The sequence below is a fragment of the Ovis aries genome, chromosome 11 (genome assembly GCF_016772045.2).
Source record: "Ovis aries strain OAR_USU_Benz2616 breed Rambouillet chromosome 11, ARS-UI_Ramb_v3.0, whole genome shotgun sequence".
NCBI lineage: Eukaryota > Metazoa > Chordata > Mammalia > Artiodactyla > Bovidae > Ovis > Ovis aries.
Window position 1 is genome coordinate 19954170 of NC_056064.1, and position 244123 is coordinate 20198292.

Sequence of the window (244123 nt, forward strand, 5' to 3'; positions counted from 1 at the left end):
GGCTGTACCAGGTCTTAGTTAAGGCATGTGGGATCTATTTCCCTGACCAGGGATCAAAACTGCGGCCCCTGAATTGGGAGCAGAATTTTAGCACTGGACCACCAGGGAAATCCCAATGTCTCACTCATTTTAGAACCCCAGAGTTCAGCCCAGATCTTGGCCCTCCCGCAAGGGCTCCACAGAACCCAGGTGAATTTCAGCACTTCCAGGCCTTGCAGGCTTAGATTAACTAGAGATTAACTATTCAGGCGACAGAGAGAAATAGCGCCAAGTGTATCCAAATTAGTGCCTGGACCAGTAGGCTGTAAACCCTGACATAGAGTCTCCATCTACCTGTTTCTGAACTTCTTCCATTAAGAAAATGAAGACATCCTCTGTGACTGGGGTCGGGCTGGGGGCAGTGTTATATGCAGGGCAGCCAAGCCTGGGGTCCTCCTCAAGGCAGCTGAAGGCAAGAGGGGGCCAGGCCTTAGCCTTCTCTCTGATGAAGGCTAAAAGGACAACCTAACGGTCCTAAGTAGCCTCTGTGTTCAGAGAAGGTGGCGTAGAGGGCAAGGCCACCTTCCCAACACCTTCCCTCCCACTGGAGTCGCACGCCCTTGTCCCAGCCTCTGTTCTGCAAGGTTAGCTATGACTTTGGGCCAAAGTTTCCCCTCTGAGCGCTCAGGTCACCATCTTTATCAAAGGAAAAACCCTTTCCAGCTGCAATACATACTAAATACCAACTCTAGATGCCAGGAGTGGTATCCAGGTGCAGAGGACCAGGAGACAGGACTACCCTGGGACCACATTACTGTCCCCCGCCAGTCCCCACCACACACACACATGCCGGCCCACAACCAGAGAACAGAAATGGAGAGTTTATTGAAAACTATATACAGTTGGTCCAGCCCCTACCACAGGCTGTAATCTGGGCAGGTCCTTCCCACACCTCAGGCAGGATCTCAGTCCCTGATGGTAGAGACCAGGGCTGGGGTCAGGACCCAGACTCCCTTGGGAAGCTTGACTACCAGACCCCGCATGGAACTTCATCTGTGAATTTACTAAATGGCCTGTCGGTAGTGGGCAGGGGAAAAGCCTGGATAGGGGATCTCTATTCTGCAACTTGGGCCCAAGAGGCTAGGGCCAACTAGGTTGTCTGCAGGTCCTGGCTACTCCTCCAACAGAGGGTCTTCCTGGAATGTGCAGGTGAACAGCCCCACTACCACCCCACCCCACATGCCAGGCCCCATGGGCTGCACAGGCTTGGACTGGGGGACCTCAGGCACCCTCCCTCCCAACACTGACTCAGGGCTTCAGCAATACTCCTCGGACAGAAGACCCGGGGTTGAGAGGTGAGTGTTGGGGTGGTCACGGCTGTGGGGTGGGCCCAGGAGCCTCCTGAGGTAGGGGGTGGCTTGGGGAGTCAGGGCGTCCCGCTGTAGGAATAGTCAGCTTTGTTGTGCATCACCAGCCGGTCATCCACGAAGTAGAAGCTGTCGGACTGTGTCTCATACGGGTGACGGATCATCTCGTTGACTGCAAGAGAGGCCCAGCCAGTTGGGGCAAAGGTCAGGAGCCTGAGCCAGGTCACAGCAGGGGCTTCAGGACTCGGGGACAGGGATAAGCTGAACAAAGAGTTCCCCCAGCCTCTATGGGTCTCAGTTTCCCTATAGGTGGCTTAGGAATGGTGGCTAGACACAAGAGAGCTGGAAAGGGAAGAGAGGGGCTCAGACCCACATTCCCTCCAACCTGGTCCCTCTGAGTCCCCCGCCCCCAACGCACTCAGCTCCTCGGAGAGGGCAGGGAAGTCGTAGATGTGCTCGCAGGTGTTCTTGCTGCTGGGGATGCAGAAGCCAAAGTGGAAGTCGAAGCTTTTGAGCAGCTGGTTGCGGAAGTAGTGCCTCTCAATCATGCGGAAGTTGTTGACAGGCTTGTCTCCCACTGTGAACTCCACCCTGAGCAGACAAGGGGGCGGGGCTAAGCTGGGCCCCAGGAGGGGCTCAGCAAGAACTCAGGAAGGGCTCCTTCCCACCCCTACCCCTACCCCTCTCCCCAGCCCAGTGACTCACGTGGCTCCCACCTGCCTCAGGCGGAGGAAGGCAGGCGTGAACTGGTAGCGGACAAAGCGCCCAGCATTGGGGTCCAGGTCCCGCGGGTTGATGGGCAGCCGCTCTGTAATGCACCCCAGCTGGGGCTCAGTGGGCTTCAGGTGGGGCCCATGCCCACCCGGAGTTTCACCCCAGGGACCTCATCTGTCTGAATTTCTTTCAAAACTCCTCAGGAGATCCTGATGCATATTGAGGGTTCAGACCATTGGCCAAATGCTTCCAATTGCTTCTAAATTGGTCAGCAGGTCACCAGTTTCAACTGAGAGTCCCAGAGCCCCAAGAGATAAAAAGACCTGGGGCCTCTGGGACTGCAGTTCCCAAGGGGGCCTACAGGGGGCAGGCTGGCAGGGACTGAAGAGGCAGGACTGCCCTCTCAAGACGTCCAACCCCAGGGACCCAGGGGAAGGTAAAACAGCAGCCCAGCCCCAGGCAGAGGGCCCTGCTGCTTGGTGACTGCTGGGGAGACTTGAGTGCCGATCTCAGCTCTGTTCTGACTCCTCAGTGGCCTCCGGAGTCCCTGGGCGGCCAACTTCCTCTGTGGATGCTGGCGTACCCAATGCACTCACCTGAAGCTGGGGGCTTCTTGATTTCAAAGAGGACAGTGCCTGAGTCCATGTCCCGAATCTTGAACCTGACGAAGTCAATCTTGTAGATATTCTCCTCGGGGGAGCACAGGTAGTCTAGGGGAGATAGGCGGCTGAGCAAGGCAGGGACCTAGCTACCCCAGACTAGCTACCACTTTCTCTGATCCCTAGGGTGACTGCTTTGCAGACAGAGAGAACTGAGCCTCTAACCTGAGGGAGCCCCCACAGAGTGCGGGGGAGACATAGCTCTGCTCTTGTGATCTAATGGTGGACAAATGGTTCTCTCCTGGTAGCTTCTGGGTCAGGGAGGGGCAGGAGGGAGGACAAGACCACCTCCCCCACACTTTCGCTCCCACCTGGGGGTGGAGGGCCCTTCATTCCAGCCTCTGCTATGTCAGGAGTGGCTCAGTGACTTTTAACCAGATGAGTCTAGAATCGGGTGGGAAGCCCCGCCCCCCACCACCCTGAGAGGGACCTCACTCTAATGGGGGTGACAGCTCTATTTGCAGAGAGGATACGCCGGTGCCACATCTAAGTGTGTCAAGCAAGGACTTTATCTGACCTAGGTAGTGCTGGGGCAAACAAACAACCCCTTCCCTGTTCTTCCTCACCCCCCAGGCCCCTCCTCTCCCCATAAGAGGCTTATACAAACCCAGCTCCCTTAAGCAGCTTAGTCAAAGCTCTGCTGACTCAAGCCCAGAGCCTGGAATATTGGGGGGGAGCGGGGTGTGGAGAGGGAAAGGGAGCTACCTTTGCTCTCATCCCCCACTGATCTTCAAACAAGAGGAGGTCTTAGCAGAGGAGGTCTATGGAGGGAACCCCCCCTTAAAGGTAATCCATCCACCCTTGACTCTGAGCTACCCCCAGAGAGAAGAGGCAAGGCCAGTAAGAGGGTGTGGCAGGTATAGCAGGGCTGTGACTGGGGTAAGGGGAATCCTTGAGCCCAGAAGAGGAACCACGAACAGTGGTGGGCTCGGCTTGAGGAAGCTCAGAAATAGCAGGGCCTGATCCAACCCTCACCACTCTTGCAGCGGCAACTGCAAGCACTCAGGGAGGAGGCCCCAACAGCAAATAGGAAGAAACAGAGAGGTGCAGTGGGGGCTCTGGTGCCAGCACAGCATCACATCCTCCCTGCAGAGGCCCGGAAATCACCCGCTAGGCCCCTAGGCCACCACTGATTTCTCTGGGGCAGGAAGAGGAAGTGAATGTAAAGTCATTCTCTCTTCCCAAGCATGGGGCAGCCCCCTCCAGGAAGCCCTCCTGGTGGCCACCTGGCACTTGGGGTCCAGCAGGGACTACACAGGACTTATGGTGGGGCTGGAGCCCTGGCCTGCCCATCACAGCCCACGGTGGGGAGAGGAGGAATGGAAGTAGGCAGGTCCTGCCTCACCCTGGACACAACTTATTTTCACAGAAAGTAAACACTAATCCAAAGACGTAGGAGGAAAGTGCAGGGCAGAGGAGAGGAAGAGGCAGAACTCAGAACAGCACCCTAGTCGCCCAGCTCCTGGCTCCCCATAGGGTTCCACTCCTTCCCCCATTCCCTAACTTCCAGAGACTCTCCTCTCACTGGAGAACAACTGGCAGTGTGACCTCTGTCTCTTCTACTGCAAACTCAGCCTATCAATCCCTTTGTCCTTAGAGGAAGTGAGGAATGGAAGATGCCCATGGCTCAAGACACCACCTCCACTCCCTCCCCCAGCTGGAGAAGGATGATGCCTGGGACTTGGGGTCAGGCCCGATAAGGGGCAGAGTGGCTGAGGGCTCAGAATGCAACTGCTCCCTTCGCCTCAGCCACAAATAGCTTCCTAAGCTGGATTCAGGTCTGGGTAATCCAGGAAGAACAAACTCAGACCTGTGTGATTAGGGTCAGAGGAGACAGGCAGGGGTGCCAGTGGAAAGATTCCTGGAGCCCTGTTCTCAGCTTCCACAAAGAAGAGGGATCTGGTGAAGACTCTTCCTCTAATCGCCCACAGATGCTGAATCTCTAAGGGCTATGAATTTCCTCCAAATTCAGACACACAGTTGTATATGGGCTAGAAGTCCCTCTGGCTGCAAAATCACCTCGAAAGTTACCTAGGACTGGGACAAGTTAGACATCCTATAGGGAAGTTCTGCCCCAGAGCTAACCTGAATCCTAAATGCTACTGTTGCCAATTATAGCCCAACTGGCACCACCATCAGACTGGTCCAGGCACCTTCCCCCTATTACTGCCTGCTTGGGTAAGGCAGTTCAGTGCTCCGAGGGCCCAGCCAAGAATGACTGCTGCCTGGCTAAGAGAGGAGGGAGATGCTGGTCCCCTGGGGACCCAGATGCACAGGCCTAGACCTGCCATCACAGTCCCCTCCACAGCTGTTTGGAAGCCCTGGACTCTTCTGCTCCTGCAGCACCAGAGCTCAGGTCCAGTCCAGCAACTGCTCCCTACCCTCACAGGGGGACTCCAAAAGTTGCCCTCACAGAGGGAGCCAGGGCAGGGGTACTAACCAATGAGGCCAAGATAGAAGGCCACTGCCTCTCCAAGTGCCTTCTGTTCTTTCAGGCTCAGCCGCGGCCTCTGCCATGAGACTTCCCTCCCTTGTTCCCTGCCTACGGTGACCCCCTCCCCCGCCCTGAATGCCCATTTGTCTGCCTCCAGGCAGCAGCCATGAGCAGTCCTGTGGGGCCCTCAGTATTGACAAAAGAGCCCTATTTACACAGCATGCACGGCCTGCCAGGCACAGTGCAAAATCACAGGATTTATTTTCACAACAGCTCTCTAAAGTTAGGGGTCATTATTCCCATTTTACAGACGAATATGCTCAGAGAGGTGAAGTTATTAGCCCAAGGTCACACAGCCAATAGGACGGCAAAGCTGGAACTTCAGTTTGGCAATCCAGCTCAGAAACTCAACCACAGTGGTGGCTTGGCCTCCCAGAAGAGGACAGGCCCTAGTTCAGGCTAAAGGGGGTATTAACCCACTTCCTTGAGAAGCCCAGAGTCAAAGCACTGAAGCTTCCTCTTCAGGTCCTTTCCTGGAGAGAGTGATGGCCCCAGACTTCCTGGGGGTGTCCAGTGTGAAGGAGACCTAAGGGTTTTGATACCACACGTAGCCTCTAGGGTGGAGGAGACTGGGGACTGACTGCATTCAGCCCCCTCCTCATTATTGCAGAGAAGATCTTCAAAAAACTCTGAAGACTCTGTGGGGAGGGGGTCACAGTTGCAGCTGCTGCCCCACCTCCACCATGGGAAAGGGGGATGGACTCCTCAAAAAGGAAGGAAAGGGGTGGAAACGAATCTCTAAAGGGACAAGGCGAGCGCAGAGAGAGATCGAGGAAAGGGGGGACATGGAGATCTCAGGCTTGGAGGCAGAAGGGTAGAGGACACAAGAGAGGGGCACCCGGGTGGGGGAGGGGAGGCGGGGGAGGGCGGGAAAGGGGGCGGGGGCCCAGACTCTGCGCGCCCGGAGGGCCCCCTCTCGCGCTCTCTCACTCCCGCCCGCGGGTGATGCTGCCTCGCGGGTGCTCACCGCCGGTGATCCGCTGCAGCCCCAACACGTCCTCCGGCCCGATCGGCTGCTTCCTCTGCAGCGGCCCCGGCCTGGGCCCCGGGCCTGCCTCCGGCTCCGACTCGGACCCGGATTCGGATTCCGCCTGCAGCTCCGGCTTGGGCTCCACGTTCGGGCCCGAGGCCCCTGGAGCGTGCTCCGCTCCCGTCCCGGCCCCGCCGCCGCCCTTCTTCACCTTCATGGCCTCGCGGGGCCGCGGCTCGCCTGCTGCCGCCGCGGCTGCCTGCGCCGGCTGGAGCCGAGAGAAGGGGGAGCGTCCGCAGCCCCGCCCCCGGCCGGACCGGAGCCCCAGGTACCGCCCCGCCCCCGGGGTGGGCCCGGGGCTGACCCCGCCCACCGCCCGCCCACCTGGGCTACGGACCCGGGGCAGGGAGGGGGCCCGCCCGGGGACGTCGTTCATTTTTCCGGTAGGGGTTTTCAGGGTCCTGGCTACCTACCCCTTCTTATTCGCTGGCTTCCAGCCACTCCGCCCTTCCCTCTGCCCCTCGCACATGAGTTCGCGTCTCAGGGCCTGGGATGCTCTTCCCCCAGAGGTGGCCTCCTCTCGTTCTTCCGGTCTCAGCTCAAATGTCATCTGCTCAGAGGCCCTCTCAGACACCCCATCACTATCTGATCAGCCTGTTTTTTCTAATGCATCATCTGAAATTCGTTTCATTTGCTCACTGACCAGTCCTCCTACAAGACCAGTTCGGTGAAACTGGAGATCTCGTCTCTGTTCTCTAGAATACCCAGCACTTAGTCCAGTGCCCACTGCAGCTTGCACTCAACACAGTTGACCCTTGAACAACATGGGTTTGAAGTGAGTGGGTCCACCTATCTGGATTTTTTTTCAATAGAAAATACTACAATACTACACGATGGGAGGTTGGCTGAATATGTGGGTATGCAACTGCAGATAAACAAGGCCAAATATAAATTATTGTCTGAGTTTTGAATGCGCAGAGGGTAGGCATCTCACCCACTACGTTGTTCAAGGGCCAACTGTATATTCTTTTTTAGAATTTATGAATCAGTTAGTATCTGAGAGCTTACACTGCTACTCCTCTCCCAGACCCCCTGCTAGATAACCCAGGAAATTCTGAGGGACAACAGCCTACAATGTCTAGTCACCACAGGGCCCTCCAGGACAGGAAAGGTAGGAAGGGCACCTGGCTAGGTGGAAGTAAAACGGACCCAGTGAGCCGAGGAAGACAGACAGGAGGAAACCATGACTTACACACGAATGAAGAATGAAAGGTATGATCACACTTCATATCATTCCAGTTCATATTCAACCAATGTTTATTGAGAGCCTAGAATATGCCAGACACTTTCACAAGCTCATCACATTTAATCCTCACAACCACCCTGTAAGGGAGGTGTCATTAGTGCTATTTTAACAAAAGAAAAACTGAGGCTCAGAGAGGATTAAGTAGCTTATTCAAAGCTCCCCTGATATTAAGTGCAGAAGCAAGGGTTGAATTCAGACATGTTGGATCCCAAGTCCAGAACTCTCCCCACTGTACCACACTGCCTCTATAAAGGGATGAGGAAGGGAAGCTCTGCCACACACAGCATCAGGCTGCACCCACCAAGTGTAGCCACCCAGGAGGAAGGGAGAAGGCCCCAGAGATGACACGGGCCTGGCCCCTTCTAGAAGAGCAGTGCTAGGGCTCTCTCTGAGGGATCAGAGAGAAGCAGGAGGGAAGGGCCCTAGATCCCACCCAGGGCTTTTCCCTAATGCTCCCACTCAGTGCAAGAGGACTGTGAGGAACAGGGCAGAAAGATAAGCTGCCCCTGCTGCAGTGGGAGACAGTAAAAGACCTTCAAGTTCAAGGCAGGTAAGGAGACCCAGATTGGGTCTTTTGAGGTTTGGGAGTTGGAGTGGGGGGAGAAGATGAAGAGTGGGAGGGACCTGAGCCACAAGAATGGGGAGGACAGGAAAGAGCAAACCCTCTTGGAGTGTTACACTTTGATTGCTGGAGTGGCAACAGAGCAGGCTGGAGACAAATCATTTGTGGCAGGCCCCGTTATGTGCCTCTCAATCTAACACCTCCCTCCTGGCTGGAAAGGAAGGCTTCCTACTGTGATGCCATCCCACTCAGTCTGTCTTCTCAGGCTTTTTCCAGGACTTGCGAGTCTCCAGGAAGATTTTGAACAGGGACAAGAGGATGGGCACAGCCATGGGCAGGAAGAGCGGGATGTAAATGGCAAACTTCTGATCATCAGGGAAATAGAGAAGGTGGAGGAGCGAGGGATCAAAAAAGGCACGCTCCGAGGATGTCACAGCTTCCTGGCTGGCAGCGAAGGCAGAGGACAGGTGCCCAGAGGACAACTCCTCCGCCGCCTTCTGGACTGCAGCTACAGCCCTGTATACCTAGGAAGGGGCAGGGTGTTACCGAAAAGTCTGAGGCATCAGTTGGTAGGGAGGGATGGGAGAGGGCCCCACTGTGTCGTCTATCTACCAGGCAGGTTGCTTGAAGTTCACCCAGGATATATGGCAGCCAGTATAAAAGGGCCAGGGGTTATCTTCTTAGTGCCCGTTAAACACTTCACACCCACACTGCACTCCTCCTGGGGAGCTGGCACTGCCCTCTAGAGGAAGCCTGGGCACTGAGGATGGCATGCCCATACACTCTCTGAACCTCAAATGGCTCTCTGCCTTCACCACTCCCTGGCTGTTGCTGGCCACTCCAGTCCTAAGCCACAGAATGCATCCCCTGCCTGCTTACCTCAGACGCCACATCGTCCTTGATGACAATATTGCTGATCTTGCCCAGAAGCTGGGCCAGGGAGGTGAGAGTGGTGGTGGCTGTGGCTAGGTTCTCCACGGACCGGGCCCAGAGCAACCGGTCTAACTCCCAGGTCATTATCCCTTCACTCTTAGGCCCCAAAAACAGGCATTTTGGAGGCAGCTGGGGCTGAGCAATCCCAAAGAGCAGCCTGTAGGAACAGCGCAGAAGATCAAAGGAGCAGAGACCACAAGGTGCGAGAAGATGGTCGAGATTCCTAGAGTAACTATCCAGATTTTCCATCTCACCCAGAACCACAGGGGTTGTAGGAAGCACCTCAGGGTCTTAGGGGGTGAGACGGAACCCTAAGCAGTTCCGAGCCCCAAGCTCCGCTTTAACCAGTGATCTCACTTTTTGTTCTTGTTGTTGAAGTTTAGTTGCTAAGTCGTGTCCGACTCTTTTGTGACCCCATGGACTGTAGCCCGTCCGGCTCCTCTGTCCATGGGATTTCCCAAGCAAGAATACTGGAGTGGGTTGCCATTTCCTCCTCTAGGGGATCTTCCCGATCCAGGGATTGAACCCACGTCTCCTGTATTGGCAGGCGGATTCTTTACCACCGAGCCACCACAGATTCATAAGGCTATTTTTCCTAAAACAGTCTTTGTCAGCAACTAGTCTGTCTTAGGAGAAAGATGAAGGGATTCTTGGAAACTTTTCTTGGTTTCCTTGGGGCTCCAGGTATAGCCAAGGTATCCCTGCCAGGTGAGAGTTCACTCCAGGCAAGAGTCAGACTCAGTAGCCACGCCCCCAAGCGGATCCCCCAGGGCCTCACCGCAACTGAGCCAGGAACACCTCCATAACCCGCATCATGTCCACCTCGACTCTCACCGGCAGCTGCGAGCCGTTGTAGGCTTTCGGGTCCACGTTGTATACCTGCCGGGGGTTAACAAGGTGGCCTCAACATCATGCCACGACCGTGCACAGCTCTGCCCCAGACCCTCTGGGGCCCACGAGAGAAAAGGAAAACATACTCTGTGCTCTTTAAAAATGACAGACCAAATATGTCTGGAATACCTGCTATTAGGAGTCTTATATACATGATCTCCACTATTATTAGTCATTTCTGACTCTGTGTAACCCCATGGACTACAGCCAGGCTCCTCTGTCCATGGGATTTTCCAGGCAGGAACACTAGAGTGAGTTGCCATTTCCTTCTCCAGAGGATCTTCCCAACCCAGGGATCAAACCCACGTCTCTTATATCTCCTGCACTGGCAGGCAGCTTCTTTACCACTAACACCACCTGGGAAGCCCTATATCTCTCCATTACCCCCTCACAAATCTTATTAAAGAAATATTTATTAAAAAAAAAAAAAGAAAATGAAATATTTGTATTCCATTTTAGAGTTCCTACCCATGAGAAACTCCCAATCTTACAGGGGAGACAGAGTTACCAATCTTGTAAGACTCCCACAGATAGGGCCTGGATCTAAGTTACACACAGAATAGTCCTAAGTCAGTGCAAACTGCCAAGTGCAAAAGGGGCTGATTATAGCAACACTGATGGAAACAAGAAGCAGTGGGGCCGGCCGAGGAGGCGCCCTCACCTCCCCGAGGAGGCGCCCTCACCTCCCCGACCCACTCAGGCCGGGCCACAGAGGAATAGCAGAAGGAACAGTCTCAGGGAACATCAGTCTGTCCCTGAAGCTTGGGCTCTGCACGGTGTGACCATTTACCATAATGCCACCCCAGCGGGGACTGTGGAAGGCGTTGGTGGCCACTGGAGCCCCATCCTTGTCCTGAATGTACAGGGGGGAGTGGGCGAGCTCCGGAACGTAGAGGAGAAAGTTGAGCACGGGGTAAAGGGAGGCGGCGCTGGATCCTGGGGCACAAGGAGAAGGGGAGTCAGCACAGCAGGTTGAATCCAGATCTTAGTTCCAGGTCACCCGCTGACTGCTGGGCACTCTGTACCTCAGTTTCCCCAGCTGATAATCACTAAGATATCCTCCGGGCCTGGGTGTCTGTGGTAAAGAACCTCAACGTTCTCCCAACATGTGCCACTCCCCTGAAAGTGCACTCCTGCCCCCCAATCGCCCCTCCTCCAACAGACCCCCACACCATACCCTGCCACCGACTGCTCTCTGGCCCACTACCATATTGCACCCATATTACTATAACCCGTTCTTAGGCACAAGGATAAATCTGACCTCGGGTCAGTCCCTGCTTCATATCCTTCTGCAGCCAGCCACTCTTACCAGGTTAAAGTTCAAACATCTTAAAGTGGTGATCTAGCGCCTGCCTGCCTGCCTGCCTGGGCAGCCTCAACTCGGTCACTCTCTCAAAATTCATCCACAGTAAACTTTCCTGAGCTTCCAGAATATCTATGCACTCTTAACTCTTTTGCCTCTGAGCTCATAGTGGCCTAGCCTGAAATCTCTCTCTCTGTAGACACTCATGCTGTTAAGCAGTCCCTCAGTCTTTGAAGGGAAGGAGGAAGGGAGGAAGGATTCACCAAGGCCTCTCATGTTGTCCCTCCCACAGCCCTTGATACATGCTGGCCTAACCCTGAAATTCCACAGCTAGTGATTCACTCCCCTTGGTTTGCCTCTATTACAGTTCTCGGTCAAACCCTCCTCTTCCCAGGATCCAGCCCCAAAATGAAAAACTGGAATCCCAGCTTCAAGGTTCCTCAATCAGAAGAACTATCAACTCAAATTCCACCTTCATGTACTGCTACTATCATCTTTCTTACAAGAAAGTGTGGCTGTATCTTCCCTGGATGGTTTGCAGGGATGATCCATGTGTTTATAAAAAGTGCATGGAATGCTTAATAAGTGCTTTTGGCTATGACAGTGTGAAAGTGGAGACTATCATGGGAAAGGAGCCTAAAAGCCCAGCACCTCCTCAACACTCTCGGACCAACCCAACCTGGGAGCCGTCACTATATACAACCCACTTCCCACCCCAGGCTGAGCCTACCAGGTCCTTCCCTGGCCTGCCAGAGAGACCCTCAATCTCAGGAGCTCACCCAGCCGGGACTCCACGGGGTTGATGACATGGGGGAGGCTGTGTGCGGCCAAGTAGTAGCTGGAGGAAGCTGAGTCAAAGCGGGGGTTTACCCCCAACACTGCATAGTAAAGGATCTGAAGAACAAAGAGGAAAAACGTGTTATTTTGTCTGTTGATTGATAGTCCAGTGTGTTCTCAAAACGATAACAATTAGGCAGGGAAAATATGAGAGACAAAAATCAAGGCTTACGTATACCTATGGTTGATTCATGTTGCTGTTTGGCAGAAACCAACACAATTCTGTAAAGCAACTGTCCTTCAATTATTAAAAAAAAAAGTTTAATTAAAAAAAAATCAAGGCTGAGAGAAAACAGGACTAGGGGGGAAAAAATAACAAAGCTAAGGATAAAGTTAACACACTAAATCCATGCTTTGAACATATTATTTTACCAGGTTCTCCAAAAGCCTAAACAAAAAAGAGCATAATTCAGTGTCCACAGATCAAATCAAGTCAGGTATTCAGAAGTTAATTACTCCCACTACCAAGACCTGATAAAAATGTCTCCTACATTTTCCCTAAAAAGGACACTGTGTGATTCAGAAAACTACATTCTTCACGTCTTTATTGTTACTATGTTAACATATTTCAGGAAGTTTTTTTTAAACTATTTTATACTGCAGCTGCTGCTGCTGCTGCTAAGTTGCTTCAGTCGTGTCCGACTCTGTGCAACCCCACAGACGGCAGCCCACCAGGCTCCCCCGTCCCTGGGATTCTCCAGGCAAGAATATTGGAGTGGGTTGCCATTTCCTTCTCCAATGCATGAAAGTGAAAAGTGAAAGTGAAGTCACTCAGTTGTATCTGACTCTTAGCAACCCTACGGACCACAGCCTACCAGGCTCCTCCATCCATGGGATTTTCCAGGCAAGAGTACTGGAGTGGGGTGCCATTGCCTTCTCCGATTTTATACCAAAGTATAGTCAATTAACAATGTTGAGATAGTTTCACGTGGACAGCAAAGGGACTCAGCCATACATATACATGTATCTATTCTCTCCCAAACTCCCCTCCCATCTAGGCTGCCACATAACACTGAACAGAGTGTTCTATACACTAGGTCCCTGTTGGGTTATCCATTTTAAATACAGCAGTGTGTACATGTCAATCCCAAACTGCCTGTGTGTTTTTAAATAAATTTGTAGGATAGTAAAACTGTTGTATACAGTTCCAGAAGGAGCCATAAGGAAGTTAGTTTTTTAACAAGCACTGACAAAATTCCCCAAGCTGGACACCAAGGAGGGAAAGTAGACCCCAGAACCATATACATACACAAGAATTTCCTAACCAACCAGCAAGCTCAAAGAGCCAGAAGAACAGACTACACTTGTAAAGGCTTAATATGTATGGTAGGAAACGATGGTGCAGGATGGCAAAGGGTGGTGTACCCAGGAAAAGGGCTCTTCAGCTTGCTCCTAGTCTCACCTGCGAGTCCACAGAGAAGTTTCCTGCTGCACTGAGGGCTCTCAGGAAGGGCTGCACGTAGCGCCGGACAGCCCCCTCAATGTCCCAGTGCACGTCATGGGACTTGGGGTCAGGGTTGAGTAAACTGAAGGTGATTTCATAGCCTAAAGAAACAGGAGTCAGGGAAGCCAGGGGTTCCTATGGATCAAAGGCAAGCCTGTACCCCTGGCTAAGCTGCACTTGTTTCTCTCTGGAAGGGGCCTGATTGCCATCATGGAACCAAAGGGAGGATAAACCTGGGGTGAGGAACACCGAGTACTTTAAGAAAAAGATGAGAGACTTCTCTGGTGGTCCAGTGGCTAAGACTCTGCACTCCCAATGCAGGGGGCCTGGGTTCAGTCCCTGGTCAGGGAACTAGATCCCCCATGCTGCAACTAAGATTTTGCACAGCCAAATAAATTAAAAAAAATTTTTTTAAGAAAAATGAAACTAAAACCTATGGCTGATTCATGCTGATGTAGGGCAGAAACCAACACAATATTGTAAAGCAATTATACTTCGATTAAAAATAAATACTTTTATGAAATCACAGAAGAAAGGAGTGAAGCATCTGCATGTAGATTCCCCTCCCACCCCAGTGTCTCTGCATAATTCATTTCCCTCTTCCTTCCCCTGGCAAAAGCCGGGACATCCTACCCAAGCTGGACTTGAGAGGCCGCCTCTTATCAGAGCTCCACTTGTCCTCGGGAAGGTGGTCAGCCAGCGCTGCAGCAAGAACGTCCTCAGTCAAAGACATGGCCTGGGCTACCTGGATGATGCGGCGGCCGATGATGTTGAAGGCCTCCCGATGCATTATCCCCCGCACAACTGCCATCCTCTTGGACCCAATGTAGCTCATCATGTCCTATGAGGGGCAAGCAAGGGACAGGAGGCCCACACAGGTCAGGGAAGAAAGCAGAGGAGCACTCTGGCTCCTCTCTTTGAGAATCTGGTCTTTTGCCACCAACCAGCAGGTCTGCACCTCTCTCTGGATTCACAGTGAACTAATTATCTCAGCATTTCTGAACTATGGGGCTATGTGAGTGTTTTCATTCATTTCAGTTCTCTTCTCCTTCCCAGTCGACAGAGGTCCAGGCAACAGCTCTATCTTTGTGGGCTAGAAACTAAGAGACGGCACACTGAGCAAGAAGAAACGAACCGCTGGCAAGTTTGATATAAGCAGACAGCACATGGCAAAGAGGCAAATACAAGAGTTTTCACGGCAGCATTATTTGTAATAGGATAAAACTGGAGACAATCCAAATGCCTGTTCGCAACAGAATGGATAAACTGTGATATGTTTATACAATGAAACATAAGGCAGAATTTTAAGTGAACGCGTTAGATTCAACTAGACATCAAGAATGACTCAAACATAAAGGTCAAGCGAAGTGAAAACTGGAGAAGAACATGCAATCTATTATGCCATTTACATAAAGTTCAAAAACAGGTAAAATTAAGCATAGTGCTTAGAGAGATATAACACGTGGTAAAACTTGAAAGAAAAGTAAGAGAATGATACACAAAAACTATGGTTGCCTTGGGCTGAAAGGGAAATGGGGTATAACCATGGAGATACACTAGGGTTGTACTGTACTTTGCAAACTGGGAATGGGAAATGCATGTTCATTAAAATTTTCTTTCATAATTAACATTTCATTATAAATTTAAAAATAAGGGACTTCCCTGATGGTCCAGTGGCTAAGACTCTATGTTCCCAATGCAGAGGGCCTGGGTTCAATCCCTAGTCAAGGAACCAGATCCCGCAGGCCACAACTAAGTTCACACGCCACACGCAACTAAAGACCCCGTATGCTACAACAAAGATCAAAGATCTCATGTGCCGCAACTAAGACCTGGCACAGTCAAATAAATAATATTTTAATAAATAAATTAAATAAAATGTACGTGGTACAGCTCCCACTGAGCCTTCTGCTCAGTAAGTGAAAAGATCAATGTGTGGCTCATATTATCATCCCAGCCCATTCAAAGCGGCTTCTTTAATCCTACTGACTTTTTTCCCCCACTTTAAATTGGAACTTTAACCATCTCCAAGCCCTGGATTTAGAAAGACCCAGAGTCAATGAAAACAATCCCTATTTGCATTCTTTTTAAAAAAATACTTGCGGAGTTTTCTGCAGCAAATGGAAGGAATGGGCAATCCTGTAACCAGGAGACAGGTGAGGACGAGCTGTAGGGAGACGGCCAGGCCGCAGCCTGTCTGCTCACCCTACCTGAGGGAGGAGCGAGCAGCGTTCAGAGATCACGTACACTGTCAGGGAGCCCTCTGCTTGCTCCGATGGCTCAGCTAACATGGCTTCTGCCTCTGGGGACGAGAGCAGGGGGTTTACCAGGAGCAGAAAACACCATTCCCTCTCCCTCTGGCTCCCCCAGGATGCCTAGTCCATCACTCCACCTCCCACTCACACCCAGCTGACACAGTGGCCAGGTCTGGCCTTCAGTGGCCCGCGCTGAGACACAAGGTCTCTCACTCCCAGCATTCCCAGAGAGGTTCTAGAGTTAAGACAAGGGATGGCGTGAATTCCCTGGTGGCCTAGTGGTCAGGATTCTGGGCTTTCCCATTGCCATGGCCCAGGTTCAATCCCTGGTCGGGGAAGTGAGATAGCCACAAGCTGCATGATGCAGCCAAAAAAAAAAAAAAGACAAAGTATGAAAACTACACACTTAGAGATCAGAAGGAAAAAGAGGGCTTCCTGTTAAAAATGATCACCCCTTCCGGTACCTTGTATATTGCCCAGTGACAGGGCCGCCTCCTCATGATCCAAAGCCTTCCGATAGGCCTTCTGAAAACGGCATTTGATTTTCAGTTTATCTGAGAGAAAAGAAAGAGGCATAATGAAAAGAGCCCACCTTTCCAGCCCTAACACTGTCCAGCATCCTGGAGAGCAAGATGATGATGATGTGCAGAGAAAGACCAAGAAGCTACAGCCAGTTCTAATTTATGCAGACTGTGTGTGCATGCTCAGTGGTGTCTGACTTTGTGACCCCATGGACTGTAGCCCACCAGGCCCCTCTGTCCATGGGATTTTCTAGGCAAGAATACTGGAGTGGGTTGCCATGCCCTCCTCCAGAGGATCTTCCTGATGTAGGGATCAAACTCAAGTCTCTTGCATTTCCTGCATTGGCAGGCAGGTTCTTTCCACTAGCGCCTCCTGAAAAACCGTGGATGATATAAGTACAGGCACTCCACCTCGTCCACCTGCCCAGCCCTTCCCTCTCCCTGAGTACCTTAAACCTGGAGTACCCTCCCCACAGGGAAATCTACTACAGTACTCATCACAATGAAAAGGTATAAGGAGGAAAGCCGTACGATTATTTCAATAAATGCCTCGAAAGAATTAAACTCGGTACACATTCTTGATAAAAAGAAGATGCTGGAATAGAGAGTCAGACATAGAGAACGGACACGTCAGGACTTCCCTGGTGGTCCAGTGGCTGAGATTCCACACTCCCAATACAGGGGGCCTGGGTTTGATCCCTGGTCAGGGAACTAAGATCCTGCATGTCACACAGTGCAACCAAAAGAAAAAAATATTTTTAGTTAAAAAAAAAGAAAAAACTGAGCCTGATTTTAAACAAACCACTAGATCTAACTCTCAGTTTATAGGAAATAAGGATAATAAAGGAGTACGTTTAAAAAAATCTGCCAAATCCAGAATGTGAGATGTTCTAACAAACAAAGGACCGGTTTCTCCAACAAATCAATGAAAAGAAATATATTGGAACAGGGTAGGAAGAGCTGATATATAATAAAAGAAAAAGGAGAAACTTAACAAAATGGAGGTCATAATGTTAGGATTAAATGAGGCAACACATGTAAATTAAGTGTTCCACCTAGTTTCTGGCATATAATGAACAACTAATATTAGTTATCCTAATGCTATCCCTTCCTCACCTCCTCATTTAACCTGAATTCCTACACTTCCTTTAAAAATCTGTCTTAAAAAGTACAACCCTCGGGACTTCCTTAGTGGCACAGTGCATAAGAGTCCACCTGCCAAAGCAAGGGACACAGGTTCAATCCCTGGTCCAGGAAGATTCCACATGTCACTGAAGAACTGAGCCTGTGTGCCACAACTAATGAGTCTGCTCCGCAACAAGAGAAACCACCTCAATGAGAAGCCTGCACACTGCAGTGAAGACCCAGCACAGCCAAAAATAATAAATAATGCAGAGGTTGTTTAAAAAACAATAAATGCTGTCTCTTAAAAAAAAAATTACAGCCCTCAAAATCTTCTCTACCTTTTTTTCCTCCCAGTTATAGTCTCTTTCTTAAGTACAGTCTCTGTTTCTTATATACTTATATACTTCTACATTGATTTCTTTCTCTGTCTCTCTCCCCTACCTATGGATTTCTTGAAACTATTATCATTTTCTTATTCATCTCCAAATTCCTGATACCTAGGAAAAGTGCTTCCCTGGTGGTTCAGACAGTGTAGAATTTGCCTGCAATGTGGGAGACCTTGGTTTGATCTCTTGGTTGGAAGATTCCCTGGAGGAGGGCATGGCAATCCACTCTAGTATTCTTGCCTGGAGAATCCCCATGGACAGAGGAGCCTGGAGGGCTACAGTCCATGGGGTGGCAAAGAGTCCAAACATGACTGAGTGACTAAGCACACAAAAGTGCCTCACACTCGGTAAAGTGTTAATGTTAAAATGAATAAGGCCTGTATACAAGTTCAAATTGATTCCAAATCCTGTGTTCATTCCATTACACCCCACATCCTCCTCTGTTCCCTAATGAGCATCACTTGCTGCTGATCAGGTATTGCACAATTGTTTTATGAAAAAAAACTGCCATGTTAATCGTGAATACTGAATTTAAAGCTTTTTTTTTTTTTCCCCCTCAGCAAACACAGTGTTCATTTAGAGAGGGCTTTTAAAATAAGTTTTTAACCACTTTTTCAGGGTACCCATGCTCCTCCTGGGCTTCCCAGGTGGCACAGTGGTAAAGAATCCGCCTGCCAATGCAGGAGATGCAAGGGACGCGGGTTCAATCCCTGGGTCGGGAAGATCCCCTGGAGGAGGAAATGGCAACCCACTCCAGTATTCTTGCCTGGAAATCCCATTGATAGAGGAGCTTGGCGGGCTTCCGTCCATTGGGTTGCAAAGAGTCAGACACACACACATGCTCCTCCTAGCCAATCTATCTGTGGACTGAGCTCAGAAAGGCAACCCTGATTCCCCAGGAACTCACACTTCAGAGGGATCTCTCTCTCATGCACAACGGTGAAAGGCAGCTTTTCCTGGTCATCCAATGGCACTGACTCCTGGGTAAACACTACAGTGACCGGCACCATTAGCCGCAGCTGCGGGAAGAAGCATCAGATCCATCAGCTGAGTCTCCATCTTCCCGGGCTGTCCCTTGGTCCTCCACCCCTGAGGTCTTACCTTCAGGGAATTCAGCCCACTGATCTGGGAGTAAGGCAACGGGGCCCGGTAGGTCTCCGTGGTCTTCCACCAGAGCGGCAACCCTAGCACGATGACCACCGTGGCGAAGAAGAGGGCGGCGCGCTTGCCTCGGACCACCTCTGGGGGGCACGGAGGGATCCACTGAGGAACCAGCAGTGGGCTTGGGTGCCTGCCCCACCCCGGAGGCGGAGGAGCCCCCGGCAACCCGTCCTCAGAGTCTCTCGGCCCGCCTTCCGAGGGATTCCCGGGCTAGGGGCCCGGGCCCGAGTCTGAAAGAATCCTGTCTGAGACGAACCCCGACCCCCAGTCCGCGAGACCTCTAGCACACCACAGTCCCCACCCCTGCATTCCTCCCTTGCATTCCGCGAGCCGCAGCCCCGACCCGAATGCCGCCGAACCTAGGTCCGTAGCCGCGGCCCCGGCGGCCGCCATGCTTACGTCCGACCGCTCCTGCCGCCGAGGGGCGGGGCCGCGCAGGCCTCCCCCAATCGGAAACCCGCACGGAGGGGGCGCGCCCACCGCCGCGGTCGCGACCAATCACTAGCGGCACTCCGGCGGGAGGAAGGCTGCGAGGGCTAGGTGGTGATGAGGTTCAGTCGTGGCCGACTCTTGCAGCCTCATGGACTGTAGCCCGCCAGGCTTCTCTGTCCATAGGATTCTCCAGGCAAGAATACTGGAGTGGGTTGCCGTTTCCTTCTCCAGCGAGGGGTAGGAGGGGTCCGCAAAGAGCCTCTCCTGGAATTTGAAAGGTGGCTGCCCCGGAGTCAACGGGTGGTTGAGAAACTGCGGGTTTCGGTTTTGCTGGAAGACACCCTCCGATTCCATGTGGAACCTACTCCTGGCCCCAAGGGTTACGAGCGCAAACTCTGCGATCGTTAAATACTAGCTGGGCGATACGCGAAGCTCTAAGTCTCAATTTTCTCATCTGAAAAATGGAGATACTGACTTAAATGAGGTCATTCATAAAGAGCGCACGGAAAGTCACCTATCACGGTCATTGTTTATCATCCTTATTATAGAGCTCCTCTTCCTGAGGAGCAAGCTAGTAGTACCTGTTTTAGCATATTTAGCTCATTTAATAGTTTTTAAATTCATTTGGATTCATTCCTAACTTGTCTGAATGAAGTGAAGTCGCTCAGTCGTGTCCAACTCTTTGCGACCCCGTGGACTGTAGCCCACCAGGCTCCTCCGTCCATGGGATTCTCCAGGCAAGAATACTGGAGTGGGTTGCCATTTCCTTCTCCAGGGGATCTTCCTGACCCAGGATAGAACCCAGGTCTCCCGCATTGCAGGCAGACGCTTTAACCTCTGAGCCACTTCACTAAAATTCTTACAAACTCATGAGCACAGACTCTGGATCTTTCTTGTTCAAATTTGGTTCAAATCCCAGCCTCCTTACTTCACCTGAGCGATCTTGAGAAGCGATCTTGTTTCCTAATATTAAAATAGGGATTAAAAAAAATAAAATAAAATAGGGATAGCAGGGAATTCCCTGGTGGTCCAGTGGTTAAGACTTTGCAGGGGCATGGATTCGATCCCTGCTCAGGGAACTAAGATCCTGCATGCATATAGCTCAGCCAAAAGGAATAAAATTGTTTTTTAAAATAAATAAATAGGAATTGCAATAGTATCTACTTTATATAGAATTGTTGTAGTATGTGAGTTAATAACTGTAAATGCCTGGCAGGAGACTGCTATTAAGTGTTAGCTATTTTTATTTATATAAGATCAGGCCACACTGAGCCTACATTCCCATACTGCAATAATTATTTGGGAGAAGCATTGGCTGTGCACGTTACGTAGAGCATGGCCTCCGCAGTTCACACAGAACACACCCAGTAGGTTCTCTCGTCCTTTCATCTGCTCAGATAGACCCAGAGTCTCAACCTATTCCCAATGCCCAGGCCAAGAGGTCAAAGTTCAGCATGAGACCTCCCCAGGTCACTCTTGCCCACACCCTTAAACTGGCTCCCTCTGTGCCCCTATCTATCTCAGATAGGAATGAGCAACAGCCCTTGGTAACCTCTTAGATAACCGTGCTGGGTCTGGCAGTGCTTAGGTTGGGGATTTTCCTGTTGGGCAAGAACCCAGGTGCTGCTCCTGTAGTGGCTTCCCCTGGTGGAATGTGTCAACACAGCTAAGAGGTGAGAGACTCCTATTGCCTCTTTGCCCAGTTTGGGGCCATGCACAAAAGCTGCCATCAGAAGTTGCTTGGGTCTAGCCTCACTCTGGGCTTCCCTAGTGGCTCAGATGATAAAGAATCCACCCACAATGCAGGAGACCTTGGTTCAATCCCTAGATTAGGAAGATCCCCTGGAGGAGGCATGGCAAACCTACTCCAGTATTCTTGCCTGGAGAATCCCCATGGACAAGAGAGGAGCCTTGCAGGGTACATTCCATGGGAGTTGCCAAGAGTTGGACACGATTGAGTGACTAAGCACAGCACAGCCTCACTCCGTTCTTCTGCACCTGCAGTCAAGTGCCTCTAAAGTGGCAGTTCCTGAAAGACTCACAGCCCTCCATACCTCCTCGCTCCAGCCTCAGACATCAACAAGAGCCTGAGCTGAGAATGGTGACTGGATGTGCCCCTCCCCCTAAACTTAATGCCCAGTAAAACAAAATCCACCCTTTCCACCTCCACAGTCCAAGATGGCTCAGAGGCACTACAGAGATCAGAAACTGGGGGGTGAAATTAGATATGTAAAAAATGCAGACAAAGTAGCATGGTTTGCTACCATTTATTTGCTATGTGGTATGCGCACAAAGCATGAGTCAGCGCTGCCGCCCTACCCTCTGACCCCAGAAGAGAGGGCGGGCAGGCACAGCCCCAGGAGAAGCAACCCCATCATGGGAAAATTGTAGGGGGTGGCAGAAGCTGGGGGGAGACCCAGGCATCCTGCTCTGACTTCTAGCAAGTTCTCCTGCCCTCAGTCATGAGGGCTCCCTATCCTCCCATCCAATGGTCCCAGGTGCAGCAGTCTGAGAGGGGAGGGGAGGAGAACAAAGGAAGACGACTCAGTGCTGGATGGAGGCATCTCTGCTCTGCAAGGCTACTTGGCCCTGGCCATAACTACAGGCAAAATTGGGCGCAGGTGGTTGGGCCAAGGGCTGTGGTGTGGAGGGGTACTCAGTAGGCGTGGTTGGCAACGTAGAGGGACTGCACTGCCACTCCACCATCTTCTCCGCTGCCTTCATACTTGCCCTGGGCTGCAAGCCCATTCACCTGCAAAAGGAGGGGAGTAAGTAGGCTGACCCAGTCCACAGGTTCCTGACCCAGTCCACAGGTTCCTGACCCTGTCCAGGCTAGAGCCTCTGGGCTGCCGCCTGCCTAGCTACACCCCACCTCCCCACCCACCACCTTTAGCTCCCAACCTCGGCCCGCTTGATGAACTCCTCAGTGGCAGCCCCAGCATTGTCCTGTTGCCCTCGCCAGGCATTGAGTGCAGAGGCCTGCAGGGCACGCCCATAGGAGAAGGTGAGGGCCCATGGCCGGGGAAGGGGGCATCGGTTGATAGCATTGAGGTTGAGAGATGCCTCTTCTTCACTCTGACCCCCAGACAGGAAGGTCACGCCTAGGACAGAGAAGAGGAGACAAACCAATCGATCGCTCCTTATTTTTCCAGGGTAAGGGACTTCCGGAGGCCACAAGAAGAACCTGAGAATGGGTCTTAGGGATAGGGACAGCTTTGGAATCACAGTGGTACCTGGGACAGCCGGGGGCACAGTGCGACGCAGGGCAGTGACAGTTGCCATGGCGATCTCCTCTGGGCTATACTTAATGGGGCAGGCATGGCCAGGGGTCACCATGTTGGGCTTGAGCAGGGTGCCCTCCAGGTACACGTGATGGTCACTCAGGGCCTTGTACACAGCAGCCAGGACCTGGGGATCAGAGGAGGTTGACTAAGGTTCTGGGCCCTTGCCATTATGTTCCCTGCCTAGGGGAAAGTGGGTATAACTGTGAGAGTGGATACAGGTCAGACTCACAGGTACGTTCTGGGGTTAAGTAAAAATGTGCTTGAGGAAAGTGCCTGCATCTGAGCCAGGGATTGTGGAGCACAGGCTCCCTGTCAAGTTCTCCCTGTGGTGTATGTCTGTGCCCGGGGCGGACTCACCTTCTCTGTAACGTACTGGCAACGTTTGAGGTCATGGTCTCCATCAGGAAGAATCTCAGGTTCCACAATAGGCACAATCCCATTCTGCAGGTAAGAGCAGAGTAGCTTAGGAGGGGCAGGAGGTGGGATGGAAGAAAGCCATGGAACCCCCTTGCCACCAGACACAGAACACCCATCTGACCACCTCACACACACATAGGCCCACCTGCTGGCAGATGCTGGCATAGCGGGCCAGCACATTGGCATTCTCCAGAATGGCAAGTGCTGAGGGTGTGCGCTCACTGATTTTCAGCACGCAGCGCCACTTGGCGAAGTCAGCGCCATCCTTCTTGTACTGGGCACAGCGCTCCGAAAGCCCATCCAGCCCTGTAGGCAGAGTGCCAACCTCATTATTCTGTTCCTCTTTGCCAGCAGCAGCCACCCAACAGCTCTGTGGTCCTGAAGCCCACCCCTCCTGTACCTTGAGTGGTGGTTTCTCCATCAGTTCCGGCTAGAGGCACTACACCCTTGTCAACCTGAAGGGAAACACAGGCACAGAACTGAACCCAGGCAGGACCCTGTCTGCCACCCTGCACACGCACACACACCTATTTTCATGCTCAGCCCCCATCTAGGGCCAGTGGCTGCACCTTGATGCCCACGACAATCCCCTTATCCTGGATGGTGCGGACGAAGGGGACACCATTATCGTCTTTCTGGTAGAGTGTCTCATGGAAGAAGATGACACCGCCGATGCACTTCTTCACACGGTCATCGGCACTGAACAGAACCTGGCGGTACAGCCGGCGGTTCTCCTCAGTGTTCTCCACCCCGATTTGGCTCAGCCGTTTGGCCATGCTGCCTGGGGAGGGGCAAACAAAGCAGGGTGGCAAGGTCATCCCCAAGCTCCTTGGCCACCTCTTCCCCACCTGACCGCAGGGCCCCACCTACCTACAGACTCATCTGCAGCCAGAATGCCTTTGCCTGGGGCCACAATCCGCAGGGCAATGTCGGACAACTCCTTTTTCTGCTCAGCAGAAAGGGCTGGGTACGAGTGGGGCATGGTGACAGTTCTGTGGAATGGAGACAGGTATAAATGCTGGACCCCACCCACCCTACCCCCTCTGCTTCCTCTCCTGTTCATGTGGGCCAAATGGCCTCTTCCTTCCACCCCAACAAGCAACGATTGGGAACAGAGCTGCAGTCCTTGGCGCAAGTCCTGGACGTCAACATGGCACCAGTCTCTCGGGCAGCTAACAGGCTCGGGGCCCCAGTTCCCACATCTCCTTTTGTCCCTGACGGGCACCCTTCCCAGCCCCAGGGTAGGGGTGGGGAGGTGAACAGCCCCAAAGCTACAGGTCTTCTTATGAAAATACTGCCTCAATAAAGATGCCAGTCTTTCTTTCACTGAATTTGGCCCATTCTTCAGGTAGGCAAAAGCCCTGGCCATTCCAATTTCCTTTTTCTCATCCTCACTCAGCAGGGCCCTGAGGGAAGGTGCACTTCTGAGGCTTCAGAATGAGGCAAAAGTACCCATCATCCCTCTTCCCTCAGCTTCTGGAGGAAAGGGTGGGGGTAGGGAGTAGCAGTGGTGAAAAAAAAAACAAAAAACAATGACCACGAGCTTCCATAACCTCTTCTGTATTCCTTAACAGGAATGGGAGCAGAGGCTCAGGATTGAAAGGGAGGAAGAGATTCAGGATAAGGAGGGAGGAGACCTATGGGGAGATGATGGTGAGACAGGCTAACTAGCCAAGGAGAAGGACCTAGCTCAGGCGGACCGTGAAGGCAGGAGAACTGGAGAGGGAACTCAGCTAGGAGAGGAAGCCGGCTGAGGTTAAAACGGTTTGGGTGGAAGAGGCTAACACCAAGGAAAAGTCCAGCCGGCAGAGGAAGATTTGGAATCGGAAAAGCTGCATCAGAGCTAAAAGGAAGGGGTGCTGTGGGAGAAGCTGAGCTGTGGAGTGGACAGAAAGGAGAGAGTCGAGAAGGCACATCCAGGGCCCCGCAGGAGCAGGGCAAGGATGGCAGAGGCAAAAGTCAGGGAGAGCAAGCGGAGATGCTGAGCAACTCTAGGGGCTCACCTGTCCGCAGCGAGGTAGCTGCGCAGCCACAGGAACAGCTCGCGTTCAGATCCGCGACAGCTGCGGCTCCAGCCCCGGCTTCTGTAAATGAGGCTGCGGCTGCCGCAGAGCTACGTGACTCCCGCCCGGAGGGCGGGGCCTCTCCCCTCCCCGCCCTGGCCACGCCCCCTCCCAGGACTGGAGCGCGCGGTGAGGGGGCCCACGGAGGCACTGCGATGAGGTGGAGTGACTGACTCTGCCGGGATCTCTCGGAGGTGGTTGTAGACTGTCCTCCTCCTACCTCGCGGAGCCCAGACACCAGCGGAAAGGCCACCCTGGCAGGAAATGGCCTTGTTCCGATTCCTGCCAGGGTGGCCTTGTGCAGAGGACTGTGCTGGCTGTTGGGGATGTATCCTGGTCTGATGAAGGAGAGTCACCGTAAACAATTATCATAGATAGGGTAGGTGGAACACAGGCGGCAACAGTGCGCGAGTCCAGGGCAGAGGGTTCTCTGTCCTCACCCCCTTATTCACCAGGGCTACCCCAGAGGGGGATGGAGAAGGTAAGAGAATGAAGCCTTGTCTGTTTCCCACCAGGCAGTGAGCCAGGGAACAAGTAGTCCAGTGCCCAGAGTATTTGGGGAAGCAAGAAAAGGAGTCAGGAGCTGGCTGTGGCTCTGGATGCATTGGGAGGGGTGTGTTGAGGTAGGGAGCCCAGGCAAAAGGACCAAGCTGCCTCCCCCTGAGCTCATCTACCCACCTCCCACCCAAGAAATAAGATTCAGTGAGCCTGAAGAAATACATTAAATATACTTTATTTTATAAACAGAGCTGGCTCTAAGCCAATTGGTCCTGATGTTGGGGTAACGGAGTGTTGCAGGTAAAAAGGGTTGCAACAGACTCCAGCTTTCAGTTTCTTAGCTCAGAAATTGCAGCAATCCTTGTAGCTCCTTGCAACCCTTCACGACGTCTGGGATGGACAGCAGAGTCTGGAAAGAGATTCAGAAAAGGCAGCTCAGGGTCACAGGCCAGGAAGCACCAGGCCTAAGAAACACCCTTAGAGGGGAGAAAATGGAAGCCACAGAGAAGCCCACAACAGTGAATCAGGGCCCAGCTCTCAGCACAGGCTGGGAATCAGAGCTATGCTGATCAGTACCCCCAGCCAGGCCTTATGCCAAGTACCTAAGTTGCATCAATGCCTCCTTTACCTCATAAATATGCTGAACAGTATCATCTAGTTTCTTTAACTCCTCATCAGAGCGCCGCAGATTCTCTTCCAGGATGTTTCTCTAAAAAACAAATAGGCTGCATAAGTTCTATCCTTAAAAGAATGACATAGCTTGTGGGGAAAGGTAGACATGGCAGGGAACTTGCTAGGGGAGATGGGAAACAGCCCTGGAATGGCATGGAAATCCTTACGTGGCTCTGGAACTTGACCGTGAGTTTTGCCTTCTCATTTTTCATCTCCAGGAACATCACCCTCAGTTTGTCCACCTGTAGATACGTTCAGATGAGTAGGGGCAAAGCCTAAGGTCCCCACCAGTTGCCCGGCTCTTTGTTTAACTCTGAGTCACCTCCTGGGAGAGCCACACTTTCTCCTGGATCCAGTTCGTGTCCATGGGCTGACAGTCAGGGTTCTGCTGGCCTGCCAGGGTCTCTTGGAGCACCTTAGTCTCTGTCTCTGCACGCCGAAGGGAGCGGGTGAGCTGGGTCACCTCCTCTCTAAGCCTCTGGGGATGAGAACGGAGAGGTATCTAGTAGCGCTCAAAGGTCCTCTCCATCCTTACCCCATGTGGTGAGCAAGGGTAGACCAGGGGACCCAATTCCCACATCTGGGACCCTGGCTATAGTGACACAGAAGGCAGAGGCCAGGCATCATGACGAACGTACTATGAGCTCGCCGCTTTTGTCTATCTGCTCCAGGATCTTCTCGTTCTGCTGCTGTATCACTTCCTGGAGTTCCTTTTCATTCTGAGAGAGAAAAGGAGGTGAGAAGGCAGTGGGAGAGCTGGCTTCTTTGCAGCCCTTGCCAAGAGATAAGATTTCACGCCTGACTCATGCTTAGTCCAGGTGATACCAATTACCAACATTCCAATTCTTCCTCTAGGGCTAGGTCAGGCCAGGCACATTTCCCTGTAGAGAGAGCTCTGCTGGAGTTCCTGACTTCTAGGTCAGCCTGGAAGATGGGTCAGCCTATAGCTGGTTCCCAAATATGTGAATTGTCTAACCCCAGGAAGGGCAAAACTAGGGCAATAGTTGGAAAATCCCCACCACCCAGATTCCTGGAGAGACAGCAGCTCCCAGTGGGCCCGCACAGCTGCCCCAGTTCCTCATGGCTTCACTTCCAGGCCCCTCCTCCACCTTGTAGCGCAAGCACAAGGTCTGGTTCAGCTTCTCTATGTCCGCTTCCTTTGCCTTCTGGGCTTCCTGATGCTGTTCTTCCTGGGCCTGCAGCTGAGCCTGCAGATCACATCTAAGGGAGGGAAAAATTCAGTATTATTCCTGCCCCCACCAGGAGCTGGCTGGGCCCTTGACATTAAGGGGCTGCTCACATGACCTGCCCTCTCTCACTAAGACTGCACTCCACTTACATCTTTTGCTGCAGAGTCCTGACAGCCTCTTCTTTAGACTCCTGCAACAAGGAACACAGGCTCTGAAGTTCCAGAGTCTTAGTACCCATTTCTGCCAGGCTCTTCTCAATGTCTGGGCTTTCTGAAAGAGAAAGTACTAGATAAGAGGCAAAGCCCTTTAGCTCCAGAAGGAAGGAGTACATAGCCATCACTTCTTCCACTCTTATCCATGTTCCCCACCCATAGGATTTGAATATCTGGAACATTACCGATCCCCCAAAGGCAGAACTGAAATAAGCCCAAATTGAATTGAGGTTTTTAGAGCAAAGCACTTCTCACTGCTTTAGCCTTTATCATCACAACCAGATCTAGAAATGAGGCAGGATCCCTGGAGCCCATCCTAACCTGTAGGCTCAAGGGAAACTGTTGATGCTACTCTGGTGAAAGCACTCTTGTCACTTCCAAGCAAGGGCACAGGAGTGGATTCTGGGTCTGAAACAAAAAACAACTGTGGCAGAGGGCCCCTCTGGTGGCCCCGTCAAGGATCTGCCACCACAGAAGCCGGGAGAGAAGGGGTCTGTTGGCAGCATCTTCAACAGCTGAAGATACCAGGAGCAGGGTCCCAACTTTCCCACCCTTCAATTCCAGGGCCTTTAACCTTCATCTGCCTCTGCTGTCTGGGCACTTCCCAAGAAGGTGCTGTCACTGGGCGGAGGGTGTTCCTGGGAAAGAGCACTGGCTGTGCTTATCGGGAGGGTCTCTGGTTCAGCCTGAGGGCAAAGGAGAAAAAATGTCAGCTGCTTTTCAGGGTTAGTTGAGTTCCCTGAACTTACAGGTACTCACTAGCCATCTCCGTGGGAATGCTGTTCTATCACCTCTCTTCTCTATCTTCAACTTTTCCATTAGTTCCTCTCCCTGAACTTAATTCTCTCTCACTAGAACAGTAATTTTTTTTTAAAAAGCCTTCTTTTTACCTTAAGTACCCTTTCAGCTACTGCCTTTTCTCTTTCCCTTCAATTTAAATAAAAGAAAGAAAAGATTACATTTCTTGCCTTAAATTCTCACCATCTATGGAATCCCTGGGCCACTACACACAGGATTCTGCCCACCATTCCACCATTGTTGGAACACCAAAGGCATCCTCATTATTTTGTGCTCCAAGGGCAGCCTTACTTTCAAATGCAGTGGACTCCTTTCAGATCTTATTTCACCTGACCTATGTAATAACCAATGACCATGTTCTATTGGAAATTTCATTTTCTTAGCTTTTGTGACATAACTTTGCTTCACAGGTAGGACTCATACCTTTCTGGCTATTTCTTCTCTCTGTGCGGAGGTCTATCTTTAACTGTGGGCTCCTTCTGGTTCATACTTGATCCCCTTTACACTCTAATTCATTCCCCACATGGCTTCACCTCAGGAGCTCCACAGAAGCATCCACTTCTACACTGATGACCCTTCAATCTGTCTCTCTACAACTGGACTTTTCCCCAATCTCCTGGTCCAAAGGCTCAACTGCCTGTGAAAAATCTACCAGATTGCTCCACGGTTCACCTGAAATTTACTATGTATAAAGCTGAGCTAACCATTTTTCCTGCCCCACCCCACTTGTATTTAAGATCCTAGAGCAGGGAGGCAGCAAATTACAGCCTGTGGTTTCAATCTGGCCTGCCACCTGTCTTTGTAAATAAAGTTTTATTGAAACATTGCCACATCCATGTATTTACATACTCTCTATGGCTGCTTCTGAGCTACAAAGGCAGAGTTGAGTAGCTGAGACAGAGATCACATACCTCGCAAAACTGAAAATATTTATCACATTGCACATTACAGGAAAAGTCTGCCAATCTCAGTTCTATAGAGTGTTGCCATCTTTCCAGCAAAAAAGATCATCAGTCACTCTTTCACCTTACTCCTATATCAAACTGGTCACCATATTCTATTACCTTCTGTTGTTATGTAATCACTAAGTCATGTCCGACTCTTTTATGACCCCACAGACTGTAGCCCTCCTGGCTCCACTGTCCATGGGATTTCCCAGGTAAGAATACAGGAGTGGGTTGCCTATTTCCTTCTCCAGGGGATCTTCCCAACCCAAGATCTAACCCACATCTCCTGCATTGTAAGCAGATTCTTTACTGCTGAGCCACCAGAGAAGCCCTCTATTACCTTTACTTCCTAAATATGTATTGAATTCATTCAATCCATCCCCTCCTCCATATCCCTTCTATAATCGCTATTAGTTCAAGTCTTCAAAAATCTGGCCTCCTGCCTACTTCTCCAGCCTCTTCCCCTTGTCATCCCTGCCCCACATAGCTTCTATAATCCACTTATAAAGGGCTACTTCCCAGGCCCCAAACTCACCACATTCCATATGAGCAGAGCCTTGGCCTTGTTCACCTGGTTAGCCCAGCACCTGACCCAGGCCTTGTCACAGGGTAGACACTACAAAAAGTACCCCTAATGCCTCTATGACTTTCATATGCTGTTCCTTCTGCCTGGTGGGCCTTCCTGTATACCCACCCCTGCTCTACAAACTTCTAACCTCAAGACTCTGCCCAAGAATCACCTGCTCTGAGACGACATCCTAACTCTCAAAACTAAAGCTGATGCTCCTTTCTCTGTGGCCATACAACCTTCTATCACAATCACAAGTCAAAATGACATATTTATATCTGTCTGTCTTCCCAAGACTAGATTTCTGTGCTTATCACACGCTGGGGAATGGGGTCAGCTCATAAGCAATTTGATTTCAGGATTCTGGCTCTGCCCTTAACTGTTGAATAAGCTAATTAACTCTGCAGTCTGAAAGATATCCACCATTTACTCTGCAGTGTGCACTGTGGGGAAGCCAAAGAAGCAATGCTAAACTTCTGCTTGCTATAAACACAGTCTAGCAGAAAGACCAAACATCCAAGGAAAATTAATACAAGTGCAAAAGGAGAGTAAGCTCATGAGAAATACAGCAGGAGATCACTGAGTCCACTGATGTTTGGGAACATTTCAAAGAAAGTGAACCAGAGAGGATTTTAATAGGAAGGAAAAGACATTTCCAGTTTGAAGACAGAGGAGAATGAACATGGTAACAGCCTGCATCCAGGTAAGAATGGAAATGAGATGTGTGTGTAGTGTGTAGGCAGTCTAGTGGGAGTAAAGAGCTCATAATAGGAAAGAAGGAGACAGACAACAGGCTGAAGATATCCTGTAGGCAACTGAAAGTCACTGAAGGTCACAGAAATGGAACAGTATTTTAGGAAGACCATTCTATACAATAAAGATACAATTGGAAAAACCCTCAGTAAACCAAGATTAGAGGGGAACTTCCTCAACTTGAATCCTTTTCAGCGTTGTGGGGGAAGTTCTAGCTAATGCAGTAAGAAAGGGAATAAAAGGTTTACAGACAGGGAAGGAAGAAATAAAACTGTCTTTATTTGAAGATATGACTGTAAGGGAAGAGAAGGAAACCCCGTATCCCACCTTCTCCTTTAGTTTCGTCTGTAGGAAGAGGGTCAGGCTATGGAGTTGCTCCGTCAGCACCCCCAGCTCTTGGGAATACTGGCACATCTTCTCCAGGTCTTGCTGCTGTGTTTCTGCTACGATGCTGGCTAGTTTAACCCTGAAATAGGAAGGATATAAGGAATTTTAGCCTTGAAATAAGGAAGGGCTTCCTACATAGCTCAGAGGTAAAGAATCCTCCTGCAATGCAGGAGATACAGGTTCAATCTCTGGGTCGGGAAATCCCCTGGAAAAGGACGTGGCAACCCACTCCAGTATTCTTGCTTGGGAAATCCCATGGACAGAGGAGCCTGGTGGACTACCATCCATGGGGTCAGAAAGAGTCAGACACAACTTAGCAACTAAACAACAATAAGAAAGGAACAGAGAAGATGGCCAAACACCAGGTGACCTTCTCCGAACACTTCCCCAAACTGCCCCCACAGAACTGCATTCAAAGCGAGAAACAAGAGGCTCTCGGACCCTGGTACAATTCCCTTCTTGGAGACTTCCGCTTCCAGAAGCGGGCCTGGGAAAGAAGTCCTCAGGGGGAAGCACCGAGAGGTAGAGATCTTACTTCAGATTCTCCACGGTGTCCTTGAGGCCCTCACACTGCATGCTGCGCTCCCGGAGCACTTCCAGCGTGGTTTTCAACTGACACTCAACCTGGCCCAGCTCCAGGTGAGCAACCTGATTCTCCTGTTCAGCAAACTGGGGAGACAGGAGAAAGAAGGAAGGCAAGGAGGCGTGGCAGGGTGGGGAAATGCATCCAAGTGGGACACTTTACAGAGTCCTGGGATCAGAGGCTTCCAGTCCAGTCTCAAACCTCACATTGGTACCATCAGGGAACTGTCACACTCCTGCCAGCCCCCCTGCCCCAGGCCACCTTACTTACCTCCAGGGTCTCCTTCAGGTCCTGCACCTCCTTGGCCAAGACCGCCTGTTGCTGCTGCAGCTTTGCCTGCACGTGTTTTAGCGCCATTTCTTCCTTTTGCCATCTGCCAGAGACCTTGTGTGAGATTCCACTGGTCCCCTGTTCTGGGTGCTTACCGCCACCACAGCCCAACAGGAACTCACTGAGCAGCCTGCTCCTCGCTGCTCTGGGTAAGCCGGCAGAGCAACTCGTCCTTCATGGCCAGGTCCTGGGTACAATGGGCATGCTGACTCTGTAGCACTTTTAGCTGACTCTCTGTGCTGGCCAGAATCTGCAGCTGAGCCTGGAGATCTAGGCCAAAAGGATCCCAGTGACGACATGTGGTCAGCAGGCCCAAACTGCCCCACGCCTCTGCTCCAAAACAAGTGCTCTAGAGCAGCTGCTTGCTCCGCTGCCACACCCCAAGCCTCAGCAGGGTACAACTGCTTGCACCCATGCACACCTGCTGCCAGGCGACTGTTTTCCAACTCCAGTCGTTCTAATTGGCTTTTGCAGTCCTCTAATTGGGAAGAGACTTGTTCCAGCTCCCTGGAAACCTAGGAGAAAAAGATAGTTTTCTTCCCACAGTTCCTCCTGAATCAGAAGTCCCAAGACTTAGTCCAGTTACTCTTTCCAGACAGGACAGCCAATCTCTCCTTGTTCACTGTAGCAAATAAGTCTAACCCTTATTAACAGGAGAAAAGCTGATGAAGGTATGGAAGGCCACCTAACAGCAAAGGGACTGGCTGGTCTCCAAAGCCACCGATGGAAAGAAGACAGGTCTAGGGGGAGAGGCTCATCAGAAAGGCCTTCTATGGAGGAGGAGGAGGAAACCAGGCCTAAGCAGTCCCCTCTCCCATGTACCTGCTGCTTTTCCTCAATTGCAGCATCACGTTCCTGCAGGGTCTGCCGGCTCTTGGCTGTAAATTTCTCCGTGAGTTGTCGAAACCGGCTCAGCAGAGCTGTCCATGTTACATACTACCGGGGGAGGCAAAGAGGTCAAGAGAGCACGCTTGAGAAAAGACTTCTAACAGGGCTGACTGTGAGCAGAGGAGCAGTATAATGCCCGCCGATACTCACATCCAGTTGCATGGCTATCCAGTCCTGTTGCAAGGCTGAAGTAAGACTCGCTGTCTGTTGAGCCAACTCTTCTTGCTCAGTGTGAAGCCCTACCTACATGAGAAGGATTGCCAATGGAGGTGCCCCTTCCCATTGGATACAGGGAAGCATGGGTACATGACCCCCCTTCCCAGTGTGTCTACGTGGATCCCAGGAAAGAAGATGCCCTCAACTACCAGTTGGGTCTTGGTCTCCTTCAAAAGGCCTCTGAATTCCCCCATGGATGCCAGGTCCTGTTGCAGTTGGCTGATGCGCTGGCTGGCGTGTGCACAGAAGACCTCTAGCACTGTCTCTGCCTGTTTAAATAAGAGACAGTGAGGACATCGTGTACAGAAGGAAACAGCACAAAAAACCGTTAACTACCCGTCACACCAGTAGCTGAGTTCATTACTCCTCAGGGCAGGCAGTTCTCAGGCCACCCATCTGTGACTCTAGTCAATTTGTATTCCTGCACGAACCTTAGGAAGAGACCTCCCTCATCCAGGAACCAAAGCCTGACACCTTACCGCATCCTTGCCTCTGAGGGCCAGTTCCTCTCTGTGCTTTGCCTCCTCCCTTTCTGCTTTGAGGCTCTGAAGCCTGGCCTTCAATTTCTTCAACACATCAAAACAGCAGGACACCAAGGTTTCTGCACGCCGAGTCTGTAAGATAAGAATCAGATACTGTGTCTGGTTTCTTTCTTTGGCTGAATTTCAGTCCCACCAGAGGCCTCTGCCTCCATCTTTATGCTGCTTACCTCCTGACTCAGAGCAGTCTTATCTTCATCTAAGTGCAGCAAAGACAGGTGAAGCAAGGATATCAGCTCTCTAGAGAGGAGCACCCATGATTGCTGTAGAGGGAGAGGAGGTTAGGCTAGATCAAATACAGGTATTCAGCAGGAAGCAAGCAGGGACACTGGAGGAAAGCCACTGACCCCAATTTCAAGCTCCCAATAAGGAAGAGATGTCCTTAACAAAAGGAAACCTCTTTTCACTCCCACGTTTGAGTACCATCATCTGCTCACCACTTCATTCTTGATTTTCACAGGGGACCCAGCAACGATCTAAGGTCAGTCAACACTTACCATGACATTCCTGGCCTGCTGCAGAGCCTGTCCAACCTCCTGGCTCTCCTGAAGATGCTGAGGTTTCTTACTTATCTAGCCAGAGAAACAGGGTTGTTCCTTTTGCACAAACGATATGCACTGCCAGCACCTTGTGCCCCCTCCCACCCACTAATATACAGGAGCCCTTCCCATTAAAGGCAGGAGCAAAGCTCACAGCTTGATGAAGCCAAGCTAGAAAAAAATCCAGAGGTAGGTTAAAAACAAAATTACTTTTTTAATTAAAACTAATCTAAAATTACTTTAAAAAGTATTTTTGGAGGGTTCAGGATTGGGAACTCATGCACACCCGTGGCGGATTCATGTCAATGTATGGCAAAACCAATACAGTATTGTAAAGTAAAATTTAAAAAAAAAAAAATTGGGGGGGGCTTCCCTGGTGGCTCGGTGGTAATGAATCCACATGCCAATGCAGGAGACATGGGTCTGATCGCTGATCCGGGAAGATCCCACTTGCCACAGAGCAACTACGCTCCTGGGCCACAACCTGTGCTCTGGAGCCTGCAGGCTGAAACTTCTGAGCCCATGTGTCACAACTACTGACGCCCTCATGCCTAGAGCCTGTGCTCTGTAACAAGAGAAGCCAGCGCAGTGAAAAGCCCACGCGCCACAACTTGAGAGCAGCCCCCACTTGCTGCAACTAGAGAAAGCCCATGGAGCAGTGAAGACTCAGCCCAGCCAAAACTGAATAAATAAATAAAATTCAAAATAACTTTTTTCTGATAATGTGTTTACTATAAAATTTTAGAAATGGAAAAGTGAACAGAATGGAAAAAGATTCATTATTACTTTCACCACTGAGAGCTGTGATTCTCAACCAACAGTACAGCATTTACCCCGAGAGATTTCAATATACTTCCACACCAGATTTCCTTGCTATAGGGATTTGCTGTAACTGATGAATCTATTACCTCCCTCAGGTGTCAGGATGAAAAAAGTTGTAGACTACAGATTTAGAAGGAAATTACCATATTCAGTAAATTCTAAGATGACTGTCTTTTTACATTTTAACACCACTGACATTGGTATGCTTTTTAAATTGATAGTGTCTTAGATTTGATGAAAGACAGTAATGCTTAAGAAAAAACACAATTGATTTTGAGATTGAGATATCTCAATAAATAAAATTTATTTGTGGATAAATAAAGATAAATAAAATTAGGGTCCTGCTTTTCTTACTTAATTTTATTATACTAATGTCATTTAGCTCTGAGTTTATGTTCACTCTCCTCATTGAGAGCCTGAGACTAGGAATATGTACTTTAGGAAGACCTATCAAAGTGGAGTATCACTTATTTTTAACTTCTGCTGATATTTTACTTCACCTCAAAACCTCTGAGAGGTGAAACATGATTTCCTTTTACCATGAACTTACATTAAACTTATTTTTCCATGCTATTAAAAACTCTTCAAGGGACCTCCCTGGCAGTCCAATGGCTAGGACTCTGTGCTTTCACTGCAGGGAGTACGGTTTTGATCCCTGGTCAGGGAACTAACATCCTACATGCAGCAAGGCATGGCAAAAAACAAACAAACAAACAAAAACAAAAAAACTCCTCATGAACATATTTTTAAATAACTGTAGAATATCTACATCTTATGGATGTACCATTATTTTCTTTCTCATGTTTTTAAAGTTATCATCTGTATGCGGAATTTTTTCCCCCTTAGGATATACACCTAGAAGTGGAGTTACTGGGTTAAAAAGTTTGAACTGCTTTAAGCAGTTTAAACTGCCCTTAGAAAGGGTGGAGAAGGCAATGGCACCCCACTCCAGTACTCTTGCCTGGAAAATCCCATGGACGGAGGAGCCTGGTGGGCTGCAGTCCATGGGGTCGCTAAGATTCAGACACGACTGAGCGACTTCACTTTCACTTTTCACTTTCATGCATTGGAGAAGGAAACGACAACCCACTCCAGTGTTCTTGCCTGGAGAATCCCAGGGACAGGGGAACCTGGTGGGCTGCTGTCTATGGGGTCACACAGAGTCAGACACGACTGAAGTGACTTAGCAGAAGCAGCAGAAAGAGTGATCCCATTTAAAGGCATAATGTTCAAACAAGAGGGAAAAAAAAGGTTTAATAATAATGTTAAATATAACTGTTTTAAAGCATTAAAAAAAGGTTCAACCAATTTATGCCTTACTGATGATGGGACAATATTTACCACCAGTTTTATTCTTTGCTATTTTGTCAGAAGAAAATAGCATTTCATGTACAATTTGCATTTATCTGATTATCAAAAATGGTAACCTTCTCAAATATTTATTTACCAGTCATTTTAATTTTCGTAATCTCTAAGGTCTGTTCACTATCTTGGAGCAGATGAAAATCATGGTGTGCTATGTGAAGTAGATAACTGTGATCTCAAAGGCAGTAGAGCCATAGAGAAACTTCACAGTTCCAAGAGAAAAGTGGGAAGCCTTCATTACCACTGCAAGACATACATCGCCTAGGGAAAAGCCTAGTGCTGGAACAGCAGTGCTGAGTCACGACGCTGCAGCAGTCTGGATGAAAGGAGGCAGATCTCCTGGCATCCACCACCCCCGGCCCCAGCAGGCCTCCCTCCTCCTGTGTTTTACAGTAAGGACATGGAGTCCCCCACTGAGCCCTGGAACAGGGCACGCACACTGCTTAGGGCTGGGCAGTCAGGCCAGTGATGAGATTAGCATCAATGAGGCAGCCAAGACATGAAACTGTGATGGGGAATGGCTGAAGGTACTGTCATTTCCTCTCTTTGGTTCTGCTTCAGTGGTCTCTCAAAGGATTTGGCAAGCTTCAAGGTACAGATGGTCAACTCAGGGTAGTGGAGAACAAGGTCAAGGACCAGAGGAAAGGATACAAAAATAAGAAAACACAGGAGAGAAACTGAGCAGCTGGAAGAATGATGAGCCTGTGGTTTCCAGGATTTTGGCAAAAGGTAAAGTCACTGAGGATATTTTCAACCCAGAGAAGACTTTTCTTTGTTTGTTTGTTTTTTGCCGAGCTGAGTGGCTTGTGGGATCTCAGTTCCCCAACCAGGGATTGAACCCAGGCCTTCGGCAGTGAGAGCATAGAGTCCTAACCACTGGACTGCCAGGGAATTTCTGAGACCATCTCTTCTTAGCAGCAGCCCCTATTACCTCAACAGCCATAATACAGAGGGTCTCAGTTCCTTCCCTGACACATTCCCTGACATCCTCAACCTATGCTGTCACAGCAAGAATCCTCTAGGACAATGGTCTGTAACTGTCATCCTCTGGTATCTCCTACAATAATTTTGAAAGACTGAGTACTCTGATGTTTAAATTGTTCAAAGGCTGTAATTTCCACCACCTTGTAAATGTTGACAGTTTGAAATAAAACTGTTACATCACCCCCAAATATACCCAATGGTATAAATATTACAAATACCATGATTTATTATGTTTGATATTTTTAAAAAATACACACACAAGCACTTTGTCAGAAATTTTATATCATCCTTTTTTCTCCTTGAACCTCAATTTTTATGCCTCTCAGAATTTTATCCTAATGTAATATATTTTTACACTTCAAATCAAGATCTCTGCAACAACAACAAAAGTTCACCTAAATTGAGACAAATTTAAAACATTTTCTAATTCCTCTCACCATAAGACTTTACGTGAAAAAACTCTTGGATGGACAAATATTTTCATCGGTTTTAAATGAATCACTATTATAATTAAAATCATGAACATACCTAGTAAAATTTTACTGGAGATCATTCACTGATACTAATGAAATGGATAAACCAGCCCTCCTCTAACCAGTTCATGTGTCTGTGGATTACTATAATTCCTACAGTAAGACACAGTTCAGCAACAATTCTATGCTTGATGAAAGTGAAAGAGGAGAGTGAAAAAGTTGCCTTAAACCTCAACATTAAGAAAACTAAGATCATGGCATCCGGTCCCATCACTTCATGGCAAATAGATGGGGAAACAATGGAAACAGTGACAAACTTTATTTTGGGGGTTCCAAAATCACTGCAGATGGTGACTGCAGCCATGAAATTAAAAGATGTTACTCCTTGGAAGGAAAGTTATGACCAACCTAGGCAGCATATTAAAAAGCAGAGACATTACTTTGCCAACAAAGGTCCGTCTAGTCAAGGCTATGGTTTTTCCAGTAGTCACGTACAGATGCGAGAGTTGGACTATAAATAAAGCTGAGCACCGAAGAATTGATGCTTATGAACTGTGGTGTTGGAGAAGACTCTTGAGAGTCCCTTGGACTGCAAGAAGATCCAACCAGTCCAACCTAAAGGAGGTCAATCCTGGGTATTCATTGGAAGGACTGATGTTGAAGCTGAAACTCCAATACTTTGGCCACCTGATGCGAAGAACTGACTCATTTGAAAAGACCCAATGCTGGGAAAGATCGAAGGCAGGAGGAGAAGGGGACGACAGAGGATGAGGTGGTTGGAAGGCATCACCGACTCAATGGACATGAGTTTGGGTAAACTCCAGGAGTTGTTGATGGACAGGAAGGCCTGGCATGCTGCAGTCCATGGGGTTGCAAAGAGAAGGACACAGCTGAGCGACTGAACTGAACTGATGCCTATTTTCCATTCTTATAGGTACAAGATTTATGTTAGGGAACTCCCTAGCATTCCAGTGGTTACGACTCCAGGCTACCAGTGCAGGGGGTATGGGTTCAAACCCTGCTCGGGGGAATAAGATTCCTCATGTTGCATGGCATGGCCAAAAAAAAAAAAAAATCTGGCAACAGTGCATCTAGAAGATGAAGATCTAGAAAACAATTCCTTTAAAACGTCCCTTGTTGTTGATGTATGGCAGAAGCCAAAGCAATATTGTAAAGCAATTAAAATAGATAATTAAATTTTTTTTCAATTAAAGTAAATTAAAAAAAAAAAAACACCTTTCTTGCTTACATTCCCTTGGAAACTTTTGATGTATCCCAGGGGTATAGTGTGTACTCACAGCCCTAAGGGATCTTCCAGACCCTCAGCTTTCATACTTACTTTAAGGAAGAGGGCCCACTGAGATCTTCCACACTTCAGGAGGAATATCTTACCTCGTTGGGAAAGGTGTCGGTCTGTGTGCTGCTGTCCTGGACTTTGGGGTGAGGGCCACTCTGCTGACTCTTCCAGTCCCGCAGCTGGCGGGAGAGAACCTCCAGGATGACAAGAGAATTCAGCAGGTTATCTTCCAGGTCATGCCGAGACAAGGCAGTCAGATCTGGAGAACGGCTGTGGTAGGAAGAGAAGAACGTGGGAAGAAGAGAGGGAGAGGGAAGGGAGTGATGGATCCAGGCAAATGAAGCCCTGGAGCACAAAGATACAGGACACTTACCCCCACAGGAGGTGCTCTGTCTCAGAAGCACTGTCCTTGGTGCCCACCAGGCCTGTCTGGGATGTGTTTGTACTCCTTTCCTGTTGTGCTGGGGGAGTAAACCAAGTCCCCACCGAACAAGCAGAGAAAGGGGTAGTGCCGATTGCAGCATTCTGAAATGCAGAGGGAAGGGATAAGCTCTGGCGGAGATTTTCTAGCATGACTGAGGTATTGACACCTTTTTCCAGCCAGGCCAGGGGTGACATCCAAGGCCCTACATCGGAGCCAGGAATGCTACTGGCATCTTTTCCTGATGGCCCAGGAGCCACCTGTGATTCCATTTCTCCAGGATTTGGGCTTGGGCACGTGGATGGAATATCATCTGTATCTGACACAAGTGCTTGATGTCCCAATTCAGCGTTCTCAGGGAGTGTGGGAAAGCTCATTTCCTTCTCCTCTATAGCTCTATGCTCTAAAATATCCCCTTCTGGGTCCACATGACTGACAGGGCAATCTGCCGCTAAGGCAGTTGAAGGGGAAAGCCAGAGCACGGAGGAAGGCAACAAGGTGTTACTTTCATAAGGAACTAAGTCCTCAGGCTCAGCCTCAGTGCTCCTGTCCTTTAGGCTTTCCTTGGAGCAATGTAGCTGCTGCTCAGAACAGGGATTTGGTGGGGACTCCAAGAGCTGGGATGGAGGATCCTGAAATGCAGGTATCTCAGGCATACCAGGAACAGTTTCTGAAAAGCTGTCTTCCGTACAGAAGGCCACCCCCTTTCTCAGCAGGTCTCCTGGCCTCAGAGGCTCATCTAGAGAGAAGCTGTTTCCCTCTGCCATGATATCTAGACGGTCCGCAAGCATAATGTCTTGCTGCTGTCTCCCTGGAGAAGGTACAAGGACCATGGTTTTAACCACATTGTTGTCCAGTGGGTCTACTCCTTTCTCACAGGTTTTGGGAGTAGAGTTGGTTTGGGGAATCAGATTTAGGGGCTGCTCATCTGATTCGTGTTGATAAGCTTCTAGCCACTTTGAGGGATGGCTGAACTGTTCTGAAGGGGAGTCTGTCTTCTTAGCATTGACAAAATCTGGTGGAGATGAGTTGTTGCTGTCTTCCTGCCAAAGAAAACAAAAGCAGTTGACTAAGAGAGTCAATTCTAGTTAGTAATATATAATTATGGGCTCAGGATACTGTCTGAACTCAGAAAAGGAAGAGCTCCCATTACCTTTGCCTAGGTAAGAACTTGGCTAAGCCTTGCTGCTTACTAAAGAGACCCAGTAGAAAAGTTGGGAAGATATTCTGGGTCCTTCCAAGTGAACCAAGTTACAGTATAAAAAAGGCTAAGATATTCTGTCCATGTCATGTGGAGATGGTAGCTTGAAAATGACCCTCCTCTTCTCCAATCCCAACTCCAATGTAATTCTAGGGTAGGAGGGATCCCTGGCTCAAGTTCTAGAGTTGGTGTAAGATTTTCTTCTTTTTGGAACAGAGGATAAATTGGGGGCTAGAGTTAGAGAGCACTTGGCCCACAGAGATCCATGTGTTCCTGGGAGAAAGGGCAACATTAACCTATGCTAGTGACCTAGTCTCCCTGGGTACAAGTGCTGAGGTTATCCTGAACACATGAGTAGAAGCCATTCAACTCTTGGGATCTGAAGAGCTCTAGCCTTTGTAGCAGAGGAGAATGAACTGCAGAAACACTTCTTCCTGGTGCACTGATAAGGGACTGACAACCTCTCAATTGGTGGTTCACAGGAATAAGAGACCACTGAACTTTCAACCACTTGCAGGACTGCTGGTTTTGAGATTCAATGGACAACAATAGGAAAATATGAATATACTTACGTGGATCTAGTAGCCAGAAAAAGGACAAACTCTGAGATAGTTAAGAAAGGTAGACCCTACCAAAACACAGTTGATGGAAGAAAGAGATGACCATTTGCACCAAAAAAAAAATTTATGAATATATATAAGAAAATCTGAGTACAACTCACACACACAAAGACTTCCTGGAAATAATAAATATTACTTGTATTTATTTATATTTAAATTATTTTTTTGTTTTGTTTTGGCTGCATGGCATGTGAGATATTCGTTTCCTTACCAAGGATCAAACTTGTACCCCCTGCAGTGGAAGTGCAGCATCCTAACCACTGGATCGCCAGGGAATTCCCATGGAAATAATAAATATTACTTTTAAAGAAAAAATTTCAATAATATGAATGGAAAGAGGATGATCAGGGTTAAGACAGGAATTGCTGGCCTGAACAATCAAGTAAAAGAAAACCTTTAAAGATACAAAGAAGTGTAAATCTGAGGGAAAAGCTAAGAGAATTGGAAGATAAATCTAGTAAACCTAACATGTGAATAAAAGAGTCTCCAGGAGAAAAGAGAACACCCATAGATGTGGCACTGATTAAGAAGTATTAGAAGAACATTTCTCTAAGGTAAAGAAAGATTTGAGTTTGCATATTAAAATAGCTCACCAAGCTCTAAGCAGGATTGATACGAAATGAAAAAATTTCTAAATTACCAGAACAATAAGATATTTCAGAAGCTTTAGATATAAAGACTATTTATTTATTTAAAAAAAAAGAAAGAAAAAAGAAAGAGTTAGACTTATATGAAATTTCTAATTTACAGCAGTGGATGAAATGTAAGATTGACCTAAAAAGGGCTTCTGATATTCTAGCAGTGTCCTTGGGTATTGGTTACAATGATGTGTGCGTTACACAAACTTGTTAGGCTCCATGTTTCATGTACTTTCAAGTATTTTATTTCAAATCTTTAAGTTTTTATTTCAAAGTGCTTAAGAAAAAGTAGAAAATAAAGGAATGGCAAAGAGATATCAGACAAAAACAAAGCGAGCAGAGGCAGCAATATCAGTATCAGACAAGGTAGAATGTAAAGTTATAGCATTTCTGTGACAAGACAAAATTAAACTATATGATGAAAAAAAAAAATCAGTCTGCATAGCCCAAAAGCTAAATATACAAACTAAACACTTTTAGAAATGTAAAGATGCACCTTAAAGCTTTTGCTATGTTTATTAAGTTCCTATTTATTCCTTAAGGAGTAAACATTTGCAAATCATATATCTGAAAAGGGGTTAATATCCAGAATATACAAAAGACTCCTACAACTCAACAACAACAAAAATAATCCAATTTAAAAATGGGTAAAGGACTTGAATAGATATTTCTCCAAAGAAAATATATGAATGATAACTAAGCATATGAAAGTGTGTGTCACTCTGCTGCTGCTGCTAAGTCGCTTCAGTAGTGTCCAACTTTGTGCAACCCCACAGACAGCAGCCCACCAGGCTCCCCCGTCTCTGGGATTCTCCAGGCAGGAACACTGGAGTGGGTTGCCATTTCCTTCTCCAATGCATGAAAGTGAAAAATGAAAGTGAAGTCACTCAGTCGTGTCCTACTCTCTAAGACCCCATAGATTGCAGCCTGCCAGGCTCCTCTGTCCATGGGATTCTCCAGGAAACCATACTGGAGTGGATTGCTATTTCCTTCTCCAAGCATATGAAGAGATGCTCAAAAACTTCCAGAAATGTCCAGGACCAGATCATTTCACAGGGTGAATTTTACGAATCATTCAAAGAAGACGTAATACCCATTTGTCTCAAGCTCCTCCAAAAAATTTAAAAGAACACTTCCTAACCCATTTTACAAGGCCAAAATTACACTGATACCAAATCTGAACAAGGATAACACAAAACTCAACAGATCTGGCAGACTGAAAAACGGACAAGGACAGGGTAATTAACTATCTGCTTATGGATATAACAGAATGTGACATTCTTTGAATAGTAAATATGCATTTTTTAATATGTTCACAGAACACTCAGAAAAAATTCACCCTATACTTGGCTAAAAAGACAACAGATTACACTCTGATCGTAATGTAAGAAAATAAATTTAAAAGGTGACACAAAATGGTTTTTAAGCACTTGGAAATCAAGAATCCCTCTTAGATAGCCCCAGGATTAAAGGTAAAAATCAAAAGAAAGTTATAAAGTAGGTAAAAAGGATGACAAAGGATGACTATAATATAATAAGAACACTTAGAAAACATTGAAAAAGAAATAACAACCCAATAGAAAAATAAGCAAATAAGCAAAAAATAAGCGTTTGACTACCTGGGGAACGGATGGATATTGGCTCATTCTTGCAGCTGACTGACTTCTCCGTAAGTGAGCCCTTATCAAGAGGAGACCACTAATCAAAGTGATAGTATTTCTGAGACATTTGGTAAAGACTGAACGGGGGAGGAGGTGATAAAAACTAACACCTAAATAGAGAAGTGGGCTCTCAGTGGATTTCCTTTAACGACCCTAGGGCACCTCTCTGTTGGCCTGAATAGATGTAAATGGATGTCGCCTAGGCAGAAAACTTCATTATCGTTATTAATTACGTTCCAGCCCTGGCCCTCTGTTCCTCTGAGCTCTCGGCCTCGGCAAAGAGCCCAGTCGAGAGACTGGCCTGGCGAATCTCACCTGCAGCCCCAGTTTGCATGGTGATGGGGTCGGCGAGTGTGGGGGCCCTTTTCCAGAGTTGGTGGGGGCGTCGGGCTGCAAGGCAAGTTCTCGAAGAGGCGTTCTCATAGCTGCTTTTCCCTAAGAAAGAAGAGAGCATGAAAGTAAGCCTGGGCTCTGCGACCGGCCCTAAGAAGCTCTCCTCCCTCCCTCACAAGCTCACGAGCAATAAACAAGAGTAGGCTCCAACCCCAGTGCTCCGAACAGCAGGACCGGAAAACTCCACACGCCCCCCGCCTCAGGCTCGACTCTGCTTTCCAAGACGCTCGGCACAGCCAGCAAACCCCGACACCCCGGTCTAGGTCTCTCGCTCCATGAGGCCCTTCGGCTCACCGGTTGGGGCGAAGGCGACAGACTAAGGTTGAGTGTTTTCACCCGCCACATCTTCAACACAGAACGCGGGGCGAATACCTCCCACACGTAAGAGACGACGCCATGCCTACCCGCCGTCTTTATTTGAACCTGCTTCGTGCTTCCCGATTGGCTGCGAAGCCTCAGTGAGTCAGGCGGGCGCGTCCGCTCCGGACTCGGGCCCGGCGGGCGAGGGCGGGGCTTGCGTTGGCCCCGCCCGGCCATCCCCACGGGGGGAGCGCGCGCGCGCGAGTGCCCTGCGGTCTGATCCCCAGCGTCAACCCTCGACGCGGGCAGTGGCGGAGGGGGTGGTCAACGCCAAAGGCCAGTTTTTCGGCCTCAGATCCGAGAGCGTAACGGGTAGCTGGACTGTCGAGGAATCCATCTCTCTAGCTTCGAGAAGGCCACTTTCACTCCCAGTGAAAAAAGTTGTCCCCGTGGCCTGGCCTTAGAAGTCTCTACCTCAGGTTTCCCACAGTTACTTTAGTCGTGACCGGCAGGAGCCGGCCGAGGGGTCTAGAAGGGAAGGTGAGTGGAGTGGTTTTGTTTTTTCACTTAGGTTGCTCGGTCCGCGAACAGGTCTTGCGTCCGTGATGGCCTCAAATAGCCTGCGCTGTCATTTAACCTCTCCAGAATTTCTGGTGTTTTCTTAGGACTTACCTCAGAGCCCGCAACAAGTTTAATGAAACAATCATAGCTCACAAGTATCCGACATTTATTAGGCACCTGGCACTCCTCCAGATGCCTTTTAGTATAAAACACAGCTTTATCAGATGCCGTTTATATCTTATCTCCTTTAATCCTGAAAAGAACTATGAAATAGGTGCTGTAAATATCCCCGTTTTACAGACATAGGAACTGAGTCACACATAATGTCTTCTGTCCAATGCCCCGCAGGTAGTAAATGGCAGGGTACAGATTGCCATCCACACTACCAACTATATTCTACTGTCGCTTGAGACCTGTGTGGGAAACTAGCTACTGGAGGTGGGATTGATTTTGGAAAACAGCCTAAAGGTAAGTATTTGGAGTTATAGTTTATTATAAAGTATGTTCAGTTGGACACTCACAGGCACCTTATTGACACTCTGAAGTCATAATGAATTTGGAAAAGGCAATAACCCAGGGAGGAAAAACCATAATGTTATGAACTTCAGGGCTCTCAGGGGAGGCTCTTCTGTATTAGCCAGTAGCAGAGCCGCTAGCCACATGTGGCTACTGAGCACTTCAAAGGGGTGAGTCCAAACTCAGACTATAGGAGTAAAACACAAACTGGATTTTGAGGACTTTGTATGAAAAAAAAAAAACCCTTATTTTAAAATGTTGATTACATGTCCTGACATAAAGTCCTGAGTTGTGTCTGACTCTGTGTGACCCTCACGGACTATACAGTCCATGGAATTCTCCAGGCCAGAACACTGGAGTGGGTAGCCTTTCCCTTCTCCAGGGGATCTTCCCAACCCAGGGATTGAACTCAGGTCTTCTGCATTGCAGGTGGATTCTTTACCAGCTGAGCCACAAGGGAAACTCAAGAATACTGGAGTAGGTAGCCTATCCCTTCTCCAGCGGATCTTCCCAACCCAGGAATTAAACCGGGAGGACTGCAGGCGGATTCTTTACCAACTGAGCTATGTTGAGATATTTTTAGATATATTGGGTTAAATAAAATGCAGTACCACAGACTGGATGGCTTAAACAACAGAAATTTATTTTTTCACAATACTGGAGCCTAGAAGTTGGATCAAGGTGTCAGCAGGGTTGGCTTCTTCTGAGGCCTCTTACACTGAGATATTTGTTGGTGGATCAAGTCACCAGGTCTCCTAAATTCCAGTCTAATACTCTTTACTATTGTAGAAGCCATTAGTTTCTATTTCTAGTATTGTTTTTTATCCAATGTGAAGTTCTGGTCATGACAACTTTAGAAATATGTCATAAAGCTTAAAAAATCTCTAAAGAGAAACAAACAAGATAGTCAAAAGGCTTAAGGATACATTATTTATTTATATCTCAACCTAATTCTAAAAGGCTTACAAAGATGGAGATAATCTACTAAGATTTTTTAAAAAGGATTAAAACAGAAAAATGAAAATAAGAAAAAGTAAAGGCAGAAAAGGAGGATGGAACTAAGAACATGGCTAGCATACATAACATAACATGAGGTCCTAAACACTTGCTGGAAATGGACCACAAACTGGGCTCTCAGTGGTCTAGCATCATATGAAAAGAAAAATAGACTCAGTTGAATATAAATTGTCTTTAAGGTGAAAACCAACCGGCAATTGAGGAAAAGCACAATTGGGTTCAGAGAAAATTTTCTCACATACGTCCTTATATAGAACATTATGATCTATAAACACCCTTTACAGTATCCACAGCAATTAAATTTCATAGGGATTTTCATCTGGATTGTCAAAGTACAATTCAGAAAAAGCAGTTCTGCAGAGGTCAATAAAATGCCAGCTATGTACAGGGAAAATCTGGCTTAAACCAGGGACAAAATTAATAAACAGTACTCAGAGTACTTCCCAGACTCTCTTCAGATATGACTGAAGAATAATGAAAGTGAAGCTTTTAGGAAGTTAAAGAAAAATGAAAAGAAGTCATGAAGGCAAGAAATATATACAAATTTAAGGTTCAGGTGATTTTCCTAAAGGAAAAGGTTCTTGAGTTACATCTCTTATCTTAAATCTCAAAGTTGATGTCATGCCTCTTAATCCATTGGTTTGCCCATCACAAACTAAACCCTTGGCCATCTAGGGAAGAGATCAGTTTAAGAATGCTTATGTCTTTCAAAGAGGTTTTGTTTTGGAAAAAATGTGGATAATTATTCCAGTTACCCCTAAAGAAGACATGTAACCTAACCATGTTTCATTTCTTATTCTCTTCCTCACAGTATGCTATTAGATTAACTTTTTAAATTTTAAAAAATTAGACTGACTTTGGGCCCTAAATCATATGTTTTACCTGTATATTTAGGAGTTGAAATAAATGCTAGCTTTTGAGACCTCTGGAAAACATTCATACTGCTTCTGACAAGCCTATTAAACACATAAATAGCACCTTGGGAACCCATGAAATGTTATTGCTCATGAAAGGAAACATGGCACAGAAACAAGAAGGAAAAGTGGAATAAACTTCTGGCTAAAAACTGCAGGGTGTAAGCACTGGAGAACTGACATAAAGGTAAAGATCCACACTCTGATCTGAGATTGAGAGAGAGTTTGTATGATGAGGTAAGAACTAGGGCATTGTGGCTGCCAACAGCAGAACAGCCAGTCTGAACTCTGGTTCAACACCTAGAGGAACAGAATGATAAGAAGCTACAAAGTGAAAACAAACTGATCATCAGGTGGTCACAGTGAGCTGGCAGTGGAGGAAGTCCTCAGGTTCCCGGATGGGCCCCAACTCCAGTAGAGGAGCTCAAGCCAGCCTCGGGTGGACCAGGAAGGACTCCAGATTACAGTCAAAGTCCTTGAAGAACATGGACTCCGATGATGGACTAGACTGGGCAGCTTGTGTCTCCAAGACAAAGTTCACTGGATGCTTCTGTAGGAGCTCTGGGTCAAAGGCCACACCCCGGAAGAAAGGGTGGACCTGGAAGTGATGCAAATAACGTAGACGGTGAAGGGGATTCTGGTGTAAGAGCTGAAGGAAAACAAAGCATGAAGGATGAGAGACTGGGATATGAAAGGGACAGAACAGAGAAGCTGGAAAAGGAGAAAGAAGTTCATGGATCTGTGGAGGGCAGGGAGAAGAACCCAAAAGAACAGAGATATGTAAAAGTGGGAGAAATAGGCTAATTTGGGGGCAGCAGTAGGAATAAAGGAGCTGTATTGATAAGAGAGCAGCACTCTCTCAGAAGGGACCTGCTATGGATGGGGACGAGCTTTGGACGATCAGGAACTCAGGTATAAAGTCTGAAGTGCTAGTTAGAAGGCAAGTAATGAGGTAGTACTTGATCAAGTAGGAACAACCCCAATACCTGCCCACCACCAATAACTAATCAGAGGAATGGGGACATATCACTTCAGTGATAGGGAAAGAAGTGAAAGGTTTTTGTAGTGAAGTGCTTGCCCTTACCTCGTGGAGCAGAAGTGAGAGCCCCTGGTTAAGAGAAGATGGGATCTCAGAGTCATAGTGGGTCACACTTGCCAACATGGCCACATGATCTCTCTCTGCTGGCACCGGGAACTGAGTTGAGGGGTGGGAAGATGTCATTGCTTAGTAAGAATAAGGGAAGATTTCTTAACATCTTTCTTCCCACCAGAAAGCAACTCCTCTCTTCTTTGCCCAAAGTCACTACCATTCTCTCACCTTTCCAGTTGACAGAGAGAAAAGCAAGACACCCAGGGACCACCAGTCAGCAGCATGGTTGTAAGGCCCTCCACTCAGGACCTCAGGCGCTATAGATTTGAAAGATACTTGTCACTGACATCTGTTGGCATTCCTCCTGCCTACTGCTTACCCATCAGCTTTAGCTTCTCCCTCACCCATGTACTGAAGAGTGCCACAAATAGTATAGGCTCGGGCTCCTTGGGGCAGGTGGCGGGACAAACCAAAGTCTGTCAGTTTCAGATGGCCTGTGAAAAACAAGGCATCAGCACCACTCTGTTCCAACCCTCATCAGTCATGACTTATTTCCAAACTGCGGTGCCTCTTATTCTGGGACTAGAAAAAGATATGACTTACCTCGTTCATCCAGAAGGATATTCTCCATCTGAAAAACCACAGGTGAGAAGTTATTATTCATTCTCTTCCTTTCACCCCTTTTTCATCATGTGTATCCTCAGCTGAAGAAGACGCCCTTGCTCAGCAGCTAAGTCTATACTTGGAGGGCCCTTGCCCAAATCCTTAACACCGACGAGGGTACCAAGGTCAACTGTTCTCAGCAGCTCCTCCCACCTTCTTGGACCTATTGGAATGTCTTACTGAAGTCCCTCCTCAGACAAAAACAAAACATTTAGTTACCTTCACATCTCGATGGATGATGCCCAAGTCATGAAGATAGCCTGTGGATGACAGCAAGCATGAGGGTTAATGAAGCTCTTTGTCCTTTCCAATTTCCCTGATAGCTCCCACCCCATTTCTATCCCTGTTGACTTCAATTTTCTCCTGCCTCCTCCCTCCCTCCTTAATTCCTTCCTCATTTCCATTACCACTCCTGTTTCACTTACATAGCACCAGGATCAGCTCAGCAGCAAAGAGGCGGATGGAAGCCTCAGTCAAGCGGCCAACAGCAGACCACAGGGAGTACAGATCTGTGCTGCAGTAGCTGCACACTGCAAAGCAGCAGAAGTCTGGGCAATATTTGGGGCCTACTATGCCTGGGCGCAAGGCATTGTATGCCTCCTGCCCAAACTGATGCCACCTGCTGTCCCCTCTCCCTTTGGGAGAGAGCAGTACTACAAGAAGGGGAACAGAGCAAAGGCAGAACAAGCCAAAGGGATGGGTAATCTCAGGTGGGGAGTAGAGCAGAAGTGCCCTTAGGAATGAGGAGAGAAGCCAGTTACTCACTAATGAACAGGTGTCGTTTCCCCTGCCAGCTGTCCCCCATACTGTGTACAAAAGGATGGTTGATCTGTCGCTATGGACAAAGGAGACAGGAAGTGAGGAACATTGAGGATCAAGGCAGCCAGAAGTCAGGCTTTACCTAGTTGTGCAGAAAGGAAGCTGCTGCCCCACCTCTCAGATCAGGCTGCCTGCCTGGTAACCCGCTACTAAGGAACACACTGGATGTGCTGGAGAGTTTCCCCTCAGGACCTAGAATCACTCTACTGATAGCTGCATTTCCTGAGGTCTTATGGTTACAGCAGCAGGAGGGGTCAGAGTCAGGAAAAGCAGGCTAGTTGGACAAAAATGGTGCTTTCTCCACCTGTAGTTTGGTTCTTCCGAAGATCCTTTCCAGAGCTGTGTGCATACTGCATACCTGGATGCTGACCTCCTCTTTGCACTGCCTCAGGGTGTCCCTCTGTAGGACCTTTGCCTTGGGTACCACCTATAAAAGGAGAGGAGTGATGCTAGAGGGGAACAGTATTATTATATTGTTTATTCCTCCCAACCTCTCTGGAATCAAGGCTGGAGACAGGGACTAGAGAATGTGGGAGTATCTTGGTCCCTACCTTCACTGCAAATACTGCCTTCTGGCCACAGTCTAACACCTTGAGGACTGTTCCAAAGGAGCCTTTAGCCACAAGGCCTAAAATCTGTACAGAGAAGTGGAAGTGGAGAACAGGGCAGTTGAGACTGTTTCTTGATTTCTCCCCAAGACTGAGACCCTTTCCAGGGATTCCACTGACCTACCTTTAGCTGCTGATGCCTGCTAAGGGGCCTAATAGGAAATTCCGGCAGAAAGAGGTTGATGAACTGAGGCACTGGCCATTCAGGCAGCGGCTTCTCTACTAGCAGTGGGGCTGGCTCCAGGGGCTCCCGGTGCAGGAACTGATGCCCCCGTAGTCCCCACAGTTCTTTCACACCTGACCTTGTGGTTCCCACACCTGACCAGAGGCTCTTCCAGCCTTGGACCCAGGGGCCCCGGATGTTGCCACCCTGCTGAGAACCAAAGGAACCACTAAACCTTCTGCCCCTGAGGCATTAGAGGTTCTGCCCATCTTTAGCAGGCACTCCCTCAAATCTCAACCCTGAAGACATAGATTTGGCCCAGGCAAGACAGCCACTGCCCTTGCATCAAGCCAAGGTCTGGATTTCCTGGACACAATGAAAATCCTCTAGGAAAGCAATATTTGGACATTTCCCCCATATGGCATCAGAAATTCAGCCTGCACCTCTCAGTATGGGTCTGGGATAGCTACTTTGATACTAAAGCCTCCCTGCCCTACCCCCACAGTGGACACCACCAATCAATTGCCAGGCCTCAAGCCCATGCCTCTTTCACCTCCCCTGAAGAAGCTGCCAGAGGCCCCACACCCTACCTTATGAGAAGCAGCCATCTGGGCGTGGTGCCCCTGCCGGCAGCTCACTGCTCCCATCCCCAGCTTCTGCCTCCTCTCTCCTGCTAAATCTGCTGCCCCAGTTACATAAGCAATTCCTCCCCGTGCTGTGTTACACACAAGCCCCGCCTCTTTTCCTTGCTGTTCAAGACTAGAGATGCAAATGATGCAGTCAAACCTCACCCTTATCCCCAAATCCTATCGCCCTGGTGAAGAGCAGCTTAGAGCCAGGACTAAAATATGCAGAGATCTGTCAGCATGGGACCCATGTCACTAAGAGCTGGGAAATATCTGCGATACAGCTTCAGGCAGGAGGACAGAAATCACCCTCAGAGAGGCAGCTAGGATTGGTGGTTTCTTGGATTGATGGAGAGAAAAGGATACAGGCTGAAACCATACACTCAATACAATTAGAAAAAAAAAAAAAACCAGCATCAAATTTAAAATATATTTTTTCTCTTTAAATCACTTTTTTTTTTTAACCATTCTTCAGGGGATACCCCAGGGAGAGAGATCCATGGCCAGCCCTGTCTCCTACTGCCATTCTCCAAAGTGAGCTTGGCACAGTTTGGGAAGGGGCTGATTCCCCCAGAACACTAATACCTCTTTCATACAAGGTGGTGGGATGAGGGACAGATGATCAGCCCCTCCCCTCCACTTTCTGGCACATAGGGAGAGCAGTTACACTTACAAATATATATATATATATATATGTATTTTTTATATATGCCTATTTATAAAAATTTATCACACTTGATCAGAACTGCCCCCCCACCCCCCACCCTTTCAGTTGATCCCAAGGGAACCAGATTCTGGCCTTGGAGCCGTTCCCTGGGTCTTGCTCTCTTGATGCCTCTCTGGCCCTGGACCTGCTGATCAGTGTGAGGTAGAACTCAGCATTATCCATCATGGTCTGCAAGGAACCAGCCAGCTGTTAAAGAGCAGGGCCTCTCTCCACAGCACCCTATGGGCTTCTGACCCCCACAAATCCTAAAGGATCAAGGGAAACACCTCCCCCCCCACAAGTCCCTGGGGCCTGAGTCAGAGTCAGATCCTGTACTGCAGCCTCTCGGATTGCCGGATCACTTGCGCCTGCCAAAGATGGACTTCTTCCCAGGATTCTTGTTGCCCACACTTAAACCGATGAGGAGCCGGGCCTTCTCCTCCTCTTCCTGCTGTTGCATGTTGAGGTCTGATTTAGTTTCTAGTTTTCCCCGGACCTCAGAGCCTGTTGCAGGCTTCAGCCTTAGCTTCTCTTTGATTACCTGATAGGTTAGGAGTAAAAAGGAAGGTAAATATTAATAGGACAGGCAGAGTAAGTTTAGTGCACCAAGTCAATATTTATTTAACTCACATGGACACACAATGGGGGCAATTCAGATTGTTAAACGATCTCTGCTCTCAAGAAGCTTACAGTGTATTAGAAACATGAACTTATGTCAGTCCTCACTTCCCTAAAAATCAACAGTAGTTAACATATATGAAACACTCAGTAGACATTCAATTTAACCATCTGAGCAGAGTCATGGAGAGGATAGGAATAAAAATCACTCCATTCACCTGCCCCCTTCCCATGGCTGCCTGCTAACACATACATGTTACAACAAAATGCCCCTGAGCAGAGGATCTGCTTGCCAGCCTCTGCTAACCAAACAGCCATGAACTCTGCCGGGATACCTGGGCAACCAGGGCTTTGCGGCTGTCCCTCTTGACAGCCATGGCAAAGTCTAGCCACGTCCATGTGTTGTTGTGGTACTCCAGACAGGGCAGCACCAGGTTAAGGTCACCCCAGTCCACGCTGTTCTTCTCACCCTGCAACAGAAAAAGTGGGAGGGAAGAGAAGAGAAAAAATATCGGCTGCCATATTTAGTCCAAGCCAGTACTTGAGTCCACATCTGGTATCTTTTTGCAGCAGCAACCTACAGATACTGATACTGATTTCTCCCTATCTCAGTCTGGTACTGATTCCTAAGGGAATCCAGAGGGAATAGCACATTACCCACAGACCACCTTCACTATCACTGTTTTTAATCTCTGATCTTATCTGGTACCCTTCCCACACTGTTCTAAGAAAGCGCTGGGAAAAGGCAAACCTTGTAGCTGACACACAGTGGAACCTGTGGGATCTTTATATAGATGAAGGAGTTGTTCATGGCAGCTCGCTCTTTCATCTTGTCAATATCATCAACAGGGTGCTAGGAAAGGAAGGAAAGAAGTATGTACCCCTCAAGCCATCACAAGAAATTCAAGACCCCAAACATCTCCAACTCCTTTCATCCCTGGAATAGACTCAAAAAGAAACAGAAGAAATCCCGAGCCAGGCCAGAGTACCCCAGGACTCTCCCATTTTCCTATTATCAGGGGCATGTCCGGTACCTCAGGTGCTTTGCGAAATGACCTTCTGACCCCAGAACTCCGATTCAAGCCCTGTGCCACACCCTTCCCAGGGCCCAGTGGTGCTGTATCATCTGTTGCAATCAGCTGCCGAGGCTTCACCACTGGTATTCCTATGAAAAAGCAAGTACACTAGCTGTTGTCCTCCTTCAGAAGCTTCAGCCATCTCTGGGGCTGTGACCCCAGTCCTCTGGAGCTCCACATTAAAGTTCTCACCAGTAGTCACCAGTTTGGACTTATCTTCTTCATCACCAACCTCATCATCTTCCACACTTCGGCCAGGAAAGAAAAAACCCATTATTCTATGGAAGAACTGGTGTGTCAGCTGGATGGTGAGAGGCACCACATTTACCTAAAGAGGAAAAAGGCTGAAGAAGCAATTAAGCTCAGACATCATCCCTCAGTTTACCTACCCCTAATGTAACAACACACAGATAGCTTTTAACTGCCTTTTGTTCCTGGGTCCCCAAAGGAGTGTTTACTAACCTCAAAGTGCTCCTTAACAGAAATACCCCCAACTGGGGGCCGGACTTTGCTAAAGAGGCGAAGGGCCAGTTGTCGCCCAGACTGGCCAGAACTCTGGGGCCGCAGGACTACCTGTAGGATAGACAGTGATAAATCAATCCACAAATCCTCTGCAGACCAAGAGAAGCAGCAATGGTCTTGCTAAGCTAGGCAAGTTTCCATCTCACATCACCACACTGTTTCCCATAGTTGGGAAGTGTCATTGCAAATGCCCAGTGTTAGGAAGCCTGTAAATGGGCTATGAATAGGGAACTAAGACTTACCTTATAGACAGCATTAGGGAGGAGATTGTTCATAGTGAACCAGCCCAACTCCAGAAGATGTTCTGCTGTGTCATCTGATTTATTCACCTGTAAAGACAGATCCCAACCCCCCAATCCACTATAATAAGCCTTTCTCAGGAGCTTGCCAGAGGACTGCTATCTATATCATTTGTTTTCAGGTTCTACATATGCTTTTGTTATGTCTTTCAATGTTAGACTCAATGCACCCTCTAATCCAGTATTGCTAATGGGCACTGATGGCTAGGGCACTAAGTGCCAACAATACTTTCCAGTCCCTATGACATTAAAAAATGGCCTCAACACATATCCAAACATCTTTAAGGTAGACAGAAGAATAATGAAGAACGTCCTATCCTCCACGCCAAGGGTAACTGCAGGAAAGATGTATGCCAGTATAGAATTAATGATTCTATTCTAAGCTGGACTTGGGAGACTACTTTCCTCTGGCCATATAGAATAATTATCTTCTTCAATGAAGGAAGCATTCGATCAAGCTCATCTGTATCTCTATTATTTACTATCACAAACAAATGTGTATGAGGGGTACTCTCTCTGCTAATGTTTCTATCATTATTAATAACCACTCATACCACCATTAACAATCAAATAATAGTCTCTCTTTGTGAGTTAGACTCCTGAGAAAGGTCAATGCCTCTCAATACAGCTGTCTTTGTGTGACTATATATACCCGATACCTTGCTGTAGAGGAACCGCTGTAGCTCCAGTTCAGCAATTCCTAGCTGTCCGTCTTCCTCGGTCAAGCGCCATCGTGCTTGAGCAAAGTAGAATTCAGTGCGGCGGACCACACTTACATCCTCTTGCTGCTTTCGCAGCTCCATCTTGTTGGCCTGCTGCAACTGGAAATCCTTAAAACACCTATAAAAGGATAGGAAGGTCAAAGCCAATACAGGCAACAGCATTTGGGTTAGAGGTGGGGTGGAATGCCCTAGAATAATGCAAGAGGTAAACTCAGAGATGGACCTATTCTAGAACAACTATTCCCTAAATATTTTCATTGGATTCATTGTTTCTCACACGTTGCCATGTGAGCACAAATGCCATCTTCAGTTCTACAGCTTCTTGAAGTAAGCTGTTCCTGAGAATAACCCCTACGATTATATCTGCAATCGTGTTCTCTACTGATCAACTTCAAAACATTTTTAGTTCAGTTGCACAGCATCATGGCCACAAAAATGATCTTTCTAAACTACTTGTTTTTCTCCTTTTTCCTGAGGTACTCTAGAAAGGATCCTAAAAAAGGGCTCTCTTGTTTTCAACCTGTTGGCCAAGTCTAACAAGGCTCATTCAGGAAAAGGTGCCTGAATCTACTACATCAGCCTTCGATAACATACACTAGACTTAAAGACTATCAGAATGCAGGCAAAAGAAACTGACTCCATCTTGGGCACTGGAAAAGGGCATGGGGAGAATGTAGTGGCACCTGATGAGGATATTAAGCTCTTCACTTTCCAGCTGTAGGTTGGCCTTCTCTTGGTTTAGCTGCAACTGAAGCTTTACGTTCAGGTCAAGCAGGTTCTCATTCTTGCTATCATCCTGCAAAGACTTGGGAGCCAAAACAGGAGAAACTCAGAGATTTCCCATGTCTTAGGAGACCTCCCTCGGACAAGGCAATGACACCCCACTCCAGTACTCTTGCCTGGAAAATCCCATGGATGGAAGAGCCTGGTAGGCTGCAGTCCATGGGGTCGCTCAGAGTCGGACACGACTGAGCAGTGTTCTTGCCTGGAGAATCCCAGGGACGGGGGAGCCCGGTGGGCTGCCGTCTATGGGGTCGCACAGAGTCGGACACGACTGAAGCGACTTAGCAGCAGCAGCAGCAACAGGAGACCTCCCTACCCTCAGACTGCCTACCCCAGGGGACTACCTTCATGATAGAATACATTTGCTTTTCCAGCTGCCGTATCTGTGCCACATGCTGCCGCACTGCCTCCTGCAAATGTAATATGCTGCTGCGCTGCTCCTCAGGATTGCTAGAGATCTCAAGCTGGAACCTGACCCGCTGCTTCTTCTCACTGTGCTCCTAAAGGAACAGAAAAGGAAATGCAAGAGACAAGCCTTGCAGTAAAATAAAATATAGAAAGGAACAAGAAATGATGACCTCTTCTGGAATGTTCACCTTCATCTGTCACTGTCTGTAGCAAGAGTAAGGAGTAGGCCAATGCAGAAGATTTGGCAATATGGATTTCACAATAAGCCAGTTCCACAGGGGAGGGACAGAGGTGGAAGTAGGGAGCAGTTTGGTGTTTTTCGAGGTAAGTGACTGAGTAAAGAAAAAATTGACCAAGAAAAACAAGGGACACTCAAACCTTTCCTAGATAACTAAAATTTCAACTGCTGCTGCTAACTAAAAGAGGATGTATCATCCACCAGGCCCTTTTTCAGTCTGAAGCATGGCTTTTCTTACTGGACCCCAAATAAAACCACAAGGTCTGGGGGTTCCTCTGAGGCTAACTGGCATTCTATAACAGATCCTACTCACCTTCCGCTTGGGTTCTACATGGAGCAGCAGGTTATTGACGATATCCAGGATCATAGCATATTGAGCTGGGTTGGTGGAGATTTCCAGCTCATGATGGATGAGGGTAAAGGTATCCACAGCCCCTAAATAATTGTTTGCAGCTGAATAAGAGGCTCAGTTTCTCCCTAAACTTCTATCCCATCTCCTAATCCATATCTTGAACCATGTCTGTTAATTAACCCCATAAAAGGGCTTGGTGAGATATGCTCATGGGTAGAAACACCTGCTTATTTCAGAATCAAACAATATGCATTCAATCCAGTTATTTGTTTTTTTTTGGCTGAGACTCCCGGCACGTGGGATCTTAGTGCCCCAGCCAGGGATGGAACCTGTGCCCCCTGCAGTGGAAGCACAAAGTCTTAATTATAAGTCAAGTCCACCAGACAAGTCCCCCATTTATTCCAATTCTGTTCTTTCCTAGAAAAACTTAAAAAATAAAAAGCAAAGTGAAATGCTAATGCCCTGTGCATAGTGGGACTCTTAATAACACTACCGCCTCAAAACCACCAAGGAAATAACTACTTTCACAAGGTTCCCACTCCCCGCCAAAAGCCTTTCAAACCCTGAATACCTTCTTGCTTCTTCAGGAGATCTTCCTTTTCCTGGTTCTCAGGAACCTCAGGTGGCTTAATCTGCGTTGCCAGCTCAGGATCAATGTCATGGCTGTAACTAATATAGTACATTCTGCAGTTGCAGCGTGAAATGATCCTCTGGATTTGCTGGGCTTGCTGCGCCTCAGCTGGCTGGTTCCAATCTGGGAAGAGGTAGGAAAGAGATAAGAGGAAGACATTCTCAAAAGAGGTATTGTAAGAGCCTCCCAGCTATGTGATGTCTAGGTAACTCCAGACATTTGCTTTCAATATAGCCTAACACAAAAATGGTCCTAATCCATATATTAATCTTGTGTGTCTGCGTGCGTGCATGCTCAGTCGCATCTGACTCTTTTGTGACCCCACAGACTGCAGCCCACCAGACTCCTCTGTCCATGGGATTTTCCAGGCAAGAATACTGGAGCAGGTTGCCATTTCCTTCTACAGGGGAATCTTTCTGACCCAGGAATTGAACCCCTGTCTCCTGCACTTCCTACACTAGCAGGCAGACTCTTTACCACTGAGTCACCTGGGACGCCCATATTAATCTTAAGAATAAGTAAAGAAATGAGACCTCCTTCAGGATGCATGTCTGCTCCTCACCACATGATAGGGAAGGGGTGAGAACTGACCTGTGGTAGTGGTAACCATGCCTCCCACTGCCTGTCCGCTCTCCATCAGCTCCTGCACAGAGTCCAGACTACGCTGCCGGTGCTCCTCAATATTCTTTACCTGAAGACAGAGAGATATAGGCATCTTTAACTCCTGGGGGACCAGTAGCTTGTCCTGCCCAACTGGGTCATATATCTCCATAATGCAAGTATACTACTATTGAGACTTTCACTGCCTAGAACTGATGAGTCTCCCAAGGTAAAGGACAAATGTCCCTCTCTCCTGGCTCAAACTACCCAAGCTCTCCAAACCCAATTTGAGTTATATTCACGTTTTGCCAGGATTCAGGCCAGAAAAATATGAGCTAGGTAAAAACTGAATCATGTCCAATCTCACACCCATAAGGATGGCTACCATAATATGAGAAAATAAGGCAAGGATGTGCAGAAACTGGAACTCTGTGTACTGTTGATGAGAAGTAGAATGTTACAGCCAATATGGAAAACAGTATGGCAGTTCTGCAAACAATGAAACACAAGGGCTTCTCTGGTGGCCCAGTGGTTAAGACTCCCTGTGTCCAATGCAGGGGTGTGGGTTCAATCCCTGGTTAGGGAACTAAGATCCCACATGCCACACAGTGTGGGCAAAAATTAAAAACAAAAAAAAATTAACAGAATTACTCTATAATCCAGCAATTCTACTTCTGAATATACACCCAAAAGAATTAAAGGCAAGGTCTTGAAGAGAAATGTGTCCTCCCATATTCATAATAGTGTTATTCACAATAGCTAAAATATGGAAGTCACCCAAGTGTTCATCAATGGATGAGTGGAGAAGTAAAATGTGGTATATACATACAATAGAAATCAGGTTTAAAAGGAAGGAAATTCTAATACATGCTACAACATGGATGAACCTTGAAAACAATACACTAAGTGAAATAAGTCAGTTGGTCGCAAAAAGACAAACACATATGATTCCACTTATATGACATGCCTAAAATTTATATATATAAAAGAGATATTTAAGAACAATCAAAATCATAGAGAGAGAAAAGAGAATGGTGGGTGCCAGGACCTGGGGGAAAGCAAAATGGGCAATTACTATTTAATGGGTATAGTTTCAGTTTTACAAAATGCAAAGTTTGGGACATGGATGGTGATGATGGTTGTAAAACATTATGAATGTACTTAATACAACTAAACTATACATTTAAAATGGTTATGATGATAAATTTTATATAACGTTATCAATTTTTTTTTGGCTATGAACACTGCATGGAGCTCTTCGAACCTGCATCCCTGCAGTGGTTTGCAGAGTCTTAACCACTGGACTGTCAGTGAAGTCCCTTTTAATCTTTTTTGTGTTTTATAAGTTTTATATTATATATATTTTAATCACAATTTTTAAAAATGAAAAAAATCACGTCATGGGCAAAAAAAATTCAGCAAAACAAATGACTTCCCACCCATTTTGGTATTCGTGTGTTTGTGTTCTTGCTGTTTTCTGTCTTCAGACTGTTCTGACACTGTTGCCATGGGGGAAGGGAACTGAATCCTTTGGACTCTGCCAAGCTGAAGTCAAAGTGAATAGAATGAGTGATAACGAGAACACAGACAATCTGCCAAGTCACAAAAAAATTCATATAGGAATGGCAATATCAAAGTCCTTCCCACCTCAGCCAAGGACGTTCTCCTCTAAAGCTAATACCACAGTCTGAGAAAAAAAGAATTCCCTTGCATAAGAAGGCAAGCCTGAAAGAACCAGAGGTCTAGAAAATGCCAGAAAGGGAGATCTTGCATAGTTCATCCTGCCTACCTCTGCATGAGTAGTTAACATTTTCTCTGCCTATCTCCTGAGACTACTAGTAAACAGTACTGCTTGCCTGAACTACAGCTGTAATATACGAGAGTGACCTTTCACATTATCATCAACCTGACCCTGATTCAATGCTTATTACCTCTTATATAAGTTACATTTGGGGTTGAGCCTTAAGATCATTGGAGTAATAAGTATCAGTCAGGGGGGAGGGAAGAGGGGTTAGCTTTGTCTCCAATGAGTAGAATGAAAAATGAAATTATCACGTTGGTCCCAATCAGATGTAGCTGGATCCAATAACTCATCTGAATGGACCACACCCAGCACAATGTGTACATTTAACACCTGTTAAGTAATCACAATGCAGAATAGTGGCTAGGTACATCTCATACTTATTAGAGCTCCCAATAAATTTGATGATAGTATCCTAGAAATTACAGTGCAAACTTAGTTTTACCAAAATGCTGAAAATTTATAGCTTAGTCCCTGCCAACTGTTCACAATCTCGCCTAACAAAAAAAATTGTCTTAATATACAACTAAGACCTCCCCAAACATACTGACTTAAATAAGACTTTACTTCCATCTGAATGAAGCTTTGTATGTTTCAAAGAACTTTCTATTTGATCCTTTCAACAACCTTGTGTGAGTGAAATATTAATTCAGTTTCACAAATAAAGGTGAATTCGTGTGTTTGTGTTCTTGCTGTTTTCTGTCTTCAGACTGTTCTGACACTGCTGCCATGGGGGAAGGGAACTGAATCCTTTGGACTCTGCCAAGCTGAAGTCAAAGTGAATAGAATAAGTGATAATGAGAGTAGCCCATTGATAATGAGTAGCCCATTGCCCAAGGGCTCATGGCTACTAAAACGGCAAAACAAATCATATCTCACATAATAACCTGCCTCCCAGACAAGCAGTCTTTCTATTCAACCTTACCGATTTTCTGAAACAACTAATCAACCATCTTCATGAGAGATCATAGAAAGAGCAGCTAGAGAGCTTATTGAAAATTCCCAGACTTACTGCCTGGTTTTTTTGGCTGCCTACTGATAAATAAGATCTTATTAATAGTGGTCAGCAATCTCAAGTTAAAAAGTTGCAACTCATTTTACTCTCAGGTTGGGAAATGAGAATTTCTCTTGCAAGGAAATAGAATAAATAGTATGAGATCTAAAAAAAAGAAAAAGCACTATGTTGTCCAGATCACAGGCCAGAGACTGGATGGAGTTTCTATATTCAAGTGTTACGAGCTTCATTATTCTACAACCTGCTAGCAAAAGGTACTATCAAGGACCTTGCAAGCCATTTTGGTGAAAGGTGCCAACTATGGAGAACTGGAGAGATATCAGGCCTTCCGAGTCCTGCCGACTAACCTCTAACCAGAGCTGTCGGCCATCCTGCTCAGTGGGGCTGCTTTCAGTGGTGGCAAAGTACTGCATGCCATCTAGGATGCAAGTCCAGGAGGTCTTTTGCTTCAGTGTGTCACCATACCAGGCTGGATGGTGTTGGCACTGCAGCAGCTGGGCTTTGGCAGCTGAAACAATGACACAGCCTTCCGTCTCTGCTCCACGAAGAACCATCTATGCCAGAAACAGAAGCAGAGTCACAGCACAAGGGCCAGGAAGAAAACAGAGGTTAGTGACAGGACTGTACCAGTGACTACAGGTGGGTCTAATTCTGGCTTACTGAGTGAGCTCTGCTCTGGCTTCTACTAATGAAAGTGATTATCCACGATACCTGTTATTAATAAAAAGGATAGTGTTTTGGAGCTCTACCCAGCTATTCTTATGTAGAGGTGGAGGGGGGGAGGTAAACACACATGATTATCATCTAGCCCTATCTTGGGGTACTCTAGTAAAGAGAGGGTACCTGGCAGTTGACCAGTTCAATAAGGCAGTTTCGGTTATATATGTCATCAGTCTGGCAGGCAGCAATACCACACAACTGGTCACTCACACCTGACTCCTCTTCTGTGAACACTACAAACCTATCTGTCTCTTCAATCAGCTTCTTCAACATGTAGGCACCTGGCAGAGGAATAAGAAGCGGGGGGAAAGCCACAGAGTCAAAGGAAAGAGAACACAGCCAGGGCCAAACTCCCCTTCTTTCAATTTCTCTAGAACATATTCTCCCCAACCTGCAACTCCAGCTCAGCCCACTCCACCCCTTTTGGGTAACAGATGTCATTTCATTTTCCTTCAATTTTAATAAAAGTAAAAGATTCCCAAGAGAAACTTAGAAACACTACGTAAACGCTAGCATTTCTTTCTCTTAGGCATATCCACCTCTGAATTACTCTAGGATCTTTTTCCCATCCATCGTGTTCCTTCTATTTTTCACTTTATATATTTTTTAAATTTTTAATTTGTTTTAAATTGAAGGATAATTGCTTTACAGAACTGTGCTGGTTTCTGTCAAACATCAACATGAATCAGCCACAGGTATACGTATGTCCCCTCTCTCTCGACTTCAAATTATTTTAAATGCTATTTGTTTGTTGACCACTCCTTTCCACATCAATCATTGCCTTGCCATCAGTGTCACTGTGTTCTAGCTCTACTGCTTTCTCTGATCATGCCTTTAGATCCTCCACCTTCTCCCAGGTTTTAGAGATAAGTCTCTTAAGGTCTCTCCTTGGCCTGCTCCCTGTTCTTTCTTCTAAAGTTTGTCCAACAATGGTAGGTTAATAGCACTGCCTCCAGAGTTAGACTAGCGTGCCTGTGTTCAAGATCCTATCTCTGCCAATTACTTTGATGGTAATCTTTGGCAGTTGGCTTTAACCTGTTTCCTTGTGTGTAAAATAATAGTAACCATCTAATATGGTTTTTTGAGAGAATTAAATGGAATAATATATAAAGTATTTCACAGGATACCTGCCACACAGTTAAGCATTATCTCCTGGGCATTAACGCTTAGCTTTATGCTGAAACTCCCAATCTCTAACTCTAGCCCTAAGCTTTTAGATCCTCATTTCCACCTGTTTTTTAGACATTATCTAGATGTACTACTTGCATGACAAACTCAGCATGTCCAAATTTGAACTCAACAATCCTACCCCTCCACAAACCTGTTCAGCCTCTGGTTCTCCTATTTCTAATATTATTGTTACTATCAAGTCACCAGGCTCAAAGCATCAGTCAATTGTTATCTCTTTCTCCATGTTCTAACTCCCTCTTCCAACGAGCTGCCAAATCTTACATATGTACATGACATTTCTGTTCATCCTCTCATCTCCATTCCCACTGCCTCTACCTAGTTCAGGTACCCCTGGCCTCTTGTTAAAATGCCATAATAGTTTCCTCCTTTGTCTCCCCCACCTCCAGTTACTTTCTCTCCAGTCCTCCCCAACACTACCACCAGATTTATCTTTCTAAAAGTGAAATTCTAATGATGACACACCCCTATTCAAATCCTTCAGCAGTTCACCGCTGTTTACTGAATAAGGAACAAAAACTCCCTTAGCCTTGTATGAAAGACCTTTGATATTCTACCTGCAGCTTTCCTTTCCAGCCACCTTCACCCTTAGCTACACCTTGTGCCAACCCAGACTGTTCACTCTCCTCTGAACATACTGAGCTCGACCAACTCCACTCCTGGTCAAGATACTCTCCCTTTGCTTTCAATGCCTTTTCTCCTCATTTCCACATGCTTAAACCATACTAAGCCTTTAAAGTCCAACTCAAATGCTATTTCCTCAATAAACACTTCCCTGACCACAGAACCTCCTTCACTAGTCAAGAACTCACATATGCTATCTTTAATTTCTCTCTAGTGGCACTTAGCATTTTTCACCTTGTCTTTAAACTCACCATGAACTTGCATTCCTCTGTACTTGTTATTCCCTCTCCCTAAAATGCTCTCTTTTCTTTCTTTGCCTATTATACCTCTCAGTCATGTCCAACTCTTCTGCAACCCATGGGCTGCAGCCCCACAGGCTCCCCTGTCCATGGGATTTCCCAGGCAAGAATACTGGAATGGGTTGTTATTTCCTTCCCCAAGGGATCTTCCTGACCCAGGAATTGAACCTGCATCTCCTGCACTGCAGGTGAATTCTTTATCACTAAATCACTGGGGAAGCCCCAAGTCTTACTCTCTTTTTTCTTATCTTTTCTGTGAAGCCTTTCTAGACTTCCCTATGCTCATTTAAATACTTTCTTCTTAAACATTCCTACAAAGCATTTTCATGACTTATATTTTTGGCTGCACTATACTGCACACAGAATTTCAGTTCCTTAACCTGGCAAATCCACGCCTCCTACAGTGGAAGCACAGAGTCTTAACCACTGGACCCCCAGGGAAGTTCCTCACGACTCTTAGTTTCAGAGCTTCCCCTCATCTTTACAATTCTAATGTCTAGAGTCGCATGTCTAGTACATTACAAACCCTCAATAAAGCTAAAAAGTTAATCCACGAATGAATGAGTGAGTGATTCAGTGAGTGAATGAACTAATCTTAGCTCAAAGATAACAAACTTGTTGAGCCAAGTAGAATGTCATATATATCTCTCAACTAAATCTAGTACAGTGCTTTGTGCCTGTGAGGTATTAAAAAAATATTTATTGACTGAACAAATTCATCAAAACACAAAATAATTCTCTAATTCTTTTTCTTCTCCTTAGTCATTCTGACTAAGTCATCACTCCTTCCTGATCTTCTTCTCCTAGCAAAAGAACCAGACCCTTTTTTCTTTTTTGCCAGAATCTTAAGTTTCCTGGGATGGAACCCATGCCCCCTGCAGTGGAAGCATGGAGTCTTAACCACTGGACCACCAGGGAAGTCCCATAAACCAGACCCTTTAATGCCCACCTGGCACTACTATGTAAGACTTAGGTGGCCTAATATGGAAAAATTACAGTTTCATCTCTACACACAGATTGAACCACCCAGAATTAGTCCTTCTTAAACTCCTGTTCAAGCCCATGTACATAACCCTTCAGAGTCTTCTTCCCCAGCTTACCTCCTGAAGACCCCTTATCAGGCTGTCCACTGAAGCTGGGAGTGGTGACAGGAGGTGGGGTTGGGGCACTGGAAGGAACACTCTGTTTTGGCTTTTTGGCTGGCAGGTGGGGATCAATCTTTAACCCCTTCAGCGCCTCAGTAGAGAGGTTACGTTTAAGCACAGCTGCCTTTTTGTAGCCATCATATAAACCAAAGGCAATGTCCCGATTGGTCGTTGTCCAGGAAGCCCGTAAATCTACCAAATGCAGCTGATGTGTGTGAAAGGCAGGATCCCCAACTCGAGTAGAGGGCTCCTAGGAAACAGGGAAAGGACCTCAGAGTCGCATGGAAATTCCCACCATTCCTCCCGAACCACAAACGCAAAGATAACAAACATGCTTGCTGAATAACAGACCTCTTCTGAGTGATACAAGACGACTGAGTGAAAGAGAAACTATGCGGGCTTAGTGTGTGTACTATATTACACTCCGACTATATCCACTGTATTTTAAACACAGTTTTTTTGGTTTGTTTTTGGTCACTAAGTTGTGTCCAACTCTTTTTCGACCCCCACGTGCTATATAGCCCGCCAGGCTCCTCTCATCGATGGGATTGCCCAAGCAAGAATACTGGAGTGGGTTGCCATTTCCTTCTCCAGGGGCTCTTCCCGACCCAGGGACTGAACCTCCATCTCCTGCACTGCAGGTGGATTCTCTGCCACTGAGCCGCTGGGGAAGCTCCATCCACTGTATTTTAAATGACTCAAAAGAATTTCATCTTAAAATCCTTCCTTAATTGGGGGCAGGGTAGGGACCACCAAATAAAGCACTAGGAAAAAAAGTTTTACCCCATTTCCTGAAAAGCAAGAGTATCTTCAGAAAGAGGGGTGCACATACTAGTGACTGTATCATCAACTGACAACATATATAATTAGACACAGCATTACCCGGGACTGCGAAGGGTGACGCAGCCAGGAAATTAAAAGACACTGAGTCCTTGGAAGGAAAGCTATGCCCAACCTAGACAGCATATTCAAAAGCAGAGACATTACTTTGCCAACAAAGGTCTGTCTAGTCACGGCTATGGTTTTTCCAGTAGTCATGTATGGATGTGAGAGTTGGACTGTGAGGAAAGCTGAGCACCGAAGAATTGATGCTTTTGAACTGTGGTGTTGGAGAAGACTCTTGAGAGTCCCTTGGACTGCAAGGAGATCCAACCAGTCCATTCTGAAGATCAGTCCTGGGATTTCTTTGGAAGGACTGATGCTAAAGCTGAAACTCCAGTACTTTGGCCTCCTCCTGCTAAGAGTTGACTCATTGGAAAAAACTCTGATGCTGGGAGGGATTGGGGGCAGGAGGAGAAGGGGACAACAGAGGATGAGATGGCTGGATGGCATTACTGACTCGATGGACATGAGTGTGAGTGAACTCCAGGAGATGGTGATGGACAGGGAGGCCTGGCGGGCGGCAATTCATGGGGTCGCAGAGTCAGACACGACTGAGCAACTGAACTGAACCTAAAGCCTACCGCTATGGACTGAATTGTGTCCTCACACCAAATTTTTGTGTTGAGGCCATAATCCCCAATGTAATGTAATGGGGATTATAAAGATGGGGCCTTTAGGAGGTAATTAGGTTTAGATGGGGTCCTAATCAGGGTGGGGCCCTCATGACAGGATTAGTGTCCTCACAAGAAGAGCCTTCAGAGAGCTTCTGTCTTTTCCTGCTGGGTGACATCACAGTGAGAAGGCAGCCATCTGGAGGCCAGGGAGACAGCCCCCACCAGAACTTGACCACGCTGCCCAGCCTCCAGCAGTGAGACAAATTTCTGCTGTTCAAGCCCCTCTGCTTACAGTATTCCACTATGGCAGCCTGAGCAGACTTAGCTACTGATACAAGCAAGGCAGGAGAGGGAACGTGTCAGGTGGTACCTCCTCAGCCGTGCGACTGCTGTGCCGTTGGTAGGTAAGGGAGGACAGGCTCAGTAGGTGGGTCTTTGTTACCAAGGGGTCAAGGCAGTGGTCAGCATTCTCTTCAGTGGGCGAAGCCATCAGGTGGACAGTCGCCTGGCTTAGGTCACTAACCATCTGGGTCACACTCCAGTCAGAGATGAGGCGCCGCATCACTGTGCCCGCTGAGGAGAGGAGGCACACAGGGCCCATGCAAGGCAGCACAGAAGGCCAGTGTGGGGCAGGGAGACAGGCAGGGGGGCACTGAGGAACAGGACGGGGGACAGCGCAGAGAGACAAGGGAGCCTCTGGTCTCACCTTGAGGTATAAGTCGCTGAGTTCCCCGAGTGAAGACGTGGCCCTGACTGCACTCAATCTGGATGCCACGTTGCTGGGCGAATGAGGCCCAGTAATGCACCTGGCAACAAGAGAACGTAACACTGAACTGAGGATGGTGCCAGGGCGGTGACTCAGAGACCCAGTGAGGGAAAACAAGAAAACTAGAGAAGTGGACAGCTGTTGGCAGCGCCATCAGAGCTGACCTGCAGCTGGGGAAAGAGTGCAGTATAGGAAAGTTGCTTGTAGTGCTGGCCGAGTTTCTTCTTGCTGGGTTTCAGGTTGTTGAAGAGCTTTCCCCTACAAATAGGCCTTGTGACACTAGTCCAAGTTGCCCAGAAGTTCTGCATCCAGCGCAGGGTGCTACTATACAGCAGAATCCGGGGCTGGGACATCGCTGCAAAAGAAATGGTAGACGTTTCCCAGCTGTGGTTAAAACACAGATGAAAGGACTACCCTGGTGGTCCAGTGGCTAAGACTCTGCACTCCCAATGCAGGGGGCCTGGGTTCAATCTCTGGTCGGGGAACTAGATGCCAAATGCTGCAACTAAGAGTTTGCATGCCGCAGGCCTCAACTAAAATATTTCACAGGCCATAATGAAGATTCTGGCGTGCCACTAAGACCTGGCACAGCCAAATAAATTTAAAAAAAATAAAAAAACACAGATGAAGTCAAATCCCTTCCTAGCTTCACGGTTTTGCTTCTTTTTTCATTCACTTGTTGAAGGGCTTCCCAGGTGGCGCTAGTAGTAAAGAGCCTGACCGCCAATGCAGCACACTTGAGAGGTGTGGTTCAGTCCCGGGTGGAGGAGTGCCCCTGGAGAAGGAAACGGGAGCCCACCCCAGGACTCTTGCCTGGGAAATTCCAAGGACACAGGAGCCGGGCAGGCGGTAGTCCTTGGCGTGGCAAAGAGATGGACATGACTGAGTGCACCACACACTGCTGAAGCACTAGCTCCCAGTACTTTCTTTTTTTCACTTTGGCTGTGCTGGGCCTTCATTGCAGCAGAGAGGCTTCACTGCCCTGGCATGTGGGGTCTTAGTCCCCTAGTTACAGATCAAACCCATGTCCCCTGCATTGGAAGGCAGACTGACAACCAGTGCACCACCAGGGAAGGCCCCCAAGCTTCAGATTTTAGAGGCTTAAAAACCCCAATGGCACTCAAGCCTCACATTCTCCAACACTCTCTCCTTTCAAAGACCCAAGAACTGTACTTCTACCAACCCTCTTCCAAAAAGGATCCTAACCCCAAAGCTCCCTTGCTCTTTTCTGATCCCCTCTCCAGAGGGTCAAGCTGAAGTCCTCGGTGTCTAAGCTCATCCTCCCAAGCCCTTCCTCCCCATTGCCCCAGACCCAAGCCTCACTTCCACTGTGCCGAGTCAGATCCATCTTGATGGAGAGATTGAGGTTCTCAGAGCGAAAGGCCCGGTAGGAGTCATGGAACTGGCCCAAGGGCACCTCAGGCAGGAACTCTGGGGCCCGCAGAGTGACACCATGGTGATCATGGGGGTTCCCGTGGCACAGCCACTGCAGGTCCAGGGTCATGCAGAGGTCAGGCAGGTGAAGGAAGCAGCAGTCATCATACCTGGCTCACGACACAGCCCTGGTCACCAGCAGCCCCTCGGCTCTCCCCATCTCCCCCGACCCTGAGTCCCACACCCTGTCTGAGGCTCCATCCATTACTCCACTCACTTAGAGGCTGTTCTCACGTTGATATCCAAGTCGCCCGTGAACACAAACTGACCGGGTTTCCAGTGAAAAGACAGGTGGTTCCATTCCCAGTGCATATTTTCAGTTGTGTTGTATGGATCCTATACCCACCCCAAAAACTTGGTGAGATATAACTAAGCATTATCACCTTCTCCCCACAAATGAGTGCTTTTCTCTCTTCACCATATGCTGTACAAACCCCAGCCCCACCATCCTCAGAAGAAAACAGCTCCTCTGGACCCCTCACCTCAGTGGCCAGCTGGTGCAGGTTGGCCTGTTCAATGTCCATGTGCCAGTCCCCATGGAACAGAAGACGGCTCTTGTCCCACCAGGGCAGGGGTGGACTGGGGTCAGCTGAGGGCTTGGTCAAGAGGTCCACACACTGGCCAATCAGTGTCCATGCTGGATCCCAGCACGGGCCCCATACCACGGTGTACTGGAAGATTTCCGCTGGGGCAGAGGAGCACAGGACGCAGCCTGTTACACACCTTCACCCCTCTCTTCGGCCTTTACTCCAGAAGGGCCTCAGCTCATCTCCCACCCCAGCCATCACCACCATCTCAGTCAAATCATCTGCCCTCCCCTACTCACAGTGGAAGTCGTGATAGAACTTGAGTGGGGGCATGTTCCTCTCGATGGCCACGTTGCCCCAAGGAAGCCCCAACGGTAGGATCTGGCGCCGCCGAGAGCAGGGCTGGCCACCCTGCTCAGTGCCCACCAGTCGACCCATCAGTCGCCAGTCACGGATCTCAAACAAGTACCGGGGATAGTCTCTTATCCGCACTGTTAACACAGGGAGGACACACAGTGGCTACCCAGGAAACTGAGCACTCACAGGCCCTTCTTCCCCCTGCCACTATTTTTACATCTATTTCACAAGGTCAACTGAGAGAATAAGAGCTGGCAGTTGGCAGCAAAGCTAAAAACAGGGCACAGAGACCTTGAGCAGAGAGTGAGGGGGATAACGCTGAGATCCAAGAGCGCACTAGCCCTGAAGATGACTATGTTAGCTGTGCCCCTGTGTTCAGCCAAGCAGTTTCAGGGTGAAATTCAGGAACAGAGAAAAGGAAGAGGAGTCCACCCATCCCACTCCACCCACGCCCAAAACAGCCGCCTTTCCCAATATAACTGAGCTCCTCTCTAATTGTTCTAAGAGCTCCCTGGAGCTCCAAGGGCAAACCCTGGGCTCTGCAAATAAAGAAGTGTTACTTACCCAGAAATGTCTTGACACTGCACTTGAGCATCCTACACCACTGAATGACAAGATCTATTCCCTCAGCAGGGAAAGGGCTGCCTGGATCAAGCTCCCGAACCTGCTCTAGCACACGCTCAGGCCCGTGGAAGGAGGCATCTGCCAGAGCCACCAGTTCTAGCCCTGCCAGGCTCCAAGTGAGCAGTGCCCGGCGCATGGGCGTGTTGCCATAGAGACGACGGGAGCGCTGGATGTAGATTTCAATGTTTTTATGTTCCAAAGAGGCATACAGCTCCTCGATTTTGCGGGCAGGCAGTAACTCCCCATGCTGCTTCCGCAGGGCGGCCACTTTGGCATCCAGCAACTGCAGCCTTTTGGCACTCTCCTTACTTTCATCCTTCATCAGCTCGTAGTTATCACGAAGTTTCACCTCAAAAATGTCATCCAGGAAAACCCATGAGAAGTGCTGGACCTTCAGGAGTATATCAGGTGGGAGTGGGGCAGAGCTGGGAGAAGCCTGAGAGCGAGACCCTCCATGCAGGCCCTTCAGCCACTTCTGAACGCCCACGGCCTCGTCCAGAGTCCGCGAGAAATCATACTGATAAGGAAACTCCACGGAGACTGAACCCAGAGAGAGGAGCCACACGCGGTTCCGGAGCGTCTGCAGCCCAGGGAAGGGGTTCCGGTGAAGGATCATCTCCTCCAGCTCAGGGAGCAGCTGCACCTCCACCTCCTTGAAGCTGAAGATGCTGTTGCCATCGAAGCCCGCGGCCAGCTCTGGGCAGTAAGCCTGCAGTGAACCCCCGTGCCGGCTCAGGGACACACTCTCGGCAGCCAGGGTAATGAACTTGTCCTCCGCTACAAAAGCCGTCAGCTTGGCTGTGCTCACCTCCAGTGTCAGGTTTAGCAGCCGCTTTGGTGGGGAGGACTCCAGGGGACAGCCTTCTGGCTCAGACGGGGTTGCTGGAGTCTCTAGCTCAGCAAGGGGAACAGTCTCAGGGAAAAGAGTGGTTCTTAGTAGGTCTCGGCACTGCAGGGTGGCCAGCACATGCTGGTACAGGTACATGTGATCTGGGGGGCTCCAGAGTAAGGTCAGCCCTGCGCCACACTGAACCTTTATAGAATAAGAGGAGAGGATTGATTGATTACCACATCCTAGAACATGAGAGATGCAGGAACTATTATATACATGCACAAGAACCATCTCCGCTCAGAAGTCTTTCCTGAGCAACCACATTAATTACCCCCTTGCTTGGATCCTCTTTGCACTAATATGCTGAGCTAACATTTCCTACTTATACTTACAACACTTATTCTTTTTTTAAGTTCTCCTCAACCAGATTCTAAATTGTCTAAGAGTAGAAGCCATTTAATTCTCTGGTATCTACCAGAGAATACCCAGTATATAGATGTACTCAATAAGTCATTTGGCTTTTACGTTTCTGCTCACGAATTACCTTTCCATAACGATCACCTTCTGTATAATAACCACTGCAAGTATCAATTGAAAAATGTTCATGCACTGATTGTACCTTGACTTAATTCTTAAAAAGTACTGGTCACAAATTCATATAGCAACAGACTTATGGCAAAGTACGCCTCAAAGAAGGGATTAGGGGAACTCTGTTAGCCTGAAAAACAAAGTCAATTCTCCATAGTTAAGCAGACAGAGGAAATTTAAATTCCAAGACCAAAAAATTCCTCTGAGTTCCAATCTCTGTAAAGCAAACTCTTCAGTTTCCAAAGGAAGGTGAAGTCCAATGAACAGGGAAATATCTCACTCTCCTCCCAAGAGGACCCCATGTCCAAATTAAATGATATCCTGAGAAGAAAGGCACTGGGAAGCCTCTCAAAACTTTCCAGTGCCTCCATCTTCAGATCTCTTCTAGCCTGTTGATGAGCTGAGTGCTTCAGTAAAATGCCACCAGACCTTTAAGAGCCCTTTACTTTTTTATATATATATATATATATATATATATATATATATATATATGTATCTGTATATCAGATTTATGCACTGAAATCTTTACAGTTGAAATTGTATGTCTGATATCTGCTTCAAAATAATCCCACAGTAGAAGGCAGGCACAACTGCTCAGAGCTTAGCTAAATGAGGTTGGTCCTAAGTTGGTAATTTTTGAGGCCAGGTATGGTTGCATGAAAGTTCATATACTCTCTGGTTTTATATGTATTTTAAGTTCCATGTTAAAAGATACAAATGTACAACACAAGCCAGGGAAAAAAGACCGACCACTAGGCATTATGTTTCTCACAGGTGAGTTTCACAACATGACTAAGCCAGCCATTCAAATATGGTGAGTATCAGTACAACATGCTCTAAGCCAGGGAAAATCCAACCCGACCCCACCTCGCCATAGAAACATTACCTCTAGAGAGCGGATGCTGCTGTGATAGGTGACGGAGAGCATGGAGAAGCTGAGCACTGGAGTAGGGATGTCAGGAGCCTTACAACAGGGCTGCATCTTCTCTGTGACCGACTTCACCAGCGCAAGCACAAGTCCTTGAACACCCACAGTGGAGGTCTCAGCACTTCCCAGGACAGTCAGTGTGTCCAGCCGGATCTCAGAAGCACCTAACATCCAGAAACCATGTCAGGGTTGGTTCTTGGCTCTCAAACTCCAACTTCAGTCCTCGCTCTCCCTTCCTTATTCCCTTCACTCTGGCTATCCTTATTCCCCACACTTTCCTAACCTAATTCCTCATGTTTTAGGGAAGTTTTCCTTTCCTGTTTTAACCCAACTACAGTTGGCAGGGCCAAAGAAGTACCCAAACTCCCACCAATTCCCCAGAGATACATCAGTTTCTCTCTAGAACTAAATACACAAAGAAACAGAAAACTAACTGCATCTCCTTCTCCTGATCAGATATCAAAGCTGTTTTTTTCTTATACACTTTGCTATCTGTAAGCCCTTAAGAAATATCAAGAAGCCCAACAGTTACACAAGACCTTTTAACATTTCCTGCCTCTGACTTAGAAAATTTTCAAATAACTGATTTTATTTCATGAGAAGCAGCAGCGTAATCTGCTTAGGTTACAAACTACCCACTTCAGTATAGTATACTGTATACTATACTGTATAACTACCCACTTCCTGTCCCACTTACCAACCAGGGCAGAAAGGGTGAACAAGTTCATGTCCTCCACCTTCAAGTCCACCTTCCACAGTAATGACACAGATTCCCCAAATGCGGATTCCCTGGAGACAGCTGACTTCCCAGACTGTGGACCCATTAAGGAGAAGATCCGAGACAGACACTGAGCGCAGGTATCTGATACCTCCACCTGCAGTCCTCGGATGGTACAGTCAAGAAAGAGGGTATCTGACTGAGTGCTGGACAGGCCCAGAGGCTGGTTATAGCTACCCTAGAAAGAAAACAATGGGACTTCATCAGAAGCATGCCAACAAACAGTTCGGTAACGCACTGGTGCACCGTCTGCGGCCAAAAAAGGTGCTCAGTGCTCTAGAACGTGGCAGGATGAGCAAACTCTACAGGCTACTGTTCACCGAAGTGCCCACCTACCTGTAGTGTGAAGGAGTCCAGGACAAGCGCCTCACCCCAAACATGCATATTGGGTGGGTGGGGTGCTCTCTGAATATGGGAGTCACTGCCCACCCTCCAGCAGAGGTGGTCCACAGTTAGGACGCCCCGTTGATGGATACTCTGTGGTCTCAGGTGCTGGTAATCTAAACATAGAAGGTGGGAGAGAGGACTTCTTTGGAGCCACAGTGGCCATCAACTGGGCCCAGCTCCATTAATGAACAAATTGTTCCTTTTCCATCGCTGAGCCTTACCCAGAGAGATGCAATTGAATCCCAAGGCAAAGGGTGGTGTATCTCCCAGCTGAATGGAAACATTGACGTTGGAGATGGAGGTGCTAAAGATGATCGGTGCCAGGATTTGGGGAAAGGATCTGTACGGGGACAAGACCTCATTGTTTGACAAGGAAAGAACTGCAACTTCCTATCATGTTATAGATTTCAGAAGCTCTCAAAAGATAAGGTGAGTTTTATTGTGATTATTAGGAAAGGATGCAACTAGAAAAAGACTGAACTAACTCATCAGCTTCCTCCTACTCCCAGTGATAATCCATAGAGACTTATGAGGTTGAACCAGATGAAATTGCTATTTTCATGTATCAAATAGTATATGTCAAATATGGTGAATATCAGTGTATCTTATGATTCAACTGAATACCACCAAGTAGCGTCCCTTACAAACCACTGACCTCTATGGGACACAATGCAAGTACTACACACACAGACATGGCACTAATGACTAAGGCAGATGAGACATTGATTATTTCAGTTCAGTTCAAGAAATGTTCATTTTATGTAATAAGGAACTGTGCTGGGCACCAAGGACATAAAAACAAAGAATTCTGTCACTCATTCTACTGCCAGCGTCTCATCTAACAGAAAACATAAAGCATGTTTGCTGTTTAGACTGGGCTGTTGAAACTGAGAGTTAAAAAAGATCAAACAAGTAAATACATATTTAACACAAGATGCCACTTTAGACCAAAAAATCCAAGAATCCACCTGATAAGACGGTGGCCAAAAAAGATTACACTGACCTGTTCTTCCTTTGCTTAAGAATAGATGAACTAGACTCTTGGGTTTCCAGCGCTAGCATGTGTAGCCAGTGAGAGAACTCCTGGTGCCGGTAATGAATAATACAAGTGTTCAGAACCAGGGAGGCTGAGAGGTCAATGGTGGTCACCTGGAAACGAGGACACCAGAACTGTGGGTTCAGGTTTTATTTTATATGCTCACGACTCAATGACATACAGGGAGAGCAGAAAAAGGAATGATTCTTGGTCAACAGACCTGCACGTTAGCCTTGAGGGAGTTGAGGCAGACAATGCGCTGGCGGCTCTGGGACAGCAACAACCCATCTGTAAGGGCAAAGGGCAGATGAGAGGAGAACACGGAGAGGGTGAGAGGAAAGACTAGAGAGGGTCAGGGGCGGGCGAGGAGACGAAAAGAATGTCACCAACACTCGTTAGTTTCAGTACATTTCCAACTCCCCCTCCTCTGCTTCACTGACACTGAGTTAAGAAGACCAAGTAAGGCATTGGGGAAGAGTGTGACTGGTCCTTCCGTTCTCTCTCAGTACCACTGACCCCACCCATGAACCTTTCAGAAGGAGTTCGGTGCTCATCTGTGCCACATCGGAATTCGCCGTGAAGCTTCGCAGGGGCAGCTGATCCTCATCACGGTGGTATAGGAAATGCAGCAGCTTCAATGTCCAATTCAGGTGCCTAGACCAGAGACAGAGTCTGGCTTAGAAACACGTGGGATGCTAGTCTTACTCCCTTTCCCCCTTCACACAAGCTCAGTGTAGCTACTGGGCTGGTTATGGAGATCCCAGCACACAGCTCCAACTATCACTCTCCACACTTCTGTGTCAGGAGAGACCTCACCTCTTTTGACTATTCATGGACAACACCACACTAGTGATCTCCATCTTCACTTTGACCTGGTCCGGCAGCTGCTGAAGGAGGTATAGGCCAGGCAGAGTTGGCTCAGCCAAGTCCTCTGTCACCTCTGAAAACACCAATAAATAATACAAAAGCCATCAACTCCTAACACTCAAGTCGCTCAATATGCCATGCCCTCTTCAGCCAAACGTTCCCATGTAAAGTAGCCTAGGCTAACGTCCAAACTTAGGCAATAAGGCCAAGATCCCAGGTATCCAGGCACCCACCGTACTTCCTTCCCCAAGGTCTAAAAAACATTCTGGAGGACTTCCCTGGTGGCGCAATGGGTAAGAATCTGCCTGCCAATTCAGGGGACACAGGTTCAACCCCTGGTCCAAGAAGATCCCACATGCAACAGAGCAACTAGGCCTGTGCCCCACAACTATTGATCCCGTACTCTAGAGCCTGCGAGCCACAACTAATGAGCCTGTGTGACACAACAACTGAAGCCCAAGTGCCTAGAGCCTGTGCTCAAGAACAAGAGAAGCCACCGCAATGAGAAGCCTGTGCACTATAACAAGAGAGTAGGCCCAGCTCTCTGCAACTAGATAGCTGGCATGCAGCAACAAAGACCCAGTGTGGATAAAAATAAAACAATGAATGTAATAGTGTGTACACGTCAAAATAAATAACTAAAAAATGCTACGGAGAGCAGGTTATTATAATGAAAAGAATACGGACTTTCGGGCCAAATAATTCAAACCCCATTTTTACTACTGACTACCCATGTGATCTCAGTCAAGTTAGCTAATCTTCCTAGGCACTTTAGTTTCCTCATTTGTGCAATGCTGAGGATTTAGTAGGGGCACATGTACAAAACACAAAGTTCAGACCTTATTTATGATAATTACTCACTAAATGTTCTTTCACGTACCACAAGCAAATGCCTTCTTTCCTCTAGCTATCCTCAAAGGCCAGGATTAAAGGCCATGGCAAATAACAAATCACATCTAAATGAGTGGTGAGATGACTATTTTTTTTTTCTACTTCCAAAAGAATGCCCTACAGGGAAGCTAAGAAGCTCACTGACTGGGACTTTACCTGAACAGGGAAGAGGCTTGGGGGCCAGGCCTGTGCCCTGGCGCAGCAGCTGACTGTGAAAGAGGCCCTCATGCAGTTCGGCATGGAGTGTCCACACATCCACCGTGATCGCCTTCAGCTGCCCACTGCTGATGCCCACCTCGAGACACAGCTTTAGGGCAAGTGAGAGCTCCGCTAGACAAGTGTCCTCCTACAGGGAAGATAAGCCTCTAAGGTGTGACTGTGCCGGGAGTTTGCGGTCAAAATGCCGTGGTCTGGAACACATCCCTGAGGGAACCCCATAGTACACATAATCTAGAGTACAAGCCCTGAGCGCCTTTGTACTTTATGCCCAGAAGAAAAACAAGGCATCTGAATGACTGTGACATACTCACCAACTGGCCGCTCTTTAGAACTTTGCTGTTGATCTGACTTAGGCTCACCTCACATTTCAGCCTGGGAAAGGAAAAATAAAAAGAGCACCTGGCTCCTTTCCTCATCATTTACCTTCAGTCAAGCTTTGTTGGCTGGAAGGCCCAAGGCAAGCAGAAGTGCTTAATCTTACTCTCTCCTCAAATTACACAGAATGAGAGAACTTGACACCTTGATAAGAAAGCCCTGATATCCACCCAGCCTGAAACAACTGTAAGGCAACAACAGGGTTACCGAACCTTCTTCTACCCCATGCTTACCTCTTCCCATCACTATCCAAAAGAAAACTGCTTTCTCTGATCTGAATATGCCACAAGGACTCAGAAGTAGCCACCTTGAGGACCATGATGTTTATAGAATCTACATGAATGGAAAACAGCTGGAAGGAAGATGCAAAGATGAATGATTAATATCAAGGCAATGCCGTGCCTTTCCAATGGAAAAATAATAAGGAACCTCTTAGCATTATGCCTTAAAAAGCCACCATGACTCCAAAGCCAGCCATTCCTACTTCAGTCCAGGGAAGTGGGAAAGTAGCCTCACCTGGCAGATTTTCAGTAAGGATGGGCTGAAGGCCAGCTCCTTTTGGTGTGCCCCAGTACTCTGGGAGAACGGGGCAAACAGGCTAGAAACCTTCTGTAGGTCAGTTCTGATACGTACTTCTCCAAAGCACAAGGCCACATAGTGTCTGTCCAGGAGAGAAATCTCACTGCCATCAGGTCCAAACCCCTTCCATACCAGTCTTTTCCCCTCCCTCATACCCATTTTCCCATCCTCCCTAAAAACAGCTCAAATCATGGAAGACAGTCTCAGAGTACTTATCAATATCTGTCTCACAAAACAACAGCTTCCAGGCTAACCCAGAGACACCATCAAGAACCCGATTCCCTCCTTGGGCTGCGGGGCCTCTGTAAACGAATCTCAATCTGCAAACCACAATCCCAAAACATTCCCCAAGAGGAGAGTGAAGAGATAGGGTACTCACGGCAGATCATGGCTAAGGAGTTTGCTGGAAATCCACAGGCTATCGATTTCCTAAAACAGTGTGGGAGGAAGCTTTGTACAGTGGCTGTTAGGTAAGCCCAGAGCAGTTTGACAAGACAAGAAAGGGTGTAAGAAGAGGAGGAAGTGCGAGAGCCCTTCCACTACTCTCCATTCCATTTCCCCCAGCCTCTCTCCTCAGCACTATATCTTGTTCCTCTCAATGACATTGGATAGACTTTAATATTTCTCTTTCATGGATTTTTGCCATTTCCCCTCTTATATTAGAATGGCAATCTTCGTTATCTTGGTTCTCTGCGTTACTTCTGTGTATTTGTTCTGTACTTTACTTCCCTATTTTTTTTTACATGCCCTGGACACCCTGTGCCTCAGAAGTATTTTTAAAAGAACTTGCATCAGTTCCAGTATTCTCAAATATGCTCTACAATCATCTTGGCAAAGGGGTGGCAAGGCTGGGTTAACTAGGAAAGCCACCAGGATTTTTTAAAAAGGAAGTTAAAAGTTGAAATTCAGCTAGATCAACCCACATATATTCCCCGGGAGTTTCCCAGGACTCACCACTGTTTGCTGGTGCTGCTGAAACTTAAGACTGACATTCTGAATCCAAAAAAAGGAGCCAATCTTTAGTTCCGCCTGCAGCTTCTGCTGACACCACTTGGTGGCCAACCGGACCACAAGCCACCTGCAGAAAAATCCTTGAGTTCACAGGACCCTCTCCCAAAGGGTGGCCACCCTCACCCCCTGCAGGTCTTAAAAAGCCTAGCAAAAGATCATGAACTGGAGGTGGATCTTCTGGGGAAATTCTCCTGTCTCCCAAAACACCACTCTGCCATACACATTCAGCCACGCTGATCAGGACCCTAGCCCAAGAGTGTCCCCTCCACCCAAATGAAATCAGACGAACTAAGCGCCACCGTTTAAGTTGGAGACAAAGAAAGCAATCCCTCAAATCCGTAGGAACCTCCGAGGTAGGGAGAAGAGGTTCCAACAGGAGTTGAAGTCCAGGCATCCGTGTAAGGTGTGCCATCACACAACCCCCTAAAGGTCTCCTCCTCCGCCCTCCAGACAGGTGTCTGCGAGAAGGCAGTGTGGGGTCACATCCGGCCGGCTCCAATGCCGCTCTCCCTGGGCAGCCAGACCTGTTCCGGCTCTCCAGGGCGAGGCTGCAGGTGCCCTTCGCACTCGGGAAAGGGGACATTCACGGGCATCCGGATGGGGAAAGAAAAACCACTATGCCGGGCCCCCTCCTCATTCACACCTCTATCCACCACCCAATCTCAGCATCTTCTCAGGCCTCGGCCGCTTGCTCAATCTCCCGGTTCTCGCGGTTCCCTCCAGCCAGCTCCACTCTTACGCCCCCGCGCGACCTCTCCCCTCGTCGCGCGCCTCCTCTCCGGCCCCTCCCCCTCCGCCGCCCGCGCAACTACCCCCAACCCCCTCCCGCGCGCCTCTTTCCAGCGCGCCCCCTCCTCAGTCTCTCTTCCTTCCCTTCCCACCCCCTCCGCCACCCGCCGTGGCCGGGATCCCCTCACCGGCCTAGGAAGAGGGCGCTGAGCCCTAACAAAAGCAAGGCCAACAGCGCGGAGAAGAACAGGGGCATTCCGGCCCCGGCCCGGCCTGGCTCCGGCCCCGGCCCCGGCCCGGCCTGGCTCCGGCCCCCGCCCTGCCGGGGCGCCACCCCCCCCGCGCCCGCCCCGCCGGCTCCGAGCTGCGCCGCCGCGGGCCGACCAGCTGCACGCGCAGGGACAACGCTGGGCGAGGAAGCGTTGGCGCGCCTGCGCCCCGCCCCCCGCAGCCCGCCAGCCAGCCAGCAGTCTCCTTGCCCTGCCCCGCCCGACGCCCGCGATTCAGCTGGGCCGACTGGCTGCTTGCGCGAAGTGAAGGCGTGGCTCCAGAAGGAAAGCGCCGGGTAGCGGCCCACGACTGACACACAAGTCCCGCCCTCGGGCGCACCGTTCTGAACCCGGAAAAGCGAAGCCAGGGGTTTGCCACCCGCCCGCGGCCCTCCTCGCTGGCTGGCAGTAGTTTTCGCTGGGTAGTTTCGGCCGCGGAGAGTTACACTTTCAAAGCAGTATACCGCAGTAGTTGTAGTCTGCTTGGCTACTTAGGGCTCGGACTGAGGCTACCGCAGAAGTTATACTTCTAAATCACACGAACTAGTTATCTTAACTCATTCTTGTCTGAACATCAGTAAGGAGGAAACCAAGATGTATTTAAAGGCCTCAAATATCCCACCTCATTCTATCCACAAAGGAATGAGTTGCACCATTCTGGACTCTTCACTGCAGTTTTCAGTTACTACTGAGAATAGTACCATTTAGGCACTGGGCTAGGAGGGGCATATTACTGAAGTAGAGAATATTGTTCTTGCACTTCAGCAACAATTTACCTGGGGAGCAAGCATAATTACATGAAATGGATAATTCTGAGTCAACTTTATTTTGCCTGTTTCCTTCTCTGTAAAACGAAGGCACTGGACAGTTTCTGTCCAACTCTAGTACAGTGATGTCAATACAAGATAAAGAAATTTAGCTTTAGCACCTTTGACATACTTATTTCAAAGTAAGTACTTGACATCCCTTTGCTCTGACATCCTAACCTCCTAAACATCTTCCAGGCTTTCTCTTGGAGACTTTTTCCACTCCTACAGATAAAGCACCATTTCAGCTTTCACCTAGGTTACCCAGAGTTGCTTTTACCCCTCCAACTGGTTTCCTTTCACATCTAGTCCTCTTATCGGTCATTTCACATCTCCCCAAGGCTCCCCCACTTTTTTTTTCCCCTAAGTTCATACTTATCTCCAGTGCTAGAGGTCCTCCATCCACCTTGTAACCTGCAGCCCCAAGGTATAGTCTTTCTTTCCTGACTTTTAGGAAGGGCCCAACAACTGAGTAAAAACACTGACCAAGCCACTGAGAGGTACTTGCAACACAACTCCCTACTCTTATATTATGAAGAGTTACTCTTTACTCAACTGTTTCCTATCATTTCCTTTCTCCCCAGACTGTTAACCACTCTACTCCCAACCATCTCAATAGCATGAAAATGTTGATTTTGTCATTTGTCTACTTCTTTTTGGAGAGATTTCAAGCAAGCAATGCAACTAAAATGGAAAAAGAGAGAAGGCAGAGATGGAGTTCCTCAAGTAGTTCCTGGCCTCAGCTTACTGAGACAAGTCCTTGTAAAAGGGATCAATCCTTTTAATGTTATGGGCTACATCTGGCACAGACTTGATATGCCCAAATGTTCAACATTAACTCCCTAAAGCAAGTTAAGGAAGAAAATCCAGGTTTCTTAAAATAAAAAGGGCCTGCTAAGTTACGAAATTCCAGCAGATGGCAGTCACTTCTGTTTATCACTCACATCCTTGAAGGACACAGGAGCAAACCTCCTGGATCTACCCAGCAGAGAAAATAAGTGAGGTGAACAGAGAACAAAAGCTTTCTAACCCCTTTTCAAAGAGAAATATTTATATTTGTCCAAAAAGTATAGCTATCTCCCAAGAGCTAAGTACAGTTGTACTGCAGTAAAAAGAACATATGGCAGACACAGCTGGATTCCTATATTCAAATTTCTTACTAGCTTTAAGAATTCAGGCAATAACTCAACTATTCTGTTCTGCATTGGTAAAATTGTGGCATCTACCTGGTAATGTATTTGTGAGGATTAAATGAGGTGAGATCTATAATATGGTGCCTGCTGCTGCTGCTGCTGCTAAGTCGCTTCAGTTGTGTCCAACTCTGCGTGACCCCATAGACGGCAGCCTTCCAGGCTCCTCCATCCATGGGATTTTCCAAGCAGAAGTACTGGAGTGGGGTGCCATTGCCTTCTCCGAATATGGTGCCTAGTATTTAGCAAAGAGTAAATAAATGTTGGTTCCACTTTCTACCTCCACCCCTTTTGCTCAAGTGCAGTAACATATCCAAAGTAAAACATTTTACTGGCTATTTATTAAGGGTCTTTAGCCATAGTTAGTCCAGAAAAGGCAATGGCACCCCACTCCAGTACTCTTGCCTGGAAAATCCCATGGATGGAGGAACCGAGAAGGCTGCAGTCCATGGGGTCACAGGGTCAGACACAACTTGGCAACTTTACTTTCACTTTTCACTTTCTTGCATTGGAGAAGGAACTGGCAACCCACTCCAGTGTTCTTGCCTGGAGAATCCCAGGGACGGGGGAGCCTGGTGGGCTGCTGTCTATGGGGTTGCACAGAGTTGGACACGACTGAAGTGACTTAGCAGCAGCAGCCATAGTCTAAAATCTAATAAAAATGAGGTGCTGAGGGAAAAGAGAAAGTAAAGACAGAAAAAGTAGGATGCAGGTAAGGCTCTCAAAAGGGTCCACACCACACATGTATATGCATGGCTGAATCCTTCCGCTGTTCACCTGAAACTCTCACAACATTGTTAACTGGCTATACACCAATACAAAATAAAGTTTTTTTAAAAAATGAGGATCTACATCAAAGGTTCCCATACCTCAAAACTTAGCAATGACTTTTAGGACTCAAGGATTAATCAGATTATGAAATAGCACACCTAATAAATGACAACACAGTGACTAACAATGAAATTCTTTTATCGTTTTAAAGAAAGTGGAAGAAAAATCACACACATTAATAATCCATGATGCCAAATTTCTGAGGAATAAAAATTTCCTAGCTAGGAGGGATGCCTCCTTCAGTTTTTGTCCTATTAATATCAATAAAAAGCTTCTGCTCCTTTACCAACAAGGCTTATACTCAGAAAGAACTGACCCAAGTCTGGGAGCACCACCCACTCAAGTGTGAAGGGCTGAAGCTTCCAAACACAGCCCCAGTTTCCTGTGATGCATCTTCATCTCAGTGGGGACATGGTCACTGGCCAGGGAACCCGTGGCACGGTCCAAAGGGCGAAGGAGCAGCAGCCGTCTCGGAACACTGAGAGGTGACAAAGGCTCACAGCCTGCAGACTCAGAGCTCTGTGTGGTGGCCTTCTGCCTTCAGCAACTCACTGGGCTTCATGAAGATGCCTTCCATGGCCTTCCAGTAGTTGTTTTGGCTTGGCTGGGCCATGCCATGCACCTCTTTTTGCCCACTGATGGGTCGACCATATTGTTCTCCTGTGACAGACAGCAGAACCTCAGTGGAAGAATGCTTGAACCGCACCTCACTGTCCCTCACCCAGTAGGGCCCATTACAGAGCACTGTCCAGTCATCCAGATAATCGCCTTCACCTTCCTCACCAAACGCACTCACTTCCTGGAAGACACAGATAGGTAGCAATATTAGTATAGCTGACACACAGGCTTGAAAAGGGGAAGGAGGCAATGGAAAGAAAATGAGGCTATCCAAGAGTGAAAAATAAAAGGCTCTCCAGTGTTGTTTAAAAATAAATTACTTTGCAAATAATCCTCTACTTGCCTTATATTTTCTATTATAGTCTGAAAACACTTTACCTCTTATCACTTGACTTTAAATATGCCTACCTCATTCCCTTAACTAGACATTAAGTGACCTGATGAGAAACACAAGTTAGAAATGGGACGGGCTCTGGAGACAGGCAAACCTTGAATGTCAGCTTTGTCCCTTTCTGTGTAACTCCTTTGCGGTTTCGTTTTCTCCTCTATAAAGTGATGATGATAATACCTTACAAAATAATTGGGAGAATTAAATAATAAATATTAGCTGAGCAAAGTATAGCAAATTCTATTGTCCACTTGTATTCTAATCCCATTCCCCATAAGGTCAAAAATTCAGAGTTTCTATAACAATTTTAAAAGTTGCTAATATTTCAGAAATACATAATTTTTTTTTAATTGAAGTATAATTGACCTACAACACTATGTTACGTCCAGGTGTACAACATACTAACTCAATATTTCTATACATTACAAAACGATCACTACCAAACACATGTAACTCAAAAATACACTTAGAGCTATAAAATTTTGTAAGAAACTACATGTAATTAATAATCCTACTACCATACTTGTGGACTTCCCTGGTGGTTCAGACGGTAAAGTGTCTGTCTACAATGCGGGAGACCCGGGTTCGATCCCTGCGTCGGGAAGATCCCCTGGAGAAGGAAATGGCAATCCACTCCAGTACTATTGCCTGGAAAATCCCATGGACAGAGGAGCTTGGTAGGCTACAGTCCATGGGGTCGCAAAGAGTCAGACACGACTGAGCGACTTCACTCACTATACTTGTATACTGGAACTGAACAAGTAAGTAAATGGATGACAGTGTTGGGAGCCAGGTATCTCACTGTTAAGAGTAGGAATTTACAAATAAGCAGAGAGGAGGCTAAAATGATCTATGTGGCAATGGATTAGAGTTGGAGACATCAGTAAGAACTCATGTTTAACTTATAGATACAGACAATTACATATACGACCACTTATAGACATGTATATATACACATACAGGCATGTTATTTCTTTGCTTTGGCAGGTGAGAGGGTCTCAAAGAAACAAAACCCCAGTAGAAGTGAGTTCATGCAAGGCCTAGATCTTGTTTTCTAAGAATACTCTTCTCCAATAAACAGAAGCAGGACTCCGAAGGGAAATAGCTGAATCTAGGACTGGGGAAAGAAATAGACAAGATAAGCCCATAATAATTTAGTGCCATAAAGTAAGGAAGCCATACACAAACAAAGCCAAACACAGCCATACATAAACACAATGATGGGAGCATGTCAAATGGATACAGGAGGCAACTGAAAGAGCTCCCAACAGCCAAAGTTGGAATGTGAGCAACATAGTAAAGACAGCGGTATTGGATAATAATTCAAAGTACATACAAAAAAAAATCCAGGAATCCATATCAAGAAGTCCATATCGATGTAAATAATGATTGAATAAATACAGAAAAAACAAATCTCCCATGCAGAAGAATTCCAAATAAATTATGTAGCTCTCCCACCCTAGAGGAGGAGAAGCGTAACTCCCCACTCAAGTAAGGGCTTTGCACAGTGACACAAGAGTCAGAGTTCTTTGTCCGAAGAGTACAGTATGTAAAGGTGAAAGATGACAAGAATAACTTTACCAGACAAACCTGAAAAACGCTACTTCAGCCAGGTCATCAATATCAGCAATCATAAGATACTACGTACCCTTGAGAGAGGAGATGAAAATGGTACTTTACCTCTGTGGTCTACCTCCCCAAAACCTTTATAAATCTGGTCTAATCATAAGAAAAGATCAGACAAATTCCAACAGAGGAGCACCCTGTCGTATACCTGATTGGCACTTCTCAAAACTGTCAAGGTCAACAAAAACAAGGCGGATCTAAGAAACTGTCGCAGCCAAGAGTAGCCTAAGGAGACAACTAAATATACTGTGGATGGGCTCCTGGATCAGAAAAAGAGCATTAGGTAAAAACTAAGGAAATCAGAAGGAGCTATAGACTTTAGCTGATAACAATGTATCAGCACTGTTTCATTAACTGTAACAAATCTGCCATACTAATGTTAAAAATGTTAACAGGGAAAACTACGCAGAGTGGAGGTGAGAGGAAAGCACTCATTAAGGGAGCCACATACTCAAAAGTTCAAGGCTTTAAAAAAAGGGGGGGGGGCACAATTCCTAATTCATTCTCCTAATGCGGTTAGTTGACATCATTAGAAAATAATAATACTTTTTATTGCAAGTTTGGAAAACATTGGGTTTCTTTATTGCAAGATTCACCAGGACAACTTATGATACACTAACATATACCTAGCCTCTCTTTCTGCCTCATCTCTTGATCTAGATGTAATCTCTATTTTGACCAGAAACAATTTCCTTCTCCTTGACAGGCAATTCTTCAGGTCTGCACAGAAGAGATTCATACCTGGAAGAAAAAGGGCTAAGAACCAAGATATCAAACCACTCAACTGAGTAAATGCTCTGTTGAGCAGCAGTGACTCATAGAACGCCACCTCACCTGGTTTCCAGAAAGAGGTGAGGTGAAATGGTGACTATGGAGGTTTCGGCCAGTGTTGACGTGTGTCAGCCGGATAGGCTGACCGCATCTGATGGGAGTTCCCCTCTCACACACTGTGGCTGTCTTCCCTCGTATCCTCCAGTAACTGTTGCTGTCATCCACAGAGGTTACACCTGTCACCGACTGCTGCCCACTACCTATAGTCAAAAAAAAAAAGTATATATAAAGGACCAGTCAGAATGGCCATCATCAAAAAAATCTACAAACAATATATGCCAGAGAGGATGCAGAGAAAAGGGAACCCTCTTGCACTGTTGATGGGAATGTAAATTGATACAGCCACTATGGAAGACAGTATGGAGATTTCTTAAAAAACTAGGAATAAAACTATCACATGACCCAACAATCCCACTACTGGGCATACAGCCTGAGAAAACTGTAACTGAAATGGACACGTGTACCACAATTTTCATTGCAGCACTATTTACAATAGATAGGACATGGAAGCAACCTAGATGTTCATTGACAGATGAATGGATAAAGAAGCTGTGGTACATATACATGATGAAATATTACTCAGCCATAAAAAGGAACACATTTGAGTCAGTGCTAATGAAGGAGATGAACCTAGAGCCTATTATACAGAGTAAAATCAGAAACAGAAAAACAAGCATCATGTACTGACGCATACATATGGAATCCAGAGAGATGGTGCTGATGACCTATTTGCAGGGCAGCAATGGAGACACACACATAGACAAGAGACTTATGGGCCCAGAGCCAGGGGCAGCGGGGGGTGGCTGGAGGGAGGGAAGGAAAGGGTGGGATGAATGGAGAGAGTAGCATGTGAAAATGTACCAATGTAAAATGGATAGCCAGTGGGAATTTGCTGTGTGACTTGGGGAATTTAAACTGGGGCTCTGTGTCAACCTAAAGGAGTGGGATGTGGTGGGTGGTAGGAGGCAGGTACAAGAGGGAGGGGATGTGTATACTTATTACTGATTCATGTTGATGTATGGCAGAAACCAGCACAATACTATAAAGCAATAACCCTTCAATTAAAAATAACTACATTTTTAAAAAATTATTAAGTTACAGATTCTTCTCTTCTAACCTTTATCAATAAAGGGTTTTTATATACAAGAAAAAAAAAAAAAAAAGGAAAAGAGAGTGAGCTCAACTTGACTCCTCTCTTTCCTCTGGCTAATAACGTGCCCTGTGTCATTAAAAAGGTTTGGAGGAATGGGAAGGAAACCCTATGTGTCATAATATTTTTTTCTTCTATGACATTAAAACATGTATGAGAAACACAATGTATTTATATAGTATTAGTTACTGTATGATGAACTATATTTAAGAGTGTACCATATCAGAATAGTCCAAAAATTTGCATCAAAGAGCACTAAATAAATGAACATTTGTGGTTTTCTTGAAGCACAGGCAGTGTTTAACCTATATACAGTAGCCTGGATATCCCCCAGTATATGTCAGTTATCTCATCATATTTGTAATTGTTTGTAACATTATTCAATGTCCACTATGTATTACAATCTACTACCTGCAGTCAAAAAAAAAATCCAAAATTTTTATTACAATCCAAGAAATTTTTTTATCCTATTTCACAATGAAAATGAGACCAGTTTTTGCTGTCAACTTTAATCCAACAAGCCATTCAGTTCAGTTCAGTTCAGTTCAGTCGCTCAGTCATGTCCGACTCTTTGAGACCCCGTGAATCGCAGCACGCCAGGCCTCCCTGTCCATCACCAACTCCCGGAGTTCACTCAGACACACGTCCATCGAGTCAGTGATGCCATCCAGCCATCTCATCCTGTGTCTTCCCTTCTCTCCTACCCTCAATCTACAGTTATCAATTCCTTTAAGTAAAGCATCAACACGTTACAAAAGTATTCTTAAGCCATTTAAATTTGGTTCATAATGATTACAGAAGGTGTGATTTTGCAGGTTAAAAGGTTATCTTACCTCTAAAAAGGTTAAATATATACCTATAGACTTGAAAAAAGAGGAAATATACAAATAATAATTGCTAACTAGCTAACCTATATTTGAGCACTTACTAGGTGTCAGATACCAACTCAAGCCTTTTACTTGAATATTCTTATTTGATACACTCGTCTATTCTCTGGGATAGGTTTTACTATCATTGCCCCCATTTTATACTGGAGTGTTAAAAAAGATGAATAATATGTCCAAGATTACACAATCCCAAGAGACAGTGCAGGGTTTGAACCTAGGTGGCCCGACTCTACAGCTCTTAACCACTTGACCACTTGGCTTCCCACAAAGCTTTATTTACTGTCAAGCTTTCCCAAATAGCCCACTCATATAAACTCCAGGGACATTCTCTTCCCTACGCCTCATTTAGTACTCAATTCTCTGAAGGTACTACATATTTCCCAGATGCTCTCCTCAGTCATTCTTGCCTGTTCCTCCTAGCTTTCTCTTCAGTCCCTAGCCCTGTCAGACAATAACTTTTCAATGACACTTTCTGTTTACCACTTAACACACAGTGTTGTACCATAGTCCACAGTTATCTGGGTGAATGTTTATGACTAAACTACCACTTTCTCTCTTGTTTCTTCTACTCAACCCAATGATTTTGTACATTTTTTTTAAGGGTAAACCAACTCTCCTTCCTTAATTCCGGTTCCTGCCGTAACAGTTCTCTGGGTCCTCACTGCTATGCTTCACTAAATCGCAGTCCTCACTTTCTGCCTCTTACTTTTTCACATTCTGTTCAACCCTGCACTTCCTCTCCCATTCTTACACTTAGGGATTACCCAGAGTTCCATCCCTGGCCTTAGACATTCTTAAATAATGGTTGGGGATCAGGACAAAAGTGTTTACATGTGCTTCAATGAGCTTTTCAAATGATTCAAATTGACACCAGATTGCAAACCACAGTTCATCCTGGGAAATTTTCTTTACTCTTCCCACATCTTCAGTCACCACTGAGACAATGATGTTGTACTTAATTAACTCTCTACCTCAGGCTCAGCACAAATTTCTCTTCTGAGCTCCAGACTTGAACCTGGTTCTCAAATCTGGCTACCCATCAGCAGCATGTGAAGAGCTTTCTAAACCTATAGATTCCTACTGGCAGGTCTCTCTCCACCCACATTCTGACTCGATTTAGTAGATCCAAAGTAGGAAACCAGATCAAATTAAAATACAATAAACCTTACATATAGTAGGTATTCACTTAATAATCAAAGATTATTAAGACATCCCAACAATGACAATTCAGTTCCTCTTCTAGTCTAACTGATCAGACAGGTTTTGGGTATCATGAACCACAGACCCATCTGCAAACTACAGACCTATATCCATCTAAGAGAACTCTTTCCTCTCTTAGCTAATAGCATCATCAGTTAAAGACAGAAATCTAGCAGTCATCTTACACACCTCTCACATCTCACTAGCTCAACTTTTTTCTCTCCTTTCTGTTTTTGTTTTCCTGTAATGTGCTGTCACACTACTGTATTTCCTGTATCTAGAACCACCTTAGGCACATAGTAGTTGCTCACTAAATCTACACTGAATGACTGAACCTACAAAAACTGCTGATTACAGATGAACCCACAAGCTAAGCATTTTAATTTCATACATTAAAAAGCCCTCTAAATAGTTTCCTCAATTCCAGTTGAGTCCTTTAGTTTTTCTTTACAGGAAGGGCAAGGTTTGAGTGAAAAGAGGCCAAAGCAAGAGTTGAAGAGCAAGTGTAAGGTGGAAAAGAGCTAAACAGAGGGTTATAGTCTCTAAAGACTGAGGTCTTGGAAGACGTCAGCAATGTAACAGCACTTACTGTAATTTTCTACATGTCTGTCCCTCCTGCCCTGAGTACTGCCAGCCTGCAGTAGCTGAAAGCAGGCTTTGAACCTGGACAGATTTGGATCGAACCCCGTCACTGTCATTCACTAGCTGCCAAGGCCTTGAGCATGCGATTTATTTGAGTGTTTCCTCATCTGTACAGTGAAGATAATAATAGTCTATACCCCGTAGTGACGTTGTAGTCTTTAAAAGTAGTTATGTAACATGACTGGCACGAAGCGCACCAGACAGAAACTAGGATTACGATTAAGATGCCTAAGGACCACTGAATTTTCGGACTCGGCCTCCAGACCTCAGGAACCTCCCTGGGTTCCCCTAACCTTCCGAGACCACACCCCTCAGAGTTTCTCCAGGCCCCGCCCCCTCCGGAGCCTACCAGGCCTTCCAAGCCCACCCGAACCCCGGTGGCCGTACCTGACCCGTAGCGCACGTCGTGTGAGTGCAGTCGCACGTTGTGGCGCGTATTGAGCAGCTTCACCACAGAACCGCACGTAACGACAGCCAGATTGGACGATCCCACAGCACTCCACAAGCCCCCGAACAACAGCAGCGACACCACAGCCATCCCGGCTGTAGCGCGGAGCCCCTAATCTCCGAAGAAACTCCGCCCCTGCCCGGAAGCGGAAGCTGCGGGCGGAACCACAGAGAAGAGAAAAGGGAGAAGCCCTAGCCTGGTCTTTATGGTTCCTTGCTAGAGAGGCCTAAGGGACAAGCTAGGCTTGGTTGCTTCCGCCCCGCTTAGTTGTTTCCCGGAGCCCTGTGACAACTGCCTTCCTGAACCGCTTCGGCCAAATAACCACCTCCTTTGACGAACCCAAAAAAGCAGAGTGGGAGAAGAGAGTACGAACTGGCCCGCCTACTCCCAGTGACAGGGCGCCGGAAGTGACGTAGCACGTTGACGCAGCAGCAGCGGCGGCGGTGGCGGCGGAGGGGTCGTGCGGTGGGTCCGTACTAGCCTTTCCCAGTCTCGGTTCCACGACTCCATTTTCCTCGGTGGGGGCTTAGAGCACCAGAGAAGCGGCGGGCCTCAGGCAGGTAAAGTTTAGACCGGAAAGCGTGTCCCTCGAATGAGTCAGGTAGGGAGCCAGGCTCCTAGGGCCTGGTCCCGTAAGGGACGAGGCACTGGGGAGCCGTATGGGGGAAGAAGAGGGGCCTCCGGCCTTCCCGACTCTGTAAGGGAGAACGGAGAGGAAAGTGGGGTAGTTGCTCAGAGTCTCAAGGTTCTTCCCAACCCTGTGCCACCCGGAACCCATGAGTTGGGTGGCCTGTTGTGTCAACAGACTTCCTGGGATGCGGTCCTTCTCTCGCAGCTTCTGAAAACTGGGCCACGCAATAGGGTTGGGAGTGGAAAGGACCTGGGGCTTCCAAGTCAGGATCAGGTGATCGAATTGTTTGTCCCGGGGATGTGACACCTACGGAGCTTTGAGCAACTCGGTCATCAGGCTAGAGGGCGATGCCAAATTCCACCTTTTTTCATGTTGTTGAATAATATAGTTAGAACTTTTTGTAGATGGCTACATTCCCTGTGGCTCATTGGTAAAGAATCCGCCAGCATTGCAGGAGGCACAGGAGATGCGGTTCGTTCCCTGGGTCAGGAAGACCCTCCTGGAGGAGGAAATGGCAGCTCACTCCAGTATTCTTGCCGAAAATCCCAGGGACAGAAGAGCCTGACAGGCTACAGGCCATGACGTCGCAAAGAGTCAGACACGACTAAGGAACTTAACACACACAGGCACACACATCTATCCATCCATCAAACGCCTACCACACATATCAGATTGGACTATTAAGTTAAAAGTTTATTTTCTTCCAGTTTCTGCCTTTCTCTTCAAGGACTCCCTTGAACCAGCCGAAGCAGTTCACTTCCCGTGTTTGTTGCAAGTACTGATGCTTATTTTTCTGTTATCTATCCAGAAATACTTCTGTAGAAATTCACTGTAATATCAGAAGTAGCAAGGAAGTATTAAGTTACACTGCTGCTGTTAATGAACATGAAGAGTGTAAAGAATTTTGAATTTAATCTCTTTGGAGGAAAAAAGTTCAGTTTGACTTTTTTAAGTTCAACTGTTTATCTGAAAATTGCTGATTTTTGTCTTCTGTGTATTGATTACAAAAGTATGATTGCTCCCCCATCAGTTGTGAATTTAGAGCTCTTTTACAGTACTTGCCCTCCAGCCAGTAGAAGTCTGAAACATTTGAAAGCTTATTTAGTTGGTTTGGGTGGCTGCTAGATCAGATTAGCATGGTATTGCTACCATGATTTAAAGAGGTTTAAATCTCATCTGGGAGCTGATCACATCAGGAAGTGGTACAGTCACATTTTGCAGTTGAATTTCCTTCAGAGCTTGATGCTGGGTTTTCTGCATGCTTCCTTCAGATGATCCAGTCCTGTGGCTTTAAGTACCATCTGAAAGCAGGCCTCTCCCAAGTTTAATCTCTAGCCCTGCCTTCTCTCCTCTGTGTTTAAGAAACACACAAGATACCTGTTTAACAGCTCCATCTGAAAGTCTCTTAAACATCTCAAACCTGGCATAAGAAAAAGAAACTTTTTTTTTTCCCCCCATCATTCCAAACCTGGTCTTCCCTACCTTACTGAGTGGTACATGATGAGAGTACCAAAGCCCGACCTCTTTCTAATTAACGACTTAGGTCTTTCATTAAGTCTTGTCACTTCTATCTTCAAAATGTGTTTCAAGTCTCTCTCCTCCGTTTCCTCCCTGTTCCAAGCCACCATCATCTTTTGCCTAAGCTCCCACAATACTATCTTCAGCCTCCTCTGCTTCCACCTAGAACCTCTCCCAGTCCATAGCAGGATCAGATCAGATCGTGTCATTTCCCTTTCCAGTGGGTCTCTGTAGCCTTCACAGCCCAGCTCGAGCAGGTCCCTTCTCCCTCTCACATTCTTCTGCCTTCACCATTCTTTGGTCACATGCCCTTGGGATATGGCCTGCTATATTCCAAGTTCTTGCCCACCTTTTCTGCCAGAAACCCCTTCTGGCTGTGCATACTGCTGCCTACCCGTGCTTCATGTCTCAGTCTAAACTAAGTCTCTCAGAGGGGAGAGTGTTTATTTCCTTCCTATCATTTATAGCCAGCTTTATTTTGTTTGTGGTCTGTCTCCTGGACCAGAATATAGTTATCCTAGGGGCAGAGATTTTGCCATGTATGTGCCTGGCGTGTAGTAGGCACTCATTAGATATTAGTGCTTACTGAATTAGCAAGTAAACTACTAAGTCAGTTCTTGGTTTAAAATCCTGTAGGACTGTCCCAGCACCTTTCAGTTAAGAATCCAAAATCCTTCAGAAGATCCTTGTGACCTCACCTCTGACTCATGGATTCTCTCCAGTCAAACCAGCCCTCACTGTTCCCACCTCAGCATATTCTGAGCCTTGTGCTGGAGCTCTTTTCTCCAACGATGCCGCTCCTTGAACCACCTCCAAAGAAGCCAGCTCCTTTACTTAGTTAACTCCATTTTCCTTAAAAAAAAAAAAAAAAAAAAAAATCCACCTAACTCTTAAGGTCTTTCAAGCCACTTGCTCAAAATCAGGTTAGAATCCTTTATTACAGGCTCCCATGGTACCTTTGCCATCATTTCTTTAAAGACCGTCCATACTTGTAGATCAGGGGTTACCAAACTAAGGCTCCAAAATAAATGGGCCAAATTAGGCCACTCCCATTCATTTACATACTGTGTCTGCCCTTGTACTTTAAGGACAGATCTACTCCTTGGTGTTAGAACAGGAACTATCTGCTCCCAATCCCCTCTCCATGTTGCAGAGGATTCAGTAACTGTTGCAGGGATTCTGAATCTGGTTACATATTGTTGTTTCTGCTTTTCTCTTCTTTTTTTCCTTATCTCCAAAGGAAACATGGAAAGAAAAAAATAAATTAGTTATTATGTTTTAACCATTATTAACAATAGTGGCATTGAAAAGATTCTAAGAGGGTTATTTCTTATAAATAATGGTGTGCATGTTAAAATGATTATAGATAAAATTCTAATGATTAAGATTTTTCATAACATAGTTCTGAATCCCAAATTTAATAAGAGAACTTGTCCTAAGTGGATTCTGAATACTTTTGTCTATTAAGCTCTTAGGTTTTTGGATTCCAAATTGGGTAGTCATTTGTGAGCGTCATTGGAATAGTCCTAGGCTCCTGCTCATCAAATGCAGAGTGTCTTATAGTGTAAACACCACACCAGACTTCTGGGGCTATTCTTCAGACCACTGGGCCCTCTCAAACCTTTTGCTCATGCTGCTTTTTTCTGACTTTTTACCTCCTCTCAACTCAGGCATCACCTTTTGTGAGGCGTTCTCTGACGACCTCTGTCTTCATATTGCTTTCATAATTCTCGTATGTAACTGCCATAAAACATTTGTTATGCTTTGTCATAACTTCATTTACAAGTTTTTTGTGAGGTGAATGTGAACACGCGGGTCAAAAGCATATTTTACTTTTGTTTTTATACCCAAGTCCCAGCACAGAGCTGTACCCTGAAAAAACAAAACTGTAAATGTTAATTGAAGCTGCCAGTGGAGGGAATTAACAGACATCTTTTTGCTCTGGTCTCCTTTTAATTGCCTCCCTCACCATCATGTTCAAAGGGAGGGACTGCAGAGGGCCTCCCCTGTGGCAATCTGATCCCAGCTCCATTCCTCTTCCAGAGAATGTCATGGTAACGGACAGCCTCTCCCTTTGAGCCACATCTTCTACTGCAGCTGTGCTTTCACCTGGAGAAACCTCCTTTCACTACCCCACTGCCCTTGTGGATCTGTTTCAGTAGCGAGTTTAAGTTTAGAGTCTGAATATGGGAAAAATTCAAGAGCCTAAGTACAAAAAACAAAATCCAAACAACCTCAGAGTCTTCTCAGATGTCATTTATTAGTGATAATCATAGACTAATCGGTGGTGGTTTTGTCCTGGAGTAGTTGCTGCTGGCCACCCTCAGCCTGCAGTGCTGCTGCAGCGCCCTCGGCACATCCTGCTCCCCCAGGTTGCAGCAAATCAGGATTGCTTCTGGCACAGCCTCTTTAACTGGAAGTCTTGGCAGTGAGCTAGATTGGGGGCCTTTCCCAGCTATATAGCACAGCATGTACTTCTTGCTAACCTAAGGGATGGGAGGAAAGCTGCACGCAGCACAGAGCACCAGCTTGCCCCAGAACAGAATAAAGCCATTGCTTACATTAGGTAGACTGACTATTTCTCTCTGCTAAGTAGGCTGTAGGGCATCTGGTCTGGAGGAGCCAGCATCTAGTGTGAAGATGTTGAGGCCTTAGAAGACTGAATTTGTGGATCTGATAGCCTAATTAAAGCAAGCGGTGTGTGGGGGTGCTGTACCCAAATCTATTTTTAATGACTAAGCTTAGGGCTGAGGGGAGCCATATTAAAATTAGAGTACCACATTTAATTGGCAGAAGTTTTAGATACTCTTCTCACCTTTTGGGTGTACTCAGGATAATGGCCTTAAGGAAATAGATCTGGTGGGGGGGCGGGGGCATCAATCTAACCAAGGCTTCCAATATCACCATCCTGTGGGACTTAAACATGGTTTAATATAGGGGGCTCCCATACTTTTTGATCTCAAGACCTCTATACTCTTGAAGGTAATATAAGATTACAAAGATATTTTGTTTATGTGAGTTACATCTATGGATATTTATGAGATTTATATGTATAGGTGTTTGCCCAGATTAGAAGTTAAAACTAACAGATAAATGTTAGTTGATTTTAATCTAATAATAAGCCTGTTTGCAATATACAAGTATATCAAATCAACACGTTATGCACCTAACTTTATACAGCATTATGTGTCAACTATAGTTGACCCAGGGACAACAGGGAGCTGAGTTGCTGGCACACACCCCCCCACACACACAATGTGCATACTGCTATCTCTGCCTCAAAAACAAAGGAATTGATGAATGCCTCCACCCAAGGGCAGGAAGCTGAAACATTTTGAATGGACTCAAAACTCAAACCTGGATTCTTTTGATTCCACATATTGTGATCTCTAACAGAACACAAACTTTCTCCCACACTTAATTTTAAGATATGTACAATGAAAATATGGATACTATATTTACTAGGGGGGGGAATCCACATACAAGTGAACCCATGCAGTTCAAACCCATGTTCAAGGGCCAGTTGTTTACCAGTAAAACTGAGAAAATAAGCCTGCTACATTCTAACACTTTATGGAAAACAAGTATAATCTTAAAAACAAAATAAAATGTAGTAAGAGTAGCATTATTTTTGTTTGTTTGGGGGTTTGTGAGGTGGTTGGGTTGTTATTTGTTGTTTTTGCATTTTTGGCAAATTTTTTAAAAAATTTATTTATTCATCTTGTATGCCTCAGGGGTTAGTTGTGGCACATGGGCTTAGTTGCTCTGCAGCATGTGGGATCTTAGTTTCTAGACCAGGAATTGAACCTGCATCCCCTGCATTGCAAGGCAGATTCTTAACCACTGGACAACCGGGGAAGTCTCATTGGCAAATCTTTTTAATGTTTGCTTTAATACAATGATGTGGATTCTCACACCTGCTTCTGCATTCAGCCCATTGTGATACTACATGTCATATAACCTCTGGAAGACTTCACTCTACACATGAAAGAAAAGAGGGTGATCCCTGGACCACACTTTGAGAGCTACTGGTATGATAGAAACAACTGTTTCTTTGGAGTCGGACAGACCTTAACTCAACTCTGAGGTCTTACCGTTGAAAGTTGTATCACCTTGAACAAGTGACTTCATCTCTGAGTATATTTTTTCCTCTGTTGAAAGGACAGAGAAATGTGCTGTAACTCATAGGACAATGTTGGGCTAAATAGGTTAAGTGTCTGGAACTTGTTAGGTGTGCAGTAGATTAGGGAAGGCCTACGTTTGTTTATTTATTTTTGGCTATGCTGGGTCTTTGTCACTGTGCATGAGCATTCTCTGATTGCCACACGTGGGGGCCACTCTGTTGCGGTGTGTGGGCTTCTCATTGCAGCAGCTTCTCTTGTTACAGAGCAGGGGCTCTAGGACGTGGGGGCTTCAGTAGTTGTAGAGCAGAAGCTCAGTAGTTGCAGCATGTAGACTTAGTTGCCCCGCAGCATGTGGACTCTTCCCGGACCAGGGCTCGAACTTGTGTCCCTTGCATTGGCAGGCAGATTCTTAACCGCTGGACCACCAGGGAAGTCCCTTTATGGTCCTTTTTGGCCCTCTACTAGAAGTCAACTTCTTGGGAATGTTGAATCCTATTTCTCTTCAAATTCCCAGCTCCTAGCAGAGTGTTTGTACTTGGTAGACATTTGGTAGTTTAAAAAGAATGGCATCTGAAACTTCAGTCTAAAATTGAACGTAAGACCCTTCTCATTGATTCTCCCTTTCCACCAGAACTTGTACCTTCAGTTTTGTTTTCTTGAGTTCAGTTCATCTTTACTTGGTTATGGTATCAGTTGATATCAGTAAGGGTAATTTTCAGGAGAATTAGAGTCACAGCACTTAAGGCTCCTTCTAGAGCTTAGACCACTTGAGATAGCCATTAGCCACCCTCCGCCCTCTCCAGGCCCACTCCCGTCTTTAACTGAGAAGACAAGAACTAGTAATCTGTTTAACTTAGCAGTTTCTGTTCTGTATAGAGCACCTGGTGGGATACAGCTTATCTGCTACAGAATAAAAATGGAGTGTAATGCCTCTTATATTGCTGTTTATGTTTTTGTGATTTTTTTTTTAGTCCTTTAATTGATATTGTCTCTGACTTCCAGAAGCTTGTAGTCTAAGTGGAAAAAATGGACATAGACAGTGGACCATAATTCAGGACAGCATGAGGAATGGTGCTGAGTGGAAGAGCAGCCAGCTTCAGGATTCCAGAATGGAATTTTTATGCTCTGATTTGTGTGATGTATGCTGCACTTTAAAGCCCAGGGAACTCCATGTCATGGTTCTGTGGTTCTCCACTGCCATTTCTAGGTTTTGGATGCATCTAACATCAGGGAGGTAGAAGACAAAGTTGAGATTGGTTGGTACTGAATTATAGAATACTGGAAATTAGGCCTACGATTCAGTTAACATTTTTTAAAATAGTAGACTAGACTCTTTCCCCTATTATCATGTAATATTCGCAACTACCCTGCATGGTAGGTAGTGCTGTTGCCTTTTTTCAAATGAAGACATTGATATTCAAGCACATTCAGTAATATGCTTACCTTTAAGACCTAGCAGACGCTGGGACCAGGATTTGATTTCTACTCTTAAGCCCAGTAGTGTTTGTATTTAACCATGTTGCATTTAATTTGTAGGCCGTGGAAGTCTCTTTCAAAGTGTTTTTTGGTTTGTTTGTTTTGCTCGGGAGGTAAATGCTCACAGTGTAGTTGTGGTCCTAATGTTTCTGCAGAGGCCCCTTTTCTACCCAAATGCTCCCGACCAGTACTCACACAAGTGGAGTCAGGTTCATGAAATGATGTTTAATCTGTTGAAAAGGATTTTCTTTTTGACTCTGCCAATAGCTCAGCTATAGTTCCTATCATTAAGTTGGGATTTAATTATTGTTTGCCAGACTTACAAGTGAGTCATATAATCTCACTACTGCTGTATCCCTACCTATGTAATTACTCCTGCATTAATTTCTTTCTTTATCTGCCCATTTCTATCCCCAAATGGTAAGTGAGATAAACCTCTTTGGACAAGCCATGTGGTATTTACAGAGATGTCCAGCATAATTGCTTTTTAAAGGTACACATGAGAGGGGCAGTGGTGAGAGGAGTGGATAAGAGAAGAGATGGGGCCGTCTTATTCTTACTCTCTCCTCCCAGATGGTAATGATTGGACAGAGCAGTGGCACACAGCTGAAGGCTATGGAAATGTTTAAGAGTCCTCTCTCTCGTTTTTTATCCCCATCTCCCTGTCTTCCCTAGTTGTCTTCAGGCAGGCCGTGAGAAGCTGCAACAATGTCTGATTTTGTGGAAAGCGAGGCCGAGGAGTCCGAGGAAGAGTACAATGATGACGGCGAGGTGGTGCCCCGGGTCAACAAGAAATTTGTAGAAGAGGAGGATGACGGTGAGGAAGCCCTAGCCTCAGGCTTCTCCCCACTATTGCTAAGCTTTGGATAGTTGGATTCTTGCTGATGAGAGACTCAGGCTGAGCACAGAAGTTATCACACATGAGAGGTACCAGCTTGAGTAATTTTTAGTCATTCGTAGAAAATATTTACTAAGTATCTGTCTGCTATATGCCAGGCACTGTGCCTAGAACTAGGAATACAAAATAAAGACCTGGCTATTGTGGAGCTCACATTAGTGGGATGGGACAGCCAGTCAACCAAGAAATACATAGGGGATGTTTCTCTTTTAGAGACCTAGCAGTGTTGGTATTTATGCACCCAGTTTCCAATTTTTCTGTCCAAACCCAACCGTTAGGATCATTAGCAGAGTAGAACCATGAAAACAACTTTAGAGACAGTAAGGAAAATGGAAGCTTTATCAAAAACCTTTCAGATGAAAGAAGGAATATAGCTACCGAGCTTATAAACTGAGAAGAAACCAAAGTTTTTGGTGGCTGTAAAACCTCTAGTCAAGATTTTGACCATCCAGAGTAATTAGGAAGCTCATCTTGCCGAAAGACAGATAGTGAATGTAGACAAGAGTTTCCTTTTCAAAGGCTACTGCTCTGAGTCAGTGGTCATGTTTTTCGTCTTTGTATTGGATGAGGCAGAAGAGTTAACATGGCATCCAGGTCATTTGGTTCAGAGCAGATAAGAAATAACATTTAAGCAGGTGGTCCTGCCCCAGCGCCAGCCTGTTTCCCAAACTGCATGCCTCAAACATGCATGTGTTCCAGATGAGGAGGAAGAGGAGGAGAACCTGGATGATCAGGATGAACAAGGAAACCTGAAAGGCTTTATCAATGATGATGACGATGAAGAGGAAGGGGAGGAGGATGAGGGTAGTGACTCCGGAGATTCGGAAGATGAAGTTAGCCACAAGAAGAGAAAACGCAGTGAGTAGCCCCTCCCCGGGTCAGGTGAGGCTGGGGTGGAAGCCAGTGGAGGAGGGGCCTCCCGGTCACAACCAGCAACATTCTGTCTTCTCTAGCATCTTTTGATGACCGCCTGGAGGATGATGATTTTGATCTCATTGAGGAGAATTTGGGTGTCAAAGTCAAAAGAGGAGTAAGTGCCTTTTTTGTTTCTGTCCTTGAGGATGAAGGAAGAAGCCATTGAAGTTCAGTGGCTCTGGGGGGTGGTGGGAGGCACATCCAGAACCGTCTGGGGAACTTCAGCGAGGAGAAAGTGGCTCAGTATCGTGCTGTGGAGCCCAGTTCTGGGTGCCTGTCAGTTTCAGGAGTGGGCCTTGGGGCATCACTTGATGTGCTCTTTCCCATCTCCCTCGTCAGTGTAACTGTGGTGGGAAAATAGAAGTGAGATTGGAGAGCAGTCATTGTTACGCCAGTTCCCTCAGACCCTGACCAGGCAGGCTTTCCACCCCTAGCAAAAATACCGACGTGTCAAAAAAGTCTCAGATGATGAGGACGACGAGGAGGAGGAATATGGCAAGGAGGAACATGAGAAAGAAGCTATCGCAGAGGAGATCTTTCAGGATGGGGAAGGGGAAGAAGGGCAGGAGGCCGTGGAGGCCCACATGGCTCCTCCAGAAGAGGAGGAGGAAGATGATGAAGAGTCAGGTACGTAGCATCAGGCAGGGAAGCCCGTTTGGGGCAGGGGTTTGGGATTTCCTGCCCCGAGGAATGGGATGGGAAATCATTTTTCAGCTACTGGCCTCCAGCATTTGACAGAAAGGAGTTCCTTTCCAAAGGCTCTCTTCTCTTCACTGGCCACTCATATAGTAGGAACTAAAGCCATTCAGTCCTGCCTCTGGGCACTAATCCCTCCATTCCCTACTTAGACATTGATGACTTTATCGTGGACGATGATGGACAACCTCTGAAAAAGCCTAAGTGGCGGAAAAAGCTTCCTGGATACACTGATGCGTGAGTGGAGTCTGGGGCAAGGTGGTCATAAGGGCATCTGAGTGGACCCAGGCAGGAAGGAAGAAGTCAGAGGCCTTGGCCAAAGTTAGAACAGTCAGCTCTCAGCCACTTTGCCTCCTGCCTCTGATAATCTTCGCCAGGCAGTGATGTCAGACTGCTCCTCAAAGCCCTGAAAGCTCTCTCTGCGTCCTAGTGCCAGGGTGGGATGAAGGGGAGGCACATGTCAGCAAAGACCTAGCCTTTCTCTAATACCTGCAGCTCTGTGTTCACTTGTTTGTGTATCAGTCTTCTAAGTGTAATTATGTCGAGAAATTCTTTGCTCTGAGAGAATACATCTTAGCGAAGGGTGGATCCACTGAACATGATATGAACCCATCTGTCCTGTTACTTTTTGATCCTGGTCACGGACATGTGCCAGAGATGGGTTTTCATCTCAGTAAATGAGTTTCCCCAGAAATAGCCACCAGCTAAGCCTTTATTCCACGGTGAATATGCTTTTTTTTGTTTAGATTTCCCTCAGCCTTTGTAGTTCCCTCGGGGCAGGTAAAAGATCTCTGCAGGGGCCGCATCTGTTTCCTCTCACCGGAACCTGGGCCAACTGCCTTTCGCTCTCACCTGCAGGGCTCTGCAGGAAGCCCAGGAGATTTTTGGTGTGGACTTTGACTACGATGAATTTGAGAAATACAATGAGTACGACGAAGAGCTGGAGGAAGAGTATGAGTATGAGGACGATGAGGCTGAGGGTGAGATCCGAGTGCGCCCCAAGAAGACCACCAAGAAACGTGTGAGCCGCAGGAGCATCTTCGAGATGTATGAGCCCAGTGAGCTGGAAAGCAGCCACCTCACCGATCAGGACAATGAAATCCGAGCCACTGACTTGCCTGAGAGGTTCCAGGTAAGGAAGCACCAGCCTCTGTCCTTCTGCTGAACATCAACTGCCCTGAGCCACCTTGGTACAAGGGTTATAGCAGAGATCAATCTAACAGTAGTTTATAGGCGGACTTCCCTGGCAGTCCAGTGGCGAAGACTCCACGCTTCTGCTGCAGGGACCACGGGTTCAATCCCTAGTCAGGGTGGCGCAGCCAAAAAAAAACAAAAATGATATATAGGAACTTGGCTTTGAACCCCAATCTGACCAGGGGTACAGGAAGTCTAGCTCAACATAGACTCTGATGTGTCTTAGGGTTCTTGAAATGGCTCTCTCTTTAGCAAATATACGACATGCCTACTTCTTGCCAGACAATACTTTTCCGGGTACTGAAAACATGTGCCTCTGGAGCATATATTTTTGTCCAGAAGAAGAGTGTGTTTTTGCTGCATGAGATACAAGATAAAATCAGTCTCATGCTCCTGTGTTATCCCCTGCAGCTCCGTTCCATCCCCGTCAAGGGGGCTGAAGATGATGAACTGGAAGAAGAGGCGGACTGGATCTACAGGAATGCCTTTGCCACACCAACCATTTCTCTGCAGGTACCCCCCTAAAAAGCCTGTGTTTTGACGCAAACCAGAAGTCACCTCATCAGGATGAGTAGCTGCTTCTCCCTTGCCCCCAATGTCTGTGGACCTCCCACAGAACAGCATGTGTGTACGAGTGTATGAAGAGATTTTTCTAGGCTCACTCTGAGAAGGTCATCCTGTGACAAGAAGCAGTGTTGTATGGCGAGACAAAGCAAGTAAAGGTGTTGTTGCTCTTTCTTTTTTCTTCCAACTGTAGGAAAGCTGTGATTACCTAGACCGAGGGCAGCCAACCAGCAGCTTCAGTCGAAAAGGGCCCAGCACAATTCAGAAGATTAAAGAGGCCCTGGGCTTCATGCGAAATCAGCATTTTGAGGTAGCACTTCAGGCTGTAGTGGTGCAGTGGTTAGAACGTCAACTAGGGGTGAGGGAAAAGTTGGCCACCTAGGTTAGGTGGGGACCGCCCCTACCACGTCCTGTCCTCAGCAGTGGTCCCTTGACCAAGTATGTGAGGACTCAAGTGATCGAAAGAAACCACTACCCCTTCTGCAGCATTATGTTCCCCCATGGCGGGACAGGCATGTGCTCTGGATGGGCCAGGGTTCCCAGTGCTGAATTTCATGGAGCTATTTATCCCTCTAGCAGAGGGGTTCCTTGCAGATCTTTCCTCTCTGGCTGACTGCCCATTTCTTTGCCCCCCCAGGTGCCTTTCATTGCTTTCTACCGGAAGGAGTACGTGGAGCCTGAGTTGCATATCAACGACCTGTGGAGGGTGTGGCAGTGGGATGAAAAGGTAACATAGGGATCCGTGTTCCTCAGAGCTGAGGGCTGCACTAGGTACTACTGCTACTGGGGCCCAAGTTTTCCTGCACGTACCAGGTGATGTCCCAAACCCCCAAGCCTGTCAGGCTTCCCCCAAGGACTCTTGGTAAGGAACTGCCTGGCCTTGGGTCTCCAAAGCTAAATACCAGCCCTTACCCCTGCCCTGCCTTGTCCTAGTGGACCCAGCTGAGGATTCGTAAGGAGAACCTAACACGGCTGTTTGAGAAGATGCAGGCTTATCAGTACGAGCAAATCTCTGCTGATCCTGACAAGCCCCTTGCTGATGGCATCCGGGCTCTGGACACCACGGACATGGAGAGGTAGCGTATGCGGGTTTTATTCCTTTAGAGGGAGCCCTCACGCCAAAGGCAGGTACACCCCTCGCCTGCCCCACCCACCCACCCTCCAGAGAAGCATAATCTTGTAAAATTCGCAGCAGAGCACCTATCCCTTAGAAAGCCAACTTAACACACCAGAAGTGCTCTTTTTGACAGGCAAATTCCTGTTACTTACCCATATTGGTATAAAAGTTTAAGAGAATCAGATAGTCATGTTTGCTTATTTATGTTACCTGTATGAAAAGCCACATGGGAAGCCAAACTACAGCCAGAAAGTGGCTTGGTGAGCCTGGAATTAGAGAGGGTTGTGGGAGAGCAGCAGGTGATGTTAATGGCTAGTGGCGTGAACCTGGGAAGGAAGAACAAAGACTGTCTCAAGGCCTCTGAACTGGAGACATGCTTCCTCATCTGTCTCTTTCTTTTTGTTGCCATTTGTAACAACGACCAATTATTTGACGTATTTCTTCTTGAAAGTACCTTGATTGCAATTAAGTCATGGTTTAGGGCCATTGTGTATCCCTGATAAATTGGAGAACACAGGCATCCATCCTAGTTGGGATTGTACCTCTTGTAGCAAACCCGGGGTATATCCTTCCTCCATGACAAAATTGAGGTCTTATGTCCCTTCCCTCCAGGCTCAAGGATGTTCAGTCAATGGATGAACTGAAAGATGTCTACAATCATTTCCTGCTCTATTATGGTCGTGACATCCCTAAGATGCAGAATGCCGCCAAGGCCAGCCGCAAGAAGCTAAAGCGTGTAAGGGAAGAGGGAGATGAGGAAGGTGAGTGCTGGAGAAGAAAGCCCGGAGGCTTGGTGGCCATGGCCTTCCCAAGGATGCCTCTGACTGCTTACACTTCGGAGCTTCTCTCCACGTGTGTCAGATCCTTGGAAGTAACTGGAAGCCAGAAGATTAACTCATGTTTTCTCCCCAGGTGATGGTGAGGAGGCAGAAGATGAAGAGCAGAGAGGGCCAGAGCTCAAGCAGGCTTCTCGCCGAGACATGTACACCATCTGCCAGAGTGCCGGGCTAGGTAAAAGCTAATTGTATAAGTTCCCTGATAGTCACTGGCAGGTAGGATGAGGACTTAAAGGACAGCTGAGTGAATCACCAGTCCGCTTCTAACACTTGCTCCCATGACCCAAACCCATGCCACAGGAATGGTCCAGCTTTCCCTGTAATTCCTGAAGGAGTGGGAAACACATGATCAGAGTTCATCCTAACTTTGGGAAGTTCTTTTGCTAAACTATAACTTCCACAGAAAGTTACTATTTCTTCTGCTTCTGTTTAAAGCCAGCATTTTCATTGTTCATTGTGAGGCATCCTGTTCCTGCTCATTGGTGATCCTTCTTAAATTTACTGCCCAGAATTTGCAGTTTTAGACTGAAAACCAAGAAGTTATTCAGTCCTGCTGTTGGCTTACCTTTATCTCTCCTGATTTGCTTTAGATGGCCTGGCCAAAAAGTTTGGGCTTACTCCTGAGCAATTTGGGGAAAACCTCCGGGACAGCTACCAGCGGCATGAGACAGAGCAGTTTCCAGCAGAGCCCTTGGAGCTGGCGAAGGATTATGTTTGCAGGTGGGCTTGCAGTAGCTGGCTGGTGAGAGGAGGAACCTACGGGCAAAGGTGTCCTCATCCTGCAGCGCCTCCATTTTCCCTGCAGCCAGTTCCCTACCCCGGAAGCCGTGCTGGAAGGTGCCCGCTACATGGTAGCCCTGCAGATTGCCAGAGAGCCCCTCGTCCGGCAGGTGCTGAGACAGACTTTCCAGGAGAGGGCCAAGCTCAATATAAGCCCCACTAAGAAAGGAAGAAAGGTAAGCCAGCTGAAGGGCTTTGATCCAGCTTACGGTCCAGCTCTGTTTGAACTGAGTTTCTTGCCTTCACGCTTAGCTGAGCTGTCTGCCTGAGTGCAGAGGCAGGCCCTTCCCAGGGTCCAGCCCAGTCTTTCTGTCAACTGATGGTTCCCTCTTGTTACACAGGATGTGGATGAGGCCCACTATGCCTACTCCTTCAAGTACTTAAAGAACAAGCCTGTTAAGGAACTGAGAGATGACCAGTTCCTCAAGATCTGCCTGGCTGAAGATGAAGGGCTGCTCACCATTGATATCAGCATCGATATGAAGGGAGTGGAAGGGTAAGCAGAGCTCTGGCCTGGGGTTATTTTGGGAAAGCCTGGTCAGGAGTCTGTTGGAGGGAGGGGTCCCTCAGGAATGTGAACCACGCCTTCAGAACTGAGCAAACCATTGTCTCTGGCTCACTCAGTGTGTCTGGGCATTCAGGCACCACCTCTTCTCTGTCCCTGATAGCAGTGTTATATCCCCTCAGCTATGGCAGTGACCAGACGTATTTTGAAGAAATCAAACAATTTTACTACCGAGATGAGTTCAGCCATCAGGTGCAGGAGTGGAACCGGCAGCGCACCCTGGCCATCGAGCGAGCTCTCCAGCAATTCCTGTATGTGCAGATGGCCAAAGAGCTCAAGAACAAGCTGCTGGCTGAAGCCAAAGAATACGTCATAAAGGTGAGGACGGGGACTCGACCTTTCAGTTCAGCTCAGTTACTGAGTCGTGTCCAACTCTTTGCGACCCCATGGACTGCAGCACGCCAGGCCAGCAGCACAATCTTCAGTCCTGTAATTTCCCCGGGCTAGAGGTGAAAACGAAGGCACCCCCTAATAGCTGTCCTGTAGCTAATGGAAACTCCCTGAGAGGGAGTGCACACAAGGTCATGGGTCACTCTAAGACCTCCCTTTGAAGAGCTTCTTCCTTCCCTCCCCCACCCCGTACACATTCTTCCTATACATGACTGGCCTCTGTACTCTCCTACTGTTAGGAACAAGGTGTGCCTTCAGGGTGTAAGCCTGCCAAGGGCTAGAAACGTGCACATATAAATAAGATCTTTGCAAATATGTGTCTGCCCCTGTTTCTGTAACACACTTGGCGAGCCTGACAGCCATAGTGACTGGTGTGTCTCCTCCCCAGGCCTGTAGTCGAAAGCTCTACAACTGGTTGAGGGTGGCGCCCTACCGGCCAGATCAACAAGTAGAAGAAGACGACGACTTTATGGATGAGAACCAAGGGAAGGGCATCCGGGTCCTAGGCATTGCTTTCTCCTCTGCCAGGTAACTTCCTGTTCCTGCATGCCTGGCATCACCCCTTACCTGTCTCCCTAACCTTGTTCTTCTCCTACTCATATTCTTATAGTCCTGATTATCACACGGTTCTTTTTCTGTCGGGCTGGCAGAGATCACCCTGTGTTCTGCGCCTTGGTCAATGGTGAAGGAGAAGTGACAGACTTCCTCCGGCTGCCTCATTTTACCAAGCGGCGAACTGCATGGAGAGAGGAAGAGCGAGAGAAGAAGGCAAGTGGCTGGGACTGGTTATCAAGTGGACATCTTCAACACGTCTTATTCACTGGACATATGCAGTCATGGTCTAAGCAATATCCTATGCAAGGTCTCTGACCTGTTCACTAACCTCTTACGTCCTGGGATAAGTCTCACTTTCATAGGCAGTAGATGGCACTCAAGATCTGGAACAGAATTTGCTTCTTGACTTGAAGCCAGTTCCTAGGCCTTGTGCTTCTGGGAGCTGCCATTACTGCCTCTGTTCTTAACCGCATCTAGGTCAGCTTGTTCCAGGAGCTGAAAGCCACTGAGGCATTAAGCCAACCTTTTCCCTGCTTTCAGCATTTGTGTTTCTTCCATGGAAGGAAAAATTTAAATCCATCTCGTGTGTATCCTTCTGATTTTTTCTTTAACATAACACTATCTTTCCATTTTATTGACAAGAGTTCCATTCTAAAACATAATTTTCAGCAAACAACTCTTTTAAAAAAGAAAAAAAAACTTAAAGTGGAGATCAGAAGTCTTGACTGCCAGGCAGTGGTTCGTGTTCAAGAAAGACCTGAGCACGTTAACCACAGCTCACGTGTAAGCCAGATACACAGTAATCGTAGGAAAGATTAACAGATGTTTAATTTCCGACTAGAGCTCCTAGTCACGTTGTTGTGTGTTCCAGTTAGACAGCGCATGACACATCATCGTTCTCTGGTCTTGTAAGGTCTCAAGCTACTTATACGGAGAGAAAAGCGTTAGAGATCTCCCCTGTCCTCAGAGCCATTTAGCTCCAATTTTCTTTCACTCAGGCTCAAGACATTGAAACTCTGAAGAAATTCCTTTTGAACAAAAAGCCTCACGTGGTGACAGTTGCAGGAGAGAACAGGTAGGGTGGGGCACCAGGTGATGGGGCCAGGCCTGGCTAAAGCCACTCATCCTTTATTGTTGAATCTGCTCTGGGCCTGTGAAGATCCTTGATAACACATGATACCCCTACTTTGAGAGGGTATCCGTGGAATATTGTACCCCTTTGTCTTCAAAGCTCTCTCCTCCCTTCTCCCAGCCCTGAGATGGTTCATCCCTGAGAAACTATCCAGAAATATCCCTGAACACCACCCCTCCTTCCTCCAGGGATGCCCAGATGTTGATTGAGGATGTGAAGCGCATCGTGCATGAGCTGGACCAGGGTCAGCAGCTGTCCTCTATTGGGGTGGAGCTGATTGACAACGAGTTGGCCATCCTCTATATGAATAGCAAGAAATCAGAGGTAAGGCAGGAGCCCACGCTTAGGCCTCACACAGGCAAGAGCTATCCCCAGGGAGATAAGGAGGCAAAGATTGTCAGGGGCGCAGGATTGTACCTTTTCTCTTACCTGTGCAGAAAATATCCCATCATGCCAGTCATAGTTCAGCTTGGGAGCCCCAGAGATTAAATTGGTCCCAGGAAAAATGGTCCTAGAGAAGAGAACATGACATCAAGCCAGGCGATTTGGATTTCCTCTGACTGTTAGAGCCAAGGGGACTTTGTGGCCCTGCTGACCCTCATCTGACCTTAGGCAGAGTTCCGGGATTACCCTCCTGTGCTGAGACAGGCCGTCTCCCTGGCCCGACGCATCCAGGACCCTCTGATTGAGTTTGCCCAGGTGTGCAGCTCGGATGAAGACATCCTGTGCCTCAAGTTTCACCCGTTGCAGGTGAGTAGGGTTTGACAAGTAGGCCCAGGTGGGCAGAGTGGCACAGTAACCTTATCCCTGCCTACTGTGTGTTGGCAGGAGCATGTGGTGAAAGAAGAGCTGCTCAGCGCCCTGTACTGTGAATTCATCAACCGAGTCAATGAGGTTGGAGTTGATGTCAACCGTGCCATTGCCCACCCCTACAGCCAGGCCTTGATTCAGTATGTCTGTGGCCTAGGACCTCGAAAAGGGACCCATCTCCTGAAGGTAGGATTGGGTTGAATCAGGAAAAAAAGGAAAGTTCTTATTTCATTGCACGTTTACTTTCCCAGCATGGTTTGACAAAAAGGGCAAGGTCAGAGGGGTAAAGGCGCTCACCTAGAGTCATCCAGCTAGTGAGAGTCAGGGCCAGACTTCAGCCTAGGTGGCCACAGTCCTGGTCGTCACTACCGCATTCTGGTGGCTCGTGGAAAAGATAGCCTAAGCCATGATTTAGAGGAAGGCGAGAGTATGCTAGACACGACCTCAGGGTAGTGGGGATTTTTTTCCCCCAGAGGAAAGAAAGGATTTCAATACAGAGAGGGGCATGTAGCAACCTTCAAGAGTATTTGTGGTAATTTTTTTCTTAATGTGGGATGGGTACTTGAGTGCATATTTTACATCAACTTTGAAGCTGTGCCTTAGCTGTGCATTGTCTTTGCTCGGCACACCGTAGTTCTTTAAAATGATTTTTTTAGTAGCAGTATGTTGAGCTCAGTGTTCAGTTAGCTATTGGGGTGCTGGGACAGCTTCCCATTGTGGAAGGTTTCCCGAGACCTGGAAACAGGCCAGGAGGTGGGACCTATCTTCTGCTCCTGCTCACTCCAGGCTTCTCTTCCAGATTCTGAAACAGAACAACACCAGGCTCGAGAGCCGGACTCAGCTGGTCACCATGTGCCACATGGGTCCCAAAGTCTTCATGAATTGCGCTGGCTTCCTCAAGATTGACACTGCCTCCCTGGGGGACAGGTGATACCCTCTGCCTGGGTGGGCCAAGAGGAGTTCTCTTGGGCTTTGCTTTGGGGGTTTGGGGATTAGGGCTGTCAAAGGGCCACAGGCTATTTAAATTAGGAAACGTTTTAAAGCCAAGAGTCTTTATTTAGTCAAGAGCCTCTGACCTATGGAAAAGATCAGTTCAATTATGTGAAGCTTTTCTGTGAGGGAAACATCAAAAGAACCAACTTAGCTTATCAATTGAGGACAGAAAACATAAGACTTGGTTCGGTAAACACAAACTTGTTCTGTTGTTGTGATTTTTTGTGGCTCAATAAGGGTGGGAATAGTTGGGGCATTGGAAGAGGAGTGTGGGGGTCTGAGGAGATAAGAAAGGGGGAGAGAGATTTGGTATGTTCTGAGATAATGTTATTGAGAGAAAGTTCTCTATTCACCTGGACTTTGGACTTCACTATTGACCTCTTCCTCTCCAGAAGTTATCAACTCAGTCTTTGGAGGATCTTTTCCACGGGCACATAGCTCCTCATTCAGTAATGGAAATCAGTGGGGAAATAGGCTTCAAGTTCTAAAACTTCATTTTCCACCCAGCTTTGCTGTAACACTCCACGAATAACATAGGTCCATGTGAGTGCACGGGCAAGACCAGCCTGGGAAGGCTTTATGGGGGAAAGTAGCTGTCAGCAAATTCTCAAAGGTCTTCTTCCCCCTTCTTGTTTTATTTATAATACTTTTATATATAATTTCATCATATAAAATTCAATAACATACAGAAATATTATGCAGAAAGTGGAAGTCCCCCATAATCCCACCCCCCAGAGATAACTGCCATAACAAGTTGATGTATACTACAACTTTTCTAAATTTTATTTTTGCTATGCATTTACTAACTACCCATTTACTACAAAAATGGGATCATACGGTTCATAGTGTTTTGCAGTGCATTTTTCACGTTATCAATATATCGTGGCCATCTTTCATGTCAGCACACACAGATCTGCCTCATTCTTTGTAATGGATGTATAGTATTCCATTGTATGGAGGTGCCCTAATTTATTTAACCAGTTCCCCATTGGTGGACATCTGGGTTGTTACTAGAAGCTTTTTGTTATATATCCTGCTCCTCTTCTGCCTGTCCTTTAGCACTGACTCATATATTGAAGTCCTTGATGGTTCCCGAGTTCACCCTGAGACTTATGAGTGGGCCAGGAAGATGGCGGTGGATGCTCTGGAATATGATGAATCAGCTGAGGATGCCAACCCTGCGGGAGCCCTTGAAGAAATCTTGGAAAACCCAGAGCGACTCAAGGACCTAGACCTTGATGCCTTTGCAGAAGAACTGGAGAGGCAGGTGGGTGACAGAGTGGAAGGCCTGGCCTAGATGAGAAGAGACTCAGGAAGCACATCCTCAGAGAAGCCCCAGTACCATTAGTGTAAGAGACTTGACCCTCTCCCTCCCCACGCAGTACTGGGTGTACTCAAGGAAGTTTTCAGTCTGCTTATTAAGGAGCCAAGGGCGTCTCAGAGACTGCAGTAGTCATGGTGCAGGCGTGTTTTGGGGGAGCTGGGAGTGGGGGGTAGTAGTTTCTTTCTGGGACATCTTTCCTCCTTTCCAGCTGTGCGGTTTTGCATTTGTTCCACACATTGTGATTCCATGAGGGGTTTTTTGGCTGCACTTACGTGCTTCCTGAGTCTCTTCTCATCTAGGCCAGGCCTTCATTGCTGGGCTCAGGCTTTCTTGCTTCCTGAGTCTCTTCTCATCTAGGCCGGGCCTTCACTGCTGGGTTCAGGCTGGCTTGCGTCCTGAGTCTCTTCTCATCTAGGCCGGGCCTTCATTGCTGGGCTCAGGCTTTCTTGCTTCCTGAGTCTCTTCTCATCTAGGCCGGGCCTTCATTGCTGGGCTCAGGCTGGCTTGCTTCCTGAGTCTCTTCTCATCTAGGCCGGGCCTTCATTGCTGGGCTCAGGCTGGCTTGCTTCCTGAGTCTCTTCTCATCTAGGCCGGGCCTTCACTGCTGGGCTCAGGCTGGCTTGAGTTGGGGCGAGTCGTGGCGAGTGGGGGCTGCTCTAGTGCCGGTGCACAGGCTTCTCACTGTGGTGGCCTCTTTCGTTGCGGAGCGCAGGCTCTAGGGCCTCCAGGCTCAGTAGTCGTGGTACAAGGGCTTAGTTGCCCTGCAGCATGTGGGATGTTCCCAGACCAGGAATCGAACCTGTGTCCCCCATGTTGGCAGGCACATTCTTAACCCCTGGACCACCAGGGAGGTCCCCATGAAGCATTTTTATTGTATATCGGTGTTCCATGGCTAAGAAATAGTTTGAAAAGCTGATTTAGTACATGTTGGGGGAAAGAAAAGAAACCCTGACAGGAGCCAACTGGCTACTCCTTTCGTTGAAATCCCTGGTGGCTCAGGTTGGGGAGCAATTGCAAGACTCTTAATGGGGGCTTCTTCCCCAGGGCTATGGTGACAAACACATCACGCTGTACGACATCCGAGCGGAACTGAGCTGTCGGTATAAGGACCTCCGGACAGCCTACCGCTCTCCCAACACAGAGGAAATCTTCAATATGTTAACCAAAGAGACACCGGAGACCTTCTACATTGGTAAATCCTGGGTCTGTTTTCTTTAGTTGGAGGAGGATAAAAAGGGATTGGTGGGATAGTGTTTACTGTGTATGTTCAAGTCAGACTATAATTCCAACAGAATAAGGCCAGTTTGTACTATGAGTGGGAAAAACCAGGGAAGCTTTTAAGAAGATTATAGAGTCCTAAGCTGGAAGTCAAATTCGAGTTGCAAGGTCAAATTGTGCTTTTTAACCTGCTTTTGTGAGGTGTTCATGGAGTCAGTCTTGTGGCTTCATTTTCCTGTCATCAAATGAAGGGAAGATCTCCCTTTTCGAGGGTGTGAAGTAAATCAGGGGAGATGCTCTAGGATAGATGTTCTGTCACTAAACAGTTGGTGGGGAGGAGTCACCTCTCCAGTTCTCTCAGCCTGCCCCCGTTCTCTTCCCTTCCTTCTCCTCCTTTCCCCTTCCTGCAGGAAAGCTCATTATTTGCAACGTCACCGGCATCGCCCATAGGCGTCCACAGGGCGAAAGTTATGACCAGGCAATCCGCAACGATGAGACGGGGCTATGGCAGTGCCCTTTCTGTCAGCAAGACAATTTCCCGGAACTAAGTGAGGTATGTGCTACAGTGTTGTTATGGTCCCTGGGTGTTTGTGATTGCGTGACCTCAGCGCTCTAGAAAGGCGTCGAGAATGGGAGTGGTTTAGGTGACACTTTACCATGGCAATACACAAAAAGGGGAAGAGATCTGGAACAGACACAGGCCTAACTTAAGTCCCTCCATGTGCTGCTAGTCAGAAATGATCAATGTGCTCTTATTCTGCTTTCACTCAGCCCTTAATCCTTGTTTCCCATTCTCTGAGGGTCTTGCTCCACCAGTTACAGACATGAGGAAATATATGCGTTTCTTACATACAGGATGGGCATGGTGTCCCTGTGCTAGTTAGAAGGTATCTGTAGACTCCCTTCAGTGTTTTCATCCTCCACACACATCTTAGTTTTTCCCACAGTCTTCTCAATGACATCTGCTTTTTTCATGGTTAGAACTCATAAAAGCCATCCTGAAGCTTTTTCTGTATCTTCACATGTTACTTAGGCAGATAGTAAAACAGACCGTTTCTCAACTTTACCCAGTAAAAGAAACTGGTGAGATTTGTCAAGGATGTAAAAGAGCCATGATGTGCTGGTTCACTGAAATGCGTTATCTGAGGTGACAAACAGATATTTCTTAAGCTCACAAGGTCAGGACAGAGTGAGAGGGAGGGGTTTCAGTTGAAGCTGGAGGGACGTTTACAGTAACTTAACATAAAAGATTGATCTGCTGGCCAGTGGTGCCAAACATGAGTTATGCATCAGGGAACCTAGGGGATATTCAAATTCTGTGTTGCTGGGTGGCTGAGTCCTCATGTTCTCACATGGTGATGCCAGTGCCAGTGGTAAGATGAATTACAGCATTCCTGCCAGCTTTTTCCTGACCGTGTGGTCTCCAGAATCTTAATGATCAAGCTCTTCTCCTGATGCCATCTTTAGGTCTGGAACCACTTCGACAGCGGTTCATGCCCAGGCCAGGCCATCGGTGTCAAAACACGGCTAGACAATGGTGTCACTGGCTTCATCCCCACCAAATTCCTCAGTGACAAAGTGGTAAAGCGGCCAGAGGAACGAGTGAAGGTAGGTGAATGACAGGACTAAGGCATCTGGCGCAGTTTCTAGCGGCCCAAATCAGGCTGGCTTTGGGCTGTGCCCACCAGGAGTTAGGTTCTGTTCCCAGGGGCTCCTGGTGGGGAACATTTCAGGAGGATTTATAACCAGTTGAGTGAAGTCAGGGTGAGAAGCATCTGCCCAAATGAGGAACAGTTTTTGTTCACTGCCTTTGTGAGATTTCATCAAGTTTCCAGCCCTTCCTCCGTGGGAAGCCATGGTTTAGTCTGGCAGGCAGGAAGCAAGGCCTGGCATTCCATGCTGTGAAGCAGAAAGGCTGAGCTCCCTTTCTGTTCTAGTTTCTCTTGTCAGAGCTGCCATTTATTATGCACACACTGGATTCCAGCCCTTGACATTTATATATGTTGTCTCAAATCTGCTAGTCCAGTGGAAAAGGGTTTCAGAGAAGTTTGAGTGCCTTTTCCAGGATCATCCTGTTAGTGACATCTGCTAGTGGTACCAGATCTGCCAAATCTCTGATTCTAAGTGTTGTGAACCCCTGAGAACCATGGACTTAGGAAGGCTGGGGAAAGACATTCCTAACGCAGGCATCCCTCGTTTTATTGCCCTTCACAGATACTGTAATTTTTTTTTTTTTTAAACAAATTTAAAGTTGGTAGTAACCCTGCATTGAGCAAATATGTTAGTACCATTTTTTTCCAACAGTATTTGATCACTTCACGTCTCTGTGTTACATTTATTTGTGCCAGTTTTCACAATATTTCACACTTTTTAATTATATTTGTCAGGCTGATCTGTGATCAGTAATCTTTGATGTTAGTGTTGCAAAAAGATTTGGACTCGCTAAAGGCTCAGGTGATGGTTTGCCTTTTTTTAATCAATAAAAGAAATTTTAATTAAGATATTTTTAAAAAACATAACAGTGTTAAAAAAAAAAAAAGTGTTGCACATTTAATAGACTATAGTGTGTCCATAACTCTTATCTGTTCTAGGAAACTAAAAAATTCTAGTGACTCACTTTATTATGATGTTTGCTTTATTGTGGTGGTCTGGAATTGAACTTGGAATGTCTCCGAGGTATACCTGTAAATGGAGCTAGGACAGTTTCCAGGAGAGCTGTGCAAATTGACTGGGTTTTGTCACTGTTTAAACAGAAGGGCTCAAATCAGGGGGAAGGTACAGAAAAACTGTTACTTTGCTTTTCTTCCAAAAAGGGCACCCAGACTTGGCTCACACCCTAGGAACAGTAATTGGGCAACTTTATGGGGAAAGAGAATAGTGCCAGTGACAGATCCCAGGAGACTCCAGTTGGTGTTTCTGCCTAGAGCAGGAGGCATCAATACTTGGCACAAGTAGTCTGCAGACCAAACTCAGCCCGGAACTCCTGCTCTCCTGACGCTCAGTAGCCGGCTGGCTGTGGACAGTGTGTCCACCTTTCTGCCTGGACTCTGCTGTCCTCACATGTGGAGCGGGCGTCGGGCTAGCCCGTCTCCGCCCCTCCCGGCTCACACACCCTGTGGGTCCAGGTGGGGATGACTGTCCACTGCCACCTCACGTGTGGAGCGGGCGTTGGGCTAGGCTGTCTCCGCCCCTCCCGGCTCACACGCCCTGTGGGTCCAGGTGGGGATGACCGTCCACTGCCGCATCATGAAGATCGACATCGAGAAGTTCAGTGCGGACCTGACCTGCCGCACCTCGGACCTCATGGACAGGAGCAACGAGTGGAAGCTGCCCAAGGACACCTACTATGACTTCGATGCCGAAGCAGCAGACCACAAGCAGGAGGAGGACATGAAGCGGAAGCAGCAGCGGACCAGTGAGTGCTCCCAACCATGCCTTTGCGCCCCGAGTCCTGGCAGCCCTCCCTGCTCAGGACGCATGTGCTGACTGCTCGGCCTCCCCGTGGGACTGAGTGCTCAGCTCTGAGGGGCTAAGGCCCGGAGGCAGCAGGAAAGGGAGACATAGGCCGAGCTGGGCGCTGGGGTCTTCTTGGGTCACATTTTCTTTGCTAATGCACTGGGACTCCTAAAGTTTCATTCTCCCAGCACGCTAGGAGCCCAGGTTAACACATCCGTCACATCCGAGAGTCCAGGCCCAGAGAGGGTGAAAGTCTCCGAATTTAGTAGTGGATCAGAAATTTAGCCATGGCTTGTCTCATTGGGCTGGCTCCCCATCCCGTCAGCTGACCAATGATTCTTTCCTGCCCTCTTCAGCGTATATCAAGCGAGTGATTGCACACCCATCCTTCCATAATATAAATTTTAAGCAAGCAGAAAAAATGATGGAAACCATGGACCAGGGTGACGTGATCATCCGACCGAGCAGCAAGGGCGAGAATCACCTGACAGTGACCTGGAAGGTCAGCGACGGCATCTACCAGCACGTGGATGTGCGGGAAGAAGGCAAGGAAAATGCCTTCAGCCTGGGAGCCACCCTGTGGATCAACAGTGAGGTGAGAGGCAGCCCCTGCACACTCTGGCATCCCCATCCTGCTTCCAGAGGCGAGCCCCTTCCATGGTAGTCACCTGTGTGCATGGTATGTGTCCTAGCCACTCAGGACAGCAAAACGCAGGGCCCTTATGAGATGAGTAATTTGGCAGCAGTTTTGTGTATGTCGTGTTTCTTTTTCTGTCCTCCGAATTCTAAAATAGACTAGAGAACCACTGGAGGCAGAGGAGAAAATGCACATGTGAGTGCTGTGTCCTCAAGCAGACACAGGCCAGATTTCTCGGTTCAGTGGAGAGAGATTTTATGAAGGCCCTTACTGTTCCCAAGCACTAGGGGAGAACTAAAGTTATGATTTAAAGGCTTTTGTGGACTTCGCTGGTGGCTCAGCAGGTAAAAAATCCGCCTGCAATGCTGGAGACCTGGGTTGGGAAGATCCCCTGGAGAAGGGAACTACCCACTCCAGTATTCTGCCTGGAGAACTCCATGGACTGTATAGTCCATGTGGTCAGAGAGTCAAACACGACTGAGAGACTTTCGCTTCACTTCACTGGTGGTCCAGCGGTTAAGAATCTGGCTTACAATGCAGGGGTGTGATTTCAATCCCTGGTTGAAGAATTAAGATCCTGCATGCCTCAGAGCAACTAAACCTGCCCACAGCAGCTACTGAGCAGGCATACTCGTGCCTCAATCATAAAGACCCAATGCAGCCAAATAAATTTTTAAAATGTAAGGGATTTTGTGTCTTGTAAACTAGTAACATTAGACCCAACTCACACAGATGGGTAAGTTGAAGGGACTTTGCAGCAGAATGAGGCTACAGCAGGAGGGCTGGGGGAATTCCTCCCCTCCGTGGGTTCTCTTCCAAGTGGACTTGAAAGGCTGGCTCTCAGTTCAGAATGTGACAGTTCAGAATGGGCCTTCACCTTCTTCCCACAGGAGTTTGAAGACTTGGATGAGATTGTTGCCCGCTATGTTCAGCCTATGGCATCCTTTGCCCGGGACCTTCTAAACCACAAGTATTATCAGGACTGCAGCGGTGGGGACCGTAAGGTGAGCCCAGGGCCCTGCGAGGGATGACCCCTCCCAGTCACTTAAGGATGTCTGGTTTCCCTTCAGTGTAGGGGATGCTGCGCTGGTGAAGGAGGTGTACATGGTGTGTGAGGCCAGACATTGTGTACCAAGCATGTTGCTATCCCAACCTCTCCCCCTCATTCTACCCCCAGAAATTAGAGGAGCTGCTCATCAAAACTAAGAAGGAGAAGCCCACCTTCATTCCCTATTTCATCTGTGCCTGCAAGGAACTGCCCGGCAAGTTCCTACTGGGATACCAGCCCCGGGGTAAACCCAGGTGAGCACTGGTGCTGAGAAGGTGCTGCCGCTGGGGTCCACAGATAGGCTCGCAGGCCCCGAACAGTACTCTCTCTGGTTCCGCTTGACTGCCTTTCCCCTCTTACCTGTTTCGAGTGGAGGTGGAGGTTGGAGGTGGGGACAGAGGGTGATGATTTAGAGGCAAAAGGCAAAGACTGATAAGAAAGGCACTTTAATCAATTGGGTGAAAAAGGAGGTCCCTTCACCTCTTCTGCCTCCCAGGGAGTGATGGAAACCACTAGACACTCTCTCCACCTGACTGGCAGAGATGGGGGCCAGCACGCTGCTCTGTCCTCCACTTCACCCTCACCAGGGCCTTTAGCCTTAGCAGTGGCTCCCTGCTACTGTGGTGAGCGTGTGCTGAAGGTGGGGTAGGTCTGGAGAGCATCTCTTCTTCCAGTCACCAGCCTGCTCTACTCCCTTCTGTGTGTGACAGCCAAGCTGGCCTCCCTCGGTATTCCGGTATCTGCGTCCCTCCAGCACTCACACTGGCAGACCGAGTCCTGTCTCCCTCAACCTCCTCTGTTGTATCTGTTACCCAGACTGATGGCCAGACTTGCCTTCTGCACTCCTGCGTCCTGCAGCCATCTTGGCCTCAGTCTGTGCCTCTCTGCTCTGGGTCCTGGACCATGCGCGTGCACATGGTGCCCAGAGTGGGCTCCATTAGGAGGTGCTCAGAGGACAAGCAGCTCTGGACCCTGCAGCATCGTGGGCACTTCTGGAATATCGTGCTTGTTTCTGATTCACCAGCGTGCTTCTGGAAGATGGCAGCCAGGGCCACATGGGGGTTAGAAACTGTTCCATGAAGAGCCGTTGAACAGAGGACTTTAACCAGGGCCAGAGGCCATGTGATAGCTTCCCATGGAAAGGGGGCGCAGATTCCTTATGGTGCAAGAAGCAGGTTTCATCTTCATCTGAGTGAGGACATTGACATACTTAGCATTGGCTATTGACAGCTGTGCTTTATTGAACACAGTCCATTTTCAGTATTGTGATGAGTGCCTTACACACTCTGTCTTGTTTATTGCTCGTAGGTTAAACACTATAGATTTAAGTGTTATCCTCTCTTCACAAATGAGGCTGAGATTCACTTCAGTAACTTGGTACAAAAGTAACTTGTTACAAAACCATATAGGTGGTGAGTTGGCAGAGCCGGAACTGGAACTGGATCTGAACCCAGAGCCTCTTACCTACTCTCTGCTCTGGCAAAGTGTTAAATGAGGACAGACCAGCCACCTTCAAGAGGCATTTCGGATTTGCCTCATGGAGCACTGTGCTTTGCTGCCCGGGGAGGCCCGCCCACCCCAACACTGATGTCTGTACCCTCCTCGCCGGCTGTGCGGTGCCATCACATGGCAGCCCCGGGTGGTGACCCGGCCCCCAGCGAGCCTTCTGGCAGCCTATAGAGAGCACACCTGGGGCTGCTGACTCCAGGCCTTGTCTGGGCTTCTCTGTGCCTCCTCACCTCGCCAGAGTGCAGCCTCCTTTTCCAGGGCCAGGGACTGGCTCTTTTATTTCTCCTCCCCCTAGCACCCAGTGTGGCTACTTCACATGGTGGAGATCTGCTCTGGCCACCCACTCGCAGCTGGCCACAAGTGGGGTCTGATGCATATTTCCTTCCAAAATCCCAGGATAGAATACGTAACTGTGACTCCAGAAGGATTCCGGTACCGGGGCCAAGTCTTTCCCACTGTGAACGGCCTTTTCAGATGGTTTAAGGACCACTATCAGGATCCTGTGCCAGGTGAGCGCTGCTCTCTGTGACTTCCAGAGTGTAGTTGAGGGACAGCTGAGCGCTGAGTGGAGACAGACACTAACTGTGGCAGAAGGTGAGGCCTAGGCTGCCGCTGTAGTCCAGGTCCCTCCTCCTAACATCAGGAAGGCCCTCCATCCTCTTTGCCTATACAGCTTTCCCCCTCCCTTTTTTTTTAAACTTCTGTATTTATTTGGCTACACTGTGCAGCTGTGGTATCTTAGTTCCCTGATCAGAGATTAAACCCAGGCTCTCAGCAGTGAAAAGGCAGAGTTCCAACCACTGGACTGCCAAGGAATTCCCCCAGCTGCCCTTCTTTCCACCCACCTCAGTACCTCTCCCAGCTCCCTAAGTTGTAAAACTGGAAGGAGGTTTCTGGAGAGACTTCTCACTCGGGCCATTTCCTGTAGGCATCACCCCCAGTAGCAGCAGCAGGACCCGAACACCTGCTTCTATCAATGCCACCCCAGCCAACATCAACCTTGCAGGTAAGGAGCTCACGCCAGGCCTGGGGTGAGGGGGTTGGAGCTGGAAGGGCTGTCCCCTAATGTGCCCATCTCCACTTCTCGTGCTTACAGATCTGACGCGGGCTGTGAACGCCCTGCCCCAGAACATGACCTCGCAGATGTTCAACGCCATTGCTGCTGTGACAGGCCAGGGCCAGAACCCTAATGCCACCCCAGCGCAGTGGGCCTCCAGCCAGTATGGCTACGGCGGCAGCGGAGGGGGCAGCAGCGCTTACCACGTACGTGGCCTGGGGAGGAGAAGCCCTGCAGAGGGTGGGGAAGGGTGAAAGGGGACGGTCATCCTTCACCAGCCTGTGTCTGTAGACTGGGCTCAGCAGGGCCCACCACGAGGGCCTCCACAGCAGGTGGACCTGCCACAGCATTAGGAGCTGTCTCCAACAGATGTTCCTTGTTCTCGGGCCGACTCAAGGGAAGGGGAGTAAGAGAAGTTCTGACCATTCCATGGAGTCTTTTGGGATCTTTGGAACCCGAACCCTCAAGCCTCTAGACTCGAGTGGTCAAGTGGTGGGCCCTGCTGTTGGCCTGCCTCCGCTGCTCAGAATCACACCCTGCTCAGGAGAGGGTCAGCTGGAAGGCTTTGTGTAGAGCCCAGATTTTCAGCTTGCCCAGAATTTACCAGAAGAGCAAATAAGCACAAAGCCCAGCCTAAACTCAACTGTCACCCTTCTCCAGGTATTCCCAACACCAGCCCAGCAGCCAGTGGCCACACCACTAATGACCCCCAGCTACTCCTACACAACGCCCAGCCAACCCATCACCACGCCACAGTACCACCAGCTGCAGGCCAGCACCACCCCACAGTCTGCCCAGGCCCAGCCCCAGCCCTCCTCCAGCTCCCGGCAACGGCAGCAGCAGCCAAAGTGAGTACACGGACAGTAGACAGGCCGTTAGTCGAGGTGGGTGCTCTGGGTCTCCTGACAGCCGTAAGCCAGGTGGTGTCCCCTGGAGGACTGGGCTCTGGGAGGAGCCAGAAAAACACTGCTGCCCATAGGTGTGAGATCCATCTCTGCGAGAATGGAGGCTCCCAGGGACTGCGGGGTGGCCTTTCTTCTGGCGAGCCACAGGCCAGGTCAAGTCCTTGTATCACACACCCTGGCTCTCCCTCCAGGTCCAACAGCCATGCAGCCATCGACTGGGGCAAGATGGCAGAACAGTGGCTGCAGGAGAAGGAGGCGGAGCGGCGGAAACAGAAGCAGCGGCTGACCCCCCGGCCTTCCCCCAGCCCTATGATCGAAAGCACCCCCATGTCTATTGCTGGCGATGCCACCCCACTCCTGGACGAGATGGACCGGTAGGGCGCCTGCTCCTAGGACTCTGGTTACCTCTGAGGCTGGGAGAGACCTGGATGCCCACTGCCTCACTCCCTGCCCCTCCTTTTCTGTCCATAAAGTGGCGTGAATTGACGTTCTCTTTGGTGGTCAGCCTGGATGGGCGACAGGCTGGATGGCCTTGTGAACTTGAGCTCAGTGTGCGCTAGGCAACAATCCTCCCCTCCAGGCCCTCACTGACCGCCTGCCCTGGGACCAGGCTGGGAGCAGCGTGTGGCAGGGAGGAAGAAGAAGAAGGTGAGAGTAGAGTTTTGTACTCTGCTCCCTACAAGCCATTTTGAGCTTCTGCCCTCCCCTGACTCTGGGCTGCGGAGGGGCCAAGTTCAGCACGCGAGTCTCCCCCGCGCTCATGGGGAGAGGGATGCTATTTATTCAGTTTGGGACAGGAGGGCGAGTACTTCCACCCTGGTGCCAACAGCAGGGTGGCCGTCAAAGCAGGATGACGAGGGATGTAGGGGAGCATTGCTGACCTGCCCGGCCCCCACCTGGCTGCCCTCACCCCTTGCTGCCGCCGCTTCCTGCCTGTCATTTGAATAAACAGTGTTTCTACAGAGCACCTGACAAAGCCTTTCTCTCCCAAGTCTCCGGCTCTTGATGGGGAGCTTTCAAAGCCATGTTAGGAGCTCTGCAGGCTCCCCTGACCCCACGCCTTCAGAGAGGCGGCGACTCACAGAGGAGCAGGTGGCTTCTGCGTCAGACCGCCTAGGGTCACAGCACTGTGACCTTGAGCAAGCTTTCTTGTCTGTAACAGAGAGGAGGATACCTGCCCCAGCACGGCAGCTGTGAGGACTGAGATAAAAGGTGTGATGGGTCAGTCCGGACCTCATCTGAATGTTTGCACAGCTCTTGCTGCTCACACAGGGGCACCCCGTCTACTACCTTCTGGTCTTCTCTGCCATGCCAGGGAAAGGCCAAAAGTCAATATGGGTTTCTCCACTTGAGCCCTGCGCCTCTCCCCACTTATAGCTGACTGGGCCTTGAGATCTGACCTCTACATGAGCCACCCCAGGACAGGCCCCTACACTCACCTGGTCCTGCCCACACAGCCCTGGCGAGGGTCCCTTCGTTTAGCCCACTGCCTCTTTAGTTCTGAATTGATCTTCCTGTGTTCCTTCACTTTTTGTCTCACAGCCCTGGGAAAGCAAGGCTTTCCCCTCCCTTTTCTCTGAGGACTGCTGCCCATACTTGGTGGGCTTCCCACCTGACATCTTCATTCAAGATCCCTTTGGCTTGTTTCTTGGTAGAAGTTGGGGAGAGGGGCTTGCCTTCTGACAGGAATTCAGTTCCTTTCCCTTCAGTATAAAAGGTTTCTAGAAGGGGGACTTGCCTGATGCCTGCTGATGCGGGGGACACGGGCTCGATCCCTGGCCCAGGAAGATCCCACTGAGCCCATGCTCCGCAACCAGAGAAGCCTGAGCACAGCACCGAAGAGCCAGTGCAGCCAAAAACTAAAGACATAAATCTCTTACGGAAGTGGGGGTGGGCCCGTTTGGAAGGGCTGAGCGAGAGCAGGGCCAACCAGCTGCACAAGGGAAGATTGTGTTCCCTTTGATGCCACCAGCACCTTCCCCAGGGCCACTTAAGAGTAGGGAAAGGCCAGGCACAGTGGCACAGAGTGGGTTAAAAGGTTCAATTTATTAGGGGTATCACTGCACACAGTACTGCCTGTCACCAGGTCAATTTCACACAGACCTGTCTCCTGGTCGACAGGAAGTCGCCTTCCCACCCACTTGTGCCTGGACCTAGGATGTTACAGAGAAAACAGGCTCTGCCCCTTCGCTGCCAACCCACCTACCTTCTCTGGACCTCTTGAAAGACGGACCACCCTTCAGAAACTCCCGCAGCCCCTTAGCCCTTTGGCTCCAGCCATGCCCAGAGCCCGCCCCCTGCCCCCACAAGTAGCCAGGTTGGAGGGAGAGAGAAGCAGGGGGTCAGCTACAGGCTTGATCGCATTTATTCTTCACCCTGGTCGCCTCAACTGAGATTGGGGTTTGATGCTGGGGGAGATCTCCTCTTGTTGATCTTCTTGACTGGTGAGGTCTTCAAGCCGGGCTTCTTGACCTGGACCCCGTTCTTCTCTTTCTTCCTGGGTGATGAAGACTCCACAATATCCTCGCTGGAGGGTTCCTCCCGCCCAGGGTCATTGTAACTGTCCTCACTCTCCAGATCCTGCCGGCTGTCTGGGCTGGACTCTGACATCCTGGCCAACTCTCTTGGGCTTAATGATCGGCTTAAGTCTGGAGGTGATTCTGATTTAACTGGGCTTTTCTTCTTCGTCAACTTGCCCTTCTTGACTTTTTTCTTCACCTTTGCTTTTTCCTTTTCGTCCATCTCCTCCTCCTTGTCTTTCTCTTTTTTTTTCTTTATCTTCTTGATCACCCTGTTGCCCTGGGACTTCCCAGAGGGGCTTTCAGAACGCCAGATGGTGATGGGAGCTGCTGAGTCAGGGGCACCCGTGATCATGCTCACGCCTGTGTCAGTGGGGGTGTCAGTGGGGGTGGGTCCCACCTGGGTTGGGATGGGAGCCTTGCTTTCCTCCTCCTCCTCCTCCTCCTCCTCCTCTTCTTGGTTTAGGTCATCTGCCCCACACTCATGGTGGATGGGGTGGTGGATCACTGCCACGGAGACAGGCCTGTAGCTCTTGCACCTGCGAGGGAGGGGGGCAGGCAAAGATGATTGAGGAGGGCAGGGCAAGGTGACTGACAGAATGTGGGGGCCAGTGCCCCCTTTCCACCTGCCAGAACTCACCAGCCATACCAGAACCGCTCCACACACTCTTCCTCTGGGATGAGCTCAAAGCATGGGGACTGGATGATGTCGAAACAGGTTGAGTCCACGTCTCGGGAGCAGGTTGGGCCCACATCTCCAGAGCTGCTATTCGTCTTCTCTGAGCAGTCCTTCAGCCTGCCACACAAGGGACTCAGCCTGGCTCCCATGCCTCCATGCCTCCCCAGGGGCCCAGAGCGAGAAGCCTAAGGGACAGCGGCTTCCACTATGCCCAGCCCAGGCTGCCGGAAGACCACCCCACAGCCCCTGGAGCAGAGCCGGGCTTACAAAGCTGGGGCCGGGAGGGCAGAGCTGACGCGGGGAGCCACAGTGGACATTTTGGGCCTGGGTCTGCCCAAGAGTCTCTCCTGGGCTGTGGGTCTCCCGAGGAGGAGGCCTTACCTCGAGTCACAGTCACAGTGGCTGAGAGAGTGCAGGTGTACGTCGTGGTGGACACAGTCGGAGGAGAAGGGGCGGATGATGTGCCCGGCACACTTCTTGTGTTTCCAGCAGCACCTGTCAGTGCTCTTAAATTCACCTGAGGGGATAAGAGCCTGGGTCACACGGCGCCCATGGCAGCACACCTGGATCTCCCCGCTCACAGCTCAGTCTAAAGGTTTCATCGGGCTCACCCAGTGCCACCACCCTCCCTCCCCCACAGTTGTTTTGTTTTTGGCCTCACTTTGCAGCTTGTGGGATCTTAGTTCCCCTGACGAGGGATTGAACCCAAGGGCTCCAGCATTGAAAGCACTGAGTCCTAACCCTACTGGACTGCCAGGGCCATCCACCCACACACGCACACACAGCTGTCCTTACTGCTTGGTAGCAGTAGCTCAGCCCAACAGCACCTAGGTCTCAGCCTCTTCTCTCCCCAGCCCATTGCCTGTGAATCTGCCTGTGCCTCGCAGACTTCCAGGACAGTGTCTCACCAAGGTCCCCACCAGCCCCATGCTGTCTGGTAACACCTCTTCCCCTCCCCTGCCTTCTATGGGAGCCCCACCTTCCCAGGGCCCTCCACTGACTCCCACCTGCCCCTCACCCAGTGCTCAGAGTTGTCACCTGACCCCATGCACAGAGTAACTCGGGGAGGGGAGGGCCGAGGGGAGCCAGCAGCATCTTTGGTTCCGCACAGGCCCGGTGTCCCACCCCTCCCAGCCTTTGAAGCCACTCCAGCCCCAGGGCCCGCTAGAGCAGGCCGGGTTGAGGGTCACCACCGCCCCCTCCCACCCCAGCGTCATACCCCTGGGCTTCTGTCTCTACTCCACTCTTCTCTAAGCCTCTTCTCCCTCCAATGCCTGTCTCACCCTCACTTGTTTCCCCTTTCCCAGACTCAATCTTGACTCTTTCCCTGTTCCCTCCTTATCAAGTTCCCATTCCCCATCCATTCTCTCCCCAGTCCTTAGAGCCACAAACTTGAACAACGCACCCTTGTAGGTGGCACAGGGGAGAAGCTGCCAAGAGATGACTGGAATTAGCGGAGGCCCCCAGGGAAAGATGCCTACCTCTTTTGCTAGGATGCATCAAGCCTGTATGCACACTGGTCTTGCCCAGCCTTCACTCCCACCGCCTCACCTCTGACCCTGCCTAAGGCCCCAGCGGCGTTCCCCTTGGGCCACCATCTACAACATAAGCCCACGAAGGGACAGGGCACCTTCCTGCCAGGTTCCCCCTGAACCTCGGCTCCTGGTACTCGTGAGTTCCAGGGCTGCCTGGCTTGGGGTGCTGTGGCTGGCTGACTCCCTCAGAACAGGCCAGAAGGACTGTGCCTTTATCCAGTCCCTACATGGGATGGAACTGGGGCAAGACTTCATACTGGCCTCCAGCCAGCAGTTAACTCAGGCTGGCCTTAAAGTTACTCCAGGTGACCTTAAAGGACTTGAGGGGTGTGACAGAAGCTTGGTCTGAGCCTTCCCCACCTTCCACGTCCCTTCCCTTCCCCCCACCAGGCTGTGGGGGGGCCCTGGGTCCCCCATACACCCTGATCCACTTAGTGGCCTCCCTTTGTGCTTCCTTTCCTCCCATGCGCCTTCTCCAACGGCAGGGGAATGAGTCCTGCATGGGAGGCAGGACCTTGGAACACCATCACCACTGCCTCAGGGTTTCTCCAGCACTGCTGAACTGCAGCAAAGGGCAGCAGAGTGGAACTGCCCTGAATTTGTAGTCAGGCCTGAGTCCAAGTTGAGTTGGGTGACCTAGGGGCAAGTTACTTTACTTCTCTGAGCCTTCATTTCCTTACTCACAAAATGGGAATGAAGGTAATACCTCTTTTGCAGGGTTGTTAAGAGGACTCAGTTCACATATGTCAAAGATTCTTGTGCACCATAAAGGGCTATACAAAGGAAAGGGGTGACTGCGGCCTCCAGGAAGGGATGACGCTTTCTGCGGGGCCCGGGAAGGGGCTGGTGTAGGGCAGCTCGGTGACCCTTTCAGAACCAAACACCTCCCTCCCTCCTGCCTACCACCAGGTGGGGGGTGGGGGGACCCTGGGGCCAGAGATTTCCACACACCCCGCGCCCCCCCTTTGAAGGAGGACCCACCTTCAGAGGATAAAGTAGAAGCATCTGTGCTGGACGCCACACTAGCCAGCAGGTGTCCTCTCCCCCAGCTGGGCAACCTGTTTATATCTGAGAGAGTACACAGAGGTAGCAGCAGCCCCTCCCCACGCCATTCACTCAGAAAACAGCTCCTGAGAAGCTCCAGGGACAGCCCCCAGGAGATGCAGAGATTAAAAGACAATAGTCCCTGCTCTCAACAGGGGCTGGGGGAGGGGATGAGGAAAGGAGACACAGTCTGTGTAACAGTACCTGACAGTGGTGTGAGGCAGGCCCTGATAGGGAGGGCAGGGTGGGGAGGAAGTTCTGTGGGAGCAAAGACACCCACTGAAATGGGGGCGTGGGGCTTCTTGAAAGAAGCATAACAGTAGGATCTGGAGGGAAGGACAGGAGTGAGCCAGAGTCTAGGTAAGAAGGGACAGTTTCGGGGAAGGGATTGTCCCAGGATGTCCCCAAAGAAACTCCTGCACGACAGCAGCTCCATCAGCAACTGCAGAGTAAAGTCTGCACTTCCTTTTCCTTTCTACAGTTAGCTTGGTCCTTTGAGGGTACCAGACTGAGTCCTGCTTAAGGAAAGGAGATGGCTGCTCTGGGACTTCAGCTGGGCCTTCAGTGGCACTTGGTCACCCTTCTATAGTTCCCTGGTCAGCTCCAACTGTTTCCCATGGCACAGGAAGTACTCAAATGAATGAAACTCCGAATGCTTCCCTGGACATGTGTACCCCGCTACTGTTCCTCTCAACGCATCATTTCGTGGGCTTCATCTGTGGCTGTTCCCACCCCCATCGACTTCTAGCCCGGGGAAGTGTCCCTCCCTCCTTGCCCAAGCGCCTGGACTCCAGGTCCCAGACAGAATTCTCACCTTCTGCCTCTTTCATGTTTGTTTTTTTTTCTTACAGGCTATGAACATTTTCAAGCAAAACATTCTGTGAACCCTCTTTCTCCTTATGTCACTGCATAGCCACCCTTCTTCCTTTTCAACCCAAGTTTATTCACTCCCTTATTTAACAGATGTATTGGACAGCTTCACTAGGCACCAGCAAAGAAAGCCCAGTCCCTACCTTCAGTGAGCTAAATCTTGACCTTTGTCTTCTCCAGCCACCTACAGCATGGCAGCCATCCCTGCCCTTCTATCAGAATAGTCCAGGCAAAGGCCACCAGTGATCTCATAGCCAAACCCAGTGACGTTCTTTTTGCCTCATCTCACTGACCCTGTTGATCAATCAACCTCTTTCTTCTGCAGACTCTTCTTTGGCTTTCATGACACACCTCTCTCATTTCTTTCTTCCTTCCTAGCTTTTAATTCTTTCCTAACTTCTTTGCTGGCCTGTACTCCTTAAATTGGTGATGCCCAGGGTTCTTTTGCCGGCCTCCTTCTCAGAAGACTCTACAGCCTTGTCTTGGATAATGTTATCCATTTCCACAGTTTCAACATCCACTAATAAAATGACATAAATCTTGATCTCCAATGCATACTGCTTTCCTGAGCACATAGCCTATGTCCTCTCAGACATTCTCAAAACATCAGACCAGCACATGTCATATGAACCCACCATCTTCTCCCTACCCTTCATAAAACACTGTCTCTTGTAACTTACATTTCAGAGAGCAACAGACACCTCAGCTAGAAATCTAGGGATCATCCTTTGCCTCACTTCTCACCAACTCAATGACCAAGTCTTGCCATGCCTACTTGTCCCCACATCTAATTCTGATTCAAACCTATCAATTTTCTCTGACACAGACAGCTGGAGTAGCCTCCCACCTGGCCTCCCTAACTTCTGTCTCACTCCCTACATCCACTCCTCACAATGCAGCCAAACTGGTTCACCATGTTCCTCCTCTTTAATAGCGTTCGACTACCTTCAGGATGAGGTGCAAACTCTTCATCATGACATAACTGGTCCCCCAGTTGGTTGACTGAATGAACACATGAATAGAAGAAAATAAAGCCCTATTGGTGCCACAAGAAGCTGTGGCATTGGAGATTCTGTCCAGAGTTCAAATCTGGGGACTTTTCTGGGGAAAGAAAATCGACCTTGGATGAGCATTTTCCCAGGGTCAGGCACTGTGCTGGGCTTTTAAAATATGCCATTGATTCTAAATCCTCACCAAAGCACATTTTATGGATGGGGACACAGAGACTTACAATAAGTAACTTGTCCAAAGAAACTAGTTAATAGATGACAGAGGTAGGATTCAAATCCAATTTTCTTGGCTCCATAGTCTATGCTCTTTCTACCACAAGTATGCCTGTCTACTTGTGGTTCCTATCCAAAACCTGTCCTGCCAGCTATCACTTCCCACTACAGCTGCTTTTCACCTCTAACACAGCCAATTCCTCACCCTCTGGTTTTACTCAATCCTGACTCCACAGCCTCCTTCATCCAGCCTGGACCCTAAAGTTCAGGCCAGAGTGACCTGAGCTGGACCAAGATTCCAAACTCTGCTCGCTCTCTCCAGTTACTATGGAAGAGGCTTATATGCAGGGTCCACTGACTAACCGCGCCCCGCCCCCCCGCCCCGCTCCACCCCGACCCCGCCCCAGCATATCCACAAGAAGCCTTGACGGTCATAACTCTAATGCCAAGGGGAGGGATTTAATAACTCTTCTCAGATCTGAGGAAGACAATCTGGAGCTCCTGCAGCAGAAGTGATTGAGGTGGCCATAGGGGAGACCCCATAATGAATGAGTGACATTGAATGAGAGAGAGCTTAAAAGGAAGAGGGAAGCTTGAGGTCTCTTTCTCAGTAGGACATTAATCGAGGTACAGGGACCTAACTCAAAACTCACAGGTGATGCTCATTTGTACAGTCCTCCCAGTCTTGCGAGCTGAGGAGCTCCCCCTGCCCTTGCGGCACAGGGATTAGAGTTCCAGATCGGGCGCCCGAGCAGCTGAACGGGGGAGGGAGGTAGGGAGAGGGGAAGGAGGAAGGAAGGGAGGGAAAAACCAAGGAAGGGAAGGAGGGAAGAGGAGGGAGCTAGGCAGGGCAGCTCCGGTTTCCTTGGAAATGCCGCCCTGGCCCCGCCCACCTCTGGAGGCGATTGTGATGTCACTAGTGGAATTTCCAGATTTTTTCCTGCCCTAAAGTCAATGGAACCGCCGGCCCCAATCCCAGTGACTGGACCATGGGTTCCAGCCAAACCCCTCACTTCCTGCTTAGCGGCTGAGGCACAGCAATGCCTTCCACCCCTGCAACCAGAGGTCGTAGTTCTGGCTCCAACCAGACGACCCCAGTCCAACCCACAAGCGGTTCTCCAGCTCTCCTGTCCCTATTGCTCAATCATTGATCCAAGGCTAGAGTGAGCCCGCCCCCAGGCCCTAACTCCGCCCCAGTCAGCCTTTGGCCCCGCCTCCTTCGTCGGGCTCTCAGGTTCCACCCCCTCTTTGGGTTCTCAGGCCAGTCCCCCGTGCCACGCCCCCCAGCTGGAAGCCCTCCCCTAATCTGCCACGCCCCCTCTTTACCGGTGCTGCTCTCGTCCCAAGAGCTGGTATCGTCCTCAGTTTTTTCCTTAGTCCACCTTTCAATCCTCAGTGTCGTCCTGACCCACATATCTCTCAGTCTAGTTCTTCGTCTCTACAAGACTCTTCCACGCAGAAGTCCAACCCTGAACCTCAGCTTGGCCGAGGTCACTGTAAACCCCAATCTCAGCTTCGCCCCAGTCCAGCCCTTAACTCCGCCTCATGCTTGCCCAGTCTCCCCTCTCCCTCTGCTCTAGGCTGCGTTGTCTTAGCCCAAGTCTGAGCTTCTGCGGCGCTCTTCATCCGGGGCCTCCTAGCTCCTTCCGGGCCCCTCCCTCTTTGTTCCACTTTAACCTTAGCACCTCCCCCGTATCTCAGGCCTAAACTTTAGCTCGGCCGCTCAGGCCCTGCCCTCAGTCCCATCCCTAGTTCCTCTCCAGATCTGCTCCCGGCTTAGTCCTACCCCCAGAACCTAGCCCCGCCCCAACCCCGTTCTTAGCCCCGCCCCAGCCATTCTCTCAACCTCCCGGCCCCTCCCAATTCTTCCGAACCCAGCCGCAGCCCTTAGCCCCGCCCCCACTCTACACTCGGGTCCGTGCGCGGCCGCCCGGGGAGCTACTCCCACCAATCTCCAATCCTCCATCCAGGATTTCAAGGTCTCTCCTTCCCTGGCGGGAGGCCGGGCTCGCTCTTTCTCTCCCCCAGCAGGCCCCTCCACGGGAGCTCAGCGAAAGAAGACGTGATCCCAGCCCCGCGATGGCCGCCACCCCAAGCACCCACTCCTACTTCTATGCGGCTCCCTGTCCCAGTGACAATACTGCCCAATATAGATGTCAACATGGAGTCGGAGGAGCGGGGAAGCGGAAGGGCGAGTGTGCAGAAATGCCAGCTCTTCCAGAATAGCATAGCAGGTAAGAACCGTAGCAAAGGACAGAGGGGTTGCTTACTGGGAACTAGGATTGATGTTCCTGTCTTGGCCTCTTAGGATGATGACACCAAGCCACAGGTGTCCTTCCTTTCGTGCCCAAATATCTGAGACACTTCCAGCCAATCTCTGGCTCTGGGTCAGATGTCAATGGGGAGCCAGGTTCTTGGTCACTCTTCACCCAAACTATTATAATAGTTAAGGTTTTTAAGCTCTTCTTATGTATGTATTGGGGCGTCCCAGGTGGCTCAAGTGGTAAAGAACCCGTCCCTGGGTTGGGAAGATCCCCTGGAGGAGAGCATGGCAATCCACTCCAGTCTTCTTGCTTGGAGAATCCTATGGACAGAGGAAGCTGGCAGGCTACAGTCCATGGGGTCGCTAAGCCTCAGACACGACTGAAGCGACTTAGCATGCCCCCATGCATGTATGTATTAGTGCTTTATCTTATTTCAAACATGAAATGAATGATGAATGTGCTCCTCCTTTACAGAGCAGGCAACTGGGAGTTTCCTGGTTGCCTAGTTAGGATTCCAGTCTTTCACTGCCGTGGCCTGGGTTCAATCTCTGGTCAGGGAACTGAGGTCCCATAAACTGCTCAGCACACATTCCCCACAAAAGAAAATAATAACAACAGAGATGAAACTAAGGCACAGAGCAGAAGTGACTTGTCTGAGTGTCCCAAGATATACAGCAAGGTTTCAAACGCAGATCCTCCTGCTTAGAGCACATCTTTTTTTTTTTTTTAAGTGGGAAAAATGTCTTATTTTTAATCCAGTTTAGTTTTTAACTGTTTTAAAATATAAAAATGTGCTGCTCATAATTTTATGTTTATATCACTAAAATAGATGTTATCAGTACGTGTCCTAAGTAAGAGCCCTGCCTCTACCTTCCTGGGCCTTCTGGTCAACTCAACAAAGCACCCAAAACTCACTTCTCACTGTGTTCCATACTCTAAAAAAATACTTCTTAGATAAGTATTTTTTAAAAGGCAGGAAGAAGGTGAAAAAAAATATTATCCAATGGTACACTTACATAGAAGCACCAAGTAGCAGGAGACATTTGGGGGGAAAGGACCAAAGGAAAAGGGCTCTTAAAGATCTCAAAGGTCACTCAGATGTCATCCAGCAAGGGCCAGGTGCATCCCTCTACGTGTGGTCCCTGAGTTCCTAGCCTGCCTCAGCCCTGCCCAGGGGCCAAGAATGGCCAGAATCACAGCAGAAGGCTCCAGTCCTAAGATGACCATATAGCCTTGCCCATTCCACATCCCTGATCCCCCACAAAGGACTCCAGATCCTAACCTGCTAATAACAGAAATTTTAATACATAAGGCATAGTGTGAGACTAGGACCATTAAGCATCCTGAAACCTAGAGGGCCCAGCAGCTGAGTAAGAGCAGCAGGGCCCTCTTACCTCCCCGCACTGGCCACCTTGGAGAGAGAGGGGCATCCGGGTTTTGACACAATGCCTGGGGGCAAGAATTGACTAGCATGGTCCCAAGTACCTCTCCAGGGATACTGCCACCGAGAGGCAGCTCTTTGGTCTGGAAAAACAGTCAGTGCAAATGTCCTGGGGTTGAGTTCTGGGGGAGTCAAGGTGGCACAGTGCCCCAGGGCAGGCAGTCTCTGGACAGTCCACTACCCATCATGGGCAACACGTGGGCTTCTTCTTGCTGGCAGTTAGGTAGAGGTTGCTGTCATCACTGTTGATGCCTGAAGAAGGGTGAGAAATAAGTGAGGCAAGGATGGAGAGTCCCTGTGCTCTCTGCCACCCCCGTCCAGGTGGGCACTCACGGACAACATCCCCTATGCGCCGGGATCCCGATTTCTCCAGCTCAGCCAGCACGTTGACCTCAAAGGTCAGCGCCGCCACACGAAAGAAGAACTCTCGGACATTTTCACCTGACACAGGGAGCAGATAGGAGCTCAGGGGTGGTTCCAGGCCAATGGGCACAGCTGGAGGTGTAGGAGTGAGAGGCAAGGCAGGCAGGAAGGCCAGAGCAGAAGGCCAGGTGCCTCTGACTCACCAGTGAGAGATGAGACTGCCCAATACTCGGCCTTCATCTCTTGGGCCACCTTGAGTGCATCTTTCTCCATCAGTAGATACTGAGCAGGAGTCTGAGGGAAAGTCAGAGTCAGACACTGGGCGTGGGGTTTCCCTCGTCAAGGTGGGAAGTCCTCCCCCCACCACTGGCACACTCACACTCAGGTCCTTCTTGGAACCCACGAGGAAGAGAAGCACACTGGAAGGGTCATTCTCCTTGAGCGCATCAGCTAGCCACTGCCTGCCATAGACAGTGGACAGCAAGGGATGAGGGAGCCAGATAGGTTCCCCCCACTTCTATGCCCAATGACGCTCCCTTTGGTCCTGGATGCACTCTTCTCCTTCCCTTCCATACTCCTGACCCGCCTCTTTTTGAACCTTCTCTTCTCAGAGCCCCCATTATAGTTCAGCATGCTTACTTACTTGGTATGCTCCAAGGAGGCCACATCATTCAGGTTGAAGACAATGATGATGGCTGGAAGAGTGGCAGAAAACGGCTGCAGGTTGTTGGGGAAGATGCTACTGGCTCATTTCCACAATCCCTCCAGCCCTAGGCTAGAGGCCAGGTGTACCCACCTACCTCACTGCACCCTGGTGCTTACCTTGAGCTCCTCGGTAGTAGGTTGATGCAATGCACTTGAACCTCTCCTGTCCAGCGGTGTCCCAGCTGGGAGGAAGGTGGGAAGAACACAGGTATGTGCCAGGCAGGGTGGTGCTGGGGGCTGAGGTGGGGAACAGGCGCTGGGAGAAGCAAGGGCGGGAAGGAGTGGGGAAAGAACTCACAGCTGCAGACTGAACGGGACACCCAACACCTCAAATCGTTCCATCTCAAAGTCCACTCCAATGGTGGCCTTGTAGTTCTTATCAAAGGTGTCTTTGCAGAACCTGAGGGGGCACCAGATGCTCTGGTCCTGAGCCCAATCTGCCTGGCTAGGCTTGGGCCCACCCCCTTCAGCTCCAGCACCCTCTTACCTATTAATGAGACAAGTCTTCCCCACTGACAGGTCACCCACCACAATGACCTTGGAGATCTTAAATCTGCTGGACACAAGAGTGGGTGGAAAGAGTGAGCTCTAGCTCCTTCACTCAGAGAAGTCCCAGTGCTCCTGGGCAGGTCCACAAAGGGAGCTGCTCCTGGGCTGAGGTTACCATAGACACCAGGCCTGAACAGATGTGCTAGGGAGGAGTGTTTCTGCTTCAGTGTCAGAGAGACTGATTTTGCATCCCAGCTCTCACTTACTAGCTGTGTGACTCAGGACAAGTTTCTTAGCTTCTCTGAGCCTCAGTTTCAACATCTGTTAAGTGGGGATTTAACACACATTTTATTGGGTTGTTGTGAAAGTTAAAATGAAATAAATGTCCTATATTCTGGACTGGTCAAGTGGCTCAGTGGCAAAGAATCTGCCTGCCAAGCAGGAGACCCAGGTTCGATCCCTGGGTAGAGAAGATCCTCTGGAGAAGGATATGGCAGCCCACTCCAGTGTTCTTGCCTGGGAAATCCCAGGGACAGAGGAACCATGGGGTCACAAAGAGTTGGATACCACCAAGCGACTAAACAACAACCCAAGAACCCCCTCCCAGTCAACACACACACACATACATTCCAACATCTCTCCCTCCCTCCCCAGGATACAACTTAAAACTGGTATTTTCCATTTAATAACAGACAATAATTATATGCAACACACTGTCTGGCACACAGTACATGCTCAATTAATGGTGGCAACTGTTAACAGTATTATCTTTTTTTTTTTTTAACCCACAATGGGACTTATCCCTCTAGGACAGCTCACTGTCATGGAGGTCAAATAGATGGAGTGTGGGAAGCTAGGCCGGTGACCACAGCCTTAAGTTGGATCCCTTCCCTGTGTCAGGAATTAAACTGCCACCTTCCTACCCCACCCCATCTCTTAGGACTTCCCACAACCCAGCTGGAAGGAAGGGGAGCACAGGGGCACGCTAAGGGGAACAACAGTGTGGCTGGCAGGGACCGAAATGGAGCCTGCAGCTCTTGGCTTTGCACCCTTGCTTTGACAGCAGGTTTCCTGGGACTCCGTTTCTTCCTTCCGGGTGTCTCTAACTCACCCCACGGTGCCTGTCCTGTGCTCCTGGCAGGCGCAGGTGACGCGGGGCTGGAAGTCTTTGTGCACGTGCAAAGCGGCCTCCTTCCTCAGGCACTGGGTGGAGTGGAAGAGAATGGGACTCACCCATTCCTGGCCCTCAGCCCGCCACCGAGCAGCCCCGGGCGGGGCGGGAGGGTGGGGGTGGGGAACGGACCACCCAGAAGCAGCTGGCCTAGCTGGGCGGCAGGGTTGGGCCTAAGCCCGGTCCGGTGCCGCCTCCTCCCGGCCCACACCCACCGCCGCCCGAAGCCCGACGTGGCCCTGGCGCCTACCTGGGGCAGCTTCGTCAGGACGCGGTCCCTCCGCACCGGCGCCAGAATGTTCATCTTGCCTGCGTACTTGCGGGGCGCCCTGAGAAGGCGCGGAGGCCTGATGCGCCCCGGCGACCCGGGCCCGTGGAGACCCGACAATCACCCGCGACCGAGGGGTCCCGACTATAACTCTGGGCCACGGAGAGCCTACGGGAGCCCGTGGCCTCCGGGACGCTACGACCACCGCGGGCCACGGGGATGAGACAATCACCGGGGGCCGGGGCGAACCCACAATCACCCGGGCCCGGGGCGTCCCTAGGACGACTCGGGGCCTGGGAGATCCCTCGGCCTCCAAGTGAGGGCGAGGAGTCCCGTCTGGGGGGACCCGAGTCCGCGCAGACCCTACAATAACTCGGGGTCGGATAGTTCCTACGATAACTCGAGGCCGTGGAGACCCGTCGACAACTCGGGGTTGAGGCGGCCCTACCATAACAGAGCAGCCGGGGGGCGCTGAGCGGCCCCGCCACACGGGGTCAGTGTGTGCAGGGACCCCACCGTGCGGCCGGGGGACTGCTGCAGAAGGGGGCGAGGGGCCCAGTCCGCCGCAGGGCCTGGCGTCCCACTCGGCTCTCCCTCCGCCAACGCTGTAACTTGATCCCCGGAAATTCCTGGAAAAGGGCCGCCCCCCGCCCCTCTCCCGGCAACTCCCGGCCTCGCTGCCCGCCCCGGCCTCCCCCTCTTCTCTTCCCCGAGTGCTGCCCCAGGTCAGGCTTCCCTGCCAGACTGACTCGCCAGGGCTCCGGGTGCGCCCTCACCCAGGTTGCAACCTGCCGAGAGCGGGATTCCCCAAGTCTCTCCCCAGCATCTCCTGTGCGGGGAGGAGCCTCCAAGGCGACCCTTACCCCGGCAAACTGGTGAAGGGGAATCGGCGATCGCTGCGCAGCATCTGCCTGCGCCAGGAACCAGCGGGAGGGGAAAGGGGGAGAGAAGGGGCCCTAGGAGAGGCGGCGCTTCCCTCGTCAACTGCAGGCCCAGGACATGACTCATAGGGTCTGCTCCCGCTCGCCCTTCTGCCCTGGGAGATGTCGATGCCAGGGTAGGAACGAGGTACCCACTGAGGAGAGAGGTGTCCGAATCTGGTGCCTATTCCTCCAAGGCTGCCGTGTAGATTGGAGGCCTGAGGGGCCGAAGATCAAGCTGCCTCCCTTGATGGAGGATAAAGGAGGTCTAGGGGACCGAGAATTTCCTCCTTTGTGGGGGGAGGGGGGGACTCTCCTTTGGCACGGGCCTCCTTCGCTCCGATCCCAATGTAATCTACCCCCACTCCCCCAGGACTTTCCCTTTTTGCATTCTGCAGGCTAGAAGAGGGGTTCAGTACAGTCGCTTAGTCGTGTCCGACTCTTTGCGACCCCATGAATCCCAGCACGCCAGGCCCCCCTGTCCATCACCAACTCCAGGAGTTCACTCAGACTCATAAGAGGGGTTAGCGCAAGGTAAATCTCACCCTCAAAGGGAATCTCTGATTCCGAGGGAGGTGGGGGAGGGCATAAAGGCGATGTGATGCGGCGGGTAAGCAGTCCCTCAAAGAAGCTAAAACCTGAGCGTTTACTAAACCTTGCCATGTGTCAGGAACTGAATTCGGGGATGCAAAGATAAGCAAGGAAAGGAAAACTATTTAAGGGGAGGGGACTGTGAATGAAATCATTCCCAAGAACAAGCGTATCCTGGAGAAATCTGAGCGCTGTTTGGAATATTGGTAGAGTCTCTTCGAAAAGATTCCCGGGAAGACGCATAAAGACTGTCACAGGTAAAGAGGGGACCACTTCCTCTGACACTTTGCTTCTGCCTGACTCGAACAACAAATCACCCTGTTATAAATAAATCCTCTCCCCTCTCTCGACCTCAATTTCCACAGATGTTGTCTGACAAAGTTGGACTGGACAAATCTTGCTCTAACATTGTAGAATTTTGCTTCACTCTGAGTCTATCTAACTACAGTATTAATTCCAGTTTGCAGTGGAATTGCAATCCTTCATCCTCGGTGGCGCTAGTGGTAAAGAACCCGCCTGACAATGCAGGCAAACGTAAGATCCTTGGGTCGGGAAGATCTCCTGGAGGAGGGCATGGCAACCCATTCCAGAAAATGGGTTGGAGAATCCCGTGAACAGAGGAGCCTGACGGGCTACAGTCCATGGGGTCGCCAAGAGTCGGACACGACTGAAGCGACTTAATCGCTTCAGGCACACAAGCACACAATCCTCCTCCCTAAAGTTGCTCAAGATGCGAAGCGCTCAGATCCGCGCAGCCGCAGGTTATACCACTGAAAACAAACGCGTGTCTCCAAAAGACTACAACCCCCAAGAAGCTTTAAGGTCTGACAAGCGGCGGGGTGTCAGTAGCTTAATCTCTCTCGCGAGGAAATAAAAATCTAACTACCATTCCCGGCGGGCGCAGCGCTGCAGATTGTCCAATCAGCTTTAAGTAGAAAGTATCGCGAGTCTTCGGTGAGAGTTGGCGCTATAAGCCCGTGGTAACAAGTCTCGGAAACCCTTTTCATGAAGATGGCGCCGAAGGCAAAGAAGGAAGGTGTGTGCTGGGGCTGGGGATCAACAGCTGACTGGCCGAGGGTCCCCGCAGAGTGAATGAACTGGGAGGACGATAGCTGGGCTAACCCTTGCGGTGTCTGCTCCGGAGCAGCTTTTCGCGTTTCGGCAATGCTAAGGAGCGCGTACGCCTCGCCGCATGGTTTGGGCTCTAGTGAAGGGGGTTGGGGAGGCAAGCCTGGCCTGTACCGCCTGCCACAGACAGCCGGGTCTCGGCTCTGGGAAGCTCCATGTTTCCTATACCTGTAAGGAATCAATACTCTCAACTGTTTGACCCCACGTTAAATGGGTAGCTGTGCGATGGTATGTATAAAATTACTAGTTCCCATTCTAGCAAGTGCCAACTGTACGTTCATTGCTAGTTTCTTCCTCATCTTATCCCAAGTTCGTCCTAGAGTCGTGCATATGATGGAAAAAATTTTAATCTCCTGAGACTTGTGATGTCTTCAAAGGAACCACTGATGCACGTGTGGCCTGGGACGCCCACTACCGGTCTTGAGGCCGGAAGTGATTTCTAAATCCTTCACCTTCGTTTTCTTTCCTTTCCTCAGCCCCTGCCCCTCCTAAAGCTGAAGCCAAAGCAAAAGCTTTGAAGGCCAAGAAAGCAGTGTTGAAAGGTGTCCACAGCCACAAGAAAAAGAAGATCCGGACGTCACCCACCTTCCGGCGGCCCAAAACGCTGCGGCTCAGGAGGCAGCCCAAATATCCTCGGAAGAGCGCCCCTAGGAGAAACAAGTCAGTACTGCCCCTTGTCGTGAAAAGATGTTTGGGTATCCTCCATTGGTAATTGGGTAATTTACCAAACCTAGAGTATGGGTTCTCAAAATCATGTTGGTACCTCGTGTGCTTGTCTAACGGGAGGATGAGATTAACGCTATATTTAAAACAACCCAGAGTCATTGTCAAAGTTAGTCAACTGTTAGATTGTTTCATATGTGGTTTACTTTCTGGGGAGTATGAGTTCCAGGTTTAGAATCTGTATTGGACAGTGAAGGCCTGCAGCAGTACATAGCAGCTTCTTTTCATTTATTTTCCCAAATGTTTACACTGAAGGAATGGTTAGGGGGAGTGGGCAAAAGGTTAGGGTTTGCGAGTGTTTTGGTGCCACACCAGTGGTGATGACTGACCTTAGGGAGCACAGTTGAGAGCAGAGCCATGGTACTGGTTACCACCAAAGGTAATTTAACCATTGCTTCCTACGAAAGGCTGGAGAGTGGATTGTGTCCACAGAGAAAAGGACTTTTACCCCCATTTGGACCTAGAATTTAGTGCAATGAGAGGTTGAGACCTGATCTCTATCTTCAGAAGAGGACAGTATACCCAGGCAAACAGAGCTTTGCTTCTCCAGATTTCAGAGGGAAAGCTGTGTCCTGAGGGGCTATTGTAACTTTAAGCTATAAATAAAAAGTTGCTCTCAAGAATTGATGACTTATCAGCCAGTTTTCAGTAACCGAAACAGGAAAAAACAGTCAGTTCAGCCTCATAGTGAAGCACCAACATTCTTTGGCACTCTAGCCTGGATTTCAAGATTCCACAGTCTTAACTTTGCTCTTGGGTTTGCTTTTCTAACGTCTTAAGTCTCAAGTTTCTTTTAGAAATTTGCTCCTCAGGAATGTTGAAGTCAGGTAAAGAATGAAGATTGTTTAATCTCTTAAAAGGGTGAAAGCCCTTGAAATGTCACTAAGCCAGGGCTCCAGGCCCCCACGTTTCAGGGTGCATGTGATGACACTGTGCAGCGACCAAAGTCTGACAGGAATGATTGCTATTGTCGTCTGATGCACCCAGGCCCTTTGAGCCTTGGGCTCCAAAAAAGGGCCCATCCTTTTACTGGACCCACGCCAGGTGACCCCATTTTACCTTTCTCCCAGACTTGACCACTATGCTATCATCAAATTCCCCCTCACCACCGAGTCAGCCATGAAGAAAATAGAAGACAACAACACACTGGTGTTCATTGTGGATGTCAAGGCCAACAAACACCAAATCAAACAGGCTGTGAAGAAGCTCTATGACATTGACGTGGCCAAGGTCAATACTCTGATCAGGTAGGTGAGTGGGGCCCTGTGGGATGGGGAGGGGGCCAGGGCCTCTGTCACTGAATGGCATGAAAAAGGCTGGAGAATGGATTGTGTCCACAGAGAAAAGGACTTTTACCCCCATTTGGACCTAGAATTTAGTGCAATGAGAGGTTGAGACCTGATCTCTATCTTCAAAAGAGGACAGTATACCCAGGCAAACAGAGCTTTGCTTCTCCAGATTTCAGAGGGAAAGCTGTGTCCTGAGGGGCTATTGTAACTTTAAGCTATAAATAAAAAGTTGCTCTCAAGAATTGATGACTTATCAGCCAGTTTTCAGTAACCGAAACAGGGAAAAACAGTTCAGCTGTTTTTTTTTTTGTTTTTTTTTTTTTTGATGCTGCTTTTGGGGTCTGAAGTAGGCTTCCCAGAACGTCAGCTGTCCTGTCTCTAGGACTTAGGGGTTAGTGCTCATTTTCCTGATCCCTATCTCTAGGCAAAAGCAGGCCCTAGAGTAAGGTACAGTTAATGTCAGAATACCTGTGGTTTGTGGCTTAGTGGCTTCCCTGACTCCCTCTGTGCAAATGATAAGAGAAAAAAAATCACTATTTGTGAGGGGAAAAAAAATGACACGAACAAAGGAACCACTGATGCACCAGAAGTCTGGGTGGAAGAGAGGGTATGGGGGCAGTGAAGGGCAGCAAGGATTAAGGCTTCCTTCACCACCCTAGGCCTGATGGAGAGAAGAAGGCATATGTTCGACTGGCTCCTGACTACGATGCTTTGGATGTTGCCAACAAAGTAAGCTTCCTTTGCTACAAACTCCTTAACACTCTCCCTTCCTGGGTGCAAATGATGTGTCTGTTAGTGACCAAAGCCTGACTTAAGTCATTAGTCTTAACTGACTGACTGCACCTCTGTCTTTTAAAAATACTGTGACGTTCCTCCTTAATCTTCACACTTCCGCTCCCAGTAACAAAGTACCCTTTTGTTTTTCAGATTGGGATCATCTAAACTGAGTCCAGCTGGCTAATTTCAAATATAAAAGTTTTCACTATATATATGCTTCTTGTCTTTATGTTGATTTTTGGGTGAGGGGCCATACTGTGGTACGTGCACGCTTAAGTAACCAGGCTGGGTTGGGTAAGACTCTTGGTCTACCTACCCTGTTGGAACACTCAGCCATATCACTTCACCATACTTGCAGCAGAGGTTTATGACGCAGATTACAGTTGGTTGTCCTAGGATAACTACAACTTGACCTCCATCCTGGAGGTAAAAGGCCAAGCAGGAAGCTTTACAAGAATGCCTGCCTTTGTCTGGAAGAGGCTTGGTATGAGACCAGTATCCGGAGGTTCCGTTGGCATCCATGTCAGGGCTGTGTGGCTTGGCTGGTTTTGCAGTAGCACCTTTCCCCATACCCATCTACTGCATCCAGCCTGCTTCCCTCACCCCTTGCCCAAGAAAGGACAAGGACTTCAGAGGCATTCTTTCATTATTGTTTTAAATAGTAGGAGCAGGCTTGGTGGAGAGGCTGGCCCCCACAGAACATCTCAGGCAAGGGGCTAAGCCTCTTCTCCATTCCTGTGAAGCTGTTCTTGGTTTTTGCTGTCCTTGCCACAAATCCCTAACTGCTTTTTCACTCAGTCAAGAACTTGTCTTTGTGTTGGTGGCTGGGGACGCGCTGGGGACAGAAGTCGGAGCGGAGGAGGCGGGAAAAGTAGACGAGGATCATGACATCCAGCATGAGCAGGATGGCCAGCAGGAAGGTTCCCAGGGTCCTCTGGCCAGCATAACCCAGGAAGAGATGGGTGAGGTAGGCCTGAGGGGCCAGGCGGAAGAGGAAGTACATGACCAAGTTGATGTATTTGTTGACCCGATAGAGGAAGAGATGCTGAGCATTATTGATCTTCATCATCATGCGTATTGTGAGGAAGATGTTGCTGACCTCCACCAGCAGCGTTAGGACACCCCCACCAACAAATCTGCTCCAAAAGATGCCTGAAAAGAAGGCACCCATAGCCTACAAGGCAAGGGAGAGAATGGGTTAGGGCCTGGATAGCACGGTTTTCTTGGAAGTTAGTGGGAATATCCAGGGTATCAGAAGAAGGGATAAGAAATCCTTTAATAGCTTCACTCTGAAACAAAGTTTACAGTGGATTCAACAGGAGTAAATCTTGATCTCTGCCCACACTCTGGCTGGAAGGCCATGATTGCTGGCTTTAAGTAGTGAACCAAGGGCTCATTCTGCTAGCCCTCAGCACTGTAGCATGTGGGGCACGGTGGGGATGGGGTTTAGAAAAGATGGTCTTTACCTTCCAGGTTCAGGTACTTTCAGGTATAGGCACCAGGCCTATACCACATCCCCAGCTTTTCACTTACCATGACATGGTGGACGAGGTATTCCCAAGAAGCTCTTGACTGATGGCTAATCACGATATCCACTGTGTCGTGGATGAAATACCCTAGCGGAGGGATGGGGGTGAGGTTGTAAAGGGTACCGAATTAGAAGTTTATCCCTGTCTCCCCACCCATTTAATGCCTTCCGGCAAGATCTACCTGCGGAGAAGCAAACAAGCAGGTAGCCAGAAAGCGACCATGCTTTCTCAATTTCCACCAGCATCTCAGGAGTCTGCCATATACTGAAAGAGGGAAGAAGGCAAGCTCTCATCATTTCAGTATCCCAAAGGTCCCACAAATCCCCCTATTACCGTAGCCAGTGCACTATTGGCTGACAGGAGAGCGAGGAGGGGCTTGGCTGAAACCCAGGTGTGTCCCGTTTCCCAGGTGAGAACACCCACTCCACCCCCACCCCCCCCCCCCACCCCCGGCCGCCTGGGGCTGCCGCCGCTCCTGGTTAGACAGCATTCCAAGCCGAGAATCAGGTGAGACTGCCTGGGCCATAGCCCGCCGGTGAGTGATGGAAAGAGGAATCCCCAGCCACCTTCACTCCCCCAGTCCTCCACTCACCACAGCAGCGCCCAGATCCCTGACACAATGGAATGCGCGAAGGAGACGAGCAGGTTGTGCCAGCGCCAGGTCCGCAGGGGGTCGGCCCGCACGTGCGCTGGCAGGGGCAGGCGGCAGAGCGCGTGCCGGACTGCCCGGAAGGTCAGCGTGGCGCCCAGGAGAAGCGGCAGGGCGGGGACCAGCACTGGGGGCATGCTGGCCCTCCCTGCCTCTGTCCGCCCTCTAGGTGGCCTCCTCCGGCTGTTTGGGAACGGGGCTCCCTCGCGAACCAGTCCACCCTGGATCCCTGTCCTGCCAGCCGCCGACTTCACACTGACGGTTTCGGCAGAGCCCTGTAGGCCCCTTCGCTCCTCCCGTCCCCTCCCCGCCGGCCTCTGCCCCCGCCCCGAGCCGCCCGCGCCCCCGCCCCGCCCCGCCCCACCCGCCTGTCCCCGCCCCTCCGGCGCCTCTGCGGCGCAGAGGGCAATAGCCCCATTTCCCCCCGGCCCCCCGGGCCCGCCAGGCTCCCGCGGACTTCGGTCAAAAGGAGCTGTCCTGGGGGCGCCGCCGCCGAGCCACCCCTCGCTGGCGCCTCCCGACGGCCGACGGAGTCCCACTTCGCTCCCTTGGCCTTTTTAACCCGCAGCCACCCTTTCCCCAGGCGTTCGGCTCTCCAGCCTGGGCACTTCCTGGGAGAACTTTCCGCCTTCAACTCTTTGGTGGGCAGAGCGGAGCGGAGCGAGACCCATCACAATCCACGTTCCTAATCCCTGGTCCCAGGGACCAGCCGGTACCCAGCTTCGGACGGTGATCTCCGCCCGGACCTTGTTCCACTGGATCACTAGGTTCTTGGGGCCCAAGACGTACACGTTTACCTGCCTCTACCTCGTCCCGCACCGAGTCGGTGCCTAGAAACTGTCGACTGACCCGTCAGGACCCCTCCTCCCAGCCGGCTCTTGGGCTCCTGGGGCCGCGCGGCACTCACAGTCCTCCCTGACAGTCCCAGCTCGCTTCTCCCCGCTCCCTTCTCCCCGCTCCCTAGAGGCTGGGGCGGGGAAGACGGCCGATTTGCCCAGGCCGCTAGAGTGACTCTGCAGCCCAGTGGACTGGTGCAGATGCAGCTCGTGACCACAAGGTGTCAGCCTATCCTCACCATGGCGCGGGATCCCCTCCCACCGCCAAAGAAAAGAGGTGATTGTTTTGGGTGGAGAGTTAGCCAGACTCCGCAAACAGAAGGGCGGTGGAGAGCTGGGGGTGGGGCGGAGGGGGCGGAGGTGCTGTGAGTGGGAAGAAATATCAGAAGCCTTGAGGCGCCAAGAGGTTTGGTTGTTTGCTCTGTTTCCCCTGCTGACTCCAAGGTTACACATTAAGCCCTCTGGGGCTCCTTGGTCAACCCAGGCCTGATCGGTTTCTAGGTGAGAGCATGGAGTGTCCCGGCTGAGCGGTTTTCCCCCTTGCGCTCCCCTTTGCTCTCAGGGCAGCTTTGTCCGCCAGCCACACCGGCCTGAGCCAGACGGGGATTTCGGGGTGGGGGGGAGGGGGCTGCGTCATGAGGGGCCCTTCTAGTGGTCATCCCGCGTGGATAAGTTTGGGCACCCTTTCAAGGAGCAGAGTAGGAGCTGAAGATAAACACCCCTTTTCTCACATTCCTCGCCTACTCAGAAATAGGGACGCTGTCCCTTAGCTCATCACCATCCTTCCTGCTTCCTTAACTGAGCTTTTATGGAGCTATGGAGCTCGTGAAGAGCTGGAGGCGCCATGGAGAGACCTGAAATTGAACACACTTCTGATCAAGACCTTAAACAATTGTACTAACCAGCCCCCTACCTCTGGGCAGAACCCTTGAACTCCTATCAGCCGAACGACTATCTTTCTCCCTCTCCCCGATTCTTTCAGGTAGCAGTCCACTTCCCTCCCATCTTCTCCCAAGGAGGTCCTCTCTAGTTGAGTGTTGAAGTCAGATTACTCTGCTGCAGCGGCAAGTGTTGTATGTGTGCTCTGGGAAATTGAGAGTGTTGACGAACGCAGAGCTCACCAGTCGGGACAGTCCGGAAACCGTCTTGCGTCCTCCCTAGGTGAATCAACTTATACAGCTCAGGGTTTCCCGGGGCCCTCCCTTGGCAAACACGAAACTAGCCTTGCACCCTGCCCACAGACCGAGAGCGCTGACTCGGTTCAGTTTTGGTAGTTGATCGTTTGCGTGCTAATGAGAATCTGCCCTGTACTTCGAAAACAGAGTGATTAGTGGGCAAAGCGGAGAAGGCAATGGTACCCCACTCCAGTACTCTTGCCTGGAAAATCACATGGACGGAGGAGCCTTGTAGGCTGCAGTCCATGGGGTCGCTGAGTTGGACATGGCTGAGCGACTTCACTTTCACTTTTCACTTTCAGGCATCGGAGAAGGAAATGGCAACCCACTCCAATGTTCTTGCCTGGAGAATCCCAGGGACGGGGGAGCCTGGTGGGCTGCCGTCTATGGGGTCGCACAGAGTCGGACAAGACTGAAGCGACTTAGCAGCAGCAGCAGCAGTGGGCAAAGACTGGGGCAGAAAGAGATCCGTCCTTTCTTCCCACCCTCTCTTGGCCTGCGCGGGGAAACCCTCCGGTCTAAGGAAGAACTGCAAGGGCAGGATGCGGCCACGTGTGTAGGCAGCGGCTGGTACAGTGCTGACCTTTGCGGGGCGTGCCAAGAAATGGCATATCGCCCTATTCTTTGGACCCTAGAAGGCCAACTGCGGATCCGGACTGCAGGAAGTGCCCAAATGAGCAGAGACAAATAACAGGCTGAACCAACACCTAGCTCCACTAGCTCCGCCCCGTAATTATCTTGAATGGCAGTGGGCGTGGTTCTAGAGAGGGCGGGTCCGCGCACGCGCTGCCTTTGGGTTTGGGGGTTCCGGAATTGTGACTCTGAGAAATGAGATGGAGAAGTACGAGCGGATCCGAGTGGTGGGCAGAGGTGCCTTCGGGTGAGCCAGGGCTCTGGGGGAGGAAAGTGCTTGGGGAGAGGGAAAATCAGCCCCCTAATTCTGACCTCAAAATCGCAGCCCGTGTAGCCCCGCCCCGAGGCGTGAGTGCCCACTCCGGGAAGCCCCTCCCGGCTTCCGGTTCTAGTCCTGGTTGGGAAACTCCGCCTCCAAGGAGGTCACGCCCCCGGCCGGCCTTCGCGGCCCCCGCAGAGTTTGTTCTTTTATCCTGACTCATTCATTCAACAAATGCTGAGCGGCTGCTATACTCGTCAGGCTTTTGGTGCTGGGTATATAGTAAAGACCCAAACAGGCGTGGTCTTGTCCCTCTTGGAGCTTACATGCTACCGGAAAAATATCCTATAAACAGAACATTGTTAAAGCAGTGATTAACAAACTGTGAGAATAGAGCACAACACGAGGGAGTGTTCATTTGGGATGGTTAAGGAAAAGTTCTCTGAGAGGTGAAATTGAAAATCAAAACTTGAGGAATGAGGATCGATACGTAGTGAAAAAAGCAAAGCTTCTCAGGCGAAGGAAACAGCTTTTGCTAACGTCCTCACGTGGGAAAGAATTCAGAGTATTCAAGGAACTGAGAAGACTAATGTCATTGGAATGTAATGGGCAAGGTAAATAATGGAATAAAATGTGATTGTCACAGAGGGCGGGAACCAGATTATGGCCTTGTGTGTGTGCGCATGCATGCTAAGTCACTTTAGTTGTGTTCCACCCTGGCGACCCCATGGACTGTGGCCCTCCAGGCTCCTCTGTTCATGGATTCTCCAGGCAAGAATACTGGAGTAGGTTGCCATGCCTTCCTTCAGGGGATCTTCCAGACCCAGGGATCCAACCCCCGAAGCTAACTCCTGCATCTCCTGAGTTGCAGGCAGATTCTTTACTGCTGAGCCACCTGGGAAGTCCCTATGGCCTTGTAGGCAGAAGTAAAGAAGTTGAATTTATTTACTTAGGGTGTCAAGGAAAAGAGATTTAAGCAAAGGAATGGTCTTGATTTGATTTGCATTTTTACAATGTCACTGACTCTGCTAGTGGAATTTAGATTTGAGGTGACAACAGTGAAAAGGACCATTTGAAGTCTAGTGTAGTATTTTAGGCAAGAAATGATGATTTGGTCAAGGATTATAGCAGAAGACAGAGAAAAATGGATGAGTTCACAATATTTTGGAGGTAGTAGAAACAGCATTTACAGATATGTTACTGTGAAATGGAAGAAAAATTCTGGCATGATTTTCGGGTGTCTGACTTTAATAACTAGTGGATGGTGTTACCATTTATTGAGACAGGAGGAACTGAGGAAGGAAAGGTTTTGAGGTCAGGGATCAAGAGTTTTGTATTTGTTACATTTTAGAATGCTTGTGGGCCATTCAGGTAGAGATACAAAACAGATAGTTGAATATGTAAGTCTGAGGCTCAGAGATGTCTGAGCTGGGGATAGACATTTGATACTTAGACAATCCTTGATTCAGCAGATACTTGTAGAGCTCTTACTAAGTGCTGGGGTGTGCACTAGGCTATGCACTGGGGCTATAGTGGTGAAGGAGAAAGAACAAAACCCTGCTTTTATGAACACTGACTACAGAGTTGGGAGAAAATAATATAATGAATGGCTCCTGCTCACTGAGTATTTTTGATGTGCCAGGCGGTGTGCTAAGTGCAGAACTTGCATTTTCTTACTTGACCCTCTCAACTACCTTGTGAGATCGACCCTATTTTTTCCAGAACCTGATGTCACATAATTTAAGACCAGATAACTTGTAAGAGGAGGAGCCAAGATTTGAACCCAGGCAGTTAACTCCAGAGTCTGTGGGGACTTACTGAGACCAAGACTAACTTTACCTCATTGAGACTATGGTGAAACCGAGTCCCAGATAAGTTAAAAGACTTGCCAAAGGTCTCGCACAGTTTGTGGTCTGTTCTCCCTACTCCTCACTCGTGTTCTGTGCACTTACTTAGATGACTTCTTAGTGTAGGTGCTGATTCCCCCATCCTAAGAAACATCCCGTCGCCAGCCTGACCTGCTTGATATGTGGCTGGAGACTCAGTCCCTACTCCTGTACTCCGTGTCCTCAGGATTGTTCATCTGTGCTTGCGCAAAGCTGACCAGAAGCTGGTGATCATCAAGCAGATCCCCGTGGAGCAGATGACCAAGGAGGAGCGGCAGGCAGCCCAGAACGAATGCCAGGTGCTCAAGCTGCTCAACCATCCCAACGTCATTGAGTACTACGAGAACTTCCTGGAGGACAAGGCCCTCATGATCGCCATGGAGTACGCACCAGGTGGGACAGCCTTCTTGCATTGGCCTGAGGGCCTCTCGCCACTGGGACAACCCCGCTTCCCTCTCTGGAGTGGGCGTGGCTGAGGGTCCAAGGTATATAGAGTTCTGACCCCAGGGGTGTGACACCGGCAGACCTTCTTTGCCCTGTCTGAGCCTTTAGTTTCATAAAAGGAAAGACTCAAGCACAGAGAAGCCTAGGTCTTGATGAGTTCCCTGTGGCTGCAGGCGGCACCCTGGCCGAGTTCATCCAGAAGCGCTGTAACTCTCTGCTGGAGGAGGAGACCATCCTGCACTTCTTTGTGCAGATCCTGCTGGCACTGCATCACGTCCACAGCCACCTCATCCTGCACCGGGACCTTAAAACCCAAAACATCCTTCTCGATAAACACCGCATGGTCGTCAAGATCGGCGACTTTGGCATCTCCAAGATCCTTAGCAGCAAGAGCAAGGCCTACACGGTGCCTGGTGCAGAGGGACCCTCAAGGGTGCTGGGGGTTTTGGGGGGCCAGATCTACTTGGCATCTCTGTCTCCATCCCTGCATCCCCAAGATCTTGGCCCCTGGGTCCCTGGCTGGGTGGTCCCGCAGGAGGAAACACTTTGGCCTGCTTTGGAGGGACGCTGTCTCTAAGTGGTCTTTGGGGCTGGATCCTTGGTCCTCCCACCCCAGCTGTAATAGCAGCCCCCTCCTGCAGGTGGTGGGTACTCCCTGCTACATTTCCCCTGAACTGTGTGAGGGCAAGCCCTACAACCAGAAGAGTGACATCTGGGCCCTGGGCTGTGTCCTCTATGAGCTGGCCAGCCTCAAGAGGGCCTTCGAGGCTGCGGTGAGTAAGTCCCCTGAAGGGGAACAGCTGGGAAATCCCTCCCTCTGTCTCCTGAAGTCCGTGGCCCCAAGCACCATTATGTCTCTCTCTCCAGGCTGGTAGACTACCCCAGGCTTGGGCTGTACCTCCCCTCACACTGTGGGTTCCTGAGGGTAGGGCGTGTGTCCTCCCTTAAACTGGAGACTCCTGGGGGTAGGACTCTCCCATCAGATTAGGGAATCTCCTAAGGGCAGGACTTGAGTTTTCCCCAACAGGCAGCCAGTGGACAGGGCTGCAGCTCCCCATCAGAGGTTCTTGAAAGCCGGGTTTGGTTCCCCTATCCTCCTAGGAGTCCCCTTACCACACCCAAGGCTTCCAAGTGAGTGCAGGGCTGTGACCACCCCACCAGGCTAGGGGCTGGAGCTGGGGGTGCTGCTGATTTAAGAGCCTGGCTGAGGCTCCCTTGCCTTCACAGAACCTGCCAGCGCTGGTACTGAAGATCATGAGCGGTACCTTCGCGCCCATCTCTGACCGGTACAGCCCGGAGCTGCGCCAGCTGGTTCTGAGTCTGCTCAGCCTGGAGCCCGCCCAGCGGCCGCCGCTCAGCCACATCATGGCGCAGCCCCTCTGCATCCGGGCGCTCCTCAACCTGCACACGGACCTGGGCAGTGTCCGCATGCGGAGGCCGGTGCCGCGAGGGGCGCGGGAGGGGGCCCTGGGAAGCAAGGGTTGGGGGGCACCCAGGGGAGGTCTGGGGCAGAGGGGTGCTCTGGGCCAGTCCTCTCTGCCTTAGTCTGGGATCGTCAGGGAGGGTCCTTGTCCTAATGCCCACCGGATCTGTCCCACAGGGCAGAAAAGCCCTTGGCCACTGGGCCTCCCATGACCCCGGGCAGTACAGGAAGCAGGACCACCAGCGCCCGGTGCAGAGGTAAGTCGGGCGGGCGGGGCGCCCGCCGGCGTCCCTGCTGCGTTCGCACCTATGTAACGGGCCTGATGAGCTGTCCCCGCAGGCGTCCCCCGGGGACCTGCACGGCCAGCCATCCCGCCACCGCTGTCGTCGGTGTACACGTGGGGCGGTGGGCTCAGCGCGCCACTCCGGCTGCCCATGCTCAACACGGAGGTGGTCCAAGTGGCAGCCGGGCGCACGCAGAAGGCCGGCGTCACTCGCTCCGGGCGCCTCATCCTTTGGGAGGTGAGCAGCCGACAGGGGTAGGTCAGAACCGAAGGGGCGCGGGGTCCCGAGCTGAGCTCTCAGGCCCCGCCCTCGCCCTCTCCCGTCCCCTCGCAGGCCCCGCCCCTCGGCGCAGGAGGTGGCGCCCTCCTGCCGGGGGCGGTGGAGCAGCAACAGCCCCAGTTCGTCTCCCGTTTCCTGGAGGGTCAGTCGGGTGTGACTATCAAGCATGTGGCCTGCGGGGACCTCTTCACCGCCTGCCTGACTGGTGAGCTGGTCAGAGCCCTCCCCTGTGGGGACTAGGCTTTAAGAAGCCCCCCAGAGCAATTTCCATCAATTGCCTGTCATTTGCTAATCACGCTTTTATCTTGCAGGAGGTGCTTTACTTACAGATCTCTCTTAACCTTCCTAGCGGACCTGGCAAGGCAGTTAGATTCCCATTTGACAGATCTGGAAACTAAGGCTCAGAAGCTGTCACTTGTCCAGAGTCACACACTTGGGGAAGAAAGAACCCTGTCCTTGATTCCCCTCACCCAGTTCTTCCAGCCCTAGCTGCCAACTAACTTTTTCTCATTCCTCTAATCCAAGGTTGCATTGGTCTGTCTGGAAGAACAGCTTAAACTGTCTCCTTTCCCTTTCCTCACTGCCCCCTTCCCCAGACCGAGGCATCATCATGACCTTTGGCAGTGGTAGCAACGGGTGCCTAGGCCATGGCGGCCTCAATGACATCAGCCAGGTGGGTTCTGCCTGCACCCTGGGGAGGAGGAAGTGGGGAGATGGCAAGGAGCCCACATCTGAGAGCTGATGCCCAGGTTGGGGGCAGGGGAATCCCCAGCAACCACGGTCCCAGTAGCTTCCAGGCTGCACCTGTTCTGGGCAACGTCTGGGGAAGTACAGAAAGACCAGGCTTCCCCAGTGGGTGCAGTACATGTGGGGGGTAGTTAAAGAAACAGCCACCTCATGAGAACCTGCAACTTCCAACTTCATCCTTACAGGAAATGCCGAGGCCTGGTGGCTAACCAGGCCCCTTGCCCAGTCTGCCTTTGCTTCCTCTCTCTCTCTCTAGCCCACCATCGTGGAGGCCCTGCTGGGCTATGAAATGGTGCAGGTGGCTTGTGGGGCCTCTCATGTGCTGGCCTTGTCCACTGAGCGAGAACTATTTGCTTGGGGCCGTGGAGATGGTGGTAAGCTTTCACTCTGTTCCAGCCTTTGGAACCCCTCAGCCGTGGTTTCATAGCCATGAACCCCCTTCATAGCCATCTTCTATCCATGGCCTGTTCTCTTGCCCTTCTTTTCTCTCCGATTCATTTGTTCACTCTACAAATCTTCATTGTGCACCCACTATGCGCCCACCTTGTCTGGAGTGCTGGACAAGATGAATAAGATGTCGATTCCTTTGAGTGCTCATGATGTCATGAGAAAGAGTTCATTTCTCCAGCCACATTTGTTGTGGTCCTCTCTGGGTCAGACATCAGGCTGGGCATTGAAACTAGAGACAGATGGGGTCCCTGTCCTCCTAGGGGACTCCGTCTAAGTGGAGGAGGAATCATAAAGGATATATCTCCAGCATGATAGAGGATAGACAGCTGCAGGGCTCCCCCAAAAGTCCAGAGGTGTGGGAACCCAAGGAATGGCAAGAGGCTCCACTTGGAGAAGACAGATTTGGCATCTGAAGAGGGCCTTAAAGGAGGAATAGGATTTTGACCCACAGAGGGGCCAAGGATAGGCATTTCAGTCTGGGGAACAGCCTTCATTCATGCTGTCACCTCCTCTCCATGGGTCCTCTTTATCATCAATCCTAAAGCTCAGACAAGCCCAGTCCTGGTTTCTCCCTATAGGTCGGCTGGGACTAGGCACCAGGGAGTCCCACAGCTGCCCCCAGCAGGTACCCATGCCCCCAGGACAGGAAGCCCAGAGGGCTATATGTGGCATTGACTCCTCCATGATCCTCACGGTGCCTGGCCGAGCCCTGGCCTGTGGGAGCAACAGGTAAGCAGGAGCAGCAGGTAATTAGGTACATTACGATGGCTAGCCTCCCCCCACGTCCCCCACCCCTCCTTAGCTGCCAGGGTTCCATCTGTCACTGCCTACCTCCCACCAAGGATTAGAAGTGAGGAGGGCTTGGGTTCAATCCAGGGTGGGACCTGATCAACCCAACCTGCTATGAGTTCAACCCAGAGAGGGGCCTGTGCCCTGGTGCACCAGCTCCTGCCCAGATAGGTGAGGGGGAGGACAGTCTATATTAAATAAAGTGTGTCAGTTGAACTGGCTCCTGGCTCTGTCCTCAGGTTCAACAAGCTGGGCCTGGACCACCTCTCCCTAGGGGAGGAGCCTGCCCCACACCAGCAAGTGGAGGAGGCCCTGAACTTCACTCCATTAGGTTCTGCACCCCTGGACCGGGAGCCCCTGCTGAGTGTGGACTTGGGCACTGCTCATTCAGCTGCTGTAACTGGTAAGCAGGACCTGGACACAGGAGGCCAAAGGCGGACTATCTTGGCTTCCTTGGGCCCTTTTCTTCCTTACCTCTCTCTTCCCCTACAGCCTCTGGTGACTGCTACACTTTCGGCAGCAATCAGCATGGGCAGTTGGGTACCAATGCTCGCCGGGTCAGCCGGGCACCCTGTCAAGTCCAGGGCCTCCAGGGCATCAAGATAGCGATGGTGGCCTGTGGGGATGCCTTCACTGTCGCCATTGGGGCAGGTGATCAATGGACATTATGGGGACAGATGAAGGTGTGGGCAGACCCTTGGGCAGTGGGGGGTTATGCTCAGGGCTGCTGAACTCAGCAACCCCATGTGGGGGCCGGTAGGGCAATCTAGGAGGCTAGCTGCTTGCTAAACTCTGTCTTTGTCCCATTGCTTTCCTTGGGATTCTCTTTGGCAGAAGGTGAAGTGTACTCCTGGGGCAAAGGGGCCCGAGGTCGCCTGGGAAGGAGAGATGAGGACGCTGCACTCCCTAGGCCGGTGCAGCTGGATGAGACGCACCCCTACACGGTGACCTCTGTGTCCTGTTGCCATGGCAACACTCTCCTGGCTATCCGCCGTGAGTTATAACTTCACCTTCACCCACACAAGGGTTAACCCAGCTGGCTCCTGCCCATACTCGCATCCCCAGCAGTCACACCCCAAATTGCTAAAAGCATCTTCAGCTCCCAGATAAATGAAAGCAGAAGCTTCAGGGCCAAAGTGAGCTCCCAGGGTGGGCAAGGGTAGGCACTTCTTGGGCCTCACTGAAGGGCTGCCCCCTTTGCTCCCTGGGGATCAGACGCATTCTTTCTCCTCCAGCCCTCGAGTCCAGTTTCCGTTTGAACCTCTGTTTCTGGGCCTGGCAGGGTCCAGAGTCAAGGGCCCTGTGTGGGAGAGAGTGGCGGGAGCTGAGGCTTGCTGGAGGCACCGCTCTCTGGGAGGCTGCAGGGATTTCTCTTTTGTACTCCCCAGCGGTCACGGATGAGCCAGTTCCCCCTTGACACACCTGGATACACTGCTGTGCTACCCTGATATTGCTTCTCCTGTGAATGGTCTTGAAAAGTGCAGGAGCCACACTGGATTGTATCATCAATGGGGTATAAGGGCCAGTAAAACCCCTGCTCTGCTTTTGGCTCTGGATATGGGCTTCCCTGGTGGCTCGGTTCGATCCCTGGGTCGGGGAGGTCTCCTGGAGTAGGAAATAGCAACCCACTCCAGTATTCTTGCCAGGAAAATCCCCTGGACAGAGGAGCCTGGCAAGCTCCTACAGTCCATGGGGTCACAAAGAATTGGGACTCGACTTAGCAACTGGACAACAAGATACGTAAAACTCAATCCACCCAATTCCCCCAACATCCTAGTTTCCCCTCTCCACCCCTTCTTATCTTAAGTTAATATCCCCAGGGTTCAGCCTGGCTAAAGTTGGAGGCCAGAGTAACTTTTGGAAGCAAGGTGGTCTCCCGAGCCTCTTCAGAAAAAGGCTGGAGGTGGCTGTGTGGCTCCACCCAGATCCTGCCCCTTCCCCCTAGTTAGAAAATAAGTCCCTGGTGTCTGCTGGGAGAGCAGCGCGGTGCTTTGGAGTAGGGCAAGCTGGGGCCTGCCTGGACTGGCCATTCCAGCGACCTAGCCCCTGCATAGCCCTGGGCAGGGAGGTCCCAGGAATGCTGCCTCCCGCCCCCACTCCTATATCCAGAGGCAGGGGGTTACATAATTTTTGAGTGCCTCCCTTCCCCTGCCGGAGTGCATGGGCTGCAGTACACTCAGAAGGTGGCCTGTCACTCCATGCCATTCCCCCAAAGCAGGTTGGGAGAAGGGGTAGCTGGCTGGACCAGACTAGTTTCCCAGATGACTGGGAGGTAGCGCCAATTAAAAAAAAAAAAAAAAAAAAGCTGCCTGCCTAGAGTGTGGTCTCTTCAGGGGTGGGGGCGGCCACCCCAGGGCTGGGCTGGGCTAGGCTTGATCTGGGCAGCAGAGCCGCGGTCCAGGGAGGAATGTGGGCGCAGCCTGAGGCTGGGGCCGAGGTTCCTCGGGGCCGAGGTTCCTCTGGCCCGGGGCCCAGCCCGGCCTCCCTGCCTAGCTGGACTCCCCGGATCTGGTTGCTATGCTTCAGCTGCCTAGCACCTGGAGGCTGGAGCCCCGGGCCCCTGGACTACACGTGGCCCCCGAAACCGAGCTGTTGACTCCGGAGAAGCGAATCTTTGTGGCGCGGCCCGGCCAGTTCCCCGAGGCCCTCCGCCCCATCCAGCGTCCGAGCTCCTTCCGACCTCCCCAGCCCTGGAGAGAAGCGGGGCCTCGGTTTTTCTTCCCGAGGGGAAGGGGGAACCCCTGCTCCTCGGCGGTGGCGAGTCTGGCAGAGCACCGACCCCGAAGCCGCCGGCCGGCCGGGTGGGTGGGGAGAGCGGCAGAGCGGGCGCTAGGACCGCGCGGGCGCGGCCCCGCCCCCTCTTCCGGCGGGCGGGCTCAGGGGCTGCGAGCGGGCCCCGGCCGCCAGTCGGCGCCGCCCGGAGCCGGGAGCGCGGCCGGAGCGAGGCACGGGCTGTGGGGCCTTCGCGCACCCGGCCCCGCTCGCCCGTGCCCGCCCGCCATGCCCGGCTTCGACTACAAGTTCCTGGAGAAGCCCAAGCGGCGGCTGCTCTGCCCGCTGTGCGGGAAGCCCATGCGCGAGCCCGTGCAGGTTTCTACCTGTGGCCACCGCTTCTGCGACACCTGCCTGCAGGAGTTCCTCAGGTGCGGCCCGGGGCGCGGGGAGCGGGGACGGCCGGCCGACAGGGACGGGAGACGCTGCCCCGGGAGGGCCGGGGCCGGGAGCACGCCGGCTCTTTGTCTGTGCCGCGGCCCGGTGATCTCAGGGGTGCCCGCCGTGACGTCACGGGTTGCGGTGACGTCACACCCCGAGGGAGGACCACCCCCCACGCACGAATCCGTCGGGTCCCGAGTGCCACGCGCCGGGTGGGACGAATCCCGTGCCTTCCCGCGGGGTGGAGGTGGGAAAGGACGCCTTTCCTGACCTGCGGCCGGCCCTTCCCCCTCACCTGAGAGCCAGAGCGGCCTCGGCCTTGAACTTTGAGTCCGTCTGGGAAGAGGAGGACTAAACCCTCTCTGTCCCTCGCGGAGCCTTAAGCTTCCGGAGTTTTCACCCATCTAAGCCCTTCTCATCTTTCCGATGTTTCCAAAACGGCAGCTATTGTTCTCCCATTTCACAGATTCAAAGGAAAACTGCGACTTGTCCACGGGTCGCGCAACTACCTACAGGCGCACAACTACCTAACTGGGAGGGGGGTGTCAGCGCGGGCGGTTTGTGCTCGAACGATAGGGGGAGGACTGTGACGCCCCGATCTTCAGTGAAGCAGGAGCCCGTTGTCGGGTGCCCGTCCCCGCCTCTGGGGGTCTTGGGTACCGCGGGTGGTCTAGATCGTTAGAGAGGGCCCCGCACCCCGCCGTCTCCCGCCCCTGCTCATCAGTCCCTCGGCTCTTGGGCCCTCATCGAGTTCTGGGCGCCCTGAGCTGTCCAGAGTCTCCAGCCCGCGCTGGGAACTGCACTGTCCAGGGCGTGGGGAGGCCGGAAGAGGGAGCCCCGGCTCTTGGGGTCGTCCGCCGAGAGCCCCGGGGAAGTTGGGCCAGCCGCTGCCTTGTGTAAGGAGGCTGTATGCTGAGGGTTCGCGGGGCCCAGGCTGCGAGAGCACCTCCGGGGCTCGTGCCTGAAAGGCTCCCTGCCTCCGTCCTCCGCGGCCGCTAGCCCTGCGATCTCCACAGGCCCCTTTGTTTTGTTGTTCCCCGCTGCCTGGACCGGTCCTGCCCTCACATATGCTCCTGCTCGAGCCGCGGTGCGGCCCCCCTCCTCCTTTTCCCTCCCCTCCTCCCTCCTCCCGTCCGTGTACACACGCTCTCCTACCGACACACAGCCCCATTGTCTTCTCCCTTGCCCTTCCCCGGCCCTCTGGTTTCCAGATGAGGCCAGCTGAGCCTCCCCCCACTCCTCAGCTGACCCACCCTGCCTGCCTCGGGGGAGGATCGAGGGAAGGGGCTGTCAGGCTGGTTTCCCTCCCTTCTGCCCCTCTCCGCGGCTTCTGCCCCTCTCCGCGGCTTCTGCCCCTCTCCGCGGCTTCTGCCCCTCTCCGCGGCTTCTGCCCCTCTCCGCGGCTTCTGCCCCTCTCCGCGGCTTCTGCCCCTCTCCGCGGCTTCTGCCCCTCTCCGCGGCTTCTGCCCCTCCCCCTCCCGGAAATCCCCTCTTCCTCTCCCCCAGCCCCCTCCCCCCATCCTGTCTTCTCCCCTGGGCTTGGGCCTCTACTGCACAGCCTGGAGCGCTCGGCCCCGGCCTCCCCCCCACCCCGCGGCTCACTCTGAAGCCCGGGGAGGGAAGGGATGGTGGGATGGGCGCTGCCCCGCCCACCCTAACAGCTAGGGTGTCCGCCGTCCTGGGGGAACCTTTGTTCTGGCTGGGCCCCAAGCTGCCCAGGCTAATCTGCCTGAAGCCTGGGGACTTGCCTCAGCCCCCCTCCCTGACTCCAGAACCACGAAGTCAGCACATTCCTGAAGCAGCCAAGCAGACCCCCCCCCCCCCCCCGCGCCAGGCCCACCCCTTGTCCCCTGCTCTTGCCAGGGCTATTACTCAGGTTGGTCCAGGAAGGCTGGTTGCCCCATGGGCATGGGCACACCTCCTCAGTGCCTGGGCATGTATTCATCTGGGCATTGGCAGCACGGCCAGTAGTAGTCGTGGGATCAGGGGGAGGAGATGGGTGCCAGAAATCCCTTGACCGCAGGGAGCAGGGGACTGCCTGTGGCCTGCAAAGTGCCATCCTGGACAGGGGCGCCGTGTGGCCTCTGCTTCCACCTTTCGTCCTGGCCTGCCTCCCACCTACCTACCTGACTCAGACTTGCCAGAAATGCCAGGCCTGAGGGCCTTCAGTCCTGCTGGGTGAGCCTTTGCCCTGCCTAGGCTGCGCCAGGCAGTAGTGACTGGTCCTGGCTGGGGTCAGCAAGGCCATGTGGCAGGAGGAGGCATGCCACAGGTTCCTGGAGTGCTGGCAACCTGGTGTGGGGTTGGTGAAGGACCCGAGGGCAGCGGACAGGGTCAGCAGGCTTTGGATGCCCGCTGTGGAGTGAACAGAGTCTTGGCTGTGCTTGTCTGGCCAGTTTTTCTGGGACTAGCCTCTCTCTGTGTAAGAGGTAGTAGAAACTGAGCTGTGGAATCAGGCAGGCGTATCCTGTTCACCTGGGAGCCCCAGTTCTTTCATCTGCCAAATGGGGACTCTGAGCCCCTTCTCGGGCAGGTGGTGAGAACGGGGTGGGAGTGTAAACACAGGACCTTGGGGCATCCTCCTCCTCCTCTTTGCTTTAGAAGACACACCCACCTAGGAGGCTCCGGAGGTGGGGTCAGGTGGCCCCAAGCTGACCTTTGCCCTGGGTTGTTGGCTGGGCACCCTCATGGGGACTGGACAGCCCTGGCACTTAATCTCAGCCCATCTCACCCTCCCCTGTGAGCTTCCAGCCCAGCCAGTGAGCATCAACCTGGGGGACTGGGTGGCTGGGCAGCCTGTTCCTTTCCCAGCCCAGCTGCCTTCCTGGGGGGAGGGTTGCCAGCTGCCACCTGTTGGCCAAATGCTGCCTGAGGCAGCTGCCTCTGCCTCTGCCAGGCCCAGATCCCTCCGCCCCCGGACAGGAGCAGGGCTCTTCCCGGGGTCCTAGAGAAGTGGGTACCCTCAGGCCTCTACTTGCCCTCTCAGGTGAGGCTGCCTGGGAACCCATCTGGTGACACAGAGGGTGTTCTGGCTGGGGTGGGGAGGGTGGCCCGGGGTTTCCCCTCCAGCTCTGTGACCCTGTCCCCTCCCCTTTCACAGTGAAGGAGTCTTCAAGTGCCCGGAGGACCAGCTTCCTCTGGACTATGCCAAGGTGAGTCCACTGTGCCAGGTACAGGCTCTTGCTGCCCTTGGTGGAGGCTGGAGCTGCCGCTGCAGCCAGTGGGCTCAGGGCCAATGTCAACCCAGTGCTGTGCGCCCCCACAAAGGTGGCCTGTTCCTTCTTCCAGGCCAGTTTGCAAATGAGGCCCATGTTTGCCCTGGAGGACAGGCACAATGCCCAGCCTGTGGGGGTGCACAGAGCTTCTCTGTGCCCACCAGAAGTGTTCCCCTCCCCTTTGGGTGGCTGGCCAGACCTGTGGCTGAGGGCCAGGACCCCTCTACTAGGGGGAAGGAAGCGGACAGTGTGGGGGCTGCCAGGGGCTGGGCAGGCTGATTGGCTGTCACCCCAAAGGGAGCGCCCTGCATCAGGGAATTGAGGAACCCAGAATCTGAGGCTGGAGCAGATGCCACCAGCTGCGCTCTGTATGCCTGGGCTCGAGGAGAGTTTAGCAGGAGGGAGGTTATTCCTGGCTCTGAGGAAGCCAGCAAGCCTATGGGGGGGTGGATGGGGCGGGAACTGGGGACTGTCGCAGGCGCTGTCCCTGATCAGTGCTCCTCGTGACCCCAGATCTACCCGGACCCAGAACTGGAGGTGCAGGTACTGGGCCTGTCCATCCGCTGCATCCATAGCGAGGAGGGCTGCCGCTGGAATGGCCCCCTTCGGCACCTACAGGTGAGCCTCTGCCCCGGGTGGCAGGACAACCCCCAACGCCCTACCCCGGCAGGCACTAACTCAACCTCTCCCACCAGGGCCACCTGAATACCTGCAGCTTCAACGTGGTGCCCTGCCCCAACCGCTGCCCCGCCAAGCTGAGCCGCCGCGACCTGCCTGCGCACCTGCAGCACGACTGCCCCAAGCGGCGCCTGAAGTGCGAGTTCTGCGGCTGCGACTTCAGCGGGGAGGCCTTCGAGGTGGGTGGGGCCTCGGGGAGGGGGCGGGGCACCCGGGGGTCCGAGGAGCCCTGAAGGCTCAGCGCCCCACCCAACCCCCGCGCTTCCGCAGAGCCACGAGGGTGTGTGCCCGCAAGAGAGCGTGTACTGTGAGAACAAGTGTGGTGCCCGCATGATGCGGCGGCTGCTGGCCCAGCATGCCACCTCCGAGTGCCCCAAGCGCACCCAGCCTTGCACCTACTGCACCAAGGAGTTCGTCTTCGACACCATCCAGGTGAGGCCCTTCCTGAGCCCCGGAGGGGGCCGCGGGGCCAGGAGCAGGGAGTCGGCCGCTGACTGCTCCGCTCTGCCTCTGCGGCCGTAGAGTCACCAGTACCAGTGCCCAAGGCTGCCTGTGCCGTGCCCCAACCAGTGTGGCGTGGGCACCGTGGCTCGGGAGGACCTGCCAGGCCATCTGAAGGACAGCTGTAACACTGCCCTGGTGCTGTGCCCGTTCAAAGACTCCGGCTGCAAGCACAGGGTGAGATGCCTTTTTCCCTTCCCCTCAGCTCCCTTCTTGTGTTTGAGACCTCAGACGTAGGCCCTGAGTGGCCCCTGCTGTGCTGCCCAGAAGGCCCAGTCCTTCCTCTGCTGGCTGGCTCCAGCCTTATTAGTGCCTTGTCTTCCCCATTCAGGGCTCGGTGCCCACTACCCTGTACCCCTCCTCCCCTCTCCCCTGAACTCACCCCTACTCACCCTCCTATTTTTCCCCCATGGCCTGGGGCTTTGCCGACAGTGCCCTAAGCTGGCGATGGCACGGCACGTGGAGGAGAGCGTGAAGCCGCATCTGGCCATGATGTGTGCCCTGGTGAGCCGGCAGCGGCAGGAGCTGCAGGAGCTGCGAAGAGAGCTGGAGGAGCTGTCGGTGGGCAGTGACGGCGTGCTCATCTGGAAGATTGGCAGTTACGGGCGCCGGCTCCAGGAGGCCAAAGCCAAGCCCAACCTCGAGTGCTTCAGCCCCGCCTTCTACACGCACAAGTATGGCTACAAGCTGCAGGTGTCTGCATTCCTCAACGGCAATGGCAGTGGCGAGGGCACCCACCTCTCACTCTACATTCGCGTGCTGCCGGGTGCCTTTGACAATCTCCTCGAGTGGCCCTTCGCCCGCCGTGTGACCTTCTCCCTACTGGATCAGAGTGACCCTGGGCTGGCGAAGCCACAGCATGTCACTGAGACCTTTCACCCTGACCCAAACTGGAAGAATTTCCAAAAACCAGGCACTTGGCGGGGCTCCCTGGATGAGAGTGCTCTGGGCTTTGGTTACCCCAAGTTCATCTCCCACCAGGATATCCGCAAGCGAAACTATGTGCGGGATGATGCGGTCTTCATCCGTGCCTCTGTTGAATTGCCCCGAAAAATCCTCAGCTGAGAGCGGACCAAGCGGCAGGAGAAAGGGGGAGGGCAGTGACCTCCATCAGGCACGGCTGAGCCTGGAGAGGGGGCCGGACCCCCTTACAGCTGCTTCTGCTGCCGAGGCTCTGGTACACCGTTCCCCGGTACGCCGATCCCCCTTCCCTCCTTCCCCACCACCCTCAGGTGCCTCCTATTGGTGCTTCAGCCCTGACCTCTGGGAAGAGCAGATCTTAGGGTCATCAAGGGCTTGGAAACCAGCAAGCCCCGGACCTGTCTCCTGGACAGGGCAGACACGCCTTGGTGCCGGCTACACTCTTCCCGGGACCGAGGTGCCTGCTGGTGCTATGTCCCAAGAGCCATAGGGGGGAGGGGGAGTTGGGAAACTGAGTGGGTAGTTAAAAGAATCTTGAGATCGGATTTCTCTTATCCTTTCCCCAGCTGTGTCCCCTCTGGTTATTTATTTACTTAGTGCCAGGAGAACACAGCGGGGAGCCCTGATTTTTAATAAATTCTGAATTGTATTTATTAACTTGGTTCCAGCCTGACTCATCTGGGTTGCTTAGGGTCCTGGAAGGCTGGGCCCTAGGGTGAAGTCAAGGGACCTGGTCGGGGGAGCGGGGGGGAGGGAGGGAACCTGCAACCGTTCTGGCCTGAATCCAATGGCGCTCATGGATCGCCCTCTGGTGGAGGACAGAAGGATTGCAAGGGGCTTTGTGTGGAAGAGTTGCCTGCTGCTGCCCTCTGGTGGTTCGATGAGGGAGGTGCAGGCTCAACACAATAAGGGCTATAATCCCTGATTCATACCCCACCAAAGCCTAGTGCCTGTCCTTTGGCAGGTGTTTCTCGGTCTAATGATAGTAGTTACCATTCATTGAGTACTTTTGATATTGCAGACACTGCTAAGCATTTTATATGCATTATTTCACTAAAAGGACCTTTGAAGACAGTGCAGATTCCCACCTAGCACAAGATACAGTTGGTCCTTTGTGGGTTTCACATCCTTGAATTCAATCAAGGAGTAAACTGGAAACACTTGGGGAAAGCTACAAAGAGCAAAACTTGCCACTCATGGGCAAATTTACCTGGTGTTACACTGTATCTACAGATTACTTAAGGCACATTGTAAAATGTGTGGTTATATGCAAATATTATGCTATTTTCTATCAAGGACTTGGAACATCTGTGGACTCTGAGTTGGGGAATTCTTAAACCAGTTCCCTGTGGATAATGAGGGATGACTGTGAGCACTTGGTGAATGTTAGCCTAACTCCAAAAGCCTTCAAGGTATTCAAAGCACTTGGATTTCCCCATCCACACTTGCTTTTCATACAGGCCTCAAAGGGGGTGCCTGTGATTATCCATATTTGAACTGACTTCAGTGATCTTCCAGCTATTTTGGGGCAGGGCCTGGATTTTTCTTCCCCTTATCACTGGATTCTGTTTTAAGCTCCAGCAATCCCTAGATTAGCTTCCTTTAATTTTGGCAATAGATTTGGTTTTGGATCTTCACTATGCTTGCTTTTTGGCAAGTTACTTAGCTACATGACATCCTTACTCTCACTGGTAAAATGAGAGTAATCCTGTTAGATTTGTTGTAAAGATTAACTCATCAGCATAAAGGGCCTTACTCTTGCCTGGCCCTAAGAGGCTTGTGTATGGAAAATACTGTTCAGGCTCAGAGTATGGGAAGGAGAAGGTTCAAAGGCTGTAGCTTACTGTCTCTGCTTTCCCAGCCAAAGACTCAGGTGAAGAACCCTTACCAGAAGTGACAGGAAAGGTCTATGCCTGAGACAGCAAGCCTGAGGAACTAACCAAAACCTTCAAAAGGTCAAATTCACTCATCTAGGGAGAGACGAAGCCCTGGCTGCTTTGCTGAGAAACATGGCTCTTTCATGAGCTAAACCATCTTGGTATAGTGAGGCCTGGAAGCTGGTAAAAGACCATGGGCTCTAGCAGAAAAAATGCCTTAACTTAAGCACAGACCTGGGTTTCCAGCACCAACAGGTGGAAACTCTTCTGCATTAGCCTTTCAGCAGAAGCCAGACGCCCCCCTCCCCAGATCAAGTTCTCCCCCTGCTGGCAGCACTGTGCCACTGCACCATGCCAGGCGGTAGGTTCCCATAGGTTGGTGCCTCCTTTGGTTGACCCCATATCCATACTGCTCATTCCTTGCCTCTGCAGGCGGTCATAATTGCTTATGGAACTCAAGGCAGGTTTTGCATCACAGTGTGAGTGGGGCTCAACTGTCTACTCTGTTTAGCCTTGTTACTCTAGGCTGACTGTAGGTCACTAACGAGTGGGAGAGTTTTCTTTCACACGGATGGGATGAGGAGTAAAGGCAAAAAGTACCTTCACAAAAAAACACCCCACAGACAAGGGCATGCTCAAGGTGCTTTCGACTCCATCAGTTTTGAGAACCACCTATTAACCATCTGATTGCACACTCACTGAGTCCCACAGCCTGTGGGATCTTTCCTTCCCTCCATCACATCTTAGCCCAGACCCAAACTCAGCAGGAAGGGGAGACCTAAAGAGCTGTTGTGGATTCCCCCCCCAACCCGAGACAAAAAAAAAAAAATCTCCAATCAGTACTCAACGTTTTAAGACTGAAATTGCCAAGAGGGCCACTTTTCATGTTACAGATTATTACAACACTTATCACTTGTCAGAGGTCCTCAGAAATTCCAAGATTTTCAAGGGGTGGGGGGAGGGACATTCAGTCTTAAGTGGGCTTACTCACAAACCAGATCCCCATTTTTCAGTGACTGATGGTCCTTGAACACGGCAGTACACTGAACTGGGCCTCCAGTGAGGGGCGGCGAACATAACCATCAAGTCCGACCAAGCCCCCCACAGCCCTGCCCAGGGGAGATGGCCAGTCAGGCGGGTGCCCCTTCCAGGGGCTGACTCAGCACACCTGCCCTGGGATGATGGGTGGGGAGGGCTTCTGACCGGGACAAATACTCTAGGCGGCCCTTTAAAAATGAGAAATTACTTCTAGAAAGTATTAAAAACCGTTAAGATCATCTCAAACAAGCATTAACGAATAGGACAAGATCAAAAGGTGAGTTTTCTCTTTTTACTGGTTTATAATAATCTTAAAAACCCCATCACACCCATAAACCACCACAGGTGAGAGGATGAGGGAGACGGAGAATGAATGCTACAGTATGTGGACGGCGGGAGACCCAGATTATTCTCTAGGGGCAGTGTGGAATGGAGGCGAGGGTGTGGGTAGAGGCCCTGGCGTGGACCCTTATTGCTGGTTGGGGGTTGGCTGGCAGAGGGGAAGAGGGGCTCAGGGTGAACTAGGAAACATCTCCCACCAAAGGTGAGGGTAGTGGGGAGCGGGGGGTCACAGTACATTTTCCATGCAGACTAGGGGTGGGAGTGAGAGCTTCAGATGCACCCCTACACAGGAAGAGATGGGTTTGAGGTTTGATTTTTAAGCCCCCAAGTTGGTGCCTGGTCCAATTTCCTAAAATGGCAGCTCACCTTTTGGGGAGAGAGGCATTGGAAGAAAATTACAGCAAAAATATCTGGTTTAGAGATCAAGCAGGGGATAAGCTGAGACAGTGGTGTCCTTTCAGAGAATTTAACTCGAGAAGCAAGAACTGGAAGGGGCCTCTGGGTGAGATGGTGGCCAACACAGTGGGAGAAGGCATCACACCAGGAGAAGGCATCACACCAGATGCTGGCGCTCCTGGGGGCTCAGGACAGGAAGGTACCAGTGTCTACAGACGGCAGCAAAACAATGAGGAACAATAAATTAGGACTTTCATGTTGCTATCATTTGGCATAACACAATCAGGCATTTTTTTCCTTGTTTTTTCTTTTTAAATATAAGGCAACTTGCCAACACATAATTTAAAAACTGGTCTTCAGTCACATTGCTTCAGATCACTAGAGAATTTCTGGCTAAAGAACAGTGGATAGTACAGTAAACAAAACCAAGAATCTTAAATAACATCAGCTCACATTCCCCAGAGACAAGATGAAAGGGTAGGGCTTATATGGTTTAAAGGGAAAAAAAAAAACCCGCCCAACTATGTATCTTTAACAGGAGGGTGCAAACCATTACAACAAAACATAATCTAAGTTACAGAAAAGCTAAAAATTTCTAGCCAACTAACTGCCACCTGGGAATGACACTGAGCGTGGAGTGGGTGAGGGAAGGGCGAGGGGCAGGAGGGGCTGTTTCCAATAGAGGCCCATCTCCAGCTGTTGGAACCATGCTCATTTGGTAAAGGAGAAGTCAAAGAGCTTAAGGCTTTGAGTTTTTTTTCCTTCATTAAACTGAGGGGCTGTGGAAGGTGACTAGACAGTGAATGTACCTGTGGGGCCGCTCACACACATTGCTACTCAAACCCACGCTACATTCATACAGAAACAGGACGTTTAAAACTTACAGTGTAGAGCAATATTCTTAGCCAGTGTAGAGAACCAAATGCAGTTTAACTTTTTTTTCAGTGTTTTTAATTCCAAACTCCAATGTGATCATCCTATACCTACTACTAATTCCTCAAGTAAGACTGGCTTTTTGTTTTGTTTGTGAGGGCGGAGTGGGGCGTGAGGGCAGCAGGTGACTCAGGAGACAAACAGTGAGGAAGGTCTTGGATAAGCCAGATGTCCTGGCATTGCTCTAGGGAAGGAAAGGGAGTTAGGAACCAAGGTATCAATACAAAGACAGGTTCCCCGGCCGCTGCCCCTGCAATGTCCCAAGGCCACGGCCACATGCTTGCAGGATGCCCTTGAGGAGTGTGGCAAGGATGAGTGCAATGGCTCTGGGTTCAATGCAGGTGTAAAAATAAAGCCTTGAGGAAGGGCTGGGAGGAGATGCAGACCTGGTCAGTTTTGATTTGAGGTCTTTGGGTAAATAAGAAATCGGCTCCCAGGGCACTTGGGAAGTCTGGCTTCTTAGTCCCAGAAAGAGAGAGAGAGAGACAGGGAGAGGCCTAGCTTAGGCAGCTGGATGCTGACTACTACCTCGCCTGGGGACCCTTCCCTTAGCCCATACCTCAGTCCTAAGGGCAACAGTGAGAGGTGCAGGTAAAGAGGAAAGGAGGCTGGTAGAAAATGGTGGGCAGGAGGTGGTGGGGAGATGGGGCAGGAACTGGACTGATAGGCAGGCAATGGAGAGTCAAGCCGGGAGTTGAGATTAGATCCCAACATAAACCCAAAAGTTGCTGGGGCTGGTACGGGTGAAGATGAGGGCAAAAAGGACCCCCCTCTGTCCTCAATTAGATCCCACTAGATTCCCTTTCTTAGACATCTAAGAATGATCACGTTGGAGCAGTGAAACTTTGAAACTATCCAATTACTCAAAAGTAAGACTAAACCTAGAAGGGTGACGTATGACGTGGAACTGGAGGGCACCAGGGCTCCCTATCTATACCCTGGGTGCTGAATATGAAGACTTCGACTATCTGTGGGGTCAGGGGCTCGGGTGCCAGGGGCTCGGTGGGCCTTGGTCAGCATGGCCAGGCTCTGTTCTCGGAAGCAGGCCTGCTGGAAATCCCCACTTAGGTAATCCACCGTTTGTATCAAGCTGTTCTGGCTTGCCACTGGACCGCCCCCAGTCCCTGCCCGGAAGTGGGCCCCAGCAGCCACCGCCGCACAGTCAAGGGGTGCGCCCGCGGGCTGCCCGCCGTGGAACGGCACGGCGGGGTCCTGAGACCCCGAGCTGTCGCTATTGGGAGTGGGCAGAATGTTGTTCCACAGGGGCTGGAAGTAGTGGCCATTGGGGTAGGCCAGCGGGGCGGCCGGGCCGTTGACGGGTGGGGACGGGGTTGGCTTCTCCAGGGGTGGCTTCAGATGGAAAGACTGTGCCAGGCAGAGTTCCTGCGGGTAGGCAGGGGCCTTGCCCACCAAGCCAGGCCCTGCCAACTCGCGTCCTGCCGCATGCTTGCCTGTCAGGCCAGGGGCCGGCGTCCCACCGGCCTCACCGCACATCTGCTGCAGGTGGGCCAGCTGGTGCTGGTTCCAGGCGACTGGCTTGAGGTCGCTAGGGTAGCCAGTGGGGGCACGCGAGAGGCCCGCGGGCAGGTTGACGGGGCCTGCAGTGGGCAGCGCGGCGCTGGCCGCGTGGGTGTGCTCCATGGGATTGACCACACATGAAGGCATTGGTGTGGGGACGCTGTGGGTCGACACCCGAGTGCTTGCATTGATGAGCAGACTGCGACTAATGGGGCTGGGGTTGGCGATCTGGCCCTCACACACTGAGGTAGTGCTGACGCCCGCCCGCGTCTGGCAAAACTGGTTGATCTGGTGCACGATGCTGCTCAGGTCCGGGGGCTGGCTGTGCTGCAGGGTGGCCGCCATTGAAAGGGGGATAGTTGAGGTAGACACAGTCACATTTGGGGGGGCATCTGAGTCTGGCATCTTCCGGCCTCCATGCAGCAAGGGAGTGGGGGGGTGCTGGAGACCCTGGTGAGAGAGGGCCTGAGGGTGGACCAAGCCCTGGGTCTGAGCCATGGGCTGAGGGTGGCCCAGGCCCTGAGGCTGTTGGAGGCTCTGGGGATGGGACAGCGCCTGGGGTGGCGGGATACCCTGAGGGTGCTGCAGCGCCTGGGGAGGGGCGTGGGCCAGGGTCTGTGCGTGCTGCAGGGCCTGCTGGCGGGCCAGAGCCTGGGCCTGGGGGTGGGCTAAAGTGCTGGGTGCCACAGTAGCATAGGGCGCCACTGGGGGGTTCATGATGGCCTCGGGGAGCAACCGGGCTCGGGTGCCGTCAAAGTCCTTGAGTATGCTTTTGGCTGGCACTTTGACAATGGCCAGCAGGCCTGCCCTGGTGGCAGCCTGAGTCGGGTAGGGGCTGTAGCGCTGGGCCGATGTGTCCAGGCCGTTCACAGTACGACGAACGTGTTTCCGCTGGGGAACCTTCACACTGTTGGGGAAGATTTTTATAGTCAGTGGGTTGTTTGCGACCTTCTTAGCATACGCGTCCAATTCGGCTGGGGTGGGGTAGTGAGCAGTTCTCATTTTCTGTGTAGTGTCCCCTAGAGAGAGAGAAGGGGAAGGAGAGCAGAGAAGGAGAGGGAGCTCGTCAGTGCCAAGCCAACCAGCCCTCCTAGCTTCCTGCCTGCAGCCTGCAGGGCAGGGTGCATGGGGCGTCAGGCTGAGCCTCCAGCTTGGAGCCAGCCTCAGCCCCAACAGAAACAAGCCTGGCTAGCATGCAGTGGGCATGTCTCATGAGCTAGGGCTCATGCTGAGTGCCAGGCTATCTCCATGAACCCCCGCTACTGTGTTAGGAGGCAGGTACTATCATGATGGTCCCTCTTCACAAATGAGGTCACTAAAGATCAGAAGAGCAGAGCAACTTTCCAAAGTCTCGCATCTTAGAGAGCCGGAACTGGGCCAATTATCACGCAGAAGTCTCTCCAAGTTCCTACCGGCCCCTGCTGGCCTGGAGTTTGGAGGTTCTAAGCAGGGCTGCTTGTCAGGGCCACTCAGACCCTGCCGGGTGACACCCTGGGGAAGAGGGCACCCAGAGTGGCTCCTCTTCGGTCTGCGGGGGCCAGTGAGGCGTCAGCTTTCTCGGCAGCGGCAGCTGGAGCACTGTGCCCACGGGGTGGGCATCCTGGCACAGGAGACAGGATGCTTCTTTTTTCAGGGGCAGAGGAGCGAGCTGCCAACATCCCTTCCCCACCCCCATGTCACAAGTTCACTTTTGTTTACAGCTTACTCTCAGCCTGACTGGGTGAAGATCAAAAAGCTTTATTTATTTCCTTGTGGGGGGCGACAATAATGACAGGGCTGCAGGGAGGGAACTGAGGAGAAAGGATTCAGAGCATCTTGAAGTTCTGAGAGCCAAAAATAGTCTGTATTCGGCCCCTGTCAGCTGTCACTTTCCGAAATGAAAGAGGAAAAACCTGCCCTCCTTTGGAGACTGCGGAAACACCGTTCAATGGGCCTCCGCTCAATGGGCCTCATTAATGCTAACAGCCTCTTTGTTCCCATCTCCAGTCGCCTCCCATCAGGGGGCTCCAGCGGATGTCGTGCTTGCAGTCAAAAAGGAAAAGGTTCTGAGAACAAGAGCTCTTTAAGCTTGCCAGGCTCCTGGCAAGGGGTCTTAGCACCATTCTCCCTTTCTCCGAGGGAGGGTCTCCCCTGAGTATACACAGAAGGTGCTTAATAAAGGCTTGCTGAGTAAGTACACAGACTCCCCAAAGCAGAAAAAAAAAAGGAGGGGTGCGCTTGGCTGGGAGCCTGGGTTCAGCTAGCTGCCTCCCTCCCTACTTCCTCCCTGTGCTGGAGGCGGCCAGGGCAGACCAAGGACTAAGCTGACCAAATGCCTGGCTTGTGGCCTCAGCTGGCTTGGCCCAAAGGAGACCCCATTCAAAGTCATGTCGCTGGGCATCACTGAACAGAAGTCGTCTAGTGAGTGCTAGCAGGGAGAGGGCACAGCTGCCTGCTTTAGGTGACACTGCTGGTTGGCTGGCAGCAACTGCTTAGAAACTGCTGCTCTCCTCGGAAGCAAGAAAAGAAAGCTCCAGTTCAGGAGGGGCAGAGAGATCCGGACTCACGCTCAAAGAGGCAGAACTCAGCAAAAAAGGGTACAGGAGAAACAAAGGGTACAGAAAGGAAAAGGTTCGTGTTTTCAAACGCTGGCACAATGCCTTGAACTTGGTAGGCATTCTAACGTATTCAAGGCCCTACTTTATTTACTGAGTGCTGAATACCTGTTCCATCCATAATTGCAATGTTTGTAAGATGACCGAGCTGCAGAAGGCCTCAGAAGGAAGACTGTGACAGTGACAAGTGAAGATAGGGAGCAGGAGGAGGCAGAGAGGCCTGCAAGTCCCCCACCCACCAGGCAGCACGAGATGGCAACAAGGGTCAAGATGACCTGGAGAACAGAGCTCTGCGGCTGCTTGTAAGCCTCTGACCCTTAGTGGGCTTCAGGCTCCATAAAGTGGGGGCCATTTTCTGACCTGTCTTACATTCTCTTGCACAGAGGACACCAAAAATGTCTGGGATCACTGAAGAAGGTCCCTAAACTCAAGGCACCAGAACTCCATGAGAAGCTGCCCTGGTCAGCCACTGCGCGGTCACGTGACCGAGGAAAAGCGATACTCCTGTGTGATGCTCCTGGCGTGGCGTCTTCCTTACCCAGAGCAGACCTGCAGTAAGTACCTCTAAGCACACTGTCTGGCTCAACAGCTGGGATTCAGCTGAACAGGAGGAGTCTGAAGCTGCTGTGTTTCCATTCAGACAGGAAATGAAGGTCTGCCCCTCCATGTAGGAAAAGTCTTGCTCCATGTTAACAAGCTTCTCTCCTTGAAGGCCAACTAAGAGAGGCTGGCACAGTGGCTTGCTAAATAACAGAGCTCCTTTGCTCCAAGTCAATACCAACTCTCAAGCTAGTTTTTTCTAGCAGAGGCACAAGGTGTGCTGGCCTCAATCAGGAGTGCGGGACGGGACACTACACCAACCAGCTCCCTCCGCCCTGGCTCCACTGATGCTGACAATGGTGATGAGGTGAGGGGCAGGGAGGCTGCACAGGGCTACAGCCCGTTAAGGAAGACTCTCAGGAAGACAGATGAGCATACTAGACGAGAAAGAGGTCACATTCTGGGGCTCTGACACCACCCACTTCATATACCAGACTTCAGCCCAACCCTTCCGAATTTTTCTCAGTACTTCATCTCAGTCCCTACACAGGCACCCTGCAGCCTTTCTTTCTTCTGCATCATCTTCCTCTAAGTGCACGGCTGACACAGACACTACAGCTTTGCAAGCAACTTATTTAACTATCTGGTACCAACAGTGTCATTAATCGAGGCATAAAGCAGTGGAGAACAGAGACTCTGCGGTCAGAAAAAAAGAGACTGGATTCAAGCACTGGCTTGATTATCCGACTACTCAGAGGGTCACTCAGACATTCCTCATTTATAAACAGCAATGAAACCTGCTGTCCTCCCTCACAGAATTACTAAGACCAAAAAATCCCATAAACAGGAAATGCTCTGTGAGCAGGACCTGTAACTGTCAATGGTCATTATTCAAGGATAGCAGGTTTCGCTGAGTCTGCCCACAGATGGGACAAAGTAACCTTACCATGAAGCCCTAAATGCAGGGCCTCCCAGACTTGAGTCTGAGCATTAAATGTAGCAGAGAAAAGTTCCATGGACTAGGGACTGGGGGGGAATCTTCCTGAATCGAGGCTTCCCTACAAGGACCTCCCCGTTTATCTTTCTGTTTTGAAGATCAGAAGACACTAGTGGCTTACACAGCAGGAGCCTCTAGCCTGTGGGGAGACACAGGCCATGCATCAAACACAGGCTTTGGAGTCTGACCCAAGAGTGAATTCTAGCCTAGTCACTGATTAGTCATGTGACACTGACAAGTGACCAACACTCTCATGCTTAAAAGAAAGATAAGTGAGTCTCCCATATGGAATTATCGAAGAATGAATGGGAACATACATAAAAATACGCAAGATAGTGCCTGGCATATGGTAAGCACTCAACAAATGTTACCTAATATTTCTGATGTTTCTCTGAGTTTATCCAATTTGCCATTTCCAGATCTTTCCACTAGGGGGCAGATAAGCATACAAGAGTACAGTAAAAGATTAATTTTGATTATTCGTTCTAGGTCCCAAGACTCTACAGTTGAAAGAAGTCACAGTCACTGTCTGAAAGACAATCTGAAGACCAGGGACCTCTGGTCATTTCAACCACTCTACCCAGAAATCTTTATCAAGCCACCCTATCTGTACACCTGTCTGTGAGCTGGAGAAACAGGAGCAGAGGCTTGGGGTTAATGAAGGAAACAAATGTTCAAAAGCAACAGTTTCTGGGGAACTGGGAGAAGACGGCTTAGAGGAAAACAAATTTTTCCAGTACAAAGCTCCATTTCAAGTACAAAGCTCCAAAATGGCTCAGGTCTCCTGAACCATGTGATGTTACAGAATAACAATCCAGCAAAGTTCTGGGAGGGCAGCCACTAACCACAATTGTGGTTCTAGCCTGTGCAGGACCCACCCAAAGGCAAGATGTCCCTTACTCCAGCCTGCACTAAGGCAAGTCATACTTTTGGTGGGAAAATACATCACACCCTCCTGTACATGTAGAAGAGGACGGGAAGAAGAGAAAACACTGGTGTCTGAAGGGACTGGGATTATGACTCTGTACACACGGCAGCTCAAGCCAGGGGCAGACTGACCAGCCAGGTGAATGACAGCGCTGGGCCAAAAAGCCACATATCCCCTCTCCTGAGCCCTGACCCCATCTCCCCTGCCTTAAGCTGACTATTCCAATATAAAATATACTAAGCTATTAAGGCTGATGCTGGGAAAGATTGAGGGCAGAAGAAGAAGAGGGCGTCAGAGGATGAGAAGGCTGGATAGCATCACCAATACAACGAACATGAACTTGGGCAAACTCCAAGAGATGGTGAGGGGCATCCGGGAGGCCTGGCGTGCTGCAGTCCATAGGGTCAGAAAGAGTCGGACACGACTGGGCGACTGAACAGCAGCAAAGCTATAAATATCTGTACTCCATGGAGTTTCCTAGGTAGCACTAGTGGTAAAGAACCTGCCTGCCAATGCAGGACACAGAGACATGAGTTTAATCCCTGGGCTGGGAAGATCCCCTGGAGAAGGGCATGGCAACCCACTCCAGTATTCTTGCCTGGAGAATCCCAAAGGACAGAGGAATCTGGAGGGCTACAGTCCATGGGGTCACAAAAAGTCAGACATGATTAAGCAACTTAGCATGTACACACTCCATGCCCACCTCACTAGATACTGAGTTCTGTGTTTTGAGCAACTTTTAAGACCCTCCTTAGGATGGGAGCAGGGGACGGCTGAACAGCAGTCACAGGTTTTGACAGCTGGTGGACTTGGGCTCTGGAGAAGGCAATGGCACCCCACTCCAGTACTCTTGCCTAGAAAATCCCAGGAGGCTGGTAGGCTGCAGTCCATGGGGTCACTAAGAGTCAGTTATGACTGAACGACTTCACTTTGACTTTTCACTTTCATACATTGGAGAAGGAAGCAACCCACTCCAGTATTCTTGCCTGGAGAATCCCAGGGATGGGGGAGCCTGGTGGGTTGCCGTCTACGGGGTCACACACAGTCAGACACAACTGAAATGACTTAGCAGCAGCAGCAAACTTGGGCTCTGCGCAGCGTCTTAGCTTCTCGTTTCTGAAGCAGACTCTTTATACTCTGTCCCACCTTAACGGTAAATGCTTAATGCTAAGAGCTGTACATCACAAAACAGGATTTTTTTTTTCTCCTAATACATTTTGGGAGAGCAAAGAAGCAAGCAAGTGAGCTTAAAAACACCACTGGGTTTTCGTCTCTGCAAAAGTTTAGGTGTAGTTAAGTAGGGTCACAAGACAGTTGAAGGGATTGAAATACACTGTCCCCCAAATGGACAGGTAAGCCTGAAACCAGAGAAAAAGGGCACCTCAATTCTTGAATACAGATTTGGGATAGAGGTTTTTGAAGCGGTGACTTGGGGGCTGCTTTGGGGAGAAGGGAGTGGAGTGAAGATCCAACATCAGCAGCTAAGATAAAGCTGCCGATTTGCCTTTCCTCCTAGATGGTTCAGCCCTTGATGGTGCATCTCTGGGTGAAGCTGTCAGCGTGTATTAAGGACCTAGAAGACAGACAGCAAGCTGCATTCCATCATCTTACCACATGCTTCTGCATGCGCTCCCTCTCCAGAGGTGTGCCTGGAGGCCTGCGCCCAGTCACAGAGCATGAGAATGCGGCTCTGGGTGGCCAGAGAGCCCCAGACAACACCCTCACCCGATTGGCACTCAGTGGGAGAAAGAAAGGCTGGGGCAGAGCTGGGACAGCGAGCTTGCCTACTGCGTCAGGCAGCCGCAGAAGGAAGACTGACACCCTCAGCTCTGTTGTTACGGAGTTGCACTCACTGGCCAAATTCTAGATCTGGCCACGCTCTGAGTCTTACTCTCCCTCCGAGAAAGAAAGTCAAGGGGCCAGACTGTTTTTAACTTCTGCAGATAATCTCATGGAGCAGAGAGAGGGAAACTACAGCCTGAAAGCCAGCACTGGGCTGCTGTGCTTCTGTAGAGGGTGGTGCTGGAGCACAGCCGCACTCATTTGTTTACATACTGCCTACAGCTGCCTGCGCCCCATGAGAGCAGGGCTGAGAACACGCAAGAGAGCATGTGGTATGATCCATTTGACCCTTGTCAGAAAGAGCTTGCCAACCTCTGTCATAAAGGAGTCAGGTAACCTGCTGAGGCTCTTTTTCTGTTTAAGGGTAAGCTGAGATGCCTCGCTGATTTTCCCTTTTTGCTCTGAAAGGAAACTCTATTCCAAATTTAGGGCCATCTTTACACTCGAAGATGCCATGCATGGTGATAAGCCAGGAATAGAATCTACCTTGCACATTCACATAGTATAGGGATAGAAGGTAGGAATCTGGGAAAATACAAAGTCAGTGCCAGCCAATCTAATACAGGAAGCTAACAGTTCTCCAAAATCCCGTCTTGGGGGAAGAATATTAACAGGAACATGCCCAGAGAGGCTGAGAAAGCTAGATAGTTCCATGTCCCTTCTGGAGGCAAGAGTTTGTTTGCTGTGAGCTGCGGGCACTGGCTCAGAAGGCAGACAGCAAGGCCAAGGGGGAACGGTCTGTCTCCGTGGCAGAGGGCACTCAGAGAGCTCCAAACAACACAAGAGTGCAAACAGTTTGTTCCAGGGTTACAGTAAGTAATCTGGACTGTGTGTTTTCATTCCATTCCTCCCAGGGTTCAAACTGAAACACTTCCTTGAAGGGTAATATATACATATATGATATATGTAACACTGGGCTGTAAAACTCCATACAATCCTACTGCTCAACAGACATCTATCAGCAACAATTAAAATTAAGATGACACACACTGGGGAATCTAGTATTTAAGAGGCTCTCTCTGATTAGAGAAGCGTCTCGCACTGCCGACAAGTTCTGCAGCTGCTTTCTTGCTGTCTGTGCTGAAGAACATCTTGGAGGTACCAAAGTCAGGGTACCCCAAAGTTGTCTCTGGGAGAACCCGGGTAGAGGGGAAAAATAAAGGACTGCGTGCTTCCTTGGGATCCAGATTACTTACATTTCTGAAGTCCAGTGTTCATCTGCGTGTGAGAAAGAAGCTGAAAGGACAGGTCACCTGGCCCTGGTAGACAGGCTAGCATGGCAGACCGGCATCAACACAACATGAGGCGGCCACTCACACTGGAACAACAAAAAAACAAGGTCATGGAGCACAAAGCAACTCACCCCAGGAAGATACCAGGGACATCGGACATCAGCCGCAGAGGCCCAAGTTTAGAGAGATAAGCAATTTAATTAGCAGCATGTAGGACGAAAATATATCCATGTCTTTATCTGTAGAAACAACTTGCTCTCTATTATTGCTATGGCTCAAATATTTCAGTCAGCACAGATGCCTGGATGGGGAAAATGAAAACTAGAAAATGCCAGTCTACACAAACCACTGAAGGTCTTTATGTTCACAAGCTACGGACACACTCACTTTCTTGCATTTCCCATAGGCTGCCTCTCCTCATGGCTTTCGGGTAAGCCCACATGGTAGCCACATAAATGGTATGCTGGCTCTCCTCCGTGCCCCAGCTAAGGCAGGCACAGAAAGGCTAGGGCACAGCCCAACTGAGGTGAAGGAAAAGACGATTTCTCCCTAAAGACAGAACAGCGTTCCTAAAGACAGGTCATCCTCAGGGGGGCCCAGCTCAGTCTATTCAGACCTGGCTGGGGGCCGGGGCAGCCAGACACTTCCAGAAACAGTACAGAATATGAGACACAAAGACACCCCAAGTCCAACTTGTGACCCTGGTAATCTGAGCTGACTTTTTTTTTTTGGCCGTAACACTCAGCTTGCAGGATCTTAAGCTTGCCAACCAGGGACTGAATTTGGGCCCTAGGCAGTGAAAGGGCAGAGTCCTGACCATTGGACCACCAGGGAATTCGCCTGAACTTACTTTTAAAAAGAAGGAATAAGAGCATCCTAGGAGATGAGACTAACTACTATTAAAGCAAATTCTGTCTGCAAGTTTCTGAGGATTCACCTTCCCATGGCCTTTCACACAGTTAGACCTCCAGAGCCACCTCCCCCCAAAAAAGGAAAAAGAAACTGCTTTGCTCCCAGGGTAAATCAAGAAAGTGGTAGGCTGCCAGCAGCCCTCTTTGGGCAGGTGATTCTGATGTTGTAACAAGATGGCATGGTTTCATCAGTGAAGTCTTCCAACAACACACACACAGCCCAAGCAAGCAAACACTGATGTAGCCTTCTGGAGGGAAGGAAGCTTTGTCAACAAGTCAAGCTCCCCATGTACCAAGGACCACGCTTCTCTCCCATCCAAGTACTAACCAGGCCCGATCCTGCTTAACTTCAAGATCAGGCGCGTTCAGGGTGGTATAGCCATGGAATACACGTTTCCCAAACAACTGTAACGTACTAAATCATACTGAATTCCTTTCCCACACTGCAAACCCCAGAAATCAGGATGGCTTGGTATTAAGGCTTTCAGATCACAACAAAAGAGGAATGGTGTGGGCTGGGGGGTGGGGAGGGGTGAAGGGGAGGCTCAAATGTTAAACAAAGACCACAAAACCTCTTTCTTTCCCTTAAAGGGTCCTCTCAGGTATGTGAAAACTACCTTGTCACGATGAGCATCAGAGAGCTCCAGCTTGCAAGGCCAGGTAGCTGAAAAGATACTTTGTGAAAGAGGCTGCTCAGACTGTGTCTAAGATAGCAACTGCAGAAAGAACTGAAGCGTGAAAGCCTCAACGGGAACAGAGCTGCCCCGGAGTTCTGGCACAGATTCGGTCTTTTCAGGTCTCTGGTGGGTGGGATGACAGAATGAACAGTGTGCCAACTGCAGTGCCTTGAGAAACAGAAAGTCTTCTGTTAGCAAACGACTGAGGTACTGCTTACAACCCTCCCCGGCGAACGCTGATCTCTGTTTAACAACCTCTCCCCTGTGGTCCTAATACAGCTGAGGGCAAACTCCAAGGAAAGGAAGAGAATTAACAAATACTGGAGCCTAGTACCGTGCAGAGTTGTATGAGGGGCTTTAGTGATGTTTTCTTCCTGAGGTCTCCCAACCTTTCTTGGAGATAGGCAATAATTTCACTTGTCGTCTCATCATCTCTAGCCTGGATTATGACAACAGCTTTCCAAATGACCTTTCTCTCTGTTCCACCCCTGCTCCTATCACCCAATCTATTCTCCACACCGCAGCCAGAGTAATTTATTTTTTTAATTGGAAACCATATCAGCTCAAAAATCTTCAACGACTTCCCCTCTCACTCAGAATAAAATACAAAATCCAAACATGGCCCACAAGGCCTTCAATGATCTGTTACTATCACGTATCTGACCTTATCTTCTAACCTCCTCTGACCCTTTTGCTGACTCTAATTCCAGCCACTGTGGTCTCCTTGGAGCTCTTCCAACGAGCCAAGCACACTCCCACCTCCAGGCCTTGTACTTCACCTAGAAAGCCAAGAGACTGTGATGACAGAGGTACAAAATACACATTCATTCAGCTGTTTTGCAGACACACTATCTCCCTGTACTTTTTAGAAGGAACTAATCTACGAATGATCACTGTAATCTCTGACAGACCTAGCAAATCCTGATGCCTACAACCATGAGACAAGTGGGGGTTGTGGATCCTAAAGAGCTGACCATAACATACTGCCCTTCAAGCCACAACTCTGTATTTCAACAGGAAGAACAGGAGAGATTTAAGCCAGCTGAACTGTGGCAAAAGGCATTAGTGATTTACTGAGGGCAAACAAAGGAACAAAAATAAGAGGTGAGTTCTGTAAAGACTCCAGAAAGTCAGTTTTTAGTCTGAGCAGGAAGCAGTCCCAGAGTTTGGGACCTTCGATGATTATGTTCCCAACCAGAAACCCCCAGCAAGTCTAACTCCTGAGCCCTTACTGGCATTATCTGGGCTGCCAAGAGCACAGCCCCTCGTCTGCGCACACTTCCTTTGCGAGTTCAGGGACCTGTCATCCTTTCCAAAAGACTGCCTCTTGAACTAAGGAAATCTTCAAGCCCCCTGAGTTGTTTTACTGAAGTCAGGAATATATTTCTGCCAGGGCAGGGAAGACAGAGAATGTGGCAAGGTTCACAAGAGTTGTGAGGAAATAGGAAGAAAGCAACTTGCTTCCACAAGCTACTGGAAAGCAGGGATGCACTGTACAAAGCACTTCTCTGGAGGCTTGGCAGCTGAGTACAAGCCTCTTATTTAAAAACTTCAAGCCACTCACACATTTTGATTACCATCTGGCTTTTTCTTAAATGTATATTCCAATATAAGTTACAGCTGATAACTTCCACAAGCACAATTAGACCCAGAAATCAACATTACCTCTAGCTTCTCTGAAAGGGCCTCAAAATTCAAATCCTGACTTCTGAACAGCATCAAGTAGCAACCTGGTGCTCAGGCCAAATGAGCTGCAGACATCACAGAGAAAGAAAAAAGATCTCCTTGGCAGAGCCTCTCTGTGTGTCTCAGCCAGCTTTCCCACCACCAGCTGGTCTGCTCCCTAACCAGGGGGACGACAGCATCATAGTGAGCACAGAACTAAGGTGTTCAGACCCTCCTGGGGCGTTTGCACAAGTGCTGGCTCTCCCCAGACTACCTCTAAGTAAAGGAACAAAACTCTGACCCCACTGGGAAAATTCAAAAGGACTTTCATCTGTGCCCCCCACAACTCCCCCACCTCACCAAGGTTAACAGAGGTTTTATTAGAGTTGTGAGGTCACACTCTCTGCTTTCCTGGGTGGCATCTGATAAAGGGCCATCTCTGCCTTGGGACAGGTTTGTGCCGGTAGGAAAACCTCAGCTGTTTGTACTGTTTGTCCCTGTTTATGCTTAACAACCACTGGAGGGTAGAAAATAAGGAAAAGAAAGACGCCTCTCTCTTTTTTTTTTTAGTGAGAAAAGGAGGGGAGATAAAATACTAGCAAAGATTTTTTTACTTGGGAGTCGGGGGTGAAGTGATGGAGAGTCATGACCCCCCAGGAGAGTCTCCCACCCATAGCCTCGTGCCTTCCAATACCCTTATTTCCAAGACTCTCTCCTGCTTTCCTTCTCTTTCTCTGCCTTCAACCCAACTTTCAAAAAGAATTACCACTTCCCCAAAAGTAAAGGTTGACAAATCCAATTTCTGATTCATGCTGTGGTTCAAAATTTTAAATCTGCCATTGATGGATTTTAATTAAAAAAATGAAATTGAGAGCAGTGCCATCTCTGAAATCCCAAGTAAAAAAAGAAAATGTTATGCCCCCTTGTTACCAGACTCCACTTTATAAAATATACCCAACAGTGAAAATCCTCAGTCCATGCATCTTGAGAGAGTATGATTAACCCTGAGAAACTGCATTCATTAAAAGAGTCATCACTATCTTTGACTACTAAGTTTTCTCATCCATGAGGTAAAGGCTTATCTAAAAAGACTGCTTTTCAGTAGTGGGGGTAGAATTCTCATCTTACTGCTCCCCATTCCTTTACTCCTGGGGTCCAAGAAATTAGGTTAAAAACCGAAGGGAATACTGCTCTGGGGAAAACAAACAGGGACAAAGACGGTAAAATATTACATGTTCATCAAACCAGACTCTGCATAACCAGTCTTCTTTAAGGTCTGTGTCACTAAAATCATCTATTCAAACAAATAATTCTGTCAGTCCAGGTAACTGGCAACTTCCAACTACCTTGTACTTGTCACTACTAACCCAATCTCAATAACATTCAGTCATTGCTCAAAGGCATCTTTCTTCTCTGTCTTTAACACAATAGGGGACTTATCACCAGCAACTGAGACCTCACAACTCTAAGCTGGGATAAAGAGCAGGTGAGAAAGATGGACGGTCCCTCTGGACTAATTTTGTTGCAAGCCCTGAACTACCCCTGCTGCAAACCACCTCCACAAAGCTGAACACAGGAGGCTCAAGGGGTTTGGAAACATTATTTCTAACTACCCTTTAAGACCCATCACAAAAGGTCCTGTTCCTATCCTATTCCCTCCATCCCACCCCACCACGTGTCACTAAAGGTGCTTTCTCTGCCAGTGCTTTCTTTAGCATGAGCTTTCTTTCCTGGATCCTCTCATTATTTATTTCATCTAAGGACCCAAGTGCTTGCTTTCTCCTGAATTTGTTATTCAGGTCGCAAGAAAGTATTTGCCCTGGACATTCTAACCTTTCAACTTGAGCTTCTGAAGACTATCTTTTATTTATCCTTCCCAGTTACAGGGTCAGGACCAAGATTATTCATGTAACAGATGTTTAATAAATACTGCTGGCTCACATTCCAAAAGAACAGCATATACTTTAATCCCAGGGTCTGGAATTTATCTGAATTTAGGTCCTTGAAACACATGAATAACACAAGTGCCAAAAAGTGTCTGTGCCGGTGTGTACACAGGTGCCTTTACTCTGGGAATGAGGGAGCAGAAGAGACAAAAACTGCCTAGGTTCTTAAAAAAAAAAGGCCCAGGTACTACTTTTGCATTGTACTGAAAAGTATCTGCTGGCTTCTGCACATTAATTACCATTAGGTAGAAATCAGTGTTCCTAAAAATGTGAAATGAAGGTTACAAGCTGCTAAATAAATCAGAATTTGCAGTTCTTGTTAATAGCCTTCAGTTTCCTAACAGGGCTGTATCACTATAACTTAAGCTGAACCATTTTAGAAAGACTGACAACCTTTGTACTTAACCACATTCATAATCACAGGCAGAGCTGTCAGGTTCGTAGGATTTTACTCATAAGTACCTGGGACTGTGCACAGCAAGACAAAGAGATTAATAAGAAATCAGAAGAAACTGCTTCCTTGCGATAATACACAAATATTGGATTCTTTCCCTTTTACAATTTCCCGTAGAAACCTGTACCAAATCAGAAAGCTTTTGATTATTACTCAGATGAAATATAATTCAGCAAATAACCTATAATTATGTGGCAATTTTTAATCTTCAAAGGCCTGCATCCCCCATGAGTTCATGAAAAGCTGCTAGAGAAGCACAGCTCTCACATTCAGATGGGGAAACTGAGGCAACTGAGTTAAAAAAGGAAATCTGTAGGAAAGATATCAAAGTTGGGAGCGATTTTAAGGCTCAGAGTGTCTAAAAAGTCCTTCAATAGGCACTGACTGAGCTTAAAACAAGTCACACCATAGACAGGCATTTATTCTGATAAAAATGAAAAAAGGCAGGTCCTCAGTATAGCTTCTGTAATCTTACAGATCAAAGTCACAACATGGAAAAAGAATTTTAAGAATGTAGCAGGCTGTTTAAAAATCTTGGCAAGCATGTGTTCAAAGAGCAGTTAAACACGCGGCTTACGCAGGCCCTTCCTGCTCCCTCAACTGCACGCAGGCCACGTTCTCCAGGGACTCGCTGGCCCAGAGGAGGCCTCTACCTCAGTCTACAGTCTGGCTTTCAAGTTTGAAGGGGGATAGAAATTTAAGAGACTTAAGGGCGTTTAGAAAGCCTGCCACATTAAAAATATATATATATTTTACTGAAATATAGTTGATTTAAACATTGTGTTAATTTCTGCTGTGCACCAGTGATTCAGTTCTACATATATATACATTTTTTTTCGTACTCTTTTCATTAGGACCTTACTGTGTATCCATTCTATATACAATAATAGTTAGCATCTGCTAATCCCAAACTCCCAATCCACCTTGCCCCCGCGGCCCCTGCCTTGGCAACTACAAATCTGTACCCTGTCTGTAAGTCTGATTCTGATTCATAAATAAGTTCATTTGTGTCATATTCTAGATTCCACATACAAGTGACAGCATATGGTATTTGTCTTTCTTTTCTTTTTTGCTGTGCCACACGGCTTGGGGGACCTTCAGTTCCCTGGTCAGGGATCAAACCCAGGCCATGGCAGTGAAAGCCCAGAATCCCAACCACCAGGTCACCAGGGAGCTCCCCTTCTCTTTCCCTTTCTGACTTATTTCACTTTGTACGATAATCTCTGCTGCTGCTGCTGCTGCTGCTGCTAAGTCACTCCAGTCGTGTCCGACTCTTAGCGACCCCATGGACTGCAGCCCACCAGGCTCCTCTGTCCATGGGATTTTTCAGGCAAGAGTACTGGAGTGGGGTGCCATTGCTTTCTCCAACGATAATCTCTAGGTCCAGCTATGTTGCTACGAATGGCATTACTTCATTCTTTTTTATAAGGCTGCCCCATTTCGAGTACAGAACTACAAGGTATTATTCTAAAACAAGTCTAAATCAGAGTGTTTGGGTCTGTGTGTGTTTCTTCACCCTGGTGCCCAGGTGTCTCCCTTTTCTGGGTCTAAACTGCATCACCCAAAGCTCACTGCTGTGTTCAGAAGTTTTGAGAGAAATTTATAAACACGTATTTTTGCTATGTACTGAGTAACATTGGTTTATACTTAAGAGGATAGTTTGTCAAAACTGCAGAGAATGTTTTAATGAAATTTTGAACAGGTGCTGAAGCAGAGAAGGAGACAGCAACATGTGAATGAGTGTATGTTAGTGGAGTGAAGACATGAATTCCATCAAAGTTGTTGGAGAAATGTAAGCAACTCCAAACACACAAGGAAATGGTGCAACTATCTAATAATTAAAGAAATGTAAATTAAACAGATGACATTTTATTTTTTGCTTACAAATTGACAAACATGTTTGAAAAAAAGTCTAAATCACACGGAGTCAAGGATTCAGTGAAAACTCACTAAAGTGAGATGCTAAATTGACACAATTTCTAAAAATAAATATGAGCAGTTTTTAAAATACTCATACTCTTTGATATAATCATACTTCTAAAAAGCCTAACTTGAGGAAATAATCAGAAATGTAAACAAAGATTTTCACACAACTCTCTTCACTACAGTATGGTTCATAACTGTGTGAAAACTCCAACAATCTAAATGTCCAAAGGCAAGGAAATCATTATATAAATTATGGGATATTCATCTAATGAAATTAGTATAAGCCTCCCAAATCAAATATATTATATATCAGTAAAGAATATCTAAAGATAAAAAATGCTTATAAGTGCTGGGTTTAAAAAGTACATATAATACATAAATATGGTATAATAATAATTTTGTAAAATTTATTATATATACGAGAAAATTATGAAGTCATTTGTATTTGACCACAACATGCATTACAGCACTCTGTGGGGATGAATTCTCACTCCTGGACTATCTAGTTTAGGATAACATTCTACTCAGCTTTCATTTCTTGATTATAAAACCAAGAGAGCCAAAGAAGTCAACAGAATTTAGGAAGAAACTGGGTGGCAAGGGCAGTCATTTTCTGGTAGGGTTTCAACAGCAGAAAATTCACATACAGAGAAGCGTCCAGTGCAGCTCAAATTACCTGAAGAAACCTGGATTAACAAGAGGCACAACATTGAAGTGGCTAAGAGACAAGACTGGGTTTGAATTAGAACTAGGCAAGACTGAGGTCTCTGCTCCCTACCAGTTGTGTGACCCTGGGGGAGAAAACTTCATCTGTAAAATGTTACCTGCTTCATGGGATCATTTTAACGATTAAATGAGTTTAATATACGCAAGTGTTTAGGACACCAGTGTGAAGACTGTTTAAATGTTGGCTAATCTATCCAATAATCTATCAAAATCCAGGTCACTTTTTATTTTGCCACCAGAACTAAACCATCCTCTTAGACTCTATAGTTCTTTACACTCTGAAACATGTTTGCATACTTTATTTCACTTGAAATTGAAAGCAAGCTTTTAATCCAGATGGAGTAAGTATCATTCCCTTTCCACAGATTAGGAAACCCAGGTTCAGAAAGGTTAGGTAACTTGTCCGGTGACACACAGCTGGGATGGTGAACCTCACATGACAGTCTCTGTCTTAACTCCCAGACCTGCAGCTCATTCCATGAGACAAATATTTTCTAATCCACAAGCTTTAAAAAAAAAAAAACAAAAAAAAAACCCACAAAGTAACAGTCAAGAATGCTTATTGTTTCATGACTGTGTCCCAGTTATTTAAATTATGAGCGCATTCATTGGGATGCAGTCTTCATTGTGGGTACAAAGATGTTCAGAAAACGCTGCACCATACCACAGCTGCCTCTCAAGCCAATATTTATTGAGCACCTATCATAGCCCTCTTCCTACACTATTATATACGACAAAAACATACAATTCTAGGCCATGGGCTTTGTCTTTTAAGTGTAAATGTAATTACTGACTCTCCTATGGATTTGGGGAACTACCTGCCGCAGATCAGCTCTTCACTCTGTAACACTGTTAGACTTTGGCTAGTCTAACACTTCGGAAACGGCTTTCAGTGAAAATTCCTTTCCAAAAAAAAGGACTGGGGGAACAACTATAACCAGCGTAAGAATGCACTGGGAAAGTAACTACATAAAGGCAAAGGAAAGCTTTAGGTTTGAGTGGTCAGACTTTTTCCCAGGAGAAAGCTTTATCATGAACACTGAGGAAAAGTGTACCAGAGAATACTACAAGTAATGATCAACAGTTACCTCTCGCTCTCAAGCTACCCTTGTTCAGGAAACTCTTCCCCTCCTATTCTCAGGCTCTTTCCTGAATGGGAGAAGTCAACCCTGACTAACTCTGAACGTACTCTCAACTCATACCTTTTCTAAGTTGGTTTCCACTTTGGACACTCACATTATGATGGAAGCTGGGCATCACAGAGCCAACCGAGGTCTCTGACAGGAAGCATCTCTCTGCTCTTTAAGGAGTTCTGAGTTCAAGGGGGAAAAGGAGCTCACGCTTTCTCACGGCTATGCATCTACTCTACCTACTGGGTATTCATTTGGTCTGTCACTTCTTAGAACCAGTTCTCTGTACACAATGCCTTGAGCTTATGTGCCTTAGGTTTCTAGTGTAGAGTTTCAGTAAGGCTGGTAAGTTCAGGGCAGGCAGGGAATGTTAATGCTTACAGTAAACATACTGCCCTTCACTGTATCTCTAGTCTGCTGCCATCCAGGGTTAGTGTGGCAACAGGCAGATTTTAAGGTTACAGAACAAGGCATGACTGACATACTAAATCGTTCTGTTCATTTAGGTCCTTCCTTCTGCCCCCACTCCCGTATTCTGACCTGGAGAATTCCATACACTTTGGGACCCTTGGGGTCCCAAAGAGTCAGACACGACTGAGTAACTTACACTTCTGCCCCAGCCTGAGTAGAGTTTGAGGAATTCTGATGTATAACAACTTTGGGGGAGGGTTTCTACAGCCTTAGTGAAAATCAAAAGATTTTACCTTGCCATTTCACTGAGCCTCCATGGGGCCGCAAAGAGTCGGACACAACTGAGCGACTTCACTTTCACTTTTCACTTTTACACATTGGAGAAGGAAATGGCAACCCACTCCAGTGTTCTTGCCTGGAGAATCCCAGGGATGGGGGAGCCCGGTGGGCGGCCGACTACGGGGTCGCGCAGAGTCGGACACGACTGAAGTGACTTAGCAACAACAGCAGCGGCAGCACTATCACCTGAAGCTTTATTCCACATACCCAAGGAATTACCAAGCTTCTGAGGCTCAAGGTGTCTCTGAAAGCAGGAAAGGCTGTTAAACCTCCAAAGGACCTAAGAACTGACAGCTTACTGAGGAAGAAGAGCAACCCCTTCTCCCACACCCTGCAAACTCTCAGAACTAGCTAATAAAATTCAGAATACTGGCTACAGCCATAGGAAGAAGGAAGGAGAGAGAGACAGTCCCTATTTGTGCTGGAAGAATACTTTTAATAGCCAGAGTAAACACTCACAAAAATGAGATTCTGAACTTAGCTTTAGGAGGCTTCCTCATTTCAGGAACTGCCTGGGAAACAAAACAAAAACTCACAAAATAGCTCTTTAAATTTTTCAAGGACACAAGGTACCATAACTCATTCACAGATCAACCCATTAGCAGACTGGCCCTGAGAAATTCCATAATCATTCAGCACTGTTATTTGTCAGTGGGTGACTGGTTCTAACTGGTCAAATAAGTCTTATACCAAATATCAAGTCCCACCCAAACAGAACAATTTAACTCAAGATTACTTTAGCATTGAGTGAATCAGGAAAAATTATATAAATATCTGGTTTATCTTACAGACATCCAAACTCTGCCTTCCTTTATCTCAAAGATACCTTCAAGAAATGGCTAGCACTACCAAATGAACATCTTATCGACAGGGGCAGAACACAAGTTCTCAACTCTTCTACTCCTGGTGCATGCCTCCTTCACTCGGGACACCCATTTAAAGCCCTAATTTCTACTCTGTCAACTTCTCGCTCTGAGGTCTCCCTCACCAATTAAGTGTCCTAACCAACTTTCACCCAGTTCCCTCTGTCAGGTCGTTTCAACTGGATAAGAAACAGAAGGTACCCAAACAGAGTGCAGAGTGAGGAAAGTATCCACAAAGATGCAGGTGGTGAGCCCTGATGTGGGGAGCCAGACCTCAAGTGGTGTGAGAGGCCCCCCAGCAGGGGCGGATGCAGTGACTACCTCTCATTCAATAGCAATGAGCCCCAACAGGGTCTGCTCAGATCTTGGCTTCTAATTACTAAATTCTCCACTAACAGGAACAAAGGCCTTTGGAGAAATGGCTGAGGCAGAGAAAATACTAGATGAGTCTGGTACATATTACAGCGCAGGAAAGAAAGTGCTCAAAGAGTAACAGTGACATGTCAAAGACGACAGAAGTGAGAGGATGCTCAACTGGTGAGGGAAACTCCAGAAAGAGAAGTTTACACAGCAGAAATCAGAGGGAACACAGAGGGGATGCACTGAGTGAAGGAGGCATATACTAGGAACAGAGTAATTAGAGACTTCTGTTTTCTACCACTGTTCATAAGATGTTAGTCTGGGTTAGTGCCAACCAACCCTTTGCAATAAAAAGACAGTAAATCACTTAGGCACCTTTCTGTTAAATTTTTTTTCTTGATTTACTGGCAAAATCTGAGATAATCTGAATATCAAAACAAATAAAGATAGGCTAAATTTAATAAAATGTAATCAAAGTGAAAGTCACTCAGTTGTGTCCAACTCTTTGTGACCCCATGGACTGAGTCTATGGAATTCTCCAGGCCAGAATACTGGAGTGGGTAGCTGTTCCTTCTCCAGGATATCTTCCCAACCTAGGGATCGAACCCAGGTCTCCTGCATTGCAGGCGGATTCTTTACCAAATGAGCTGTAATAAGTTGACTAACATAGGAAATCATGAGCCCATACTAATGTAAATAAACTAGTAAACTGAAAGGCTTAAAAGGAAAATGATGTTTGCATAGTTTTGAATTGTCTCCTCCCAAAATATTAATTACAAAGGGAAGAGCAACTTTACACTGGAAATGCCTATAAGGAACCAGCTTAATCAAGTGATCAAACACTCTCAGTAATGAGACAAATAAAAACTCTGCATTTCTGAAACGTATGCAATGAAGAACACAGCATCATTCCTGTGATATTCCTATTGAAGATCTACAACCTAAATTAAACATGAGGAACCATTACAGAGCCTCAAACTAAGGACTTTCTACAAAACAACTGCTGACAGTTGTCAAAGTCATGAATGTCAAAGGAGGCCTGAGAAACTGTTCCAGATTGAAGGAGACCAAAAAGAAGAACTAAATGCAAGGTATGATCTTTTTTGTAATAAAGAGCATTACCGGTACAACTAGGAACATTTGAGGGGGGTGCTGAGAATTATATGATGATAATGTTGTCACCATTAACTTCCTGCTTTTGATGGTTGCATTGTGATAATGTTGGAGAATATTCTTTGCAAAAACTAACGTATTCAGGGATGATGGAGAATCAAGTGAGCAACTTACTCTCAAATGATTCAAGGAAGAAAAATACTCTTTGTACTGTACTTGCAACTTTTCTATAAATTTGAGATTGTTTCTGAATTTTTTAATTAAAATTGTTAAAACAAACAAACACACCAAAAATAACCAAGATAGCAGTGCTGAAATCTGGAGGAGGGTAAGAGATCAAAAAGAAGAGTTGAAGAGCATGGTCTGTGGAAACCATTCTCATTGTGTTTTAATGCAGGTGACTCAACTCTGAATTGGTGAGTACTGACGCTGGGGTTCTTGCCATCTGGAATAGGTTTCCTGTATGTATCTTTCTACCTCTTACTTCTAACTTCTAATTTCTTTTCAGTATTTATCTGAATAATACTTTCTCCTGTGTCTGCACTTACAACTCTCTCCCAGCCTCAACTCTGTTCTGGCAGTCCTTCCCCTAAGTGGCATTCACGCAACTCTCCTACCCTGAAGATGGAGAATTTCACCTTTAGAAAGATTCCAAAAGAAATGTCTTATCCTGAAGGAGGCACTATTAATGATCCTCCTTTCTTCAGGCCTGGCATTCGCTAACATCCCCACCAAGCTCATGTTTTAATAAGAGTTTTTTGAAGGCCTTTCTTTCTAAACACATGTAACTCCCCTATGCTCCAATGCAAAACCTTCTCAAACCTTCTGGAGTGGAACACGGTTTTTACACTCTTTCCTCCCACTATATAAAAAGTTTCGAATAACATCATAAGCTTTATCTCCAGACTTCTTGAAATGTAGCAACTATTACCAGCTTCTCCACTTTCACACCAATGGCAGCTGGCAGGCAGAGCCTTAGATATTCTACAGCAGAAAGGTTTTCAGTAACAATCAATGAAGAGCTTTGAAGCAGTACAAAGATGATGTTTATCATTCATCCTTTCCTCTTCTTTCTTATTTAGGGTGATTATGGAAGTTTTGGAGAACAGCTATATTACAGCCTGTCTCCAAGCAGCCATGAACTTTCCTTCCTCATTTTTTTTCTGGCCACGAGGCTTATGGGATCTTAGTTCCCCATCAAGGGTTGAACCTAGACCCATGGCAGTGAAAGTGCAGAGTCCTACCACTGGGCTGCCAGGGAATTGCCCTTCCCTTACATTAACAAAAGCAGATTCTTAAAATGCACTCCTTGGCAATTTATCCTCAACAAAACTTTTATGCAGCCACATCCATGACTACACCTAAGGCGACTGATGGGCCCTTGGGAAGAGAGCCTAGCAAAACAGGACACTAAGGTGAACGACATCCAAAATGAAAGCCGCAGCAAGTCACCTGGAGACCTGGGAACAACCTGAGCTGGAATCAGCTTCTGTCTTCTCATGTTAAAGAGAAAATTTTGCTTACAAGCATATTCATGGTAATCATCAAACAGCAATAGAGAAAAGGAAACAGCAAAGGAACTTCACCATCTTTAGAGAAAAACTATTTTCTTTTGTTTCTTCCCTCTTTTTCTACATAGCAAGGATTGTTTCCAAATATATTATGCAACTTTCTATTAAAATCATAAACTGAAATTCCTATAGAGCTTATTAAGAAGCATATCCTCAGTGTCCTACTGATTTTAAAAGCGCTCAAAAGTTTTCTTTTGCACTCTGAAGAGAATTTCCAATGCAAGCAAAGGACTAAAATGCACCTTGCCAATTACAGTAATCTTACAACAAGCACATACTGCTATGAATGACATTTAGTTCCATCTCAGTCTATTCTCCCAGGACAAGCAGCAATGAACTCAAGGGTATGATCTCAGAATATAAAAAGCCATTAAGGCTGTTCCTAATAGATTCTTTTAAAATATGATCCTACACAGCTCTTCAAAAGGACAGTATGCTGTAATTCTGAGATGGATTTTTACAATGCTTTGACCTCCTCTTTAAGAGAAGTCTGGAAAAAGAACTAACTGCAGTGGGGGATGGCGGGGCGGGGGTGGGGGGGAGAAATGTGTCACTCTGGTTATTAAAATCCATTAAGTTCATACTTCAGCCTTAGGATAACTGCAGCCAAAAAACTGACTTGCAAGTAATCATCACCACTATCTGCAATAAAAGTTAATTGGACATAATTGAACTAACGCCCTAGTCAGAGGGAAGCTGCAACTGGCGAAGGGCCCACTCCTCCTGCTCCTTCAATCTGCAAATGAAACTGCTAATGCTAATTTGTGGACAAACAAGAAATTGCTCTCATGGCTTCCCCACTCCAAATCACGAGGCAATTCCAGCTAATGCCCAGGCATGTTAGGCCAAGAGAAAAATCATTAACCAATGCTTCCTTTGATAAAGATGGATTTTAACAATAACCAAGCCCATTAGGCTGAGAGTTGCTAAGAACTGTTAAATTTCTCCCAGATGCACTAAGTAAAGCACTGTGCCCTGGTCTCCACACCCCAGCACCATACATGAGATGCTCCCTGTACCACTAGCATGTGGTAGTAAGACAAAGAGACACTATGCAAGGCCAGGAGCTGCTGCTACACAAATAATTTATCTTCTTGTAAGAGAATCCTTGGGTAATCTCATTTTTAGACAGGCAAATGGCATTGCTGATCTACTTCAACGGCAAAGATTAAATCGCTTCTGAATGAACTCTGCAGCTGATAGATTCCTGCTGCCCAACTCTTCCTGCCTTCAAGTCTGGACAAGAACTGTGCCCTTTTCCCTGGAATTACTATAAGGCCTTCTGCCTTTCAATTCTGTCTACAGCCCAAGGGACTAAGACTCCTAGGGGTATTATGCAGTCTTAGGTAGCCACTTATAACAGAAGGAGAAACCTGTGGTCTTTGTATCTACAATGATCTGTAAAGTGGGCAGAAGGCAGTAACCTCCTGAGGTGACAGAAGATAAAAGAGAAAAACAAGTACAAAGTGCTGTCTGCTTATAGAGAAATTAATGCAATGAGAACCTTCCCTAAGGAAGCAGCTGGACCACCTGTCCCTTTGGTACACTTTTCAATAGAAGTTATTCTGGAAGGTTGCAGTTTACTTCCTCTAGTCATCAAAATACAACATTTTCTGATGTGAAATATGGAAAGCCTAAGAATAGCTTGGCTAGGATGTAAGAGAGGGACCTAGAAACTGTAATATGGACAGTAAAGTGACATAAGAGTTTAACCCAACAGAAGAACACTTACTAGGAATGTCATTCATTCATTCATTCATTTGTTCACCAGGCACCTATGATGTACCAGGTACTACGGCAATAGTAGTACTATGTATTAGGAATACAAATATGGCAGACAAAATCCCTGATGAGATATGTGACTAATGTGATCATTTTACAATGTATACAAATATCAAATCATTATGTTGGGGGACTTTCCTGGAAGTCCAATGGCTAAGATTCCTTGCTCCCAATGCGAGAGAGGGCCCAGGTGCGATCCTCGGTTAGAGAACGAGATCCCACATGCCGCAACTAAGACCCAGTGCAGTCAAATAAATATATATATATTTTTTAAATCATTGTTGGACACCTGAAACTAACATAACATTGTATGAACAACTATACCTCAAGAAAGGAAGGAAGACAGGCAAGCAGGAATGAAGGGAGGAAGGAAATCAGAATTGTTTCACAACAAAAATTATTTTAAAAAATACCTCCAGGAAACAATTATAAAGATGGGAGAAAACAATATGGGTCATTGAAGGCTGAGCAAGAATTTGCTGGATTGAGACAGTTAGGCTACTCTAGGCAGAGAAAACCAGCATAACGAAAGACATGCAGCTGTAAAACTAAACAACTTGTTTGGGGAACCACAAGTAGTCTGGGGTGAGGAGGGCAGTGCTGGGTGTATGAGCTAAACTTGGAGATGAGTCTGATGTGCTAAATTATGAAGAACCTTATATTTCATACTAGAGGGAGAGAAGAGCAGATTAAAAGTAAATTAGCAGAAAAGCAGCCCTGACATCATATAGAGTAACTATAATGATTAAATGAGATTGTATTTATAAAGTGCTCAATGATGGTAGTTGTAACTATTATTAGCTAATGTCAGACTTTATCCTGAAACCAAGGGAGATAGGAACAGGTTTTAAAGAGAGTAACATGATCAGATGTCTATTTTAAATAAATCTTCTGCAAGTGTGAAAGACAAATGGGAGATGGCACAAGTCAGTTGAGTGGCTACAGTGATTTCGAGGTGAGAAACGATGAAGATTTCAAATAAAGGTGTCACAAGAGAGCTGTCATGCGAATGAGGGAGCAGCTTTATCTCTGAGCTCCAAAGACCAAAGCTAGGCTAACAGATTAAAGCCTGAAGATAGGCAATTTCAGATGAACATAAACAATAACCTGAGCTTGTTCAACAGTGGCACAGCACTAGAAACGCTGAAGCAAAACCAAGGACCCATTCATTAAGAGTGACAGAAAAAGAGTTATTTTCAGTAGCTAAAAATCTGAACTAGATGACCACTAAGTCCAACTTTCAGATTCCAAGAATCTAAACCACTTACGGGGACGATTCCGTAAAATCATTAACAATCGCTTATGTTTGTAGAGAGGTATACAATTTTCCAAGTGCTTTCATACTGATTCTCTCACTTGAGTTGCTCAAATGCCCTATGAGATCGACTGGGCAGGAATCATTAGTGCCATTTTCACAGATAAACTAGGGAAAGCTAGTAAGTGCCTGGATACAACCACATTTTCTCACTCCTGGCTCTGTGCTCTTTTCCAGTCTCACCATTGCCTCCAACATGGTACCAGTGCTGAAAAGTCCATTCTGAGAAACCATCCTTCTTTGGTTACCTATTCCAATGTTTATCCTTAGAATCAGTAAATTCTTCTGCATGTTTTATTTTTGTTGTTCAGAAGTTTCAGCCTATTTCTCTGCTCTCTTCAAGATGAGTAAGAGTTAGTCATCTATCTTCATTCAATGTTCCTTCATATTTACATACTATAAAATGTCTATCATTTCTCTAATCTAGGGTAACTAACCCTAATTATTAAAACTCAATTAATCCCAATTATTAAAACTCAATCCTTGAGTTTGTTCACAAATGTTATTTCCCTTAAAGTAGTTAAGTAATCCGATCCCTAATTTAATACTAGCTCCAGGAACATAATATTCTCTTCTCATCATTCCAATTCTAATCCCTAGATATCTATTCTATTAAAGATTACCTCCTCTAATTATTTCATACCAATATTTCTTGAGCACCTACTATGTAGCAAGGCACTGCTCCAGAAGCTAGGGACTCAGCAATAAACAAAACAAACAAAAACTCCTGTCTTCATGATGCTTCCCTTTGTACATGACGTCAAGTGGGAGGATCAGACAAACAATAAATAGGTAAGGGACATAGACTATTAGAAGGTGAGAAATGCTATGAAAAAAACAAATGAAGCAGTGTAAGGGGATGAGGGGGACTGGATGGGGCAGCAACTTTAGCACATGCAGCGTGTGGTCCTCACTGAAGAACTACAGTTCCTACCATGCTTTTTACCTGCTAGTTTCAGCACAAGGCAGCTTTTAATTACCTAAGAGATTTTTTTTTTAGCAATTAAACTATAACTAAAATAGTTTTTTCCCCCCTCTCAAGTTTAACTCTTAGGCACTTGTACATTTAATAAAAAGCAATGTATCAACTTGTTTTGAAGAATAAAATTTTGTTTCTGTAATGCTGAAATATTCTTCAATAAATAATGTAAGAAAGTAATGGAGGCCCAAAGCCCACCACTGTGCACACACATAGAAAGACTGCTGCTGGGTGCAATGACTTTAGTAAAGACTAGCATTTCCCTGCGTGAGCAATGGTAGGTACAGCGTTGGCCAAAAAGTTCATTAGGTTTTCCATAACATCTTACAGGGAAATGAAATAACTTCCTGGGCAACTTGATACTTTTTTAACTAGTGGCCGGGAGCTGAAAGATGAGCAGGTGGGATACACAGGAGGAAGGAGGGAGTTGGAACAAACATAATTTTAAAGAGCTACAAAATTGGTGTGCAGCCTGGAGTGGCATCAGCCTCTCATTTCTAGGTGCACTAAGGAGTCTCCCCAGAACATACTATGAACGGTAAAACAACAGTTTTCAGTTGGGACATTTGTTCAGCTTGGAGAAGAAACCAAAATTAAAATACATAGCTTGTTGGAAAAGCAACTTGTTCCAACTTAACTGTCCCACAGACTGTGGAAATAGGCAAAGCACTTCTCTTAAAAGGAAAGGTTCCTTTCATCTCTCTGGGGAAATATCCTAACACAGTATCATACTCCAATCATAACATACCTCACAAGGACTGAATGAAGCCTAACTACTAAAATCCTCAGTAAAGGACTTTAGTGAATGCACACTAACACCTGCCAGGACAGGTCAAAACCAAGATACAGAGTCATCATTAATCCACCGGTCCCACTTTCTGCTGAATGCAAGAGGTTCTAGGAGCATAAGATAAGCAAAAGCCAAACCAGTGCCATCACAGCTACAAAACTAATGTATTCATAATAGTAAAACTGCTTTCAGCTGCATTGCTGGGTGATCCAGAAGGCCCATTCAGGAACCCAGGTAAAGGGCCTTTCCCACTGATACACTGTGACCTGGGATGAGCTGCCTTCAACTTCTCACAGTCTTGATACCCTTTCCTTTTAAAACAGGTTAAGTCCTACGCTTTACATTGTAACTGATAAACGAAATGCTAATGGTAGAGGTACTATAACTTTTGGGAGGGAAAAAAAATTAAGTTGTGACTAATAATTGCTAATAATTATGGACTTCCCTGGTGGCTCAGACAGTAAAGCATCTGTCTACAATGCGGGAGACCTGGGTTCAATCCCTGGGTCAGGAAGATCCCCTGGAGAAGAAAATGGCAATCCACTCCAGTACTATTGCCTGGAAAATCCCATGGATGGAGGAGCCTGGTAGGCTACAGTCCATAGGGTCGCAAAGAGTCAGACATGACTGAGCGACTTCACTTTCACTTTCAATAATTGCTTATGATTCTCCTATGAAGCAACACCGATGCTGAGTAAATCACTCCAATTCTGCAAGTGGCATAAAATCTGATTTTCTCTCAGATCAGCAACTGATCCTCAAAACCACTTTGCTGAGTGCCAAGAAGTAGCGATTGGTTATGAAACCTTGCCTTTTAAATCTACTGGAATATTCAACTGATCTTCAACAACAACAAAAGCAAGGGGTAGGAGTTGAGGGGAGACATTTTCCAACCAAACAGCACTTAAAGCAATCCTCAGTTTTGAATTTATAATTTATAGTACTTCTTTGATTACAACCCAATGTGTACATGGATTTTAGCCAACAGCTCCGATCAGGGGAATCCACAGATCCCAGTGTTAGAAGAGGGGTTTACTTTGGTAATAGTTCTTCTTTGAATTGACTACCTACAGCCTGTCCATATAGGATGAACAATTTGCATATCTGTGGGACAAGAAGACACCAACAAAGGAAACATGCCAGTGTCGAGGGTTAGTTTATCTACGATTTATCTAGAAAATCTCAGTTCTCCATAGGACCTTGGTATAATTAGGTCCTATAACAATGGTCAAGTCTTAAAATATTAAAACAAACCATCTCAAGGAGACAAAACTGAGCTAAACCAAGCTGGTGGCAACCTCACCTACTTGGCTCTTGAATGATCAGACAAACATAATCAGTTTGTTCAGCTGGAAAACTGCAGTTAAGAAGCAGAGGAAGTTAAAGCTATTGCTTAAAAATATGGCCTACGAATATCTTTGGACTTGTCTATACTTTGCCTGTTTGCTTTTCTGCATGAATAATCAAGAACTGACTGTTTTCTCTGATCAAGAATGAATCCGTAACTATTAGAGTTCTCCCTGTATATTGGTAAAGGTGCCTCCTGCCCTTTCCAGCTAGGCTTACATGAAACAATCTCAGTCTATGACTAAACTTGATCTAATGAGCCAGTATGATGATCCCCGCTCCCTCTCCCCACCCATCCATCAGGACAAAATATAATAAAACTTCAATCTGGCCTTTCCTTTTTATCTCTATCACTCTTCCAGCATCTCATCTTGAACATTCCTCCTTCTCTTGACTGATAATGGCATCTTGGGTCTTTGGATTCTCTTCACAACAACAGAAATTAAAAACAGCTTCTCAGGGCAGAGATAGGAAACTTTCAATCATTTCAAACAGGGACCCTGGAAGGAGTTCTTTAAGAAGAGAACCAAACATACTAGAAATTCAGAGCAGGGAAGAATTCAGAGACCTTGGCTTTGGGTCTGGCTTCACTACTAAATCACTTTCTAAGTTATTTAGACATTCTTGAGGCATTAGTTTTCCCAACCTCAGAGAAATGCTGAGACCACTAAGAGACTGCTTACTTAAATTCACTGGATGAAAACTAATCCAAAAGTAAAAATATTTATGTTAATACTGGAAAGGATTCTTGGGCTGAAGGAACTCTTGTCTTAACCTTTTATGAGTTGTTATCTAATTATTCGCTACAATCCCACATTTAATTTCAAAGTATAATATGTACTCAAGGTACCAAATAATTCCTAATTCCTTTTAGCCAGGCTCAGCTTCTCTCTTCTATTACTATATATATTTACAGATAATGAAATCACTAATTAAGCAAAATTCTAAGATATGGCCAAACAAAAGGACTGTCCATTATTCACAGAATGCTAACACAGAGGACAAAGTTGGGGGAGGGAGCAAAGGCCTGGATTCTAAGAAAACAGATGAGCTATTTGGGTGTTTGGCTTAAAAAAACAAAGCAAAAACAAAAAGATGGATTAATAGTTTATATCTAAAAGGCAACTCTATTTTGAATGGCTCTAACAATCCCATAATAAGCACAGTATCAAACACAGTCAGGGTAATTAATTCAGTGGACTCTTCCCCTTTCACCGCCAGATTGAACAGCTCTGAGGATAATCTCCTTCATTCTCCCAGGGCTCAGTTGGAAGATTCATTATTTATGCCCTCAATTGTTTACTCTGTCCTATTTTTCCATCCATCCAGGCCCAAGGGCAGTGTTATCACTGGCCTGTTTCCAAAATGAATGTATTAGCTCCCTGCCTTACTAGTTACAAACCCAAAGATAATCAAACAGTGGTTATCTTAACACTGGAGAGCAACCCCACCCCACCACTTGATCCAGGAGAGAAGTTAATGACAATGCTGACCCCGGTTACCAAAAGCTGTTATTTTAGATGGATGAAATGAAACACATTAGTTTTTCTAGTCTTTTTGTTTTTCTTCAACCACTGAGTGACATGTATGCACATCCAACAGGATTCTTGAAGGGCAGTACCATTAGAAAGACAGCTCTGGCCCTCACCAAGAGCAGACCTGTAAACTATGAAGGATTAAACTGATTGAGATGCACTTTGCCTAGCAACCATTCATTAGGAAGAGTTCAGTAACTCACCAGCAATCAATTCCGTGTCCTTATCTAAGCCATAAACAGATAACAGACTCCACCAAGTCCTCTACCCTCTGGATTCAGACAGCAAACAACTTCCTTAAAAGACTCAGCTTGCAAAGTCAACCCTTGGAGGAGGGGGTTGTGCTTAAACACACACAAAATATTGTCTCAGACACCTGACTGACAAAGCTGAATAGCGAAAAACTACCACCAGTCACATCTCCATATGAATGCATTCATTGTCTCTAAATAAGTCTCCCACACTGCAGCATTCCTAGGTCTTTTTGCCTCTAGTATTTTCTCACCTTGAGCAAGTCTTTCCTAGTTTCAAACCTGACAACACTCAAGCTGATTATCATGAGAATCAAACAACGCCAAGGGTCCAATGTTTTCCTTCACCTTCTCAAGGGGATCACTTTATACTTCAGATGTGAATGGGGGATTGGGCTTGAGTCTCCCTTTAGAGAGACCATAGGGCCCTCTTAAAAAAGAAAAAACACACCCTAAGCTGTGACTCACAGAAATAAGCAGGATAAAAACAGATCGCTAAAGAAAAATCAGCGAACTGAACCTCAACAGCACCATGTCCCCTTAACTTAAGAGATTATGGTATATCACAGCTTCATATAATTGTTTCCTCGCAAATGACCAAATCTGAATTTCCATCCTCCTTAAATGATACCTAGAGATCAGTATAGATACACACCTATCATTAGTTCTATACATAGCCTTTTGTCTCCTGGGGAAAATTCTTTGGGGAAATCACTGCACCGTGCAAAATATAGATTACACAAATCTGTCAAGAAAATAGAAATATAAAAACATTAAGTGAGCCAAGTGTAATGTAACTTTATAAAGCTGTATTAGCTGCTCACTCATGAGTAGACAAAAAATAACACCTAGATATCAAATAAGGGGTTATTAGTAGAAGCAAGTTGAAGTGGTGGTATATGCTTTAACATGGCCTCCAAGTGGATTTTGTCACTTTCTCAGGTTACCATATAGTTTAGACATCAAAGTGCACTTTGTTTTATACAATAGCTAGCTGCCAAAGCTTCAAAGTGATTTTTAACAGTTCATTCTCAGTAACAAGTTGGGTAAGACAACATCTGGGGTATTCTCTTTGCCTTTCAATTTAAATATGATTCATGGAGTCTTAAGGGATAAATGGGTAATAAACTAAAAACCCAAAATCTAACAAAGGTTTACTATGAATCTACTTTTTTTGCACAACTCTGTATTAAGGCTGCTTCAGATTAAAAAAAACAAAACAAAACTATAATAAGTTTCCTGATCCCTAGTAAGTTTCCACAATTGAACCGATTTCCTATCCCATCATCCCTATTCTCTATCATATTTGCTTTTACCCCAAACTGTTCCTTATTGATTAGAGATAAAAATAAACCAATGCAAAGAAGAAACATTAATCCATCTTAAAACTAAAAGAGCTCCAGCATACCAATTCTATCTTCAAAACTGAACTCCAGTTAGAACAATTTCTGGAAACTGAACCCGGATTACAAGAATGAACTCTCAACATTTCAATTAATATTTACCAAAGTGCTGCCAAAAAAATGGCATTCATCCCTTCAGGCATTCTAGCTCTTTTCTAATCAACATTTGGATAAATCTGGTCCAAACACTTTTGGTGAAAACGCCCAGTTAAAGCAAGTTTACCATGAACAATGCCACTGAAAACACACAACACACACACACATCCTTTGTTGCCATCATAAATTTTGAGTTTTACCTCTTCAACTGGAATCTCTCCTCTCTGTTAAAAACCGATAAAGAGGTTCCTGATTTTGGCCAAAGATGAACTGTCCTTCAGGAAGAAGGGATCCGTAAGCTGTAGAAGCCAAGGAACTCAAAACGTAAATATAAATTGTAATGATACAGCCATCTGAATTCATGACGGGTGCTTTAAAAAAATTAACGACTTAAAATTCATCTGGATTTGTTTAAAGTTTGGTTTTTGACGACAGAAACTAATCCCTCTGAGAGTCTGTGAATGGGAAATATACAGATGGAGAAAAATATGAGACTTTTAAGTTTCAGTAACGGTAAGGAAGTTTGCTTGCTCAAGCTAGGTTTCTCCAACAGGGCTGAGTCCTACACAAAGCCGGTGACACTGTACTTTGGGAGAGAGACTTTAGAAGAGTTAATCGCTAACAACTATCAGGATTTCCTTTAACCACCATCTGACGGAGGCTGATCCCTCTTTCCACTAGCACCTCCTTCATTTTCAGACTGTTTTTGCTGATTAAGGCAGTCCCAAGTAGGAAAATGGTGAAGACAGCCTTAATGGACACGGATGCAGAACAGTTTCAAAACCCCACTCCTATCCTAGCCTGTCCTTTCTTTTTTCCGGCTTACTGCATCAGATGCCAAACGAGAAAGGGCTCCTCTTTTCTCTGTTCATTTTACTACGCGACCGACAGCTACACATCAGTAAAAAGAGAGGAGAGTCCTGAGTCTCCTTACCCAGCTGCAGGGGTGAGATGAAGGGAGGGAAAGAAGAATGAAGGGCAGAATTAGAAAATCAAAATAAACTGATTAGACGTGGAGCTCTTACTTCCCATTCCATTTCCCCTTTTCTCACAAGGTTAAGTCGGCTGAAGTCGGGGTAGGATAGAAAAAGCACACACACCTTGAGCCCTGGAAGGGAGGTGAGGTTCGCTCCGCAGCGCTCGGTGGGGCTTCGGGCTCCGCCCCGCCCGCCTGGGGCACCTCAGCCCTCCTCGGCCCCAGACCGGGAAGACGGAAGAGAAGGGGTTTCTAGCGGTCCCGGCAGGGGGAGGGGGAGGCGGCTGCTCCGGGTGCCAGGCTCTCCGAGCGCAGCACTCCGCGGCGCGCCGACACCCCCTCCCCCAGCCGGCTGCCGCTCGCTCCCCTTCGCCGCCGGAAGCCAGCCCCGCCCCCTCAACTCCGTCCCGGCCCTCCGCGAGCCCCCTCCAGTCCGCACAGCCAATGGCGAGCCAGGGAGCCAGCAGAGCGACTCACCCGACAGCCAACTGTGGAGGCCCACTGGGAGGTCAGCCGCCCGGGATAGGCCAGCCACCCGTCGCCCCGGCCCCGGCACGGCTCCTCTTTGTTAGAGCTGCCCCTTCGCTCCAGGCCCCCACCCCAAAGCCGGGAGGCCGGCAGCCCAGCAGCCCACATCTGGGCCAGGTGATGCCAAGCCCCTTCCCCTGCGCCCCCCGCCCCCGCCCTGCCTGAGTGTGAGGAGTGACCCCCATCCAGGCAGTACCTCCGTCAGTGCCTCAGACTTGCATAGCAAGAGCCATCCGGAGACCTTCGACAGCAAAAAGACGCTCCCCAGGCCTCCGCCTCACCCTTCTTTTCTCAGACTAATCAACTGCACTCCCTCATAACCGTGCATAGATTCAGGTTTGCATATTAGATCAGCTGCACACATCAATCCACGCTGTCTGAAACTCCTGCTTCCCATGACGCAGAAATTAAGGGGGGAGGGGGACACATATTGGGAAGATATTTATCTGCAAGTTGGTGCGGTGGGAGAAGGGATACAGTAAATCACCTGCAACAAACACCATACACACACACACACAGCTGGATCCAACCCAGCTCAGATTCAAGTCATCTACATCCAGTTAAACCCAAATAAACCACTCCCTTAGCAGGTTTCAGTACAATTAGGAAACAAATATCTAAGTCCTGTTCAAGCCATACACTTAACATTAGAAAAAACTCTCAGCAATAGCTTCCGCATAACTGGCAGGTTGCATCAACACCTCAATCACTAATGTCAGTGTTAGAAACCTAACACTGCTGGGATGGAATATGCTAAAGATTGTAGAATATTTCCCTAGGTATAGTGGTGAAGCAGTAGAAGGGGTTCGTTTAAGAAAAATAAACCGGTAATGGGGAAGGTAAGTTATTACCTACGCTGTCATTTTTGTCCACAAAGTTCTTGCAACTAATCTACACCACATTCTACAAGTCTACTTAGTTCCCAAGTGCTAATACAACTAAAAAACTAACGTTAAGTAGCCTTTTCTTATGTGGAGCTCAAAGCATTTCATATATATATGAACCTCAGTGTTCTGGGAAGATGGAAAAGGAACTGTGTGTCATGCCTATTCAAAGCCAGTTTGGGACTTCCCTTGTGGCTCAGCTGCTAAAGAATCCGCCTGCAGTGCTGGAGACCTGGTTTCAATCCCTGGGTTGGGAAGATCCCCTGGAGAAGAGAAAGGCTACCCACTGCAGTATTCTGGCCTGGAGAATTCCATGGACTGGGTAGTCCAGGGGTCGCAAAGAGTCACACATGACTGAGCAACTTTCACTCACTCACTCTTGGGATTTCCTTGGTGGTCCAGTGGCTAAGATTCTGCACTTCCAATGCAGAGGGCCAAGGTTTAACCCCTGGTCAGGGAACTAGATCCCACGCTTTCACAACTAAGAGTTTAGGTACCTCAACTAAACATCCTGTATGCTGCAACTAAGACCTAGTGCAGCCAAATAAAAAATATTAAAAAAAAAAAAAAAAGGCCAGCCCTTTTTTCTCACCCAAATTAAAAGGCTTGGGCTTAAATAGATTTCTGGAGAAACTTCATTAGTCTCAGAGACTAGGTTCCAGATAAAAAGAACTAAGCGTGAAATTTTTTTTATTTTAAATACTGCCCACAAAAGTGTCCTCATTAGCTAATAAGTCTATTCCCTCCCCACAGACACCTGAACTACCAAAAATCCTCAAAAGCACAAAAACAGTTACAACTCTCCATAGTGTTAGTCACTCAGTTGTGTCCGACTCTTTACAATCAACAGACTGTACCACTGGTCAGAATGGCCATTAAAAAGTCTACAAATAACAAATGCTGGAGAAGATGTGGAGAAAAGGAAATCGTCCTATACTGTTGGTAAGAATGTAAATTGCTGAAGCCACTATGGAGGAAAAAAAGAGTATGGCGGTTCCTCAAAAAGCTAAAACTAATAGTTGCTATATGATCCAGTAATTCCACTCTTGGACACATATCCAGACAAAACTGTAATTTGAAAAGATACATGCACTCCCCTCCATGTTCACAGGAGCACTATTTATAAAAGCCAAGACATGGAAGCAGCGCAAATGTCCATTAACAGATAAAGGGATAAAGAAGATGTGGTACACATAAGCAGTGGGATACTGCTCGGCCAGAAAAAGAATGCCATCTGCAGCAACGCAGACGGACCTAGAGATGCTCACACTAAGTGAAGTAAGCCAGAGACAAACTCCACACGACTCACACTCGGGGTCTAAAAGATGCAAATGAAATTATTTACAAATCAGAAATAGACTCACCGACAGAGAGAGCAGACTTGAGGCTGCCGAGGGGGAGGGCAGAAGGGAGAGATGGACTGGGACTAGGGTGGGGTTAGGAGATGCAAACTATCATATGCAGAATGAATACACAGCAAGGTCATACTGGATACAGCACAGGGAACTGTATCCAATACCCTGTAATAACCATAATGGCAAAGGAAAAAAACCTTTGTTCTTAAAAAATAAATAAGCAAATAATTTAAAAGGCATTTTCCCCCATAAAGACCTGCCAGTGCCATTTTATAAAATTCAAACACCCAAGAGACAGAACGCAGACTTTGATAGGAAAATTTATTACTTACTAGACTTAAAGAGAACACATCTGAAACAAGTGTGAGAGCTATCTGGGGAGGAGAAAAAAAAAGACAATGCCTTGACTATTATTTCAATGTAGCAAGGTACTAACATTTTTTTAACTGGCTGCACTTTCTCTTTCAGACACTAGAGGGTAGTATAAACTCCATTCACTGTATTTGGGAATTCAATTTATTCATTTATTCACGGACTCCGGTTTCCCTGGTGGCTCAGACAGTAAAGGATCCGCCTGCAATGCAGGAGACCTGAGTTCGATCCCTGGGTTGGGAAGATCCCCTGGAGGAGGGCATGGCAACTCACTCCAGTGTTCTGCCTGGAGAATCACCATTGATAGAGGAGTCTGGCCGGCTACACTCCATGGGGTCACAAAGCATCGGAGGCAACTAAGCACACATCCATTCACTCATTCACCACATATTTACTGCACTCCTTGTTGTTGTTCAGCTGCTAAGTTGTGTCCAGCTCTTTGCAACCCCATGAACTGCATGCAGCACGCCAGGCTCCTCTGTCCTCCACTATCTCCCTGCGTTTGCTTAAATTCATGTTGATTGAGTTGGTGATACTATCTAACCACTACTGCATTCCTACATACCAGGAACATTATAGACCCCAAAGACAAACGAATAAGCTATGATCTCTGTCTTCAACGTGCTTACTCTAGTGAAGGAAGATACCAGTTTAACAAACAAACAAAAAAAGGCCACCACGACAAAGAATGCACATGAGAACCAAACCCCAACTTCTGCAAGACTGTGGGTTTGGGAAGGACAACTTGGCAGAGGGAGGAAAAAAACATGTATCCATATAATCATTCATACTAGACAAATAAGATTACTCAAACTGGCTTATTCTCATATTAACTATATTCCCATCTTAATTTAAATGGAAATACCTACACTTAGAAAGTATCTTTAAACTGTTATCTACAGAAAGTAGGAGAATGAGGTATTAACATTGTGGAAGATTTGCTAAAATATCTAGTTGGCTAGGTTTCAAAATCAATTGTACCCGGTTTAAAAGCATGAAGGTAACAGATACAGTTGGAGTTAAGATTGCTTACAGGATTATAAAAATTCTTATTTGAAATCAGGATAAATTACACTACACCCCCTGAAAAGAGTATGTCAAGGATAAATAAGTACAAGTTTCCTAAATGTGTTCTGTCTTCACAAATTAAGTTTCCCAAATTAGGAAACAGAATACTCTGAAAATTAGCTTCCATCAATGCTTGTGGAAAGCCTCTGTAGAGAGACATCTTGGTTGCCAAATCATTTCCCCATCTAAATAATTTAAGCCTACACAGGAAAGACAAAAACTTTAGCTGATAAAGCAGAATTAAAACTCAAAGTCACCAAAGGGCAATGGAAACTTTTGTGGGGTGTATTCTTCCCTAATCCTCAAAATGACTGCTCCATCTTTTGCTATGGTTTGGGACGTTTGGATTGTGTGTATTGGGGGTGGAGAATTGGAGAGAAGGAACAAGTTGTTGATTTCTCATACTGATGGAGCACAGCACATGGTAGAAAAAGTAAAAGCCAACATCCTGAAAAAAGTTTCACACACATACACAAAATGAGACAGCAAACTTGTGAATCAAGCATGATTTGGCATCTTTAAATGCACAGCCAATTCTCCTCTAGTGCCAAAGCCAATGGCTTCTCCTGTAGATAAAATGGCACAGTTCCTGAAAAAGCCCTGGACGCTGTTTCCCCACAATCCTATAATCTGTCAGAAGACAGAAAACAAAAAGAAGGCTCTGCCAGCCAGAAAAAGCAAATTATAACCAACACAGAGCCAACACTTTACTTCAGACAGAAGGAGCTTTTCTATGCGTCTTTGGAAGGAGAGAGACAAAAGAAGCTTACCATTGCTCAAATAACCAAGGCAAAACATTTGAACCAAATATCATCTGGGATAAGCATTTGATGCAATAGCCTGCTTTCTTACTTCTTATACACAGTCTTAAAGAATATCTGCAGCATTTACGATAAAGAATTGGCCACAAAATACAAAGAACTTACACACGTCAATGAGAAACAGAAGCAAGCGAAAGGGAAAACAGCAGCTGTGTGAAATACCCACTCTGGGAAAGAAGCAGTTAAGTAGAAAGGATGCCTGTAGGCCAACCACAAATCAAACTTGAAGGAGCTAAAATAAGAATTTGAGATGAACCTTTACCTAAGAATCTGAAGCCAATCCCTGAGTTTACACTGAGCAAAGCAGATGACAGAAGCAAGCAGCAGAAAGCCTAAATACAACCTCATAAGTAAATCTTCTCCAAGAAAGAAAGCTTACTTACTCAAATGTCTTTGCTGGGGAAGCAGACCATTCAGGGACCCCCTTTCCAAACACCAAATGCAGAAATAAAGCAAATAATGTCTGGGTGTGGCAAAACAAGTACACTAGTACAGGCTTGCCATCAGAGAGGAACAGAAACCTAAACCTTTTACTTGCCCTTGATACAAAGAGGTAATGGATTGTGGAACTAAAATTCCAAAAAAAAAAAAAAGATTTCAATTCCAACCTACATAAAGCTAAGAACTTCACGCCAGTTTGTTTTCAAATCGGCAATACACAGGTCCCCACTGGAAAAAAAAAAAAAAAAAGGAGGGGGAAGGGGGCTTCCTGGCGGCTCAGTTGGTGAACAATCTGCCTGCAATGCAGGAGACCCAGGTTCAGTCCTTGGGTGGGGAAGATTCCTTGGAGAAGGGAATGGCAACCCACTCCAGTATTCTTGCCTGGGAAATACCATGGAAGAGCATGGTAGGATCACATGGGATCACAAACAGTTGGACATGACTTAGCAACTAAACTACCACCACTGAAAAAAAAAACAATATACAAGATCCCAACTGAGCTGTCAGCAGGGTAAAGTTCTGAGCAGACTACTGCTTAACCATTTCCCTTATCATTTTAAACATCAAAAGGACCACATCCCAGTTTTCCTCCATTGTTAATGCCACTTTACAGGCTGAGAAAAATTTAGTTCATCAGATTCAAATTTCAGGCATTTCCTAAGTACATTACAGGTAATGATGCCACTGATTCTATATTTAGACGCAGGTGTGGAACAAAGAGTGCCAGTTTTGCCTGAAATGGCACCGTATCCTTCTTTAAATTCTAACTGCAGCCATCACCTAAGCCTGCATTAAAATGTCTATATGGTGTCGCCTAAAATAAATTAAAATGCTTTTTCAACGCGTTTTTTGAGTGGTTCTATTGATTGACTGTGACATTTTAAATATAGATAATAAATCACTCCCACCAGTCCTTTAAACAGTCAGCATTTTAACTGCTGTAGGGTGGCCCTCATAGCCTCACGTGAATCAAAAAGCCAAGATGGTAACAACTCTTGTCATATGAATCCTCTAAAATGGTAACATAATAAACCTTTGGGCAATAATCTCTTTAATAAAAAGTTGTGTCATCATGTTTCCATTATTGTTACATTTCAGAAATTAGGATAGCAGCCTTTTTCCAAATCCCGAGCTATTTTCTCTGCAAATAGTATTTATAAAAATATATCACCTTTCTCAAAAGGAACTTAAGGGCTCTAACAGACAGTATGTTGCTAATTTTCACAACATCCCAATAAAGAACTATTATTTAGCATTTATATCACACTTTAACTTGCAAAAGTGTTTTACAATTATTTTCATTAGTAGTCATGCCTCACAACCGCCCACTGAGCTAAACTGGTCCTGTTATCCTCATTTGACAGCTGAGAAAACTGATGTATCCTAAGGCCAAGGTCAAGTCAGTCTGCCTTTCCAAGACCAGGAACCTGATCCTTAAAGGCAGTCTCATTCATTCAGCAGTGTATGTGTACTGCTCATAATGCTCATTAAACTCGGTTTTTAGAAAACAGAAACCTACCTAAAATGATGGTATAAAAACACTAAAATTGTAATGCTTTGATGAAAATATATAACCACACTGGAAGACAAATAGGTAAGGATTTAGGAGAATACAGACACAGGAAGTTTTTAGAAATAGCCTCCCAAACCTCGATGTCATCAGGCAAAACTGAAATGCTTTTCATCCCATTCGCTCCCTCCATCCACTACAATCAGACATCTGTCACCACCATTCCAATGAGTAATTCTACTCAAGATTACCAATAATCTCTAGGTTGCCAAATCCCCCACAGGTACTGCTCTTATCTGAGACAGCATTCGATATCATAGGGCTCTCCTCCCTTCTTTATATATTCTTTACTTGGCTTCCATAACATCACTCAGGTTTTCCGCCTACCTCACTGGCTGGTCCTCTGTCACACCTCTCTTCTCTAGACACAAACCATTCTAAGTGACTGCCTGATTGAATTCCACGACTTCAACTTCTATCTACGAGCTGATGATCTCCAACTCTACAATTCCAGCCCCGGCTTCTCCCCGGGACGCCAGGCTTTTCTACCCAACTACACTATAGCTCCAGGTGGCTGTCTAACAAACAGCTCAAACTTGACATGACCAAAACAGAATTCCTGACAAATATATTTTGCCACAGTCTTACCCATCTCAATAATCACCATTTACGTATCTAGTTCTCCAGCCAATAAATGCAGAACCTATGCATGATTTCTCACTCTGCCTCACTCCCTCTGGCTACTGACAATCCCTGAGCAAGCCCTGTCAACTTCACTTCCAAAAGATATCCCAAATCCTTCTACCTTTTTACAGTTCTTCAGCCATCTCCCGAGTCCTAGTCACCATCATCTCGTCTGATTTAGTACAACAGTCTCGTAAGCCAGTCCCCTTGCCTCCACTCTTGATCCCTCTACAATCCAGTTTCACATAGTAACCAGAGTAATAACTTTTTAAAATTACAAGTCAACTCACATCATATCCCTACTTAAAAGTGTCCAAAGGAAGCAGACCACTCGAGCTGTCAATGTCATCTGCCTTTTGGCTGCTTCTTGCACCATCTCCCTCTCACTTACCATATTCAAAGCCACATCGGCCTTATTTCTGCTCCTCTAACATATGAAACACTACCATGGGCAAGAATCCCTTAGAAGAAATGGAGTAGCCATCAAAGTGAACAAGAGAGTCTGAAATGCAGTACTTGGATGCAATCTCAAAAACAACAGAATGATCTCTGTTGTTTCCAAGGCAAACCATTCAATATCACAGTAATCCAAGTCTATGCCCTGACCAATAATGCTGAAGAAGCTGAAGTTGAACGGTTCTACGAAGACCTACAAGACCTTCTAGAACTAAAACCCAAAAAGATGTCCTTTTCACTATACAGGACTGGAATGAAAAAGTAGGAAATCAAGAAATAGCTGGAGTAATGAGCAAATTTGGCCTTGGAGTACAAAAATGAAGCAGGGCAAAGGCTAACAGTTTTGCGAAGAGAATACACTGGTCATAGCAAACACCCTCTTCCAACAACACAAGAGAAGACTCTACATATGGACATCACCAGACAGTCAATACCAAAATCAGACTGATTATATTCTTTGCAGCCAAAGATGGAGACGCTCTATACAGTCATCAAAAACAAGACGGGGAGCTGACTGTGGCTCAGATCATGAACTCCTTATTGCCAAAGTCAGACTTAAATTGAAGAAAGTAGGGAAAACCACTAGAGCATTCAGCTATGATCTAAATCAAATCCCTTAACGACTATACAGTGGAAGTGACAAATAGATTCAAGGGATTAGATCTGATAGAGTGCCCGAAGAATATGGACAGAGGTTCATGACAGTGTACAGGAAGCAGTGATCAAGACCATGCCCAAGAAAAAGAAATGCAAAAAGGCAAAATGGTTATCTGAGGAGGTCTTACAAACAGTATGAAAAATAGAGAAGCTATGAAAAGTAGAGAAGCAAAAGGCAAAGGAGAAAAGGAAAGATCACCCACCTGAATGCAGAGTTCCAAAGAATACCAAGGAGAGATAAGAAAGCCTTCCTCAGTGATCAATACAAAGTAGAGGAAAACAATAAAATGACAAAGACTAGAGATCTCGTCAAGAAAATTAGAGATACCAAGGGAAATTTTCATGCAAAGATGGGCACAATAAAGGACAGAAATGGTATGGCCCTAACAGAAGCAGATGATTTTAAGAAGAGGTGGCAAGAATACACAGAAGAACTAAACAAAAGATCTTCACGACCCAGATAACCTCGATGGTGTGCTCACTCACCTAGGGCCAGACATCCTAGAATGTGAATTCAAGTGGGCCTTAGGAAGCATCACTACAAACAAAGCTAGTGGAGGTGATGGAATTCCAGTTGAGCTATTTCAAATCCTAAAAGGTGAAAGTGCTGCACTCAATATGCCAGCAAATTTGGAAAACTCAGCAGTGGCCATAGGACTGGAAAAGGTCAGTGTTCATTCCAATCCCAAAGAAAGGCAATGCCAAAGAATGCTCTAACTACCACACAATTGCACTCATCTCACACACCATCAAAGTAACACTCAAAATTCTCCAAGCCAGGCTTCAGCAGTACGTGAACTGTGAACTTCCAGATGTTCAAGCTGGTTTTCGAAAAGGCAAAGAAACCAGAGATCAAATTGCCGATATCAGTTGGATCATTGAAAAAGCAAGAGAATTCTAGAAAAACATTTACTTCTCCTTTACTGACTATACCAAAGCCTTTGACTGTGTGGATCACAACAAACTGAGGGAAATTCTTCAAGAGATGGGAATACCAGACCACCTGACCTGCCTCCTGAGAAAATGCAGGTCAAAAAGCAACAGTTAGAACTGGACATGGAACAACAGACTGGTTCCAAATTGGGAAAGGAGTACATCAAGGCTGCATATTGTCACCCTGCTTTTTTAACTTATATGCAGAATACATCATGAGAAACGCTGGACTGGATGAAGCACAAGCTGGAGTCAAGATTGCTGGGAGAAATATCAATAACCTCAGATATGCAGATGACATCACCCTTATGGCAGAAAGCAAAGAACTAAAGAGCCTCTTGAGGAAAGTGAAAGAGGAGAGTGAAAAAGTTGGCTTAAAACTCAACATTCAGAAAACGAAGATCATGGCATCTGGTCCCATCACTTCATGGCAAATAGATGGGGAAACAATGGAAACACTGACAGAATTTATTTTGGGGGGCTCCCAAATCACTCCAGATAGTGACTGCAGCCATGAAATTAAAAGACACTTACTCCTTGGAAGAAAAGTTATTATCAACCTAGACAGCATATTAAAAAGCAGAGACATTACTTTGCCAACAAAGGTCCGTCTAATCAAGGCTATGGTTTTTCCAGTAGTCATGTACAGATGTGAGAGTTGGACCATAAAGAAAGCTGAACACAGAAGAATTGATGCTTCTGAACTGTGGTGCTGGAGAAGACTCTTGAGAGTCCCCTGCACTGCAAGGAGATCCAACCAGTCCATCCTAAAGAAATCAGTCCTGAATATTCATTGGAAGGACTAATGCTGAAGCTGAAACTCCAATACTCTGGCCACCTGATGCGAAGAACTGACTCATTTGAAAAGACCCTGGAAAAAAAATAAAATTAAAAAAAATAAAATAAAATTTTAAAAAAGACCCTGAGGCTGGGAAGATTGAAAGCGGGAGAAGGGGATGATAGAGGATGAGATGGCTGGATGGCATCACCAACTCAATGGACATGAGTTTGAGTAAACTCTGGGAGATGGTGATGGACAGGGAGGCCTGGTGTGCTGCAGTCCATGGGGTCGAAGAGTCAGAAATGACTGAGCGACTGAACTGAACTGAATATATAGAATTAATTCCTCCTTAGCTTTGCACTGGAATGTTTGATCTGCTAATCTTGGTATCCTCCTGGATTTTAAATGCCATACCTTCAGAGAGGCATTCCATATTCCCTATTCTCCCAATCTTAAGTAGCTATCCATTCATCCTCTAATATATCACTCTATTTTAATGCTCTGCAACTGATTTTTTTTAAGTTGTTGGTTGTCTGTTTGCCCTCCTAGAATATCAGCTCCATAAGAGCAGTGTATGCCTTTCTTCACCAGTGTATGGTTAGTGCCCAACACATTCTATCAACTCAATAAATCTGGCATGCTTACTTGTTAGGAGAGGGTAAAAAAGACATAATCTGGGACCCTCCCTGGACCTAACCTGGGTCCAGTAACTTAACACTTGTGCTCCTAATAGAGGGGGCCTGGGTTCAATCTCTGGTTAGGGACCTAGACCCCACGTGCTGCAACTAAAGATTTTGCGTGCCACAATGAGGAGCAAAGATCCTGCGTGCCATAACCAAGACCAGGCGCAGCCAAATACATTAAATATTTTTTTAAAGAAGACATAACCCGTATCCGCAAAGAGCTCACAATCCAACTGAGGAAACAAAACATTTAAATAATAAGTGTAATAACAGGATACTAAAATATCACAGCAGCCCAGAAGCAGGAATGATTAATTCTTCTCTGGAAACTAGGAAGACTTCACAGAAGAAATGAACTATGAGCTAAACCCTGAAGATTAATTAGGAGATTCACTAGATTATTGGTTATGTCTGTCTGCTTGTTTTAGAAGTGTCCTTGGAGCAAAAATAGGATGAAGAAAGGAGGAAGGAAAATGAAATCAAGCATCTGCTATGTATTAGGCATTGTGGGTAATGAAGGGTCTTAAAGGGAAAGGGAATAAGCAGTCTCAGAATTTAGGAAGATCACTCTTGTGACCGGGTGGTGGACTGACAGAAGGGTGATAAGACCTGAGACATACAGACCAGTCAGGAGGTTACTGCAACTGCCCAAGTGAAAAATGAAAATGGTCTAATCCAAGACTTTGGCAACAGGTGTGGAAACAAAAAGGTAGATTTAGGAGACCTCAGAGGTTAAAATCAGACTCATATCAACCAGATACGAGTGATGAAGGAAAAGAACTAAGGTCAAGTCCAGAGTTTTTTATTTAGGCAACTGTGTGGCTATTCAAGTTCAGTTCAGTCGCTCAGTCATGTCTGACTCTTTGCGACCCCATGAATCACAGCACGCCAGGCCTCCCTGTCCATCACCAATTCCCAAAGTTCACCCAAACTCATGTTCCATCGAGTCAGTGATGCCAGCCAGCCATCTCATCCTCTGTCGTCCCCTTCTCTTCCTGCCCCCAATCCCTCCCAGCATCAGGGTCTTTTCCAATGAGTCAACTCTTCGCACGAGGTGGCCAAAGTATTGGAGTTTCAGCTTCAGCATCAGTTCTTCCAATGAACACCCAGGACTGATCTCCTTTAGGATGGACTGGCTGGATCTCCTTGCAGTCCAAGAGACTCTCAAGAGTCTTCTCCAACACCACAGTTCAGAAGCATCAATTCTTCGGCGCTCAGCTTTCTTCACAGTCCAATTCTCACATCCATACATGACCACTGGAAAAACCATAGCCTTGACTAGATGGACTTTTGTTGGCAAAGTAATGTCTCTGCTTTTTATATGTTATCTAGGTTGGTCATAACTTTCCTTCCAAGGAGTAAGCATCTTTTAATTTCATGGCTGCAATCACCATCTGCAGTGATTTTGGAGCCCCAAAAAATAAAGTCTGACACTGTTTCCACTGTTTCCCTATCTATTTCCCATGAAGTGATGGGACCAGATGCCATGATCTTAGTTTTCTGAATATTGAGTTTTAAGCCAACTTTTTCACTCTCCTCTTTCACTTTCATCAAGAGGCTTTTAATATCATTCAACTAGGCAGGAAATCTAGAATGTTTCATAGAGAAGATACTTAATTCTGTGGTGCCTATGGGATGTCTAGGTGGGTTTTGGAAATATAGGCCTCGATTCTAGGAGGGAAGGAGGGAAGGGACAAGGGAGAGGGAAAGACAGAGAAAGAGATCTGAGTTAAATCTAGAGATTTAGATGATTTACCTGTGTGTGTAGTGAATTACATTACCTATGAAAAGAAAAAATAAAGACAGAAAGACTAAAGATTAGTTGAAAGAGAAACAGTGATGCAACAAGGTCACAGAGAATTAACAGTATAGTGAAGAAAGGAAAGGCCAACATGAATATAGTAAACTCTGTAGGTGTGAAAGAAAGAAAGGTAATTTCCACTTGATAGCCTTTGAAAGGTAGGGGAAAGAATAACATTACAGGACTAGAGATAACTGGATTAATGACTTACCAAGAACAGGCAATTATTTAGGTGAGATAGAGAAGACTAATCAGACACCCAACAATCCCCTACTAAGAGGAATGACCTTATTTTATCTAAATAGAAGTCCTACTTAGAAATTTGAGAGCTGGTAGAAAACCAGAGTAGTTGTGGGGAGGAAAAAAGGTTAGAGTAGAGACATGATCCAGACACACTAGCAAATATTTTTCAAACCATCTCTCACCAAAAAAGCAGCAGCAAAGGGAACAGGATGGATGCCCAGCAGAGGGGTGCAATCCTGTTAATCAATATTGGACCTGGTCCAGCTGCCTAAAAATCACAGCCAATTTCCTCAATGTCTTCCAAAATCGGAAAATCCACTCTCACCTGGAAGCTATAATACACAACTTCCAAGAATATCATGGATGTCTCCTGCCACAATCTACACAGTAAAATTCGTGTTACAGTGTTCAGTTCTAAGAGTTGTCACAAATGCAGAGTCATATAACTATAACCATAATCAAGATACAGAGCAGTTTCATCACCTGCCAAAAAGACTCTCATGCTACCCTTTTGTAGTCAAACATTTCACCTACCTTTAACCCAATCTGATCTGTTTTCCACTGTCCCTACAGTATTGAGTTTTCCAGAATGTCATATATATCCAATCATGTGGTGGATAGTCTTTTTTTTTAAGTCATCCCTAGTAAAACAGACAGCTTGACCAGACTTTGGATGAGATTCACATATCCCTCAGTTAATGTGAGATATCTCACTGGTGAATATTTTTTCACGCACCAAGTACAGAAAATATCTTTAGGTGACACAGCAGTGTCCTAGGAGAGGAAGCATACAGTGGAGAAGGTAATCTAATAGCATCGTGCTTGCCAATAAGCAAACTTACATAACATAGAAAATAACTGGTAATGTATTCCTGACGTGTTAAAATCAGAGTACACGATTTCATTTTAAAGTAAAATAAACTAAAAGGATCTAAAATTTCCACTATGTATCTTTTATTTTAAATATATTCAAAAAAGAAATAAAATTAAATAAAAAATTCCAATACACTTAAGAAGTCATATTTATGGAATTCTTGAATGTCTTTAAAGATTTCTTTAAAGCCTTCTACCCTCAGATTTCCTTTTTAAAAAAATTTTACACAGTAAAATTCGTGTTACAGTGTTCAGTTCTAAGAGTTGTCACAAATGCAGAGTCATATAACTATAACCATAATCAAGATACAGAGCAGTTTCATCACCTGCCAAAAAGACTCTCATGCTACCCTTTTGTAGTCAAACATTTCACCTACCTTTAACCCAATCTGATCTGTTTTCCACTGTCCCTACAGTATTGAGTTTTCCAGAATGTCATATAAATCCAATCATGTGGTGGATAGTCTTTTTTTTTAAACTGATGTATATCTGATTTACAAAGTTGTGTTAGTTTCAGGTGTACAACAAAGTGATTCAATCACACACACACACACACATCTCTCCAAAAGATTAGAAGGTGATAGCAGCTTTTAAATAGATCTCAATGAATACATGAAGAGATGGAGAGCAAAGCTATAAATTAAACAATAAGTAGTAGATATATGAAAATCATTCTGTACGAACCTATTTGGATACTGTTCCAAACGGTTGAAAAATACTGAGGTAACTGGGGAAATGTGAAAACTGACTGGATAACTGATGCTATTAAGAAATGCTTGCTAATTTTTGGTGGAATTTCTTTTTAGTCCCTATCTTTTAGAGCTACATACTGAAATATTTATTCATGAGATTATGATATTCTGGATTTAAAAAAAATAATGTAGGTGTGTTAGTGGGTACAGGCTACACAGATGGAACCAGATGGGCGTGAGCTGACACTTACTGTAGCTGTAGCAGGGTGATAGGGGTTTCTTATGCTGTTCTGTCTACTCTTACACTTATTTAAATTTTTCCATAATAAAGAGATAAAAAAGAAAAAATGCTACCATTTTGTCCCACTAAGATGAGAGGTTCTGTGCTTTATTCTTTGCAACCTAAAAAGCTGATAATTTAAGCCAAGTGTATAACGCATTAAAAAACGTAAAGTGTATAGAACAGTCTTTTGGACCCTGTGGGAGAAGGAGAGGGTGGGATGATTTGGGAGCATGACATTGAAACATGTATAATATCATATAAGAAACGAATCGCCAGTCTAGGTTCAATGCAGGGTGCAGGATACTTGGAGCTGGTGCACTGGAATGACCCAGAAGGATGGTGTGGGGGCGGGGGGAGGTGGGAGGGGGTTCGGGATTGGGATCATGTGTACACCGGTGGCGAATTCATTTTGATGTGTGGCAAAAGCAATACAATATTGTAAAGTAAAAAATAATAATAATAATAAAGTAAAGATAAGTATGAACTACTATACTATTGAGAAAGTACCGAGTGCCACATTCTCATTTAGCCAGTCTCTCCAGACAATGCGAATGATCAACACATTAAGCAACCAGACCTTAGACTCACAGGGTCATTACACTGGCTTTAACTGTTACTTACACCCTAATGATTTCTAGGTCTGCATCTCCATTCTATGGAGACTCTAACGGTTTCTACTGAACTCGAGATCCAAACATCCAAAAGCCTGCTAGACATTTGCTCCTGGATTTCCCAGACACCTCAAATCTGACATACCAAAATCTGACATACCAAAATCGAACTCATTTTCCCTCAAATGGAACACCGTCTTACTCCTCTGTTCCCTACCTCAGTTAATGACATCACCATCCACTTAGTTGCCCAAGCAAGTAATTTTAAATCCATCTTGGACAACTTCTCCCTGACACCTTCCTCAACATAAAGTCAGTAAGATCCTTCTAGTCAGTCTTGTAAAAAGCTGTTTAATCTGTTGACAATCCTACTACCTGAGGTCTTCAATATCTCTCAAACGACCATCATACCAGTCTCATAACCGTCTCCCTACAGTCAATTTCTCCTTTTAAAAATGTAACTTCCATACCTTTCTTTTTATTTTACTCAAGTATAGTTAATTTACAATGTTGCATTAATTTCTGCTATACAGCAAAGTGATTCAGTTACCTATATATAGAGAGAGGTATAGAGATATCCTTTTTCGTATTCTTTACCATTCTGGTTTGTCACAGGATACTGAATATAGTTTCCTGTGCTATACAGTAGGAACTGGTTGTTTATCCATCAGTGTTACTTTTCCTAAATAGTGATTTAAACTCTCCCATGACTGCCTAGCACCTACAAAATAAAATTCAGACCCCTCAATAAGACCATCCATAATCAGGCTCCAACCCATCTCTCACCTCACTTCCTTCCACTCCTACCTCGTACCCCTTGACCTACGCACATTAAACCACTGGCCTTCCCAGTATAGACTCATGGCTTTGTGCAAGTTGCTCTCTGCGATTGAAATACTATCTTCTCCAATCCTTTTCTGTTGAAGCAGCCAAACAGTATTCATGCCTCAAGACCGGATGGATTCTTCCTCCAGGAAGCCTTCTCCAGCCTTCCTTTCCCACCACCAGGCAGAACCAGGGCTGCTATAACTCTTAGGAGAGATCTCTATGACAGCATTTACTATACTCGTACAACTCATAACTATTTGTCAGTCTCCAATTAAAATGTGAGCACCTTAAAAACACAGATCATGTCATTCACATTTAAATTCCCAATGTCTACCACAATGCCTAACACAAAGTAGGCACTTCAATGTTTGTTGAATCTGATTGCTGAGAATTATCACCAACATTTTTCAGTGAGACTAGAGTTCAAAAACTTGAAAGAGTTATTTTGGCTTACTGGTGAAAAAAAAAAAAAGACACTACAGAAATACATAGTTTATGGTATTTTTGGTTTTATATATTTTTCCCAAATTGCTTCAGGGTTAGTCACTAGAAAATTAGTACCAAAGTCTTTTCTTCTGGGTGAGTCTTTTACTATTATTATTTTGGCTATGCTGCACGGCATGTGGGATTTTAGTTCCCTGACCAGGGATCAAACCTGTGTCCCCTGCAACCCTGCAGTGGACATGCAGAGTCTTAACCACTGGACCACCTGGGAATTCCCTTAAGTCTTTTTTTTTTTAATCACCAACCCTTGAGTAAATATTACATCACTCCTTAAATGACCTATATTTCCCCATGAAACAGTCACTCCAGTGCTGAATCAAATCATCATTTTGTAACTGAGCTATCAAATCTAGTAATTAATTATTCTCCTTATATTAAATCTATCTTTAATAAAATTTAGCATTTCTCAAGTTATATTCACTCTTTTCACTCTTGAGTTGTAAAGCTCTAAAAGGGACACAATCAAAACCTTGACAGGCAGTGAAAAGACAGAAATAGATATTAAAAACACTTATCTGCCGAGAAAGCATTCACCTCGCACCAAGAGTACAGCAACTTCACGCTTATCCCCTTTCTGGTCAGCTGTAAAGCTTCAACCCTTCCCCTGGCCATTTCACTTCTCACACATACTCTCACTTCTCAGTTTATTGTATCAAAACCACCTATTTAGAGTTGTGATAATATTTTAGGAGTTTAAATCCAAGAATTAGGCTCATGACGCTTCTGAAAATGTTCCAAGCTTCCTGTCCTTCTCTGCTGCATTAGACAATGTTGCTCTGCCAAAGTCTTAGCTCATTTCCTCCTGCTGCTTGCCCTGATATGGTGGTACACATCAATAATGCCCTCCCCTTTCCCATTTTCAGACCTCACTGTCTGCTTGGAATGTCCTGTCTTCCACATCCATCTGTGAGGGCCTATCCAACAGGTTCGATGCAGTAGAGGCCTTTACTGACAACACCTGAATCCAGCCCTTCCATCAGCTCTTACTCCATTATTTTTTGGGGGGTGCGGGGGGTGCGGCATGCAGCACGTGAGATCTTAGTTCCCTAATCAGGAATCATACCAGCAGCCCCTGCAGTGGAAGTTCACAGTCTTAACTACTAGACCACCAGAGAAGTCCTTCCATCAATTCTAAGACAGGCTTTTTGCCACCACATTTCTCCGAGTAACAGGATGCTACCGACGGCATGCCAGTCTCATCAGTAGCATTTCTTCTTCCTTAGTGGTATGCAAAATAACTGTGAGACTTACAATCACTGGCACCATAGATTTGATGAAATAAGGTATTGAATTCCATTATAATTACTTTGTATAGTTCTGTTTGCTTCACTAGACTGTAAACTAGCAGAGGGCAGGGGCTAAGTCATCATCAACTCTGACCTGTGATTTGGGCACAAAGAGAATGAGTATATCCAACGAACACTAATAATAATTAACATTCATTTAGCATTTACTAAGTGTCAGGTACCATTCTAAACACTTTATATATATTAACACATTTAACCTTCACAACAGCCTCATGAAGTACAATTATATTTGGTTTATAGATGAGGAACGGAGAAGGCAATGGCAACCCACTCCAGTACTCTTGCCTGGAAAAACCCATGGACGAGGGAGCCTGGTAGGCTGCAGTCCATGGGGTCGCTAAGAGTCGTGCATGACTGAGCGACTTCACTTTCACTTTTCACTTTCATGCACTGGAGAAGGCAATGGCAACCCACTCCAGTGTTCTTGCCTGGAGAATCCCAGGGACGGTGGAGCCTGATGGGCTGCCATCTATGGGGTCGAATAGAGTTGGACACGACTGAAGTGACAGCATTAGCATAGATGAGGAAACAGGCAAAGATACATGAGTAAGCTTATTCAAAGATACACAAAGTTGCACAAGATTTGAACCCAAGTTTGCTGATTACATACTGTTATTATTTTCCCTTTGGCAAATATTAACAAGCAGGTACTCTAAGCCAACAGCTGTGCTAAATAAATAAATACTGGTAAGCAAACCCTGCTCTTCAAAAGGGTCCTCTGAACCACAGGTCCATTCTTGAATTCTTTACCCTCCAAACATCACAATCAACTTACAGATTCACTAAGTTAAACCCACTTTTCTCACAACATTGTAAATCAACTCTACTTTAATTTAAAAACTGAGTAAATAAAAAAGAAACAAATCCACTATCCTCTTTACTTTTCCTTTTAAACATTTTCTCATACATTATTCCTTTAAAGTTGTTAGCACTCTACCAAGAACCAAAACAAATGACAAAAAAAAAAAAACCTTTCTGCTCCCATTATTAATTAGTGGTTATAAAAATATCACAAAAGAGACTTCAGCTAAGGAATGGGCGGCAAGATCAGAAAGGATCTGAAGAAACAAAGGTTCTGTTTACAAGCAAATATTCTCAGTAAAAGAAAAAGAGAGGGAGGTAAAAACACTATAATTTTGCTTTTAAATAGACTGCTTTAAAAAGGGTTCCCCCGAGGCATGAAATGCTTGCTTTTTTTAAGAAAAATGATTCATTTTATCAGAATGAACACGAGCTGGTAAACCTTATTCCTTTTATTTTAGCTCTTGCAACAGGCAATCAAGGCACTGACCATCCCCTTTCTCTCCCTCAGGGGAAGACTCCCTGTTCTGTAACAGTAATCTACTACATAAAAGGAACCACAAACAGGAAAGAGAATAGAAGGAGAGGACAGGAAATTCTCCTCACAGCTGAACAAACCTCTATCATTTTAACGTAATAGGGATGGCATTTATGGACTTGTCTGAACTGATGGAAATTTCCAATAGAGGGGGAAATGCATCATCAAAATTAAAAACAAACATCCAACTATTAGAAATAAGATGGTTAGGTTAGTTCTAACATTTTTACACCCCTACTTCATCTTCCATGTGGTAGACAAAGACAGATTGCATTTGAATCCTGTAAATGACCTATGACAACAGTAACAAACACTTTCTTTTTTAAACTATCCTCTAAATAAGTAAAAGAAACTATCCTCTGTTATGGACAGAGAATTTATTGGAAAAGCCAAGCAACTAGAGCAAAAAGTTTAAAATGATCTATTACCGTGTATTTCCAAGAAAGAGTAGTAAAACACATTTGCCCAGACAGAGAAGTTAAAGGCAATGAGGGTTCATGTCCCCATTCCTATAAAATAATTCATTCTCCTTATCTGTGAACCTTCAAGGATCTAATACAGCTACTCCCTACCTTTGGTCAGATGAAAGATAAATCACTAATTTCCAAAAGACCTCGCCATTTCAAGCTCTCCATCCTCAGAGCTGGCAGAGCTGAAGCATCATCTCTTTCCGTCCTTTTGAAAGGAGTTTCACCTCTTTTTCAAAAGCTGTGACTAGAAAGCCATTTTCTCTCTCTCTCCAAGTACACAGTTTAACTCTGTCCTCTGCTTTGTCTACCCTAAACAACGAGAACAACGACAAAGCCTCAGGAGTGCTCCTTCCGCCCCTTAGAAACAAACCAGCCACCTCTCAGGCTTTCGCACAGCTGCTTCTGTCTTTCTCTGAGAGACACTCCACCCTGGAGGTTTCCACAAGCAGGGTAACAAAAAGTGGAGCCTAAAAGCGGCTATGTGCTATCTGACCTCCAAAATAGACAGAGCGCCTCAGGGAAACCAGAGACTCTTGCAAAGAAAAAGTTTTTTACAATTAAAAAAAAAAAATAACAAACTGGGAAAACGAAACAAAACGTATTTGCACATCCCTCACTGTGCACCCCTCCCAGTTTGTCTCAGACTTTTTTTTTTTTTTTCCAACTCATAATAAAGCAGGTTAGTACCAACTATGCTACAAGGGAACCGAACAGGCTGTGTTCATAAAGCATTTAACAGATTGGCCTTCCATTCTCTACTGCCTCCCTCTTGGGTGAGGAGCTACATACCATTTGTAAAAAAAAAAAAAAAAGCCTGAAAGTATGGCATTTTTCCTACACAAGTCTGTCTGATGGCTAACGTGTCACATCACAGAACAAACTGGTATTTCTGCACAGGATCTGCTGAGCCGGTAAAGAAAACACGTCGGTGCCGATCGCTTTTACAAACATGCTTCGCCTTGACAAAGAAATCAGTCATTCCATTAATAACGGTAAAATCTAAAATCCAGTGATACTGCTGGTGATACAGCAACCTGGACACAGTACTCACAATTTACAGTTTTTATAAACGAACTCAATCACATACGTGATGCTTGCAAGAGCCCGTTAAAACACATTACATCTTCCGAAGGTTCAGAAAGGTTAAGTGGGACCTGCCCAAGGTTATCTATCAGCTTTAACCAGCGATGGACGTGGATTCGAACCAGTCGGACGCTAAGCTCCTAGCTCTTTTCCCGTCCCAGCTTTAAACGACCCCCATCCTCTACCCAGAGTAGCCTATTACTCCGGGCGAGCGGCTCTTCCCCGCTTGGACCAGAGTTGCCTTCTTCATCTCCAGCAGGGCTTTCATCCTCCACTACCCTCCCCCTCCCCCCCTCCCCCCGGAGATCATTCTCTGAAAGAAGCGGAAAGGGAGAGGCGACCGAAAGCTCCTGGGGGAAGGGACGATGACACACGGGGGAGCGCGGGACACTGCCCCTGCGGTGGGCTCCTTCACTCTGCAGCGCGCACCCCCTGACCTCCCTGAAGCCGTCCAGCCCTGGCGCTGACGAGCTGACCACAGTGCCCCGAATCTTCCCATCATCACCTCAAACTGTCCCTCCCCCATGCCCCTTCGCCTCCGACAGGCAGAGCCGACCCCAACCCCCAAGTCGGAGTATCCCTCCACCAGGTTACGCTTTCTTCCTGTCTCCCACCCTGCTCCCACCACCACTCACTGTCGGTGACTGGGCCCGGCCCTCATGGCTGCTCCGTTGCCGCCCGCCGCCGCCACCGCTGCTACACGCCCCGGCCCCTCAGTCACCGCCGCCGCCGTCGGGACTCGCCGGGAGCCGCTCCTGCGCCTGCGCAGCCTGGAGCGCCGGGGCCCTCTCGAGCCGTCCGCGCCTGCGCAAGCCGCACCGAGGGCGTCTGCCTCAGTGCCTGATGCCCTGGACCCCTGGGTCTCAGGTGAACATGGCCGCTGGCTTCGAGGACTTAGTAAGCTTAGAGGCTCTGGTGGCTGCCCCAGGGTCTGAGGCTTCTGGAAGTTAGCGTGGGTTACTAAACGCGGTGCCCATAGGGGCCGTAGACTTAATCGTACTTCCAGGATTCTGGATCCCGCTTGCACTTAAAGGATTGAATGCTCTGAGATGACCGCTGATAATAAGTTTAGGTTTCTTTCAAGAATACGATCACATCTAAAATGCATTGAGGGGTAACTGTGTAAGAGGTAACTTTGACATCCCTGAATACTCAAGTGCTCAGAAGCCCTGGGGACTTTGTCAGGGACCTGACTACACCTCGAATGCACAGGGACACGGCTAAGTTCAGTCTATTTATTAAGCACATACAGTTTATGGGATGAAAACGCTCTGGGCATCTCATATGTGCCATCAAGGGGCTTATCAGGTTAATAGTTCCCTACTTTCCAACTCTTATTGTGGAGCCTGACTTGCAAATTGGTAAAAACTAGGCCTTTAGCCCAAGGAAAACCAGCTGTCAGCCCCTAGACCACCACCTAGACCCGTGCCTTAGCATAACCCAACAAGAGACTACGCTCAGTTCAGTCCCAGGAATTCAACAATGCAAACTTTTTTTTTTTTTGCCATATCTTATGGCTTGTGGGATCTTACTTCCCCAACCAGGGATGGCACCTGGATCCTGGGCAGTGAAATTGGGAAGTCCTAACCCCTGGGCATCCAGGGAATTCCCCTCAACAGTACAAACCTGAAAGCTGCAGCCAATGCACTGCAGTCAGAGGGAAGAGGAGACACAGGACTAAACTCTCCTCATCACCATGACTCTTCCTCCTCTAGCCCGGTCTCCTCTCTGCAGTTCAGAGTCTGGAGGGATAGAGACCAAGAGTTATTACTTGCAAAAGTATTAGCCTTTGGAATGAGAGCACATTTGGCACCAGAGGGGAATTGCAGAGCCAGAAAGGAAGAAGAATCAATATCGACACTGTGTCCCGATGAATGGATGACTAAAAAGAAAGCCATAGCTTACCCTGAAACTTCTGGGAACTGTGCCTTAACTCCCCCACCACACGCAGTACCAGGGAAGGCCTGCTGCAATCTATATGGAGGTGACATATTTTCTTATATTTGAACTGTAAGGATCTCTGGAACAATTTCCCTATTTAAATTTCTTACCCAGGGCAGAATTGTGATTTGGTTTTTGTCTGCCAAGCATTCACTCACTATATCTCATGATAATCATTCAAAGAATCACCCCTACTCCATTTTCAGACCATGTGGATGAGCACATAAACTCAATCCCAAGTCATTCTGCTCATAACATTCCTTAAGTTAGAATGGTGGTTTTATGGATGGGCATGTAACCCAGTCAGAGTCAAAAATGCACAGAGTTCCTTCTGGGAAAGTCTGTTGCCCTTTCCCACTAACACTGGATATAAGAAGATGTATAATAATATCTGATAGTGCTGCAACTGTGTTGACACCACCAAGGGAGCACCAGTCCAAAGAAAGATAATTTATTCACTCACTGAACAATGTGCTAGACACTGTTCTAGGTGCAGGAGACACAGTAGTGACATATATATATACATACACACACATAAATTATATATATTCTTTGTTCTCGTAGAACTTATAGTCTAGTAGAGGACATACAATAATAGAGCAGGCACACAGAATTTACAATGTGCCTAGCACTGTTCTAAGTAAACACTTTGTGTGTGTGAAAGTTGCTCAGTCGTGTCTGACTCTTTGTGACCCCGTGGACTGTATAGCCCATCAGGCTCCTCTGTCCATGGAATTCTTCAGGCAAGAATATTGGAGTGGGTAGCCATTCCCTCCTCCAGGAGCTCTTCCTGACCTAGGGATCAAACTCGGGTGGTTTGCATTGCAGGCAGATTCTTTACCGTCTGAGGCACCAGAAAAACTTTACACATATAAGTACTCTTAACTGTAACAAGCCTCTTTTATAACATAACAGTAATCATTATGCCTGTTTTATAGATGAGGAAACTGCAGTAAAGAGAAGTTACTTGCCCTGGGCCACACAGTAAATAATGGGGCTGAGAACCAGAGCCAGGCTGTCTGGCTCAATTATCTGTGTGCTCAATCAGTGTATTAACTGCTTTGTCATAGGAGGATAAAGGATCCTATAAGAAAATGTAACCTATCATGGAAGGAACAGCCTATGGAAAGACCTGGAAGTGAGAGAGAATACCATGCAATTGGGCAACTAAAAAAATTCAGTCGAGCTCAAAAAGAAGAGTAAAAGAGATGAGCCTGGCAATGTAAGCTGGAGCCACATTAACTGGTTTACACTTAATCATGAAGGCACTGAAGCAAGGAAGTTACTTGGTTAGATTGGGGCCATCAGGAGATAGGTAAGACCCTGAAGAACCCTGAGCAGTCTCTTATAGCATTCCAGACACTGTAACAGAACCATTGCAGGAGTGGTAAATGCTGTGAAGAAAAGCCTGTCAGAAAGTGACATTTTAGCTGAGACCTGAATGGGAAGCAGAAGCCAGCAGCAGGTATAAAGGTCCTGAGGCAGAAATGAGCTTGGTATAATCAAGAGATGGAAAGAAAGCTAGTTTGCCTGATGCCTTGGGAGTAGAAGTAAGCAGAGCTAGATGCATGCAAGGATTTGGACTTATCTAGCTGTAACTGGAGTCCCTTAAAAGGTTTTAAGCTCCATCTCCTTCAAATTCTATCTCCTTAGATCTCTGGAATCCATCTGCTTCTCTCCACCATCTTCACTGCACTATTTTAGTGAGAAGGATAAAATGACACCTATTAGAAAAGGACTTGAAGGGTCAAGGAAGGTGTGTTTGTTTGTTTTTTTTTTTTAACTCATTTCCCCTAATTTTTTATGTTATTCCTGAGATTCTTCCAGTGTTATCTGTTGCCATCACTGTGGTACTTAGTATGTGTTCCTTGGGTAATTTTATATTTATGTAGCTAAGTTCTCCAACTACTGTTTAACCTGAAATTCCCCTTCATTTTAATTGCAGTTGAAATGGTATTTCACCTAACTGTTATGAAAGACTATTTCTATTTTTCTGATTGTTGGCTGTCTCGTATTTAGTAGCATCTTGTTTTTTGGACACCCATATGCCCAAAGAACATCCGGAATATCATGTTCCAAAAAGTCCATTTCTTCTACAAACAGAGAAGGCAGCCTGAAAGCTGGAGCCTGACACCATTTGCAAATTATCAGTGCATTTGGGTGCCCAAGGCTCTGTCAGTCTGTGTCACTTAGAGCTTATCGAACACTCAGCCTTCATTCCCACAACAGCAGTCTGGCCAGTTGGTTCTTACCATCCTCCAACAATTCTCCCCTTTCTGTCCTTTATCATCAATTTCTTCCTCTTTATTAGGTCGCTACCATAAGCAAACAAAAACCACCCATCTTTAAAAAAAAAAAAGTAACTCCTCTCTTAACTCCACTCCTCTTTCCCTCTCTTCTATTACCACTCTCTCTTGCTCTGCTCCTCTGGGAAGTTTCCCCTGTGCTAAATCGCTTCAGTCGTGTCCGACTCTTTGCGACCCCATGGACTGTAGCCTGCCAGGCTCCTTTGTTCATGGGATTCTCCAGGCAAGAATACTGGGGTAGGTTACCATGCCCTCTGCCTGGGGATCTTCCTGACCCAGGGATTGAACCCAAGTCTCCTATGTCTTCTGCACTGGCAGGCAAGTTCTTTACTACTAGCACCACCTGGGAAGGTCCGGCTACCCTCAATTCCTCTCCCCTCACTCTCTCTTAAATCCACTCCCTTTAGGCTTTCACACAAACCATCCTGCTGAAACTGGCCCTGTGAGGTCACAGGTTGGGTATCTCTCTCCCTCTCCCTCTCCCTCTCTCTCTCATACACACACACACACACACACACACACACACACGAAGCCCCCAGAATACAAGTCCCGTGCTGGAGATTTTTGTCCATTTTGTTCTTTGTTGTATCCTCAACACCTTCAATCCTTGCGACATTTCTCTGTCAATTCCAAAAGTCTGACTGCGGCATCAAAGGATGAAGAGAGGGCTTAGGGCCACAAATCAGCCAAGGTATATCAGGATCCTCAGGCAGCTAAAACAATCCCAGAGATCCTAGGTGACTAAGCAGCTTCTTCTGCTTTTGCAGACTCTCTGGTTTTCTCCAGAAAGGATGGCCTCAGAGAGGAGGTAGTTAGCCGAGGTTTATAGGAGGGAAATCCGGGTTTGCTGCTCATCGGGATCACAGACCCACGGACCACTCCTTACAGGAGGCTCCCATAAAGCTAAGGCACAGATTGTCAGAGGCCGCTGCCGAAGCTAGGCCAAACCAGAGGGCCGCTGGGTGGGGGTCGTGCATGCCTCAGGCTGGCTGCTAAGCTGCTGCTGCTAAGTCGCTTCAGTCGTGTCCGACTTTGTGGGACCCCATAGACGGCAGCCCACCAAGCTCCTCTGTCCCTGGGATTCTCCGGCAAAAACACTGGAGCGGGTTGCCATTTCCTTCTCCAATGCATGAAAGTGAAAGTCGCTCAGTCGTGCCCGACTCTTAGCAACCCCATGGACTGCAGCCTACCAGGCTCCTCCGTCTATGGGATTTTCCAAGCAAGAATAGTGGAGTGGGTTGCCATTGCCATTGCCTCATAAAAAGAACCTCAGTGGGAGCGGTACAAGGTCCCACGCCTCCGGATCATTACTCCTACGCTGCGCGAGTTTCTCCTGCTGACAGAAGTCGGACGTTAAGAGAAAGATTTTGCCGCTCGGCCTCGTGGGAGATGTAGTCTTTCATGAGGCAGGGCTAGAAAGGCCTTTGACAAAACTTTGGCAGGAGAAGAATAAAACACGATGCGTATCGGAGTCCAAAACGATTGTGAAGCTCACACAAACTCTGAATACACTTTTCCCCCTTTTCTTTGCCTCGGGCAGTCTCGAGAGAGGATCCAACCCCAGCCCACCTCCAACGTCCCATGCTCCTCCGCTCTGTTTGGGCCGATCTAGCTCTCTCCCGCTCGCTCGACTCTCCGCCGCTCTGTCCAATCGTAGGTGCGTTCCCAGGGTTCCCGGAGTGCCTTGCGTCTGCCATGGCTGCCTCCAGCTGGCGCGGGGCTGTGCTCTTTCGAACCGTGTCGGGGCTCTGGCAGCCAGGTCCTGATGCCGCGAGGGAATGGATGACCCGGCTCCCCTCTCTCTTGGGTTGTCAGCGGAGGTGCGTTTCCTGTGTAGCGGGCCCGACCTTCTCTGGTCCCCGCCTGGCTTCGGCTTCACGCCCTAATGGCCAGAACTCAGCCCTGGATTGCTTCCTCGGACTCTCTCAGCCAGACAACTCTTTGCCTTTTCGCGTCCCCGCCGTGTCCGTACACAGAGGTAAAGAATGCAGATTAAATTTGTCCGCGACTGTTACGACTTTACGGCTGTAACACTGCAAGTCCCGTGTTAGGGAAACCCCTCAGTCTCTAGGGCTATCATCTTTGGCTCTGTATTGTAGAAGACGATCTTGAGGACCCGAGAGACAGAGGCGAGCAGTGAAGGATCTCACAGGAAAGAGAAACTAGGTTATAAGAGTTTTAGGGCTAGAAGGAACTGACCTAGCCCCAACCAGCGACGCCCACAAAGAGCAGGAAATTGAAGGGCCACGGGCTTGGTAGAGTTGTGGCTCTCTCTCCCAACATGGGGCGCAAACTCGACCCCAAAGTGCCCCATCTACTTATCAAGACACGGAGTTACAGTTGGTTCTTGAACAACTGAGGGCAGAGATATTAAAAATGCTGAACCCGCGCAATCGACAGTCCTTGTATAACATTATTGGCCCTCCATATATGCAGTTCCTTACATACCCACAATTCCAGATCCAAGGATTCAACCGAGTACAGAAACCAACATTTAATGGGGAGTGAGGGGAGGACGGAATCCTGTGTGTAAGTGGACCAGCCCAGTTCAAACCCATGTTGATTAAGGGTCAACTATAAATAGCACTCTGTATTCTTCAAGTAGCATAGACTAGAGACTGAACACAAAAACTGGTCATTGCGATACAGTGTCATAGGAGCGAATACCGAAAGTCTTGCAGAGCTTTCATAGTACCCTTAGTAGGGTGAGACAGCTGAGGGAATTTCTGGCTTTATGTGGTATGGTGATACTTTCACACATGTGAATACATTTACTGGGCACAACTACACAATATGATTCCACAAGGTTACTGAGTGCCAGGCGTTGTACTGAGATGTTTTACACAACTGTCAGTTGTCAAAAGGTTATACAGTAATTAAGTACCATTGATACCATTTCTGTTTTACCTATGACAAAACGAGAAAATTTGATAAAGGCGTATAAACAAACTAATGGTCAAACAAAATCTCAAAGCCAGGTCCCGACTTCAACCTGGTGCACTAATCTCTTATCCATACTCTTTTTGTGGACAGGTAGGACTATGTACCTGATGGGGGATCCAGACTGCACTGCCTCTCACTCTCCTCCTGTCTCCTCATGCAGATGAGCAAGATCTCCTCTTGGTCCATCGCCCCGACATGCCTGAGAACCCCCGAGTCCTACGAGTGGTCCTCCTGGGTGCCCCAAACGCAGGGAAGTCTACACTCTCCAACCAGCTGCTGGGCCGAAAAGTACGCGGCATCCTTGACCCTTCCGCCTCCCCTTTTCATTTTTCACTTCTTACTGTGCCTTCTGGATTGTTCCAGAGGGATCCAGGACCTCACTTGGGATTTCTTTCTTCCTGGCAGGTGTTCCCTGTCTCCAGGAAAGTGCACACCACTCGCAGTCAAGCTCTGGGGGTCATCACAGAGAAAGAGACCCAGGTGGTGGGTACTTACAATGGATGTCCAGCAAACAGGACAGAGGGTGAAGCTAAGACAGTCTCCTTTAATGATTGGACCCTTCGAAAATGATGTTTAGATTCACTATTCTTAGGGAAGGGGGTGCTTCTTCCTTTAGACCTGGAGCAGTTCTCTCTCTTGCCTTACCCCTCTGGTATCTAGTCACAGAGGTCTCATTGCCTCTTTACTGCTTCTAATATTCCATATATTCACAGTTGTCCTCCTCCTCCTGGATCCTGTGTATTGACAGAAGTAAAACAGCTGGAGGATAAAAGTCTAAAGTCAGCTCAGCCAAGAAGTGGGGGCAGGCTCCTGACATCAAGGGTGGGTGGGTGGCTTTTCACTCCCCAGTCATAATCTTTCCTTCTGGGGTTGGGGACCTGGGCATCTCTTTCCTGATTTTAGATCCTGCTTGACACACCTGGCCTCATCAGCCGTGCTAAACAGAAAAGGTAACAGCTGAGGGAACAGGGAGTCATTGAGGGGAAAGGTGTTGAAGAGAGAGTGAGGAGATTCCATCCTAGGGGCTGGAAAACCCCCTGTCACACCCTACCCCTCCTCAGGAATGCATCACTCACCAGACCCTTCCTGTCTGTCCCTTAGGCACCATCTGGAGCTCTCTTTGTTGGAAGATCCGTGGAAGAGCATGGAATCTGCTGACCTAGGTTAGGCTCAGGCTAGGAATCTGAGGCCCAGTGTACATGGTCATGGCCTGTCATTCCTAGTAGTTTGGGGGGTTAGGGGTTGGCCAGATCCCATACCCTGGAAGTTTTTTTGGGGGGTGGGGGAAAGAGTGATCATAACCTTGTCCTCCTCCATACACTGCCGACTTCCAGTTGTGGTACTTGTGGATGTCTCGGACAAGTGGACTCGGAACCAACTCAGTCCCCAGCTGCTCCAGTGCTTGACCCAGTTTTCCCAAGTCCCCAGCATCCTTGTTATGAACAAGGTGAGCCCCACCTACCTGAGGAAGGGGTCTCCTTCAGGGAGACTGACCTTCACTGACCACAGTCTTCTGCCCATCGCCCACCCCCAGGTTGATTGCCTGAAGCAGAAGTCCGTTCTCCTAGAGCTCACAGCCGCCCTCACTGAAGGTGTAGTCAACGGCAAGAAGCTTAAAACGAGGCAGGCTTTGCGCTCACAGCCAGGCACTCACTGCCCTAGCCCAGCAGCTCAGGGCCCAAACCCACAGCCTGTGAGAGACCCTCAGCAGATGGGCTGGCCTCACTTCCAGGAGATCTTCATGTTGTCAGCCCTAAGCCAGGAGGACGTAAAAACACTGAAGGTCAGTTAGCCTGGCTCTTGGTAGCCACCAGGTGAAGACAAGCCTCAAGAGTTCCCCCTGGAAGTAAGAGTGAGAGGGAAGTCCCGCTTGGGACTGATATACTGACCTCTTCTCTCTCTGCCCATAGCAATACCTCCTGGCACAGGCCCGGCCAGGTCCCTGGGAGTTCCACAGTGAGGTCCTCACCAGCCAGATGCCTGAGGAGATCTGTGCCAACATGATCCGAGAGAAGCTCTTGGAGTACCTGCCCGAGGAGGTGCCCTACAACGTACAGCAGGTGTGGGCACAGTGAGAGGTCCGGGGGCTCCACCTGGAGCAGGGCAGCTAGGTCCCCAAGAGCAGGGCTAGGGGACCTGCCTGGCCAGTCACGATGTCTCCCTGTACAGAAAACGGTGGTCTGGGATGAAGGGCCAGGCGGGGAGCTGGTGATCGAGCAGAAGCTTCTGGTGCCCAAAGAATCACACATGGTGAGCAGGGCTGGGCTTGGAGGAGGGACCAGGACTCTGTTAAGCAGGGGTTCTTCCCAACTGCCTGGTAGCCAGCTCATGGCCCTCTTTTTTACCCCACCCTCAGAAGATCCTGATCGGTCCGAAGGGGTACCTGATTGCTCGGATCGCACAGGAGGTGGGTCGCGACCTCATGAACATCTTCCTCTGTGAAGTTCAGCTCCGCCTGTCTGTGAAACTCCTCAAGTGACCACCCTCCGCTGTCTTTTCCACGGCATCCCCGCCCAAGCTGCTGGCGGGAGCCGCTAACCAGAACTGCCTGCAAGGCCTGGGGCCAGGCTTGGACACCCATAGGCTGACTGACTGCTGACTGGCCTGGCCGAGTCTGCACCACATCTACCGTGTCATGGCTTCCTGCTGGAGCCTTCCTCCTTCAGCCTGCCTTAGCTGGGTTCCCAGGTGGTTCCTCTGCTTGGGGCTATAGCTACTTGGGTCTTAGAAGCTGGCCCTTTGGTGCAGAGCACTGCTTCCCACTGGCTTCCCCAGGGCCCAGAGTCTCTGCGTTGCCAGTTTTCAGCCAAGAAGAGACCTTTTCCCTCTCCGCTCAGTTCGTCCACCTGGCAGCTGTGTAAGGACCCATGTGTCCTAAGTGAGGTAGTGCCCCCCATCTACTCCTCAAATCCTTGATCCCTCCCATGCCACCCCGTCTCCAGTCTCAAATGTGAATAAAGTTCAAAGACAAACATTCTGGTTCTCATCTTTATTTAGAACAGGAAAGAGAAAACTCTCCCATTCCCTCACCCCCACCCCGTGGTCTGAGCTGGAGCCTCCCTCCCTTTGGTAGTCTGCTCCAGGGATCCGAGAAGTCTTCTTGGCACATTTTCTGGGTGCAGCAAGAGAACCGTTACCATTACTAAACTCAGTAATGGTAACGGTTTCCTCGCCACCCCAAGTGCCCTGGCGGTCGGCAGGCTGTGACAGGCAGAGCAGTGAGCATGGTGGGCTTCCAGCAAGCCCTGGCCTCCTCCGCTGGCTCCAGAGCTGGGAGCACCCGGACGAGTACATCATCTATACTGTAGTATCTCATCACAAACTTACAGTATATGATGATATCCCAGTCAGGGCCCTGCGGGAGGCGCAGGGAGCATGGCTCAGAGAGCACGGGGGCAGAGAAAGCCAGGCATAGGGGCGGAGCAGGACAGGGCCAGGCTGGACACAGAGCTCCCCACTCCCTGGGAGACATCTTGACTCTGATCAAGGACACCCTGAAGGGGACTGATCCAAAGAGCCTTTCAGAGCTAGGGTCTGTTGAGAACTTAGGGACCCAGCGCTGGTGTGAAACAAGCCAAAGATCACAATGAACCCGAAGATTCCCTCTGATCAGACCCACAAGCAGACAGAGCCAGAGGAGGAACACTTACCTGGAGCTGAAACTGCAGACCAAGGAGGCCTTTAGAAGTAGGGAGGCCCTGTCCCTGCCTCTCCACACTAGCTGCTCCCTTTTTAATGCACCCGCTGGCCCCTCCCCTTGGGTGGGGTACATTTCCCGGGCTCTGTAAGGCTCTATCTCTTAACCCTTTCCTTGCTAGTCTCCTTGGACTGAGGATCATCGGCCTTTCTTCCCATTAGGCCCTTTGTCACATACTCTTTTATGGAGTTTGTTAAGCTTAGGAGCCACCCTCCACTCTCATCCCCATGAAACTGGTCACCCATCTGCTGGGAGGAGAAAAAAAAAACCTCACCCCAGCCATCCTTTAGGGCTTAATGACTGATCAGAGCCCTGGGAAGATAGTGGGGGTGGGTTCCAGTGTTAGGAATGTAAAGAATCCTCCTGGCAATGCAGAAGACTTAAGAGACATGGGTTCAATCCCTGGGTTGGGAAGATCTCCTGGAGAAGGGAATGGCAACCCACTCCAGTATTCTTGCCTGGAGAATTTCATGGACAGAGGAGCCTGGCAGGCTATAGTCCGTGGGATCACAAAGAATTGGACACAACTGAAGCACCTAAGCATGCATGTTAGTTTGAATCTCTGTAAGGCAGGGGGAGTCCTGACAGTTGGATTTGGGGGCAAGCTCTGACCTAAATTCCAGTCCCCAGGCCCCTTCTATGTTTCTGCTGAACCTAAGAAGGCCAGAGCCCTTGCCAACCTCTGCCATGTCAAGGTCCTGTAAGTGGAAGTTCCTCTGCTGGGAGATGTGAGGGCAATTGAATCCCAAGTTCATGTGGGAGCCAGCCTAGGAATGGGTAGGGGCCTGTTCTTCAAAGCTCATGGCCCCTAGGGTGAGAGCCTGGCCGTATTGGTTCTCTGCCTCTGGGGAAGGTGAGACTCTTGGGGTAGCAACTTCTCAAAGCGGGGCCTCTGTAACTTGGACTCCCATTCTGGGGAACACATGGGCCTCTCTGCTTCCTCTCCTTCCTCCCTCCTAGACCATCTGGTATGTGTGCTGAGAGGCAGTTACACCCCTCTGCGGGGGCAGATGAGGCCACGATGGGGAACGAGAGGGAGAGACTCAACCTTCTTTTGGTTTCTTGGAGGTGTTTTACCTCCTGTCACAGAACCTTGGCACATGCTCTTCCCTATTTGGCACAATCTTCCCTCCTTTCTTGCCTCCTTAACTCCTGTTCTGTCTTTAGATCTTGAAGTGTTATCTCTGCAGGAAAGTCTTCCCTGGCTAAATTCCCCTGTTGCGGGCTCACCTATTTGTGTGGTTATTCACATTAAGCAAAGTTTCACAAGGGCCTGCTTCATTCACTGATGTCTCTCTACCGCAATGAAAGTGAAAGTGTTAGTTGCTCCGGTCGTGTCTGACTCTCTACGACCCCATGGACAGAGGACCCCACGGGCAGTCTGTAGCCCGCCAGGCTCCTCTGTCCATAGGATTCTCCAGGCAAGATTACTGGAGTGGGTTGCCATTCCCTCCTCAATGCATCTTCCCAACCCAGCGATCGAACCCGGGTCTCCCGCATTGCAAGTGGATTCTCTACTGTATGAGCCACCAGGGAAGACCCTCTGCCACAGAGCAGTGACTAAATAAACGTTCCTGTCGAATGACTGATGTTATGTGGGGGCGGGGAGAGACTTCGACCTAAGGAGGCAGACAGACAAAGCTGTGGCTGTCTCAGGCAAGTCATTTTCTTGGACAGTCCCCATTCCCTTTTGTAAAAGGGAATAATAGCAGTCCCCAGTTTGCAGAGTCGTGAAAGCTAAGTGATGAGCTGCTGGTCAAGCACTTAGCACTGTGCTAGTCCTGGCCCACAGGGACTTTGTTGTTGTTTAGTTGCTAAGTCGTATCCAGTTCTTTTTGACCTCATGGACTGTAGCCCTCCAGGCTCCTCTGTCCATGAAATTCTCCAGGCAATACTGTAGTGGATTGCCATTTCCTTCTCCAGGAGATCTTCCCCATCCTGGGATCAAACCCCAGTCTCCTGCATTATAGCTGGATTCTTTACTGCAGAACCACCAGGGAAGCCTTTAAACAAGTTAATTTCCACCTCACGCCCTGCCCCCAGGGGCTCACTGAAGACCACAGGTGAGTCCTGTCATTGAACAGCTGAAAACTCAGCAAATACTCTTGAAAGCAGCTAGAGGCCATTAAGGACATCCAGGTTTAGAGATAACAGGCCTCAGGTGACAGCCCCGATCCCATTGTTCGAGCTCTGTGGCTCTGGAGCCAGTGTTCCTCTCTTCATTTTCCCCATATGTGAGATAGGCGCTTTCCACACTGAGCTCACGTGGCGGTTACAAGGATTAAGTGAGCACTCATGTCAGACTGTACATGGAACAACAACTGGTTCCAAATTGGGAAAGGAGTATATCAAGGCTGTATATTGTCAACCTGCTTATTTAACTTATATGCAGAGTACATCATGAGAAACGCTGGGCTGGAAGAAGCACAAGCTGGAGTCAAGATTGCTAGGAGAAATATCAATAACCTCAGATTTGCAGATGACACCACTCTTATGGCAGAAAGCAAGGAACTAAAGAGCCTCTTGATGAAAGTGAAAGAGGAGAGTGAAAAAGTTGGCTTAAAACTCAACATTGAGAAAACTAAGATCATGGCAACTGGTCCCATCACTTCATGGCAAATAGATTGGGAAACAGTGGAAACAGTGACAGACTTTATTTTGGGGGGCTCCCAAATCACTGCAGATGGTGACTGCAGCCATGAAATTAAAAGATGCTTGCTCCTTGGAAGAAAAGTTGTGACCAAACTAGACAGCATATTAAAAAGCAGAGACATTACTTTTCCAACAAAAGTCCATCTGGTCAAAGCTATGGTTTTTCCAGTAGTCATGGATGGATGTGAGAGTTGAACCATAAAGCTAAACACAGAAGAATTGATGCTTTTGAACTGTGGTGTTAGAGAAGACTCTTGAGATAAGTCTCTTGGACTGCAAGGAGATCCAACCAGTCCATCCTAAAGGAGATCAGTCCTGAATATTCACTGGAAGAACCGATGCTGACACTGAAACTCCAATCCTTTGGCCAACTGATGTGAAGAACTGACTCATTGGAAAAGCCCCTGATGCTGGGAAAGATTGAAGGTGGGAGGAGAAGGGGATGACAGAGGATGAGATGGTTGGATGGCATCACTGACTCAATGGACATGAGTTTGGTAAGCTCCGGGAGCTGGTGATGGACAGGGAAGTCTGGCGTGCTGCGGTCCATGGGGTTGCAAAGAGTCAGACATGGCTGAGTGACTGAACTGAACATGTCAAACACCCAGATCGGAGCCCAGCACCCATGAGCCCCTGTCAGCTTTCTTCCCTCCATCCCCATTTCACTCGCTTGCTGTGGGACTGCAGGCTAAGTGCCACATTTCTGAACTTTGTCGGTCGTATACATCTTACCAAGTTGCAAGAATTAAGTGAGAAGTGTGGGTAAGAAGCCTTCACAGACCCAGGTGCTTTACCCAGTAAGGAATTCCCCTTGTCTACTCCTGCCTTTCTGGACCCTCACTTCCTGGTCCCGTGACCCTAAAGATAGTCCAGGCTCCCCTCCCAGAGTCAAGGCTTCAGGCACTAGGGCCAAATTCAGGCCACTCACTGCCTAGGTTTCTACTTAGACCCTGGGGGCCAAGTCCAAGGGTGAGCATGGACAGAACTCAGGGATCCTGGAGGTAGTGGAGAGAGATATCTCCCCCATCCAGAGACCTTGTGACTGTGGCCCTGAGCTGGGGTGGAGGGTGCTGCCATCAGGGTGTGGGCTGGCGGAGAGTCGGAGCCTGGGTGGGGTAGTTTGATTAGCAGACTCGGGGCTATCAGGGGTGGGGGCCTTTCTTCTTATCAGGAGCTTGCAGGGGCCACAGTAGAAGCTGAGGACACTTTGTTCTGAGGGCTGTCTCCTGGATGGCTGCTTTTCCATCCCTCTGCCTCCATACAGCCTTGAGGGGAGTTAGAGCGGGGTCCTTCTCCCTTTCTACAGGTCGCAGAAACTCCTGGCGACCAGCATAGGGTTGGGGAATTCATTTCTGGTCCTTAGGCCAAGGCTTGTATGTTAACTGCTTTTGCTTCAGACTGCTGCTTCAGGGCTCTCCTGAGACCGAGGTGGGCTGGTCTGGGACCTTCCAAAGTCTGGTTCCGATTCCCGCCACTGCAGCTTTTAACCTTTGACTCTTGTTTTGGCCTTCTTTAGATGAAGTTCTGAAACTCAGCATATGCTGAGTGATGAAATTAAGGATGGTCAGATCTGTAAGAGTGCTTCAAAATCATGGGTTCAAGTCTCTCTTTTCTACAGAAGAGGAAACTCAGGGCCAGAGGAGGGGCGGGTATCACCCAAAGCTTTAGGGTCCCCTCCACCTCACAGCATCAGGGGACCCAGAACCCTATGAGAAATAGGCAGGCAGGAGCCGGTACCCACAGACACAGACATACACACAGTCTCACACAGACGTACATGGCACTCAGGTATGATGCCTGCACAGACACACAACACACAGAGATGCACATTTTTAAAAAATGGACTCAGCTAGTAAAATTACTCTTAATTTCCTCTCGGTTGTTTTACTAAGTTTTGTAAAATTGGCAGTTTCGTACAAAGATACAAGAAGGCCAAAATATGTCATTCAATGTTTCACAGCACAGAGAGTTAGCATCAAAGTTCGTCTTAGAACCAAGGACTTTGAGAAGTTCTGGGACATTCTGGCTCTCCTGTATTGCTTTAGAAACAGGAGGCCCAAAGCAAGAGCCTGGTGTGGTTCTAGGATTTTCACAGATGTGACAAGAAAAGCTAGAAAACTGAGCAAATCCTTACTTTCCGGGTTGGGCTTGCGATCTGGGGCTTTGTTGGAGATTACTGCCGGTGATTGCTTTTTATTCCGCCTTGGTTTCATCTTGACCGGCCTGTGAAGCTTCTCCTAACCCTCCCTGATGACTGCCCCTGTGTCCAGGCCTGGACCTGCTCTGTTTTCCTCATCACACTGTGAGAATTCGTCTGATCCCTTATTTGCCCCCTAACGACTCTACAAGTGGGCACCTTGTCTGATTCTTCTCTGTGGCCCCAGCACCCTTCGTGGGCCTTATCCTGAGAGGTGCTCAGAGAAACTCTGACACTGAAGAGATGCCCTGCAGACAACGAGCAGTGTGTGCTTATGTTCTCAACACGTTCCCTTACACACTGTAAGCCTGTTGGCCCCACGAGCAAGCACACGAGGTGAGCAACAAACTCAGGTGTGGCGGGTCCTAGCAATGGCTTCCCTGGGGGCTTTGCCACCATCCATCAGTCTCCAAAAGATGACTGCCTGCCAATGTTATAACAGAGAAACTGAAGCTCCAGGAGGAAACTCAGGGCCCTGGGTCACACAGTAGTCAGGAAAACAGGCAGGACAGCAACCCCACTCTCCAAATTCTAGATCCCTGACTCCAGGCCCAAAGCTGCTATGAATGAGGTTGATTTCGTGTGTGCATCTGTGGGGCCTTTCAGAGTCTCAGATGCAGTGGAATCAGACCTGAGCTTTGCCATTTACCTACTAAGCACATGGCTTACTTCATCCCTCAGGATGAGCTTCAGCCTCCTCATCTCTAAACTGGGGCCGACCTTGGGAAGACTCAGTGAAAGAGTGTGTGGGAAGCTCCCCATGAAGCCAGGATTCCCTCCCAGCTTCTGCTTCCTCAGATCCTCCCACCCATCCCACCCCTTGTTTAGCCTCTTCCACACCTGCTCTTGGTCACCTCCAACCCACCAACATTCCTCTCTCCTTTCTTTGACCTCCTGTGGTTCCTGAAGTGGGCCCTCGCATGGAGCTCACTGCCCTGGACTCACAGTCCAGGCCATCTGCCGCTTGAACCAGAACCTCAGCCTGTACTGTTCAGGGGTCGTGCCTGAGAAGTCTTAACTTTCCTCCCTGACCACCAGCCCAGGACTGATGCAGAGCCAGAGGGCAAAGCATGGCATTGGATCCGTCAGAGCCCAGGCTCCTTCGCAACCTACCAAGTGGGCCTGGGCCCCGCCCAACTCGTGGAAACTTGCCTTCCTTAGTAAGAAAGAAAGAAAGAGAGAAAGAGAGAAAGTGAAGTCGCTCAGTCATGCCTGACTCTTTGCGATCCCATGGATGGCAGCCTGCACCAAGCTCCTCCGTCCATGGGATTTTCAAGGCAAGAGTACTGGAGTGGGTCTCCATTTCCTTCTCCAGGGAATCTTCCCAACCCAGGGATCGAACCCAGGTCTCTCGCATTGTAGACGAACGCTTTACCGTCTGAGCCACCAGGGAAAATAGGCTTAGAAATGCCATCTTTTTCCTGACTGTAGTACAGGTGAAATGAGACATAAAGATGAAAATTTGTAACCTGGAGCCTGCCTCATCGGTAACAGGAGATCAGCAAACGCCAGTCTCCTTCCCTTCAGGCTTTGCATGGCTTTTCCTGCTTGTCCTCCCCAGGGGGGCATGTTTAGCTGAGGCCTGCGTGCTCACTCACATACCTGCCAGGTATGCATGGGAGCTCACACCTGCTCAGGCTCACATTGAGGCAGAAATAGAAACTTCCTAGCCCATGCCTCCCTAGCTCTGTTCATTAGCTCCCACTTCTCTTAGTCAGTGGGAGGCCCCATGTCCAGACACAGGCCATGCCCACTTCTGTCTCCTGGCACCGTCCTGGAGGTGGCTGTTAGGTGGGGAAGCATCTCCAGGGAGCCTGGGTGTTCCTCCCTCCTCAAATCCTTCCCGCCATCAGCCTGGCCCCTGCCTCCCTCCCTCCCTGCCAGGACAACCTCTCTGCTTCACAGCTGCTGTGAAAGAGATAGGCAGCCTGGATTATCAGGCCAGAGGAGGCTCCCCATGGCAGCCCCCATCTCCACCCTGGCAAAGGTTCCAGGGCTTAACCCCCTCTGTGCTGGGCCCTCACCCCGACTGAGTCTGGTTCCAGACTCTGGGGACAAGGCCTGGTTCTCCTCACTCGGGCAGGCATGATGACTCACCCTTCTCCCCTCCCCCTATCATTGCCCCTTTCATGTCTCCAGCATCCTTCAAGCCTCTTTCAGCAAGACCCCTGTCTTTTCCCAGGCCCCTCTGGTCATCTTCTCTGGCTAGCCAACTTCTCTGACACGAAGGCTAAACAGGACCATCTCCTGGTTAGGGCCTGGTGCAGTTCACCCAGGCCTCCCTTTTCTGAAAGTCAGCAGGAAGTAGTGAAAAGAGAACAGGAGCCTCAGAGTCTGGGAGTCTGGCTTCCAGTTCTGGTTCTAGCTCAGACCCTGTGTGACCTCAGGCAAGTTTCTCTACATCCATGCCCCTTGGTGATTTCATATAACGGAGGGCAGTAGCTCTTTTCACAGGGTTGACTCAGGGGTTACATGAGAAAGACACACATATCATTTTAATAATCAGTTGGAAAACAAATTAAAATCTGAAGAAAGAAATGCCTGCAAGAGGGCTTTATAAGCCAGCTACCAAGCAAAGGATACCAGCTCCTACACGCTAAGTGCTCATTAAGTGCCATACTTGATGCGAACGTGAGCGCTATCATTCAGTCCTTATAACATCCCCACGACAGATGGCCCCAGGGCTCCCCAGGTGCCTCAGTAGTAAAGAATCCAACAACAACAACAACAACAAAGTAAAGAATCCATCTGCCAACGCGGGAGATGGGAGAGTCACAGGAGATTCCTATTCCTGGGTCAAGAAGATCCCATGGAATAGGAAGTGGCAACCCACTCCAGTATTCTCGCCTGGAGAATCCCAAGAACAGAGGAGCCTGGCGGGGGTACAGTTCATGGGGTCACAAAGAGTCGGACATGGCTCAGCATGTGTGCACGACACAGAGGTGGCCTCGCGCTCAATTTTGAACCTCTTCTCTTTACACCTACACGCATGCCTTCGTTGAGCTCATCTTGTCTCACAGCTTTAAATACTGTCTACACACTGAGTGACTCCCTAAGTCCTGTGTCCAAGCCAAGCCTCTCCCAGACACTAATGGGTAACGTGAATCTCCTACTTGGCAAATTTCTCTAATAGGTACCTCAGACTTAACATGTTCAAAATCGAGGTCCTGATTCCACTTCAATTCAGTTCCTTCAACTATTTCTCCCATTTCAGTAAATAACAGCTCCATTCTAGACCAGTCAAAAAACCTTGGAGGCAATTTATTCTTTTTTTTTTTTTAATTTCTAAAAACACTTTATTGAGGTGTAACTGACCATAAACTGCACTGATTAAAAACGCACACTGTGGGACTTTCCTGGTGGTCTAGCATTTGAGACTCTGACTTCCACTGCAGGGGACACAGATTCAATCCCTCATCAGGGAGCTAAGACCTCACATGCCATGCTGGGCAGCCAAAAAAAAAAAAAAGCATAATTTGATAAGTTTGGACATATGTATACACCCACTGAGACAATTTATTCTTGAATTAACTGTTTTATTGAAGTACAATATATATTTTTAAAAAATGCACAACTCATAAGTGAATTATCACGAAGTGAACACACCCATGCAACATGCATCCAGGTCAAGAAACAGCACGTTGCCAGGAGCCTCCTGTGTCCTCTCTCTGTTACTCCCCTCTTTCTCTCCAAAGGTGAGTCTATCCTGACCTCTAATGCTATAGATTAGCTTTGCCTGCTTTTTTGGATGTTGTACGATGGGATGAATCCTAATCACCTGCCCACTAGGGAACTCCCAGTATTCTTGTACATACATGTATGCATATATCTGCTGCGGTTGGAATGGTTGGGTCAAAGGGCATGCTTATGTTCAGGGGTATGTGTGTGTGTGTTCAACTCTGCGATCCCATGGACTGTAGCCTGCCAGGCTCCTCTGCCCATGGAATTTTCCAGGCAAGTGTAGGTACTGTGGCGGCTCAGTGGTAAAAAAATCTGCCTGCCAATGCAGGAGATGCAGGAGATTTGGATCCCTGAGTCAGGAACATCCCCTGGAGAAAGCACACGGCAACCCACTCCCGTATTCTTGCCTGGAGAATCCCAAGGACAGAGAAGCCTGGTGAGCTGCAGTCCACGGGGTTGCAAGGAGTTGGACACAAATAAGCTCACGCGCATGCACCTGTGCTATCTTCTGTCAAACAGGTTTTCACAGTGGTTGTATTGATGTGCACTTCTTCAGGATGTGTGTGAAATTTCCAGTTGTTCCATATCCTTCCCTATGCTTGGTATTGTTGCTCTTTTCTATTTTAGTCATTCTGGTAGATGTGAAGTGGTATCTGTTATGGTTTGAATTTGCACTTCCTTGATGACTAATGAAGTTATGCGTGCTTGTCTCACTATTCATCACTGTGTAACAAATTTTCCCCAAATTTGGAAGCTTAAATAATTAATATGGTTTGGACTTCTCTGGTGGGCCCATGGTTAAGACTCTATGCTTCTACTGGAAGATCCCTTGGAGGAGGGCATGGCAACCCACTCCAGTATTCTTGCCTGGAGAATCCCATGGACAGAGAAGCCTGGCGGGCTACAGTCCATGGGGTCGCAGCGAGTTGGACACAACTTAGCACATAGCATGCTTCCACTGCAGGGGGGCATGGGTTGGATCCCTGGTCAGGAAACTAAGATCCTATATGCCTCTCAGCCTAAATAAATACATAAATAAAAGATAAAAGCTCTTAAAAGAAGAAAAACAAATGAACAAACCCCAACAATCCTTTCCCTACCTTACATAGTTTCGGAGGTCAGGATTTCAGGAGGTCTGCTGGGAAGAACTAGCTTGGGGGTTTCTCTGGCAGATGAGGTCAGGTGGGGACTGGAGGAGCTGGGGGCTGATGGAATAGCCCTCTCTCTTCATGTAGCTCAGGGTGTATCCATGAGGTCTGCCTGCTGGAGCTTCCCTGCAGCACAGACTGCTTACAGAGTGGCTGAAGGCTTAAAGATAGAATATTCCATCAAATAAGGTGGAAGATACATTGTCTTTTATGAGCTAGTCTTGGAAGTCCCATAGGATCACTTCTGCCTTATTCTATTGACCTAAACAGTCACAAAAGGCCACTCAGTTTCCAGGGAAGGGAGCATAGGCTCCGCCTCTGACTGGAAGGACTGTCAAAGTTACACTGTAAGAGGGAGTGTAGAACGGAAAACATTGTTGCCTCTATCTTTGCCTCACCTGTTTTCATGTATCTATCGGCCATTCCGTGCAGTGCTTGAGCCATCATTTCTCTTCTTTCTGAGGGGTTCATTTTCTTTCTTTGTATGCAAAATATATTCTGGGTGCTAGTTTTCCCCCCAGGTATATGTGTTATGAATACCTTTCCCCCTTATTCTGAGGTTTGCCTGCTGATGCTCTCAATGGGTCCTTGTGTGTACGTATGTGTGCGTGCGTGTGTGTTTATAAACTGAAATTTTTATGAGATGAATGTAGATTTATATGCAGTTGTAAGAAATAATAGAGAGATCCCTTTCATACCTTTCTCTACTGGTGATGTCTTGCAAAACTTCAGAATAATATCATAACCACAGCCAAGTATCACAGGATGTTGACCTTGATATAGTTTACCCGTTTTATTCAGATTTCCTGTTTTGCTTGTGCTCACTTACGTGTGTGTATTAAGCTCTACACAATTTTATCACCTGTGTATACATGTAGCCACTACGATAAAGTTACTGAACAGTTCTAGTACAAGGATCTCTAATGTTTATAATCACACCAACTCCTGTCCCTACCAGTGGCAGCTACTAATCCATTTCTAAAATTTTGTCATTTCAAAAATGCGATGTATACCTTACACACATTAGGATGGCTACTACCAAAAAAAAAAAAAAAGAAGAAGAAGAAAGAAAAGAACAAATGTTGGTGAGAATGGGTAGAAGTTTGAACACTGGTACACTGTTGGTAGGTGATGGGTATGTAAAAAGAAGCAACTTCTGTGGAAAAGAGTACACTGCCGCAAAAAATTACAGAGAATTTCTTGGCAGTCTGGTGGTTGAGACTCAGCACTTTTACTGCAGAGGCCATGAGTTCAATCCCTGGTCAGGGAAAAAAAACAACCCCCCAAACAATAGCTAAAACATGGAAACAATCCAAGTGCTTATGGACAGATGAATGCATAAGCGAAATGTGGTGTATGCATACAATGGGATGTTGTTCGGCCTTGAGAATATTATGCTAAGTAAAAGAAGCCAGTCACAAAAGGGCAACTATTGCAAGATCTCACTTCTGTGAGGTAGGTAGTCAAATTCATGGAGACAGAAAGTAGGTTGATGTTTGCCAGGGGCGGGGGCCAGAGAGGGATGGGGAGTAAACGCTCAACAGGTATAGAGGTTGTTTACAAAATGCAAAATGTTCTGGAAGATGGATGGCAGTGATGGTTACATAATAATGTAAATATACTTAATGCCACTGAAATGAAGGCTTAAAATTGGTGAAGATGATAAATTTTGTTGTGTTCAGTTCAGTTCAGTCGCTCAGTCGTGTCCGACTCTTTGCGACCCCATGGATCTCAGCACGCCAGGCCTCCCTGTCCATCACCAACTCCCGGAGTTCACTCAGACTCGTGTCCATTGAGTCTGTGATGCCATCCAGCCATCTCATCCTTGGTCGTCCCCTTCTCCTCCTGCCCCCAATCCCTCCCAGCATCAGAGTCTTTTCCAATGAGTCAACTCTTCGAAGGAGGTGGCCAAAGTACTGGAGTTTCAGCTTTAGCATCATTCCTTCCAAAGAAATCCCCAATTAAAAATAAAGACTTTATATTAATAGTTGGAATCACATATGTAGTACATACGGACTTCCCTGGTGGCTCAGACAGTAAAGAATCTGCCTGCAATGGAGGAGACCCCAGGTTTGATCCCTGGGTCAGGAAGAACCCCTGAAGAAGGGAATGGCTGCCCACTCCAGTATTCTTGCCTGGATAATTCTCTGGACAGAGGAACTTGGCAGGTTACAGTCTGTGGGGTCACAAAGAGTGGGATACAACTTAACAACTAACACTTTTACTTTCACATGTAGTACATAATATTTTTTTTCTTGCTATGCGTAATTCCTTGGAGATTAGTATGTTTTTTAATAAACAGATATTCATTTTTGGCTGCACCCTGTGACTTGTAGGATCTTAGTTCCCTGACTAGGGATTGAACCCAGGCCGCTGCAATGAAAAGTGCCAATTCCCACTGGGGTGCTCCTTCTTTTATATTTATTGATTTCTGCAGTTTTAAATTTTTTTTGATTATCCTAAGGTCATGACAATATTGTGTTATTTTCTCTATGTTTTACCATTTTACTTTTCACATTTAGATCTACAATCCATCTAGAACTGACTTTGTGTACAAGGTGAGGTTCAAGGTCAAGAATCATTTCTCCCCTAGATCTCCAGTATCTTTTATCAAAAAGGCTGTCCTTTTCCCACTAGATTTTGTTCTTCTCAATGTAATCATTGGTGTACTATGTGCCAGTATCACACAGTCTTAATTACTAAAAAAGGAAATGGCAGCCCACTCCAGTTGCCATGGACAATTCCATAGACAGAGGAGTCTGGCGGCTACAGTCTGTGGGGTCACAAACAGTTGGACACCACTGAGCAACTAACACTTTCACTTTTCTAAATGTCTTGCCGTCTAAGTTTGAATCCTCTCACTTCACTCTTTTTCAAGCTTGTCTTGATTATTCTTATTCCTTTCGCCTTTCCCCATA

The 244123-nt window shown here is 48.1% G+C and overlaps 16 protein-coding genes, 2 long non-coding RNA genes and 5 other non-coding genes across 38 annotated transcripts; 12 read left to right on the forward strand and 11 right to left on the reverse strand.

Annotated features, from left to right (window-relative positions):
• Positions 1-844: 844 nt before the first annotated feature.
• On the reverse strand, positions 845-6467 carry UNC119 (unc-119 lipid binding chaperone). Its single transcript, XM_015098535.3, has 5 exons — positions 6181-6467; positions 2657-2770; positions 2052-2154; positions 1765-1937; positions 845-1518 (listed from the first exon to the last, which is right to left on the reverse strand). The coding sequence occupies exons 1-5, from the start codon at positions 6398-6400 to the stop codon at positions 1406-1408; spliced, it is 723 nt and encodes a 240-aa protein (XP_014954021.2). The 5' UTR covers positions 6401-6467; the 3' UTR covers positions 845-1405.
• Positions 6468-7476: 1009 nt separating this feature from the next.
• PIGS (phosphatidylinositol glycan anchor biosynthesis class S) lies at positions 7477-19323 on the reverse strand. Its single transcript, XM_027975235.2, has 12 exons — positions 19267-19323; positions 18848-18987; positions 18654-18765; positions 16179-16268; positions 15670-15761; positions 14093-14300; positions 13418-13560; positions 11958-12072; positions 10666-10811; positions 9763-9863; positions 8931-9141; positions 7477-8575 (listed from the first exon to the last, which is right to left on the reverse strand). Exons 1-12 carry the CDS (start codon positions 19298-19300, stop codon positions 8300-8302), a joined length of 1668 nt encoding a protein of 555 aa, XP_027831036.1. The 5' UTR covers positions 19301-19323; the 3' UTR covers positions 7477-8299.
• Positions 19324-21590: 2267 nt separating this feature from the next.
• On the reverse strand, positions 21591-25128 carry ALDOC (aldolase, fructose-bisphosphate C). The gene is made up of 9 exons (XM_015098536.4): positions 25044-25128; positions 23911-24032; positions 23610-23821; positions 23441-23495; positions 23186-23346; positions 22981-23064; positions 22573-22747; positions 22241-22440; positions 21591-22091 (listed from the first exon to the last, which is right to left on the reverse strand). Exons 2-9 carry the CDS (start codon positions 24020-24022, stop codon positions 21996-21998), a joined length of 1095 nt encoding a protein of 364 aa, XP_014954022.2. The 5' UTR covers positions 24023-24032; positions 25044-25128; the 3' UTR covers positions 21591-21995.
• Positions 25129-25820: 692 nt separating this feature from the next.
• Positions 25821-44523, reverse strand: SPAG5 (sperm associated antigen 5). The gene is made up of 24 exons (XM_027975234.3): positions 44393-44523; positions 44021-44140; positions 39538-40628; positions 39260-39434; positions 34182-34256; positions 33855-33947; positions 33625-33759; positions 33295-33414; positions 33080-33172; positions 32864-32977; positions 32463-32556; positions 32164-32311; positions 31982-32084; positions 31664-31797; positions 31069-31207; positions 28250-28361; positions 27997-28083; positions 27613-27733; positions 27383-27494; positions 26912-26992; positions 26596-26751; positions 26441-26515; positions 26230-26310; positions 25821-26010 (listed from the first exon to the last, which is right to left on the reverse strand). Exons 1-24 carry the CDS (start codon positions 44441-44443, stop codon positions 25939-25941), a joined length of 3582 nt encoding a protein of 1193 aa, XP_027831035.1. The 5' UTR covers positions 44444-44523; the 3' UTR covers positions 25821-25938.
• A 119-nt stretch (positions 44524-44642) lies between these two features.
• LOC105610233 (uncharacterized) lies at positions 44643-46092 on the forward strand. The gene is made up of 3 exons (XR_001043418.5): positions 44643-44938; positions 45308-45427; positions 45905-46092. It is a non-coding gene; the product is annotated as an uncharacterized LOC105610233 (long non-coding RNA).
• A 5-nt stretch (positions 46093-46097) lies between these two features.
• Positions 46098-51442, reverse strand: RSKR (ribosomal protein S6 kinase related). The gene is made up of 12 exons (XM_004013227.6): positions 51340-51442; positions 50711-50959; positions 50530-50613; positions 50337-50405; positions 49925-49994; positions 49585-49689; positions 49379-49419; positions 49100-49127; positions 48901-48990; positions 48725-48813; positions 48491-48601; positions 46098-48055 (listed from the first exon to the last, which is right to left on the reverse strand). Exons 1-12 carry the CDS (start codon positions 51394-51396, stop codon positions 47831-47833), a joined length of 1218 nt encoding a protein of 405 aa, XP_004013276.1. The 5' UTR covers positions 51397-51442; the 3' UTR covers positions 46098-47830.
• Positions 51443-51791: 349 nt separating this feature from the next.
• BLTP2 (bridge-like lipid transfer protein family member 2) lies at positions 51792-79833 on the reverse strand. 3 transcript variants are annotated; one of them, XM_015098537.3, is made up of 39 exons: positions 79735-79833; positions 78761-78884; positions 78186-78235; positions 77744-77888; positions 77461-77579; positions 77164-77224; positions 76790-76979; positions 75692-75815; positions 75405-75529; positions 75096-75163; positions 74843-74988; positions 74061-74179; positions 73789-73952; positions 73372-73630; positions 72633-72838; positions 70267-71359; positions 69645-69836; positions 69301-69503; positions 69036-69154; positions 68708-68928; positions 67549-67739; positions 67325-67424; positions 66989-67191; positions 65078-65372; positions 61990-62147; positions 61494-61700; positions 58322-58421; positions 57671-57853; positions 57061-57182; positions 56446-56601; positions 56002-56123; positions 55256-55436; positions 54540-54626; positions 54238-54348; positions 53968-54103; positions 53734-53864; positions 53451-53552; positions 53035-53169; positions 51792-52622 (listed from the first exon to the last, which is right to left on the reverse strand). In XM_015098537.3, exons 1-39 carry the CDS (start codon positions 79800-79802, stop codon positions 52440-52442), a joined length of 6699 nt encoding a protein of 2232 aa, XP_014954023.2. In that variant the 5' UTR covers positions 79803-79833; the 3' UTR covers positions 51792-52439. The 3 variants fall into 3 exon arrangements, 2 of the variants coding, with proteins under 2 accessions (XP_014954023.2, XP_042112505.1); XR_006061362.2 differs by lacking the exons at positions 51792-52622; positions 53035-53169; positions 53451-53552 and having other exon boundaries at positions 53829-53864; positions 53968-54119; XM_042256571.2 differs by lacking the exons at positions 51792-52622; positions 53035-53169; positions 53451-53552 and having other exon boundaries at positions 53829-53864; positions 53968-54023.
• Positions 79834-82763: 2930 nt separating this feature from the next.
• SDF2 (stromal cell derived factor 2) lies at positions 82764-90552 on the reverse strand. Its single transcript, XM_004012502.3, has 3 exons — positions 90372-90552; positions 86109-86305; positions 82764-83441 (listed from the first exon to the last, which is right to left on the reverse strand). The coding sequence occupies exons 1-3, from the start codon at positions 90520-90522 to the stop codon at positions 83154-83156; spliced, it is 636 nt and encodes a 211-aa protein (XP_004012551.1). The 5' UTR covers positions 90523-90552; the 3' UTR covers positions 82764-83153.
• Positions 90553-90910: 358 nt separating this feature from the next.
• SUPT6H (SPT6 homolog, histone chaperone and transcription elongation factor) lies at positions 90911-121745 on the forward strand. The gene is made up of 37 exons (XM_004012503.6): positions 90911-90992; positions 98857-98998; positions 99779-99937; positions 100033-100109; positions 100429-100621; positions 100843-100927; positions 101549-101822; positions 102296-102397; positions 102642-102758; positions 103086-103175; positions 103382-103524; positions 104178-104326; positions 104478-104576; positions 104992-105121; positions 105207-105357; positions 105523-105677; positions 105869-106064; positions 106525-106664; positions 106787-106904; positions 107690-107766; positions 108012-108147; positions 108436-108573; positions 108652-108819; positions 109433-109560; positions 110686-110893; positions 111995-112142; positions 112579-112721; positions 113636-113776; positions 115388-115583; positions 115981-116219; positions 117152-117265; positions 117439-117563; positions 119215-119327; positions 119747-119824; positions 119915-120081; positions 120536-120723; positions 120972-121745. The coding sequence occupies exons 2-37, from the start codon at positions 98890-98892 to the stop codon at positions 121156-121158; spliced, it is 5181 nt and encodes a 1726-aa protein (XP_004012552.2). The 5' UTR covers positions 90911-90992; positions 98857-98889; the 3' UTR covers positions 121159-121745.
• A 1062-nt stretch (positions 121746-122807) lies between these two features.
• Positions 122808-130434, reverse strand: PROCA1 (protein interacting with cyclin A1). Of its 4 annotated transcripts, XM_012185400.4 has the most exons (6): positions 129977-130434; positions 129304-129405; positions 126495-126581; positions 124360-124495; positions 123940-124095; positions 122808-123838 (listed from the first exon to the last, which is right to left on the reverse strand). In XM_012185400.4, the coding sequence occupies exons 2-6, from the start codon at positions 129314-129316 to the stop codon at positions 123166-123168; spliced, it is 1065 nt and encodes a 354-aa protein (XP_012040790.2). In that variant the 5' UTR covers positions 129317-129405; positions 129977-130434; the 3' UTR covers positions 122808-123165. The 4 variants fall into 4 exon arrangements, with proteins under 4 accessions (XP_012040790.2, XP_004012553.2, XP_060251270.1 ...); XM_004012504.5 differs by lacking the exon at positions 129304-129405; XM_060395287.1 differs by lacking the exon at positions 129977-130434 and having other exon boundaries at positions 129304-129917.
• Positions 130435-130556: 122 nt separating this feature from the next.
• Positions 130557-135214, forward strand: LOC132657400 (uncharacterized). The gene is made up of 2 exons (XR_009595511.1): positions 130557-130884; positions 131142-135214. It is a non-coding gene; the product is annotated as an uncharacterized LOC132657400 (long non-coding RNA).
• Positions 132198-139831, reverse strand: RAB34 (RAB34, member RAS oncogene family). Its single transcript, XM_027975230.3, is given in 12 exon segments — positions 132198-132607; positions 132689-132796; positions 132922-133012; positions 133098-133179; positions 133362-133413; positions 133541-133605; positions 133722-133823; positions 133911-133976; positions 135024-135115; positions 135334-135412; positions 136215-136284; positions 136287-139831. Coding segments are annotated over 12 exon segments (948 nt in total). The 5' UTR covers positions 136360-139831; the 3' UTR covers positions 132198-132539.
• On the forward strand, positions 137862-140993 carry RPL23A (ribosomal protein L23a). Of its 2 annotated transcripts, NM_001177677.1 has the most exon segments (5): positions 137874-137898; positions 138467-138650; positions 139784-139960; positions 140662-140731; positions 140930-140944. In NM_001177677.1, coding segments are annotated over 5 exon segments (471 nt in total).
• On the forward strand, positions 138315-138382 carry LOC114117050 (small nucleolar RNA SNORD42). The gene has a single exon (XR_003590845.1). It is a non-coding gene; the product is annotated as a small nucleolar RNA SNORD42 (small nucleolar RNA).
• On the forward strand, positions 139628-139697 carry LOC114117062 (small nucleolar RNA Z17). The gene has a single exon (XR_003590854.1). It is a non-coding gene; the product is annotated as a small nucleolar RNA Z17 (small nucleolar RNA).
• Positions 140509-140586, forward strand: LOC114117051 (small nucleolar RNA SNORD42). The gene has a single exon (XR_003590846.1). It is a non-coding gene; the product is annotated as a small nucleolar RNA SNORD42 (small nucleolar RNA).
• On the forward strand, positions 140776-140846 carry LOC114117061 (small nucleolar RNA Z17). Its single transcript, XR_003590853.1, has one exon. It is a non-coding gene; the product is annotated as a small nucleolar RNA Z17 (small nucleolar RNA).
• Positions 140994-141407: 414 nt separating the features above from the next.
• TLCD1 (TLC domain containing 1) lies at positions 141408-143217 on the reverse strand. Its single transcript, XM_027975229.2, has 4 exons — positions 142901-143217; positions 142490-142572; positions 142313-142395; positions 141408-141953 (listed from the first exon to the last, which is right to left on the reverse strand). Exons 1-4 carry the CDS (start codon positions 143092-143094, stop codon positions 141570-141572), a joined length of 744 nt encoding a protein of 247 aa, XP_027831030.1. The 5' UTR covers positions 143095-143217; the 3' UTR covers positions 141408-141569.
• Positions 143218-143357: 140 nt separating this feature from the next.
• NEK8 (NIMA related kinase 8) lies at positions 143358-153718 on the forward strand. 4 transcript variants are annotated; one of them, XM_027975227.3, is made up of 16 exons: positions 143358-144070; positions 144776-144954; positions 147934-148139; positions 148364-148596; positions 148832-148963; positions 149418-149626; positions 149791-149870; positions 149953-150134; positions 150231-150381; positions 150773-150849; positions 151180-151297; positions 151952-152102; positions 152402-152565; positions 152655-152813; positions 152997-153155; positions 153551-153718. In XM_027975227.3, the coding sequence occupies exons 3-16, from the start codon at positions 148004-148006 to the stop codon at positions 153577-153579; spliced, it is 1980 nt and encodes a 659-aa protein (XP_027831028.1). In that variant the 5' UTR covers positions 143358-144070; positions 144776-144954; positions 147934-148003; the 3' UTR covers positions 153580-153718. The 4 variants fall into 4 exon arrangements, with proteins under 4 accessions (XP_027831028.1, XP_042112507.1, XP_027831027.1 ...); XM_042256573.2 differs by lacking the exons at positions 143358-144070; positions 144776-144954 and adding an exon at positions 145763-146474; XM_027975226.3 differs by lacking the exons at positions 143358-144070; positions 144776-144954 and adding an exon at positions 145763-145848.
• Positions 153719-155064: 1346 nt separating this feature from the next.
• TRAF4 (TNF receptor associated factor 4) lies at positions 155065-161287 on the forward strand. Its single transcript, XM_027975225.2, has 7 exons — positions 155065-155305; positions 158416-158467; positions 159044-159148; positions 159226-159387; positions 159479-159640; positions 159731-159886; positions 160142-161287. Exons 1-7 carry the CDS (start codon positions 155163-155165, stop codon positions 160772-160774), a joined length of 1413 nt encoding a protein of 470 aa, XP_027831026.1. The 5' UTR covers positions 155065-155162; the 3' UTR covers positions 160775-161287.
• A 2536-nt stretch (positions 161288-163823) lies between these two features.
• Positions 163824-231536, reverse strand: FAM222B (family with sequence similarity 222 member B). 5 transcript variants are annotated; one of them, XM_027975224.3, is made up of 4 exons: positions 231481-231536; positions 222267-231100; positions 174832-174953; positions 163824-167753 (listed from the first exon to the last, which is right to left on the reverse strand). In XM_027975224.3, exons 3-4 carry the CDS (start codon positions 174911-174913, stop codon positions 166144-166146), a joined length of 1692 nt encoding a protein of 563 aa, XP_027831025.1. In that variant the 5' UTR covers positions 174914-174953; positions 222267-231100; positions 231481-231536; the 3' UTR covers positions 163824-166143. The 5 variants fall into 5 exon arrangements, with proteins under 5 accessions (XP_027831025.1, XP_027831023.1, XP_027831024.1 ...); XM_027975222.3 differs by lacking the exons at positions 222267-231100; positions 231481-231536 and adding an exon at positions 221276-221384; XM_027975223.2 differs by lacking the exons at positions 222267-231100; positions 231481-231536 and adding an exon at positions 199558-199823.
• On the forward strand, positions 201233-201305 carry TRNAG-UCC (transfer RNA glycine (anticodon UCC)). Its single transcript has one exon. It is a non-coding gene; the product is annotated as a tRNA-Gly (tRNA).
• On the forward strand, positions 226564-230804 carry ERAL1 (Era like 12S mitochondrial rRNA chaperone 1). Of its 3 annotated transcripts, none has more exons than XM_004012510.5 (10): positions 226564-226865; positions 227991-228118; positions 228236-228313; positions 228734-228780; positions 228932-228993; positions 229165-229277; positions 229365-229613; positions 229741-229890; positions 230000-230080; positions 230187-230804. In XM_004012510.5, the coding sequence occupies exons 1-10, from the start codon at positions 226583-226585 to the stop codon at positions 230307-230309; spliced, it is 1314 nt and encodes a 437-aa protein (XP_004012559.1). In that variant the 5' UTR covers positions 226564-226582; the 3' UTR covers positions 230310-230804. The 3 variants fall into 3 exon arrangements, with proteins under 3 accessions (XP_004012559.1, XP_027831021.1, XP_060251269.1); XM_027975220.2 differs by having other exon boundaries at positions 230190-230804; XM_060395286.1 differs by lacking the exon at positions 228734-228780.
• Positions 231537-244123: the final 12587 nt, after the last annotated feature.

Coding starts and splice junctions, on each gene's coding strand:
- PROCA1 (XM_004012504.5), bottom strand. CDS start 130,064: ATGTGGGTCAGGACGACACTGAGGATTGAAAGGTGGACTAAGGAAAAA. Junction 126,582..129,976: donor TTGGGACGAGAGCAGCACCG/GTAAAGAGGGGG, acceptor GTACTCTCTCAG/ATATAAACAGGTTGCCCAGC. Junction 124,096..124,359: donor CACTGTGACTGTGACTCGAG/GTAAGGCCTCCT, acceptor CTTGTGTGGCAG/GCTGAAGGACTGCTCAGAGA.
- FAM222B (XM_027975224.3), bottom strand. CDS start 174,913: ATGCTAGCCTGTCTACCAGGGCCAGGTGACCTGTCCTTTCAGCTTCTT. Junction 167,754..174,831: donor GAACACTGGACTTCAGAAAT/GTAAGTAATCTG, acceptor CTCTCTCTCTAG/GGGACACTACACAGAAAATG.
- RPL23A (XM_060394692.1), top strand. CDS start 137,868: ATGAAGATGGCGCCGAAGGCAAAGAAGGAAG. Junction 137,899..138,466: donor GCCGAAGGCAAAGAAGGAAG/GTGTGTGCTGGG, acceptor TCCTTTCCTCAG/CCCCTGCCCCTCCTAAAGCT. Junction 139,961..140,661: donor AAGGTCAATACTCTGATCAG/GTAGGTGAGTGG, acceptor TCACCACCCTAG/GCCTGATGGAGAGAAGAAGG.
- BLTP2 (XM_015098537.3), bottom strand. CDS start 79,802: ATGCCCCTGTTCTTCTCCGCGCTGTTGGCCTTGCTTTTGTTAGGGCTC. Junction 76,980..77,163: donor TTCTAAAGAGCGGCCAGTTG/GTGAGTATGTCA, acceptor TCTTCCCTGTAG/GAGGACACTTGTCTAGCGGA. Junction 53,553..53,733: donor CATTTCGCAAAGCACCTGAG/GTACCGGACATG, acceptor TTCCTTTCCTAG/CACCCTGTTGATGATATTGA.
- PIGS (XM_027975235.2), bottom strand. CDS start 19,300: ATGGCGGCCGCCGGGGCCGCGGCTACGGACCTAG. Junction 9,142..9,762: donor GTGTTCCTGGCTCAGTTGCG/GTGAGGCCCTGG, acceptor CTGTTCCTACAG/GCTGCTCTTTGGGATTGCTC. Junction 8,576..8,930: donor AGGACGATGTGGCGTCTGAG/GTAAGCAGGCAG, acceptor GCCCCTTCCTAG/GTATACAGGGCTGTAGCTGC.
- TRAF4 (XM_027975225.2), top strand. CDS start 155,163: ATGCCCGGCTTCGACTACAAGTTCCTGGAGAAGCCCAAGCGGCGGCTG. Junction 155,306..158,415: donor TGCCTGCAGGAGTTCCTCAG/GTGCGGCCCGGG, acceptor CCCCTTTCACAG/TGAAGGAGTCTTCAAGTGCC. Junction 159,149..159,225: donor GCCCCCTTCGGCACCTACAG/GTGAGCCTCTGC, acceptor CTCTCCCACCAG/GGCCACCTGAATACCTGCAG.
- ALDOC (XM_015098536.4), bottom strand. CDS start 24,022: ATGCCCCACTCGTACCCAGCCCTTTCTGCTGAGCAGAAAAAGGAGTTG. Junction 23,822..23,910: donor GGCTGCAGATGAGTCTGTAG/GTAGGTGGGGCC, acceptor GCCCCTCCCCAG/GCAGCATGGCCAAACGGCTG. Junction 23,496..23,609: donor GGATTGTCGTGGGCATCAAG/GTGCAGCCACTG, acceptor GTTTCCCTTCAG/GTTGACAAGGGTGTAGTGCC.
- SPAG5 (XM_027975234.3), bottom strand. CDS start 44,443: ATGTGGCGGGTGAAAACACTCAACCTTAGTCTGTCGCCTTCGCCCCAA. Junction 27,495..27,612: donor AGGACTCTGCAGCAAAAGAT/GTAAGTGGAGTG, acceptor TCCCTCCCTTAG/ATGTGATCTGCAGGCTCAGC. Junction 26,011..26,229: donor CTGTTCAGCATATTTATGAG/GTAAAGGAGGCA, acceptor ATCTCTTTCCAG/ACTCTGCTGTCCATCCCAGA.
- SDF2 (XM_004012502.3), bottom strand. CDS start 90,522: ATGGCTGTGGTGTCGCTGCTGTTGTTCGGGGGCTTGTGGAGTGCTGTG. Junction 86,306..90,371: donor CGACGTGCGCTACGGGTCAG/GTACGGCCACCG, acceptor TTTTGACTATAG/GTAGTGGGCAGCAGTCGGTG. Junction 83,442..86,108: donor CACCTCTTTCTGGAAACCAG/GTGAGGTGGCGT, acceptor TGTGTCTTCCAG/GAAGTGAGTGCGTTTGGTGA.
- RSKR (XM_004013227.6), bottom strand. CDS start 51,396: ATGGGAGCAGTGAGCTGCCGGCAGGGGCACCACGCCCAGATGGCTGCT. Junction 49,128..49,378: donor TCATCCATCGAGATGTGAAG/GTAACTAAATGT, acceptor GTGGTTTTTCAG/ATGGAGAATATCCTTCTGGA. Junction 48,814..48,900: donor TGGCACTCTTCAGTACATGG/GTGAGGGAGAAG, acceptor TCAAATCTATAG/CGCCTGAGGTCCTGAGTGGA.
- SUPT6H (XM_004012503.6), top strand. CDS start 98,890: ATGTCTGATTTTGTGGAAAGCGAGGCCGAGGAGTCCGAGGAAGAGTAC. Junction 105,122..105,206: donor GCGAAGGATTATGTTTGCAG/GTGGGCTTGCAG, acceptor TTTTCCCTGCAG/CCAGTTCCCTACCCCGGAAG. Junction 106,065..106,524: donor CCAAAGAATACGTCATAAAG/GTGAGGACGGGG, acceptor TCTCCTCCCCAG/GCCTGTAGTCGAAAGCTCTA.
- NEK8 (XM_027975226.3), top strand. CDS start 145,802: ATGGAGAAGTACGAGCGGATCCGAGTGGTGGGCAGAGGTGCCTTCGG. Junction 149,627..149,790: donor GGCAGTGTCCGCATGCGGAG/GCCGGTGCCGCG, acceptor TCTGTCCCACAG/GGCAGAAAAGCCCTTGGCCA. Junction 150,135..150,230: donor GGCGCCTCATCCTTTGGGAG/GTGAGCAGCCGA, acceptor GTCCCCTCGCAG/GCCCCGCCCCTCGGCGCAGG.
- UNC119 (XM_015098535.3), bottom strand. CDS start 6,400: ATGAAGGTGAAGAAGGGCGGCGGCGGGGCCGGGACGGGAGCGGAGCAC. Junction 2,771..6,180: donor GCTGCAGCGGATCACCGGCG/GTGAGCACCCGC, acceptor TATCTCCCCTAG/ACTACCTGTGCTCCCCCGAG. Junction 1,938..2,051: donor CTGAGGCAGGTGGGAGCCAC/GTGAGTCACTGG, acceptor TTGTCTGCTCAG/GGTGGAGTTCACAGTGGGAG.
- ERAL1 (XM_004012510.5), top strand. CDS start 226,583: ATGGCTGCCTCCAGCTGGCGCGGGGCTGTGCTCTTTCGAACCGTGTCG. Junction 228,994..229,164: donor CATGGAATCTGCTGACCTAG/GTTAGGCTCAGG, acceptor GCCGACTTCCAG/TTGTGGTACTTGTGGATGTC. Junction 230,081..230,186: donor TGCCCAAAGAATCACACATG/GTGAGCAGGGCT, acceptor CCCCACCCTCAG/AAGATCCTGATCGGTCCGAA.
- TLCD1 (XM_027975229.2), bottom strand. CDS start 143,094: ATGCCCCCAGTGCTGGTCCCCGCCCTGCCGCTTCTCCTGGGCGCCACG. Junction 142,396..142,489: donor GCTTGTTTGCTTCTCCGCAG/GTAGATCTTGCC, acceptor TCCCTCCGCTAG/GGTATTTCATCCACGACACA. Junction 141,954..142,312: donor ACCTCGTCCACCATGTCATG/GTAAGTGAAAAG, acceptor CTTGCCTTGTAG/GCTATGGGTGCCTTCTTTTC.